At 46.0% G+C, this 233,534-nt stretch overlaps 64 protein-coding genes and 1 non-coding gene across 65 annotated transcripts; 34 read left to right on the plus strand and 31 right to left on the minus strand.

The window, feature by feature from the left end:
- Positions 1–2,333: 2,333 nt before the first annotated feature.
- Positions 2,334–3,859, plus strand: FPOAC1_010885 (uncharacterized protein; the record flags this gene model as incomplete). The annotated part of the gene is made up of 3 exons (XM_044855273.1): positions 2,334–2,405; positions 3,007–3,026; positions 3,631–3,859. 3 exons carry the CDS (start codon positions 2,334–2,336, stop codon positions 3,857–3,859), a joined length of 321 nt encoding a protein of 106 aa, XP_044702586.1.
- Positions 3,860–4,875: 1,016 nt separating this feature from the next.
- Positions 4,876–9,027, minus strand: FPOAC1_010886 (uncharacterized protein; the record flags this gene model as incomplete). The annotated part of the gene is made up of 6 exons (XM_044855274.1): positions 4,876–5,316; positions 5,381–6,880; positions 6,928–7,194; positions 7,247–8,073; positions 8,127–8,159; positions 8,211–9,027. 6 exons carry the CDS (start codon positions 9,025–9,027, stop codon positions 4,876–4,878), a joined length of 3,885 nt encoding a protein of 1,294 aa, XP_044702587.1.
- Positions 9,028–15,289: 6,262 nt separating this feature from the next.
- Positions 15,290–19,464, minus strand: FPOAC1_010887 (uncharacterized protein; the record flags this gene model as incomplete). Its single annotated transcript, XM_044855275.1, has 3 exons — positions 15,290–16,228; positions 16,279–16,860; positions 16,909–19,464. The coding sequence occupies 3 exons, from the start codon at positions 19,462–19,464 to the stop codon at positions 15,290–15,292; spliced, it is 4,077 nt and encodes a 1,358-aa protein (XP_044702588.1).
- A 4,277-nt stretch (positions 19,465–23,741) lies between these two features.
- FPOAC1_010888 (uncharacterized protein) lies at positions 23,742–27,353 on the plus strand (the record flags this gene model as incomplete). Its single annotated transcript, XM_044855276.1, has 6 exons — positions 23,742–23,805; positions 23,910–24,043; positions 24,099–24,482; positions 24,533–24,599; positions 24,651–25,989; positions 26,042–27,353. 6 exons carry the CDS (start codon positions 23,742–23,744, stop codon positions 27,351–27,353), a joined length of 3,300 nt encoding a protein of 1,099 aa, XP_044702589.1.
- Positions 27,354–29,064: 1,711 nt separating this feature from the next.
- On the plus strand, positions 29,065–31,407 carry FPOAC1_010889 (uncharacterized protein; the record flags this gene model as incomplete). The annotated part of the gene is made up of 5 exons (XM_044855277.1): positions 29,065–29,106; positions 29,268–29,835; positions 29,888–30,480; positions 30,545–30,914; positions 30,965–31,407. 5 exons carry the CDS (start codon positions 29,065–29,067, stop codon positions 31,405–31,407), a joined length of 2,016 nt encoding a protein of 671 aa, XP_044702590.1.
- A 681-nt stretch (positions 31,408–32,088) lies between these two features.
- Positions 32,089–33,558, plus strand: FPOAC1_010890 (uncharacterized protein; the record flags this gene model as incomplete). The annotated part of the gene is made up of 2 exons (XM_044855278.1): positions 32,089–32,654; positions 32,793–33,558. The coding sequence occupies 2 exons, from the start codon at positions 32,089–32,091 to the stop codon at positions 33,556–33,558; spliced, it is 1,332 nt and encodes a 443-aa protein (XP_044702591.1).
- Positions 33,559–33,931: 373 nt separating this feature from the next.
- Positions 33,932–34,377, minus strand: FPOAC1_010891 (uncharacterized protein; the record flags this gene model as incomplete). The annotated part of the gene is made up of 2 exons (XM_044855279.1): positions 33,932–33,936; positions 34,164–34,377. The coding sequence occupies 2 exons, from the start codon at positions 34,375–34,377 to the stop codon at positions 33,932–33,934; spliced, it is 219 nt and encodes a 72-aa protein (XP_044702592.1).
- An 804-nt stretch (positions 34,378–35,181) lies between these two features.
- FPOAC1_010892 (uncharacterized protein) lies at positions 35,182–36,376 on the plus strand (the record flags this gene model as incomplete). The annotated part of the gene is made up of 2 exons (XM_044855280.1): positions 35,182–35,284; positions 35,337–36,376. The coding sequence occupies 2 exons, from the start codon at positions 35,182–35,184 to the stop codon at positions 36,374–36,376; spliced, it is 1,143 nt and encodes a 380-aa protein (XP_044702593.1).
- Positions 36,377–36,745: 369 nt separating this feature from the next.
- FPOAC1_010893 (uncharacterized protein) lies at positions 36,746–37,423 on the minus strand (the record flags this gene model as incomplete). The annotated part of the gene is made up of 1 exon (XM_044855281.1): positions 36,746–37,423. One exon carries the CDS (start codon positions 37,421–37,423, stop codon positions 36,746–36,748), a length of 678 nt encoding a protein of 225 aa, XP_044702594.1.
- Positions 37,424–38,078: 655 nt separating this feature from the next.
- Positions 38,079–39,566, minus strand: FPOAC1_010894 (uncharacterized protein; the record flags this gene model as incomplete). Its single annotated transcript, XM_044855282.1, has 2 exons — positions 38,079–38,527; positions 38,582–39,566. The coding sequence occupies 2 exons, from the start codon at positions 39,564–39,566 to the stop codon at positions 38,079–38,081; spliced, it is 1,434 nt and encodes a 477-aa protein (XP_044702595.1).
- A 2,181-nt stretch (positions 39,567–41,747) lies between these two features.
- On the plus strand, positions 41,748–42,748 carry FPOAC1_010895 (uncharacterized protein; the record flags this gene model as incomplete). The annotated part of the gene is made up of 3 exons (XM_044855283.1): positions 41,748–41,926; positions 41,992–42,210; positions 42,265–42,748. 3 exons carry the CDS (start codon positions 41,748–41,750, stop codon positions 42,746–42,748), a joined length of 882 nt encoding a protein of 293 aa, XP_044702596.1.
- A 1,785-nt stretch (positions 42,749–44,533) lies between these two features.
- FPOAC1_010896 (uncharacterized protein) lies at positions 44,534–45,732 on the plus strand (the record flags this gene model as incomplete). The annotated part of the gene is made up of 3 exons (XM_044855284.1): positions 44,534–44,642; positions 44,734–44,910; positions 44,975–45,732. 3 exons carry the CDS (start codon positions 44,534–44,536, stop codon positions 45,730–45,732), a joined length of 1,044 nt encoding a protein of 347 aa, XP_044702597.1.
- Positions 45,733–46,441: 709 nt separating this feature from the next.
- FPOAC1_010897 (uncharacterized protein) lies at positions 46,442–48,460 on the minus strand (the record flags this gene model as incomplete). Its single annotated transcript, XM_044855285.1, has 1 exon — positions 46,442–48,460. The coding sequence occupies one exon, from the start codon at positions 48,458–48,460 to the stop codon at positions 46,442–46,444; it is 2,019 nt and encodes a 672-aa protein (XP_044702598.1).
- Positions 48,461–49,130: 670 nt separating this feature from the next.
- On the plus strand, positions 49,131–52,045 carry LEU5 (coenzyme A transporter; the record flags this gene model as incomplete). Its single annotated transcript, XM_044855286.1, has 2 exons — positions 49,131–49,634; positions 49,682–52,045. The coding sequence occupies 2 exons, from the start codon at positions 49,131–49,133 to the stop codon at positions 52,043–52,045; spliced, it is 2,868 nt and encodes a 955-aa protein (XP_044702599.1).
- A 303-nt stretch (positions 52,046–52,348) lies between these two features.
- On the plus strand, positions 52,349–52,449 carry FPOAC1_010899. Its single transcript has one exon. It is a non-coding gene; the product is annotated as a tRNA-Ser (tRNA).
- Positions 52,450–53,398: 949 nt separating this feature from the next.
- Positions 53,399–54,454, minus strand: FPOAC1_010900 (uncharacterized protein; the record flags this gene model as incomplete). The annotated part of the gene is made up of 2 exons (XM_044855287.1): positions 53,399–54,090; positions 54,301–54,454. The coding sequence occupies 2 exons, from the start codon at positions 54,452–54,454 to the stop codon at positions 53,399–53,401; spliced, it is 846 nt and encodes a 281-aa protein (XP_044702600.1).
- A 2,421-nt stretch (positions 54,455–56,875) lies between these two features.
- Positions 56,876–57,520, plus strand: FPOAC1_010901 (uncharacterized protein; the record flags this gene model as incomplete). Its single annotated transcript, XM_044855288.1, has 1 exon — positions 56,876–57,520. The coding sequence occupies one exon, from the start codon at positions 56,876–56,878 to the stop codon at positions 57,518–57,520; it is 645 nt and encodes a 214-aa protein (XP_044702601.1).
- A 1,060-nt stretch (positions 57,521–58,580) lies between these two features.
- On the minus strand, positions 58,581–60,806 carry FPOAC1_010902 (uncharacterized protein; the record flags this gene model as incomplete). The annotated part of the gene is made up of 3 exons (XM_044855289.1): positions 58,581–59,303; positions 59,360–60,535; positions 60,618–60,806. 3 exons carry the CDS (start codon positions 60,804–60,806, stop codon positions 58,581–58,583), a joined length of 2,088 nt encoding a protein of 695 aa, XP_044702602.1.
- Positions 60,807–64,479: 3,673 nt separating this feature from the next.
- FPOAC1_010903 (uncharacterized protein) lies at positions 64,480–66,595 on the minus strand (the record flags this gene model as incomplete). The annotated part of the gene is made up of 4 exons (XM_044855290.1): positions 64,480–64,767; positions 64,818–65,357; positions 65,408–66,460; positions 66,584–66,595. The coding sequence occupies 4 exons, from the start codon at positions 66,593–66,595 to the stop codon at positions 64,480–64,482; spliced, it is 1,893 nt and encodes a 630-aa protein (XP_044702603.1).
- A 6,335-nt stretch (positions 66,596–72,930) lies between these two features.
- On the plus strand, positions 72,931–75,837 carry FPOAC1_010904 (uncharacterized protein; the record flags this gene model as incomplete). The annotated part of the gene is made up of 4 exons (XM_044855291.1): positions 72,931–73,059; positions 73,305–73,453; positions 73,681–74,647; positions 74,707–75,837. The coding sequence occupies 4 exons, from the start codon at positions 72,931–72,933 to the stop codon at positions 75,835–75,837; spliced, it is 2,376 nt and encodes a 791-aa protein (XP_044702604.1).
- Positions 75,838–89,701: 13,864 nt separating this feature from the next.
- Positions 89,702–92,609, minus strand: FPOAC1_010905 (uncharacterized protein; the record flags this gene model as incomplete). Its single annotated transcript, XM_044855292.1, has 2 exons — positions 89,702–89,706; positions 92,432–92,609. The coding sequence occupies 2 exons, from the start codon at positions 92,607–92,609 to the stop codon at positions 89,702–89,704; spliced, it is 183 nt and encodes a 60-aa protein (XP_044702605.1).
- A 136-nt stretch (positions 92,610–92,745) lies between these two features.
- FPOAC1_010906 (uncharacterized protein) lies at positions 92,746–94,201 on the plus strand (the record flags this gene model as incomplete). Its single annotated transcript, XM_044855293.1, has 3 exons — positions 92,746–93,579; positions 93,640–93,933; positions 93,983–94,201. The coding sequence occupies 3 exons, from the start codon at positions 92,746–92,748 to the stop codon at positions 94,199–94,201; spliced, it is 1,347 nt and encodes a 448-aa protein (XP_044702606.1).
- A 137-nt stretch (positions 94,202–94,338) lies between these two features.
- FPOAC1_010907 (uncharacterized protein) lies at positions 94,339–95,241 on the minus strand (the record flags this gene model as incomplete). The annotated part of the gene is made up of 2 exons (XM_044855294.1): positions 94,339–95,059; positions 95,108–95,241. The coding sequence occupies 2 exons, from the start codon at positions 95,239–95,241 to the stop codon at positions 94,339–94,341; spliced, it is 855 nt and encodes a 284-aa protein (XP_044702607.1).
- Positions 95,242–98,639: 3,398 nt separating this feature from the next.
- On the plus strand, positions 98,640–100,034 carry FPOAC1_010908 (uncharacterized protein; the record flags this gene model as incomplete). Its single annotated transcript, XM_044855295.1, has 6 exons — positions 98,640–98,684; positions 98,738–98,845; positions 98,897–99,193; positions 99,246–99,334; positions 99,388–99,455; positions 99,505–100,034. The coding sequence occupies 6 exons, from the start codon at positions 98,640–98,642 to the stop codon at positions 100,032–100,034; spliced, it is 1,137 nt and encodes a 378-aa protein (XP_044702608.1).
- A 623-nt stretch (positions 100,035–100,657) lies between these two features.
- Positions 100,658–102,444, minus strand: FPOAC1_010909 (uncharacterized protein; the record flags this gene model as incomplete). The annotated part of the gene is made up of 2 exons (XM_044855296.1): positions 100,658–101,862; positions 101,916–102,444. The coding sequence occupies 2 exons, from the start codon at positions 102,442–102,444 to the stop codon at positions 100,658–100,660; spliced, it is 1,734 nt and encodes a 577-aa protein (XP_044702609.1).
- A 1,279-nt stretch (positions 102,445–103,723) lies between these two features.
- On the minus strand, positions 103,724–104,713 carry FPOAC1_010910 (uncharacterized protein; the record flags this gene model as incomplete). The annotated part of the gene is made up of 1 exon (XM_044855297.1): positions 103,724–104,713. The coding sequence occupies one exon, from the start codon at positions 104,711–104,713 to the stop codon at positions 103,724–103,726; it is 990 nt and encodes a 329-aa protein (XP_044702610.1).
- Positions 104,714–105,313: 600 nt separating this feature from the next.
- On the plus strand, positions 105,314–108,941 carry FPOAC1_010911 (uncharacterized protein; the record flags this gene model as incomplete). The annotated part of the gene is made up of 3 exons (XM_044855298.1): positions 105,314–105,755; positions 105,810–106,018; positions 106,071–108,941. The coding sequence occupies 3 exons, from the start codon at positions 105,314–105,316 to the stop codon at positions 108,939–108,941; spliced, it is 3,522 nt and encodes a 1,173-aa protein (XP_044702611.1).
- Positions 108,942–109,343: 402 nt separating this feature from the next.
- Positions 109,344–111,491, minus strand: FPOAC1_010912 (uncharacterized protein; the record flags this gene model as incomplete). Its single annotated transcript, XM_044855299.1, has 4 exons — positions 109,344–110,095; positions 110,144–111,122; positions 111,172–111,305; positions 111,359–111,491. The coding sequence occupies 4 exons, from the start codon at positions 111,489–111,491 to the stop codon at positions 109,344–109,346; spliced, it is 1,998 nt and encodes a 665-aa protein (XP_044702612.1).
- Positions 111,492–112,579: 1,088 nt separating this feature from the next.
- On the plus strand, positions 112,580–114,566 carry FPOAC1_010913 (uncharacterized protein; the record flags this gene model as incomplete). The annotated part of the gene is made up of 3 exons (XM_044855300.1): positions 112,580–112,813; positions 113,092–113,601; positions 113,652–114,566. The coding sequence occupies 3 exons, from the start codon at positions 112,580–112,582 to the stop codon at positions 114,564–114,566; spliced, it is 1,659 nt and encodes a 552-aa protein (XP_044702613.1).
- A 1,276-nt stretch (positions 114,567–115,842) lies between these two features.
- Positions 115,843–119,943, plus strand: FPOAC1_010914 (uncharacterized protein; the record flags this gene model as incomplete). Its single annotated transcript, XM_044855301.1, has 2 exons — positions 115,843–119,635; positions 119,693–119,943. The coding sequence occupies 2 exons, from the start codon at positions 115,843–115,845 to the stop codon at positions 119,941–119,943; spliced, it is 4,044 nt and encodes a 1,347-aa protein (XP_044702614.1).
- Positions 119,944–120,367: 424 nt separating this feature from the next.
- On the minus strand, positions 120,368–122,273 carry FPOAC1_010915 (uncharacterized protein; the record flags this gene model as incomplete). Its single annotated transcript, XM_044855302.1, has 2 exons — positions 120,368–121,959; positions 122,018–122,273. 2 exons carry the CDS (start codon positions 122,271–122,273, stop codon positions 120,368–120,370), a joined length of 1,848 nt encoding a protein of 615 aa, XP_044702615.1.
- A 548-nt stretch (positions 122,274–122,821) lies between these two features.
- On the plus strand, positions 122,822–123,430 carry FPOAC1_010916 (uncharacterized protein; the record flags this gene model as incomplete). Its single annotated transcript, XM_044855303.1, has 3 exons — positions 122,822–123,242; positions 123,296–123,351; positions 123,410–123,430. The coding sequence occupies 3 exons, from the start codon at positions 122,822–122,824 to the stop codon at positions 123,428–123,430; spliced, it is 498 nt and encodes a 165-aa protein (XP_044702616.1).
- Positions 123,431–123,709: 279 nt separating this feature from the next.
- FPOAC1_010917 (uncharacterized protein) lies at positions 123,710–124,598 on the minus strand (the record flags this gene model as incomplete). The annotated part of the gene is made up of 2 exons (XM_044855304.1): positions 123,710–124,458; positions 124,508–124,598. The coding sequence occupies 2 exons, from the start codon at positions 124,596–124,598 to the stop codon at positions 123,710–123,712; spliced, it is 840 nt and encodes a 279-aa protein (XP_044702617.1).
- Positions 124,599–126,213: 1,615 nt separating this feature from the next.
- Positions 126,214–127,050, plus strand: FPOAC1_010918 (uncharacterized protein; the record flags this gene model as incomplete). The annotated part of the gene is made up of 2 exons (XM_044855305.1): positions 126,214–126,673; positions 126,740–127,050. 2 exons carry the CDS (start codon positions 126,214–126,216, stop codon positions 127,048–127,050), a joined length of 771 nt encoding a protein of 256 aa, XP_044702618.1.
- A 541-nt stretch (positions 127,051–127,591) lies between these two features.
- FPOAC1_010919 (uncharacterized protein) lies at positions 127,592–128,269 on the minus strand (the record flags this gene model as incomplete). Its single annotated transcript, XM_044855306.1, has 3 exons — positions 127,592–127,964; positions 128,016–128,209; positions 128,267–128,269. The coding sequence occupies 3 exons, from the start codon at positions 128,267–128,269 to the stop codon at positions 127,592–127,594; spliced, it is 570 nt and encodes a 189-aa protein (XP_044702619.1).
- Positions 128,270–128,961: 692 nt separating this feature from the next.
- On the minus strand, positions 128,962–131,847 carry FPOAC1_010920 (uncharacterized protein; the record flags this gene model as incomplete). Its single annotated transcript, XM_044855307.1, has 12 exons — positions 128,962–128,980; positions 129,030–129,112; positions 129,163–129,189; positions 129,244–129,378; positions 129,430–129,521; positions 129,583–129,796; positions 129,950–130,007; positions 130,063–130,150; positions 130,731–130,857; positions 130,906–130,958; positions 131,016–131,245; positions 131,303–131,847. The coding sequence occupies 12 exons, from the start codon at positions 131,845–131,847 to the stop codon at positions 128,962–128,964; spliced, it is 1,671 nt and encodes a 556-aa protein (XP_044702620.1).
- Positions 131,848–133,472: 1,625 nt separating this feature from the next.
- FPOAC1_010921 (uncharacterized protein) lies at positions 133,473–134,516 on the minus strand (the record flags this gene model as incomplete). The annotated part of the gene is made up of 1 exon (XM_044855308.1): positions 133,473–134,516. The coding sequence occupies one exon, from the start codon at positions 134,514–134,516 to the stop codon at positions 133,473–133,475; it is 1,044 nt and encodes a 347-aa protein (XP_044702621.1).
- Positions 134,517–142,692: 8,176 nt separating this feature from the next.
- On the plus strand, positions 142,693–142,904 carry FPOAC1_010922 (uncharacterized protein; the record flags this gene model as incomplete). The annotated part of the gene is made up of 2 exons (XM_044855309.1): positions 142,693–142,792; positions 142,843–142,904. 2 exons carry the CDS (start codon positions 142,693–142,695, stop codon positions 142,902–142,904), a joined length of 162 nt encoding a protein of 53 aa, XP_044702622.1.
- A 3,086-nt stretch (positions 142,905–145,990) lies between these two features.
- On the minus strand, positions 145,991–147,273 carry FPOAC1_010923 (uncharacterized protein; the record flags this gene model as incomplete). Its single annotated transcript, XM_044855310.1, has 6 exons — positions 145,991–146,039; positions 146,100–146,222; positions 146,312–146,367; positions 146,429–146,587; positions 146,646–146,905; positions 147,225–147,273. 6 exons carry the CDS (start codon positions 147,271–147,273, stop codon positions 145,991–145,993), a joined length of 696 nt encoding a protein of 231 aa, XP_044702623.1.
- Positions 147,274–148,478: 1,205 nt separating this feature from the next.
- Positions 148,479–150,385, plus strand: FPOAC1_010924 (uncharacterized protein; the record flags this gene model as incomplete). The annotated part of the gene is made up of 3 exons (XM_044855311.1): positions 148,479–148,568; positions 148,667–149,882; positions 149,940–150,385. The coding sequence occupies 3 exons, from the start codon at positions 148,479–148,481 to the stop codon at positions 150,383–150,385; spliced, it is 1,752 nt and encodes a 583-aa protein (XP_044702624.1).
- Positions 150,386–150,826: 441 nt separating this feature from the next.
- Positions 150,827–152,103, plus strand: FPOAC1_010925 (uncharacterized protein; the record flags this gene model as incomplete). Its single annotated transcript, XM_044855312.1, has 2 exons — positions 150,827–151,358; positions 152,093–152,103. 2 exons carry the CDS (start codon positions 150,827–150,829, stop codon positions 152,101–152,103), a joined length of 543 nt encoding a protein of 180 aa, XP_044702625.1.
- Positions 152,104–152,587: 484 nt separating this feature from the next.
- FPOAC1_010926 (uncharacterized protein) lies at positions 152,588–152,977 on the minus strand (the record flags this gene model as incomplete). Its single annotated transcript, XM_044855313.1, has 3 exons — positions 152,588–152,641; positions 152,769–152,887; positions 152,941–152,977. 3 exons carry the CDS (start codon positions 152,975–152,977, stop codon positions 152,588–152,590), a joined length of 210 nt encoding a protein of 69 aa, XP_044702626.1.
- Positions 152,978–160,768: 7,791 nt separating this feature from the next.
- On the plus strand, positions 160,769–162,849 carry FPOAC1_010927 (uncharacterized protein; the record flags this gene model as incomplete). The annotated part of the gene is made up of 6 exons (XM_044855314.1): positions 160,769–160,989; positions 161,045–161,209; positions 161,258–161,286; positions 161,420–161,634; positions 161,682–162,689; positions 162,739–162,849. The coding sequence occupies 6 exons, from the start codon at positions 160,769–160,771 to the stop codon at positions 162,847–162,849; spliced, it is 1,749 nt and encodes a 582-aa protein (XP_044702627.1).
- A 244-nt stretch (positions 162,850–163,093) lies between these two features.
- FPOAC1_010928 (uncharacterized protein) lies at positions 163,094–163,853 on the minus strand (the record flags this gene model as incomplete). The annotated part of the gene is made up of 2 exons (XM_044855315.1): positions 163,094–163,750; positions 163,800–163,853. The coding sequence occupies 2 exons, from the start codon at positions 163,851–163,853 to the stop codon at positions 163,094–163,096; spliced, it is 711 nt and encodes a 236-aa protein (XP_044702628.1).
- Positions 163,854–164,685: 832 nt separating this feature from the next.
- FPOAC1_010929 (uncharacterized protein) lies at positions 164,686–166,737 on the plus strand (the record flags this gene model as incomplete). The annotated part of the gene is made up of 2 exons (XM_044855316.1): positions 164,686–165,268; positions 165,323–166,737. The coding sequence occupies 2 exons, from the start codon at positions 164,686–164,688 to the stop codon at positions 166,735–166,737; spliced, it is 1,998 nt and encodes a 665-aa protein (XP_044702629.1).
- Positions 166,738–173,041: 6,304 nt separating this feature from the next.
- FPOAC1_010930 (uncharacterized protein) lies at positions 173,042–174,030 on the plus strand (the record flags this gene model as incomplete). The annotated part of the gene is made up of 2 exons (XM_044855317.1): positions 173,042–173,194; positions 173,914–174,030. The coding sequence occupies 2 exons, from the start codon at positions 173,042–173,044 to the stop codon at positions 174,028–174,030; spliced, it is 270 nt and encodes an 89-aa protein (XP_044702630.1).
- A 1,274-nt stretch (positions 174,031–175,304) lies between these two features.
- FPOAC1_010931 (uncharacterized protein) lies at positions 175,305–176,556 on the plus strand (the record flags this gene model as incomplete). Its single annotated transcript, XM_044855318.1, has 2 exons — positions 175,305–176,137; positions 176,187–176,556. The coding sequence occupies 2 exons, from the start codon at positions 175,305–175,307 to the stop codon at positions 176,554–176,556; spliced, it is 1,203 nt and encodes a 400-aa protein (XP_044702631.1).
- A 201-nt stretch (positions 176,557–176,757) lies between these two features.
- FPOAC1_010932 (uncharacterized protein) lies at positions 176,758–177,423 on the plus strand (the record flags this gene model as incomplete). Its single annotated transcript, XM_044855319.1, has 1 exon — positions 176,758–177,423. One exon carries the CDS (start codon positions 176,758–176,760, stop codon positions 177,421–177,423), a length of 666 nt encoding a protein of 221 aa, XP_044702632.1.
- Positions 177,424–179,294: 1,871 nt separating this feature from the next.
- Positions 179,295–180,151, plus strand: FPOAC1_010933 (uncharacterized protein; the record flags this gene model as incomplete). Its single annotated transcript, XM_044855320.1, has 2 exons — positions 179,295–179,320; positions 179,371–180,151. 2 exons carry the CDS (start codon positions 179,295–179,297, stop codon positions 180,149–180,151), a joined length of 807 nt encoding a protein of 268 aa, XP_044702633.1.
- A 619-nt stretch (positions 180,152–180,770) lies between these two features.
- FPOAC1_010934 (uncharacterized protein) lies at positions 180,771–184,133 on the plus strand (the record flags this gene model as incomplete). The annotated part of the gene is made up of 7 exons (XM_044855321.1): positions 180,771–181,513; positions 181,572–181,711; positions 181,758–181,846; positions 181,901–182,770; positions 182,824–183,130; positions 183,181–183,310; positions 183,359–184,133. The coding sequence occupies 7 exons, from the start codon at positions 180,771–180,773 to the stop codon at positions 184,131–184,133; spliced, it is 3,054 nt and encodes a 1,017-aa protein (XP_044702634.1).
- A 347-nt stretch (positions 184,134–184,480) lies between these two features.
- On the minus strand, positions 184,481–185,454 carry FPOAC1_010935 (uncharacterized protein; the record flags this gene model as incomplete). The annotated part of the gene is made up of 2 exons (XM_044855322.1): positions 184,481–184,931; positions 184,991–185,454. 2 exons carry the CDS (start codon positions 185,452–185,454, stop codon positions 184,481–184,483), a joined length of 915 nt encoding a protein of 304 aa, XP_044702635.1.
- Positions 185,455–186,711: 1,257 nt separating this feature from the next.
- On the plus strand, positions 186,712–187,155 carry FPOAC1_010936 (uncharacterized protein; the record flags this gene model as incomplete). The annotated part of the gene is made up of 3 exons (XM_044855323.1): positions 186,712–186,744; positions 186,796–186,919; positions 186,971–187,155. 3 exons carry the CDS (start codon positions 186,712–186,714, stop codon positions 187,153–187,155), a joined length of 342 nt encoding a protein of 113 aa, XP_044702636.1.
- Positions 187,156–187,329: 174 nt separating this feature from the next.
- Positions 187,330–188,414, minus strand: FPOAC1_010937 (uncharacterized protein; the record flags this gene model as incomplete). The annotated part of the gene is made up of 2 exons (XM_044855324.1): positions 187,330–188,269; positions 188,329–188,414. The coding sequence occupies 2 exons, from the start codon at positions 188,412–188,414 to the stop codon at positions 187,330–187,332; spliced, it is 1,026 nt and encodes a 341-aa protein (XP_044702637.1).
- A 1,199-nt stretch (positions 188,415–189,613) lies between these two features.
- Positions 189,614–191,140, plus strand: FPOAC1_010938 (uncharacterized protein; the record flags this gene model as incomplete). The annotated part of the gene is made up of 1 exon (XM_044855325.1): positions 189,614–191,140. The coding sequence occupies one exon, from the start codon at positions 189,614–189,616 to the stop codon at positions 191,138–191,140; it is 1,527 nt and encodes a 508-aa protein (XP_044702638.1).
- A 225-nt stretch (positions 191,141–191,365) lies between these two features.
- On the minus strand, positions 191,366–193,052 carry FPOAC1_010939 (uncharacterized protein; the record flags this gene model as incomplete). Its single annotated transcript, XM_044855326.1, has 4 exons — positions 191,366–191,583; positions 191,636–192,581; positions 192,640–192,949; positions 193,006–193,052. The coding sequence occupies 4 exons, from the start codon at positions 193,050–193,052 to the stop codon at positions 191,366–191,368; spliced, it is 1,521 nt and encodes a 506-aa protein (XP_044702639.1).
- Positions 193,053–193,864: 812 nt separating this feature from the next.
- FPOAC1_010940 (uncharacterized protein) lies at positions 193,865–194,728 on the plus strand (the record flags this gene model as incomplete). Its single annotated transcript, XM_044855327.1, has 1 exon — positions 193,865–194,728. The coding sequence occupies one exon, from the start codon at positions 193,865–193,867 to the stop codon at positions 194,726–194,728; it is 864 nt and encodes a 287-aa protein (XP_044702640.1).
- A 411-nt stretch (positions 194,729–195,139) lies between these two features.
- FPOAC1_010941 (uncharacterized protein) lies at positions 195,140–197,642 on the minus strand (the record flags this gene model as incomplete). Its single annotated transcript, XM_044855328.1, has 8 exons — positions 195,140–196,104; positions 196,158–196,275; positions 196,338–196,589; positions 196,636–196,806; positions 196,854–196,977; positions 197,023–197,094; positions 197,142–197,517; positions 197,570–197,642. 8 exons carry the CDS (start codon positions 197,640–197,642, stop codon positions 195,140–195,142), a joined length of 2,151 nt encoding a protein of 716 aa, XP_044702641.1.
- Positions 197,643–200,081: 2,439 nt separating this feature from the next.
- Positions 200,082–201,518, plus strand: FPOAC1_010942 (uncharacterized protein; the record flags this gene model as incomplete). The annotated part of the gene is made up of 1 exon (XM_044855329.1): positions 200,082–201,518. One exon carries the CDS (start codon positions 200,082–200,084, stop codon positions 201,516–201,518), a length of 1,437 nt encoding a protein of 478 aa, XP_044702642.1.
- A 1,705-nt stretch (positions 201,519–203,223) lies between these two features.
- On the minus strand, positions 203,224–208,146 carry FPOAC1_010943 (uncharacterized protein; the record flags this gene model as incomplete). The annotated part of the gene is made up of 1 exon (XM_044855330.1): positions 203,224–208,146. The coding sequence occupies one exon, from the start codon at positions 208,144–208,146 to the stop codon at positions 203,224–203,226; it is 4,923 nt and encodes a 1,640-aa protein (XP_044702643.1).
- A 2,272-nt stretch (positions 208,147–210,418) lies between these two features.
- Positions 210,419–213,646, plus strand: FPOAC1_010944 (uncharacterized protein; the record flags this gene model as incomplete). The annotated part of the gene is made up of 7 exons (XM_044855331.1): positions 210,419–210,488; positions 210,559–210,701; positions 210,763–210,930; positions 210,990–211,160; positions 211,223–212,618; positions 212,670–212,973; positions 213,022–213,646. The coding sequence occupies 7 exons, from the start codon at positions 210,419–210,421 to the stop codon at positions 213,644–213,646; spliced, it is 2,877 nt and encodes a 958-aa protein (XP_044702644.1).
- A 613-nt stretch (positions 213,647–214,259) lies between these two features.
- On the minus strand, positions 214,260–216,479 carry FPOAC1_010945 (uncharacterized protein; the record flags this gene model as incomplete). Its single annotated transcript, XM_044855332.1, has 4 exons — positions 214,260–214,698; positions 214,727–216,099; positions 216,188–216,340; positions 216,408–216,479. The coding sequence occupies 4 exons, from the start codon at positions 216,477–216,479 to the stop codon at positions 214,260–214,262; spliced, it is 2,037 nt and encodes a 678-aa protein (XP_044702645.1).
- Positions 216,480–221,806: 5,327 nt separating this feature from the next.
- FPOAC1_010946 (uncharacterized protein) lies at positions 221,807–224,071 on the minus strand (the record flags this gene model as incomplete). Its single annotated transcript, XM_044855333.1, has 4 exons — positions 221,807–221,900; positions 221,950–222,578; positions 222,631–223,034; positions 223,084–224,071. The coding sequence occupies 4 exons, from the start codon at positions 224,069–224,071 to the stop codon at positions 221,807–221,809; spliced, it is 2,115 nt and encodes a 704-aa protein (XP_044702646.1).
- Positions 224,072–226,523: 2,452 nt separating this feature from the next.
- Positions 226,524–228,893, plus strand: VPS1 (vacuolar protein sorting-associated protein 1; the record flags this gene model as incomplete). Its single annotated transcript, XM_044855334.1, has 6 exons — positions 226,524–226,576; positions 226,630–226,764; positions 226,834–228,220; positions 228,277–228,535; positions 228,590–228,674; positions 228,725–228,893. The coding sequence occupies 6 exons, from the start codon at positions 226,524–226,526 to the stop codon at positions 228,891–228,893; spliced, it is 2,088 nt and encodes a 695-aa protein (XP_044702647.1).
- A 583-nt stretch (positions 228,894–229,476) lies between these two features.
- On the minus strand, positions 229,477–230,725 carry FPOAC1_010948 (uncharacterized protein; the record flags this gene model as incomplete). Its single annotated transcript, XM_044855335.1, has 2 exons — positions 229,477–230,618; positions 230,665–230,725. The coding sequence occupies 2 exons, from the start codon at positions 230,723–230,725 to the stop codon at positions 229,477–229,479; spliced, it is 1,203 nt and encodes a 400-aa protein (XP_044702648.1).
- A 766-nt stretch (positions 230,726–231,491) lies between these two features.
- Positions 231,492–233,031, minus strand: GDH2 (NAD-dependent glutamate dehydrogenase; the record flags this gene model as incomplete). Its single annotated transcript, XM_044855336.1, has 3 exons — positions 231,492–232,525; positions 232,639–232,914; positions 232,971–233,031. The coding sequence occupies 3 exons, from the start codon at positions 233,029–233,031 to the stop codon at positions 231,492–231,494; spliced, it is 1,371 nt and encodes a 456-aa protein (XP_044702649.1).
- Positions 233,032–233,534: the final 503 nt, after the last annotated feature.

Consider the following 233,534-nt stretch of genomic DNA (forward strand, 5'->3'; position numbering starts at 1 on the left):
ATGTTACTCTTCCTGCCTCTGCTCTGACACAGATAGCTAGGTAACTTAGTACCTAGGAACGTAACCAAATGTGGTAGACATGAAAACCATTCATTATAATGAAAAATATCAACACTGTTGTGTCATTAATTGTATATTTTTTATATGAGACTGGAAAAATCATCTTGTTCTTTTGCACTGTTCTCCTCTCTTGTTCTGCTGTCCACACCTACCTTGACCAAATACCAGTTGTTTTTTCATTTTGGATTTCTACATCGACAGTTGACCGATTTAGCACTAAACTAATATGTAATCATGGAGGGCCACATCCAAGGGGAAAAAAGGGGGGGTGATCAGCAACTAACTGCCCGGATCAGTCAAGCAAGTGGCCTAGATGCTACTATACAATAGCTAATCTAATATAAGTAGTAATATCGTGGGTGCATCGAGAGAAAGTCTCCGTAGCTTGTCTTGTATTAACCGGGGGTTGTACGCCGTCAGCTGGCGTTTTTGGTTTCCAGCAGCGGCGGCGGCGGCAGCGGTCTATAACCAGGTCAAAAAAAGGAGCCTGGAACCACTAGTAATAAATAGATGCGCAGGCATGGATGGGATCGAGACCGGGAGCTGTGCTCCACCAGTTTGTGTCACTATAATGTCGGAGAGTTCTCAAGACACTTGGATTCTATGAGTGGATAATGGATGATAGATCGATTGATTGATCGTATTGCATGTAAGTGAGCACGATAGTCCTCTCCAAAAGTTACTCTTTGCGAATTACATTCCCTTTCTGGAAACCGGGTGGGAACACAGCTGCACCTTGAGATCTGGCATGTTGGTCTGCCATCGTTTTTACCACCTATACATTTATCTTTGCGGGGTGAGGGAATGGCTAGATTGCTTGTTTCAGCCCTGATTGATATCGATATCATGATCAATTGGGAGAGCTGCATCGGAAGTGGCATCTATTATTCCCCGTCATCAACATGCTAACAGGTAAGTTAGGTATGTAGGCAACCAGTCAGCATTGTGCGATTTCGATCCCCATCTGGACATGCTTTCTTCCCGATTTGACTATAGAATCGAGATTTCAATTCTCCGCTTAAGCCATGAACAGGATAGGATAATCGTGATGGATTTTCTCCCTTATTCTGATCACGACCAACTGTCGTTGTCCTGAGTCTTGTCTCAAGAAAGACCCGCAACGTTCGAGATCAGGTTCTGATCCAATGGCCCAGCAGCGTGGCGCACCCGGCCAGACCGGTCGATTTCGATATTAGTATGTGAATGCATTCTGACATAAGGAACTGTACCTTTGGCAGGTCTAGGTTAACTATACCGTTTGCTGACAATATCTGGCCGCCGGACAATACCCTCCTGAGACAATGTTCTGGGTAGGATATTCGCACAGGCTTGGCCAAGTGCGTAACAGGCTGCCTATCTCGTCCAGATATGTCCTCTGTACAATGAGAAGTTATTGCGTGAATAAAGTCTTGGGAGTAATGGTCCTGTGAGCATTGGAACCGAACATCTTATAGGCAGTCCAGACTGAGAAAGGAGTGCCTTGGATAGCCGATTATCAGGAAGAGATCGAAATAGGTAGTTACAGTACGCTGTTGGCTGTTAGCCCGAACGCTCAAGATGACCAGGTCCGAGTGTAGTCGACTCCTGGACTGAATTAAGTGAGTGGGATCGAGGCTCAAACTGCCCCTTCTCTATTGATCGACGACTCTATGGATAGTACCTACCTACCTACCTAGGTATCCAAGCTCTGACAGGCCACCCCTTCCTTAGTGAACGGCCCGCTGTCGCCCCCCCCCCAAATTGCCGGGACCTAGACCCAAACTGGGCGAGTACTCAGGCTATCTATTCACTGTGGCTGCTGAGGCATATCAGTAGGTTATATCTACCTCCTGATTAGAGTACCTATGTCTATCCCGGCTATTCTTGTCAGCAGATACATAGTTTAAAAGTAAGGCTTAGAGTTCATGAGACAATATAGTAACGTGGTCGAATGTTGTCGTGAATAGGTACCTCTAGTAGGTAGATAAAGAAAGGTACATAAGAGGGAGAGGTAGGAACCTAGAACCGTTGGCGGATTAACCCCCCCACTGCAGGAGAAGCTAAACCTAACTCGTCCCGCCATGAGCAGGCATTCTCGCATTCATTCTGAACTACCTACCTACTATCCGCATTTCTCCTAAACAAACCGCTCAGCAAAAGCACAACATAGCACAGCCGGCTTTCCACCACACTGGGCTATCTCAACATACATTATCTATCTGCCTCACTTACGAACTATTACCTCTTTATTCATTCATCGCCAATCCTTCTCACGTAAAGAAGTACAGTACAAGATGGCCCCAACTGACGACGCAAACAACCGAGCCACAAAGGCTGCGGGTTCGGGGGATGCCGATTTAGCCCAAGTAGGTCTGTCTTCTCTTGTTATCCATGTCTCATTTTCAAGCTTGCCATTGCATTCGGGGTGGATGTTCGCCATCTGTCAGGGCATGGCAATGCAGGATTTGCCCTCTTGCCAAACATGGGAATGGTAACAAGGCGCGCTTGCTGCATATTACGGAGAGAATTATCCTTGGTCTCATCCCATCTTCTTATATGCTGTTCAATATGAGGGGAATTGCCACTCCTTTCCTGTTTCAACCATGTCCTTCTTTTGTCCTTTCCCCATTATTCAACCCCAATCCTTCCTCGTTTCCCCTAAAGTCATTCCCTCACTATTCCCACTATCGGGTCTAGACTCTCGTCCCGGCTTGACCGTGGAACGTGTTATACCCAGACCCAACCCGCTGGTCGAGACCTTCTCGCTTGGCTTGCCACAGCCCAAATTCTCCTGGTTGATTGACCAGCTGATTTGCATTGTGCATCTGCATCTGCATATTGCATTCACATTTGCATCTTGGCCTTGCCGTATTTACCCTTCATTTCTTCACACACACCCTCTCAATTTGTAGACCTTTCATTTATTGTGTTGCATTTCCAATTATACTGACAAAATATGTGTTCTAGGCCTACCGGGACCTTGCTAGGTAAACTATTCTACAGCCTCACCTCCCCTCCTCTCACTTCGCCTCGCCTCCTCGCCTCGTCTCAACACGCCCTCGCATTCTTCCCATTCCGATCCACTTTCAACATGATTTCCATATTCCCCATGCACCCATGTCGCATTTTTGCCATGGACTTCTTCGCTGGCATGCTCGTCATCAGCACATCGCTTTTTGCTCGGGTCCCCCTTCCTGTTGCCTGTGTCTATCCAGATCAACAAATTCTCCATCGGCATTCCCGATGCTCAATCTTCACCTAGACATAGGATAAGATAGGCAAGGGGGAAAAAAGAGAGAAAAATCCCATCTGACCTTACGCTGGTGTTTGAGCTTTTCCATCCACATACTATCGACCACAGAATTAATTGGTTCATCAATGTGGCAACAGATTCCCACTAGATATGAATGCATGCATCTTGATCGCTTCACTTCTCACCAAGCACAACGCACTCATCCCTGCACCCTTCACGGCACTGCCCTGAGCGTTACCTCGGTTGCATTTGTCTTTTTTCTTTCCCGTTTTTACTTACCGCAAATAATGCTGCAAAGCGATCTCCAATGACGTTTGACTAACGTGATATCAACATAGGGGCGAGCAAGCTGCTACCAACCTCGAAAACAACCTTACAAACCTCGAAAGTAGACTTGATGCCATACTTGCTGCCCTTGAAGCCAGTGAAAATCTACAGGCTCCCGCAGCTGCCAAGGCAGCCCAGGTCAACGAATCTCCTCAAGGCACAAGAGCAACAGACAACCATGACAAGTCCCGAGACGATACCGATGGAAACGTAGAGAAGGACAAAAAGGACACGGCTTGACCAACGAGGAAGTGTTTGAGCTGTTCAGTTCACGTCACATAGCAACTTAGATAATTGAGAGAGCGATATGCCAGTGATTCATGAGTCTCTTCTTTCCCCAGCAACATCTTTCACCTATAGTATTGGAACGGTTATGGGAAGCTTCGTCCTTCCCTGCCATTGAGGCATACATTCCAATCTTTTCCCATCCTATCTCGTAGCACAGCATACTTCCCGAGCCCAATGGCTCGTATCCCATTCCTCATCCAAGAGCAAAAATAAAATGAAAAAAATAATAACCAAGAGAAACCACATATACAGTGAGGCAGCACCAAAAAACAAAACCTAAGCAGCAAGCCATGCCTGGGAAAACGAGAGAGAAGTGCCATCCTTGAAGGCCTACAGCCCACTCGACACATTCCCATTCTAACCATAGTCGCCGACACATGTTGTATGTTTGTTGATGTTGTTGGTCCATGCCCATCTAAGTTGATATATTCCATTGAAGCCCGCAATCGAATCGATACAAGTCCTTTGAGAAGGCTTGACGCAACCATCCACGTATGAAACCCCCAGAAACGCCAGAGAAAATGAAATACATGACGGGAGGCTGTAGCCTTCAGGGCCTGAAAGCCTATGTGAAAGCAATGAATAAATAGAGCCAGTACAAGCAGAACCACGCAATGAAGCCGTCAAAAATAAAAATAAAACCCCCGGTATCACCAAACAGAACCTGTAGACCTTGTCGGTAATTTGCAATCGCAAGCGAATCAAAACTCAAATCCGCTGTGCTGATACAAAATGGTCGTCGCAACCTTGAGGACTCCATACAAGACTAACGTGTGGCGTTGACAGGTCATATGCAATACTTGCAACGACGTGATGCTTGTAAGAGCGCCGAAGGGCGGTATTCCAATATCTTACGATATAGCTGAGTAAACTTTTCGTAACGCTCGACTGACATATTCATATCGTGACATGACCAGGTTGTTGACCAAGTGATCTCATGAAAACCTGAGACACAGAAAGAAATCCGATTAGTTGGTCAGACTTCTTATATCAGCAAGGTCGACAACACGTGCTCTTGCCATGGGGTCTTCCTCGGTTGCAATAATGGCAGGGCTCTCCTTGCCATTTCCCAATAGGGGCTCTCGACTCGTGAAGGCGCGGCTCTCGAGTGTCGGTCGCAGCAAACCCTGGCCTCCTTCTTTGTGCTTCGATTTTGTTTCGGCGTGGAGCGCCAACTCGCGTTCACGATTCTTCTCAAGCAATGGACCGCCAAGAGTAGCACACTTGAGGATGGTCTGGATGAGATGGTTTTGTTGCAAAGGTTTGGACAAATACTCATCCATCTGAGCCTGGATGCACTTCTCTCGATCGCCCATCATGGCGTGGGCTGTTAGAGCAATGATAGGCGTGCGGTGGCTTCCTATGCCACGCTCATACTCTCGAATCTTGCCAGTGGCCTCAAAACCTCCCTGTAAAACAAATTGTTAGCCGGTCTGTGCATGCAGTTCGTATCAAGACAATGCAGCTACTTACCATGATTGGCATCTGTACATCCATAAGGATGACATCAAATTTCTTGCGTTGAACAGCTTTGACGGCTTCCCAGCCGTTACCAACCACTGTTACCACGTGATGGTATTTCTCGAGGATCTTGACTGCTAATCGTTGATTGACGGTGTTGTCCTCGGCAAGCAGGATTTCAAAAGATTTGGTGTTATCTGCAAGCGATGGGGTAGCTCGGTTTTCAAGAGCAGGGATCATGCCGTTTCCTAGATCGATGAGTTTGCACGGCGTTGTCATGTACGACGTGATTCCCAAATCCAAGCACGACTTCAAGCTAACATGGACAACAGGCGCAAGCAGAACGATAGGTAGATACTTGAAATCGTCCACAGCTCTTAACCTTCTCGCAGTGTCGATAGAATCAACTAGGATAGCATCGTAGGGAAGGGAGCCACCGGTGTGCAGGCGGGCCAAGGCGGGACTCTTCTCTGAATCAACAACAACAGGCTTGAGGCCAATCTTCTCCAGCATAGGCTTAATCGACGCAGCGTTCTGAGATTGAGCCTTATCGACAAATAGAACCTGATGGCCTCGGTAGGGGCGAATCTGTTGCTCGATCATAGCGGCGTCGTCAGGGGCGAGTTTGACCAGGCATGTGAAGTGAAATTCACTGCCCTTTCCATGCTGACTGTTGACCCAAAGGTCACCACCCATGAGGTTGACAAGTCGCTTCGAAATAGATAGACCCAGACCGGTTCCGCCAAACTTGCGAGTCATGGAACCATCCGCTTGCTGGAAGGTGTCAAAAATCAGATCCAACTTATCCTGAGCGATTCCTATGCCCGTATCCTGCACGACAAACTCGACCGCATATTCACCAGGTCGGACATGACTTTGTCCCATGCTCTCTTTGATTGTCAGGCTGACCTCACCATGCTCTGTGAACTTGATAGCATTGCCAACAAGGTTGAGGATGATTTGTCTGAGACGGAAAGAATCGCCAATAACATAGTCCGGCACAGAGCTGTCGACCATGTAGGTGAGATCCAAAAACTTCTCATTTGCCTTGACAGCGAGAGTCTTGAGGGCGTTGAAGACCGTTCCTCGCAACGTGTAAGGAATTTCTTCAATAACCATTCGCCGAGCCTCGATTTTGGAAAGATCCAAAATGTCGTCAATGATCGTCAGGAGGCTATTGGCAAGATTATTGACAATGTTAAGCATCTCCCTCTGATACTGAGTCAGGTCGGTGTCTAATGTTAGTTGGGTCATTCCGATGATGCCATTCATCGGCGTTCGGATTTCATGAGACATATTGGCCAGGAATTCGGACTTGGTCTTATTGGCAAGTTCGGCAGCTTCTCTGGCTTGGGTGTTGCGCTGAATAGAATCACGCAGATTGGAGATCATCTGGTTGATCTTTCGTTTGAGCTCGTCCATTTCGCCTGATGCTTCAACGTCAACAAGTTTGGTGAAGTCCCCATCCGTGGCTAAGTTAGTTATATCTGAGAAGGCGCGCACTTGCGTTGTCTGTTTAGGTTAGAATGAGCCACCCATGTCGTTCGAGCTTAACGTACCAAATTGCTAGCCATGGTATTGACATCTGTTGTGATTTCTTTCCAGCGACCATCTAGACCGCCCACGTCGGCTTGAGCGCCCATCTTTCCATCGACACCCACATCTTTGGCGACTCGCTGCACTTCATAGCAAAAGCTAGACAAACGGTCAACCATGTTGTTGATGGTTTCTTTCAGCACTTGTATCTCTCCATTTGCTTCGACCTTGATCTTCTGGCTCATATCGCCGTTCGCAATGGCTTGTGTGACGGTCGAAATGCTCCTGACCTACAACCAGTTAGTAAGTAGCATCGAAGGTTTGCCAAGACTCTGGCCTTACCTGAGCAGTGAGATTTGACGCCATCGTGTTGACGTTTTCTGTGAGATCCCTCCATTTGCCTTCAACGTTGGCTACTTGGGCTTGTCCACCAAGAGTTCCATCTGTGCCTACTTCCCTGGCAACCTTGCTCACTTCAACAGCAAAGGTACCAAGTCGATCCACCATCAGGTTGATGGTGTTCTTCAGCTCCGCGATTTCACCCTTGACCTCGACCCCAATCTTCTTTGTCAAATCACCTTTGGCGACCGCAGTGGTGACTTTGGCAATTTCTCGCACTTGAGTGGTCAAGTTCATGGCCATGCCGTTGACGTTCTCCGTCAGATCTCTCCAGGTACCCTCAACATCGTGCACTGTAGCTTGACCTCCCAAACGTCCTTCGGTACCGACTTCACGGGCAATTTTCGTTACCTCGCGGGCAAATTGTTGCAATTGGTCAACCATGGAGTTGATAGTCGACTTGAGCTCGAAAATCTCTCCCCTGCAGTCGGCTTGAACTTTTTGGGTCAGGTCTCCCTTGGCAACAGCTGTGGTAACCTTGATAATGTCGCGCACTTGAGTCGTCAAATTGTTGGCCATGGCGTTGACGTTGACAGTGAGATCGTTCCACATGCCCTGTACTCCCCCAACATCGGCTTGCCCGCCCAGCATGCCTTCAGTTCCAACGTCTCTTGCTACACGGGTGACTTCAGAGGCGAATGTTCGTAATTGATCCACCATGGTGTTGATGGTTTGTTGTAATTGCAATATCTCTCCCCTGGCAGGTTTCTCGATCTTCTTGGTCAGGTCGCCGTTGGCTACGGCTGTTGTAACAGATGCAATTTCTCTCACTGCGAAACTTGTTAGCTATGTAATAAGCCTTTCCAGATTGGTTCCTACAAACCTTGATCGGTCAAATTCTGAGCCATGACGTTCACTGCGTAAAGCGTTAGCAAGCCAGCTTATCACTTGCACGATATAATCATACCGTTGTCGGTCAGCTCTTTCCATGTTCCATCAACACCACCGATGCGGGCTTGACCGCCCAGCAAACCTTCGGTGCCGACTTCACGAGCCACTCGCGAGACTTCGCTGGCAAATATTTGCAGCTGGTCCATCATGGCGTTGATGGTGCGTTTGAACGTTGTAATTTCTGGGTCCATTTCAACGGTATTCATGCGAACCTTCATAGTCAAATCACCACGAGCAACAGCGGTAACGATCTCGCCGATTTCTCGCAGGGCCTTTTGGAATGCTTCGTTGGCCTTTTGGTGCTTCCAGAGCTCACGCTCCAAGGTAGCAATACGTTCCTGCTCGAGTATCTCAAGGGCTCGCTCTTGCAGCTGCTTCTGCTCCATCAGCTGGGCATTAACGCCCGCGAGCTCCTGGCGCTGGCTATCGAGCAACTTGGACTGATCGTCCACATGTTCTCGAAGTCCTTCGAGGGCTTCTTCGGTCAGCTGATAAGATGGCAGATGCGGAGTGTGCAGGCTACCTTGGGCGTGAAAGACTTTAGGCTTGGGGCGAGCCGCCACCGTAAGAGCCTCTTCGCCAAAAAGAGTGTCAATAACCTCGTTAGGCGTTTCTGGAAACGGAGAGGCAGCTGAGGCCTGGCTCTCGAGCTTTCCGACACGCAAAGCGAGGTTTTGAAGCTCCAATTCAAGCTTACGCTTGGCGGGAGTATCTGGTCCTGGGAGTTGCACCTGGGAAGCTACGCCAACCGGTATCGAATTAGGCGGTCGGGTATCTGGGGCTATCGAAGCGACAATCGCTGCGGCAGCGGCGAGGGCCGCATCGTCAACCATGGTAGTGCAGGTGAACTGCTAGGCCGCAGTCAGGCAACAAATTTCTGAATCCTGAATTGCGCAGGATCGTTTGTATAGTTTGAACGGATGTGTGTAGGTTGAAGGTTTACGACCGACGAAAAGGCGCCAAGTTGATTGCTGGTGGATATGTTTGAAGAAAAAGGTACCACGCAAGACGAAGTAATGACCAAACTAAGGACGCAACAGTTGTGGACTGCGAAGCATCCTCGATTGTCGAAAGTTGAGTTGGTCTGAGTATGATACACCGGGTGGCGGCGGGCGATGGCGCCGTAGCAGCAGGACGGGCGGGAATGAAACCAGTATAAGCAAAACGGTCGCGGGAATTTCAAGTCGGAGCAGAAGAACGAGACCAGGCGGGTCTTTCGAAACGGAAATCGGGACGAGCCTTGTGTCGTCGAAAAACGAGGCCGGATGGCGATACTATACTGAGACGGGCAGTAAGGGTTGAAGAGGAAAGGATTAGGCTGAAAGTCCAGCAAGCAAGCCGTTTGGGAATTTGCAGGTTGGCTGAAGAGGGCGTAGTATAGTAGGTAGGTAGGTACGGAGTAGTAGTTAGGTATTGCAATGGGACCTAGGAGAAGGGACGGAGAAAGTACTCCCAAAGTAACCAGAGAGGGGATAAACCAGGACGAGATAGGACAGGGCATGACAAAGGGTGGTCCCAACTGCAGCGGTGGCAGTAACCACTGGATCTTAGCCCCGGGGTGGGGGACAAGTCAACGGGCTGGATTGGGTGAACCGAGAGAGCCCGCCCTAGCACGCCTAGCCTTTCACTGACAGGACAATCCTGAGTAGTAGTGTATACAATCCAGGGAGGTATGCAGTACATCTTGATGCTGGAGGGCACTGGGCAATGGCATGTATCTCCGAGTTGGGTCGGTCCTAGGAAGATCCCTCGGTGACTACCACAGCGGTACGAGGTGAAAAGGAGGGCGACAGAGGCGATGAAAGGCGGAGCCTACCAAGAGTTGCTAACGTCCAAACCGGTCTAGCAAAATAGCAACCTCTCTTTTCGGTTTGAAGTGGTGTTTGCCTTTCCACTATCAGTACCGCCCGTTCAGGTACGCAGTACCGTCTACTTGCATGGCAATTAATTTTCTGCTTCAACGACGAATATCGGTTGTTGTAACAAAGCCTAGAACCTTGTTCTGAGTAAGTTGTTAGAAGGGGGTGAACGATCATTAAGTTGGACAATCTCAACTCGATACGTATGTCGATGCTACTCTACAACGTAGTATATACCAGCAGGTTACTTGTTCTGAATTTTAAACTGGACCGCGATATGGTCTGGTTGAGCCCTGAAACTTGGGGGTAAAGAAAAGCATGTGTGCCATGTGGAGAGATGAAATCGAAAAGAGTAAAGAAAATGAAGGATCATAGGTACCTAGGTAGGTAGTGAAGGATTGCTACTATACAGGGTGTTGCAGACAATCACCATGTACAGTATTCGTGATTTTAATATATTAGCCACCTCCTATACTATGGAGTTGTAATGGTAGAACTATGAATTGCGTGCGTAGGGATACAGTGTATCATCTCACATTTTGCAAGATTTTGTTTAGGATGTATGCACCTACATGCACACAAATTCGATCCATCTCTTGCATATCAGATATGAGTCGAGACTATGATTTCAATCGTCTCCTCCCGCTATGTTCATCCCATCGGCGGTTGAGTTTTTGATACATATGTTTGTTTCCAAGCAGCTCCGTCTTTCGTACCTATACAGAAAGTCCTTTTTCTTCTGTATCCAAGTAATTCCTTTTTGCTGAAGTGCCCGCTCATTCAGTTAATCTTCTTAGAATCACGGGCTGCCTCGCAATGGAGGCTGGGTGTACTGTAATTGGATGTCACCTTTTCGGCTGGGTCTTCTGGGGAAATCTGTTTATCAGGAGCCAATAAATTGCTGCCCAGAGCCTCTCCCCGCCCCTACTGCAAGCTAGCGGCTACACGAACGAATCGATCGACATATCACTGTCCGTTAATGTCAAATGGGCATTTTGGACAAGGGCCACTCTACACTGGAACTGCATCTGTACCAAGGCGGCTGAGAATCAGTGGAAAAGTGCTCTCAGATGAGTTATGTACTGTTAGAACCAATCTTACCTACTAAGGTAGTACCTGCCCTACTACCTATCTCCCTACCTAGTAGGCACATTCCAAATTGCTATGGATCAGTCCTACTTTAGTGAATCGCCTTTATAACTGTCTCAGACATTAACTGACCGTCCCAGTTGACATAAAGTTCCACTTGAAGCTTAAGCAAGGGATATTGGTACAGTTTTATTCTTGTGCCGTGATTTGCTGGCCAGTAAAGTACAGTGTAGTACAGTTCCGAACTGAACTGTGCTGTACTCCTCTTCACAACCGGTTCGGCGGTCAAGTGGTTGCAGGTGTCAAGTTACTGAGGTACTTATCGCATTAGACTTCGAGGGATACCCATATCAACTTACTAAAATAATATATTTCACACAATTCACGGCGAGTCGCAGGGGACTGTTGCTTGACTTGTCCAGCGTCGAAGAATATGGTATTTATTTGCCTTGCCGACTAGGATGGCAGAAATATCGCAAGAAATAGCTCGTCTGTGTTCCACATTTGAACTGGTCCCCCCCCCCATCTGTTTCCTCTCTTTTGTTATTGTTGTAAGGAGTGGATGTCTATTGCTAACTCTCATGGGTGCGTTTGCCCATCTCTCAAGCCCAGCCCGCCTGCCAAGACCGTTGATGTGGGTTTCTTGCTCTGCCACTCGCACAGTGGCGATACTTAAGCGAGGGAACTTTTAAGAGCAATTTCATGTCTTTATTGCTTTCGAGACATGTTCTCTCTCGCTTTGCTCCAGGAGTTTACATTATTATTACAGTACTAAATATCTAGGCAGCTAGGTAAGCGTGTTGCTACTGCGATTGTTTCGTCCGAGACATACGGAACACCACCTGCAGCAATTATCAGCAAAGTAAAGGAAGTACAGAGTCAAGAACTTATACATGCGCCCATTTTAGTGCTATACCCTTTAGTCGCTGGACCGTTGCAATTGGTCTTGAAACGGCTCTTGAGCTGTCAACAAGCGGCTTCTTTGCGGCTCGGATGGCTACCCCTGGTTTAGTCTGTCTATTCCCGCAATCATCTACAACCCTTTCCCCGGAGGCTTAACCTCATCCTCTTTCCCTATGTTCAACTCGACTGGATTTATTTGCATCAAAGCGTTGTAGCGACACCGTGCGGCTCCCATCCGACGCTTACTGTTGTCGATGATGGTGTCCTTCTGTCACCGCAATAAGCAAGCAACATTCACTGAGCTGCTTGTTGGGTTGACACGCCAGGAAACTATGTACATACCATACGTCCATACCGTACAACGATGGCCTCTGTGCTATGCCATGAACGGTGAGTAACAGAACAAGGATAATGGCAAGCGCCATTGGTTTGATGAGTATTGCGATGGACGGCGTCTTATGTTTCAGGCACAGCTGGCAGAGATGATCACATTCAATTAATTGTCCATGATAAAATATTCGTGGCTCAAACGAGAGGCCTCAAGCATACTAGGTACCTACCTAGACTAGGTGGCCCAGCATGGTTGAAAGAATGCATCCATGCCTGTCGCCCACATACATATTCCTCTAGCATCGCTCTCAAGGACTGGAGATGATGAGAATTATATTCAATTCGTTTGCCAACACCCAGATCATAGCGGTCCAGCCGGGCATCACAGGCAGACAGGGCTCAGGGGTGAGGTGGGCCTAGGTCGCGGTCGATACAGCCACCAACGTCATTTTTTGAGCTGCCGCCAGTTGGGTTCTGGTTCGCCGACAGGGGCATCCCTGAATCCTCTGGGCTCTGGGTGGACAGCTTCTTCAGAACCTCATGATTTCACAAATCAGGTTGGAGCCTGAAAGCAGCTTGTCTAACAATTCAACAAGAAGCCCATTCATATTATTTATTATGGGATCTGCACACAGATACAGTACGCACGGTGTGCAATGACAATCCGACCAGCTACAACATCGTGGGGGGATCGAACGACTGTACTGTCCTCACTCTTTTCACATACTGTACATGTGACGGGTTTCTTTTTTTGCCTTCGAGATTGGTGGCTTCTGGTCCACGTGAGAAATGTTTCGAAGTCCGTTCATCCACTAAAGCATATGCACAACTGAACCTTCGCGGTTGAGATCGACAGTCACCAAAAAAAAGAAATAAGCTGCCAGAAGGAGCCGACTGATACGAGAGGACAATAATAAGGAACCAATTGTACATTCCTTTGATATTCAGAGCAAGATATCACGATAACAGCCCAACGATAAGCTGATTGGTGTCAGAACGAATATCGAGAGCTGCCTTTGTTGTCGGTTGGTCGGGTAGTCATGCCGGCGGCATCGAAGCCTCGGGTCAGTTTACAGGAACAAAGCAGTCTGTCTTCTGATGCGAGAACGCTCACTGCCTTGGCTGCCCTTGATCTGCGAATACATGCTGAAACCAACCGTCTCTCAAACGGCACGGGATCGTCATTCAGAATATCGTCTTAACTCGCAGGGAGGGACAAGCGACTTCATTTAGACTTTCCCATTTTGAGGCACTGATCAGTGCACAACACAGTACCATTCATTGGCACAACCTTTGTGGCTATAACAATACATCGTAGGTAAAGACGCACACGGTCGTGTTGGTTCAGAACGAAGCTTGGCAAAGGACAGCAAAAAGTACCAAACAGAAATAAATTGTCGCCGAGAGCAGCTGCTTCTCCTCTCCTCTTCGTTGCCCCTCTCGCTCAGAAAACCCCTCCCTAACACCACAGAGCGGTGCAAGTACAGTGGGGACTATCTAGGATTGGACCCTCAAATAGGACCCTGAAAATGCTGTCATTTTCTGCGGCGGTCTAGTTTCTCATTCTACAGGGTCCGAGGGTCTTAGTCGATACCAAGCTCGTACTAGCTGATCGTTCTAGACGGCATCCTTGTATTCCTCACTCAAAGTTCCAGGGCTCTTGCAAACTGAGTAACCACTCCGCCACTCCGCTTTTCCGTCCATCTCTGAACAGCCTGGGACTATGGAGCCCAGTAGTACATATATACAATGGGAAAGACAACCTATCTGTCTATCTAATCAAAATCCATCTTGGAATTGGCGATGTGGCGGTCCTCCTGATTCATGCTTGCATGTTAGGGGACATTTATCCTCATCGAGACACGCGAGAGGCGCTGCTTGTACGAGGCAGTAAAACCGCCCCAGAATAAGTCTTTTCAAGACGATGACCCTGCGTCAGTAGCGTTGTAAACGGTCCCATAGGCGCCATTTCTCCTCAGCTGAGTCGTACGGCCACGAGCTATCAGGGATCGCAAATGTTCGTTTCCGCGATTGTTTATAGGTGTCTTTGCCACGGCAGAATTCGAAAAGGCCAATAAGAGATCACAGTCTTAGTATGCCGATGGAGATAATACTGGAGTGATCTCCAGGAATCAGAGAGGATTGGCTACCGAGAGAAGTATCGGTTTCACATTCGCCGTCCCTGTCAGGGCTATACAGACACAGCACATCCGTTTCCAAGTCTCATTTGAATGAATGAGCAAGGGGGAGTTCTCTGTCACCGTACCACGGAGCTGACTTTGTAATTGTGTTTCGATTTTATTTAACTCGTGATAATTTCGGAGATCGGCAACAAGCATTAATCATCGCTTAATCAGGTTCGTGATTGGGCTGCATCATGTTGGGCCGTGATATAATGCGAGACTGCCAACAAAAATCTAAGTCAGAAACTTGACAGTGTAGGGTAATTAAACTTTCAGCTATGCCATTATGTTGAAGACTTGGAGATTGAGTTTCTTTTGTCAATATCGCTGTACAATCACGCTCGCTCTTCGTCCTCGCTTTTATAGAACACCATCTGTCACTTTAAACTAGAGGTAGATCGTTTGACCGAGTTGATGCCCAAGGCACGTGGTACTTGACAACATGCGAACAAGGATAACCTCAATACGTTGCAGTGACCGACCGAACAAATATTACCAACGTCACGACGAGGTTAATCATGTGCCTGAGAAATATATTACAATCAACTTTGCTGCATACACGAATAAGGGTATCTGATGCTATTCCTTTCACCCAGATAGATATCAACAAGAACGAAAACAAAAACAAAAACAATATGTGAAGCAAACTTTCCTAGGCATCCGTTCCCATATCATGCGTCCCGTTTGCAACCGAGAAAACGTCCATAATCCCCCTCTTCCCTTGTAATCGTTTATCGTCTTGGCAAATTGTTCCGTCCAAAATTGCCACCAAAAGCCGGGCCTGCTGAAGAGTTCCAGCCCTGGGTCACACTATTCTTGACGATCAGGGCAGCAGCAGCAGTAGCAGCCTGCCTCTCCTTCTGGCGATGCCGGTCCCTGAGATAAGGCGCCGCCTCTGGTCGCATACGGAGGATACGCAGAATCATATCATCGCTCGGATCTGCTTGCGCCTCACGCCTCTTTGCCTCCTTTGCCTTACGCATGGTGCCCAGGTTACGGCTCATCATGATACTCTTTCCGCGTCTGATCGTGCCCATGCTTGCAAACGACCCTGCACCACCGAGGGATGCTCCAAGTGCTGCCGGAGCTGACAGACGGTTACTCTGCGAGTTCTGATGTTGGAGAGCTAGACGTGCTCGCTCTGTCGTTGCAGCCGCCATTCTTTCCGACTCACGGATTAGACTGTTAGTATCCTCAAAGTAGAAGAAGTTCAGCGAGGCAAGCTCGTGCCACTTAGGCGACTTGAGAGTTTCGGCTGGAACACCGAGCTGCTCTCCTGACTCATCTCTGGCATTGAAGAATTGAAACAGCAAGTCCAACCAGTGGTAGACAATGTCTAGTTCCTTTCGTGAAAGGGGCCGTTGCTGTGAAGGCTTTTCCGACAAGGGTGGCACCAAGAGGTTCTCAATGACCATTAGAACCTCTTTCCAGAGCCGTGCCATGACGGCATCCATTGTGGCCTTGGTCAATGTCTGTTTCATAATGGCAAAGTTTTCATCGAAATAAGCAAACAGCGGCGCCAGTGCCGCCTCGACCTGAGCCGGGGTCACGGAAGGCATCGTTGATGCTCGCTTTTTCCAAAGACTTGTGACAGATGCGCCAATACCGCCCGTACCCAGCAAGTGCCTGAGAGTTTCCAAAGACAGGGTATGGTTGATCTGAGACGTGAGCTATCTTCTAGTTAGCATATCTGTTTGGTCTGCTGTTGGGCATGTCATACCTTATCCGTAACCTTCCGGACCATGTCTCTCTCAGTGCGCTTCAGATGCCGGAAGGCCTTTCCGAAATGAAACTGTATATCATCTCTCTCACCCTCCATGCTAACTCTAATGAGTAATCGACCCTGCGAGTCTAAGTCCAGCCAAAATTCGCGGGGCAGGTAGTCACTGAAATGAACAGGGTCAAGCTTGAGTGATGTTCGCCCGACGTAATCGTGGTCGCCAAAGGTGTCGTAGTCCCAGATAGTCGCAATCATGTTGACAGGACCTTGAACTGTTATGTCAAAAGTCTCGTCCCAACGTGGATTGAGACTCCTCTGAATAATTCTCGTCTTGTGTAGCCGCTTCTGATATTCATCACCAAACACCACGTATGGATCGCTGTAGCCATTGGTGTCGCATGCCTTAAGATCCTCAGCCTCGACTACTTTGATCGTGAATGTGTACTTGTTGGGTCGTCGGGTTTTCTTCTTTGGCCCGTCAAGCTTCTCCAAGAGTAAAGCACAGGCATCGGGGTCCATAGCCCGCTCCAACTTGTCAAGCTCCTGCATAGCATATTCGATGTTGTTGAGTTTGACAAAAGACTACACGAGTCAGCTAACCGAACCAATAATCGGAATCTGTTCTCTTACCTCAGAATAGAACTGGAACGGCTCAACGCGGTCCTTGTTGTTCCAGGCATCCTTCGCATATCTCATCCATTTCTCCTGGGTGGTTTGATTCTGTGCTGCCATCTCCTCTGCAGAGGGGCGATCCATTTCCTTTCCGAACTTCTGATCGACAAGTTCACAGTACTTGCCAATGCCCGCGGCAAACGCCTTCGAAAGAGACGTCATGAATCTAGCGTGATGCTCGTCGTTACCCCAGTTGAGATTGAATATAGTGTCGAGGGTCTGGTTGAAAAGCATAAACATGTCAATGATGGAAACGCTGTGTCTCTCTGCGTCCCGTGGGATGTCCTCGGGATTTTCTGTTCGCACCTGGAACTGGTCCTGTTTGACGGCTTGCTCGACATAGTCCTCCACCCTGTTCTCAGCGGCACGTACCCATCGCCACACAAAATCGACCAAAAGGTTCTCGATATTGAAAGCGAAGGGACGGTCAGGTAAGGAATCGTTGTGAATCCGACGGATCGCAACCAATTCCCTATACAGCTCGAAGCCGTCTTGTATGTCGAGTTCGGTGCCAGTCTCCTGGGCTGTCTCCAAAATGGACTCGATGATAGCATGCGCATCCTCTTCAAATCGTGGGAATACCTCTTCGACTAGAATCTGGAAGGGATTCACTCCCATAATTTCAGGGTTTTTGGTATATCGTTTGTTGATTCTTTCACAAAGCTTGATAACCGTTTTGCCCAGCTTAACCACGTTGGCAAAGTCCCATTCATTTCGATCGGCTGATATTTCCTTTTCCATGTATTGACCGTACGTCTTTTGGGCCTGGTCATGGAGGCGCTGGCTCAGATGTTCAGCAAACTCCTCGGCCGCTTCAGGTTTAGGTGAAAAGCAAGGGTCGCTAAAGATGTGATTATCCAATATGTATTGGACAACGCCTATTTGAGGTGGCTTTGTGTCATAGCACTGCTCCATCCGGTCGTAGAGGTCACGAAGCAGAGTCTCATGGAGTGTCTGCAGAGTGTGCTGGTATACAGCAAAATCATGTACCGTCCAGCGACTGGGGTCGATCTCAGATAGGGGAGTGCAGTAGTTTGAAACATGTGGAGGCTTTTTGACCTCGGGTAGTGGCGTCTTGACGAAATCAAAAACGGCATCCAATTCTTCAGGTAGTAGTTCTCGGTCCAAATAGTTGCGTGATGCAACTTCCAGCAGAGAGATAAGTCTGGAGAACTGTGGCACCCTCCATCTCACACACAACTCAGTCAAAAGGTCCATGGATTGTTTCGATAGGGGCTGGTAGTCAAGATCAGGATCGCTATTGATCTGGTCAAAGGTCATGGCATGCTTAAGAATGTACTTGAAGAACGCTCTGGGGTCTTGAGGAACAAAGGTGTAAATATTCTCCTCGACTGCTCGAATACCGGAATCTCCAATATCTAGTGATGCAAGGTTGATAGATGGATCAAAACCCATTGAGCTATCAAACCCCGGATTGCTGTAGGTTGACTGGGGCCGGCTGGAGAAACCTTTGTCAACACCACCGCTGGACGTCTTGGCAAGCTCTGGTTTGGCAGTCAATATGTCAAGCATCATCTGTGATAAATGAGGCGATTCGGCTTTTTTCCACTCGAGGAAGGCATCGTCAAGATCAAAATCATTGCTCCCCAGAGCACCAGGCATGTCTGAGTTGAGCCTGTGCTGATACGATTTGAGGTCCTTGAGCGCAGCCTCTTCTGTCCACACCCCTTTGTTCTCGTTGATCTCGGCCTGTGCTTCTGAAAGACTCAAACCAAATATCTTGACTACTTGTTGAACGAGAGGCATGTCTTTGACATCATAGCTCAAGGGGACAACGACCTCGATGGTTGTTCCAGCACCACTAGCACCGCCGCCAACTAGGTTCTGGTCGTTCGTAAGGAGCTTCTTTTCGAGTATACTCAACTTGGACATGAGCTCAGTCTTGTCACGATCGTGGCCTTGATCTCGCAGGATTGTGGCAATTAAACGGACAAACAAAGCGAGGTGACGGTCAGGAATGAGCTTCCAAGAATCATCGTCAGGAGCGGCTCCTTTCTGGGCTGCCTTAGTGGTAGAAGTGTAGAACATAAGAATGAGCGGCTCGAGTTTCCTCTCTTTATCAATGGTTTTCCGGAAGTTCTTTTCAGAGAAGGTCGTATAAGCTTCAGCGAAGCTTCGCTTGACGACAGGATCGTTATAGCCCGGCAGGCGCTCACTGCCCCTCAGCACGCCGCCGCATCGTTCGAGCAAAGCACTGGTGAAGTTGTGTGGTAGCTTAAAACTTGATGAAGAACCGGAAGTAAATTCCTGCACCAGGGCTCCAACGCTGGTGTGAGTTCGGACTGGTTGCTTCGGGGCTGCAACATATTGCTTTCGCTTGGCCTTGGGTTGTAGAAGGTAATGTAGGTAAGCCGACCGAAGGGCGAAACTACGGGCTTCGTCGTGCTCGACAACAATTGGTTGGGCTCTTGAAGCTGCGCGAGCCCTACCAAGATCCCTACTGCTGCCCATACGGCGGCCCGGGTTATATGAGCGTCGGGACGCTGACGACATATCGACGATCGAGGGGCAGCGGATGACAGCGACGGTGATGTGGCGACGATGGGCACAGGGCACAGGGGCCTAGATGATGAGAATAGAAAATGTCCAGCAAGCGAGATAATACTGGGAATGGTCTGTGTTCATGCGCTCAATATCATGACACTGTGAGCAGGTCGTAAGATGTCAGCAAGGTCGATGCTGATGGCGGATGGAGGGAGGTTCAAGCGAGACAAGGGAGAAAAGGAGCGAGAGCTGTGGGCTTTGGGCCGTCAACAATGACGACGTATACAAAGCGATAGATATGTGATTGGATTTTTCAATGGAATGACAAAGGTGTAGGCTGGGTCTATCCTGTCCTTGGTCTTGTGGAACAGAATGTTTAGGTTGGGTTGGGACTAGGTATAGTAGGTAGATTAGTTATATGGAATTGCCATCAAGAAATTGACGGTGAAGTGAAGGATGGAGCTGGAGGTCAGAGCAAGAGCCGCCCCCATCGACTGTTTCCGTCTGATTGATTGATTGACGAATGGATCCCTGCAATACGCCCAAGGTCAAAGATCCAATGATGAAACAGAAACAAGTATTAGTAGTACATACAGTGCTTTTCTTCAGTACTTTCTAAGGTACATAGCGACAAATAGTGGCGTTTGCTTAGCATTTTATCAGTTGTGATGAAGTGACAGGAACTGTCACACAACAACAACAATCAAAGATACCACATGCAACGCCGTGAGACAGCATTGTTGTCCCGCAGGCACTAGAGAGGCCCGCACATTGGTGATCAAGCTCGGCTCGGGGGGTCAGAAAAACATGAGACCCGCCTCCACCAAAATTCGCTGTTAAACCACTGGTTCACGTCTCATGTTTTCTGACACCTCCTAGCTCGGGCAGCCCAAAAATAAAACATTACAGCCCAAGGAACGGGGTATAGCGTCATCTGTTCAGCCATTCGGCTTCTGGGTTGAGGAACCTGACACGTCCTTACCTACGCCGCTAATCCGCTCATGGTCCATGCCTTCAAAGGACCCTGAGGAGCGCTAATGCTGCACTGTATCCAATGGAAACAGTGGAGTGTTTTGGGCGTTTCGCCTGTTGACAATGCGACAAAACATCCATCTGAACCTGAGCGGCGGTCACCTGGAATCTGATTCTTTCTTTAATGGGTATTTTGGTCGACGAATAAGGGGCTATTCTGGTTTTGGAGAGATTCCGTACCTACTAGTCTAGTAGGCTAGTGGGTAGCAGAAAAAATGACCTCCTAAGTCTTAGGTTACAAAAATAAGTAGTCTAAGAGCTATAGTCTAAAGAGCATAAAGTGGCCTACTAATTTCGTCTTTTGGGATTACAGCGGCCAATTTTTCGGATACCCTGAGGGTAGGTTGGGATTGCGAGTGAGAGTTGGTATGGTTGAGAGTTTGACCAATATATCACAAATTTTGAACAAATATACTGTAATGATTCGACGTAGTCATTTTTTGTCTGCCTTTCTATTCATGTTCAGGTCACAAGGGGCAAACCTTCCAACTGCATCCTCGAACAGCGACATACATCCCACTCCAGGATAGAGCGTGATGGTCTCAACGTTCTAGGCTAAGAGTGAAAACAGATTTCGGTGACGCAGTGTTCTTATTCTGATCTCTGAAATGATTACCTAGACATGCCAAGGTCGAAGTATCCTGATAGTACCGTTCTTTTCCTGTGGTGGTAAGTAAGCATACTATCTGAATCATAATGTTGTTCTAGAACAAAAAGAGAAGAACCCCGAGTTACTGGTTTACTGGTTTACTGGTTTACTGGCGTAAATGGTTAGCTCACCACCGTTCAGGTCTCAGACGGCGCTGCTTAAGTAAAATGCAATCCGATCAGACCTTCTTACTGTCTCCTAGTTGGGGCCTCGATGAATGAGGATATAGTTACAAGTGGTTGCACACGGTTGCTGAAGAACTTATCCGTTGTCTAATAAAATAAGCCCGTCGATTTCACAAAATGCTGAAAATGTCATGTGTTTGTTTCTTGTGCCTCGTTGGAGACCGATTTTGAACGAGGTGGCTCACGAAGCTATGAAGACAGTAGCACTGCATTGCATTTCGCCAGCTGCGGCGGTGTAGACTGAGCTTCATAGTGCATCATGTGAGATAAGTGTTAGTTATCAGTATTGATATCCGTATCTCTGTCTTCCTGTGTTCTGCCACCATCTGACTCACGAGGAATGACCAGCATCCCCGCAGCGATTGGACAATAGCCTGTGACACAAACCCCGTCAAAGGAGCCATAGGCAAGGGCCCTGGCGCCAAAGCCTGAAGAGATCAACAACACGAGTTCCTTGCCTGGGGCATCTGGAAATTAATCAAACAATTCCTGACTCTCGTAACGTGTATGACTGTGCAACGAAGGACGAGGAAGTCGCGTAGAGGGTGATGAGAGTAGCTCCTCTACCATTTAGATACCATATTGTCTTTCCGCAGACCGTCAAAAGCCACCTATCGCAACATGCGACTTTGGCGTTCTACCTTGGGTCTTAGCCCACGCGCCCACCAGTGGCGCCGTTGGGTTTCAAGTCGGTATATCAACGGGCTGCATCTCCCCAGTTTTCAGACTCGTTTCGCTTGGCTTGGTCTTGGCTCAAGTTGCAGATGAACCTCATCTGGTTGGCTTAAGATCTCGTCGGACCGTCAATCACGATTCAGCAATACGTACAATTACCAAACTGACCCATCTGGGGTCAAGGAGGGTGAACCATTGCACACTAACATCTGTCTATAAAGAATGTCCCTTTTGCCTAGCAAGGGGCTCAGACCGGCTAAAGACAGTTCCCTGTTACCCTGATCCGTTAATCAGACTTGCCAGATAAAGCAAACCGCTGGTGTTTGGTTAGTAGAAAGAAGGGAAGAAGGGTTCAAGTACGATTACTGTGATCATACTCTGTTGTGCTAAAGAAGAGTTGACGTCTAAACAACTGCAGCATTCTTTATAAGTGATTCATCAAATGCATCATCAAATCAACAAAGACGAATGGTACATGGTTAGGTAGCAACGAAGAAGAACTAATTGCTAGCCACGGTCTGTGCTCGCTGATCACTAAAAATTGTGTGATTGATGATGAGATCGGTTAGGCTGGCTGTCTGGTATTTGTGCGAATCCAAAAGCAAGCTATCTTGATCAAGTTGCATGGAGAGAGACCCTGCAGAACGAGAAAGGATTAACTACAGATGATTTAATTTAGACCAGGTAACAGCTGCATAATGATTGATCTAACTTAACTATGCCTATAATTCCTCGTATATATAATAGATACCTACCACTAACCTGCCTACCCAGTAGGTACCTGGTGCTCGATGCCTGGTCTCTGACCTTTTGTCAGGTATACCTAATAAGATAACCACCAAAAAATGGGTAGATGTCTGTAATCTGTGGAGAGAGAAGACTCTTCGAGCCTTGCCTTCCAGCTGTTTACTGCTACTGCATAGGTAGCCTGTCTACCTCCTTACCTTAGTAGCTACTGTACCTGCCTCCCCCGCCCTTTCTCTATGCCTGCCTAGGTAGGTAGGTATGATACCGGGGCTGTTAAACTGTCGTCTTCCTATTCCCCTTTGCGCTTTCCGTTTTCATGCATATCATCCTCTTTTTCGCCGCAAGTCCTCGAACCAAACCTTGGTTCTCTAGATACCTAGATAGTAGGTTCTAACCTAATCTATTCAACCAACAAATAGCTACTTCAACATTGTCCATCTCCATCGTTGATAGCATTACGACTACCATAGGCAACAACACTTATTGTCGCATGTGATTGGTTCTCCTTCTTCTTATTTGACTGCCTGGGCCTTTTTTCAACGCTCCTCAGTTGCCTGTCAACCTTGACGCATTCGTTACAAGCACCCCAATATTCTGTAATCAACGATAAAATACTCCCGCTGCCAGGCACACTACCTACCTCCTGACGGCCGATTGACGAGCCTGAGACCCCAATACCAAACCTACTCTAAATTGAGGTACGAGTGGGCCTCTCTGGTTGGCTCAGCGCCAGATGACGGCCTCCCCTGTCCCGCCCTGAGCCCCGCGCTACCACTTTTCGTACCGGCGCTATTTTACCTGCTGGCTGCAGCAGCTCGCTGTCACGGTGTCACGGTGTCGCCTGTCGTGGTGTGCCCCCCCAGCGTGCGTGCGCTCGTTCGTTCGTTGCTCCAGTCCATCTTAAAAGATCCAGACAGCTCCAGTAACCTGGGGCCCGTCGCAACTGTATTCGTTCCTCGACCTTCGACCTTCGTTGCCCTTTTTGATCAACTTCGACCATGGGCATCGTCAGTAGCAAGCCCGACGAAGGGCCTGCTCTTTACTTGAGAGACCAGAACCGATGTATGTTGTTGCACTGTCACTTCCCCGCCTTTCCCTTGCCTCTCGCTGGACTCTTGCACTGAGGTTGTGGCTTATTACTCTAACTGACCGACTCTGTTATCTAGTGAGCATATCCTCCTTGGTGGTCACAAATCCGCGAAAGCGCACTTCCGTGAACGTTGTTCCCAATGCATTTCCTGCTACTAGAGTGTCGGTTCAGAAACCGCTCAGCGACACATCTCCTATAGAATTCGTTCAGGTAAGTTGCGCCGGTTTGCGACCTTTGTTTGAAGTCTCGACTGACCCAAGTACAGGATCCCGATACTTCGAACGCAACGGCAGCACCGAATTTCCTCGTGAAGCTCAGTAATGACGACGAGCTTATATTTTCCTTCACATTTGTCATGCGTCAGGCACAGCTTGCGCAACCAACATCACCTTCCGACTCAGCACCTACCGCAGTCGATACGAGCATATCAGGACTTACCTATGTCTACGCCTCAAATCTCAAAGAAGTCGAGAACTTGGTGACCAGAGAGTTCCATGCAGACCCGAACCTTCACAGAAACGCCAATGTCGCACTGGTTGGCGATTATTCAACAGGAGGGAGCCCATCAGTATCATTTGAATGGACCTGGAAATGGAAGCCCCCGAAGCCGACAGAGGACAAGGGCGGTGGCTGGAGAAACTCGTGCAGCGTATTTTACCATCCCTCTCTCATTGCGAGCTTTTGCTAATCCGGTACCAGTTTGTCGAATATGACCCTCGCGCGCATCGACTGCACACATTGGCCAGTTTCTCTTACTTCGTTGCAGGTAACAAACCTCAAGGGAACGTTTATGCCTCACCCGCTCATGCTTTTTCAGGCACGCCGGCATCTTTGAGCCACCCGAGCTCACCATCACCTCCTTTCCTTCTGGCGTCTCCGCCCAAAATTCGTGTCGCGTCGTCCCAATCAGTTGACTCTCGCATGACTGTTCCCGATGTGATTGACGAGCCCGTTTCACCTCTAGTTCCCTCGGCCGAGATGCCTCTTACACCCGGACTACCCTACCTCAAAGAAGCTGTTAAAGTGGATGTGGCTTGTCCTAAACCAGGCGAGGAGTCCATGGTTAGTGACGATGGCCCTGTGTTCAGAGCTACTCTTAAGGCCTTGGAGCAAAAGACAGGCAATATGAGGACACAGATGAAGAAGGTTTTAAAGAAAGCAGAACATGCGCACTCTTGCCAGAACGAAGCCAACGATGCCTTCCTTGCCTTTGTCGATGCGCTACGAGAAGCGGCGTCGACCAATGCCAACGCAGTGCAGCCAGCTTTGGAACATTATTTCGATAAAATTGCCCGAGAAATCTTATCCTACGAGCGCCAAAATACTTACAACCTCCAGAAGATTATTATTGAGCCTGTAACCAAGTTATATCAGGTTGACATCAAACAAGCCGAATCGAAAAAACGAGACTTTGAGGAAGAAAGCAAGGATTATTACGCATACGTATCGCGCTATCTGGGACAGCGACAGGATTCAGTTAAGGCTAAGAAACTTGCGGAAGCCGATTCTAAGTACCAAAACAAACGGCGCAACTTCGAACTAAAACGATTCGACTATTCAAGTTTCATGCAAGATCTCCACGGCGGTCGCAAGGAACAAGAGGTTCTATCCCAGCTTACGAAATTTGCCGACTATCAAACACGGGGTTTCATGGCAACTGCAAAGAAGATCGAGGTCCTTCTTCCACAGCTAGAGGCTCTGTCTAACGAGGTTCAAGAAGCCGATAAGGAGTACCAGTATCAACGACGTGAGCGCGAGGAGAAGAGACGGCTTCTCGAGAAGAGTAACACGCCTTATAAGGAACCGGACCAAGGTAGCACTGCTAGCAACATGCCTATTTCCTCTGCCAGTAATGGTAATACGGGCAACACATCGGATTCTGATCTAGGCCGTGCCGACAGCACAGGATCCCAGTTGAATACTGGAACAGTGGGTATTCCATCCGGTGTCGAGTTGTCTAGGTCTCCTGGCAGCCTTGGCCAGTCATCCGTTGGAAGCCCAGTAGCGGTTTCCAAGTTTAAGGGCATCCGGGATCTCGAAGAGCGAGACAACGGGCCATCTGTTGTCACCCACCGTAAAGAAGGACTTTTGTGGGCGCTCAACAGACCTGGAGGACATGTCGACCCGCGAAACCTGAATAAACAAGGCTGGCATAAGTGAGTTTATTTTCTTCTTTCTGAAGGAGCCTCTCGTTGACGTGATTTCCAGGTTCTGGATTGTACTGGACCAAGGCAAACTATCTGAATACAGCAACTGGAAGCAGAGGCTTGATCTTCATATGGACCCCATAGATCTTCGCATGGCATCCGTCAGAGAAGCTCGCAATGCGGAACGCCGGTTTTGTTTTGAAGTAATCACTCCCAGTTTCAAGAGGGTATACCAGGCAACATCTGAAGAAGACATGAACAGCTGGATTATGCACATTAATAATGCTTTGCAGAGCGCGATGGAGGGCCGCAGTTACCAGGGAAAGCCAACATCATCAAACGGTGATTCCTCTATGAGGAGGGACATTGGCTCTGTCCTTACAGGAAAGACACAATCTCTGAGCCATGGTAACCATCACAGTACTTCTAACAGTGGTATACCAAGTCGAAGGATAACAGTTGGCGCACGACCAAGCGCTATCAGGACATCCAGCTCAGGCTATGACGAAAACCCCGATCGAGTGCTTCAAATGGTCAGAGACAATGATCAAGGCAACATGTGGTGCGCCGACTGCGGCTCTGGTTCCAAGGTTGAATGGGTGTCCATCAACTTGGGCATCATCCTTTGCATCGAATGCAGTGGCATCCACCGGTCGCTTGGTACTCACATCAGCAAGGTGCGGTCTCTAACGCTGGACATAAAGTCTTTCACTATTGATATTGTCGAGCTTCTACTGTTGATTGGGAACCGAGTATCAAACATGATTTGGGAGGCAAAGCTTGATCAGTCGCTGAGACCGACAGGCCAGGCCAGTCGTGAACAGCGTCTTCGATTTATCACATCAAAATACGTGGACAGAGCATTTGTTGAACCCATTTCGCCAACTTTGTCGCGATATGGCACGGCAGATGAGACCTTGCTGGCTGGCATTAAGAAGAACGAGATACAGCAGGTGCTCTATGCGCTGGCGCTCAAGGCGAACCCAAATACAGTTGATAAGATGAGAGGTACGCATGCTGTATGGCTTGCTCTGGCTGCAGCAGACCCGGCAGCACCGTCACCAACACCGCCGCACACAGCATCCGACTCGGAGGCGAAAGCCGTACCATTTCCAGTAGCCGAGTTGTTGGTTCAGAACGGGGCTGAAATTCCTGGAACAATGCCAGCATTCCCCCTAGGCCGTTACGCGCAGCTCTACGTAGAGCAGAAGCGTGGGCGTACGCTCGTAGGAGGGGGATCAAGCGATGCAGTGCCCTCGCTGCCTGCTAACATGAGCCCAGCGGAGAAACTTCAGCGCGAGAAAGAAGCTCGACTTCAGAAGCGAGTTAGTACAGGAGGCAGGCTGGCCAGAACTGCGATCCCCGAGAGATAGGAACCCAGATCCTGGGAACAACTGGCAGGCCTGGGTTCCTGCTATTCTCTCTATCATCTTTCCCGATCACACAAACAAAACAAACATGGTGTCTGCTTGTAATGACTTTGTTTAATGGACGACGAATTCTCTTTGGTAAGGAAGGATGGCAGGCATTTTGATAAAAGACATGGCTGGGCGCAAAGGAGTTGACCGGCGTTGACAACAATGCTTATTACACTACGAGGCTGGAAAGGTCAACCTGGAGACTCCACGGAGTCTAGAGGACAACATGAAAGAGGAGAAGGATTCGAGCATATTTTATGTATCTTTGGATGTTTGAAGGAAGCACAGTGGCATACATGTCTTTCTAATAGCAGTATTATGGCACGTAGGCCGGGTCGTTGGCTATCGGCAGTTCCTGTTAATTACTTTACACCTACTTATCATGAGAAAGACTTGGCCATGCATGGCATGATATTGAATAATGGTAATAATGTCAAGTCGAAATTGTGTTTTATTATAAATGCTGTGTTCACCCTGATCAGTCTCGCTGATTCATAATTTTCTAACAAATGCGTCAAATAAATAGCCAACCGTCAATTGCCCGTCGCAAGATGGAATGAAGAGCTGACAAAGTTATAGAAGCCATTGCTGTTATAGAGCGCGTGACGCTGGCAGGCGAGAGAGACTCAGAAGCGGCGTGACTCGGGATCGACAGGTGATGAGATGAAGGTACAGAATTTAGTGCACGGGGTTGATATTATGTACAAGGAGAATCCACAGCGTAGGCTGTATGTGACGATACTGCACGCCGAAAAAGTCACCATACTTTGAGGACAAACCCATTAAGTAACTTGTGGTTGAATTTGCCAGACTCGGGATCATCTGTACGCTGGGCATGAGTTGATATCTCGATCTGTTCTAATCTCTAACTATGTACCGGAGTTATGTCATCTTGGCTGATCGATCCACTTGTAAGGCACACTGCCACCGGGGAGTTTTGCCGTTGCTTTTGAGAGACGGATTGATTTTAACTGGACGCTCACATGATGGACGACGCCGGCAAGACTGAGAGATCCATTTGCAGTGGGTTTAAAGGTTTGACCCACCCCTTACAGGTGAGCAAGAGACAAGAGACGAGGCGATGGACCGACCGATGCTGTCATGGACAATTTCACGAGGCAAAAAATCGCACTGAGCGTGACTTCTCTCTATTTCCTGAGCAGTCCGAATGAGCACTATTACTGTTTATTAGTGAACATGACAAAGGAAAAATTGACCGGCATAAGTTGAGTAAAAAAAAAAGTTACTCTACCAGCCCAGACCTCTTCTTGAAATCTGTGACTCGAATTCCATCGAGGCTGTTCAAAGTGGCTTGGTTCGGATCCAATTAAATGACAGGCACCATCTAGGCAGTTGTCGCACTCAGGTACCTTAGCTTGAGCTAGCTGCTCTAGGCTCCATGCTCGCTCAGCAGGAACACCAGTACCTAGGTAGCTTTCCATCTTGGTCCAGGCTCGATTCACGCCCTTGCTCGTTTCGACTTCCTCCCGTCCATAATCTTCCCTTTTTTTCTCTTCCCCTTCTTCCAAGGCATCACAACTACCGGAGAACCCCACCGACTAACGTTACCGTTATTATCAGCATTACTGTGTATCGCTCAACTGTTAACTATTGCAATCTGTTACTCTTTGGTTTCTCTGCTTGGCCGTACAGTATAGCTACCATCATGGCTCCGCAGCCAGAGAAGAGCCAATTGAAGCGTCAGCGCGTTAGTCCTTCCCTCACTCTTTTACTTCCACCTTGAACAGTGGCATTTTTCTTTGCCTGTATTCGCGATGCAATATTCCTTTGAACCTGTTTACATCCATCATTTCATCTTGTGTCGCGCTTTGCCTACGCTGCTCGTCGCTAACTTTCACCTTCTCTCAGGGCTCGCTGCCAGATGACGAGACAGAGACCAAGAAACCTCGTAGAACCGAGCGCCTCGAGGGTGACGCAGACAAGACTCCTGTTGTTAACAAACAGCATCTTCCATCCCCTCTCACACACCATACCGATGACTACAGCGAGGTCAACAAAGACTCTGCCGTGACTTCTCCGGAAAAGAAGGAAAACGAGAGTACTCCCAAAAAATCCGAAGACAATTCACAGAGCCAGGCGCTGTCCTCTCCGCCCCAAGACACGCAGCCGTTGAGTCAGTTCGCTGATCGCCACCCCGCCATTTCAGACGATATCGAAGATGAGATTCGCGAGGGTGTTTGGGGATACCTTGTTCCCCTGGACCCAAAGTACGGAGATAAGCCCATCGTGTTGAAGAAGCGAAGCGCATGTCCACTCCCACACACGGTTTCCGATGTGGCGAAGAAGGAGAACGAGAATAACACAAATGATAAGAACGGCAAATCGGCAGCGATGAAAGATGAAGAGACCTTTGAGAAGAAGAAGGAGAAGGGCGCTCCTTCTGGCGGCTATTTGATCGGTCGTCATCCTGAGTGTGGTAAGTAGCAGAGCGATCGTAGGCCACTTTATTGTTACTAACCACTTGCCAGATATTGTTGTCAACGATGGCATTGTATCGAACAGACATTGCCTTATTTTTACTGAGAACAAGGGTAATGATACAGTAGCGATCGTCGAAGACTTGTCGAGCAACGGTACATACGTCAATGAGGCCATTGTAGGACGGAATCAACGTCGTGAGTTGGAGGAACAAGACGAGATTGCGGTTCACGGTAAGGCGCGCTTCGTCTTTCGGTACCCCCAGACTCGCCAAACCAGCGCTTTCCTACAACAGTATACTCTCCTCGAGAAACTTGGTAAGGGCCATTTTGCAGAGGTTTACCTTTGCGTCGAGAAGACAACTGGGCAACGTTTTGCTGTCAAAATCTTCACAAAACACCCGGGGGTTGAGGACCGCTCCAAGACGGAGGGTCTACAGCAGGAGATCGGTGTCCTCATGGGCGTCAGCCACCCTAATGTCCTTTGTTTGAAGGATACGTTTAATGAACGAGATCGCGTCTACTTGGTGCTCGAATTGGCGCCAGAAGGAGAGCTGTTCAATTTCATAGTAATGAAGCAGAAGCTCAGCGAAGATGAGTCGAGGAAGTTGTTCGTGCAGCTTTTCCAGGGCATAAAGTACTTGGTAAGTTGTTCTATCTTGGGTCGACGCCCTCCTGCGGATTATACAGATCTGACCGTTTACCTAGCACGAACGCAACATTGTGCACCGTGACATCAAGCCTGAGAACATCTTGTTGGTAGATAAAAATCTCCACGTGAAGCTGGCGGATTTCGGTTTGGCCAAGATCATTGGAGAGGAATCGTTTACAACCACACTCTGCGGAACTCCCAGCTACGTCGCGCCCGAAATTCTTGCCGACTCTAAGCAACGCAAGTATACAAAGGCCGTCGACGTCTGGTCATTGGGTGTCGTTCTTTACATCTGCTTGTGTGGTTTCCCACCATTCTCTGATGAACTCTACTCACGCGATTTCCCTTTCACACTTTCGCAACAGATTAAGAGTGGCCGTTTCGATTATCCATCGCCATACTGGGATTCTGTTGGAGACCCAGCCCGTAAGTACTACCATACTGCACTTGAAATATAAGTTTGCTGACTTGTATAGTTGACCTGATTGACTCAATGTTGATTGTCGATCCCGAGAAGAGGTACACGATTGACCAGTGCTTGCAGCACCCCTGGCTCATACAGAGCTCCCCCTCCGTCAACGATAGCACTGGTGGTTTGGTGGGCGGCATTGCCGGCCTCGTAGTCAATCGGAGAGGTCCTGCCCGTGAACGAACATTATTGTCATCACTCAACACCGTTGAAATTACCGCGCAAATCGATGCTGGCAAGGACAAGCGACCCGTCAAGGTATTTGCAAAGAACAAAGGCCGCGTCACAAACGTTTTAAAAGAGTCTGATCCTGCTTCTCGACGAGCACCAGACGAATTCATCGAGATGGGAGGTAAGGGCGACCAAGAACTATTCCCGGACGATGACTCGAGCATTTACCCCACAGGTGACAATGGCGAGAAGATCAAGGCAAGCAAGGCCAAGCGATAAACCAAGAGTATTGCAATTCTCGAGTCGAATGTTTTGTTGGTCTGGTATTGGTGTTGGGTTTCTGTTGGGTGTTTTCTTGACATATCTTGTTTCACAGCGAAATTTCCATAGAGGCGGTACAGGAAGGATTACTGGGGTTTGTTATGGGTAACTTTATTTGTCTAGTTTGCTTGAGTACATGATGGCTCATAGAGAATGGAGGAGGTGCGTCATGGGTAAGGAGGGTTGATGCCAAGCATTTAGTAACTATTGAAAGCCTACCAAAAGTCCCGTGTTTTTTGTTTATTGCAGCCTGTCTTATACAGTCATAATATGTGAGCCTGGGCTGTTGAACTACCTACTTCTTGGCTTTCAATAATATACCTTCGTAGGTAGGACAGACAACTTATGAGTCTTATCTCCACGTGATTTATCGCTTAGCGCCCACACATAGAGAAAACCTATCTGGCGGGGTGCAAGGCCCCACTAGAGAGGGCTATTCGCCTGGGACGAGAAACTTCACATTATTCCGCTCGTCGACCTTACAAACGAACGCTTCGAGATCGTCCCTTCCGCCCCGGTCTTCGCTAATTTCACTACTTCTCGTCCGCATCTCCGAGGCCGGAACGAGAATCTCGACGACTACCACGACCGATACTCTTTAGATCGAAAAATCCCCCCGCGTGGGAGTCTTAGGCAAACATGGCCGATACCAAGAATGCCGGCCAGCCCACTCTGGTCTTTGTTGATGGATCTTTCGAGGATCTCGCTGCCGAGATGGCCGAGTACCTCAAGGCTGAGGATGCCAAGCAGCTTCTGAGCCAGGAGAAGCAGCCTTCCAACGAGGAGGTTCTGTCCAAGCTGGTCTCTGCATCCGGGGCCCTTAACACTGTCCCCGAGAAGGAGTATACCGCCGCTTCCAACCTTATGACCCATTTGGTTTTGCAGTCCTCCGACCCCAAGAAGTTCCTGCCTACTCTCTGCACCACCTTTGCCAAGCCGCTCGTCAACTCTCCCGTCCATGGCGTCGGCCTGTCACTCAACGCCCTGACCACCGTCTTCAACCTGCTCGAACCCAGCAACCCCGTCCGCGCCCGTGTCTTTATGGAGATTCTCAAATTCTTGAGGTCGCATGCCATGTTTGAGAGTCTGCGCACATACCTCGATAAGCTTCCCGAATGGCTCGCTACTTGGGGAACCGATGCCGATTTCCAGCGAAAGATCTACGAGGAGGTTGCCGAGGTTGCCCTTGAGGCTGGCGAGGAGCAGTAAGTTCACGCCCTGACATACGGCGGGCGAGTTGTTCTGTTTGCGATATCCAGACTGTTCCAGTTCTGATATCTTCTTACAGAGATAGCTGCACCTGTACTGTTGCTTCGTAATACGACTTGCTAAACATTTGACAGACAAGCCTACGAGTACGTTGTCAAGGCCCTCCGAACATTCGACGGCGACGCCATCTCCTCCGAAGACGCCCAGCGATTGTCCCTTCGTGCTGTCAAGAAGGCCCTTACCTCCAGCAACCACTTCCTTTTCCAAGATCTCCGGGGCATTCCCAGCGTACAGGCCCTCAGCGACTCCCACCCCGTCTACTCGCAACTTCTCGACATCTTTGCTGAGCAGGACCTCGAGGACTACAACGACTTCAATGATGAGCACCAGGGTTGGGTCGAGAAGGAGAGCCTGGACCACGAGAAGCTCCACCGCAAGATGCGTCTCTTGACATTCTCCAGCCTGGCCGCCTCCACTCCTAGCCGCGAAATTGAATATTCCAAGATCACCAAGGCCCTGCAGATCCCCGAGGATGAGATTGAGATGTGGGCTATCGATGTGATTCGCGCCGGTCTCGTCGAGGGTAAACTTTCCCAGCAGCGTCAAAAGTTCCTTGTTCACAAGGTCACATACCGTGTGTTCGGTCAAAAGCAGTACCAAGAGTTGGCCAACCGAGTCGACCACTGGAGGACAACTCTGCAGAACGTCCTTGGCGTCCTGCGCCAAGAACAGGCCAATGCCAAGGCCCAGAAGGAGCGCGAGATCCAGGAGTTAGAGCGCAAGGTCGCCAACGTTGGTATGGGCGGTGCCCAGGATCGACGCCGACAGAACCAGAACCGGGAGCCTCGTGAACCCCGCGAGCCTCGAGAGCCTAAGGAGCGAACGGAAGATGACGATTAAACGCAGAACGGAAATGCTAGGATACGACCAAAAACGAGACTAGAGCAGTCGTGGGGAAGCAAAATGAGGGGGCTTTTTCTGGGAACGGGGGACATTGTTATACCTGCTTTGTGTTAATACATCGTTGGGCACATGAGGAAATCCAGCGAACGAGGGGTTGCGAATGGCGTAGCCGGTTTCATGAGCATATTGGCTTTCTACTTCCCAGCATTGAAGAGAAGATGGTGTCACGGCACTTGTCTTCCAAGATATAGGATCAAAAATGAATGCTTTAAACACAACGGGAGGTCCGTGGGATTGGTCCGTAGAATTGTTACCGTGAGATTTGGTATTTGGTATATTATACATATTGTATGACGCCCCGATGGCTACATTAAACTCGGGACAAAATTAGTTAAAAGGATGATGTGAACTTTTTGTGAGGGTCTGGGTTGTGTATCCGTCCTATATATGAAGTCAGGGTTTGGGCTGATAATCAATTCCAATACACAGTCAAGTGCGAGTTCTCAAACCCCATCTCAGTCATAAACTGAGATACAGATATTGATACATCGTACCATTATGAGAGGCATTGGATTAGGAATGAATATCAAAAATAAACGCACCACTACGACGATTGACGAGGGCAACGTAGCCCCCAGTTCCCACAAGAGCTACAACCAAGAATGGCCAGAACTTGACCTCATCGTTGCGACGAGGCTTTGGGGGCTGAGAAGAGTAAGGCCGGCTGCATTGAACGGCCAGAAACGATGTGCGACGAGTGAGTCGAGCAGTCAAAACGGCGAGGCGCCCGGTGAAGAGAGACATGCGTGGAGCCATCGAGAATTGAGTTGTTTTGTGTCGCCAAAAGTACCTAGCCAAGAAGACTGCCTTGACCCGAAATTGGTATCTGGAAGAAATAGTCGGCCCTTGCTTGAGATAGTGATGGCAATGAGAGATATGAGAGCATCATGGCAAAATCAGGTGAGAATGGATGTGTGATCACGTGACACAAAACTCATCCAAGCTCTCATACCAAAATTATGAAGGTAGTGAATTAACACATTGATATGAGATCACAACGTTCATCCCAGGCTTGACTAAGTTAGACCTATAAGATGATAATACGAAAACGTGGTTTGAATATAGTCGGGAAGAGTAAGTCAGTTGTTGCAGGGTTGTATAAGTCATAAAAAGAACATGAGTGTTGTACACGCCTGGGTAGGTAGGTACCTAATTACTCATCAGTACATTACCTGTCTGTATAGACCGACCGTGGGTACGGTCTTAAGAATGAAACCATCCATCTATATCCGTATTCATCAGTAATTTGTGGTTGTTAAAGCAAACGAAGATAAACGTTGTTGTTTCGTGGTTGGCATAGTTTTTGTGGCTCGTGCATCTTGATAGCCGCCCAACCAACCCCTCGCATTTACGTTGCTTAACTTAACCTCAGCTTGATCCCACCCCGCATAGGCTCAGGTACAATCCTCAATAGTGGTTCCCGCTCTGACGTCTGCACTTACTTCCTCCTGACATAATTTGTCGATACTGTCAAAACATTCCTCACTACGTGACCTTGTTGCAAACTTTTGTCTTTGATCTTTCTGTATAGTTGGTTGCTGGGCCAACGACAACTCAAGCATGCCTTCGACTCCAAGGTTCAAAAGTCAGCGAGACCCCCAGACGCCGAGATCACAGAAAAAGCGTCTTCCGAAGGGCCGTTATAGTGATGGTCATTGGTGGTGTAAGTGTCGAGTTCTTCGGTGCCTTTCGCTCTGATAATAACAATGTCATAGGCAATTGTGAGCCTCGTCAAAAGGCTACGCTTCGTGAAGTCAAGAAGACAGGACCCAATAATGGCAAGCTTTTTTGGAAATGCGATGACTGCAACTTCTTTCTCTGGAGAGATGAGGCTAAAACTCGCGAGAACGGTCTGAGGACCCCCCGAAAAGGCAATGACTCTGCCAGATCCGCACCTCCTCCCATGACCCAGCAGTCTCTTGTGACGTATGGCTACCAAGTTACTCCTAGCCGACACCAGGTTGACGAAGATTCTGCTGATAACACAGAGTCTGGCGGAGACTCTGAGGCCGATACTCATATACCCAAGTCTGACAGTAACCGAATACATGCTTCGGGTTCTTCAAAGCCGTCTACTTTGTTATCAGCAGCTGTCGAAACCCCGTCTCGTGGGCCGGCCAAGAGACGCCGGGACATTTTTGAAGAGGATGAGGAAGAATTCAGCGATTTAGGATCGGATGAGGAGCGTCAGATGGCTGCTATCGCGGACAAAAGTGCTGAGAAGGCTGTCCCGAAACGATACACCACGCCTAGCACTTCGCGCTCTGCAGATGTCATTTCCGGATTGCCGACACCTTCTGTTTCGCGTAACCTATTTCCTACCAGCAATTCCAAGAGACAAAAGCAGGTCTCCTTCGATAATACCCCCTCGCGGTACACTGATACCATGTCATCTGCTACCGTTTCGGCAAACACTACACCCTCGAAGACACCATCCAGACAGCAAGGGCATCCTCCAAGCAGCCCTCCTGAGACAGACTACGACGTAACGGACGAGGTCATGGGCCTTTTGCGAGGTCAAAAAGTTGACCCAAAGATCCTGTCATCTGTGCAAAATATCCTGGCCACTGCCGCACGCCGAACCAAGGGTATCATGCTGGGACGTGATACTGCCCGGGCAAGTCTCAAGGCCAAAGATGAGAATATTGCGACCTTACAAGAGAGAATCGCAGCATCGGAAAATCGTGAACGGGTGCACAGAAAACAGATGACGGACATCAAAGCTGGTTTGATGAAGATGTACGATGACAACTGATTGTGCAAGTTTGTAAGGAACAGGAATTGGCGATAGTCAGGGAACGACAACAACATGGGCGTTGGGCTTTGGTAGTGATTGTTATGTATACCCTTTTGAGCAAGTAAGATGGAATGGGATGAGGTAGGTTACGTTAGGGTTCTCCTGGGGATTGAAGAACGCTTGTATCAGTGGCATGGGAAAGGGCAATATTGCCAGAGGAATACTTTGTAGATACAGCGTAATCATGAGCTTTCTATTACTGTTCTAGACGCGAGGTCTAAGTCTTTTATAAGCTTGGATATTATTAAGGTCTTAGTCTAAACACTTGAGGGTCCGACTCCAAGACAGCGCCCCCAAAGTACAGTATATGTTCGGATCACGCGTGCCTTAGAAGCTGGATCCCAGCCGCTCGGCGAGGGCCTTTTCGGTGTTGGCATAGACTTCATCGGGAGTAGGGGTAGCATCAAGCTTCAGAACCTTGCCAACCTCCTCAAAGTGGTTGACAACAGGCATGCTGGTCTCGATAAAGACGTGGAATCGCTTGCGAATACTCTCGGCGTTGTCGTCATCGCGACCGCTAGTCTTGCCACGCTCGAGGAGACGGGACTCCATGACATCTTCGGGGCAGTCGAAGAAGAGGACAAGCTTGGCAGGGCAGACGGTCTCCTCGAACTTGACAGCCTGGTCCATCTTGCGAGGGAAACCGTCAATGAGGAAACGGCCCTTCTGCGATCCTGTCTCATTGAGGACAGCGGACATGGCGTTCTCGAGGAGAGCAATAGTCACCTCCATGGGAACGATGAGACCGTTGCGGATATAGTCCCTGATGAGGTCGCCATACTGGGAACCGGGCCTCTCCTGTTCAGCGCGCAGCAGGTCACCGGCAGAAAGGTGGGTGAAGCCGTGCTCAGAGACGAGCTTGGAGCACTGGGTACCCTTGCCGGCACCAGGACCGCCGAGAACGAAGATGACGGTCACATCTTCGGGGCTGAAGGTAGGGGTTGACTTTTCGGGCGCGGGGATTTGTCCAGCGGACTCGGGCGCATCTTGGGGAACAGCAGGCATGATTAGGTCTAGAGATGGAGGGGTTGAGTTAGTTGAATGTAGAGCTATCATGGATGAGGGGGATGTACCTTTTTTGTGTTTGGTTGTATGTTATCAACGTGGTATCATCTAAGCTTATAATGACAGAAATGAACAAGGAAAAAGAAAGCTTGATTCTCAATGCTTAGTTGGAGATCGAGTTGATGCGATACTGCCAAGACAGGGTGTCCTGGACCCCTTCCGTTGGATAGGGCGGTGTCCAAAGATGGCTCAAGCCTGAGGCATCCATGATGCTAGCCCACTTTACAAGCTCTTGATCAACATCTTATCAGACTAACATTTACGACGAATCACATCCATAGTTAAATATCAATTTCAATGCTCTACTTTGTTGTTCTCTCTCACAATAACCAAGCCCCGGTTACTCATCCGAGAGCACTCGATATCGATCTGGGTTGAATCAGGAACATCACATCAACCAAAGACATATCCATCCACAGACAACCCTTAGCTATATGCATGCTCTCTCGAATCACCTGAGGTTTCGTTCACTACAAAACTGACCATGCACCCTGGCCTTGACCCAAGTATGTCTTCCTGACAATCGACCATGAACGATCAGCGACACCTTACTCCCAATTTGTTTGCACTTCACTACCGCCCGCCGTGGTATTCCTCATGAGAGATGTACGGTCACCATAGGCTTGCACATCTCGAAAGCTTCATCGAAATGACGGCCGTCAGCATTTCCAATCTTCCCAAGTCGGGGTGAGATCTCAACATCCACGTTCCTGACTCCGCCTTCCTCTCCCGAGTAGTAACGGATGTCGAGGTCAGCCCACTTCCAATCGCCGCTTACTAGCCAGTTGGTGAGGTAAAATGCCCTAGATCTCAGAAACTTGTCATTCAGTTCCACTGCTTTGCGAACAATAATCATAAGACGCTTCAGAGGACCCAACTTGTTTTCTATTGCGTCAGGGTTCATGAAGATTTCCAGGGTCATCGCCATCTCTCGTGCAATGCTCATGGCCTCTTCGCGGTTGTGTACATCAAAACACTTGGAAAGTACATCGGCTTGGCTAGACTTGAATGTACTTAGCTGCGTCATGCCGTCAAAGTCAATTTCTGAGAAATTGTCAGTGTCAAATGGAGAAAAGGGAAGGGATGATCAAAACCTACCGGATATGTCCAAACAATAGCGATGGAACGCATTGCCTGTGGGACCTCCCCAGGTAGCTTTTCCAGCCTGGAAGATGTCCTCGACGAGATGCAACCAGATGTAACGCTGGAAGTGATATGGGGCTGTGTGGATGTTCTTCTTTTGCTGCTTCTTGAGTGCTTCGACGTCTTTCAGGTTCGCTCCTCGAGGTGCCTGATCTCGGTATGGCTGCTTGGTGAGAACCTGAAAAACAAAGTTGCGGATTTCGAACGCGATTCCCTTCCATTCATTCTCTACATCACTGTCCATAAGCTTGAACCCGGACGGGGTGATGCGGTCCTGTTTCAGGGTGGCGATGAAATGGTTCTGCTCTGCCATGCGTATCTTGAGCTTCTGGTTTTCCTTGAGCAGATCCTCGTTTTCTTTGCGTAGGTCTTGATCATCTGCAGGATGGTTGAGATCCTTCTCGCCCGTCTTGGCTGCTTGGGCATCCTGCAACTTCTGCTCGATTAAAACAATTTTTTTCTGAGCCTCGTCACGGTCCGCTGCATCCTGATTTATGCGACTCTCCAAAGAATTTAGGTATTTGCGCATAGCCTCAATCTGAGGGATGCTGCAGAGGGCTGGCTGCGGTGTGGTGCCGGCTTGCGGAGGCGCTGGAGTCACGGCTTGGGTGGACATCTTAGTCTTGATCACTATCTTGCGTGACTTCTTGGCGAGAGAGTCGCTCTCAGCTTCGGGACTGCTTCTTTTCTTCGGGGAAGATGGTCGGTTGAGTGTCGCCATGGACGAAGCACTGCTCTGTGCCGAGACGACTGTGATCGAATCAGGGTTAAAGCCAACACTTGGGTTTTCATTATTAGCACGGATGACTCTTGCGGTAGACGATTTTTGGGGCCTGATAGGCTGGTCATCATCCTCAGAATCAGGTTCTTTCATGTTCTTTGTGGGAGCTGCAGCTCGAGAAGGGCGTTCTCGTCTCTCAGAACCGAGAAGGAACTCCATTGTGTTTGCAGTTTTCGTTATGGCTCAAATGACGAAGCGTAGGTTATGAACAAGAAAAAAGGTTTGCTTGGAGGGGATGCTGAGATGGAGAGGTGAAGAGAGGGGGATAGCACGGGCAGTGTTTGCTAAAAGGATAGCATGGGGAGCTGACAGTGATGGGAACTGATGACAGTCAAACGGCCTTTTGCCAGTGGCAAGAACTGGCAATAAAGTTGACAATAACATAACCAATAGCCCACTTCGCTAAGCAAACAAAAATCTTGTTCAAGTGGCCAATGAAGAATATCATGCAGCATATACTGTTTGAAAACAATACGGAAGCGATGCAGTGAATGCCTGACTGGTTCCTAGAGAGGTAGAAAAACAACGCGACGTGATGAAGAAAAGAGCGAGAGCTTTGAATTGGTAGGCGCATGTACCTCCATGTATTCCATGTGATCAGAACTTTGATCTTTTAATTTGATAATAAAGACCTCTGGTGTAGATTACACTCACGTCCAAACATTACATACATTCTTGCTCAACAGCGTCAAATATGTGCTTGTATTGTGATATCTCACTTGAGGCATAATCGAAGTTTCAATGCAAGATTTCGTTCAAGCACGTAGTGCTTCTGCTATTGACAGCCACCTTGCTTTTGAACATGGTATGAGATTAATTCTGTGACATGCTATCTCGTGGACGAACGTATGGAGAGACAGTGAGACGAGCAATAGTCTGTGCCCGTCTAACGGCTTTGGAAATACGTATACAATGGTATATGTAGTATGTTTTGACAATAACAAAGTTGCAGTGCTTTAATAGATACTATTTAATTGATAATTATCTTGTAGTGTTGGTAGTGGCAAAGAAAATATCATCACGAGAATGGGTCTAGTTGTATAATGATGAGGATGAGCTTCGAATTATCCGTCCAGGATATTAGACCTGTAACCCTGTCTTGTGGCGGCAAGTACGATTAGCGATATATCGCACACTTCCTTTATCTCATCAAGTATCACCGCATATAATCCGGCTTACTCGTTGGTAATACCGATTCTTTTTGCCATCAAATCTTATGCTCCAAGGTTTGGTTCATACAACGAATCAAGTGCTGAATGTCCGCAAGCGGCAGGTTGTCCCGTGTGGCTTTTGTTGATGACAGCCGTTCCCTACCTACTGAATAGCCTATCTTGGAGGTAGAATGATATACAAAGCACAGGCCAAAAGCAAGCGTGTTCCATACGAGAACATTGATCACATATTGCTCCGCCTTCATTTCCACCAGCCAGCTATGGGGTAACCGTTACTCCGATGATATGGTAATTAGTAGTCAACGTTTTAGAGGGGCCCGCCGAGGATAGAGAAAGAAGCTTTGCTATGGATCAAGACAATCCAAGTACCTCTTCTAGGTATGATAGGTACCTGGGTATTTATAGACACGCATCAGAAAGAAGGAGGACGAACGCGTGTGTCTCAAGTCGAGCCAATCCAGTCTGAGCATACATCCTGGAATGGGAACTTATCCCAGCCCACTGGATCCGTAACTGAGTGTAGCCTATGTACCTGTCTCTCATTGGTCCAATCGTAGAACTGCCGGCCGCTTTCACTTTCATCCCCCGGGCCGTTCTGCACTGGCTTCAACCCGCCCATTGACAGGGCGAAATTTAGGGGCTTTTACTCCTTGCTAGGGGCCCCATGGACAGAGCCTCTAGCTAAGCTTCTGCACACTAAACCTCCAGCGGGGATAACCGATGCTCACCTCAACGTGAGCCCTGATTGGGCGAGAACAAGAGCCATGCCTTCTAGAACGCCCACTATTATCAAAATTACGAGACTGGCTTAGTAGACTGTCGTCGGGTCTTTCCCCTTTACCCTTGCTGCACCCACTCCGACTCAGCCAGCGCCTCTTGACTTGACTCGGGACTTTTCATTCCTCCATCCTCTCTTTTATTCTTCTATAATCAATCACTTTAGCACTCGCATAATTTTGCATTGCATTGCACTACAACAGACATCAATCAGTTGGCTACATAGCGTCAATCCCTACTTGCATTTACTTTTTCGAATGAACCTGCCATCGTCTACGTAAATCTTTTATCGGTCTCGCCTCGAACCCCATCGCGTCGAATCTCCTTCAACAGCTACCGCTTTTTGTTGCATTAAATACGATCTCCTGGACTTGGATAAAACAACAGCAGGATGGCAGACAGTCTCATAGGATGGGTTATGGAGCTGACGGCCTGGGTGGCCCCCTTCTTCATCGTCATGTCGCCTATCCTCTCCTACGCCGATCAGATTGTCTCCATGTACCGAAACAAGACCAGCGCAGGCTTCTCTCTCGACATTCCTCTTATTATGCTGGTCGCGTCTCTCCTCAGGTTTGTTTTACCCCACTCAATGCGATTTGTGTGGACTGCGACTGATCCGTGTTTCCCGAATGTAGAATATTCTACTGGCCTCAAGCTCAATACGATACGAGTTTACTCCTTCAGTCCTTATTGATGGTTGTCGTGCAAGTGGCTCTCCTTAAGGTCGCTCTTGACTTCCGACCTCCCCCACCCACTAAAGGCGGCGATGCTGGCCTGCCTTTTGCTGGCACCGACGACAGCCTCATGGGCTTCCAGCGCCCCTATAACTTCTGGCAATGGCGATCTCCCCGGCGGTAGGTGTTGCGTCACAGATATTTTACGAGTATCGTCGGACTAATCAAAGACAGATACTGGCAAGCTATTATGTATTTTGCTGCTGCTCTCGTTGTTCTTGAGCTTCTCCTTTCCCAGATGCCTGGGCTCTATGCTGTGTACGCCAATGCCATTGGATGCATTGGGCTCGGCGTGGAGGCTACATTACCTATTCCTCAGATTTTGATCAATGCACGAACCAAATCATCCAAGGGTCTACGATTATCAGTTCTTGCTGCTTGGATTGGTGGAGATACCATGAAGCTGTTCTGGTTCTTCACATCAAAGTCCGAGATCCCCTGGTCTTTCAAGATCTCGGGCATGTTCCAGGCGTCATGCGACTTCTTCCTTGGTTTCCAGTACCTGATATACAACACCAACACCGCAGAGGAGGCACAAATTAAGGAGCATCCCATGGTTGAGTGGGAGACGCCCAAGGCAACGACGCGAAGCCACAGCCGAAGTCTCACACCTACACGACGACCTGCCCCATTTGTTATCGCGGCGGAGGCTAAATAGGCGATCTGCTATTGAATGTTGATGATCTAATGAAGGCGATGTTGAATCTGATGCGTCGGTTTGATTACGAGCTGCGGCGGTGACAAATTGCTGGGATATTCTGTACGGAGATAAGAAGAACAGGGCAATCCTTGGAAGTGATGGAATGAGAGACGACACAAACGATAAGAGGACAATGGTATGAGAACGGATCTGAGTGTGCCTTAGAGTCTAAGCAAGCGATGACCGAGTCAAAGACCTATCGAGACGCAACAGGACTTCTACATATCTCTTTTGTCTCTGCACTTGAGTCAAAGTCCCCCACCAATTACGCAACCTTGGAACGATTGCCGGGTCTTGGCTTCAGACCAGATCCTGGTCCCTTTCGGTCTTGGCTCTTTTCTGAAACAGGCAACAAAAGTCTCACCAGCATCAGCCACATTACAGCACAATTCTATTGTCGTTAGGATCTGTTAGGGGGGCACATATTTAGACAGTATATTAAGTAACCAGGTGCGCGTCTATAGGATTGCCACATATGAAATAATAAAGAATATAGACTAATAATATTATAATATTACTACTTGACTTTGCTCATTTTATAATCTTTTAGCTTGCCCTTTAGTATTAGATTATTAAAATATTAGTTACTCAGCGTTAAGTCTTGCACTATCTAAGCTTCACTACACCCTCAAGACAGCCCTGTTGCTCTGCCCTGTCTTTGTTATAACTTTACAACACTAACTCATCCAGGAGATGGATGATCAGTGTTTACTTTTAACATATAATATTGCTTTCAACTTTAAATCTAGTTATTATTATTTTTAAGTAACTGTGTTACTATAAACTTGTCGAGTCCGTCTCATGTAACACTTTTACTATACCGACTACGAACTCGACTGGCCTACCACAAGGTTATAAATAAACCGAATTCACAAGTCAACAAACATCGAAACTGATAAAATCCACGCACATTATTCCTCAGGTTTATTAATTGCCGAATAATTAAACGAATTCATCTAAATTTTTTATACTATTATTTCCATCACTATATTTTTCTAGACTTTATTTAGTTATCTTTATCCCTCTTGGCGTTGATATACAGTCGGCCCAGCAACAAGCCTCAAATTGCACTGGAAATAGGTATAGCTACTACTTCTCCTATGCAATTATAGTAGAGAAACTCATTCGGATAATAGTTGAAGATTCCATCCATCGCTCAACTCTTTAGTCTTCAGGGTCGTGAGTTTTTCTGCTTCGGGTCAGTGAATCATTAACAAACCCGCCTACATATATCACCCTCCACTTTCTCTCACATTCATTTCATCTTCTTCATCTTCACAACTTCACATCTCGCACATCACAGCACTCCTCGCGTAAACCACCACGCATTTCTTTTTCATCTTTCATCGCCTTTCCCTATTTAGGCAGTAATATATCTTCACTTCACTTCCGTTACTACACTACAGTACACATACTTCTTCACTCCGTCTTTCCTCAACTTTCTTTTTTTCATCTTTCCTCAAGTCGAGGCTTGATTCTACTTTGCGCTTTCATCTCGGTATCACGATATTCATTCTGTCCGCCTCCATCATCGCGAAACAATATCGCTTACATATCAACGCAAAGTCATTCAGCAAGCATTCTATTACGTTTTCATTTTTTCCAAGGTCAGTCTCATCTCTTACCATCTAGTCACCTCTGCGACCCCTCTCCGGCCCCTGCAGCAGCATCAGCATTATAGAGCATTCGCCAATCTCTACGACACTCCAACTAACAACATCTTAGACCAAATCTACACCGAAGATGGCCCCAGCATCAAACGTCAAGGCTAACTACAAGACCTACGAGGCTCAGGCCCGTATGGTTCGCGCTATCGTGGCTGCGCACCCTGAAATCAAGTGGAACTACAAGGGTAAGATCATATTTCTCTACATTCATCCATCTCGTTCTCCGTGATCCTTCTTCGCCTATAACTTTGCCTGGGGTTGACACTCCGCCCCCAGAAATCGCCGCCTGTTATGGCTCTGATATGACTGATCATGCCCTGAACCATCGTTTCCGAAAGGTTCGGGCCTCGACCAATATCATCAGCATTGCGCGTGCCCAGGGCTTCGATATAAAGGACCTGACCACCGACGAGAACCTGCTCCCTTCTACTCAGCAAGCCATCGACAAGAACAGTAGGCTCTCCAACCTTGTCGTTTCCTCTCTGCACCAACACTTGCTAACATCCTCACTTTATAGACATTGCCAAATACTTTGGACAATCCACTACCGACGGAATTCAGTTCCAGTTCCGCACTATCAAGAAGGACGCCGAGGCTCTTCGTCAAACTGCTAACAACGGCGGTGATGTTGCTGGCTGCTTGAACCTCGGTGCTGGCACTGGTCCCAACACTCCCTCCAAGCCTACTCCAGCCCGCGGCCAGGCAAGCCGCTCAGGGAAGGGATCCAAGCGCAAGAGTTCACTTCCAATTCACCCTATCAAGCGCTCCGCTTCGGATGACGAAGACGAGGATGACATGAACTTTGACGAGCTTGACTATACTCCATCCAAGAGAACCAAGACCACTGGCCGTGGGGTCACTCCTCGCACAGCTGGCCGGAAAGCCGCTGCTACTATCGCCGAATCTTCCGCCCAGTATCCAGACAGCGAGTCCCCTAATGAAGATGCACCGACTCCTACACCTGCCACTGTCGGCCAGTTTGCTTATGCTGGCCATGGCGGGCACACTGGTCACGCTAACTACCCTGTCGCCAGCGCCCCGACATTCGCTCCATCTGCCAGCGTCTCCTCAACTTCGATCTTTGGTGATGTCGAACGGAAGCCTCAGGCTTCTATGACCGCCGCGACCACCGCGACCACCGCGACCGGTCCTCGCGATCTTGGCATTGTGGCATTTGGTCGATCGGATTCCTCTGGTGCTTTCGTGAACGACGACGTTCTCGCACCCCCTCTTGACGATGAACACTACTTCGACTGGGGTAATGGAGAGATCTAAGACCCGAAATCCCAAATGTGTCTCAAGCGGACATTTACCAGTATTTCCTGGCAAAGCTCATAAAGTACGATATTATCCTTGAAGAAGGCTCCGCAGAGTGTATTATACGATGCATACAGCTGGTTTTATGCGCAACGACTTTATTTTGGTAGCAGTAACAGCCAAACTAGCTTCCGGCATTTAACGAACCTAATGCCTATTATATTCCCCCTTTACCCCCAGTATACATACCTAATTTTACAGCCCCGGTTAGCTGTATGGTTTCTTTTCTATTTGGCGACTGGCTTTATCTAGTATCTTTCGGCGGAACGTGAAGAAAGGAGATAAAAAGCGAACAGGGAACTACACAACCTCTATAAAAATTAGCTAGTGAATACACATGAGAAATAACAAATATGGTATCAATATTTATATTATGTGAAACCCAAGTTTAGATAACTTTTTCTCAACTCTCAATCCCTGGCATTTTATCTAGTGCTATATATTCTAGTATTCTTCCTTATCCTAGTTTTCCTCCCTGCATCTAGTATTCTTCTCTATATCTAGTATCTTTCTATATATTTAGTAATATAATTAATGATCTTATTATTTCTTAATTCTCAGATCTCTCTTTTATTATATATTAGGTAAGCTTTAATACTTTAAATCTTAGGTAAATTCGATTTTAGTAGGTATATTTACATATCTCCAAACCCTATAAACACCTTGCTTAACTCGACAGAACTTCCCATAGAGCATCCTTATTCACATAATCGTGGTGAATCAGATTAACAAGCCAGTAGTCATCCTTGATGCCATTTAGGAGCTTTTCGCTCTCAGAACCTCGGCCGTATACCTTTGCCCACTCACCCCAGATTCCGAACGCCTCCTCGCACCAAGCTCGGAAACTGACCTCTTCGATAATTGTTGGTGTGATAATCTCTTTGCCTGGGAACACACCCCAAGTTACTGCGTTTGTACTCGGGCTAGTTTCCGTCGAGCCGTCCACGTGACCGCCGATGTCCGACGAGACGTAGTCACCGCGGGCGTTGCTGGCGTAGAAACACACATAGTCTTGCAGCTCTGATGATACGAGTTTAGTTTTGAGGATTTCCCACTCATTCGACGGAATGAAGAATTCAACAAACGACTTCTGGAAGACGAAGCCGTTGGGCGGGCCCCAACCAAAGGTGGCATCACTGGAGCGCAAGCCGTTGACAGCGGGCTGCGACGCAACGGTCCACCAGCCCTTGCCGTTCAGCTGCAAGAGGTGAGGTTTGATAGTTGAACTCTCCGCCCTAAGCTCCTCCTCGCTCCACGGGATAGCAGAGAGCTCTCCTTGAATGTGCTTGACGAACAGGTCGTTAATATCCTGCCGCGTCTTGGGGTGATCCCAAAGCCTGACGGCCTGCGTCACGGACATGTGGAGGCTTACGCCGTATCCGTCAATCTCACCATATGCGGGTGAGCGAGCGTCACCGAAACGACCGTTGGGGAAGTCGTCCCATGTCGCCTCACGGCCCAAAGCACCCTCGCCTTCCGATATGGCCAGTGTGTTAGCGCGTGTGTTGACGGCCTCGGCACGCCCGCCGGCCTCTAAACCTGTTGCTTCCCACTCGGGATATACTGCTGGCCTATCACCGACAATGACATAATTGTGAGGGTCCGAGGTAACAGAAGAGTGCCTTCTGGACTGCCGAGAGCGAGAGTGGCTGCTTGAGCGCATGTTGCCGTTGATCTGTAGCGCGGGGATGGCGAGTTCGTCAACTGCAACAACAGCTTCCTCATTCTCAGGTGGGTCAGGGATGAGGTTTGCTCGCTCCAGGATGAAGGACACTGCCTTCTCCAAGTTGAGCGTGTAAAAGTGGAAGCCCTTTGGACCTGGTGTCTTTGACTTGATGTCCTTGATCTTGTCTATCAACTCGTTGACAATGTCAACGCCAACCATCTTTACCCGTTCATCGTCACCCTTGACAGCATCTAGACGTTCAAGAATGTGGTCAGGGATTTTGGCATGACTCAGCTTGGTGGTTCTCTTAATCATCTGGTAGCTTTGAATCGGCATCAGTCCAGGAATGATGGGGATTCCCTTGAAAGCGCCACTGGGGTGCTCTCTTAGAGTGGTTTCGAAGTGTTCATATGCTTCTATATCGAAGAAGAGCTGGGTCTGGATGAAGTCGGCGCCGGCTTGAACTTTCTGAACAAGATAGGGGAGATCGTGCTCCAAACTCTGTCCCAGAGGATGGCTTTCCTCGGCGTGACCCTCGGGGTATGCTGCAACACCAATACAGAAATAGTCGCCATGAGTTTTGCGGATGTATCTAACCAAATCGATAGCCCAGTTGAAGTCTTGGCCTCCATCGTCCTCAGAATCTTCAGCGTCGCGGTACTCTTCTCTTCGTGGAGGGTCGCCTCGCAAAGCCAAGATATTTCTGATGCCCAATGCCTTTGCATCGGAGAGGGCCTCATCGATCAGTTTCTTGCTCATGTTTGTGCATGTCAAGTGCAGACAAGTTGTAAGTCCGACTTCTCTCTGGCACAACTCGGCCAGTTCAAGCGATTTCTGAGAGGTGCTACCGCCGGCTCCCCAGGTGACATTCACAAAAAGAGGTCGAAGTGCTCTTTCCATTCGGTGAAGACGGTCTCGTAGGTTGGAGAATCCCATTGCTGTCTTGGGAGGGAAGAACTCGAGAGAAAAGTAGGTGCCATCAGCCGGCAGAGCGGCGATGCGATCGGTGATCTTGTCCATTGTGATGGACGGAAAGGTTCTGGTCCAGTGTTAAGAGTAATTATTCGTAGTATGTGTGTTGAATCCAAGGTGCAATATCGGACATTCCAGGAGAGTTATCGCCAACTCGCTGATAGACTGAGTTGGAGAGGGAGGAGGTTGTGTTTGCGAAATCGGAAACAGATGGACGATCTAGGTGTGACCTGTGACGGATCCTTTATCTTTATCGATCAAGAGCTATCGAGCTCGGTCTGCGGGTGGAAAGTATCTCAACTCAAGGAGATAACTCGGAGTGAGACAAGACAAGTCAAGACAAGTCGAGGACGACGTCGGCGTCTCTTTTTCTTTGATCTTGGAGGGACGAGTTTTGTGGCGGGGCGTCCATGATAGCGGGGTTTATCATTTGTTCGCAGCCTTTCAGTGGCCGTTCTCGGTCTCGGCCATTGACTTCAGTGGATGTTAGCAGTCATGACGCATTCGACGGTACCTGAGGTCGGCTATCATGAATTGTGGTGGACCAAGTACCTACCGACGGGACACAGGCATGCATGGTCCGAGCTTTAATTTTCAACACAGGGTACCTAGGTCTCTCGAATCGCTTTTTGGACCTCATTGTACACAGCTACACGAGGCACAAAATTGCGCCGACACCAATTGATTTGAATGTGCATCATATAATGCCCGAATACCAATGCCGTTACTACAGTCAAGGCTCATAGGCTGCGCTGCAGCTCGGCGCGCCTTGTCCAATCCATCGTTCCACAACTCAGGTCGACGTCTGATCGTTGCGCACACAGCAACAGCGACTCTTTCTCGACGACATTACGCTATTGACCTCACTTCAATCGACGATAAGTGGCGCAAGAAATGGAAGGAGTCCAATGGAACCGCAAAACCATCCGAAAAGCTTGCTGATAGCAAAGACAATCACTATGTGCTACCCATGTTCCCGTACCCATCAGGGACTCTACATCTTGGCCACCTGCGAGTGTACTCTATTGCCGATGTGGTTGCTCGATACCGGTCATTGAAAGGCGACAAGGTCATGCTACCCATGGGATGGGATGCATTTGGTCTACCCGCAGAAAACGCTGCCATCGAACGAAACGTTGCGCCAGAAACTTGGACGACGAGCAATATGGCCAAAATGAAGGAGCAGCTTGAGCTTATGAATGGAAGCTGGGATTGGAACCGCGTATGTGAAACCCTGGGGTAATCTCTCAAATCTAATACGTACCTCAGGAGCTATCCACCTGCGACCCCGGTTTCTACAAACACACTCAGAAACTCTTCCTCATGCTCCACGAACGAGGCCTCGCATATCAGGCCGAGGCCGAGGTCAATTGGGATCCGGTTGACAAAACGGTCCTTGCAAACGAGCAAGTCGATTCAAACGGCTGCTCTTGGAGATCAGGCGTCAAGGTTGAGAAACGTAACCTTAAACAATGGTTCTTCCGCATTTCCGAGTTCCGCGAAGCCCTCCTTGAGGAGCTCGAGGCGCTTGCAAAGGAAAATGCATGGCCAGAGCGAGTTCTAGCGCAGCAAAAGAACTGGTTGGGAAAATCAACTGGTGCTTCAATCAAATTTCCCGTCTTAGCCATGGGCCATGACATTCGGGCTGCGATCGAAGTATTCACCACTCGACCTGATACCCTCTTCGGCGTTCAGTATGTGGCTCTTGCGGCCAGCCATCCAATCGTAGCCAAGCTTGCGGCATCGGATCCTGAGTTGCAAGCGTTCATTGATACCATCCCTGGTCTACCTGCAGACTCAAAGGTGGGTTATTTGCTGCCGCACCTCCGGGCTATCAACCCGCTTGCCTACCACGAAGAAACGCCCGATGCCACCAAAGTCTCACTGCCTGTCTACGTTGCGCCGTACGTTCTGGGCGACTATGGTGAAGGCGCTGTTATGGGTGTTCCTGGCCACGACTTGAGAGATAATGCATTCTGGAAGGAGCACCACTATGACGCGCCTGTCCGACAAGTCCTATCCGCATCTGAAGATGAGTCAACGACAGCTATGGAAAACGAGCCTTTTGTCGAACATGGTATCATGACGGAACATAGTGGTTCCTTCAAGGGCAAATATTCAGCTGCCGCCGGAGAGGAGATTGTGAAGTTACTTGAGAAGGCTGAACTTGCCGAGTCGGTTGAGAAGTGGCGTTTAAGAGACTGGCTGATCAGCCGGCAACGATACTGGGGCACCCCAATCCCCATTATCCACTGTGATACATGCGGTCCGGTGCCTGTACCAGACGAACAACTTCCCGTAAAACTTCCCGATGTGGACTGGGCAGAGACGCGCAGCGGCAGTCCCTTGGAGTCCTCGCCCGAGTTTGTCAATACGACTTGTCCCAAGTGTAACAGCGCTGCTCGAAGAGACACTGATACCATGGATACTTTCGTCGATTCAAGCTGGTACTATGCTCGCTTTGCTGATCCGCATAACCAAGACCAGCCATTCTCTCCCGAAGCTGGCAAGACTCTTCCCGTCGACACCTATATCGGCGGTATTGAGCACGCTATTCTCCATCTGCTCTATGCACGCTTCATCTTCAAGTTCTTGGCCTCAACAGATTTACTTCCTCAATATACCGAAGAAACCTATAAATCTGCCGAACCATTTAAGCGTCTGATTACACAGGGCATGGTCCATGGCAAGACATACATCGATCCTGATAACGGCCGCTTTCTTAAGCCCGATGAGGTTGACCTGACGGATCCCAACAAACCCAAGGTGGTGGCTTCTGGAAAGTCAGCCAATATCGCCTACGAGAAAATGTCCAAGTCTAAGTACAACGGGGTTGATCCGTCAGAATTCATCTCCAAGTACGGCGCTGACGCAACCCGCGCGCACATGCTCTTCCAGGCCCCGGTTGGCGACATTCTCAATTGGGATGAGGGAAAGATCACTGGTGTCACACGCTGGCTTCAAAGGCTACACGATCAGATTACAGCCATTGCTGCAGAGCCCCACAAGAAAAAGACGTCTGCTCGAGACTACCTCGCTGCTAAGCACGAGAGCCTCGGATCAGCACCTGCAAATGAACTTGCACAGTGGGACGCCGAAGTAGCTATCTGGCGTGATGTCCAACGTACTATTGCCTCTGTTAAAGAATCTTATGACGAGGTTTACTCCCTCAACACAGTAGTGTCAGACCTCATGATCCTCACCAACACACTCGCCGATAACCATACCGCTAGTCCGATTGTCAAGCGCAATGCTGCTCAGGCTCTCATTTCCATGATAGCACCTATCACCCCCGCCTTTGCCGAGGAATGCTGGGCTCTTCTACATCCTTCTTCACCATCTATATTCGAGTCTACCAGTTTCCCCACCACAGATGCCTCCTTGGCCGAGCTCGTCCGACCGCGAGTGCAGCCCTGCGCCGTGCAGATCAACGGCAAAGTACGCGGCGTCGTGAATATACCGCCTCCTCCTGCTGAGCTAGCGGGTGATGAGCTGCGTGACTGGATGGTCAACGAAATTCTTCAGACTGAGGAGGGCGCAGCGCGCTTCTCTGGGGGACAATATGATCTGCGTGTAGCCAAGAGGGCTATTCCTGTGAGGGGAGGGAAAACGATCAACTTTGTACTAAAATAGACGGCGCTGAAATATTGCAAGAGAGAATTGTAAGAGTACCTGTAATATATAGAAATTATATAGAACGTCGGTCTATACTGTGTGATGCTTTGCGAGTGGTGCTTGTAGTATAATGCGAATGTCAAAGGCATGGATCGAACCACTTCAGCACTTCTCCAAGACCACGAAGTAAATACACTTATGTACTCCCTGCTGCGACTCAATGGTAACACGCTACTGTTCAAGATCAGGTATTATGATTTTTCGTATGTCTTCTGGACACGTACTATATAATACTTCATGAGGTGGCTATTATTATCTCAAGACAACGTGGCCGAGTGGTTAAGGCGATGCCCTGCTATTTCTCCCAAGAACTATCATAGGCATTGTGTTCGCACGCGTAGGTTCGAATCCTGCCGTTGTCGAATCATTGCTTTTGCTGATATATAAACCAAGACATCTTCTTTTTGCATCTCGAACAGCAGCATCATCTTCTTTCATCAATCCTTCCTGTATGATCTGTTGTCGACTGGAATAGCTAGATGGCTGGTGGTTTTCAGGCTTGTTCTTCGCAAAGCGTTTCAGGGGCAGATGCCGCAGAAGCAACGGCTTATCCAACGACGTATTCAAAACGCGTATATCAAGAAAGATTCATGGAAGTAGTAGACGCTCTATCTACCTATTATCATATATTTAGCAATTCGGGGTTCAGTATGTTGCTTCATGATCCAATCGGGCCTACCGCGACATCCTATCTGTTTAAGATAATTCTCCTGCAACAACCGGAACCCACCTCAACAACTAATTGGTAGGCAAATAGACCTTTCAGCCTACATCACTAAACTCATGACCGAATCTGGCCATATATACGGATATTTTGGCTTGGGAAATAAATTTCGACGAGAGGGACGCAACATAAGCAAATAGTTCCATCTCAGCTCAGCCACCGCTGACCATCTACATTTAGCTTCTGGTCGTACCCTGCATACAAGATGCCAAGAACGGTACTATCTGGATGGGTATTTGAAATAATGTCATGGTAAGTTGGGCAGCATGAAAAGGCCATATGCAACCACTATTGGCCTGCAAGTCGCATGCCAACACACCGAGTCTGTTCAGCAGCTTAAACGAAGCCACCCTGCTGCATGGAATTTGTATTCAATATCAGAATTCTACGGCTTCCAATTATATGCTAGAAATATTCACATCGGGTTGCCTATGTGGCTCGTGATCTAATGCAATGTAGATCTTACAGCTGAAAACAATTCAACTCCGAATCAAATCGCAATGAAGGTCTTGTAAACACCACAGCAAATGCAATATGCAACGCGTAAGCAGACGTTCTCAACGTCTATCCCGACCAACACAGCAAGATTATCCGCTACGCTCTGTGGTTCGCTCCTCATCCTGAAGCAAGCTCTCGCTCTCGCGCTCACCAGATTGCGTGCTCTCGGCGTCACGATACAAAACATAGTGCTGGACAATGAAAACAGAGTCGTAGATCATGCTGATGTTGCCAAGCGCAAACTTGACGGGATTTCCAGTGATGCCACTCCAGTCACGCTGTTGGTAGCTATCAATAGCCTGCTGGCTGACGCTGAGGACACCACCAGTGAGATCCAGTAAGATCTGAAAGATGCTCCAACCCTCGGTACTCTGGTTCCTGTAGTTTGCGACGATCTGGGGTGTGTACTTGATCAAAGTGACAATAAGTTTGACGTAGCCCACAGCGTAGACGATGTCGAGGGCGACCCAGTCATAGACGGCATCGTTCCCGGGCGAAGCGGAAACAATGATGCACGTGCACAAGACGCCAGTGATACAGCCGGCTGCTACTCCAAGAATGAAGCGGCTGGGACGGTTTCCAGAATTGGGAGCGAACCCCCACAAAGCAGGTGAGAGATACTGTGAGGTTGTGATGATGGAGAGGAACAGGGCATGGAGGGCAAATGTGATGTCGTTAAACTGCACGGTAGATTCAAGGCCCTTGTGTCTGGCGGCATACTGGGCACGAATCTCTGGTGAATAGTAGAAAGCTACATTTGAGCTAAAGTATGCAGCGAAGCCTGGAAGGGAGCAATATCACAATCAGCAAAGATGAACAATATCAGGAGACACGGGTTGATAGAGACGGTAGTGATGGGACCCAGGACACCAGGATGATAAGGGCAGGGCTGGCTGGGGGGTGTAGGTTCTGAGCTGACACTCATATCATGTATCATGCATGCATGGTCTAGGCCATAAGGGGGGTCTGGATATATCAGGGTGAGACTCACCGAGGACGTTAATCAAGGGGAAATCGACAGTGGTTCCGGCTGTGGAGCGACGACGCCAGTTGAGCAAGGGCTGAGGATAGAAAGACGCGCTCCAAGCAAAGAAGTAAACCCAACCGAAGAGGCCCGAGAGAAAGTTGAGGAATGAGACCGTCATGTTGGTTTGTATTGAATCAGCTTGTCGTTGCTACCTGACAAGGCTGAGAGTAGCAGGAGATGACAGAATGTGAGCAGAAGTAAAGGAGAGTCGATAGTTGAGGTTGCTCATAAGAAATTAGGTGAGTGAGTGTGAGCGAGAGCGAGAGCAAAGTCTCATGTGTTCTGACGCCATTTAGGTACGTACTTTTGATGGATCCTGGATTGGTTAGCGTCGGGAGATAAGTGGCTGACAGGTACAAGATGTGGCTGCATGACCCAATCTACTATTGAAGGTATTATATCATGATCATGATATGTTTACATTAACAATTCTTCATTAATCGGTATGATAAATGATCAGGAATAGTAGAAGATGCAGGTTAAGTGACGGTCCAATGCATCTCAAGCCGGAATACTACGGTGAGTTCACGGAGAACATCCGAGCAAGGTTTATTGTGTCTAGCAAAAAAACAATGTAGATAGGTAATATAAAGAATAGAGACAGACCTAGACTAGTAAAGGTTTGCAGAGTAATTAAAGAATACATAAACGGGAATTGACCGAAGACGCCCTGGCATATTGAAGCAAGTGGATACTTCACGCCCCCTTTGAAGAGAGATGTTGATTTTCTAGAACATCCAAGTATTAGCAGAAGCTCACATTGGAACCAGACCCTTGTATCGGTGGCGAGCGGTGTATGAATACAAAAGCCAAAGGTCCAGAGCCGCAAAAGAAAGGTCCAAAAAAGATCACGCCAGGGAAGGGGAAAAGCTCACCAGGATGAGGCTCGAAATAGTGGATCATGTAGATAAATACCTAGAACCAAGTCGGAAGAGGCCGGACAAAGATGATGTTTAATTGATACAGAGTTGATCGGTAGGTTCGGAGCCGAAGTGGACACGGTAAAGAGTGAAAGAATGTACAAACCTAGTCTAGACGATGAACCTTGAATATGTATCCGTACCTTGTCTACAAATGTGGCTGCAGCTTGGTGATGCATTCCCGTGCAAAGGTGCATGCCGTGCTATTTCCGAACCATGCCCGTTTGATTTTCATGACGAATGGTCTGGAAACCCAATTTAAGTCGGCTTGTTTTGAGAGGAAAACATCAAACAATAGAGCTCGCAGGGGTTGAAGGAGACTGGGAATAATTAGAGGCAGGGCAGGGCAGACTTGGGAAGATGATGAACGGCCTTGTACCTCGGTCTATGTTGTGGCAGTCTTTCTTTTCTACAAGTCGTCTATATAGATGTGGTTCATAAGTACACGTGTCTATTATTTTCACAATCAATTGTTCCTACTATTAATTATTATTGTCAATAATTATCACTTACAAGACTCATGGTCTAGAGGTTTAAAAATGGAACCTCTTAAACTCCCGATACTAGGTAACTAAACCTTGCAAATTAGTGGAGTCAACGGCTGGTCCGCAACGGGGCATCGCTCGGCACCGCTACGGTACTTGTCACCTCATGCTCAGCCCATGGACTGATAAAGGCTGTACTTGACTTGATGGTACTGACTGTCCGGTCTTCGGCATTCGCTATCAAGATGCATTGCTCAATTCATGGCTGGCTGCCCGTGAATGAATGCCCATCTCGTCAATTCAGCTCAGAAGGGACAAAAACTGTCGCGAGTCAGCTTATCCTTATCTGACAGAGATGGGTGTCACCAACTAAACATACATACACAAATGAGAAATTGCAAGGTCGAATAGAAAGTCAAAGCTCAATCTTTCGGTCAACATCATGAGCTAGATAAGGCGTGTATCTAAACTAACAGACGAAATGAAATACGATTGCGTGGCTCAGATCAACAAAAACAAAGCCATCGACTTTGTCCCGTACCATACATAAACATGAGCAGTTTGGAATGCTCACAATCCCTGCTCTTCGTTTCTTTAGTGGTCGATTGCTCGTAAGTTTAAGCCCCAGCCGGGCCCGTCGTGTTACCAGGGGGGGAGGGTGTGTTTCGTAGTGTTTCTTGACTGACACCTACGGCCACAGCCGCATCTACATCAAGGTCGGCATCTCTTTTGACTCACCTTGTAATCTACAGATCGTTTGAATATATATATATATATATATATATATATACCAGAGTCTATCCATCCTCTTGCTCAGGCTTCTTTTTCTCCATCGTCATTCTCCACCAACATCAAACTTTAAACTCGCATCAGTCTTGTCATCATACCACTCAACGCCTCAAAGATCGACGCTACTACAAGATCAACATCATCACTGTCACATTTATTGGATAAAGTCAATTTGAACCAACAATAACTACTAGTCTAGTCATTCACCAGTCTAGCAGCTCTTCACAAACTTGATTTAAGATCTCTTCGACGCCAACATCAACTACCACCCTGCTCTCAAACAACATCTACTCATCACCAACCAACCTACCACTTCTACCACTTTGATACCAACAATCAGTCAATATGGCTGCTGCAGTCCAACAACAACAACAACAACAACAGCAACAACACAAGACAGGCTTCCTCGACCTTCCAGTCGAGATCCGTCTAGAAATCTACGACCAACTCCTCATCACAGCCCCCTACACAAGATGCGGTCGTCCCTGTCCTGAACAAAAAGTCCACGCCTCTCTCCTCCGCGCCAACCACCAGATCCACGACGAAGCCACAGATCTCCTTTATGGGCGCAACACCTTCCTCTCTCACCCAACACTTCTCACATCCTTCCCCCGTCTTCGAAACTGGTACGGCCCCGTTAAGGAGTCCTCTATCATTCCTAGTATCCGCCGCTTCCACACCCAAGTCCGCCTCGACGTCGATCTCCCCTACAATTCAGACGCCGTGACAAAAGCCTACAGCGGCCTAGACGAGCTGACCATCGACGTCGTTCAATCCATGTTCCTCGGTGTGGGATACCGCAACCTGCGCATGTTTGAGGGTGTCAGGGGCGTCAAGAAAGTCACTGTTACTGGCAGCACAACTGGCTTCGAAGACTATGTCGAGTGGCTCAAGATAGCCATGACGAGTGAACCCGACGCCAAGGTCCCCGAGTTTGTACCTCGACAACAAGCGGGCTGGATTCAACGCTTAGCCACTGTCCACTATTAAGCTGCTTCCAAAGTCCCCTCTTTCTTCACGTTTATCTTCGTTTCATTCGTTGAGAGTTCGTTTCAGCTTTGATGGGCTTCATGTATTTGGAGTGATGTATGTGTGTGTGTGTGTAAAAGAACTAACGAATGTGATGAATCGTCTTTATTTATCAGATTGGAGTTTTGGACTACCTGGCAGGCGCTGGGATAAAAGGGAATATCACAAGCGCATAAACATACTAGTATTAGCAGTATAGACAATACATTTTAATGGAACAAACTATTACAAGTTACGAAATGTCCCTCCAAGTCTTACCAACACTCAAGTCGTAGTCTTTCACTAAATTCGTGCCACCCTCACGCCATCCATGACAAAGATGGCAGCATAGGGAGCCAGATTTACACCGCTTCCCTTTAGTCTTGTACTGAAATCATAGGTATATAGATGCTATATGCTGCTAAATCGGCCATGTGCACAGATACCTAACGTAATTTTTCTCTCATTTCTACATGGAACTCATACAAGCTATAGTAACAATAACAACAATGAAATAAAAGTAACAGGCAACAAAGTAATATATATATAAAAAAAAGGACACTAGTAAAACAGCTCCCATCATGCCCTTTAAATGCCCCAGAACGCCGAGTCTGATGCAAAAGAAGCAGACGCTCCCCACTCGCCCGCTTAGGGTACTCGGATATAAGGTTTACCTCTTCAACAAACTTCTTTTTTGTATTCCGTCTTCTCGTTGTATCCTTGTACCTTTATCTTTTTATCTTGGTCTTCCGCTCTAAATGAAAAAGATCAATCCAAAAGAGGCAGACACTACCGCCGACGTCTTTGGTTCGAGGCATCAGCCCAAAGAAATGGCAACTCCTCGGCTCTGTCCGGTACTCGCGCACGGGCTGTTCGGACATTGGAGCCCGACCATTGGCGCCATAGCCGAGCAGTCACCGGACGATCGCTTTAGTCGTCAAGCCTTACTTCCTCGTCAACCTCGAATCAATCTAGCCTTTATCCTTTTCCTCCTTTCTCCCACATTTCTTCTTGGTATCTCATTTCGTTTTAATCCAGTAGTTTACTGGCCACCACCGCCCATGATCTTGGGCAGCGATCGCCATCCCTTCTCGTTGGGAAGCTTGACCTTGCCAAAGTCCTCATCAAGATCAAGGATCACCTTGAGGGCGTTGCGGCTACGGCCGTAAGGGCTGGTGTCCAAGCTGCCCTTAACCGTTGACAAAGCATCTGACACTCCTGTAGGGATCTTCTCCTTCTGGGTACCGGGCATGGGCAGGACAGTCTGGAGAACCTCGTACGCAGCCAAAGTGAAACCAAACTGGGGCGATGATCGGAAGATACGGGCAGGACCACCCTTGAAGAAGGCAGTGAGGCCCTCCTCTTTCCAGATGGTCTTGGCGGCGTGTCGCAAACCGTTATATGTGGCCTCGCCCTTGCGAGCCTCGACCTGAAGTCGAGTCTTGATAACGTCGCATGGAGTCGTCAGGTAGGCAGCGGGCATACCGGCGATGGCACCGGCAGTCAGCAGTTGCAAGACACCCAGCTTATGTGTAGGGGACTCTCCAAAGAAGTCCTTCTTGAGATGGCTGTAGGTGGGGAAGTAGATGGCGGAAAAGGGAACATCGCGGAGCAGACACGCCGAAGCGCCCTTGTACAATCCAACGAGACCCAAGTTGCGCACAATCCACATGGCCGATCGCTTCGGTGTTCCTTCGACGGTCTTGGCGACCTCGCCCTGGACCTGGAGACGAATCTTGACGATCTCGAGAGGGTTGGTAAAAACCTTTAGTATGTTTGTCAGTTGCGATTGTTTCAGGACTCTGTCAGTTGGAAACTTACGACTTGGCAGGCGCCAGCAGAGCCACCAGAGACCATCTCGGACCAGAGTGTGATATTTCCGTTCTTGTCGGTAAACGCTTTTCGGGCGATGTCGTTGACGGTGAGCTTGATGGCCTTCTCGGGAGCGACACCGACCAACTGCGGTAGCACACCCGAGTAGAGACCTCGGAAACCCTCATTACGGATGACCTTCTGGAAGCAATCGATCGAGTTCTTGTAGAGACGCTGACCAGGTTGGGCACCTCGTTGGTTTTGCAACCGTGTCTTGACCAAATCAATGGGGTACACCATGAAAGCACCGAATGCACCAGCAACACTACCAAGGGCAAAGTTGTAACCAGAAGTCAAGACGCTCATCAGGATACCTCCATCCGCAACCTTGGCCTTGGTAGCCTCGACGGCATCATAAATGGGGTTGCGCCATGAGGGGTCGAGGACCTTGGCGAAATCGGAGAGTCCCAAGCGGCCAGAGGGCTCGTCAAGGCCAGCAAAGTGGAAGAGGATGTCGGTTTCCATGGGAGTGAAGAGAGAGAAGCGAGTGAGCTTGGCAGCCTCATTCAGGAACTCGGGGCGCGTGATCTTTCCATCCTTGCTCTGGTCGATAGCGCGGCGCAAGATGATCTCAACAAGATCCATGCCACCGATGACGTTTTGGAATGCGCGCACGTTGGCGTAGGAGATCTTGGATCCGATAGAGAGATTGACCAGGGTGTGCAGATTATCGAGAATATGCTCGGACAGCTTGTGGCGCGCTGTCTCGACAATGATGCGCTCAAACTCCTCACCACTGATAAAGCCATCGCCGTCCTTATCAAGCTGGTGGAAGGCCTGTCGGATGCGCTCGCCTTGAAGACCTCGCAGCATTTGGCAGAACTGGGGGTAGTCGAGAGGGTGACGATGCTTCTTGTTGCCAAGGTAAATCTTGGCCCAGTCGGACTCCCAATCGAATGCTAGGTTGTTAGGGCCCTTGTTGAGCTCATACAGAGTACGGAAGTCGTCGTATTTGACAGCTCCGATGCGCTCAACGTCGAAGAGACGGAAGGCAATCTGATATTCGGCATCGGGCTTGCTGAGAAGGTGCTCAAACACGCCCCAGTCGCCTAGACTCACTCTGCCCTTTCCATTGACGTCGGCGACGCTGAAGAGAATGGAGTATTGGTCGCGTGAGATTTTGTGCTGTTTGATTATTGTCAATGTGGTCCAAGTGAACATCCATGCCGAGAAGTAATGCGGCTGGGAAGAATAGTAAGTGACTCACGTAATCTTCGCCGGTGGGCGCAACAGCGTTGATGAATTCCTCGTGTCCAAGATAGAGCTCGCCCGTCTCGGGATCTTTGACAGCATACTGAGTAAATCGTGCCTTTGTGTGGGCAGCAAGCTGCTCCGGCTCGTGTGTCCCAACGACGGCCTCCTTGACGGCCTCGGTGGCCACAGCAAGCTTGGACATTGTAAAATCGGGGGTCGATCGGAGGGGTAGAAACAAGCTTTCGAAAAGTGGAAATTTGTGTTTATAGCAATTGAAGCTGCAAAAGATCAAGACCGGTGCTCAGCAGGTCAAAATCAGAAGTTTGTGGGAGAGTCCGGAGACAAGTCGGCGTCGAAAAATGACACAGGGAGGTGGTCCGACAACGGGCGAAGTACGGGGAAACTCTTTTTAGAGTGGTTCCAACAGCTGAGGTCGACCTGAGGAAGGAACAGAACAGGAACAAAGGATATTCTCTCCTTTGAAAGTCAAAGTCAGAGACAATAGAAGGATTTCAGAAGAGGCTCGGCGAAGCTGAAGGGAAGCGAAAGGGAAAAAAGAAAAAGATGCAGAAGCAGAACCAGAGGCAGAGGAGGAGGAACGAACTGCGTTAATTGGGGAATTTCGAGATGGAGCGAAAGATGAGATAAATTTGCTACCTCCCGCTTCATACAGGCCGGTGGTTGGTCCGGGCGGAGGGGGTGTGCGCGGTAGTGGGTGTGCGCGCCTGACACCTGCTGTACCTTGAGGAGGGGAGCTCACCTTCCAGGGCAGACTTGGAACGAGGTACACACGTGCAAGTAGGTAGGTACCTACCTACCTAGGTACTACCTAGGCAGGTATACCTCTGTATCGCACCTGAGTCGAGATACTTGTACATGTGTAGCCATCCATTCGTCTTGGGTACTAAACTTGACCAAATGGGATAAACATGCTTGGAGCCCTAACGCTGCATCTTACAGCCTGCTCCTGTACTGAAGCTGCTGGAAGCGCACCTCTGGAATCCTGGAATCAAGGAAACAGCGTGGGGCTCTGGCGGTCTGTCAACCCCGGGCCAGCGGACAGGTAACACATCTATTTGGACCGCTTCAAGCGCGCTCTCGTTGCTTTTGCCTGTTTGAATGAGAATTGAATCTAGGCAAGACTCAGGAGACTTGCCCCTGGACTACTGACTCCGAAGTATAGACAAGAGACATGAACACGAGAGCTGCTTTGGTCACCAGCCTTGATCACCAAACGTCTACCATATTTAGTGGAATCAGGGCCAGAAACAGGAACAAAAACACTGCCATGCCAGCTCTTTGGCACACGGTACCTAGAGGTACATTAGCCATACATGTGGGCGTACAATCTGGATCTGATCAGTGGACCCCTCCAAAATGCTGGACATCCCGGGCATCTCCTGGATAAATTACTTAGCGAGGCTGCTCCCGTACCTGAGCATAACAAGTTTTAATTGCTTGCATCTCATTAGGGATCGAAACACTTCGCTATCAGATTCCATGCAGATATCAGACCTCAATTGTCCAACCTCAACTGGTCCCAAACCTCGCCTGTTGTTTCTTTTCGTTTCGTCATGAAGCCGCGTCTCTTCCGTACCACCGGGAATGCCTCCTTTCCCCGTCCCGGGGTGGCATATCATTGTGGAGATGGACCCCCAGGACTGACCCGCAGAGCCGGAGTTCGGAGAAGAGCCCACTCCTCAATTCAGCATGCACCAAACCGTTTATTTTTGCTTGTGGTTTCGACCAGAGATCCTTTATGTAGCTCGAGTCTATGAATATCAGAGTGACGACCTCGGCTGGCTATATTCGTTCCCCTAATAACCATTCATTCAAGCTTGAGATATATGGGACCTACCGAGTTCAAAAGATGGGCTCATGCCCCATTCTTGACCCTTCTGGGTCCCTCAGCCTTCTCTGACTCTGAGGTGCCAGTATGGAGCGATCCCCTTGTCTCGTGGGAAACATCATGTACTGTCGCGGCTCCGCTGGACCGTAGCGCAGTCAACCGTATTGAAGGCAATATATATCTCCCAGTGTGGAGTTGCCGGCAACGGTCGCCTGATAAAGGACCGCTGTGACAATTGAGACAGAAATCGTTCACCTATTCTCACCTTAAGTGCATATGAACGCGATATCCCGTGCCCCAGGCTCGGAGTCGCGGAGGGTCTGCCCGTGCTTGTGACAGCGAACAATTTCCCTCTTTCCAGAACCTCGTCCAAACCGTGAAGACGTCACATGGTTTCAATGGCTTCTCTAGTCCCGTCTGGGACCTGGTCATTTCAAATTATCGGGATCCGGTCAGGTCACGAGCATGGCACGGTGCTATTCTTTGACCGAATTTGGCCAAGGTGAGGGTCAAAAGGAGCTCATAGACTACCTACAGGTTATTCTTCATGCTGCTTACCCTACTTCTCCTCGCGCACAGGTATTCACAACCTGGACATGACGGGCATAACGGGGAAATTGTGTCCTACAACGTCGGTTGCTGGTCTTTAAAGGAGTTCTTCCCAATGGGCCACTTCTCGTTCACGTCCATGGGATTTTAGCATTATCGTCCTTCTTTTCCAAAATGCCGGATTTTCCCGTCTCGCACAAATTCAACTCAAATTTCCCGTCTGTCGGTTCTAGCCCAACACCCAAACGGATAACCCCTGTTTTGACATTGTTAGTGGAGACGTGTCCGGTCAAGGGGAATCCTCCGTGGGGAAAAATCGGGGTTTCCAAGCTAAGGTCGGGGTAAATTCGCTCTTGTTCTGATTACATTTTGGCGTAGACGAATCATATCTAGCTTTATGATCTTGATCTTGGTTGAATCGTATCTGAGATCTGTAGTACATGATGAGATCATTGAGTTAATAGCTCACCCGTAAAACAATCCCCTTGCGATGGTCCGCTTGGTTTCGTAATCAACCTCTCATTGCTCAGCTTGCACTCCATTTCATTAAGTTATGTTTGACAAGAGACCGATGTCACGACGACTTGTTTAAGCAAAAGAATTGAGGATTAGATATCATACACGCGTCCAGAGCCTCTAATAGTCTATATGTTGTTGTAAATGCAAACCGGGTGCCTATGGGGTTGCCGGTCACGGCAGTTGTAGTTGTGGTGGTGGTGGCTCATATCTGCCCAAAGGCTACATCCTTATGATAATCCCATTCCTGTTGATCTGGTCTATCGCCGACTCCTCTGTTTGTAGAGTCGCGAGCCAGTCACCACTCAAGAAACTCAGCTCGACCACCGCGGTCCCTGAATCAGAATCCCCATACGCCCCCATCCGTGGTTCGTCTCCCAGTTGCACGTTGCCTTAATACGATCGCAGGCCTGTAGAACCAGTACTGGTCGAACCATCTCCCGTGACGCCGATTTCCGAAGATGTATTAGCCGGCCAAATAGGCAATGAAATGATGATAATAAACGCAGTCGCACAGTCATAATATTCGTAACAGTCATCCAGAGTCGTTATACAGTGTTGTTCTTTCCTTCTTCACCACACACACGAACTGGAGAGTTCAAGGGTGGAAGGGGCAAGGAAGTGTAGGTCGGGGACAGCGTGAGGAGAGTTGTTGTGACTCCGGATAATTAATGTTGTGGTTGCGCCCAACCCAGATCAGTTATTAGTGAATAAGTGTTGTCAAGAAAAAGCGCCAGTCTCGACTATGAGATTATAACAAAAAAAGGCTGGGCTTGCTGGTGTAGGCCGAGGCCAGGCGCGAGGTTGGGAAATAAGTAGAAGTGCAAATGCTTTGATCCCGGCCCGGTTCTAGGATGGTGCCAGGAAGGGTATCCCGGTCCGGTAAGAGCTCATCAGTCAGTAAACTGACAACAAAAAAACAAAAGTTCACAGCCATTCATCACGGAATGGTGAGGGACTTTCAACCCTCAATGGGAATAAGCTGGGGCTGCGCAATGGGTACTTCAGCGCTGTCTTCACGGTACGCGTCGAGCTCTTGGCGAACAGGAGCCACCTGTTGAGGAAGAGTGAATCCGGCATCCAGCGCTGACTGAACCAACAAAGAAGCTTCCTTGTACCGGCGGTCTGTGTACTTGTCGAATACTGCGGCATGGTGTAGGTGAGGACGATCACAGCATTCAATCATCATCGTGACTAGGCTTCGCAACTGGCCCCAGGTATAACCCGAGTAGTAAACATGCTGCTTGGTCTGGATACGTTGTCAGCTTTGTTTTATTAACGGCAACGGTGTTTTCTTACCCAGTCGCCCTTCTTGAGAATGAGTCGTGAAAGACAGTGCGCACCTGCAGCAAGGAAGCTTGGGCGTGACGCAACAAATCGCTCGTCCATGATGGTCAACTCAAGGAAGTATTTCGCTAGAGTACGAGTGTCCAAGTCGTAGTCATCAGCCTTGCTAACACGTCGCAAGAAGCTCATAGGACCAGGCCAGCCAAGCTCGAAGCTCAGCATACTAAGCATGAAGCGCTCGGCCTTTAGAACTTCGTCGGCGGTATATCCATTGTCGACCATGTACACAATCTCTCCAAGAGAAGGACAGTTAATCTCTTCGTATTTGGAGGCTACCAAAATGGCTGTTGCTCCCACAAGTTGAAGCTTGCCAATCGACACGATCTTCTGAGAAAGAAAACGGTCGATGTAATTGACGGTCAAGAAGAGGGTTTCAGGCAAAAGACCGAATCGGTTGTGAACTTGCACAAGCCAATCCATGAGGACGGATCGCATTGACCATTGAATCTCGGTCTGGTTGTCCATATAGTGAGGGTTGGGGAGCATCTTGTTCTGCAAAGTATTGTTAGTGCTGAGATCAGGTGTCTCGAAACGTCACATACCTCGAGCTCGCGCATATACTCAAAAATCTCGTCGCCATACTCAGCCACCATGCTAACATCCCACATCTCCTCTTCAATCTCGTCTTGAGTACGTGTTCGCTCCACTTCCTCGCGGGCGTCTTCAAGTTCACGTTGGACGCGGGCTGTCAGACGTGGTTGAGGAATGATCTCAGTAGCACCGCCAGCAGTCATATCTCGAGAACGAACCGAGTACGCCGTTGTGTACGCTTGGTCCTGGTCGTCATAATCCTCATCGTCTTCATCTTCCCAGCATTCTTCAGGCTCTGACATGGCGGGCATGGGGCCTTCTTCGAAGGAGTGGATGGCAGTATCATCTTCAGAGATCTCTGGGAGTTTGGCGGGTGGCTCCGGGTACTCCTCCTTTCGGAGCACATCAAGAGGGGCACCAGCTTCAATAGGCAAATACATGGAGTCGAGATAAGCGGCGTGATCATAGGGATATTCGGTCTCCTGAAGCTGGAATCCCGCAGGATTCGTGACCCTGTAGCTCACGTCGGCCTCCGGCCTGACTACAGCCTTGTCGAGCTGCTTGCTCTGTGTCCGCCTTAGACTGGCCGGCTGCTGTTGAGGTTTAAGCTGAGGCTGGCTCTTGTGGTGTCTGGGTTGGAGGGAAGGTGCATTCTGGATGGAGGAAGGAACAGGAGGTTTGGTGGCAACGTGGTCATCCTGCCTCACATAAGTCTTCTTGTTCGCGTCGAAGTTCTTGTTTTCGAGGGTGGTTCGTGTTGATGCTTGGTTGGCGAGTCGTTGAGCGGGGCGAGAGAAGGCTTCCTTGCCGTGGGTACCGTTCTCTTTAGCACCTGTCAATCCATGATTGACGCCATTCGTAGCGTAGACTTTGATTGATTTGCCGTCATCACGAATCTGTCCGACTTGCTTGCTGACGTTGGTCACATCACCGAACGCTGCTCGCTTAGCAGCGCCACGGAATCCAGCTGATGTGGTAGACTTGGCCATGTTGGCCAGATTTCCCTTTGATTTGTGTTGATGATGAAGGTGAGGTGCATTTTCAGCGCCGCGCGGTCGAAAAGGCTGCAATTGTCATTAGCTTATGCTCTAGAAAGGCTCTGGTATGCACTGGTATGTAAGGGAGATGTGGCTGTCAAGTCGCGCCAACGGCTACTAAACAAGGGAGGATTATGTATGGCAGCTTACCTTGGCGTCCATCTCGTTGAGAAATTGAAGGAATTGTCAATAAGAGAAGGAATTAAAGAAGAAAGAGACGCGACTAGAAATGATGACTGAGTCGAAGTTCGCGTACGAATACTGAAGGGATATTTTGGTGGTGGATGCTGGCGCGTTGTTTTATCATGTAAGATGCAGTGTTGTGCAGGTGCGGGTGCGGGTACAATTCAAGTTTGTCAGGCGACAGGCGACAGGCGACAACTGTGTGTGCTTGGGTCCTTTTGGTTGAATGTTGTTTGATATTGGCTGTTGCGCGCAAGATATGTAAAGCAGATGCAGTATCAAGCAGTCTCAAGCTCTTGGTAAGAAACAAGGAAGAGCTGCCGTGAAGCTTTAAGAACAACAGGTATTTGTTGTTTTTGTTTTTGTTTCTTTGCAGGGAACAAAAGAATCAGGCAAAAGCCTCAGGCTGGTGGGTGTTGGTGAGATTAGGGGCCCGGGCTTGCAGGGGGCACATGGAACTGGGAGATTAGTTGTGCTAGAGCTGAGCTGATGCTCTCGAGATCAGCCTGATGATTAGCTGGTACTGGATTGCACAGAAGCTCCAGATGGATCTGGCAGTGCAGGAGAATGAAAAGTGGAAGGGTACAGAACAAAGACAAATGTGAATGTGGATGAGGCGATGTTGAAATAATAAAGCGATCCGAATAGCAGGGTCTTCATGTTAGACATCTAATTCTGATCGGTAGCTGTGCAACGGGCAACTGGACAACGATAACGGTGGTGGAAGCTTCATGCCTTGTTAGAATCGCTGAACATTGTGGCTTGATTGGTGAGAAGTCCCCTGCTGTGCCCACTAATTCCTTGAGATGATTTTGTTTGTTTATTTATGCTCAGGTACAGTATTATTTTTGGGCTATTAGTGCAAGGAGAGTGAGCTCACTAACCTGGAGGGGCTTGTGCACGGGCCGTTACGGGGTCAGCGCTTCGTTTCTACTTGTCGTCACAGTGATGGCGGCTGCTTAAAGGTCTCAACTCCTTTATACCCACTTAGGCTTAGCTTTCCCTTATCTGGCTTATCTTAACTTGCATCGCGTCTCACTCCAAGAGGTGTTAAAGACCTCGACGTCGTTGGAAGGCTCCATGAGACATGAATTGATATTTCTTTGCCAAGGATATCATTAAACAGCTTGCTCTAGTATTTTCACCGGCTCCCAAGTTATCGTTAATCTCCCACGTTGAACTATTCACCATTGTTGATATAAATTTTGTCCTTCAACATCCCCGCGTTGGATCGTAGCTCGACTCACGTAAAGGCCGCGGTCTCACGTGACTGCGTACGCACTCAAAGTCAACTCCATCTCTACAATTCTCGATATATGTAGAGATTCCATATCCCACTTGAGGCGTCTAGGGGCGCTTCTAGTGGTATCAGTGTCCTCTTTGATAGTTTCCAAGCTTTCTAAGACAGTCTCCCGATCCGCGTCGCTTCCCCCCTAGACCTGGTTACGCTCATTGTGCACAGAACCAGAACACCAGAAATGCGCCCGAGTCTCAAATTTCAGATCTCAAGTTGATATATACCCCCCTAGAATGCGATCAAGATCATGAGTATGATTTACGATCTGGGGATGGAGCAAATTCAAAAACCAGCAAATATTGAAGGAAAGAGAAAGAAAAGGGGTCCGGCGAAATTGGGTGAATCACGATGTTTTACCATTATGCGATGCCATCATCACCCCTCATAATTAAGACAAGCCACCACGCAAGCTGCACTAAGACCAATTCTACGCCACCATTTCTGACATCCTGGGCCGTGTCATAATATATCATCATCAGAACAAATCCGCGACACCTCTCATGAATGACCATGGAGTCTTTTTGTTATGATTTTGCCGTCGCAAGATACACATGCGATTGAAGGATGATCGAGATCAATCCATCCTTGCATGGATCGCTTCAATTGAGCCAATTCATCAACTGTAAAAGCAGCTCAGTTTCATTCTTAGAGATACTAATTTTAGCGTTACAGTCTCACAACAGTGCGACAGGTTGCGGGACTCATGAGTTTTGTGCCTTTATCATATGGAACCTTCAAAGACAAAAGTCGCAAATTCAACGTTCCTGGCCGAATGACAGTGCCATTGAACTTTCTTAATATCAAACGTATGTACGTACCGTCGTGATTAGATCGGATCATCTGATTTGTGTGACTCGGTGGATTACGACTTTGCGCAACCTATTTCACATCGGAATATGTCTTTTTGTGCGACAGAGATCACACGGGATTCAACGGGTACCAATAGCGGCTGACTAAATGGTTGAGATGCATCTTTTTTTTTAAAGGTACGCACACACGCACGGAAATCTAGAGACCGCCACATGCCAGACAAACGAGTTGGATGCGTTGTGACGAGAGATGAGGCAATGGTTAAAACCAGCACGGGTTGGGCGCAATTCTGCCAGATAGTCTAGGATTTGCGATGGCTTTTCGACAAAGCAGTCATAACAAATGCCGAACCTCGTCACATTCTTGACTGACAAACTGGAAGACGCATAGGCAGATAAAAGCAAGGGTACAATTGATCAATAAATCCCTAATACACACCGTATCTTCTTTTGTGCGCCGGGCCTCTGGGCACAGCAATGGATGCCAGATGATGAACCGAATCGCAAATCAGATCAGGCAGATAGGCAGGCAAACCCTGTACCACGAGCGAGCGATGGGAGTCAAGCTGAATATTGTTTAATTATTTCGCTTGCCACAGGAGGGTGGAGTCTCAGAGAAGACTATCCGAGAGGGATAAAGAAAGACATTAGGCCAGTCTCAATCTCACTCACTCACTCACAGACTGCTTGGTCGAGATGGGCTGCGACGAGCGCTGATTCGATCGATGGATGGATGTTGCCGTTGTCGCATCTTGTTTTTTTTGTTGTTGACCTTTTTTTTTTGCGCCAGCGCATTCAAACGTGGATAACCCAGGGCGGGGCGGTGACAACGTGCACGCAAGCGTCATGCTTGATGGACGATGGGCGCATCGCATGTTTTGCTCCAATGTAACCCTGTACACACAGACAGGCAGAACAGAACAACTCCAGTATCGAGCTTTATAGCAGGCGCATGCCGTCCTCGACCAGCGCAATCATATACTATAATTGCTGACAAGGGGCGCAAAGTTTGAACCTTTATGTTGCGACAGATGGTCTGTTCAAGAGGCAACGTGAAGCGAGCGCATTGCCGCTGCGTTGCGCAATTCTGAATCTGAATCGCATTGTGTGGCAAGGGTCTGCTGCCCCGTACGAAATATGCACGGTATAGGTAGGTAAAGGTAGACTAAGTTAGTCCGTCACGGGTCGTTGAGGGTCCTCGCTCCTGATATTCGAATCATCCAATGCTAGTTTTAGTTGAGGATAATACATACTACTATGCATGGTCTGTCGATGCCGTACCCTTTGCTCTTTGGGACCATCATTGTAGTGCATGTAGAAGGGTCCACAACCTCGATATCTACCTGCATAGTGCTAACCTGCCTAGGTAGATACAGTAGAGGCCGCAAGGGTAGGTAGACACGGTAGGGTAGGGTACATAGTAGTCCAGTTGGTAGGTAGAGGTAAACAAAGGAACATCTAAACAACACGTCCAGGCCGGTTCAAGTCTGCCAGACCAGCAAACAGTCCGTGGTTCTATGACCTAGTATGGATCGATCGCATCCATGGCACCATACCAGACCATCCACATTCACGCTGTGCGCGTATCTGACCCCGTGCTGAAACAAAACAAGCCTGAACGTGTGGCCATCTAACAACTGCCTCGTGCGCGACGAACGAATCAATGCGACCGCTGCCTGTACGGTTCAATATGAAACCCCATTGAGCTTTATCCCCCAGCTACCGAGGGAAATTGATCGCCCGGGTCAAGGCGCCGCGACGAGGGGGGTATCATGGCACTGACAATTGGCTGTTGTGAATCGCAAAGATACATATCAAACTTCAATAAGTGGCGGCGGGCAGAGAACATGCGCATTCAGTCATGTAGAATTGTTCTTACTATTCCAAGCGCCTTCAGATTGTGCACCTATAGCAAGCAGTTGAGGCTGGCTGGGGTTTTGGCACCCTGATTTTAATGTCTCGGAATTAATTCGCAAGCTAATAAGCGCATTATCCCTCGAATCGAAGTGATCAATGAGATGCGCATGCGCAGTAATGGAAAAGAGTTGGCGCAACTCAGACCAGCAGCCATCATTAAGTTGCGGTCAATAACACGAAGCGCGTTCTAAATAGCGTTGCTGGCTCCAATTAGCAATGAGAGCGCATTCGATCCTTTGAATGGGCTGATGGATTATTTACATCCATCATTGATTGACCAGGTCTAGTGGTAAAAAAAAATACTGGAACATCAAAGTGTCATAATCAATATCGCCACCAAGGGGGTTTCCTCGGTGCCAGTATCTCAAGATTGAGCAGCGCACAAGGGGTCGGCTTCGCAAACTTAATAACAGTCGAGCACTTGTCTTGTCTTGATTGTGATTTGAGATTGTCCCCTTTCGGGTTCCTGAAGCTCCTCGTCAACAACAGACGAGGTCGTGGTGCCTACCGTGCGCCAAGTTTGTTCGACACACATGATCAGCCTTTAGTTAGTAGACAGGTCCCCTAGCTTGGCCGACCATGCCATTGAGTGCGATTGGCTATCGGTGATCTCTTGCAACCATCAACTCAGACATCTTTGGGCCGTTGAATCAACAGCTCTCCGCTCTGCAGTTGTGCGCTCGTTGACAGAAGGAATAGCCAACTGCTTCGATGTATCTATAGTATAACCACAATTGGGTCTACGAAGCACAAGCTTATCAACGCCATATTGAGAAAGACCCATTGATTCATGATCGACAATATGCGCCAGGCTTCCGAGTCTTTTGCGAGCCCTGAGCGAGGTCGCACTGAACTCTGTATAAGCTCTGCATGTTCCCTTTGGGGCGCGGAAGAGGGATTGAGTGTGTGCGTTTGTGCGCTTGACAGCAGCTCAGCTCAGCAAGCGATATCGCCGAGCATATTCTAAAGTAAGGCCGACCATTGAATTCCATCTATAGTTACCTAGTATTTTGGTCACTCATCTGGTTAGTGGGAACCACTGCAGCTGTCGTTGTTCGTTGTCTCCTCTTGGTCCCTAGCCTGCCCACACCACATTGGATCGGATTGGAGGTGAGGGTCGCCGTCAAACAGTCACAAAACTCACACGAGGCCACCGACCAAGTGTCAGAGGGGTCTGGACAGAGAGGGGCTGGACTGAGGAGGTTTCCTTTTCCATTGGGGTGTGGTTATGATTGTTGGTCGTTGGTGGCCAGCGCCTAGCCCAATTTTAGAGCAATGGATATGTAGCTAGCAGTGGATGGGTCGCGAGTGGCCGATGAGAGTCTAGAGATAGTGGTAGAGTGGATGGCCAGCAAAGCAATCAGTCAGTCAGTCGAATTGGCTTGATTTAAGTTGAGTTGAGTCGAGTCGAGAGGTTAGGTTGGGCTAGGTTCGGAAGTGCAAGGAAGCGGAAGCCAAGCCAAACCAATGCTGCTAGGGTCCGCAGAAATGGACGACGACCCATAGAGGCCTGCCTGTCCGTCATGATACCTGGCAGGATGGAGCCCCAGTGTCAGTCTACAAGAATACGCGATTTGGCTGGTGTTCGATAGCATCGTGAATGGGAACAGACACAGGCGCATTGCTTCTGATCTTCTACTTGACCTGTTCCTGAAAACTGTAGTTCAAAGTGGCGTATTGTGACAATCTTAAACAAGATACTGGCTACCACGTAGGGCTCATCATCGCCGTTTAAAGTATGCGCCTTGCTTTGCTGTTGGAGATCGGCATATGACAGACCCCAGGTCCTTGCGGTCTCTTTGATAGCTGGCCCGCACGGGTTTCAAAGGCCAGGAGCATAAGGAGGGAGATGAGACCCAGATAGAAAGCTGATGGTTATTATTATTGCATTCATCTCTTTAAGCGATTGCCAATATATGGAAACAAGACGGAATAGTAGGTAACAGCATTGCGCGCAAAAGACCGTCGACCACTTTTCGATTTGCGCTGCGCTTCGCTGCGCAATGCACCGCCGCATCCGCTTTTCTAGGTTCGTTCGCGCGAGAGGATTATGTAGGTAGGTAGGTACTTGTCCAATGTACCATGAAAGGCAATCGAGAATGCGCCCTGGCTTGTCCCCCCTGAAGTGAGTCCTAATAACCACAATTATGTGAAAGGCCAAGTCCATAAGCATATTCCATTCAAAGTATTTGACAATCTACTCAAAATGATTCACCCACTGGTACCGAAATTAACGGCACGTCATGACTGTTCCTTGAATAGATGTTCGGGTTCATCGGTGCGGTACCACAATGGATGGGTCCCTCACCGAATGGAAGCACAATGGATGGATCTATTCAGGGCAAGCCATCCAACCAGCCCTGGCTCAATTTCAGCGCCAACAACTTAACCATGTTGTGCTGAGTCTCCTAAATCTTAGGGTACAAAAACAAACAGTCTCAGAATCATACTCTAAGTGGTGTAAGCTGGCCTACTAATTTCGTCTCTTATGCTTTCAGGTCGGGCGTGGACGGGCATTGTGGTTATAGGCTCTCCAGCGGTATCGCGGCTCTCTCCAGCGCTATGTCCACATCTGTCCGCCTCTGTCCACCTCTGTCCACCTCTAGGCTAGGTGGTTCCTATGTCTTCTTCAGGGGACTTTAACGCTGAATTCCCCTAATGCAAGCGGGTTCGTGTTAGTGAAGCCAGCTCCTCATCTGTAGCGACAAAATCCAAGAACCTCGTCTCATCCGGCTCCTCTTTTCCTCATGCACATCCTCTTGCCGACTGTTCAACGCCGCCACAAACATCTCAACACGGATCAAGACGTCTCTGGTAAGTCCCATCGCCTTGGCTATCATGCGCGATTCCCATAGAGGCCCAATCTTGAGGCCCTGCATCTCCCCTCTTCTGTCCTTCATCCGTGGTCCCGTCCTAGTCAAGGAAGCGCCGGGCAGACAGACCCGACAGTCAACTGGCCCATTCTCCCCATACACCACTACCACTCTTCATTACCATCTCAGTCGTCTTCCATTTCTCGGTTACTAACTACACATAAACAGCATATACTTCAATACGCTATCGCTATCGTTTCAACGAGAACCACCGTCCGCCGCCGCCGTCGTCGTCATACGCACCGCCCTCAAGTCTGCCGTCTGCCGTGAACAGGGTCGGGCCCAGTCTATCAGGCAAAGCCCGCAACCACCACACATACTCCTACTACATCTCCTATCTAGCCCTTCTCCATCAACACAGAGTGTTTCTCGCATGATGACTTCCATGTCGCCTATCGCCTTTGATGCTTCGGGGGCATCGTCAAATGGTGGCAGTGTCTCCCCTCAACAGACAGTGACTCCCAAGAACGTCGCATTCGAATTGCTGTTCCCCGATTCCCCCCAATATCGTGCGCGCTTGCCAATGCGAGTGCAAATATATCCCCACGATACTACCGACTCGATTGTCACAACCGTTAAGAATTTCTATGGTCTGTACTCGGGTCCCAACGGGTCAACAAAGGGTGTCAGTTTTGAGGACAATGGAGGAAATACCTTGATCGCTCGATATGAGAACTTCCAAGACCGCATGGTAGTATACGTCAGGGTTATAGAAGAATCTCCGGCGACATATGCTCCCCACCCCTATCACAATCCTTCTGTTGCTGCCAGCCATCCTTACTATAGCGATAACGGCTATCCTGCTCCTCAAGCCTCGCGCTGCGCACAGGAGTTGTCTAGGCCTGGTTCTCCTTCATCACGGAGGCGAAGCCCCTCTCCCCATACTGTCCGTGGTCGAAGAAGTGCTTCTACCAGCACAAATGGAAAGAAGGGTCGCTCACGCTCTTCCAAGACTCGCGCCTCAGCCTCGCGAAGCCACAACGAACTATATAGCGACAGCATTACTGGTTACAGCAGCACTGACGAGCATGACTCGACCTCTGGAAAGAACAAGGATCAACTTCCTACTACTGATATCAGTGTTGAGAACATTGTTGAAGGTGGTCGTCGCAAGAGAGCCAAGTTTGAAAGCTCGGTAAGTGGAGACCGCCATTTTAACAAGGCGGGCTCACAGAGACTGACAACGGGCCACAGGAATTGCCCTTGTTCGCACCACCTCAGATGCCGGCAGCAACATCGAACCCTTCCGTGTCTCCCGCTCGCCGTGTTGAACCTCATCGCCCTGCGGTTCCCTTCATGCAGCCTCACCAAAATCCCTTCACGAACCCCCCTCGCCCCATGCAGTCACCACAGGGCTACAGCAATGCTATGACACATTCATCCCTTTATTCAACACCCGGTCGCAACCGAAATAGTGGCGGATATACCAGCAGTGCAATGGGAATTATTCCTACTCCCGACCCCACTGTGGGTAGCTGCGTGTCTGAAGAGGACAAGGATGTTGCCATTCAACTGATGCGACTCGGTGACATGTCCAATATGTCCCATGGCCGAACCTCCGCGTCTACAGTCGACGATACATTCAGTGGTATAGCCGATGCTGCTTCCTCCACGGGTGCTACTAGCGACAGCGAGAGTGAAGCAGAGTTGCCTCCTCCTCGTCGCCAGAAGCTTGATGTTTCCGGTGTCGGAAAGGTCTACCAGACTACCGAGTCTCACTTTATGCCACCCCCTGAGAGTGTTGAAGTCAGCGGCGACGATGCTGACTACGAGGACGGGGCTGATGACTCTCTTCTCTCCAATGGCAAGGGTAAGCCTGCCAAAACCATGAAGGCTCCTTCAAAACACAAGAGCTCTTCGTCTGTCTCCAAGACATCTTCGAACAAGGCCTCCAAGGCCGCACGTCCCGCCAGTGGTACCAAGGGCAAGAAGCTTCCCCCTGTTCCCAGTGGCCCAATGTCGCCTGCCTCAATGCCCCCTTCACGAAAGCAGTCAGTGGCATCCACCGGACAAACTCCCCTTGTTCCTGGTGAAGATGATCAGCCCGACCTATCTACCAAGCCGCGTTGCCAGCGCTGCAGAAAGAGCAAGAAGGGCTGTGATCGTCAGCGACCTTGCGGCCGTTGTCGCGATGCTGGTCTGAACGCCGATCAATGCATTAGTGAGGATGAGGGCAACGGCCGAAAGGGTCGATACGGTCGTCACATGGGAGTGCCCATCAAGAAGGATGAGGTTCCCGCCGTTGCTCAGCCTGCGCTATTACCTGCTGCGCCCATCTCCTCCGCGACAATGACTCTGGACAAGTCCAAGAAGCGCAAGCGGTAAGCGGCGCCTCTCCCGTGTGCACATAGAGTTTGGTTCCGATTTAGTAGTATGTATATACTGGTCTTGATCTCAAAGCACCCATTGCCGTGTCTTTGCGGCATTTGTACACCACTTATGATTGTTACTCAGGAGGGCGTAATAACGACGGTCAGTTGACCATTACACTCCTTATACGGCGTTTGGAAGAAATGTTGCGAGGCTAACTGTCAGCCCCTCGCGCCAGCCTCGGGGATGTCCGTGAAGGAGTTGTGAAGAAATAAGGTGCGGTATGGGAAAGGGAAAGGGGGCGCGCGGATTGGAAAATCTCCCAGAGGTTAGAAGGACATCAAGCAAAAGGCATACGGATTATCGTGTCTGTGATAGCGCACAAAACGGAATAGGGGATCAAGAGGGTCCGCCTGGATGTTCAGGAATCTGCCCGTCAGCACAAAAGGAGCGGACTGGTTTGACAGCGGGTATTGTTTCTGATTTGTTTCCCTGGTCTGTAACTTTTCTATAACTTTGCTACCTCGCTCGTATCAATGCAGCATACTTGACGGTAACTTGAGGTTTGATGCGTGTGATTGCGTAAGTGTGCGACAGGAGAACTAGTGTGTATGTAGCAGAAAAGATGACCTCTACAGTTTAGGGTACAAAAACAAACGACCTTAGATCATATCATAAGTAGCATCAAAGTGATCTGCTATTTCATACCTTATGTTTCGAGCGGCCAACTTTTCTGATGTCCAGAAGGACTCCGAAGTCTTAGGGTATAAAATAGGTAAGCATTCTAGGAACTATCGTCTGAGTGGCACGAACTGGCCTACTAATTTCGTCTCTTGTGCTCCCAGCTGCCAACTTTTCTATTACCCTTGGGGAGAATATGCAAACTACAACAATGCGCCAACCACCCAAATCCTCAAAAGTCACAGTGTATCTATCAAATTACCATGCGACCACTTTGCTCTTATTTTGAAGCCACAATGATGTTATGGTTGCGAATTGGCAAACGTTGACTTCGCATAGGGCAGTTTGCGCTGTCGCAAAACCCGAAACCTCGGAACAGCCCGCCGACGGGACCGGGCCGATAATCGCGTGCATGCATGAACTCGCTCGCGCAAACTTTGCAACGCTGTCACACTCTTGTATATTATTTCGCTTTGTCTGTCTTTTGTCGTATTTCCTGTCCACAGCTTGATATTCTGCAATACTAAATGCCAACGTTGTGATCTTATTTACACCCCTACCGCAAATCTGATTCCCCCACCATCAAAACTGTACTAGCGTACCGCTCTATCTCCACTCTTTACCGATGCGGATACGATTGGATAACCGATTGGCTATCAGGCCTCGATCAGTATCACGTGAGACACTTGCATCATCACTTTTTCTTTACCGCTTCTTGTTTACCCCTCCATCGCGAGCGCGGGGTAATTTTTTCATAATTTTTTTCTTTCGCAAGTCTGGATACGGTTACGAGTAGTGGACAGAAATAAACGACATAAATCCGATCAGGATGATTTAGCTCATGCTATATTCAAAGTTTGAGCCATGCGGGGAGAACCGTTTCGACGGCAGAGTACTAGATACAGATGATTATTGCAAAATCCAGATTACGCTTTCACATCGAGTTGAGTTGTCATGATAGTGCGACCATCGTTTGCGCAGTCGCGGCAGCTTATCACAAGTCCAGCGCAAAACTTTGTGTCAGTCGCGCATTGTTTGCACCGTTGTTTCTGGTGTTTATCTTTCCTGGACGCCGGCCGCCACCCTGTTTAACGTCTTTCATTGGCCCCACACATTCACAGAACGGACTTCCGTCTCCGGAAATAATATTGCCGGCCGTCGGAGCGGGTCTTGTGTGGGGACGGCTCGTCGGCCCTGTGTGGGTCTGCCGGTTGAACTTACTACCCTGGAGATGAACATGATTGATGTTTCTGCCTTCATACTACCTACTAATCTATCAGTGATTGAAATGTGAGTATCTAGACAGGGATTACTGGATAACAGATATTTTGGCCTTCCAAATATTAGGTTATACATAATAATAAACAGCCTAAAAGGTCTGATCTAAATAGCGTAAGCTGACTTACTAGTTTCGTCCGGCATGCTTCTGGCAGCCAATTCTTTTGATACCCTGAGGAGGGAGTATTTTCCAATGCAATATCTACCTTCTTTTTAGCTGTGTGTTCTTATATCAGTAGCCATATTAGATTTTGAGCTGTTCAGACTGCTAGGACATATCACTCTATAGTTCAGCACGTCCATGTGACCTAACTTAAACTCACATCATTGTCACCACTTTTAAGTGCTCAAGTGTCAACAGAATTTTCATAAGGTAACGCACGCCTTGCAATGTCTAATAATCCATCGAGGTCTATATTACCCCATAACATAAGTAAAGGGCACGCGAGACGTTGTATGTGACCCCACGATTCAAGGGGTTAAAAACAGTGAGTAATACTATTTATATACATATATATTGCTATTTGTATATATAGACTTATATAATATATATATAATATCTAAAATAGGTATAATGCCTTATAATTAGCTAGATTTTTATACTATATAGACTTAATTTCTCTTAATTTACTTTAATTTAGCCTTTTTATTAATATTAACTTAATTTCCTTAATATTATATATTATAGATAATAACCTAGTTAATTTTAATAAATTTAATACTATTATAAGCACTTTTAACTATAGTTAAAACTACTTATTAAGACTCTGCTTATTATAGAGTATATTATTTATATTTACTTAAATAGTTATTATATAATATATTTATATAATATTTATTAATCCTTAAAGAAAGCCTTTAATTAAGCTTAAAATTTCCTATTAAACTTAGAATAATTATATAAAAAATTAATATTTTAAAATTCTAATAATTTTAATTAATCTTATTATCTTAGCTATTATAATTAAATAAATAGCTAATTATTTATTATAGACTATTAAATAGTTTAAATATCTTTATAATATAAATAATTATCTCTAGGTTTATAATTTAAAGTATATAATTACTTAATTATATTATCTCTAGAAATACCTCTTTTATATTAATAATTTAATCTTTTAATCTAGCTTTTAATATAAAATATTAAATTACTTTTCTTTCTATAGAATCTAATTAATATAATCTAATTTAATAAAATATAAAAAAACTAAGACTTAATAATTAAATTAAATTAATATAATATTAAGTTTATTACTATATATATTATTAATTTTAATATTTTTAAGCTTTTTCTAATTAAAGATTAATTAATATAAATATTTAGCTTATTTTTATTACTAATTAATATAATAATTAATTTTTCTTTATTATTATATTAATTACTATTTCTATAGGCTAAGGCCTTAAGGCTATTATCTATAAAGTTAAAGCCTATTTAATAAAATATATTTATATAGATTATTAATAATTAATTATTATTATATAAATAATTAATTAAAATAATTTATATATTATATTAGCTTTAAATATTAATATTAATAATTTTCTTATTTTTATTATTATATTATAAAAAGGGAGAATTTTTACTATCTATTTAAAGCTTATATTCTTATATAAAATTTAAATTTATATTAAGCTTTATAGTATTATTACTTTTATTACTATTAATACTATTATATTATTATTAAATTTCTAAGCTTATAGCTTTATTTACTATAAGTTATATATTTTAATTTTAATAGGTACTTTTAAGGCATTTAAATTATTATTTATTATTAAAAATAATAAATTTAATATATTTATTAATTTATTTAATTATAATATCCTTAATATACTTAAATTACTTAAATTTCCTTTATTTAATAAACTTTTTATATATTTATAGCTATTTTATTATAAAAATAAAATAGCCTTTATTAAAACTAGGGTATTAATACTATAAATTATTAATAGTTAGTAAATTTATAGCTATTATACCCTTAAATATAATTATTAAGATATATTAAAATTAAGCTCTATAGATATATAGAAAAGCTAAATAAAGTAAATAAATTACTAGTTTACTATTATAGTAAAAACCTTATAGTAAAATAATAGTATTTAATATTATTTAGTTTATAAGAGCTATTATAATTATATAAAATCCCTTAACCTTTTAACTTATATTATATATTAATACTATATAGAGGTATAATTTATATAGCTTATTAAGTATATATACCTTTAAGCTCTACTAGTATATAAAATAAGTAATTTAATATATAATACCTTATAAAATCCTTTATATTTTTAATTAAAAGATATATATAATAACTATTAAAAGATCTACTAATAGGCTCTTAAAGGGCTAATTATTACTTAAGCTTAAATTTATAAGCTTTAATAGTATAATTTTATATATATAATTACTTATAATCTATAGAATTTAAGCTATATTAATATAGTTTTCTAGACTTATCCTTAGTATAAGGCTATATAAAAAAGATTCTCTAAAGTATTAAGACTTAATAATATATATAAAACTAACTGGTTTAATATATATCTTTTCTAAGTTATTAGAGTTATTAATTAGTAATTAATTATTAATTTTAACTTTAGCCTTATTAATAGTAAGAAAGAGCCTATATTTATATAGCTTTATAAGAGGCTTAATAAGGTATATAAGAAGCTATATATTATAATACTATAAATTATTATTATAAATAAGGAAATAGCCCTTAAGAATATATTATTAATTATTTTTTCTACTTCTTAATAATAACTATATATATATTATATTAATATTAATATTTAATTATATAGCTATTAAGCTAGTCTTTAAAAGTTAATATAACTTAAAAGAGAAATAACTTTCTTAATAAACTTAATATAAAAATAATAAAGAGGAATAATAAAAAAGGTAATAAGGCTATAAGGCTATATAATTTAATAAGATTTAATAAAAACTTAATATTAAAATAAATATATAAAAAGAATCTAAGATAATATAATTATCTTTTTTATTTTTATTTAATATAATAATTATAATAAAAAATAATTAAATAATTAAGTAAAATATTTTACTTTTAATATATAATATATCAAGTTAATTTAATTATAATTAAAATATTATTATATTATATTATTATATTATATAATTACTTAGATTAATAAGGCTAAAATTACTATTTAATCTTTAAAGCCTTAAGTTAAGCTAGCTAATTAACCCTTAATAAGCTATATAATTTAATAATATTATTAAAGTATATTTTAATAAATTAAAATTAGCTAATTAAGGTAAAAAATAAGATAATATTAATAATATTTAATTATAAATTTTTATATTTTTTTTTATCTCTTTAAATCTTTATATATAATATATATAGGGTTATAAAGGAGAAAGATCTATTTAATAAGTATTATTATAATTTAAGAGGTAATTCTAAAGAGATTATATTCTTTAATAAATTATACTATTTAATATAATTAATAAAGATAAAGCTTTTTATTATAATAATTATAATATTTTAATATACTTAATAATAATAGCTTTTTTTATAAGTTTAATTATAAAGGCTTAATTAAAGAAACTTTATTAAGGTTAAAGTTATAATAAAGAAATTTATATATATATAAAAGAGTTTAATATAAAGTTTAAAAAAACTAAGTAAAAGCTTATATTATAGTTAAATTAATAAAATTATATAATTTACTTTCTTTTTATTAACTTAAATATAATATAACTATAAAGGGCTAAGTTTTAATAGGTTATTATATAAAAGGGAGGCTTTATATTAAGCTATTTAAGACTAAGGAGAAGAGAAAAGGAAAAGATAAAATTATAATAAGATTACTATAAGAAAACTCTACTATTATATAGGTATATAGACTACTAGATAAGAGATTACTTAATTAATAAAGGTAAATTAAGTCTAATTATAATAGTATAAGCTATTATAATATAGATTAATTCTTTAAATATAATATAACTATTAATAATACCTCTTTATTTTTTAAGCTAGAGTTAATAATAATAAGATTATAATATAGTTAACTCTTATTAATAAAGAAAAATAAGCTTTTTTAATTTTATAAAAGCCTTATTATTACTTTATTACTTTTTAATACTTATATTTCTTTTCCTTTATAATTTATAATTAGTATATAGGCTATATAATCTATAGATATCTTTATAATATTATTACTTTAATTTCTTTTTTTTTTCTTTTTTTCTTTATATAATTATAATTATATAGCTACTTTATTCTTATTATTATAACCTTATAAACTTATAATATATTTATTTTTACTCTTCTTAGCTAGATTATATTATTTTTATTTATACTTTATTATTAAAATTATCTTTCTTTATTATAAACTTATTATATTATATTTCTTAATTATTTTATATTAAGCTCTTTTTATTTTTTTTATTTTCTTTATTCTTTTTTAAATCTACCTTTAAATAAATCTTTCTCTAAGTCTTTATTAAGTTTATTATTAATTTCCCTAGTATAGTAAATTATTAAAACTGCCTTAATTATACTATTAAATAGTATTTAAGTTTTCTTATATATATTAAGAAAAAAGGTAAAAACTATAATATTAAAACCTTCTTTATTTTTACTTATATTATTATTAAGGGCAGTATATATTTATTATTTTATTATTATTTTAATATTATTTTAATATTATTTTAATATTATTAACCTTATAAATAGTTTTCTCTATAAAGTATAATATTTATTAAGCTAATAATTAGCTTTATATATTAATAAGAATTTTATTTATTCTTTATAATAGCTTTATTATTAATTTATTATAATAGCTTTTTACTATTAATATACTTATTTTATAGAATTTAATAAGTCTTTAAAGTAATTCTTTTAATATATTAATAATAATAATATTCTTATTAATCTAGAAAATTATAAATAAAAATATTTTAAAGCTATTATAAGTTATTTATAATTAAAATATATAACTTATAGTAAATAAAGCTATAAGCTTAGAAATTTAATAATAATATAATAGTATTAATAGTAATAAAAGTAATAATACTATAAGGCTTAATATAAATTTAAACTTTATATAAGAATATAAGCTTTAAATAGATAGTAAAAAATTCTTTCTCTTTTATAATATAATAATAAAAATAAAGAAATTATTAATATTAATATTTAAAGCTAATATAATATATAAGTTATTCTAATTAATTACTTATATAATAATAGCTAATTATTAATAGTCTATATAAATATATTCTATTAAATAAGCTTTAACTTTATAAATAATAGCCTTAAGGCCTTAGCCTATAAAAATAGTAATTAATATAATAATAAGAAAAAATTAATTATTATATTAATTAATAATAAAGAATAAACTAAAGATTTATATTAATTAATTTTTAATTAAAAAAAGCTTAAAAATACTAAAGTTAATAATATATATAATAATAAGCTTAATATTATATTAATTTAATTTAATTATTAAATTTTAATTTTTCTATACTTTATTAAATTAAACTATATTAATTAAGTCCTATAGAAAAAAAATAATTTAATACTTTATATTAAAAGCTAGATTAAAAGATTAAACTATTAATATAAAAAAAAGTATTTCTAAAGGTAATATAATTAAATAATTATATACTTTAAATTATAAACTTAAAAATAATTATTTATATTATAAAAATATTTAAACTATTTAATAATTTATAATAAATAATTAACTATTTATTTAATTATAATAACTAAAATAATAAGATTAATTAAAATTATTAAAATTTTAAAATATTAATTTTTATATAATTATTTTAAGTTTAATAGGAAATTTTAAACTTAATTAAGGGCTTTCTTTAAGGATTAATAAATATTATATAAATATATTATATAATAACTATTTAAGTAAATATAAATAATATACTTTATAATAAGTAGAGTTTTAATAAGTAGTTTTAACTATAGAAGTTATTTATAATATACTTATAATAATCTTAATTAATTTATATTTTTTCTTTATTTAAAATATAATTAAAGTATATACTATTAATTAAGCTATATTAATATACTTAGCTTATAGTAACCTTTTTAAAGATATAATATAAGCTAAGTATAATATTTATATTATAATTATTTATATTAATATAAAGTCTATTTATTATTTAAATTTAATTGCCTTAAAGTAGCTTAAGGCTATTCTTAATATTATAAATTTAATATAATATTATATTAAACTTAATTAAGCTTACTAAAGTAATAAGCTTACTTATAGCCTTCTTACTTATATTTTCTCTAATATAATTAATATTAATTTACTAGAGCTTAAGGTTAACCCTATTAAATTACTAGTAAAATTAATTTTCTTTATTATAAAGAGGTTATAATAAGCTATTTTTACTATATTTAATAAAAAATATAAAAATAATATACTTAAGATAATTATTTCTTTTAATAATAATAATAATAATTAAAATATTAATAATATTACTATTATAAATAATAATAATAATAATAATATTTAAAATAATAATACTTAAGTAATAAATAGTATTAAAAATAGTATAGAATTTTTTAATTAATTATTAATAAAGTTAAATTAAGTAATTTATATACTTTTAATATAAGAATTTAATTTATATTAATTTAGCTAGTTTAATATAGCCTTTTTTAAGTTTTAAATAGAAATCTTCTTATTTATATTAATTATTATCTTTATTTTATTATTAAGCTCTTTAAAGAAATAGAAATCTATTTAAGCTTTAAGTATATAATAAACTTAATATAATTATTAAACTTCTTTCTTAATATACTTTATAGTATATTCTTTTAAAGATAGCCTTAACCTTATTATATAACTATTATAAACTACTTAAGAGGTTTATTATTCTCTAGGATAAATCTATATTATACTTTAAAATTATTTAAAGCTATTATTTCTTTAATATAATTAATTAATTCTTATAAAGATACTTTATACTTTTTTTATTTAATTAAATATTAGTAAATTTATTTATAACCTTAGTTTTTTTACTAAGTATATTTAATTTATTTTATTACTTATTTATCTTTACTATTTACTAGTATAATAAGAGGTTAAATATTATTATTTTATTAATCTAGAAAGGGGTTATTAATTATTCTTTTTAAGAGATTAATATAAAATTAAAAATATATTTTACTAGGGATATTAAGTTCTATTATATAATTACTTAATACTTTTATAACTATATATTTCTATAGTTAAAACTACTTATTAAGACTCTACTTATTATAAGGTATATTATTTATATTTATTTAAATAGTTATTATATAATATATTTATATAATATTTATTAATCTTTAAAGAAAGCCTTTAATTAAGCTTAAGATTTCTTATTAAACTTAAAATAATTATATAAAAAATTAATATTTTAAAATTCTAATAATTCTAATTAACCCTATTATCTTAATTATTATAATTAAATAAATAGCTAATTATTTATTATAAATTATTAAATAATTTAAATATTTTTATAATATAAATAATTATCTTTAGATTTATAATTTAAAGTATATAATTATTTAATTATATTACCTCTAGAAATACCTCTTTTTATATTAATAATTTAATCTTTTAATCTAGCTTTTAATATAAAATATTAAATTATTTTTCTTTTTATAAGACTTAATTAATATAATTTAATTTAATAAAATATAAAAAGATTAAAATTTAATAATTAAATTAAATTAATATAATATTAAGCTTATTATTATATATATTATTAACTTTAATATTTTTAAGCTTTTTTAATTAAAGATTAATTAATATAAATCTTTAGCTTATTTTTTATTATTAATTAATATAATAATTAATTTTTCTTTATTATTATATTAATTACTATTTCTATAGGCTAAGGCCTTAAGGCTATTATTTATAAGATTAAAGCTTATTTAATAAAATATATTTATATAGACTATTAATAATTAGCTATTATTATATAAGTAGTTAATTAAAATAATTTATATATTATATTAGCTTTAAATATTAATATTAATAATTTCCTTATTTTTATTATTATATTATAAAAGAAAGAGAATTTTTTACTATCTATTTAAAGCTTATATTCTTATATAAGGTTTAAATTTATATTAAGCCCTATAGTATTACTACTTTTATTACTATTAATACTATTATATTATTATTAAATTTTTAAGCTTATAGCTTTATTTACTATAAGTTATATATTTTAATAACTATATATTTATATTATTATTAATTAAGCTTTTTAAATAATTAAATAGATTTAATATTTATAAGTTTTAATTATACTTTATTATTTATAGAGAATCTCTTAATAGAATATTTATATTAATTTATAGTATTTTCTTAATATTATTAAATAATAATAGCTTATATCTAGATAAATTTAAGTACTTATTATAGCTTAATTATAAATTATTAAGTATTAAACTCTTTATAATCTTATAGCTTAAAGTTTATATCTCTATTTATTAAAAAAAGGGGTATATAATAACTATATATAATAAAGAAAAGGCTTATACTTAAGAAGATATATTTATAGCTATTTAATAATAGTTATACTATAAGTAAAAGGCTTAATTAATTATCCTAGGAATAATTAATATAGATTTATAAAATTACTTATATTTCTTAGTTTAATTATTTAAGACTATTATCTATTTATAAGTAATATATAGTATTAAATTATTATTTAATTTTTATTAATTTATAAAAAGAACTTTAAAATTTCTTAGTTTAATTTATACCTTTATTACTAATAATTAAAATAAGTATACTATAGAATCTATAGTAATAGCTAAGAAATTACTATATATACTCCTTAGCTTTTATACTAAGTATAGCTTTTAATATAATAGTTCTTATTAATTAATCTTAAATAATCTATAAGTATTAATTCTATTAGTTTCTTAAGGCTAGGAAATTAATAATAAAGTCTATTATAAGTTTACTATAGGGTTATTAAGGATTTTATCTTACTAATATAAAGGCTTTAATAAAGTAATATTTTAATTCTTAAAATATAGTATCTTTATTACTTATCTATATAAATAGTATACTCTTTTTAATAAGTTTTATAAAAAGGATAGCTATTATAAAGAAATTTAAAATAAATATATAGTAATAGTTTATAAAGCTTAAGAAACTCTAGATTCTTTTAATTAATATAAATATAGCCTATTTATAGATAGCTTATTATTTCTCTAGGTTATAAGATATTATTTTTCCTACTTTAATAATAAACCCTAGGTATTTAACCTCTTTAATAGTAAACTTATATTTCTTTAGGTCTAAATATAATTTAACTTTTAATAAAGACTATAGTATTTTTTTTACTTTTACTATATAGTTTTTTAAGCTTCTTAATAAATAAATTAAGATATTATTAATATAAATTATTATAAATTTATCTAGATATTTTTATAATATTAAATTAATAAATCTTTAAAATATAATAAAAGTATTATTAAGTCTAAATAGATATATAAGCTATTTAAATAAATTAAAATAAGTCTTAAAGGCTATTTAATTTTCTTACTTTTTTACTATTTATATTTTATAAAATATTATAATAATATTAAGCTTAATAAACTATTTAGCTTTTAAAAGGTTTTATAGTATCTTTATAATTAAGAGTAAGGGATAATAATCTTACTATATAATTATATTAAAAGTATAATAATTATAATAAAATCTTAGTCTATTTTCTAGTTTTTTAATAAATAATATAAAAGCTATTATAATTAAGCTATTAGCTTAAATAAACCCTTTATTAAGGAGATTAATTAATATCTTTTATAATATAAATAGTTTTTCTTTTAATATAGAGTATAATAGCCTTTAAAAGAAAAAAAGATTATTTTTATTTTTATTTTTTATAAGGTTAATCTTATAGTTTACTTTTAATTAATAGGGAAATAGCTATAATACCTTTATATTATTAAAGAAATATTAAAACTCTTTATAGATCTCTTAAGGTAATTTCTTTTTTAAATTAATTAAAGTTTTCTTTATAAATATCTTTTTAATATTTTAAAGATTAATAGTATTAATAAAGTTAATAAGCTTATATTAAGTTTTTAAGTTAATTCTCTAAGGAAAGATTTTAATTCTTAGTAAATTAATTTAATAGTTTACTTTCTTTTATTATTAGCTTATTTTTTCTTATTATAGCTCTTTATAAGTTTATTTAATATATACTATAAATATAAAGGCTAAAAAGAAAGCTAATTTCCTAATTTAATTTATAAAATTATATTTTATTATTATAAAGAGAATTAAAATATTTATAATATTATAATAAATTTATAATTAATAAGATATAATAGTTATTTAATTTTATTTTATCTAGGGTTTCTTTAAAAATATATCTTTTTTTAATCTATTAATAGTATAAATATAAATAATTTAATTATAATTATTAACTTTTAATTAAAAGTAAATAATACCTTTTAATATAATCTCCTAGTTATCTTTAATAAAGCTATAAAATTATTATTTCTTTTTATTAATATATAAAAAATAAAGATTATAAATAAATTAAGCTATAGTTAAAACTACTTATTAAGACTCTGCTTATTATAAGGTATATTATTTATATTTACTTAAATAGTTATTATATAATATATTTATATAATATTTATTAATCCTTAAAGAAAGCCTTTAATTAAGCCTAAAACTTCTTATTAAATTTAAAATAATTATATAAAAACTAATATTTTAAAATTCTAATAATTCTAATTAATCTTATTATCTTAACTATTATAATTAAATAAATAGCTAATTATTTATTATAAACTATTAAATAGTTTAAATATCTTTATAATATAAATAATTATCTTTAAGTTTATAATTTAAAGTATATAATTACTTAATTATATTACTTTTAAAAATACCTTTTTTTATATTAATAGTTTAATCTCTTAATCTAGCTTTTAATATAAAGTATTAAATTACTTTTCTTTCTATAAAACTTAATTAATATAATTTAATTTAATAAAATATAAAAAGACTAAGACTTAATAATTAAATTAAGTTAATATAATATTAAGCTTATTACTATATATACTATTAACTTTAATATTTTTAAGCTTTTTTTAATTAAAGATTAATTAATATAAATCTTTAGCTTATTCTTTATTATTAATTAGTATAATAATTAATTTTTCTTTATTATTATATTAATTACTATTTCTATAGGCTAGGGCCTTAAGGCTATTATTTATAAAATTAAAGCCTACTTAATAAGATATATTTATATAAACTATTAATAATTAGCTATTATTATATAAGCAGTTAATTAAAATAACTTATATATTATATTAGCTTTAAATATTAATATTAATAATTTCCTTATTTTTATTATTATATTATAAAAAAGAGAGAATTTTTTACTATCTATTTAAAGCTTATATTTTTATATAAGGTTTAAATTTATATTAAGCCTTATAGTATTATTACTCTTATTACTATTAATACTATTATATTATTATTAAATTTTTAAGCTTATAGTTTTATTTACTATAAGTTATATATTTTAATTTTAATAAATAAATTAAGAATTAATTAATAAGTATATATTATACCTTAAGTCTATTAAAGCTTTTTAAGCTTTATTATTAATTTAATATAATATTATAATTAAAGCACTAAATATTTTTTTTTTATAATTCTTAATCTCTATTTTTTATCTCTATAGGCTTTAATACTTATTTTTATATTAAAGCTATTTATTTTCTAAGTAATATTCTTTATTTTCTTTAAATTCTTTATAATAAAAACCTTATTAAGTTATAATACTATTATTAAGCTTACTTTATAAAGATTCTTTAATATATATTATATTAATTTATTATTATTATTATTTCTTAAGGTAAATAGTAATTAGATATTTATTTAAATTATATTTAAAATAATATCTCTAGCCTTACTTTATTAATTTCTTCTCTAGATTATAATAATCTTAGGGATTAACTATAGTATAATTTACTTTTACTATTTAAATATTATTATCTCTATTAATTACTAGCTTCTTAATAAATTAAATATAACTTTTTAATTAAAATAGTATTTTCCCTTTTTAATAAAGAATTTTTGTTTTTTTTAAGCTTAATCTAGCTTCTAAGCTATAGTCTATATCTTATTAAGCTATTAATTTATATTATTTATAAGAAAATTAATAATAATTAATTAATTAATTAATTAATTAACTATTTATTTAAAGTATTCTATAGAAATATAATCTTAAAAGAGTTATCTTATATATTCTCTTTAGTATTAACTATAATACTCTTAAATTAAGGGAAAAAAATTAAGAAAGACTTATTCTTACCTTAGTAAAAAGTAAGTAGTTTAATTATAATTTACCTTTTAAGATTAAGATTTAAATTAATTTAATTTAAATAGATTATAAAGACTTTAAAGTTAAAGTTATAATAATTCCTTTATAAATAGAAAGTTTAAATTACTTATTAAGGCTTAATATTTAAATATTAATTAATTAAATACTATATATTTTATAGCCTTTTAAAGAAAATATAATTAATCTTAAGCTTATTATATATTTATTATACCTATATAGTATATTTATTATACTTTTTTAAGTATTTTTATAGAAAAAGAAATAATATTTTATAAAAAATTTAAATATTTATTAAAGTTAATATTAAAAATATAAGAAAGTCTTTTATAGAGATAAGTATTTCCTTAGGGAAAATAAGTAATAAGATTATAGCTTATATATTTTAAACTTATATTTATAATCTATTTACTTATTTTTAAAGAGAGTTTAATCTTTTATATAATTAATATTAAAACTAGCTAATAAGTTAATATTATAATTTTATAAATATTTATTATAACTTTAATAAGTTTTCTTAGGTTTTTTTTTATTTTTTTATTAATTTATTACTATTTCTTAATAAGGTTATTCTAGTATATAGGTTAAATCTTAAATAATATAAAAGGCTAAGTTTTAATAGGTTATTATATAAAAGGGAGGCCTTATATTAAGCTATTTAAAACTAAAGAAAAAAAAAAAGAAAAAATAAAGTTATAGTAAGGTTATTATAAGAAAACTCTGCTATTATATAAGTATATAGACTATTAAATAAGAGATTACTTAGTTAATAAAGGTAGATTAAGTCTAGCTATAGTAATATAGGCTACTATAGTATAGATTAATTCTTTAAATATAATATAGCTATTAATAATAACTATAGTAATTTAAATAATATTTTTAATAAGGGAATATTAATATTTATATAAAGATTTTATCCTATTAAATTAAAAAGAATAACTTAAATACTATATATTTAATACTTAATAGAGATAATAAAGTAGTTAATTTTAAGCTTAATACTATTAAATATATAGCTAAGTACTATAAAGCTTAAGAAGAAGTTAAAAATATATTATTTCTCTTTAAGTTATTACTACTAACTGAATATTTACCTAAGGGTATATATAAGGCCTAGAAATATATAATCTATATACTTAAATCTACTGGCTTCTTTATAATATAGTTATAAATAAAGGAAGTATATTAATTATATTAAAATTATATCTTTTACTATATTATTAAAGAATATATACTTTAAAGAGAGTAATAGGCTATTTACTATATTAATAATTACTATAATTTTAATTAATAGGTTAATAGCCTTATAGAGATTACTTATAAGGATATAAAAAGCTATTTTTATAATAATATAGGCAATCTTCTATATCTTTATTATATACTTATAAATATAATTAAAAAGAAGGAGTATAATTATAATAATATAGCTACTAATATAAAGATATAATAATAATAATAATAGTATATTAATTAGGAATAGCTAGGGTAAATTCCCTTATAAATTAACTACCTAGCTATTAATCTTATAGTATTATAAGCCTAGCTTACCTTTATTATAATTTAAGTAAATACTATAAGGCTAAGCCTTTATTTTTATATAGGCTACTTTATTTAGTAATATACCCTACTATATAGTTATATTATCTTTCTTTTTCTATATTATAAAGTGCCTTTTTTACTTATATATTTTTATTTAAGATAATAGCTTTAAAAGCCTTTAGTAAGAAATCTTTATATTTTAATATAATTTATAGTTAATCTTTAACCTTAAGATCTTAAGTAGCCTATTTTCCTTATTAAAGACCTTTAAATTATTAAGAATCTATATAGCTAGCCTTATAAGGTAATTAATATAAAGTAAAAAATACCTTATAAGCTATAAGCCTTTACCTTAATTATAAAGTTAAGTATAGTTTTAATATGCCTAGCTATAAAGCTAAATAGCTAGTAAATTCTCTTATAATTAGAGATTAAGTTATAGAAATTATTTACTTAAAGTTTCCTTATATAGTAAAAAATACTATAAAATAAAACTATTAAGAGATAAGGTTAAAAGAGCTAGGCAGAGGCTATAGTAACTTTAAAATAGATTCTATATATATTGCTAATATTATAATACTAAAGCTAATTTTATAGCTTTAATTAATTATATTTATAAGCTATTATAATAACCTTTCCTTATATATATAAATTTAAGTATAAAAGAGGGAAAATAAGAAATAACTTAGAGATATAGTAGATTTCCTTTATTATATGTGACTTGCGTATATAAATAGTAATATGTGCGTATACAAATAGCATTACTCAAAACGGTAAGCAACGACTTTCCTGATCCGACCAGCCGATCCCCTGAGGTTGTGGGGCGCGATATCGGCAAAGATTCTAGAAGAGTGCGCCCTTCGAAGGTAAAAAACACTGACTTGTGAACAGTGACACAAAGATTGTGGTCGAATAGAAATGTGATTGTCATTATTTATAAAGTTGTCATATATCTTGAAAACAAAAAACTGTTACAGCACTTCACATTGATAATTGCAAAACCTCCTTCTCTTTGATCTGGCACCTCAATAATACACACCTCGGCATACTTCTTCACCGTATCAGCAATGTTTAGCAAAGACATCAAAAAGATACCTGATAATAGGTCATCGTCACCATGCCCTTCCGAAAACGATCCCGAAGATCCCCAGATCCTTAATCCCACTATCTCCAATACAAACGCTCCTCCTCCAGTCTTTGACCCAGATACTTTCAATCCTCCGGACGGCGGGTTTCGTGCATGGTCTCAGGTTTTTGCTGTTATCCTCATCAATGGACTGGCATGGGGCTACCCAGCGTCTTTCGGCGTTTACCAGCTCCATTATGAGGAGTCTCTTGGCCTGCCGTCGTCCCAGATTTCGTGGATTGGTTCTTGCCAGACTTTCTTGACTTTCGCCTTCTGCGCCCCGGCTGGTCGCCTTGCCGATGCAGGATATACCAGGGAGACTGTCGCCCTTGGAAGCTTCTTGGCTATTATAGGGACCTTTATGACAAGTCTTTGTAAGCAGTATTGGCAGATATTCCTTGCCCAAGGTGTCTGCACAGGCATCGGCCTCGCTCTGCTCTTCATGCCTGCCGTGACTGTTCTGGGTTCATATTTCAAGGCGAAGAAGGCCTTTGCGCTCGCGTTGGGTGCCACGGGGACTGGCTTGGGATCCATCATCTTCCCTGCAACGCTGCAATATCTCATCCCGCAAATTGGATTCCCATGGGCTGTTAGATGTGCTGCTTTCGTTGCCCTCTTTATGATCGTCGTTGCCAATATCATGTTGAAGCCATATCTGCCTCCAAGGAAAACAGGTCCATTGATGGAGTGGGATGCGTTCAAGGAACTCCCCTTTGTCTTGTTTGTTCTGGGCGCCTTCTTGAACTTTTACGCCCTGTACTTTGGTTTCTTTTATGTCAGTCACACAACCGGCTCCCGTTCTCATCTGTATGCTTCGTACTGACTCAACGCGCAGATCAATGTTTATGCACGCAATGTGATAGGATTCTCATCTGTTGAAGCTGTCAGTCTGCTGCTTGTTGTCAACGCCATGAGTATCCCTGCACGCCCAATAATGGGATATCTCGCAGATAATGTCCTGGGGCCTATAAATACGTTCATCATTGGCCTCTTTGCGCTGAGCATCATGTTGTACTGCTGGATAGGCGTCAAGACTGCTGCGGGCATGTATGTTTTTTGCGTCTTCTTTGGTTTCGCGAACGGTGCGTGTCAAGGAACGTTTGTTGGAGCAAACGCCAGCTTGACAAAGGTTTGTGACTCTGAAATCCAGAAAATAATAAGTACGCTGACATTTCCAGGATCCTCGTAAGATGGGGACTCGCTTCGGTATGGTCCAGACAATTTCTGCTTTTGCCAGTCTGGCTGGGCCACCAACTGCCGGCGCCATTCTCGATACTTCCAATGGGAACTTCACTTATGCCCAGATCTGGGGTGGAACTGTGTTCTTCCTTGCAGCTGTTGTAGTTACGGGGTCCCGGATTGCATCGACGGGATGGGTATTACTGAAAAAGAAATAAGCAGATGGGCAATCGGAGTGTGTTTGACCAACGCGGGCACGTCGGGCATCACAAAGGTATAACAAGGGAATATATTTGGTTCCAGCAACATAGTACATAGTAATGTTTAAAATTGAAGTGCTTCGGAGGTGCACTCATTATATTCTGCGAAGATGGTGAAGAGTGGTGATGATTAGTCGGGCGATCTGACTACCGTCTTGCCACACATAGTCGTGCTCGCCTCTCAAATCCTTATTGACCTCCAAGCTGACCTCCTGTTTTATCAAGAGAGCTGCCATGTTGTCAATCTCGGGTTCATCAATGAGGCCGTCTTCAGGAGACCAAGCAAGGAGGACCAATTTCCCATTCGACCACTTGCTATTAAGGCTTGAACCAAACTTGGCCGGTGAGGCCTTTTCCCATTCAGTCTTGTCATCGCCAAATGCGGATCCAATGAAACCAGCGTATCCGCCATTGAACCTCTCGTTAAGTCCGACTAGGTCGTAGATGCCTGAAACTCCAATTATGGCAGCAGGCAAGGGTCCCTTGGGATGAGATGGGAGAATCTCGTCACTCATCAAAAGTTGCATTGCAAGGGTTGCGCCAGCAGAGTGACCTACCAGTATGTAATTCTCCGACAATCCGTACTTTTCTTGTGCATAATTCAAGGCTGACCAGATATCTTCCAAGTGATCTGGGTGCTTTGCGCTGGCTGCTTCCTGGGGAAACTCTGGATGAGGGGATAGTCTGTAGTCGATACTGATGAAGCCTGCGATATCCAGGGTTGCGACAGCACCTGAGATGACAGTGCGCTTCATACTCTCGGTGAAATCGTTCTCATTGTTACGAGGATCACGCCACCCACCCCCATGGATGAAGCTTTGTAGCTGTTAGTAAACATGGCAATCAAGGTGAGGAAGCCCTTACACCACCCAATAGCCTGACTTCTGATCGGAGCGATTGGAGAAGCGCCAAACGCCTAGTTTCTGGCGGCTATGATCACCGTATTGGTGAGACGAGTAGGTGAGTCCCAGGGACACGTCTCCAGCAATATCGGCCATTTTGTTTCGGTTTGATGGGCGACTTCAAACTACCAGCGCTATGACCTGGACGATGATGCTGGTTGCATGGGATTTTCGCGGAGGTTTGGTAAGGATTAGGTTATAAAGCGCGAGAAACTTCGATTCGAGGCGTTAGTTACTCCGACAGTTTTTATAGTGCAAAGTCAGCTTAAATTAGGAATGAATTGTGTATGGTCCAGACTCATTTTAGTCTTGAACATATCTACTTACGGGTTACTGCCGAACAAGGTGAGGAGGGGTTTTAGTTGATCGGAACTTTCAAACCCTGTAACGTCCAATCACGGGTACTTACCAGTTTATCGGGCTCGATGTGGCAGGCAGTAAAGCATAGTACTAAGCTATAGACTGATGCGATTACTTGTTTATTGCTCACACAGAGTAACCGAAACCTTACATAAGAACCCACAAAACCTTCCTTTAACCTAGAACCTATAAAATCACCTAACCGACCCTTTCTAAGCAGCTAAACCCTTTAACAGCTATATTTATAGACTAACCTGGCCTAATATCCTAGTTTATCCTACTAGGCCTTATATATCTTATTATTTAGCTTCTATAGAAATAGCTTCTTTATTAGGTTTAAGTCCTTATAACTATTTAAAATAGCTTTAAAAGCCTTTAATAGCTATTCTTCTCTTATAAGCTAAATAATATATTTAGTAATAAATTTAAAAGGCTATATAAAAAAAGAAGGCTATAGTTAAAAAAGGCTATTTTAACCTTTTAATTATTAAATAATATATCTAAAGTATTTATAATAATTTTAACTTAATTCTTAATAAAGATAAGTAATTTATTTTCTAAGGCCTTAATAGCTTTCTTAATATTTTCTTTTATTAGCTTAAATTAAAAGGAATATTTATTATATTACCTTTATAGGCCTAGTTTAATAATTATATTAATATAGCTATAGTTAGTTAATTATAGGGATTAAAGTATATAATAAGCTAGGTAAATTAATTAATATAAATATTTAGTCTTTTATATTTAATATCTTTATATTAAAGGAAAGATAAGTAGGTTATATAATAGGTCTTATAGTGCTTTTATATTTATATAAGATTAAGGTTACTCTAAGAGCCCTATTTCTCGTGATAAAGCTGCATCTATCGATTTTACATTAGACTTCGAGGGATACCCATATCAAATCAATCAAAAGCTATAGACTGCTACACGAACAATCTTTTTACAGTTGAAAAGGTTCATTTGCTTTTTTGCGAAACGGGGGAGGTGGGAGGGAGCATCCTTAAACAGTTGTTTTGAAGATGGAGGGAAGGCACGGAACTACGGGTGAGCACCTTCCGCAGTTTCCGCGTTTCCGTCCTCCCGTCAATTTTGTATAACATCAAGCTTTATCTCCTTTCATGCCACAAGAACCGGTACCATTGACAAATGAACTCACTTCTCGTTTGATTAGCCCTGCGATGGGTTAGTCAACCGAAGGATCATATATTGCGCGAGGATCAAGCTCGCGGCACAGAAGAAAAAGGGAGATTGCCTGGCAGCTCAATCAAACAATTTACGTACGTACGAAGTATGTGTTTTCCATCGTCTCACGAAAAGCCCGTTGAGCTAAGGCACATGGTATGTGGGCTTGCAGTACAAGGTACTGCACCTGTCTGCATGAGGAAACTGGCAATGCTGTGAGACGCAAAATGAGCAAAGTGGCTGCGAATCACGACGTTTCATACTCCCGACACGCAGTTTGCTAGTCTTCGCCCGTGATGAGGCCACACCTGAGATGAACAGGGGCTTCACAGCCGACAGGCATGCTCGGAAGCGAGGGCGGATCAATGATTGTCATGCCCTGTCTACCTGTTCCTTCGGGTTCTTCAATGTTACCCTCTTCCCGTCGATAGTCTCCAAATCGCGAGTGGCTAGTGTGCTAATAGATCAGCTCAATATCAAATTCAACATGTGATCGATCATAAACACAGGCTGAGAGATTGCTTGAAAACAGAACTGGCTACATTGTTTTCTCAATCAGTTCTCTCAAAAGCTGTCTCCATGTCCCGATAACAGGGATGCAGAACTGGGCGTCCCTAGAGCTGATGCTGAAACAATGGTTGAGCTGAAGCCTTGCTAAGTACGATTGAAGGTGTCCTACCATATCTTCGGGCCCTATCATCGGCGAGGGCAACTGAGAAAGATCTAGCCACTGAAAAATCATCATGGGTATAGTTCAAAGATCTGCAATATTTTTCTTTGCCCTCTAGTCCAAGTTGAATCTCGTAACTTAATCTAACTTTGCTGGGGAAATCTTGCGACTGCCTGACGCACGATTGTTAACGGTGTTATCCAAGGGCTGTTAAAGATGTTGCTCGAGACCAACCAATTATATTGTTCGCCATGAGAATTTCCCACAGGTTCTAACTGGAAGTATTCAAACACCCGAGCAATGGCGTCTGGCTAAAAAAGGTAATTTCTGGTGGCTTCAATCGCTGTGCAGGGTTCTTGGTTCTTGGTTCTTGGAATCAAACAAGGGCATTGTCCTTGATTGACTTTGCTCAACAACTAACATTACACGTCGACAACGGGTTTGCCACTAAAGTTCGCTTCTCAACATCCAAAACATGAGAGCCTACACAGAACGAGGTCATACACTGCCTGATTGGTGCTTGCTGTTCACGAAAGATGGTATTGCCTTTCTTGAACGACATGACGAGACTCTGCCCTACTTGTCAGACATGTTACCAAACGAGACTCTGACAGACCCGTCACTCCTGTCAAACCAAGAAAGGATCTGTATGGGTAGGGAATCGGGGAAGCAGGTTCGCTTCCCGCTAATCCTGGTTGTTGAAGAACGCTAGAATCATGCCGCAAAAGGCTTTGAATCCTCAAAGTGACAAGGTGCTAGGGTACCCTGACGACATCAGCTTCACACCCTCTCTCTCCTTCAACCGGAGGCACGTCTGGTACCTTGCATTCGTCGTATCACATCCACACACCATGGCCGCCAACTTCATTTTGACACCCCCAGGAGCGGGCTGCGTGCCGAACACCCTTACCTGCGTTTGATCAGATCCGCCATGTTGGTTGGGTGCAATATCAGATGTGTGATTCACTGTTGTCTCTTGCACCTGCGAGATATATCTTGGAGTGGCCCAGCCCCCTTGCCTGGCTTGCACTGATATTATCCATAGCCCTCGTCTGATATCATTTATTGCCCTATGTCCCTTTTCGACCGTTCCTTGACACTTGAAAAGCAGGCCATGCTCGACGCTGCTGGCAACTTATGACGCCGGAGCGCCATGGCTACTAACAAGAATATCGACTTGGACGAGGAAAATGGAATCGCGTTAGTTGCAACAGCAACAACCTTGTTGGCCCTCAGTTGGATCTCAGTTGGGCTGCGTACCTACACGAGAGTTTGGCTAATGAAAGGCCAACAACTCGACGACTGGCTCATGCTTGTTGCCCAGGTACATGGATTTTAATCACATTGTACCACCAGAAAAAACTTACCAAGTAACAGATAATCTTCACAGTGTCTTGCTCTTTCATCCTGGAAGGTGTTGAGAAAGGAATAGGAAAACACAACGACGCTTTCCAGTCCGATGAGATCAAAGTACAGGCCCTTATGGTTAGTCACTTCTTCATATGGACCTTTAGGTCGAAGCTCACGTTGTATCAGTGGCAGGCCTTGGCAACTGCAACTTACATTCTAGATATGATGTTCATCAAACTCAGCATTGGTGTCTTCTTGCTTCGACTCAGTGTCAAGAAGGTTTACAACTGGATAATATGGATCAGTCTAGCCATCATTACCATCTGGAGCCTTGTACTCTGGTTTTGGAACCTGTTTCAATGCGACCCAGTAGAGATGCAGTGGGACTTCCGTATTCAAGACGGCACTTGCGTTTCCGCCGACCAAATCGTCTCAGCTGCCTATGCGATAAGTGTCATGACGGTTCTATCTGACTGGCTCTATGTACGTGAAGTTTCCCATTGTGTATTTGATCTTCGCTGATTTTACCCAACAGGCACTGCTACCCATCCCGATGCTGTGGTCTGTAAAGATGACAAAACAAGCCAAAGCAACTGTCATCGTCATTCTAGGATTAGGTATATTGTAAGTTGAGACTTCCCTTTTCGCATCAAACCTATGTCTAATGAACCATCAAGTGCAAGTGTCGCAACCCTGGTACGCCTGCGCTTTCTCGCTGATCTTACTGACACCGAGGACATACTATGTGAGTGACGCCTGAACGGATGTTTCGTTTCTAGCTGACATCTCTCAAGTTGCTGGCACCGATGCCATGGTTTGGACCCTGATAGAACCGGGTGTTGCCATCATTGCATCCAGTCTAGCTACCATACGACCACTTCTACGGACTATGAAAATTAGGGGTTTCGAATCTACCGACCATACTTACGGCACGGGACATTCGGGAGTTGGCAAGACCAATCCAAACCGCCACAATGCTGGAGTCATGGTCATGCCAGGCTTCGGTCCCAATGATGTCTCGTTGACCAACGTCCCTCCCCATAGACACGACCGACCCTATCCAGATGATACCTATATTTTGCCTCCTCGACGTCCAGCTGATGGTCCCCTCTCACCCGGACAAAGCAGTCTCGCTAAGAGCGAGATCTTGGTGTTACAGAGCAACATATCGCCCCCACAAACACCTCCCGAAACCCAGATGTATCCATCTCCTTCTGGATCTTTTGACCAGATCCACGATCTCGAGGCGCAGAGTCAAGATCTCGAGCGCAATGATATTAGGGGGAAAGGAGATGATAGATCCGTAATACGATACCCTCGCTAATAAAGGGACGCCAGACACATATCAAACTGCCTTATCCTTGTTACATTTTACGTTTATACAGATGATTTCTTTTTGGGCAGGGGAAGCACAGCAGTGAAAGGCGTTGGACGGAGGACTGGTGTGTTGGGTAAACGAATCTCAAGATAATAGCATTGTCCGACTTTACAAGAGCTACAGGGCAAGGCGCATGGTGTATTTCTTGAACACAATTGGGCGTTTGGATAGGAGGTAGCTTATAATGTATTCATGATGATTCGTTACTTTCCAATAACTGCTCAGCCTTATTTTCAAAATCTGTGGCGCCTGTCGACTCATCTGAGTGACGACCTGTTTCCAATACTTTTCGGCTCACAAGCTTTTGACTTGCGAGAACTGATATCTAAGATGCAACTAAGGAACCCGTGCACTTTTACGAACATGAAGTTTCAAGGGTAGGACACTTGTTGAACGGGTTATGCAGGGTATCTTTATTTATTCAGGTTGGATGCCTCCTCCTTTAGCCACTTCTCTCAAACATATATGTCTGTATACCCAAGTAGGATTCTTATCATACGAGTTTCCTGACATGGCTATTCGTGACTACATATACACAGTCACGAAACAGTCACGAAACAATCACTATACTATATTCTAAGGTCCTCGGATGAGACCTCCCATTCCTCCTCCTCATCCCACTTAGGCGCAAGGACGAATCGACCCATGATTTTGCCCATGCCAATACTCTCTCCCCCAACAACACCTGGCCGGGGCTTTTCATCGTTTTCCTCAACGATAACGGCTGTCGTCAAGAAGTTCATGCCAACAGCCGGGCTCAGCTCCATTGTGCTGCCACCCCAGTCCATCTCTACACGGCCTGATTTACGTACTTTGAGCTGACCCACCATGCCGCCTGAAGACAGTAGACTGGACATAAAGCCAGCCTTCTGTTCTGGATCTTCAAAGCCAGGAATGTTGAAGCCAGTGTTGTTCGAGTCGTTGGTGAGATCGACGGGAGCAGCGTCGGGTGCAGCTGGCGTTGATTCGAGAACATTATCTTCGCCCTCGGTAGGTTCGGGCTTGATCTTGTTGGGCTTGGGTTGGGCGACCTGTTTTAGGGGAGGTAGAACAGGAGGGAATTGGAATAAGTACATGCGGCCGTCCTTGTTGCTGAGACCTTGGGTTTTCGCCTCCTCTCCCTCTGCGCTATCGGAAATTTCGACTGCGCCCAATTCATTAGCAAGAATCTCCAGATCTGATCGGATCATGGTTTCTTCCGATTCTTGTGCTGGTTTCTTGGGCTGTGGCACTGGTGTTGTGGAAGAGTCTTTGCTCTCCGTATCAATATCCACTTTGCTTTCGAGGTCCACGTCCATGGAGTCGTCCTGCTCTTTCTTGATAACAGTAGGCTTTGAGTCGGTGTCCCAAATACCTCCGTCCTCTCTATTCTCGCCAATTGGCTGGAGCTCGCCTACGTCACCATCCACCCAAAGGCTCTCCTCCACTTCCCTAGACTGTTGAGGAGGAGCGGCTTGGGCATTTTCAGCTGCTTCCAGTTCTGCTGTGGTGGCCACAATGATGCCCTCATCCTTATGCTCTCGTCGATATATACCCATAGGCAATACACTGACAGCCCTTGAGTTAAGCGCCTCCATCATGGCCTCGTCCTCGCTGTCGAGATCCTCGTCGGGGGTATGAATATGGAGTTTATCCGCATTAATTCGAGCCTCGCGATTCCGTGTTGCTTGAGCAAAGCCAGTTTTCGAGTCTGATTTGAAACCTCGTCCACCACCAGCACCACCACCTCCTCCAAATCCGCCTCCGCCTCCGCCACCTCCTCGACCACCAAATCCTGTAGCTGTTAGAAACTTGCGAGTAAGACTGGACATCACACGTTGGTCTTACCTCCTGGGCCGGAAGAGAAAGGACCACTGGCTCCTGAAATTACTCGACCGAAACCACCTCTACCCATGGCATCGCCACGGCTCCTCTTGCTTCTGAACCGTGAACGACCACGAGCTTTACGTTCATCTGCCGCTCTCTCGCTGGCTTTTTGTTCTTCTTGACGGGCTAAAGTATCTCTTTCTGCCTCATCTCGACGAACATTCTTGGGTCGGAAGCGACCAGCCGCGGGTGCTCTTGTTGCCCGGGCGGTAGTACCGCCTCTAGTTGATGTGGAGGTTGTGCTCTGAGGAGCTGGAGTAGCACTGCCTGAATTTGCTTGTGTAGTGGAAGGGCCAGCGCTGCCATCGTCGGTCGCTCGTGAACCTGCGGCACCAGCGCCTCTTCGAGTACCCCGGGCCGATGCCCTTCCTCTGTTCATATTATCCTTGGCTTTGGCGATTACGTTGAAATTGATCAGGTGGTCCTGGAATCGTTGTCGTTGTCGTGTTTCTAGAGCGTTACAAAAATTTAGTCTGAGACGGGAAGCCATAAGTTAGATAGTGGGGGGCGGGAAGGTGGGGGACTAGAAATTCTGCCGTGTCTCTTCTCACCACCTTTTAGCTCGATGCTACCTACTAATGTACCGATCAAGATTAGCGTACATCTTTGAAGCTTATTCGTTGTTGTCAGGCCGTGTATTACATGGAAAGATGATGTATTGGATAATCGAGAACTAAAGGAGGAATCTGCAACGGCATAATTGCAAACTAGGTGCACGATTTACTGTACATACGATGATGTGCGGCTAATTCTGAATTCATGATTCATCAACAAGGTTGAAAGTAGAGCACCTTGAATATATCACGATCAAAGCGCGTTCTATATCATGAAACCGCCTTCATGTAGCATTGCCCCGGAACAAGTATTGCAATTCTCAACTATACCTAAGTAATGGTTCTTATCTATCCTTCAGAACCTGGGGTTGGAAGAAATCCACTACTACGTTCTAACATTTGCCCAGTCAGTGAGTAATGCCTAGGCACTAGCGTTACACTGAAGTAGTTCCTAATGCGGAAATATGGCCAAGTTCCATTGGTTAGAGACTCAAATACGACACGAAGACAACCAAAAGTTCATGCTGTTTCAGTAAGCACTGAGTTACTCAAACAGATACTGCCCTCTTCTGACTATAAGATAATTCTAACACTACTTCATCTGTTATATAATTTTCTATACTGGAACAGAGATGACCCTTATCCCAAAATCAGAAATTTCTTCTGTAAAGATCATCGTATTAAGAACAATATGACCATTGGCTATTGTTTTAAGAGGGCCAGTGCAAAGAACCATGGGTCAAGTAGTATCCTAAGTGCAAATGGTTAGAATGACTTTGCCCTGATGCCCCAATGGTCATGGCAAAAAAGGGTCACTAATGTGTGATGTTTGACCCTAAATATTATAGGATGGCTCTGTTTTGTAGCACCTGGATCGTCGAAATATATGTGACCTAATTGGACCAACTCCGCGTTATTTGAAGTATTCAAGCTTTGGCAACAAATAGCTTCGATCTTGAAGTGCACTATCGACAGCGCAGCCACCTCAGTTTGATCTGTGACAGTACCGCCGATGCAATAAGATTAACGGATATGCACGCTGCCAGAAGGTTATACGAAAATTTTAAATATTCGGTCTCATATATCCAGCCACAGATGATCAATAACGCAACGGAACTGAATGTTGTCTGTCTGTAGTCGCCGCAGTTTCAATAATGCTGAATTAGAAAACGCCAACCATACATACACCTTGGCTTCTGGTATCTATGTAAGATCTCATCGAAGGCACATCAATGCTTTGTCTCCAAACTCTGAAGCAACGCTGCCCTCTTGAACAAGCATTGACCCGATCCATTCTCGTCCTGCTTCTACTGTTTTTGCCCCGAATTTGACAACCACGCAACCTCTAACGTTGGCTGCAGACCAGAGAACACCGCCTTCCTTCTCATTGTTCAATCTTTGCATTCGCCAACGCTCAAGATCCGAAATATTTGTATTGTCCTGTGCCATTGCTTCTGGCGACCGAAAATCTCGTGCACCAATGCGGGGAAGGGCAGCAAACTCGGTTTGGAAGAACTCTCCCAATAATTTTGTCTTGCCCCCCCGCAGGATGAGGGTTCCTGTTATGGCCATATGTTGCATCATTTCTGGAAGCGTTCGGCCAACGGAATTGCTTGCTTCCCTGGATAAGACGATAGAGTCTCGGACAAGGAGTCTGTCGGTGGAAGTCATCTCAGGGTCTTGCAACCATATTTCGTTACGTCCTGACCATTTCCTGAAGCTCCAGTTCTCACCTCGGGCGACACGTCCTTGCGTGACCCAGTCCAAAAGACAGAGAGACGCTTGCTGTCGAAGCTTGAATATTTGCTTCTGGGCGTATACGCTATCTTCAAATGGCTGAACGGGGTCTGGTAGAAGGCACATTGAAGCGTTGTTGTCTATAGTGACCTCCAAGTTTTGACTTGTAATGACGTCTGCTGTAGGCGACTTGAAGATTTTTGTGTGACCTTGGGTAGCAATGCTAAGTTTCGCCTCCGGTTTGACGTGGATTGTCAGATTTATACCGTCTCCAGCAACAAGGCCGCCTCCATAAGATAGCAGAAACACCAGCGTACTTGGCTGGCTGGACGAAGGAGCTGGCGATATCAGTTTGAGAGGATACTGGTAGGTCATGGCCTCAAGGCCACTTTCACCTGCGGGGAGCAGACCAACGACGATGCGGCCATCGCCAGGAGAAGAGGACGAGGGAGGAAATGGCGATTCCATTTTGATAGCATATTGCGATGATGCAAATGAAGAGAAAGGTCAGACAGGGATGAATTGATGAGCGTCTAATCGAGTCAAGACGGTGTCAAAGCCAAACAGCGTCTCCATCTTGACGCAGCATCATTAACAAATAAATGCCTTGGTTTCTATTGAGGCACGAGTCAAAGGGCCTCTGCTATTAGATAAGAGATAAGACGTAGTTGGTCAAAATCGTGGCTGTTGGCCCACATTTGTGCTTGGATTGTGGGGGTGACACTATGAGCTTCCATGGGTGTGGTTCGGGAGATTCTGGGGGTAGATGAAGGGGAAAGAGGTACTGAAGTGCACTCCTGGAAGGTGCGGTTCAGGACCAAAGCTGCTACCACCCGATATTCAGCCGTAGGTATGCAGAGGAAACTAACACCACCCACCCACTTTCCAGAATAGCTTGCGGCGTCATCTCAACCTATTTGCACTCTACTCTACCTACTTGCCTACTCCACGCGACATTCGACGCGCCAAGTGGTCAAAGACTCCATTGTTGCCCTCGCATCGAGGGTTGTTTAGATTGAAACTTGATAATTTCAATTCCCTATAGCGCGACCACCTTTGAAAGAAACCATGGACAGTAATTCAAGCCCAGCACCCGACCCCGATGCCACAACGCGTCGCCGATCGGGACGCGTCGTGAGAGCGCCCTCTAAGTTTACACCCGAACCTGCATCCCAGCCAACACACCCAAAGCGCAAGCGAGACGATCAGGACGATGAAGACGACGATGGCGAAGAAGAAGTCGCTGCTGAAAATGAAGCGTCCGATTCAGATGAAGAGATGACCGACGAGCCTGACAATGACAGCGACGAAGATCATCCCGCACCGCGCTCTAGAAAGAAGGCGTCGCAAACAAGTCGCGCAAAGAAACCCTCTGCCAAAAAACCGAAGATCAATGGTTCCAAACCCTTGCGACCTGCGCGAGTCACTCATGCCGCCAAAAGCCTCCCAAGCAGACCTAAAAAGAGTGTTCGGATCGAAGACGCGGCTGTAAAAGGAACTGGCCTATATTGTATGCAAAACCCCTTTCGACCTACGCGCTTTTCTATATACTGACGCGACTCAGCTGATCTTTTCGGCTCGGGCGATTCCAGTAAAGCAGTGGCTGAAGAATGGCTGAACAAATACAATGACGATGGAGTGGCAGCCTTTACTGATCTAGTAAATTGTATTTTGCAATGTGCTGGCTGTGGACAACTCATCACAGACGATGATGTTCGAGATGCTGAGAACATCGCTGGCCGACTGGCAGATTTGCAAAGCGTGTACCAAGAGGTAGTGTTCAGCCATGCTTTTGTAACAAGAACTCAGGCTGAGAGGATTATAGCAAGAAATCACCGACTACCCCCTCATTTCCAGAACAAAACAGTCGCGATCCTTCCGAGACGTACTCATCAGCTTCTTCGAAAACCTCATCGTCAACATGCACCAAAATAACCTCATGTATAGGGACGAGTTCCTGATTGAAAACCTTCACGCATGGCTTGCCAGCATGTCATCATCAAGCCTCCGACCTTTCCGCCATACAGCCACCACCATATCTTTGGCAGTTCAGTCTGCCCTTGTCATGGTCGCTAACGACCTCGATTTCAGGCTTGGACGTGCAGGAAAAGCTCGAAACTCAAAAGTCAAGATGAATGCTGCAATACAGCGTGATGCGGAAAAGAACGCTAGCAATCGCAAAGTTTGCTCCGAAATGATTCAATCCTTTTTCGACACTGTCTTTGTCCACCGCTACCGAGATGTTGATCCTAGAATCAGAACAGAATGCGTGGAGGCTCTCGGCAACTGGATTATTTCCCTGCCAGCCCTTTTTCTTGATCCTGGCTACCTGCGCTACCTAGGCTGGATGCTATCAGATACTCATGCTCCCACACGTCATGAGGTTCTTAGGCACCTTGCTAGAGTCTTCAGAAGAGACGCAGACACATTGGGGCATTTTATCGACAGATTTCGCCCCCGTCTAGTGGAGATGGCCTGCAAAGATGCTGACGTCTCTGTGCGTGTAGCCGCGATTGCTGTTATTGACGTCCTTCGTGACCAAGACATGCTTGAGGGCGAAGAGGTTGATGCCATTGGAAAACTTATCTTCGACAATGAGCTTAGAATTCGAAAGGCAGTTGTTGGATTCTTTGTAGCATGCACCAAAGACGCTATCAACGAAAAGGTGAAATCTCTAGGTGACTCCGACATTATGGAAGAGATTCCTAAAGGGAAGAAGGCCTCTCTTGATGCTCCTCGCGCCGAATGGGTTGACCTGAAGTGCTTGGCTGAGACACTCGCCATTTACGACAGCCAAATTGAGGAGGAGCAAAGTAACCAGGTTCTAGGGCTGGATGCGGCCGTAGACCTCTTGGAAGCAGCTGTTCCAGAGACCAGGATCTCGTTGGCGTCTCAGGTTCTATTTGAAAAGGTTGATGAAATCAAGCAATGGACACTGCTCGCTGGATATCTACTATTTGATCACACAACGAGTTCAAAAGCAAGATCCAAGGGTAACAACCCAGAACTTGCATTTAAGAAGGCTGTTGCTCCTTCGCCTGCAGAGGAAGCCATACTACTGGATGTATTGAGTTCGGCAGTCAAGTCAAGCTTAACTCATTCAGGAGAACATGATAGGTCAAGAAAGAAGCATCAAGCATCCAAAGACGCTGAAGATGTGAGCATCAGCCCCGAGGACACTGCGACTGAGTTGGTTACTGTTATCCCCCATCTTCTAAGCAAATTCGGAGCCGAGCCGGACACTGCCGCAATCGTTCTGCGCCTAGCACACTTTCCCGACATTGACGTTTTCAAGCAATTGCGGCAAAACACAAATAAATACGAGAAACTACTTGACGAGATTGTTACCCAATTCAACAGACATGACGATAAGAGAGTCCTGTCCGAAGCGGCTGCGGCATTGCTGCATTCGCGTCGCTACGATGAATTGGAGGAAGTTACAGACAGCAAGATCTCAAATCTATGGGAGTCAACCGTGACTGCTTTGCACAACTTTGACAAGACTTACGAGCTTTCATCTAGAGGGAATTTAGAAGAATCGCCTCTCAAGGAACTATCCACTGTCCTATTAAAGATAAGCAAATTGGCAAGTCTGTCCAACTGTGTGGACATTCTTGAGGCTGAGGGAGATTCTACAGAGTCAACAACAACGCTCGTAATTCAAATACTCGCCAACATTGTGCATCGCGGCAAGTATGAACCTCTGGACGATCAGGATGTCGATGACCTGGAGGATGAGGTGGTCTCTTACGCTATCAAGTCTTGTCAGTTCTACTTTATGTGGAAGGCTTTGGCATACAACACATTTCTTTCATCAGGTCTCAATATCGCAGACGCGGAACTCGACCGCCTGTCTGTGCTTCGTCAAACTTTCCGCAGACACCTCATCGAAACGCTTTCCTCTCGCGCCGCCATCGACCAGCTGCGACTATTTGCTACAGGCAGCTTGTGCGATCTTCATCTAACCTTTGCCACCCTACGGCCGACCATTGAAAGGGCTCGTCCTGCTTCAAGTTCTGGGTCGCCTCCCACGGAAGGTGAAAAATACAAGGCATTGATCCAGGAGATCGAGTCAGGTCTCATCCCTGAGCTGATCGCTATTTTTGATGGAGCTGAGAAGCTATACGCCAAGAAGATCAAGAAAGACAAGTTATTGAACGAACCTGCCGAGGATGAAGATCCCATAGCCGATGACGACGAGGAGGAGGAGGATGACGAAGATGAGAGCCTGTCTGAGGAAGAGCGTCTCGCTGCTGAACTCAAGGCTGAAAAGGCACTCTGCGAACTCACTGCCAAATACGTTCTTGTTATTACCGCACGACTTGTAGACAACAAGGGCACACATGCAGGCAAGCTGCGACGACGTTTGCTTCGCAACCAGAACAAACTTGGTCACAACTTCAAAGAGGTTGTCACCTATCTCGATGAGGAGAAGCTGGCTGAGCGAACAAGGAAGAAGGCAGCCAGCGCGCACCCCACAACATCCAAGTCTCAAAAACCCCAACTTAGCGAAGCGCTTGTGATCGAGGACGATGATATTTTTGATAGCACGCCACCCCCCGAGGAGGGTTCACGAGAGGATCTCCGCCAGAAGGGCCTCTTGGAGGATGACCCAATTGAGGACGATGACGAAAATGAAGACGAAGAAGCGGAACGACCAGCTCATGAATCAGATAATGAAGTTATAGGGGATTAGAACGCAGCATGGTTGGCCTCTCGTATATGGTGGGCGCATAGCTATTTGGGTGCATGGCGAGAATGGCATCTGTTTTCTCCATTTGCCTCGCAGGCTGGCGGTTTTAGTTATTTTCACTCTTTTCTATTTCTGTTTATGTCGTCTCTTGTCGCTTTGGGCTACATGCCGGAGTCTGGGTATGCGGCGGTGGACTTTAGTTTTGGGCGTGAAAAGACTGCATGTGTATACATAAGTAGCCTTACTATCAGAAATGTTTGCGCCTCAGTTTCGCTCTTCGCGACATGGTCTAGTAACTCGTTCAAATCATCAACGCCTCCAAAGCCCAAAACTCCGAATTCACTTTTCCCTTAGGTTGAGTACTGTTCTCTACCTTTTGGACCCGACAAAAACCTTTTTGTATGTCTATCCTCGCGCAATCATGGTGCCAAAGAGGCCAAAGATTCTCTGCCACCGTTTCCCGTTTCCTGCACTGGCCTTGGACGGATCTGATTCGGTAACCTTGATGCCATATTGTTGTATGCAACATGCAAAAGATCGGTTCGTCAATTGCGTCTTTGACTCGTTGCCCCCAGTCTTTTGTTCGTTCTCGTCATCGCTATCAACTGGAGGTTTTCCCTTTCTTACTGCTTCCTGGGCGGCCGTCTTCTTTTCTTCAAGGTTTCCCCAAAGAGTGAACATTTGGTCGCGAAGCGTAGACAGTAGCTCCTTGTCTTGTCTCAAATTTGACGCATCGAGACCAGTAAGACACTGAGCAGCTTGGTTATCCACAAGTACCCATAGCCTTTGCTTCTTCTGCTCGTGATTCTCAACTGCGTCCTCGAGTTCCAAGAAAAAGCGCCACTCCCAATTTCGTACTCGAGTGAAAGTATCTAACGTCATCTGGCCTGACTGCTCATTATCTTCGGAATCGTCATCGGACACGGAGTCTTCGCCATCATCAGAGAGGATGTCGTATTCCGACTCCTTCTTTGGATATGCAAAATCTGCAAGGTTTGATGGAGAGAAGTCGACAACTCGAACAATGGCCCGGTAGTTCAAGTTTACAAACGGCAGGGGAAACTTTACGTTTTTCCCTTTAATAGTCGTTTCATGATGCACAATGCTGGTTATTTCCGAAACTCGACTAGGCGCCTTCCCTTGGTTTTCACATTTCACTAAAATCCATTAGTATCGGCAGACGGTGTGCATCGCAGGAAGAATACCTCGTGTGTTCAGGTCCGCGATCTGAGCTGTATCCTCTTCTGCTTGGCCATCGTCTTGGTCTTGCCTGCCGGCTTCCTTTTTGCGTTTGGCTTTCCGCCTCGCTCTTGAATTCTCCTTCTTTGACTCCTTGGTCGTTTCCATGCTCTTCTTACGTTTTTCTCCTGCTTTGCTGGCCTCTCTTATGTCCTTGAGCTGCTCCTTTCTGAGGCGTTCGTATTCCCTCTTTCTCTCCAATGCCGCCTTTGCATGAGGGTTAACATGCTCGGGATCAACTTTCAAGTCCACCTCCTGCAAGCCAACCTTGGAACTGAAAGCATTACGATCCTCCCTCAGGAAACCTTCCAAATTGTTGCCATTGCGGCCTGTCTTGATCTGCAAATTCCTTGCGTGGACCCATGACCCGAATCCTAAGTTCTGGTCACGAATGACGCCAGCATGAGGTTCCCAGCATGTGATTTGCATAGATCTCTTGCCGTAAGGCCCTGGCCAATCAGTCGTTTTGGCGGCTGTTGTAAACTTGTCGGTATAGCCCCACGGGTCGCCATCTCGCCCAAGCGAAGGGCCATCTGCACTGATGGAATAGTTGAAAAACAACAGATTTTCTGTGTAGTCGGAAACCCACAAAGTTACTTTATCGCCTGAATCATAAGGTGGTCGCACAATCTGGGCTACCATGTCACAGAATTGTCCTTCTCTAACATCTTTAAGTAGGCTGAATTTCTCCTTGACATTTGCAGAAGCAGCGATCATAACCTCAAACTCTTCTTGAGCTGGAACCCGATCTAGGTTAATAGTGTGATACATCCGAGAAACAAAAGCATTCGCTTGGCCGTTTGGGGGGATATCCTTGTGGTGGTTGGCAGGATACAGTGCACATGAAGCGTCGCCGGGAGGTTTAGGAATCTTGGAAGCTTCGTACACCGAAATGCTAGTGTTGAAGTTAGTCAACAAAGACCAATCTGACCCTCTTTGTTGAACCTTGGTAATAGTTAGTACGGAATCCGCTACACAGGTGGTTGACGCTTACCTTGACTGTCTGGGCCAGCACAACATCACCGCGACCTACCTTTGGAAATTGTCCTTTTTGACGAAAAATGCTGAAAGTGATTGAGTCGTCATCTTGGATTGAAGAATCGTAAAGTGTGATTTCGCATTTCCAATCTGGGCGTGTTAGTCGACTGACTTAGTAGCTGTAAGCGAGATCTCCTTCTCACCCGTCCCTCTCGTAAGAACTGGGACTCTAAATTCCACAACGACGCCGACCACGGTGACAAACGAATGGGGTCGAAATTTGCCATCCAATATGTCACGAATTGGCGTGCAATTCGGAAGTGTTGATGAAGACATTGGAACTGGTATGAACGCAAGGAAATAAAGTTTGAATGAGATTAATGACTAATTGATGAGTCAAGTGGTGGATTAACGTGACCGCGTTAAGTGACAACACTAGGACGTAATGTCGTGCAAGTGAAAGTGAGGGTCTGTGAGACGCGGTCGACAATGATGGAACTGAATGTCTGGTGATAGACGCGCCTAGCTGCCTGTCCCCACCTCCTCGATCGCGATAACACGTGACAAGGCATGTGACCCGACATTTCAAAAGGAGCATGAGGTGGAGTTGCATCTAGGTAGGTACACCTACCTAGATACCTGTATAACGGCTATGGCAGATTCTTTTTTTTAGGTTTACATAGGTAGTCTGATAGTTCAAAGATCCTGTTTCTACATAGGTACTGCGAATTAAAGAGACCGGGGGGAGGAAAGACTAAAATTTATGTCACACTGTTCCTCGAGTGATGGTTGTTCAATATTTCAGCGACAAGTGATCTTTCAGACCCTTCGTCGGTTGCTTTGTTTACATGTTCTGCAAGTGGATAGAAAACAAAACAGTTCTTCTCTTTTCTAGACAAATTCTAGATTGCCTTTACCCACATCATCTGCATCATACCCTCTTTTTTCGCCTGTAGAGTAGAGCTGATTTGATTACCTCGCGTACAAACTAAAGCTCAGGTCCATATTGCTGCCTGAGGCTGACATCACCGCTGGGCTGGCCCTTAGGTTAGTACTTTGTCAGAGACAGTAGCAGTTTCTGTTTGGGTTTAGCAAACAGTCACTAACGCCTGGGGGGCCACCTAAAGACTCGCCCACTGACTGGGTCAATCATTTCAACACTCTCCTAGTCCCCGGCCGACCACCGAGACTTCTCTTCCCCATCCATCTATCTCCATCAACAACAAATCTTTCTCCTTTTCCCTCCCCCAAACCTTTTCTTCTCATCCTAGATTTTCTACCCTCCGCCACTTTCCAGAGCCAGTAATCCCTCTTGGACGCTGAGCTTCTCTGTTGCGAACTGTTTGTGCTTCTTTCACCCCGCACAATAATTTGCTGCTGTTCACCTACCAACGCCCCCTCGGCTCTGATTAAAACCAGTCATCATGGCTGAGCGATACATCCCAGAGCATCGCCGCACCCAGTTCAAGGCGAAGAACACCTTCAAGCCTGAGGAGCTCCGTCGCCGTCGCGAGGAGCAGCAAGTCGAGATCCGAAAGGCCAAGCGTGAGGAGAACTTGGCCAAGCGACGAGGTATCGGTACCGGTGAGAACCGACCTGGTGCTTCCCTTGGTGCTGCCCCTGATAGTGACGATGAGTCCGCTCCTACTGAATCTCAGGTATGTATCATCAACCCCTGGCTGTTGAGCTGCCGGCTATGCATGCTGTTTGCGCAAATACTGTCGCCATCGCTTCGCCCCGTCCCTCCCGCTTGGCTTGTGATGTGGGGGGAAATGCGCACCTCATAACCCCACATTCAGGTTGGTGGATTTGAGCAATGTCAGTCATCGTTGCAATGATATTTGCTCTACTCGATGCCCCCTGCATGACGAGTGGCTTGTAAACAGCATAGCTTAGCTAAATTTTTCTTATGACCACATGCTAACTCCCGTTTCAGTTGAACGAAGACCTTCCCCAGATGGTGCAAGGCGTCTTCTCAGACCAGATCGATTCGCAGATTCAGGCCACTACAAAGTTCCGAAAGCTCCTATCCAAGGAGCGTAACCCCCCGATCGAGGAGGTCATCAAGACCGGTGTCGTTAGCCGCTTTGTCGAGTTCCTGCGATCCCCTCACACCCTTGTCCAGTTCGAGGCTGCTTGGGCCCTGACCAACATTGCCTCCGGCTCTGCCACCCAAACCCAGGTCGTCATTGAGGCCGGCGCTGTCCCTATTTTCGTCGAGCTTCTTGCCAGCCCTGAGCCCGATGTTAGAGAACAAGCCGTTTGGGCTCTTGGCAACATTGCTGGTGACAGCCCTCACTGCCGTGACTATGTCCTCAGCTGTGGGGCTCTCAAGCCCCTCCTTAACCTTCTCGGCGACAGCCGCAAGCTTAGCATGCTCCGTAACGCTACATGGACTCTGAGTAACTTCTGCCGTGGCAAGACTCCTCAGCCTGATTGGACTACTGTAAGTCAATATGAAATGATTAGACTGAATCTATACTGACAATTCAACAGATTGCCCCCGCTCTCCCGGTCCTGTCTAAGCTTGTCTACTCTCTTGACGACGAGGTTCTGATTGACGCTTGCTGGGCTATCTCCTACCTTTCTGATGGTTCCAACGATAAGATCCAGGCAGTGATCGAGGCTGGCATCCCTCGCCGACTGGTGGAGCTTCTCATGCACGCTTCCACGTCAGTTCAGACCCCTGCTCTGCGATCCGTTGGTAACATTGTCACTGGCGACGATGTCCAGACTCAGGTCATCATCAACTGTGGCGCCCTGCCCTGCCTTCTATCTTTGCTCAGCTCCACTAAAGACGGCATTCGCAAGGAGGCTTGCTGGACCATCTCCAACATCACCGCCGGCAACTCTTCTCAGATCCAGGCTGTGATCGATGCCAACATCGTTCCCCCTCTGATCCACCTCCTGCAGAACGGTGACCTCAAGACTCGCAAGGAAGCCTGCTGGGCCATTAGCAATGCCACTTCCGGTGGTCTGCAAAAGCCTGAGCAAATTCGTTACCTGGTTGCACAAGGCTGCATCAAGCCTCTTTGCGACTTGCTCGGTTGCCCCGATAATAAGATCATCCAGGTTGCCCTGGATGGCCTTGAGAACATCCTCAAGATCGGCGACCTTGACAAGCAGGCTGCTGGCGAGTCTGGAGACTCCATCAACCGATACGCTCTCTTCATTGAGGAGTGTGGTGGCATGGAGAAGATCCACGACTGCCAGAACAACGCCAACGAGGAGATCTACATGAAGGCTTACAACATCATTGAGAAGTACTTCTCGGATGATGAGGAGAATGCCGATGATGGTATGGCTCAGCAACCCGCCGGCCCCAACGGTACATTTGGCTTTGGCACCAACGGCGCTGCTCCTTCAGGAGGATTCGACTTTGCCAAGGGCAACGACGCTATGGACATGTAAAGAGCTTCTTGATCGAGGATCGGAATTTCGGCAGCCAATTCAAAATGCGGAGCAATCCCAAAAATCCCCCCCCCCCCCAAAGACATAGCACCATCACGACACCCCCTCCCCCAGAGCAGTTTTTACCCGACTGTCGTTTACCCCCCATCCCCATGATATCACACCCATACCGCGTCTTTTTAATGTATCTGGAAGGTTATAAGAGGGAAATCATACTCCCTCAAGATACAGGCCCTATGGTAGCTTGAAAGCTCCAGCCTGAGTGAAGAAGTGAGGCGAGAGCGGAGTCAGTGGAGGCATCTAGCTTCTCGGTCACAGATGCAGAAGCTACAAGCTGACGAGCTTACGTGTGTACGCAGGAAACATCATGATGGTTGGTGTTCACGCACATGGGACTCGCGCAGGACTATCGCCAAAGCTCAAGGCAGCGTCAATTGAGGACGTGGTGCCTTGTGAAGCCTATGCTAGTGCATCAGGACTTCTGAGATGGTGAAGCTCGAAATTACGGAATTTACTGCCAAGTGGTGGTGAATCTGGTTCAAAAATAGCCAGGAACCGTAGTCAAGTTGTCAAAAAAAAAAATAACAGGAGTGTTTGCCCCTCATTCATGATGAATGTACTTGACATGTTGTGACTCGCTTGATCTAGTAAGCTGCATCTCTGAGATGATGGGACTTGACTGTTGACTCGTAAAACATGAAGTATTATCGACTGGAATACTGTAAATATGGCCTAATACCATCCAGAATACGACTCAGCAGAATAGGTAGCTACCGTGAAAGTCTGATTGATGATGAATGGCGGAGTTTTAGGCCGTGTGCAATCATCTATTGACACAGTACTTAATTTGGAGTGATACTATGTCCCTACAGTGTGTTCATTGATTGTGTGCCAAGTGCTTATTTTTTCCCACTCATTTGTCCCGTTTCACGTTATTTGCTATGCTACATAGTTAAAAGGGTATGATTCTTGTAAATTCATTAAAATCATAACAATCATAAAACTATAATCTTGGGTTCTGAATGGATCTGTTGAAATTGTACGACCCATTCAACTGGAAATGGCTGTCCAAAACAAGGTTGCCTTGATACCTATTACCTCCCTCCTATCAAGGTAGGTAGGTACCTACCTACCTACCTTAGTACCTATCTCATCTTGTCCACTTACTTTGTAGAAGGAACTCCACCAATTTTAGCCACTACTTAGGTACTTATCATCTGGGCCTCGACAATATTCACCCTACAACATCACGGCCAATAAGCAACGACCCTTCATAATGGTCAAAAAGGGCAAAGGAAAGGCCAGTGGGGGGATAGATCTTTCGGATCATATGCCATCTGGCTCATCCAAGGATCAAACGAAGGGCAAGAAAGGCCAAAAAGGTGGCACTTCTACTCCTGAAGCGGCACCCGATTCAGGCCCTCCAAAGCCCACGGTGAAGCAACTTATCGGTGGTTCTTCATGGACGGGAAAGCTACCGGTCAATCTACTAAGCGAGTACTGCCAGAAGCAACGATGGGAGAGGCCCGACTATGATACCAGAAAGACGCCCGAGGGTTTCTCAGTATGGGTTACCATGAGCGCCAAGGATCCAAAGACGCAGCAAATTATCAAACTCGATCCCTTCAAGATTCCAGCAACACATAAACATTTGATTACCCGACCCACAGCTATAGAAGCCAAACATGCAGCAGCTACCTATGCTCTTTTCAGAGTCTGTAGCATGCAGAACAAGCACACCGTTCTTCCACCGGAACACAAATCGCTGTGGAAAGACTTCCAAACTCTCAAGGTCCAAGATGTCAAGGACGGGAAATCTTTCATGTATGAGGCAGATCCTTTCAAGGCGTTGCAAGAGCGACAAGAGGCCAAGGCTGTTGCAGATAAGAAGAGAAAGGAAATTGAGGCTGCCAAAGCCAAAGCAGCTGCAATGCCTGGCGCGGCCGGACTGGTTCTTATGAGTAATGCGGGTAAAGGAGCATCGAACATTATGAAAGGTTGGAGCACGGCACCCAAGGTTGAAATGGGCAAGAAGACAAGGGCTCAGTTGGAGACTCTGTTGCGAACCGGCGTCAAATGGAATCCGAATGATGTCCACATGTCAAAATCACAGAAAGAAGCCATCGTTTCTGAATTCAGTAAGCTCAGCTTTCGCAAGAGCCATGTGGAAGAGGCAGTGGAGTACTGCAAGGACCGGGAAGAGACGCTCGAGTGGCTTCTCATCCACGTTCCTGAAGACGACCTTCCTCGTTGGGCTTTGCCTGAGAGTTATGCAGCCGGAGTCTCAGTCGGTGCCACTAATCTAAGAAGAGAAGGCATCATCAAGCGACTTTCTCAGGCAGGCTATTCTCTTGAATTGGCCACCAGGGTATTGGACGAACAAGGCATGGACGAGGATAAGGCTGCCGAGACATTGCAGAATTTGCTTTTCCCAACCGAGTCTAAGAACTCTGACGACACCGACTTCTTGGATCTTGGAACGCCCGAAGAGCAATGGGGGGAAGAAGTTGGAAGTCTTGAAGCCATGTATGGGGATGGGTTTGAGCGGGAAGGTGATAATGTCATTCGCATCAAACTGGATTCCGTCAAAAACGGACAGCAGCTTGTCGACACATCGTTGCAAATCCGTCGTCCGGCTACCTACCCCGCGAACTTGATCCTTTCGATTGTGGCCAACATTCCCTCTTATATCAAGCTGGGCATCGTTCGAAAAGCGCTTGAGTATATCGAGGAGTCTTTACGTGATGAACCTATGAAGATTTACCTGGCTATGGACTGGGTCCAACAGAATATAAACAACATCATCGAAGATCCCGGGAAACTTGTTGACATTTCAGCAGTTTCCTCAGCTGCTGCTGAATACAAACCCGTCGCAGCCATCACACAGAAGAAACGACCAGCTCGTGCACCCAAGCTGATTAAATGGGCAAAGGATGAGAAGAACCGGGAGCAGTGGCTTCGACGGCAAGGATCAACCTCTTTGAAAGATATGATCAGCAAGCGTCAAAATCTGCCTGCGTGGCAGATGCGCGAAGCCATTATTGGTACTGTCCGAAGCAATCATGTCACCATTATCAGTGGAGAAACAGGTTCGGGCAAATCTACACAATCTATGCAGTTCATTCTGGATGACCTGTATGCGCAAGGACTAGGCGGTTGCGCGAACATGATTGTTACACAACCGCGCCGAATCTCGGCACTTGGACTGGCGGATCGTGTAGCGGAAGAAAGATGCTCACGAGTCGGCGAAGAAGTTGGATACGCAATTCGTGGCGAGTCCAAGAGATCCAAGGACACCAGGATAACGTTTGTCACGACTGGTGTTCTTCTCAGGCGGTTGCAAACTTCAGGAGGTCGAGTTGAAGACGTCGTGGCGTCTCTGGCAGACGTCAGTCACGTTGTCATCGACGAGGTACACGAGCGAAGTTTGGACACTGACTTCTTACTCAACCTCATTCGGGAAGTCATGAAATTAAAGAAAGATATGCTCAAGCTCATTCTCATGTCTGCCACCCTTGATGCGGCGACCTTCAAGAACTACTTTGCCTCGGAAGGGCTCAGCGTAGGCACTGTCGATATCGAGGGTCGAACATTCCCAGTAGATGAGTACTATCTAGACGATGTGATCCGTATGACTGCATACGGCGTTGAGACTTCCGATACCGAGTACATCAGTGGCGATGCTCTGGGAAAGGTAATTCAGAAGCTTGGGCATCGTATTAACTACAATTTGCTGGTTGAGACTGTCAAAGCTATTGATTTCGAGCTTTCCTACGAGAAGAAGTCTGGGGGTATTCTCATCTTCCTCCCTGGAGTTGGTGAAATCAACCAGGCCTGTCGTGCATTAAAGGCGATCAGTTCTCTACATGTCTTGCCACTCCACGCATCGCTCGAAACGCGCGAACAGAAGCGTGTGTTCTCAAGCCCTCCCCCCGGAAAACGAAAGATCGTGGTTGCAACCAATGTTGCAGAAACATCCATTACCATTGATGATATCGTCGCGGTAATCGACAGCGGAAAGGTTAAGGAAACTAGCTTTGATGTCCAGAACAACATGCGGAAACTCGAAGAGACCTGGGCATCGCGAGCTGCCTGCAAACAACGACGTGGTCGGGCCGGTCGAGTTCAAGAGGGCAGATGCTACAAGCTCTTTACACAAAAGCTTGAGGAACAAATGCCTGAGCGACCGGAACCTGAAATCCGGCGTGTGCCCCTGGAGCAACTTTGCCTGTCGGTTCGCGCTATGGGAATGGAGGATGTTGCTGGCTTCCTTCGTCGGTCCCCTACACCTCCTGATGCGACAGCTATCGACGGGGCTATGAAGCTCCTACGACGCATGGGGGCACTCGATGGCGATGAGCTCACTGCTATGGGTCAGCAATTAGCTATGCTACCTGCTGACCTGAGATGCGGTAAACTGATGGTATTCGGTGCGATCTTCGGCTGTCTGGGTGATTGCGTGACTATCGCTGCGATACTGAGCACGCGAAGTCCCTTTCTGTCCCCGCAGGAAAGGAGAGATGAAGCAAAAGAGGCTCGCATGAACTTTTACAGTGGTGATGGTGATCTCTTGACCGATCTTCAGGCTTTCCAGGAATGGGATTCCATGATGCAAGACCGCTTGCCTCAGTGTCAAGTGCGATCGTGGTGCGAGGAGAAGTTTCTCAATTTCCAGACCTTGTCTGATATCTCCAACACGCGTGCGCAGTACTACGCGGCACTCGCGGAAATTGGCATCGTTGCCCCTTCTGAAGCGTCAAGTGAAGCTCACGCTCGTGAAACTAGTTCTGACGGATCTCAGCTCTTGCGGGCCTTGATTGCAGCGGCGTTCACGCCGCAAATTGCTCGCATTCAGTATCCCGACAAGAAGTTCGCTAGTTCTATGTCCGGTGCTGTTGAGCTGGATCCCGAGGCAAAGTCAATAAAGTTCTTTAACCAGGAGAACGGACGAGTTTTTGTTCACCCAAGCAGCACGCTCTTCGGAAGCCAGGGCTTTTCGGGTAATGCTGCATACATGGCATACTTCAGTCTTATTTCTACCAGCGAGATTTTTATCCGTGATCTGACACGTAAGTACAACCCCCTGAGCCTACTCTACATAAGAAAACTAACATATAATGTAAAAGCCTTCAATGCCTATACGCTCCTCCTCTTTTCAGGCCCGATTGAACTTGACACGTTGGGCAGAGGTCTTCTTGTGGACGGGTGGTTGAGACTAAGAGGGTGGGCACGCATCGGTGTCTTGCTGGCAAGATTGAGAAGTATGGTGGATGATCTGATTGCAAAGAAAGTTGAGAATCCTGAGATGAGCGTCAAGGACGACGAGGTCGTCACACTGGTGAAGAAGATGATCGAACTTGATGGTCTAGACGCATAGATGAATTTTTTTGAATTATTGGTATTTAGGATGCACATAGAATACGCCTGGTTCATCCAACACCTAATCGGGATGAAAAGTGTTCTTACGTATAGCCATTGCGTCCGGGATTCTCTATCTGATGAGGTCTCGAAATTTGACATTCTCTGGGGAAAAAAACCCTGTTATATTGCAATATCCATCTTGATAGACCTGCTGCATTCAAGGCAGAAGCCAAGTGAGAAGAGACTCGGATCTTCTGCGAGACAAAAAGAATATGTTATAGAATTTTCTATGTAATTTGTATCCAGCAAACCTACATTCATTCGTACGTTGAATTATTCAACTTGAGTCGTTCAAACCAACGCTCCAAAAACACCGTGCTCCAACCCATGATGCTAGCTTATAATTTCGCCAATCTGATACCCCTTCGTCGTCAGACGTTTTAGAACTCTTTGTTGCCTAGTGGCATCCTGGCGCTGTCCTCGGTCTTGAACCTCGTAAGATCCGCCGTCATTAACTTTCTCAGGTTGCCCATGTCCTGAAGATATCGGTGCATCTCTTCCTGCAACTCGTCCTCGTCGCCGTATGCTGTACTCTCTGAGTCGTATTCGTCTTCGTCCTCGCCGTACTCGGAGATATTCTCCCTGTCGTGCTCGTCGAGCTCGACCTCTGTCTTGACGGGAACAATGGGAATGGGATTCTTGAGACTCTCTATGGCAAGCTTCAAGTGCAGCTTCAGAGCCTCGTTCTCTGTCTGGAGCTTCTTGATCTTGCTCTCGGCCACCATGCTGCGCTCCTCCATCATACGCTGCATGGAGTTGACGTGAGTTTGGTACTCCTCCAGTTTCTCCTCGGCCTCCTTGGCGTTCTTCTCACGCTGTCTTGAATCGGAAACGGAAAGTTGCAAGATACGAATTTCTTCCGCCATGGCAGCAATCTGCGCATCTCGTTCGGCTGTGGAAATGTGGTCCTGGTTGACCACAGCTCTGGTTCGGATTCTCTTGGCCTGATCGGCGTATCGCAACGTCGACAGAGTCTCATCGTAGTCTGAAGGAGCAATGCATGCAATCATGGCCGTCTTGCTGTTTCCGCCGAGCGAGTCTTTGAGAAGCCACGTGAGGATGGAGTCGCGATACGGGACGACGTCTCTTCGCTTCCCAGCCCTGGATGATTTGGGGTCCGCCAGGGCAGCAATGACACGTCCAAGGGTAGTCAAGGACTTGTTGATGTTACTTCCTTCACGCAATCGTGCACCGGTTGCTTCGGTGGCCTTCGCCCTCTCACTACCAGCCAGATCCACCAATCGAATACGAGAGCTTCGCTCTGTTGTCTCATCAGTTTCCATGTCGTGGTGGATCTGCTTCAGCATGATAGTGAAGACAGCGTGACTTCGACTACTGGTATCGTTCATCTTTGTGCTTGCTACCGTACGAGACGTATCGCCTAGCTTCATGTAGCGCAGAATCTCGTTGATGTTTCGTACGGGCACCTCAGTAAGATCCTTGACGTATGGACCTTCGGTGGGAGATTCGCGAATCTTCAGATAGTTGGGCGCCTTTTGTGTTGTCTGAGGCGGTACCAGCAGGTCACGGACGTGCTCGTTGTATACTTCAAAGTAAGAGACGCGGACGTTGTAAGCGACGTTGGAGTTCTCGCTGTGAGCAGCGTCAATGCGCTCGAATAGATCCTCACAGGTTCGAGGAATGAGTCCAGGCTGATCGGGAGTTCCCATCATGGTGTAACTTTTGCCAGAGCCTGTCTGACCATACGCAAAGATACATGTGTGGTAACCCTCAAAGTTGTGGTCCAAAAAGTCCTCGCCTAGGCTGTTGTAAACGTCCTCCTGTGTGGCATAGTGCTCATCATTAGTGTCGTGACTCCAGAAGGAGTTGTCAAAAGTGAATTTCTTTTCCTCAATGACCTTTCGGGTCTTGAGTTTTGCAGCTTCTGCGTCTGGTTCATCAGGTGAAGAGAGGGTAGTGAGCTGAGTTATGGGATCCATTTCAATCAGACATTTTGCCTGACGTTCAAGCTCTAAAGGGAACTTTGGTTAGTTTCCAGAGAATCCATTGAAAAACTTTGTATTTCTCACCTCTCTTGAGAAACGCTCTCACTCGGACCACCACTTTCACATTCCCTCCACCGTCCATCTTGGCGGGCATCGACAAGGCGGCATCTCGAGATCGTAGTGAGGGAGTCGAGGCTGAAGAATGGATTCTGCCCTCACAAAAAGAGCTCGAAGAAGAGGCCGCAGAAGGCATCAATCTCGAATCCAAAGCCATATTCGTTAGCGTTTGACTGATGTCGTTGATGCTGCCGTGAAGTCGGTGTCGAAGAACAATCCACATTTTAACCGCTTTATGGATTTTTGTTTACCAGCGTCATTCGCGTTGCTAGGGGCAGTTGCAGGGGGCCCTTGTCTTGTTCTTTCCAGTTTTGATTTGACAAGGACAAGAAGGAGCTTGGGCCAACCAGTCCATCGAAATGCGGAAGCGTTAGGCTGTTTAGAGCTTAGTCTTTGTAGAAAAGGATGAAAGAAAAATATTGCCTAAAAGTACGTGGGCCTTGTCAAGCTATTCTGTTCTCTTCACACGCGGGGACTTGACGCGAACTCCAGCCACTTTAATAAGATTTACTAGGTATAGTTGCAGCTACTACTACTACAATTACCTTGGGTTAGTTGAGTATCTACTATAGTACCCAAACGCGCAACGACCTGTGGCACTCATTTCTTCTTTCCATTTCTTCTTTTATCTTCATCAACACACTCGCGTATTTTAATCCGAACCCTTTCTTCGTGCAAACTCGGGTCGCGCTCATCTGATCCATTTTTCGAGAATTTTTTCTGTCATTATTTCTCATTCAATTCCTCCTCATTTTTCCAGTCTTTCGCATCATGGCGCGCACGAAGGAAGATGTCGCGTCCAAAGGCGACTCATCTCCAAAGATTCCCAAGTCTTCAGCTGGCGTGACCAAGAACACCGCTGAACCTCCTGTCAAGCGCGGCCGCGGAAGACCTCCTAAGGGCTCTGCACCCATGCCTAAGAAGGTTTACGTCCCTACTGGTCGTCCTCGTGGACGTCCTCCAGGTGGTGGCAAGAAGAAGGCTGCCCCAACACCCAAGAAGGTCGCGGCCGTGAACGATGATGGTACTCCCAAGAGAGGACGCGGACGACCTCGCCGAGCTGCTGTTGCCGAAGATGAAAATGAAAAGTCCGCTGCTACAACGCCCAAGCAACCCAAGAAGCGCGGCAGGAAGCCCAAGAGTGCTAGCCCAGCTGATGCTTCGGCCGACGAGGATAAGGGCGATGATGCTGGTAAGTCGGGGTCTCAATCTAACCAAGGCGACAATTTACTGAACATTCAGCAGCCGACGACGTCAGTGACAAAGAAGCTTCCGTCGCCGATTCGCCTGATAGGGACGAGGTAAATTTTATTGCCATGAACCTTGAGTGAGGGCACACCGTTTACTAACTGAGCGTAGGAGGATGACGACGAAGAGTAAACAAGAACGAAGGTACTAAAGTCGACGACTGCGTGGCAACAACACCAGCAACGGGATGGATTGTATTCTAATACTGAGGCAAAAGGGTCTGGATCTGGTTTGGTATAAGGTGCCTGGCAACACAAGGAATAGGGATCTGGCTGGCTGGTCGGTTTCGTGAAATTATTACTTTTGGGATTTTTTATCAAGGGAGTTGTTGTAACAATATCAAAGCTAGGCACTGATATATGCATAGGGAAAACAGGCCCTATTTTCCGTTTGCCTGAGTTTTCCCATACGTTAGAGCTTCTTCCATACCTCGTACTCCTCTGCGATATGTCCCTTTAACTTTTGGAACTGGTTCCCAAAGTTGCGCTTGCATCTCCAGCACTTCATATCCCAGCGCAAATAGGCTTCCTCTTTTGTGTGCCGGCGCGCATCGTCAGCTGGGAGAGGGAAGTCGTCCAGGTCGACGAGAAAGGGAGTGTTGAAAGAGTTGTAGTGTTTTCGATGCCTCAGTGCTTCTGAGAACATATCCCTTGTTAAGACATGCACGTGTAAGTGCTTCATGCTTGGCACCGCATGCACACCAGCTTTGACTTCTGTCGTCCAGTCCCGACCCCCGGGAAGTTCCCCACTCTCATCTGGCTCAGCATCGCCCTCGAGCACGGCTTGCCGGTGCGCATCGCTGTGGCTGTGCGCTCCGAGAGAACGCTGCAATTCCTTGGCCACCAGGATTTTGAGGCGCTGAGTCTCGGTTCGCACGCTGGCGAGAAACTCCGGGTCATCTAGGGCGTCGAAAGGGTGAAGAAGGTTGTGTTTTGAAGAGCGAGGGAGAAGGAGTGTATGAATAGTGGCCTTTGGGTAGCGATCGTTGATGGCTACAAAGTCGTCGTTGTGATAGATGACTCGAGAAGATGGGTACGAGCCAGGGTCTTCCAGATATGCGCCCAGGCCCATTCTATCTCTGAAAGGGTTTCCGCTCCGTGATGGCTGAGCAGCGGCGGTTGATGGCGGTGTTTTCCTCTTGGGTGCCATGAGTTCTGTGACTTTTGCGTGTAAGAATAGGCATCGTGGGTGAGCTATACAGTTACTCACATGCATTACGATTTGCCTTTCTTGGTGGTTCCCCGCTATGAATCTCCTCCTTTGTGGTGGCCTCTTCAGGCCGTGAGTCTTGGGGCGACATGTTTTAGGTACATGTGTCCTCAAGGGTTTGTCAGATATAAATGACGTGAGTCGGTATTGAAATGAAGTAAAGTTGGTTTTTGCTAGCATTCATGATATGAGCTGTGGTGGAGACCTTTCACCAGAGGAGACTGTTTGTACTTATTAGATAGACCTCCATCTCAACATCATTGGAATCAGGACGAGGTGTTCATATAGAGATTAGCTAGGCTTATTTCTGATTTGATTTTCTTAGACATGGATTTCCTTCACACTAAACAAGCATGGTCATGATGGGCTCTTATCAAAGTAAGAGAAATAACCAGGTCGGAGAAAGTAAAGCTATCATGCACATACTCAACTCAATTGCTGGTCCTCTTTTCGGCATCGAAATTCAATCTCTCCAGTCGATTTCACGATAGCGGAGCAAATTGAGTATGATTTCATGAATAATCAACACGAACGTCGAAGTACCTGGCACCATGAATATTGACCACACCCGAATACCCAAATACTCTTCGTTTCATTAATCAAGGTACTGGATACGGTAGTTGACTTGGTAATAGCCAAGTTCCAATGATAATGATACCTAGAAGCATAACCCACTTCAGTTTCAGCCATGCCGGGGATACCTGAGACTGCCGTAGTGATTCGCTAAATCGTCGGTTACACTGAGAAGTGCCGTTGAAGATCGGTTAGAGGTTGATGAACAAGCAGCTAGTCAATGCGTCAAACCAATCAACTAGATTCATGGTTTTGGGGGTGTTTTATTCGCCTGTTGCAAGACCCCGCAGTCATGTCATGTCATGGATGGGTCGTTTTGTCTCACTAGTAGGTAGGTAGGTACCTACCTTAGAATGTCTGTACTTTGAGGTTGAAAGAAAAAGAAAGAAGGGTCCCGCATGCAATAGAATACCTGTCATCGCACTAGACATCCTCTTGATATGTTCATTCTCGTAATGGACATATACACCATACATTCAAATTATATCTTAGATTGCATCTGCTCCAGCACAGTAGTTTATTGCTTGGAGATGTAGCTTGTAAGGTTCTATCAAGTCCATATCCCCACTACAGCTCAACTCGACTATTAGACAAACAGACAACCAGCCACAAATAATTAAACAATCACATTCATTCATTCATTCAGCGGTGAGCGTTCTATGTATTGTTATTATTTTACTTATTTTAGCTCAAGGGGTTTTATAATTTAGTATTGTTATTATCCTCGGCCCAAGTAGGTAGGTAGTACTAAGAACCAGACAAATAATAGGGGCTGTTGCTGATGCTATTGTCTGTGCCAAATTGCCCGTCCATTCCTCATTCTGTCTGACATGCCCCTCATCAGCCAGCCTGGGCAGCGCCAGCCCGAGCCCAAGTGGAAGCTCTCCCGACAGGGTACTATGGATACCTAGTAGTAGGTAGGAGGTACTAAGGTAGAACTCACCAGTACCATTAGTTAGTAGGTGCTAACGTATTGCTTGGTACTGTAGTGCTATAGGTACTAAGGCAGTTTCAACTCAAGCCTCCGTGTTCATCTCCTTTCGTCTTTTGTATTTTAACATCTTGCACAACCCTTCTTCTCTACATTCGTTCTCTCTCCCCTATTGACATCCATTCTCACGTCAACTGTCACAATGTCCTCCCGTCTGCCTCTCTTCACCCGTAACCTCCCAGAGGCTCAGGAGTCCAACGACCCCAACTCTCCTGCCGAGCAGCGAGATGATGCCAAGCGAAACTTCCTAAAGACGATGCGACCGTTGCCCACGCAGCACTACTGGAACGTCTACTTCGATCGCCAGGCAAAGGAGGGTGAGGCTGGTGACCAGTACCACACCGGACTCGAGCAGCTAGGTACCCAGATCGAGTCGGTGCAGGACTTTTGGAGATATGCGAACAACACTCCTGTGGGAAACATCGGCGTGCGCGAGTCCCTCTACCTTTTCAAGTCCGGCTTCCGACCTGTCTGGGAAGACCGACGTAACGTCTTGGGTGGTAGCTGGACGTTCCGCTTCCCCAAGAGCATGGGCCCTGATGTCTGGACCCGTATCCAGCTCCTTGCCATTGGCGAAAAGCTCCAGAGTGTTCTTGACGAAGGTATGAGCTCACAAGTTGCCGAACCCTTCTGACAAGTGCTAACTATTTTTTTTTTTTTTTTTGCAGAGGACCAGCTCTGTGGTGTTGGACTTTCGGTTCGTTTCAACTCTCACCTCATTACTGTCTGGCATCGCGACGCCTCCAAGAAGAATTCGGTCGAGAACATCGTCAAGTGCATCATGGAAGACCTTCCCCCGGAGATGCACCCCAAGCCAGACGCCTACTATTACAAGCGACACTCTGACCACGCCGGCTTCAACCCTCCCCCGGAGCTCAAGGCTGTCATCGATTCCCGACGACGTGAGGAGGAGAAGCTGGCTGCTGCTGCCAAGGATGGCGCCCCAAAGCCGTCGGTGACAATCAACTCCCCGCAATGATTTACGAAAGTTACGACATTTGCTTTGATTTTACTACAAATATTGTTGGGTCCATATAGTGTGAGAATTATCAGTTCACACATCCCGTCGTCGTCCAAGAGGGCATGCATCTGATGAGGCGTTTCAGAATTAGGTGGCATTATACTATATACATTGGTCAGGACCGTTGATCCTGAAGAACCTAGTACATTTAAGATTGGAGAAGAGACAAAACCAGTGAATGTACAAACCGCCTCTCCTTTTGCTTATGATGTATGAACTGAATGACTGCTACAATATATTTATCGATGCCCTCACAAAGTCACAGTGCGGTAAGCCTCGATGCTATACTCACATTATGTCGACAACACCTTGCCAAGTGCTCAAGTGACTGATACGATTAGCAGCCCTCGCCGTATGGTCAGGATCCAGGAAACCTTACCTCCACAAACTGTAACCTCCAGTCTTGCTTTCTCGTCTTGTGGTATGTTAACTCCCCCAACGCCGCAAAATGGTTCGTTCCTTCGTAAATCGTAGCGCGACTGCGCATCACAATGGAGTATCACCTCCAGACACCAGCACTCTTCATAACTCGATCAAACTCCTCAGCGCCTACGCCTCGAGCAACACCTACGCCTCCGTTGGCCTCGAGAATCATATCCTTGAGCAGCTCCTCGTCCACATCTTCTTTCAGCACGGCTGCTACACGCCGCAAATGCCCGAGCGTGATCGGTCCATCCTGCCCATTTGTAAAAAGTCGGAAGGCCTCCTCGACTTCTGCACGGTGAGCATCCGAATCGTGCTCTCTTGTGTGGAATTTCAGGGCGCAGATGGCGAAGAATGGTTCAAAGGTTGCATAGCCGTCGTTATCGGGATCGAGAATCGAAACGAATTCCTTGAGCTCTGCGTGCGATGAAGGCGGGACACCAAGGGCTCTGTGAATAAATATGTCAGCAGAATTCCAAGTGTCGCTATTGAGTACTTACATGAGCGCAGACTTGACATCGTCAATGGGTAGAACACCGTGCTTCTCTCCATCCATAGGCTCCGCGAAAAGGCTGAATGCCTCCCGGATTTCGCCCTCTTCTTGCGGCGTGACGTTGTGCTCTTTTGCGAGTTTGGACTGGCGCGTCTTGGGCGCAGCGCTTCCACTGGCGGCAGGTGCTTTGCGCTTTGGAGGCTATAAGTATCTGTCAGACGCTGCTCATCCAGTAAATCCGTCTGAATAATTCATTACCATTTGCGCTTTGGGAGATTAGGAACCGTTAAGACGTTTCGCAGTAGTTGATCTCACGACGGTTTCTTGGTACTATGGAAGTGATGATGGTGGATTTGGCGTAGCAGATGGACAGTGCGTAAACACCGTCTATCGGCACTATTAAGACTGTACGGGGTCTTCAAGAACGGATCCTTTATTACATTTTCTTTCCTCGATTGAAACCGTCATTCTTCAACATTCTTCCACAGTCTCTTCACACTTTGGAGTTGCACCACATACTCGCGTTCCTTCGGAGAAAATCATCGCGAAACACTCAAAAGGTTTGTTTACGTCTGCTGAACGATCGATGCAATAAATTCCATTGGTCGACTGTGATATTTCTTTATGATATTCTACATATCAACACCCGCTTCTAAAAATGCTAGAGCTTGCCGCTTTGATGTACTACAGCGAGCAAGTGTGGACAGTGAAGCAAAATCAAAACAAGCCTCGTCGGAAAACTTCAAACCGACGTGGTTCCAGCGGGTAGCAAGCGATGTCAATGTCTTTGTGACGGACACCTAGCGATCCATGGAGACATACTTGATAAAAGATGATGTATATAATATCAACCTCAATTCGAAACCTTTCACTCAGAATACTCGTTCTTCAATGCATCCGATACTTCATGCCTGCTTTTGCCCCGAGTAGAAACCGTCGCTCATATTTTCGGCTCAGGTGCCCTTAAGCAGACTGGTCAAAAAGACAAGAAATGCTGGCAGAGGTATTGCTACTTACTCACTTGAAGTTGTTTTTCATCTCACGCAACTTCGCCATAACTGCCACGGGCTCGGTTTCGCCTGTCTGTTTCTGAATCTCGGGGTCCTACTAGTGTCAGCACAGTAGTTCTTCCAGTATCGCTGCTGATGGCAAACCTCAACTCTCATAAACACATTGTGTTCCTATTACAAGTCAGCCACATGTTCTCCACGAATCCGATCAAGCTTTGCACGTACCTTCTCATCTCCAATGGTGAACTTGCCAGTGGTAATTTTGTTGTCCTCAGCAAACGAGTGCAGGCTCTGCACAGCCTCGCGTTGAGAAACAGATGCGGCAAACTTGACGTTGGCCTTGGTGTATTCGTGTCCAGGCTGGAATAGTGTCAGCGGCTACTTCTGTCTACGCTCACACTCGGGACCTACATAGACAACAGTGTCATCGGGCAACGCTGCAAGGCGTTCGTTCAGAGCCTCGTGCATCTCCTTGGCATTACCCTCGAAGAATCGTCCACATCCTGATCATTACCGTTAGCATAAACTCCAATCTCAGAACACCAAGAGTCTGTCTGGTCCTACCTCCGATGAACAAAGTATCGCCAGTAAAAACAGCCCTGTCGTTTCCATCTTGCACAAAGAAGCAGATGCTGTCTTGAGTGTGGCATGGCGTGTGCACACCTTTGAAAGTGATGTCACCCAGCTTGAAGGTCTCGCCGTGACCAGGCGTCTTGGTCACGCCCTCGCAGTCTTTGCCGCCGATGATATCCAACTTGGGGGTACCGAGTTCGGCAAGCTTGGAAGGTTAGTGAACGCCCGCAGATGTCATGTTGTTGTTAAGGAGGTTTACCAGCTTCTTGTTGCCTCCAGCATGATCCCAATGGCAGCGCGGAAGTCAGTCGGGTTCGTCGAGCCCGTTACGGATCGGAACTCACTGATGTGTGTTGACAATAGCTGTCAAGTTGATCTTGCCCGCTTGAATGGCATCCTTCAGAATCGGTGCAACCCTATAATCTACCGATCAGCTTGCTTCAATAAGCCTCTCAGCAGATGCGTTCATACTCTGGAGGGTTGGCAGGATCAATGATGACAGCATCCTTAGACTTGTCGTCAACTACCAAGTAGGCGTAGTTGTTGGAGCTTCCCTCCCCTGTTCATATTAGTTCCGTAGATAAATAAATCGTGTATCTTCCTTCAGCGGAAGATCAAGAGTGTTTGCATACACATAGGAATCGACTGGATATGCATGGCGCGAGATGTAACAAGCTATACTGTCTCAGCTGGGTACGTTTTGAAGTCAATTGCTTGACTTACAGCAGTTGATAAATATCCAATCTTTTGTCTGAGAAACGGTCGGCTTGCCGCGAAGCTATACATGGGACAGGTCAAAGACAGATGTCGAGTTAAAGGTGGATGTTTCACTGAAGGGGAGCGTCGAATGAGCTGCGAGGTTTTGTAATCTTATCAACCAAGGTAAGGTATCCGAAGCATCACGGCTCCCGTCCCCGCCGCTGTCATGACGTTTGCCGATGCGGGTGAAGGCACGTGATACCAGCCAGGTCTTTGCTTTGCTGTAATTACCAACTTACAAAGATATCAAACCCGTATTTTGGTATGTACATGGTTGTTAAGTTTATCCATCTGGGTATCAAATATCTAAGGCCGTTTCTCAACACACTAGACAATTCCAATAGGCTTGGGCTTCCAAGGGCCTTGGAACTGCGACCAACCAAAGTCGTTGTCCTCCTCTTCAACCACATTGCCAGCATCAACTTCATGATCCCCCATTGTCGTATCCGTAAACCCAGGTTCCGTCGCCTTTTTCTCTTCCTCTGTGCTTTTTAGTTGCTGCGTCAACTGTGCGCATTTTAGAAACACTTGGTTTCCCGGCAGACTACATCTAACCTCTTGAATCGTCTTGAGTAGGCGTTCCTTGGGCCAACGTTCAAGCTCATCAACTATGGTCAGTAATTTCGTCTCATCCCCTTCTCCAAGATATCTAAGTACTGCCATACGGCACGGGTCGCTGCTATCCTCGTCCAGTTGCTTCCAGTGGTAGTCCCAAATCCACAGCAACGCTTTTCTGGCCGCTGTGCGTAGCTTTGCCAACGAGGGTAACTGCTCGTGCGTGCACTGATGGCGTAGTTCGACAAACGTGGCTGGCAGCCCTATTGTGTCTGCAACTGCGTACATACTCTGCTTGCGCTGCTTATCCTGGTGACTGTCGAGAAGCCCGGTGACAAATCTTGAGTTATACATCAGCGCCGTGTTGTGATATTGTGTGTGAAGCCATGAAACTCACCGGCTGAATGCTGCCGAGTACGCTGCTCGAATGGCATACGCTGAAGAGGCTGCATTTTCCCTAGTAGCTGCCTCCCGATCACTCAGCATGGCAGCCATCAAAAGCGCTGTTGATTCGATCAGATGAGGACAATTTCCTCGCTGCATCCACATCGATACACGCGCAACTGCTTGGTGCTGTCGTGCCCGAGTTTCTTTGTTGTCGATATCTTGATGTATTTGTATGCCTTCATTTCCTCCAAGGCCACCCAGTGGCAGCTTCTGTTTTGGATCTTGAGCGTCGGTTGTGATGCCTGTGTACATTTGCTCGCGTACGAGCAACAGTTCGTAGCGGTCGCGCCATGGCGTAAAGACGTATTGGACCATTGTCTCGGACTCTCTCTCAATTTGACGTATCAATAAAATGTCTTCTTCCAATGGCTTGATCAAGTCTCGGTGAGGTGAGGCGAGGCGAGCTTCTGGCAATATTGAACTCTGGATCCAAGATCTTGTTAGGAGGAAATAATTTTCCGGTGAAGGCGGTCGCATATCACTGCAAATAATCATAATCACCTAACACCGACTGCATATATATAAACAATATGTTATTGTCAGGTTATAAACTATGATATCATGTTTTTTTTTTCCTACAAAGAGAAGAAATTTAAATTTGTTTTGGGCTTTTAAAGATGCATGCGCAAATATGACTCCTATTTATCAAATTGGCGTTGTCATCGCCATGAGTCTCCCATTTTTGAGTGATACAAATCTGGCCATAAAGTATAATTGAACTCGTTTCCCCGGTCCGTTCGTTCTAATAATGCACATCTGCTTCCATGTATCGAGTTCTTGAAGATTTATAAAAGATTGCTATAACAATTTTCGGCTTCGACACATCAAACTTCAGAAAGGTGAGCCATAATGGATACATTACTACATGTCATATTTATGCAGTCACAAATAAGTTCTTTCCCTTTAATGCTTCAGTTCAGCCGACTTAAGCAGTTGTTTTCAAGGAACTTCCCTCTTGGCTAAGCCTCACTCTCCTTCTGGGAACTAAAAAACCTTCCCTTCCCTTCCCTTGATTGACCCCAGTTCATGGAAAAGAATGCACACTCGGTAAATTAGTACATAGTAGGCTACGATTGGAGCTGTGTGGAGCTTGACCCCATCAGAAGTTGCTTTTTTTTCTTCTCTCCAAGAGTTAAATTTTGAGTTCCTTAAGCCATCAGAACACTTGGTCGCGGAGAGTAAGAGACGGAATCAACGAATCGGTTTATGCCGTGAGGCCTAATTATTATCAAGTGGTCTGTTTTACTCACCCTCAAAATCTTAGAGACCACATTCTCCAACATATGTAGCATCTCCTAGGGGATGTATGATTCTTTCTTTTCCTCTAGTCATTAATTCATCATTACTGCTCCGTTCCTCGAAGTGTAATGATCGATAGGCGTACCTACCTAGGTACAGACAGGATTTGCTTGAGTCATCAAATATGGAGCCAGCCACTTCTCGGTTGCCAGCCACAGCCAACCCTGGGAAACAGATACGTAATGTCGCAATGGAGTGGGTATCTGTAGCGTCTAGAACTTTGAGATGCTACTCTGTATGTGCACACGCCACACAGGGCTGGCTGCAAGCGGAGAGGGGGTTTGTCGATACATGCGCTTGACCAATGATGAGCTTTATGGTGAGACGGAGGCACGAACCCGTAGAATGCCACATGTCGTGCAGGGATCAATGCATTTTGGTTGAATTAACGTTGGAAGAAACAGAAACGCGGCTCCCGCTGACCCGTCTCTCGTACCTGCCTCGCGTCCAGAACCAACAGCACGACGAGATGGGGATAGGTATTGTCTTGATGTGATTATTCATTTGAGTGAGTATTGTATGTATGGCTGCCTGAGCCCTACTATATTGCATCTACATATTGTGTTGTGTGTGCTCTTGCACGGGGTATCCCATAGCCAGCTTCTTTATATATGCTGAAATCCAATCGCTTGTAACAATGCCTGTAATCTCGAAATCAAGACGCCCCATGCCTGTGTCGTTGAGACCATGTATTCTCTTGCCTTCCCCAAACAAAAACAGAGTACCAAAGCTGGCTTTTCCTACACGACCGTGACACCATATCCATACAAGTTTCATATCGTTATTCGTACTCGCAATTGCAGACTTGCTTTGCAGCGCCTTTACTCCTCGTCCTCCTCCTCTTCTTCTTCATCATCATCATCATCATCATCATCATCCTCGTCATCGGATTTGGGAGGCTCCCATGTTTCTTCAAGTTTCAAGCCCTTGCCACTAGGCTCGTAACTTCTAAATGACGACCCGAGTAGAGATGATACAGTGGATCGGTAGTTGTTCAATTGTGGGTCCTCGTTGAACTTTTCTGGGACATCGTAGAGGCCCATTCCAACCAGGATCTCGCCTTCTTCTTCCGAAGCATCGTCGAGTGCTTGGTATTGAATATCCTCAGAGACCGCAGGTTGAGACGATTGACTCTGGGGGAGTGTTTCTGGTGTGGGGGGCGTTGTTGAGCCGAATCCATGCATAATAAAGTTGTTCCAATCCCACCCATTGCTGTATGCAGTTTCGGCAGGAGCAGAGGTGGCCGGCACTGAACAAGCATCAGTCGCAAAAGACCTAGCCGGTGAGTGCTGCGATATGCAGGTTCCCTGGTAGGGGTTGTATGGCATGTCGGCAGACTGGTATGGCAGTGGGAGATGGGAGAAGGCGAGAGGAGATGTCCCACAAGAAGTTGAACTCATCATAGGTGAGTAGTGAGAACAGTTTCCATATGGATCTTGTTGGCCGACAGGCGAGTAGCTTGAGGCCAAGGCAGGCATCTGTTGCTGTGTTGAAGCTTGACCATAAGAACTCGGGTGCCAACTCACGGGACGCGAGGATCGTTGGTAGGGCTGTTGTGACTGAATATCGCAAAATGAAGAAAGTTGCTCCATGATTTGTTGCTGTCGTCGTTGAGAGTTGCCATCACTCATAAGAGTCTTGCGTCGAGCCATAAGACTAGACGATCGAGGGCTGTTGTTGGCACTCGAAGGTTTAGCGACTCTCATAGCATTTCCTCCAGAACGCTGTCCGTTGGAGCCTCGCGAGAATCTCCTTGTTGTCTGAGGGCATGCCATTTGTTGTGTGTAATCGTCTAGCGTCACGTCGTGGGGATATGTGACGGGCAGAGAGCCTGCTGGTTGCACGCCGAAGAGTGGGTGCATCATCTTGAAATATCTGAAGGGAAAGTGTACAAAGTAGATGAGAGGTAGTCACAAGTGTTGGTGATAGGAGGCAGGAAAATATCGAATGTTGCTATCGTCTTTCAGCTTGCGTTTAGTCAATGGTTTTAATATGGCAAACAAACCATCTGAGGGACAGACTTCATTATGTATCGTCAAGTGGTCAAGTGGAGGTGCAATCCCCAAGGGGGTTCAAGGGAGTACGAAACATGGGGCAATCGATGGCTTGGAAATAAATCGAGCCTAGCAGCTTGAACAAGATCAACTCTTCAAGGATCTGGGTGTGGGGCGGCAAGGGCCAAGCAGTGAAGAAGCATGGACGATTTAGCACCAACTGGCTGCAAACCGTGGAAACTACAATGGTCGGCAAATCAGAATTGAGTGTGAGGGGTACCCGACAAGGTTTACTCACCAGAATTGGCCCTGATGGCTTCGTTCCTGTGCTAGGATTGTCAATTTCTAGCATGGCAGCTGAAGTGGTGGCCTGCGTCATACGGGCCGGTAGGGGGTGTCTCAACGGGCGGGGCTGAAGGCGACGAAAGGTAGGCGGGAAGTAGTGCCGGAGCGAGCATTAGGCCGCTGTTCTGGGGATTGAGACAATCCACAGTATGGTGAACTCGAAGATTTAGCTACACAAGGATCCTTGTGCTGCTGTACGAGGGAGTGTAGGCTGAGGTTGTGAGACCATGAGGTTCACGACCTATCTGGCAATACTACGCCGACCTTGGCGTGATACTAACAAGGTGAGGGACAAGAAACCGAATGGTGATGGTGACAATAATGGTAACGATGGAGCCTTCCACGGCTATGACTGTGTTGCAGACCCATGAGCACAGAGTCTATAGGAAGTGGGCATCATCGGGTCGTCTAGACTCCAGGATAATCACCCCTGCCGCTAAGGATGCAACTCACATGGAGTAGTGAACAATGGAAGGGATGGAGAAGAATCGAGCCCACGCCTAGGAGTTGCGATAAACCACAAATGAGTGCACTTGTAGCCAATCCTTGATAAGATTCATGTGCGACTTGACCGAGAAGCAAGGGGGTTGAAGCCAAGCATGGGGGTACACCAAATCATCTAGCAGACGGCGCCACAATGCATGCATCTCTGGGGCCTGAGATGGACTAGGGACCTCAACTAGGAAGCGCCGCGCCTTGTCCAAAGGATGGAACATTTCCTTGTTGCTAAAAGTGCCACTCGGGAAGGGTCTCAAATCTCATCAAGGCGGGATGCGCATCACCGCTTTGGTGTTTGGCATGCTTTTGTCTAATCACTTCAGACACCCCTGCTGTAGCAGATGGAATTCCCATTTCTCGGCTCCATCTCAACGTTAGAAGCGGGCTGCGAGAGGGTGTCATGAGACCATGGTGTTATCCTAAAAGAAACAATCATATCTGATCGGCAAGCGCTTGGGTACGATGGTTGACTGGGTACTCTGTAGGTATGTTTGCAATGGGTTTTGGATCCTCATTACCATCGAGGGCACTGGTAAAAACGGTTCAGTGCCTACTCCTCAGTTTCCGTGCTTGTCTTTGTGACCCCAAAGCTTTTTCTCGAACAGCTCTTCATTTCCCTGTTTCGTAAACTGGGTGCTTTGCAAAATAAGTGGTCGACCGGGGCTCGTGGTTAATGTGTTGCAATGGTACATGTAGTAGATAAGGTGCAAAACAACAGCCCGATAATATGGCGTCCAGTAACTACTTGCTGGGTCTTGATGCCAGTAGCCCGAAAGTTTGAGAAACCAGTCGAGCTATTATTACCATACTACCAGGGTATGATGGCGCAGCGAAACTCCATCTGAAGTCGACCTCGCAGGCATCCTGTAGCTCGATGGTCAGATGGTCTAGATGAGGAATCTATCGAGACAATCTCAAATATTGATGTGGAACTGCATCTATACACACAAACAAGGGTGGAAATGACGATTCCTTTGATATGTAACCAACGTGTGGCTGGCCGACATTGCATCGTGCATGTTCTGACTGTGTCCGTACAGTAACAACAAAGCATCCAAATCAGGTCGGTACGCGGGCGTTAATGCCCTCGTCCGCGTGGGCTGTCGCTATGCATATTAAGTAACAAGCTCTAACCTTTTAGCGGTGTGTGTGTTGTTGTGCGTGTGTGTGCCAGTTGGTGGGATTCTTTAGTGGCGAACACACCAACACAAAGGCACATGAACATCTGAACTCGGGTACTGGAGACATCGCCGGCGCGCAATTTCCTCAGCAAGCCAAGGTACCAGCAGCGAGAGCGGTTTTGGTTGCAGGGTTCAAACTGGAGACCTCAAGTCGAAGAGGGATTGATTCATGAGAAACACACATTGATTAAAAGGAGGGGCTATCCGCTGAGTGGGCGCTGTTTCTTTGAGCACCCAAGGAAGGCGCCCTGACTGGGGTACCAAGATCAATGCCAAAGGAAGGAATGAAATGAGGTAGGTGAGTCAGCTACCTTGGGCAGGTGCCTTCAGATAAGGGCTAAGTGGTTATGGGCATTGAAGGAACGGAAGGTACGAGTCGTGGTGACACTCCCGGTAAGCGGCAAGACCTAGCTTTTCCTTGTATATGTGACCTTTCTACTGGGCCGCTGCCCTTGCCTTCTCTGCTTGCTGGATCTTCTGCCCAGAATGGAAAGTGCGGAAATATGTGTTCTCAACTCACTAATCAGCCAAGTGCCAAGTACAATTTTCATCCCTCCCCTCCACTCAGGGGTCGCGAAACTGACGACCGACTTCCCAGCTGGGTAAACACTACCTAGGGGCTCAGCCCGTACTAGTTAGCTGCGTACCACTTGCTTCCTGCTCCCCTCCACCTCTCGCAGCAAAGCCAAGCAAACAGGGTATCGCTGGCCACTCTAGGTTGCCTTTGCAGTGAACGCCAGCGCCAGCACGACTTCAGCAAGTGGGCTACTTGTCGGGCATGGGATTTGGCTTTGTCTGCGCCCGTGTTAGTGGAACTCATGCTCTTGAAGCCCGCCTGCCTGCGTGCCTGCCTGCCACGTCGTCTAACGACTCACTTCCGAAACCGAAACACGGATCTGTTGCTATAGACGCTAGTCTATTATTCTGCATGCCTGTATGGTATGTCGCATGTCTACCCCAAGTTGGTTTACGCAAATATCGCTTCTGGGCGAAGTTTGTAGGAGGCCTGAGACAAGATGATCAAGTTCAAACTTCGAGGCCACTTGAAAAAGCACCAATGTCAACATTCGTTAATAAATGAATACAGGAAGAAGAAGAAAACAGAAACAGCTCTAATACAAGATCGGTTAGATTTTGAACTCGGATCGGAACTTAACTTGCCAGAACATCTCGCCCACGGCTGTGAAGATAATGATTTTCGAATCCATCATCCATCCACAAATGTCCGACTTTCCTCAACACAAAACGCAATTCGGTCGACGTTCACTTTCCGACTCTGGCACTTCCCTTGTCTCATCTCAGTGCCCCTCTGTGGAGGCAACGCAGACGACTCGTCAAGTTCATGCCACAACAGGGCAAAATTTTGTTTGGGCTGTTTCTTGACGAGGATAATCCCCACCTGAACAGTTTCATCGATTGCTGACCACGGCTATAAGATGAGTTTCTGTGGAGCACCGCACATGTGCTGTCTGACCCCTCTTAACTAGCCGCTTTTCGGTGTCGTAGAGCGACGTTCCCTCGAAAGATTTGGGCGTCCAGGCGTCTCACCGTATGTACACACAATGTCCATGGCCCAGCCGGCTAGCCCACCATGTAATGTTACAGAGGGATCAGCTAGGCAGCCAGTGGATGAAATTAGCCTGTCCATGGTTTGTGACCTGGCTTGATCGTCCACTGAATCAGTCACCTCACCAAAAAAAGGACTGGAATTGCGCGCCACCTATACATTCCCTGCAAATCTTTAGTGGAGATGGAAAACCAAAGCGTGCCGCCTTGATGGATCTGGTTTTTTTTTTTTTTTTTTTTGACTTTCTAAACTTCGGGTGCTGTGATCCCAGCGTATCCGTAAGCCTATAGCACGGTGTGCAGGGAAGATATCAATGAACCGTTTTACTCCGCCCAAAGATGTGATATGAGGTGATCTATCATGCATCGCCAGAGAACGTATCGATGCCACTCACGCTTACTGAATACTAGTTTCCATCTTAGTAGCTATATGGCACGATTACGGAGAGTCGTATAACAAGTCCAACGAACACTGATGCCTTACGAATGACAGTCACTTTGGCGTTCTCTCTAATGACGATCTTCTCCAATAGGGTAGACGGTTGGCTATTTTTGCTTCAAATGCCCTGGCTCGTTTTTATAATGGAATACTATTAGTTCGTCTGGCAGGGGGTGTCGGGACGCTCAGCCAGCCAATCCTGCCGACGACTACCTAGGCTAGGTCGTCGCGTCTTCCGCCTGTGCCCTGAACATCTAACAGGTGAATATTACCTGTCCTTGGGCTTCACAAGGCTTGAGCTGGGACTCGGCTTGCCTGTGGGCCTTGAACTGCGTCCCACCGAACAAGGGCGCAAATGTTTGTTCCTCTCTCTCCTTATGGCCGCCGATTCATTCCTTACAGGACCAACCGAGACCAAACTGGAATCACGCATTGGCTACCTATGCTCAGACCTTCCATTTTCCTCAAGTTGGCAGGGAACCAGCAACCTTCCAATACCCAATAGACTTCAAGACGTTTACTCGTTGTGATGAGCCAGGTTGCATCTTCCGGCGTTTAGTGATGTGCTACCCCGATTCACATAAGTGCAGTCACTGCCATGTGACAGTTTTTACACACTTTTGGCGACACTCACTGGATATGTCCCTGGCAAAGTACCACGCCCAAGCCGCTATCTCAAAGCACATCTGCCTATCAAGCTGACGAGGACTCCTCAAATGACGCATTTGAGAAACATCCTTCGCCTACCCAATTAGCCTCCGGCAAGTAAATTTGTGTATAGTTATCAGAAAACATCAACACTTCTCATTCAGTTGGCTTCGTTCTTTCTTCGGGCTGCACACGCGTGCTAGAATGGGGTCTGTTTATAACGTGCCCGGCACGTACACTCAACGAGTTTGAGAAACATCTCTACCCATCAGTCTGTGATATTTCCGTCATGGCTTTACAACAAGAAATACATCTTCGCTTGCGAAAACGGCCAGTGTGCCAGGTGCATAAATTGATATGGGTATCCCTCGAAGTCTAATGCGAAATCGAGTGCCAGGTGCATAAATAAATACTTGGCTTCAACACCCTCAGCCAGACGGGCAAGAGAGCGGTTGTCTGGTGACTATAATTCTAGTAAGGCCCGCGAATGTGGTTTCCACCTTGTGTCCAGGTTGGTTCAACTCAATTATCCCCTCTTGGACTGAAAACAGAACAGTACATGTAAAGTACGGAGGCAGCCTTCAAAAGTTCTTGCTTACCAAGAGCGATTGGCAATAATCCCTATAGCCTAACTAGGGTTAGTATACTGTATTTATAGAAAGATATTCTATAAAGGATTTTATTTATATTCTTTATATTTATTCTTTTAAATAATCCTTTAAAATACTAATTAATATAGTTATTTAGGCTATAATTATAATAATAAAGTTATTATAAAGTAATATAAAATTATTTTATAAAATCTATAAAATAATAAAAATATTAATTTATATAATTAATATAATATATATATAAGCTTTTAAAAAAAGCTTTTAATTTATTAAAATATTATTTAAATTAATAAATAAGATATTATAAGATATATTATATTTAAGTTAATTAAATAAATATATAAAGAAAAATAAAGATTTAATTATTTTAAAAGTTAATTATAATTAATATAGCTATAAAAAAGCTATTAATATAATTACTAAAGAATTTATTATTAATAGTATTATAATATTAATTTTAATAATAAAATAAATCTTAAAAGCTATAAAATATAAAAAAATAAAATTAATTAAGAAATTAAATTTAATAAAAAAAATATAAAAAGAATACTTTAAATAATATATTATATATTAAAATTAAACTTTAAAAGATTAAAAATATATAATTTAATTAAATAAAACTTTTATAATATTATTATATTAATATAGCTTTTATTAAATTTAAAAAAGGCTTAATAAATAGGTTTTTTATAATTATATTTAAAAAAGATAAAAAAGATTTAATAAGTTTATATTTTAAGAGGCTTTTTTATATAATAAAAAAGGTTTTTATTATTATTAAATTCTAAAGACTATAAAAAAAAAAAAACTAAAAAGATAATAAATTATATAAATATTACTTTTAAGCTATAAATATATAAATAATAAGAGCTTAAGAATAATATATAAAGGCTTAAGCTATATAATTTATTAAATAAAAAGTTTATATAATTATAAAAGAAAAAGAATAATAAATTAATAAAAAAAAATATAAAAAGTAATATTAATTAATAAAAATATTAATAGAAAATTCTTAAGTTAAAATTATTTTTTTTTATAAAGAAATATATAAAAAAAAATTAAAAATTATTATATAAAAAGATTAAGCTTTTATATATAAATATTATATATAATAATAAGTATATAATTTTAAAAATATTTAATAGCTTTTTTAATATTTAAATTTATTTAATTTAAATACTATAAAGCCTATATAGCCTTAAATAAAATAAAAAATTATTAAAAAAAGTATATTAAAAAATAAAAAAAAAGCTATTTATAAATAAAAAGAAATATAAAATAACCTTTTATAAAAGAAAATATAAATATAAATAAAGAGAATTCTAATATATATTTATAAAATTATTAAATATAATAAAAAGAATAAATATATAGAAAATAAAGATTATTTAATATAAAAATAAGGAATTTAAAGTATTTATACTTTTACTTTACTTTTCCTAATTTTAGCATAAGCAAGAACTTTTAAAGGCTGCCTCCGTACTAGAGGCTGAAATTCCATTGCCTTTGTTTTACACTATAGCTGCAGATATGTTATATCAACACACCGCGTCCACGCTAAGCTCACCCCTCTCTGTTCTTAGTCGAATGACAATTAGCTTCGCTAGCCCTCCCTCACCATCGGTTATCAATTCGATGTCAAACAAGCAGATTCACTGGTAGACTGGTTTATCTGCGTTGCACAGAAGCAATCCCCTTATTATACCAATGTGAGTGCATCATGTTCGGGCCAGATATTGCTCAATGGGAGGATCAATGATAATATCCACAAGTGGCTTTGAGGCCTTTCGAGTCCGTTTCTGATATACATCACAACATGAAGGAAACTCATCACACCTATGAGTAGCCTTGGTTAATGAATTATTAAAAGACACGGTCAGTCCCTTCACGGTAAGTAAAATCAACTTGGCGCACCAGGATCAAGTCTTGTCTTTCAACACCAAGCCTAACTACTAATCCATTGCATCACAACTGTCTATGGCTAGACAGTACATAAGCACAGACTCTATCGTGGGGACGTACTCGTGCTAACAGGGGACGGCAACTCGCGCTACGCCAACTCAAAACTGAGCGTATGTACATACATAAAGAGTTCAAAGAGTTACCGTACGATGACAAGGGTTCGAGGATGGAGGGGTCCAAACCCGCCTGCCAGGGATTAGCACAGCATCTGGGTATCACCAGGAAGCGAAAAAGAACAATTCGCCAAAACAACACCTATGTATCTAGCTACTGATGATCAATTTGCTCGGCTTGACATCAACTTAGGTTTCGTATAAAACTACTATGTGGCATGGCTCAGGAAATATCTCGCGCCACCTACATGCATTGCAAGACTCTGACTTCACCTAGATTGACGAACAACCACAACTGGATGTGTGGAAGAGCGGCTCTTTGACCGAAGCAACAATTTGTTCAGTTCGGGGACGATCAGACCCAGGGACCTTACACCTGGGATGCGTTGCCCTTGCGCTAGACTCTATAGAGCATAGAGGCAGTGCCTGAAGCCACTTGGAAAACCCGCTGCCATGGGTCCAGCATGGGCAAGGTACGGAGAGTTAACCACAGAAGGACGACTTGTTCGATATGGAGATTTTGAACCAGGGTGCGAGACTTCTATTACCGACACAAACAGGCATTCCAACATCCAGATTCCCATCTGCTGCTAGACCTAATTTATAAACACTCGACTCGAAGGGACAGAACGAATGGGAGTACATTGCACTTCAAGTACATAGCCTGTGAGTATGAGAATAACCATGCATGACGAACAAGTCAGTTTTGATGTCGAGTTGCAGAATATCCGTACTTTTGCGCCTTTTACACTCTCTGGCCAGTCTGTTATAACCCATGCAGCACGTATGTAAGTCAGCAAGTGGAATTCGCCTCAGAAGGCCGTAACGGTGCAGGCGACCCCGGCCTGACCGGGTGGAACGAGCACCATCTTGTACAGCACTGGTCCTCAACGTAGATGCAGGTTTGTGACCATGCAAGTGTCTTCGTTGAGACGATGACCTGCGCACAGTCGTTGATTATACTCTTGTTCTTCATGACTCGCCGGCATAAATTGTGACCAGGACATGGACATCCGGTCTCGAGCAGTTGAATCATCACACACACAACTTCATGTTTTTCCGTATGTATCGATAGATCTGGAACGAGGCACAAGACGCCTCATCGTTTACTCCAAGATCCTTGACTTGTTGTTCCACCTTACTGGACGAAGCAACATCGACTCGATTTTCGTACGCATGAGCAGTCATAGTCAGCGGGGCGATATTTGGCGGTGGTCTATGGTACGCCGTGACTTACGGTATGTAATAGACATTAGGCTGGCCAGGGTTTCCCTCTGGAGATTTGCGGGCGGCTTGACGCCGGAACCTTGAACAACCAAGGAACTGCCTGGCGATTGTGTTCTTGCTTTTGCGAGGTTGAACGTCTTGATTGGACAAGAATGCCGGCTCACAACACCATTATCATCAACTACTCCATACCACCGCGAAACAGTCCTCTTATTCACATCAGTCAGCGAATATGTCTCCGTGGCCAATTTAACAATACTGGATCGGCGCAACCCTCAGCAAAACTACTGTACTTCTTTTATTACAGCAGACGCTACTCGTGGTACAAATGGACGGGAAAGACCATGCGTATGCATCAAAAGGCTCTTTCTGTCGGGTAATAAAACTCGATCACACTGAAAGAGAATGAATTCGTGATTGCATCACGACTAATCAGTACAAATTTGACGAGTTTTACAGTACGCACTACCACATGGGGCGGCCTTGAGACATTTTTACTTTCGGACCGTCAATCACCAGCGCTACCTGACATTCTTTTCAAACGTGTGCATGGTCAACGCCCTGCGGCGTAGCTTTGACAGCTAATATGCTACTCTACTGTATCCGAAGGTATGCTACAGGTGAAGCCCCCGGTGGCCGGGGGCGTCTCCAGCTGCCGCCCGCTCCTCCGTCCGAATGCTCCATGCATACCGATCGGGCATGTCCAGAGCGGGTCAGAGTTCAGCCATTTGCCCAGACCTTTGGCCGCCCGAGTCCGCACCACTCGGGATGTTAGTTGATCGATACCCTGTAAGCTAACACAACACCGTGCTGCTGCGGCAGTTGATGGCTGCGACTGGGCTCTTCTTTGGCGACTGGGGCTGGAAATACTCCCTCAACAAGAGTGATCACCCCCCTTTTCTTTCCTTAGCACTGGCACAGACTTCTGCGTGCATGGGTTTCGAGACGCTCACAGGGCGGGCCCGCGTCATTCACGAAGCAAGCACTCAATGAAATCACTCATTTGTCTTAGCGAGTTTGTCTTGTCTTGTCGTAAGTTTGATGGCTCAGTTTTCGCTCCTTGCCTTTTGATGAAAAGAAACCCCACATACTAGGAGCTAGTTACGTACCTACAGCATAGCATGTACGTTTCCCCTTGATCAATCGTCAATCACCCTTCGGTATCACCTACCTTAGCAGTTACTGTACATAGTTCCAATAGTACATGGTGCTCAGAATGCCCCGCCAGCCCGCCTACATTGGACTGGCATTGTTTGTTGTTTGTTGTCAAATTGGTGCCAATATAAGCAAACGAACGATACAGATTGCCCCTTTTGTCTTGCCTCTGGACCTGAAGGGCATTGCCCTTGATCTTCAACTCAGAATGATCCGATGTTCATCTCAGGCCTAGGATATCTCAGGGATAGCTCCAAGACGGCACTGCCCGTATTCATGTGCATTCATGATGGCTTAGTACCGCAATGGATGCACCTATAAACATACGTGTGGTTTGTCGACGAGCTTGCTAATGCTGCTGACTTGCCTCCCTTGTTTCTTCGTCTCCCGTCCCGTCTCATCTGACACGTCTCGCATCTTGTCCCTTGTTATCGGGTGTCACGACGGTACGTACATACATGCTACTAGGTCGAACGAAACCACTTGCCCAAAGCAAGTCAAGACAAGTGAATAGCGTATCAGCCACTCACGGCACATGGATCTTGGCTTGCGTTTCGGGGCTTTTGCGTCCTGATCAACTCTGCATCGCATGACGATGCTGTCGAGCGGCTCGCTTGCCCCCTAGCTGCTCTTACAGAGGTGCGTTAGCACTAGCGCAGATGGTTGGCCACTGCCCTGGTACCATGCATGCTACCTACAGTATAGCAGCTTTTAGCTCATCAGATATTATCGACCATGGCGGTTTCGCTCAACTGTACTTCTTTCTGGACTAATCGTTGTCTTCATGCAGTAGCCCCGGCGCATCCGCGTGGTTAATGGTCGTGTCTTGTGTCTTGTGTCTTGCAGGCAGCCAGCCAGCTAGCTACCTAGGCAGAGTCTCCCGGCCCCCCTTCTTGCATCCACCTGCATCACGTCGACACCTGGGAGTTAAGACAAGACAGACAGGTTAAGTCGTCGGTTAAGCAGGACGCCTCCATTTTAACGTCCGACCTTATTAGCTAGAGTACGTATCCGTACACTATTGCAATAGTTTGGAGCAGTCGGACGCTTTCTATTCACCAATTTTCACCGCCTTTCTTCCCTGGTTCTGTCTGTCCCCTCCCTTTCCTTCCTCCACTGTTGGGCCCTTTCTGGCCCGAGGATCAGTCTCTCTTTTTTTCCACTTAATCTCTCACGTTTAGTTTGAGGACATTATCAGCCGCTTTAAGCCATCAGTGGACAGTCTCGGATTTGCTGTGTGCATTCTGCTATGTACACTCTCCTATGTCTTATGCTGGTTTAGCGTCCCCGACTTTCCCTTGACCTTCCGGCGTCCGACCCTTGCACCAAGAAGTCTGACTTCTTCCTGTCAAGTGTGTCTGGATCGTCGTCAAGCAGTACCATCATGTCGATGCTAGGACCACCGTAGCCAAGCACCCAGGCATTCAACCACACTCAGTCAGTGTCCCCAGCATATCAACGCCGAGCCCATCAAACCCCTCCCGTTGGACTTTGAGTGTGGCCAGTTGGACGGCGAAACTCAGCTTCTTCCCCGTGCTCCAGTCGCCAGGGTGGCATATCAACCCGTACAGCATACCGGCTATGAATGTGTCCCCTGCTCCTACGGCACTATATCTCGGACAGTGGTCAGTTCCTGCAGTTCTACGCGACTTGTGTTATGCGTCATGCTGTGGTGTGTTGTGATGTGTGGGACATGGAGAAGGACGTACTCAACCACGGAAATATCTCCTCCGGATTTGCTCTGGACAGGGCAGGGGCAGCGAAGAGTCTGGCCTGTCGACCGAGGCAGTCCAGCAGCTCCATCTTCACCCCACGTACAAACTGCCAGTGACCTATGTATGCATAGTCTCGTCAGTCAACAAACCCCAAGCCAGCACAAGCGCAAGCAAAAAAGCACTGTCTTTGTTGCCATAATACGTACGCCTTGTGGTGCCCTTCGGCTTTCAGGCACTCTTCCGGGGTTTTGTGACCACGACTCTGTGCACTTGTCAGATCACATTAACCACGACAGCCCAATGTCTCTTGAGTCCACTCTCACCTCAGCCCAACTTCGCGAGTAGAAGACAACGTCCGCCTCGGCCGCCAATCCCGACAGACCTTCCCTGCCAGGCTTCTCGACTTCGACGCTGATAGTTGCTTTCGGTAGTAGGTTATGCAACAGACGGATACAGTTTTGTACGGTTTGTGGGATCCGGCCCTATTACGTCCACCCTTAGTCTTGCGTCCATGTCCAAAGGCCGCTGCTTGAATCCTACCTCAAAGTGCCACCATGTCTCCTGGTCAGTTCCGAAACTTTGCGCGATAGTGCCAAACTCGTCTTCGGTCATCTCTGGAAGGTCGTTGTAATTGACGAGCGTGCGACTGCCTGATGTTTCACTGCGAATGATGTAACTGCTCGCCGCCTCGGTGCTCTCATGACGGTATAGGCAATGGCTAAAGTCAATCTTTGACTGCGGGCCAAAGGACGATACAACACGCTTTGTTGCAGACGATGAAACGTCGGGCAAAGGTGACACTAGATGCAGCTGGAGATCATCATGTTCTGCGAGTAGCTGCTCCAATACTTGAAGCGAATTTGGACAGTTACCTCCACGTCGGATATTGAGACTGGTGGCACGTAGCTTTGCGTCCTCTGACGGGAAAAAAGGTACACTGAAGGTAAGTTAGTAGATAACATGCATGTGAAATTGATGGTGACATTCTTGAGAATTGTGTCCAAGTAGCAAGCACCCACAACAATAAGGTGCCTCATGCTGTCTTGTCTTGTTTCGACTGTCGTACCAAAAGTATAATGGGACTTTGTATCATCCAGCCTGTATTTCGTGTTTGCTTACACGCGATGCTTTTCTGTTGCTTGTCGTTGACGATATGCCGCTTCACCATTGTCAAGTGTTGTAGACGATGACAAGTAGCTTAGTCCTTTAAGCGCTCTTTAGGGGGGATTTCTCCGCCGACGTAATCAAGTTCCACCGGAATTCGTCACTGTTTTGTAGTCTTCATCGTTGAGGGCAAATTTCTGTTGTATTATACTGCTCCGAGAGGATGAGAGCTTCACGCTACCAGCTTTCAAGATGGGATATTTGTTCCCGCTGAGTCGCCGTAAAAGTTACAGCATGCCATTTGTAAATACATGTATTGCAAGGTTAGTATCTATGTCATGTGTTGTGTCTACCTAGTATCTACCTGTCAGTCGATGGATTGATCATTCCTGAACTTCACCAGTATACACTTAGACAAATACACAGCCTTGGTCAACCTTGGGCCACGAGACCGATTCTATTCCCGTTTTGATATTGAAGGGGCACATCTACAATTGCTCGGTCATTGTGTCAAGTGGAGGGCAGACCAACCTGTACCTAGTGAAGGTCATCTCAAATGTAGGGTAGCTCGTTGTCGATAGGTACTAGATTAGTAGTTAAGTAAGGTATGAAATCTTTCATATACCAAGGCTCCATATCCTGATTTTAACATTAAATAATAATTATTTGCTACTTGTCATTCTTTTGATTATAGTCGATGGTAAATTATATTGAAAGCACAACTTACTGTATCAACTTATCCAAGACGTTAGATCATATTAAGCATGTTGAGTAAGTATCAGTAAGCCAACAACTTTCACTAAGTCATCCATCTTATGTCAATTGACCTGTCAAGGTCGGCCGACTTGAATACATCGGTTCTGGATTAAGTTTGCATAGTAGACTAGGTTTGTTGTATATTTGTTGTATATTTGTTAAATTGATCAGACCCTAGAACTTATAGCACTGATTTAAAACAATAAGTTGTTTAAAAGCCACTGATAGTAGAATAAGAGAGACAACAACACCAAACACATCTAACAGCTTCCTAGACAATACAATTCCCACAGCATCATACCATCAAACTTACCTACCCGTAGGAGGTACCTACAGGTATATAGGAGGTACATACTAAGGTACCTGACTTGAACCAGTGGGCCCATCTGCCAAACTGCCCCGCCATTGAGCCCTGGAAGACAACGTCATCAGCCCCGGCCAGCAATAGGACAAGAATCGAACAGAGCCATCCATCGCACCATTTTTGTGTATGATCCAAAGTTAAACTCCAAGATGGGCGATAATTCAGAAAAGCACATACATTTTCAAGACGGCGATTATGGCTCTGATGGATATTCTGACGATGATGCCAAAGCAGTGGAGGTATGCTTGACCACCTACTAATACTGGCTGGTACCTTTGCGCCGATACCACATACGATATACAAGAATGGTACGACTGATACAGTAGCATCTATACAGGTCGTATTCGATCCAGGAAATCCATACCGTCGCAAGAGCTCCATGGTAGCCTCAGAGATTAAAGCCCCTGTGATGCGCCACCCTACTCGTCGCGACGAGTGCCTCGTTCACCAATTCCTCGATAGCCAACGACGCGCCAAAGACGCTGCTTGCTCAGCGAGCGATCTCGACTCGGAAACTTCAATGGGAAACGGCTCCTCGTACATGAGCAGTCGCCCAGATCCCAGCCAAGCCAATCTTCACAAGACTCTCAATGGCGACAGTGTTGAAGCCATTCGCGACGAGGGCCTTGACTCGATTGTCGACCCGAAGGTTAAGAAGTGTCGTGCTGTTGTAGAGCCCGGTAGTATGGATCACTCTGGCCAAGCTGACCAGCAGGCCTGGACTCAGCAGATGACCAAGAGCATGTCTGAGTTTGACCTTGGAGGTTACCAGGAAGATGTGCGAAGTCGACTGCTCACGAAGCAGCAGCTCAGCGACATGGCATGGGGCGTAAGAGAACTCAGCCGCCGGCTAAGTAGCATGCGCCTTCGATTCAAGGTCAAGAGCATCTTCATCCTGACAAAGATTTACGACCAAGACTTGATTCCTAAAACACGAGAACTGGTGAAATGGCTACTAAATCATAACCACGAGGTCGCCTACACTGTTTATGTTCAAGACAAACTCAAGACGAACAAGAAGTTTGACGTCAGCGGGATTGTTGACGAGGTAAGCAAGGGATACGTCCAAAAGGACGGTGCAGACGAGCAAACGGTAAAAGACACACTCAACAAGAGGTTGCGATACTGGGATGAGAACATGTGTCGAGCACGACCCCATACCTTTGACTTTGTAATCTCACTTGGTGGTGATGGCACAGTACTATATGCCAGCTGGCTGTTCCAGCGCATCGTGCCACCTGTGCTGAGCTTTGCACTGGGAAGCCTAGGTTTCCTGACCAAGTTCGATTTTGAGGAATACCAAGAAACACTCACAACTGCGTTCACCAAGGGCGTCACCGTGAGTTTAAGGCTACGCTTCGAAGGCACCGTTATGAGGAGTCAACCGCGTAAGAAATCACAGCTCGATGGGGGTTCCGATGAGGATGAGGATCAGCCACGAGACTTGGTAGAGGAGCTGATTGGTGAGGAGAGGGAGGACGAGCATACACATCGACCGGATGGGACGTTTGAGATTCTGAATGAGGTCGTGGTGGATCGAGGACCAAATCCAAGTAAGAACCCCAGAATCAACGTTGCCCCTGCAGGAGATGTTCTAACGTATGTCATAGCCTTGTCAACTACCGAGATTTTTGGAGACGACGAACACTTTACCTCGGTGTTGGCCGACGGCATCTGTGTGTCAACACCAACTGGTTCAACGGCTTACAATCTGGCTGCTGGTGGTTCTCTGTGCCACCCAGAAAACCCTGTGATGCTGGTGACGTCCATCTGTGCGCACACACTATCCTTCCGACCCATCATTCTACCCGACACGATCGTGCTGCGAGTTGGTGTTCCGTACGGAGCGCGGACATCTTCATGGGCGAGCTTCGACGGCCGAGAGCGTGTAGAGCTCAAGCCAGGAGACTACGTGACCATCAGTGCGAGTAGATTCCCGTTTGCTTCAGTACAGGCTGAGGGACGGAGGAGTGAGGATTGGGTCAATAGTATTAGTGGGAAACTCGGCTGGAATACACGACAGAAGCAGAAGAGTTATAAAGAGTGGGAGAAATGAGATGGCACTTGTATACGGATATAAAAATGTAAATTAACGATAGGACGGGATACTATTCGTGTAACAAGTCCGACGGGACAGGTGGCGTTTTGGTAGAGGTTATTAGTGCTGGCGTTTCTGCTTCGATGAACGAGATAATGAAACAATGCATTTAGCTCTGTTCTTTTAAGTCTTGTTGGTTGACCTTTGCCAGGGTCTTGGGTTGCTGGGTTTAAGTGGCTGTTAATGCTACTCTACCTACTCCACAATAGCTGGGCTACTCCTTAACATTGAAGATCGCATTTAATCAGCCCACCAAATTCAACTGCTCGAGTATTTGACACCGCTTCTTGTCGACAAAGGTTCAATTGCATCTCCAGCATCACCTCAATTGAAGCCATAACACCTCAAACAAGCTCTATATCAACTGATTGCGGCAAAGCATCATCAGATCCTATCACGATGGCAACAGAAACCGCATCCTCTCTTCCACCTGACCTGTTCGACCAAACCACAATCATCTCTCTCCTATCGACCCTCGCCATCGTCTTTGCCGCATACATCACCTCCCTCAAGTTCCTACCATCTTCATCTTCGGGAACCCTTCGCTTCCTGTTCATCTGGCATCTCGCCGACGCGCTGTGTCATTTCCTTCTCGAGGGAAGCTTCTTGTACCACTGCTTTTTCTCGCACCTGCCACTCCTCAAAGATGCAAAGACGGACCTCTTCCCTACGCCTGCAGGATTTCTAGGATACAGCGATCGCGTATATGGTGCGCAGTCAGGCGGAGATAACCCGTTTGCTATGCTGTGGATGGTGTATGCCAAGGCGGACAAGAGATGGGCCGGCGTGGACCTGGCAGTCGTGAGTTTGGAGTTGTTGACGGTGTTCTTTGACGGTCCCCTGGCTATCTACGTGTGCTATTGTCTTGCCAAGAAAGACCCCAAGGTCAGCATCTGGATGATCATACTGGCTACTTGCGAGTTGTACGGTGGTAAGTAGCATCAGCAATCATACGCTTGACAGACCAAGTTGTGCTGACAGACATAACCGCAGGCTTTATGACTTTCTGCCCCGAGTGGCTTGTTGGAAGCCCCAACCTTGACACGAGCAATTTTATGTATCTGTGGGTTTATCTGTATTTTTTTAATACTTTATGGGTTTGGATCCCCCTCTGGATCATCTGGTACTCGGTCAAGGATATTTCGAATGCTTTGAGCGTGCGTCAAGGGAAGAAGAATTTATAAAGCATAGAGCAAAGCATGATCCGGCCAAGATGGCCCATCGAGACTTAGCTGTATGGCAAAATGATCAAAACGAAGGAGACCCTTCAAAGTATGATAGTAGAAATCCCATTATTCCGGGGTAAATTTGTAAGCTATATTCATTTTTTTTTTTTTTTTTTACTCTCCGCCGAAGCCTAAGTCTTCTCAAAGCTATCTTATAAATTTAAAACTAAAGGATCTATATAGATCAAGAACCTAATATATTAAACCTAACTTTTTCTTAATAACTAACTTTCCTAATAAGACTATAACTAATATAGTAATAGCTAAACTCTATAATAAGGGGGAAATAAAAAAAGCTTCTATATATATAGTAGCTGCTTCTTTTTTCTATAATTTACTACTAAATACCTTTAAACTGGTCTAAATACTAGGCTATTATGCAGTCAGTTAATCCCTAGTCTATCTACTACTAACCGCTTTATGCTAACTAACTTCGCAGTCCTTGCCTAATATAATGCCGCCAAGAAGAAACGACTTAATGCTAAATGCTAAAAGAAAAAGCCTCTACAGCGGTATACCTGGCTATTCAGAAGGCCATTTCCTCAGCGAAAAGGATACCATAAACACCATTTTGCTCAGTGACAATGGCAAAGACCTAAAGTGGCTAAGGCATGAGGCTAGGTGCCTGTGAGCTATATTCAATTGTTGCAACAATATTAACATATTTCTGATATATTTGTCCTGAAGCTGACTGAATCACATTCCTCACGTGGTCCAACACGTGCTCACCTGGTGTAAGTGAACAACATTAACAAAGTTCATCACAACAAAAGCGGATCTGGTATGTTGTTTATAGATGGATTGAAGAGCTATTAAATTGGGGTATCTGATTGCTCAATGTTGATGGTACTGCAACTCTCGTAGTGAGAGGGCAACCCATTTCCTCCTTCCGAATCATTCCATCATGTCATTCCTCATTCATACTTGAGAGTATTTATGGGTTCTGCTTGTAGGTCTCGCTCTTGGCGGAGTGGGTGGACTCGTCGATCTGTGAGATTGTTAGCAAGTTGCTCCTCATAATAATTCATCCTGATCCTCTACTGAGCTTCCATTCCAAAACTGGAAAGAGCTGAGTTGAGGTTGATTCGGCTTTTTTTTTTTTCTTTGTTGCGTACCTTGTCAGAAGCGGCGTCCTTGGCAGCGGAGGCACGAGTGCCAATACCGGCGTTGGAGTCCTTGGCAACCTCCTTGTTGGCCTCCTTGCTGGTGCCGGAGAGACCCTCCTGGACCTTCTCTGTGATGGTTGTCAATATATGTCGTATATTGTCAAAGCTGAGATTTTCTTACCGGTAGCCTGGTTGACGGTGTTCTTGATGGAATCCATGGTTTAAGATGAAAAGTGTTTTTGTGTTGTGGATGTTTGATTTGTTGAAGTAGAGTGTGGTGATGAGGGAAGAGAAAGGCCGGAGTTGAAGAGAGGGAAGGAGGGTTTATATAGAGTATTGAGTGGCATTCGTTGGCAGTGACAGTCGAGACAAACAAGAAAGCTGCTTGTTACCAAGATTGTCCGTCTAGGTTTGGTGGATTGCCGTCTCTGACCAGTGCAGAAAGGTTATCATGTGAAGAATTGATATGTCGTCATAGACTAACATGCTGCAGACAAGTCCTACATACAATGCTTTACCTACTACTCCGGAGTTGGATGATAGGGGGATTACACCCCAGTATATTCGGGCTCACTTGAGCCAGTTGGAAGCGAGATAGCAATGATGGTTGCTCGAGAAAGTTGCCTGACGTCAGTTTGTCACTTGGACGTCATCTCGATGTGAGTCCTGGCTTGTTTTGTTTGGTGGGGGGTCAGAAAAAAAGGGTACGAATACAGACAGACAAAGCTGTATCAAGTTTGAACGCGCCTTGCGCGTCGCGGGGTACCTGATTTGGAAGCTCAGTAACCCCGTTGCACTGAGAGCAAACATACGTAAGATCTGTGTATTCCATATTTATGACACAAGATCGACCTTGTGTCCCTTGCAGGTTTGGTTTGGTTTGATTGTAGCATTATTGATTGATATGAACTGAAAGTCTGATTGGGGAAATGTAATGGATCAGCCTCAGGCAGATCCGTCAAGTTCCCGTGAAGCATAAAAAAAAAGCGCCACAGTTAGCGGGGTGAATTATGAGCTTCAGTGGGCTTGTGGCGGTGACGTGTTGACTTTCCCTCTGTAGGACTGATTCCATGACCTCAGTCTTTGATCATTGTTTCTGTCCTCCTCCCATTTTATTTCTCCTACTACTATGTATTGCTAACGTGGGTAAATTTGCATACTGCTTTGTTCCCTGAAAGGAAGTAAAATGCAAGCATTGATTGGTTTCCCCCACTACTTGGGATGCTGGACATCGAGATCTCTCCCCTCGTGGCCCGTACTGACGGAGCAATACGTCCGCCATTCCCTATTTGACGGGTTCCTTCATTTGCGATACTTGTTTTCTGGTGCCACCACCGCCTCTCTTTGTGGATGCTAATGTAGCAGCAGAGTGGCTTGTTCAAGGGAGCCGGGGAGCTCTCCCAGATGGACCCGCTTAAGCTCTCATATGTAACTTAGTACCAGGTAATGACGTCCTGGCTTATCTCTTGGTTTGAAGCTTATCTTTATCTCATGTTAATTTCCAAGATGCACATTGTATAGACAGTGTCATGGCAAAGAAAAGCCATTCGCCCACATGCACTTTTCCATGATTACCACGTCCACATTATGCCAAGTGACATTATAAATCTGTCTCGTTTTACCAAGTCTACCTGCAGATCAGATCGGTCTAGATTGCGTAACCCGCCCTCGACTGCGTGCATTCCTACCTAGCTAGCTACCTGCTTTGAGTAGAGAGTACAGCACGCATATCGTAGCCATCTTTATCCCCGTCGGAGTGCGTCCGTAGCTCCCGCTTGGCTGTGCCATCGGAATCTCTGAGCTCGACAAGCTTTAGTCTTGTTCGTGATTGTCTCGATCGATTGCTATTACACTCAACAAGCTTCCAGGTACCTTTGTATCCATGTGCCAATCTGTATACGTATTCGAATGGTATGTTTCGCCATCGGCAATCGGGACAAGGCAACTTCATTTTTGGACCACATGCAAATCGCCTGATCATTGAAGTGCCTCGTCTCCAAGGCATCATGATACTAACTTGAGCATAGCTTGCGATGAGTCTGGATGCACGCAGGAGTTAGGCATCTTGGCGAATCAACAGTTGCCAGTTCAGAAACCAGGAACCTTTGCTTCCTTGAGATGAGACGATAACATGCCATCTGATGGGACAGACATCAAGCCCTTTCCCTTCCGCTTCAATGTAATTCGGTATCTTAACCACTGTGCATAATGTTGTCGAAACCGGCTAGCCAGGCACTGTCGGAGGTCGGATTGGGCTTTGTAAACACCGACCTGCAGGAGTTTGGGACGATGCTGAAGATGTTGATAAAACGAATTGGCCATGACTATATGCAAACCGCCGTTATGCGACAAGATACACCGCAGCGCATCTCGTAGAAAGAAACAACTTGCATGCCTCGTTACATTAGTTGAACATCTACAGATCGTCACGGCAAACAACGAGGTCGTTTCCCAGCCATTTCCCTACAACCATCCTCCCTTTCGTAGGAAATTTGTTTGAAACGGGTCATTGGAACTTATGTAAGCGAAGTTTCCAAACAAATAGCCATGACCTGATGAGAAAGTTGAATCGTTCATTGTGAAACTTGAAACATGCGTCGGTAAGGCGTGGACTTTCGACCTGAGAATTTGCATGTATCATATGCGTGTGTCATAGTTTATAGAATCAAATATTTTGGGCCCATAGTCTCAAATGAATAGTATCCCTTTACTTCAGTGCAACATCCTAATGGGCCCTAAGCACCATCTACCTAGGGACAATTACATCCTGTGATCTTCTCTAAGACTCGGTAATGACCCGAGACCTGTAACAACCTGCTTCGATATGGGTTTACTAATCATGTTCTTCGGGGAATCGAACTTCAACGGGCATAGAAAATACCCGCAGGGTTTGTCATGAGACTCGGTTGGTGGCTCTGGGTGCAACTAAGAATTCGATTATGTCCGACTTGAGGCACAATGATGCTTTAAAAACCATCAGTGTAATACATAGGCCGAAATGAAAAGAGGCGGAAAGACATAGCCCCGTGTTTCCAAATATGTTCCATCGATGTACAAGAAGTGACAAGCACATAGGCATTGTAGAACGTGAGGCTCAAGTTCACCTGACTCAAAGTTGAAGAAAACTTAACTCCATGATACGAGCTGGAGTGGTTTATCTACTTGATAATAGACTGGCTATGATCTTAGGTTACTTGCCTTCAGCATCGCAAGTTGGGATCTGAAATATTTCGCTGTCCCCTGAGTCTGTTATTGGGATGACAGTTTTGAGCAGAGCAGATCCTTCCATGAACGAGAGAACTATTTTAAATGCATATGACGATAGTGCTTGATGAGTGTACGCGCATATTTGCTGCTTAAAGGCCAGATATGTCATGATTATAGGAAAACAAAAGACAGAAAAGTAGTAAGGGGAGAAAGGACTACGATGGGGTTGAAGCTGGGACATGTAGTTGACATTCCGTAGGTATCCAGATACTTATCTACCTACCAAGGAAGGTACGCTTAGAAAGAGCAAGTGCAACTAAAGGAAGGAGTCATCTGCTTCTGTTCGGAGTTTTAAAAGGGAGGAAAGAGAAAAGTCTTTGTAAGACAAGGCAGGATGTCAGAAATGGCAATCCCAACAACAACAACAACTGATATCGCGATTAAGTAGGTGCTTCAATTGTACAATACTTCATGGTCGACAGGATCTCAATATATTGCAGTAGTCAGAGCTGAAGATTGGCCATGAGCCATGATTAGAGGAGTAGACGAGGTAATGAGGTTGTTGTAACGAGCAATTGCCCATTCAAAGAGTTTGAGCTTTGGGCGACACTATACGCCACGGCAATATATCGTATTTGCCAACATAATAGATGTAACTCGTAGCAGTCAATTACTACTTCGAATTGCGAATAATTGCATATTTCACTGCTGAAAACCACTGCATGTTATCCCTATGATCTTACTCATTGCATTATCAAACATGCCTCTATCGAATGCAGTTATACCAAGTACCAAGCGACTAGACCTGGGTGCCCAAGTCGTTATTCAGCCGATATATCCTTTACTTCTTCTATAGTATTCGCCATATAGTAGGAAATGGGTATCTGTTATTCCCTATTACTGATCTATCAAATTAACAAGAGCATGAGTTATATAGTCTCACGGAGAGGCTCATAAGGATGACAAGTCAAATTGAACAACTTCAAAATTGCAAACGTCCAACAATCCGACTGGTTACCCAGTGCATAAATCATAGGGATCTAGTAGGAAGGATTCGCAAGAGTGTTGAATTATGGCGCTTCAATGTCTCCGAGACGTGTGTTTTGGCGTTGAGCCTACCAAAGATCGATGGGCGTGCGAGTACGTATGCTGGAGTTTTTGACTAACAGAAGCGATTGGTACTTTGAGTAAGTTGATCTGTTTCAGTCTTGAACTCCACTCTTCTATCATTTATCTCAAGAAAGGGAGAATTCAACTACAGGCGTAACATCCAACTGTCTCCTATTCTTTTTAAAGGCGGAGAACAGTGTGATAGTGCGCAGTCACAACTGACCATAATGACTGTCGATATGTGACAATACCTAGCCTTAGAAGGGTCTCTGGGTCTGTGCCTCGCCTGGGCACTGCTCTTGCTTCAGTCCGTGTGTCATGAATACCAAGGTACCTATGAGCATGAAACAATCCCGTCAACTAGCCGACCACTACCGCTACCATGGCAGATGCGGAATGCCAAGCTACGTTCTGTATGAACGGCACTTAACGAAGCCGGGAGAGACCAGGTATTGATCAGTATTGCGTATCGATCTACAGCATATAGGGTAACAATCACATCGGAGTTATCCCAATCCGACACAATCTTAGATAGCGAGGGACGAATTGGATATGCACATGGCACAAGTGGGAATCAAATAGGCTTCAAGATAAACTTGAACGAATCAATCAGTAGGTTGAACCCCAAGCCTTAGGTTTCTTCTGTTGTCAAATCACTCCATGATCGGAGAAAACCACCAGCTCCTGCGAATATGGGTCGGAACTTTTGTAACAGCACTATCTCGGTATATCGCAATGATCAGCATCTCGTGAGCTGCCCACGGACGCTTCCTGGCTCAGGCCTCTAGTCTAAGGCTGGTGCTCGTAGATCTGCGATATCCATTTATTTGTACCTATCCGCACTGGTCTTTAGTCAGTGAGCAGGCCAGAATTACAACTACCGGCATGAACTGGTGGAGCAAGAAGTCAAACATTTGTTGCATGTCTCTCAGGGAGCCAAATGGTAGATATTGCACTGCAAGAAGCCCTCTATTTACTTGATCTATGTGTGTATGGTATTTGTTGAGACTTGTTACGACCTGTGCTGACAGAAGTGGATAACCAGTAGAATATATAACGAAGTTAGTTGTTGGAACAATGCATTTAACTATGCCAAGACAACATTTCATCTCAAACCCATGCCTCGTAATCACTAACACACTTGTTATAAGCAGCCATTACGGATATACTGCACCGAGATCGAGGCGACGTACGTACATACTTATTCGAGGCACGACGAGATTGCACCTATATGCTCGGAGCTATAGGCGTGAATACTATCGGCCATTAAGGTTTTCTAATTTAATACCCGAGAGCCACTATGTTTGACTTATAGCGTCCCCAGTCTTATCTAGGACGAAACTGATGCATCGACTTTGGGAGAACAGGTTTGAGGAGGAAACAGCTTCAGGTAGGATTAACCTACGTTGAACACTTTCTAGCGCCCACGACGAAGTAAGAAGAAAGGGTCCTTGCATCTGAAATCACTTTCGGCGGTGGACCAAGCACCTGAGCTGTGACCATGGTCTTGACTCAGGACGGTAGAGATGGGTTTGAGTTGCTTTGCTTGTCCTGCAAGCAACAATTGACCATTGCCTGGCTACTAGTTAGACTAGTCATTACTGTATCAATGCAGAGTGGCCAATGCTCAACCCTGTCAACCTTGTTGAGCATTTGTGTATGTATGTACCTGGTCAAAGAAGAGAAGATACGCAGATATAGTACGGCTGCGTTAATTATTTACACAAAGTTAGGGTCGTCTGTACCATGCTGGTTGTGAATAGTCAAAATTATGGGCCAAACATCCAAATCCTCGTGGCATATGCATCAAGATTCCTCTAGGACTGCAGTACTCGTTTTAGAGCTAGTGGAACATGCGCTTGGAATCGTTTTCTTCCCCAGAATAAGATTGTTTCGGTGGATGCAGCGGTGTTCTTACAAAGAGAGGCCGATAATAATAATACTTGTCAATCTAGGACTGCTGCATTAGAGTGACTAAAAGAATGCCAAGAGCCCGGTATTTAGACCTTGAACCCGGCATCTTTGTCCTCGCTTAGAGAAGTTCGAGTTTCATTATTCATAGTGTCCCGTATATGGGTAGGAAGAAGGGTTGAAACAACGAAATGGAGAACAGAGGACTAGGGAAGAGCCAAAGAACGAACTGGTTCCATAGTCTAGAAGCACTAAAGCTACGTCCCTGGACCCTCTAGGCTCTCTCGAGTGACTTTCCAACGTTAGTATGTAGGTAGTACTGTACCCTTGGGTTGTAATATACTACCTAGGTATGTAATAATTGATTAGCTTCTCTTTTTTGTGCTGACAGATCTGTGACCGGGTGCAGGCTGTGATCCTTGCGAAACGTCAATGTATCCATACCTCGTGGCCGGGCGTTCTCCCCGCCTTCGGCAGCAAGAGGATCCGTGTGAGTTGCCATTGGAATCTCAAACCAAGAGGAAATGGCAGCTATCTTGGCCTCTAATTCCGCATACTGAAGGGCCTAAAGATCCTTGTCTCGCCATGTTTGAAGTCTGCGGCGAGGTTGCACCTACTAAATGCTATTGGTCGGCCGCTAGCACCCACTAGGAATAGACCATGGACCCGCTGTTTGCTTGACCAGCACTCCTGCCTCTTACAACACGACGAAACTTGACTCTGTCACAACAATGCTTCAGCCTCTTGAAGCCAACGCTTTTTTCCCCCTTCTTCCTCTTCTTCTTCTTCTTTCTTTGACGGCAACTTTTGGATCCATTAGTCTCGTTGTAGAAGCTCAATTGTGAATTATCAGCTATGACCAATTCAAAATTCAGTTGTGGCTGCATTTGCAACCATTACCAAAAGTCATCGAGCGAGTGAGCATAGCAGCTGATGATGACTTCAAACTCCCCAGCCCCAAAGTTCACACTCACTCTCTCCTCTTGGCAGGTCCCACATCATGTTGCAGAAAGTTCGTCAGTGTTATCGAGAATCACCGTCCCGGAAACCCAATCTACACGAGTGAAACAATACCCTTCTCGCCCTAATGCGGGACATGGCCCTCAACCCACCCAAACGCTGGGCTTGGCCTCCATGCATCGACCACCATCTGTCAGGGGCGAAAGCCTCGATGCTACCAATCTCCGTCATGAAGCAGCTTCATCCTTGCTCTTTGGGTATTCCTGAGTCTTGCAGGGTTCCTCAAGCTTAGCTTAATGCCCATCCCAGCCTCGATGTGATTTGCCCTTTGTTCAACATGGCAAGTCCTATATTGCCTCCATCGTCTGCTCTCTGAATCTCCCACCTAGTCGGTGGTGTTTTGTCTGATCTCCGTTGCTTTTCTCGTTTTTTTTTTGGATTTGACGTTCGTTTGCCACAGGCCAGGTGCCATCTCATATCTTTCACTTTCCTTCTGTGCTTTCTGTGTATTTGCTTGATCATCTCTTATCTGCTCTGCTTCAATTGACCTGGTACTTACTTGCTTTAAAGGATTGCACTGTTCTGACTGCTATCACATCTTATCTGGCTGCTTCTCATCTCTTTTACTTTCTCTCTTTTCCTTTTGACATTAGGGTCCCTTTTCGGTCGATACTCTTAAACGACATTAACATCGGCATCGATATCGACATGGGAAACTAAAAGTCACCTCAAAAATCAACGCGGTGCCGGCACTGTGAAGGCTTCAAGCCTATTCTTAATCTCGAAAAGACTTCTCGAATTGGACACGACAAAGATTAAAGATGGACAACGACGACACAAACATGGGCTCGACGGGCTTTCAGTTCCAGGCAAACTCAACATCAAAATGGGATAACGAACTCAAGTTTGCTGCAGCTGGCTCGGTCCGCACCTCAATCATCGTTCTGGCTGTTTTCAACTTGGTGGTGGCATTTGCGGTTACTCTCGTCATACTCTTGAGATCGTGGAGGACACTAAAACGTGCTGAATCGTGGGACTTTAGGTAGGTTCCTCCTTTCCTCCATTCTATAGACACCTTCTTACAATTCGTCTTCCAGGTCTTCTTGGTTCCGACTTGTCCAGGGACGAGACATTTACCCTTTCGTCCTATCTATCGGCATCGTAACTCAGGGAATTGTGTATGCTACTGCTCAAGCCAAGGGACTCGAATCACTCATGATCCTCGAGTGTGCCATGGTCTCACAAATGATGCTTCCAGGCAAGTCGGTTTATTTGAGGCCATATACTTGACTCTACTAACACTTCTGCAGCTTTCTTTATTGCTCCATTTATCCAGCTGGTATTTGGGCTGGAGCTGACCATCCGCGTCACGAAACCAAACATGTTCCCTTTCCGTGGGCGATTCAACACCGTGGCCTGTCTCGCATTCATTGGTACCCTTTTGCTCATAGTGTTCTCAATCACGTTTGCAGTTCGCCCATCAGAATTTTGCTTTGCAAGCCTAGTGTCTTTCCTTCATCGATATGACACCGGAATCTTCGGATCTTTGCTCACTATCATCATCCTTGTCATAGTCGAGTGCGGTATAATTTGCTTCAAACTTCATACCGGAGCCAGGATGGATGTCACTGAAAGGGATGAGGCATCTCGTATGGTCTATTACATGATCATCGCTGTTATTTCCTACGTAAGTACACCACTATTCGATGAATAACAAAAACTAATCGCAACCAGACTCTGCAAATAACTTTCTTTTACAATACAGCGTTCCATGACCCGGGAGCAGCTGGAGATGCCTCAATGCAACTATCCATTATCGGAACAGTTGTGATGAACATGTCGGGATTTCTGCTTGGCTGCTTGTATCTTTTCCTTCGATCGAGTAAATCTCCGACTGGATGCTTGGATGACGACATCGAGGCATCTCGAAGTTTCAAGAAATGGACTGATGACCAGGATCAAGAACCCGCAACACCTCTCTCAGCAATGCCCGGAATGGTCCATAAGTCCAACAGCAGGGAAGACCTGATGATGAACGACAGGGTGGAAGACAAGGTATTTGGCGCACGCAAGGACTTCCTCAAAGGTGGCTTGAAGCCCCTACGCTTGGGAAGCATGCGCAACTCGGGTGATCTACCGACGGCGCCAAAACCTGTACGAACATCGTCGAAGGAGTCTATTAAGAACTTCAAGCGAAGCATGTACAGCATCTTCCCTAAACCCGAGCCACCCAAATCACCCATCCTGTTACCAACAACGTTCTACAAGGGTCCAACACTTAAAGCAGCGCCTGAACCCCCATCTTTAGCCGATCTTCTCGCACCACCAGCCCTTCGTCTACCTGATAGGAGACTCCGATCCAGTGGTGCTTCAGCACTCTCCACTGCAACGGTGCAGATTGGCCTGCGACTCTCCAATATTGGTGGTGACATGAGCCCTACCAAGTCCGAACCCAAACAAGACACAAACCGCGTGGAAGAACTCGACTGCCCCAACAGCACAGTGAGATTCTTCCCAAGGAAAACAAGTCCACTCGCTATCGCTATTGTCGATGTTCCTGGCGAAGGCACTAGATATCAGATCCAAGACAACTTCGAAAATGACCTCTCTGAGAAAGAACTTCCACCTGTCCCCCTGAGTGCGGGCATGGCTACACCTCCAGAGACCACTCTCAGCTCGGCTGTGTACAGCCCACAGGAGTCAACACCTGGCCCATCCTCGCACAAGCCCAATAAGTCATCAGTCAGTTCCAGAGCTCATAGCCGGCAAGGCTCAACCATGGGGGATTTAGGCAGGTTACATAGCCGCCATGGGTCAAGAGCTGAAGCAGATACGGGGAGAGGACCATGGATTTAAAAAGTTTCAGGAAAATATGGGTAGGACCCTCGAAGGGCGAGGATGATGATCTCTCACGAATGGTTTGACACTTGTAACGATTCCCTTTGTGTTCCAACAATTTGGACTTTTCTTTTATGCCAGCGTCGAGATTTATTTTATAGATAATTTAGAGGATTGGGCGGAGATCATCAACAGTTTCAATGAATGTGATATAAATCGTACAATGGCATGGTCTGTGGGACTTGCGGCTTACTGCACTGGATAGTCATTTCATGATCTCTGGCGTAGATGCCTCTGTAGTTTTCTCTCTATCTGTTTTTGGTAGTTTGAGAAGCGACTCTTCGCTCCTCCCATTTTTCCCAGCCCGCCTGACACATGTCCTCTTCCACTACCAAATCACGAACTCGAAAGACTCTTGCCAAAGGCGTCTCCAGGGCCCAACCCAACCAGCCCGTCTGCCGCACAATAGCAACGATGATAAACCACCCGGTTGCACTCACAGCGCCAGCGGCACAACCTATAACGACCTGCTTTGGGGTGTGATAGTTGAGATATACCCTACTCCATGCCGTCGCCGCCGCAATGGCCATGCCAGCCACACTCATTGCCACCCTTTCGACGACACTCCATGGTCGGTGCACACCGCTCCCTGCACGGCCCTTTAGCACTCGAGGAGGCTTGTGACGCACGAGCAGGAACAGCGCAAGGGAGACGCTCCAGAAAGCAACAAACTGGGCGTGGGAGCTGGGCATGCCATAGCCTTTGCCATGTATACGACGCGGTCGTTCTTCCTTGATGAGACGCTTCAAAGCAAAGTTGAGGACTTCGCAGGCGAGTTGACCCAGGAACATGAGGGCAACTTCGACCTCGCGGGTGAAGAGCACGAGTGTAGCATAGACGACGCAGAGCGCTTGGGGGAGGAGAGCGAGGTAGGCGCATACGAGCGAGAGGTGATCTTCGGGGTCCTGTGGGATTTGTGTTAGATAGTTTTCTTCCTGGGGTAGAGTAACTTACATAGTAGACATGGGTGACTGAGAGGGAAGCGAGGGGAGTAGAATCGTCGGCCATGATGGGTTGTGTGAGTATGTGTATGTGCGTTTTTGGGAGGTTTCAAGGGATTGAAAAAGACTGCATTATCCAGTAGACAATTAACCCTGTGCCCTCGCGTGATCCAGTTGTTGTAGTTGAACAAAGGAAAGTAAATAGTGTCAGGCAACAAGTTCATAAAAAATTTAAAATAAAAATAAAAAGGATCAAAGCCAAGCAACCAAGTTTAAGCTCGTTTCTTGGTGTTGATGACGATGCAGCCAGTAGATGTGGCCGTGCCTGTGGCTAATGCCGAGAAAGATCCATAGAGTGGCGTCTCGGACTTCCTTGTCACTTATTTGTCAAATCACAGGAAGTAGTCACCAAATTCAACGACGCCGAAAAGAGTCATCGTCGTCAAACAACTTTTAGCTTCTCTTTTTCTTTCCGGTGTGGATGAGAGAAAGAAGAAGAAAATCTCCGTCTCTTTATTCTCTGACTAAGAGATAATAAATATCACATCTATATTGGCAACTTTGCATTTACTCGTCATTACGGAATAACCATCCCACTTGTCTTGTCATCAAAAACCCTCGTCTCGCCCCTCTTTACATAAAGCACATACATATCTACCAAAAGAAGCATCCCTCACGGTATCAGAAAAAACTGTCCGCCGAGAGCACAAGGGACGGAATTATTAGGTCAGTTTATGCCACTTGAATCAGACTTTTAAGGATGTTTATTTTCATACCCTAAAGCTTAAGAAGGCCAACTTTTCTGATACCAAACTACCTAGGCTAGACACCTCATGTTTGAGTCTTGTTAAGGAAGCAAAGGAGAGAATTACGACTACGATCATGGAGGCCTAGCAGATATGGACGAAAGCGATGATCCTCGTTTCATGGAGCTTGGCTCCCTTGAGGCCATATATCCCGAGATTCGTCGCCTTGACGCACGAGACCCTTTCACCTTTGAAATAGATCTCCCTGTTGAGCCTGCCGCTCCGGTTACTGTTACTTTTCCAGCAGCATCTGCACCCGCTCACACTGGACTCACAACCCCTACTCAAACTGCCGAGAATATTCAGCCTGAAGTTGACTCACTCAAAGTCTCGTACCTCCCGTCATTGCGGTTGAGAGTTCGTTTGCCAGAGGGCTACCCTGTAGATGCGGCACCCGAGGTTCAGGTATCGACAACACCACAGTGGCTAACCGAGGAAACAATAAAAAGACTCCAAGATGATGGGCCACGTTTATGGGATGAGATCGGTCGTGATATGGTTGCGTTCACTTACATCGACCACATCCAACGCGCCGCCGAGGATGTCTTTGGAACTATCAGTCCCGAGGGAACACTTCAGGTCGACCCCGAGCATAAACTCGCTGTGTTGGATCACGATATAAAAGCCAAAAAGGCAGCATTTGAAAAGGAAACATTCGAGTGTGGCGTCTGTCTCGGTATATACTATCAACAAACCACTTCTAAGCCCCTGCTGACGATATAATACACAGATCCCAAAAAGGGTACCAAATGTCACAAGATGTTGGACTGTGGCCACATATTCTGCATACAGTGTTTGCAGGATTTCTACAACGATGCAATCAACGAGGGCAACCTGTCCACTGTCCGGTGTCTCAGTCCCAACTGCGCAAAGGAACGGGCAACAGCTAAACAAGCAAAGAAAAGCAAAGTTGCTGTTAGCCCCAGTGAGCTTCTCCAGATTGGTCTATCCGAGGAGATGGTTAAGCGTTACGTTACGCTCAAGTATAAGACAGAGCTTGAGTCTGATAAAAACACGATATACTGCCCGCGGCAGTGGTGCAACGGAGCAGCTCGGTCAAAACGCCATAAGAAGCCGGAGGGCTTGGATTTTGCCGAGACTTCCGATGTTGAATCAGGCAAAGAGGAGGAAGAAAAAGCAGAAAACGATTCTGGCACCACAACTAAGAAGAAGAAGAACAAAGACCGGTTCAGCAAGGCTGATCTTCTGGCCATCTGCGAAGATTGTGGCTTCGCCTTCTGCGGCCAGTGTCACCAATCGTGGCACGGAGAATTTGTTCGCTGCGCACCACGGCGTGATAAAGAAGAAGTGAGCGAAGAGGAAAAGGCCTCGCTCGAGTATCTTCAGCTTCACACAAGTCCATGCCCAACATGCAATGCCCCTGCACAAAAGACACATGGCTGCAACCACATGATTTGCTCACGATGCGACACTCACTTCTGCTACCTATGCTCTTCATGGCTCGATCCTGTAAATCCTTACCAACATTACAATCAGCTGGCTGGCGGGAAAGTTACTTCCTGCTATATGCGGCTGTGGGAGCTTGAAGGTGGCGATGGCGACGATGTCGGCTTGGGGTTCATTGGTGGCCGTGGCGCAGGAGCGGATCCTCCACCAGCACTAAATGATATTGAGCTTCTGCCAGAAGTCATCGAGTCCGACGATAGTGATGGCGAGGAAGAGGTTGACGCTCGTGATAATAACAGACAGCTTGGCGGCCAAGGTCAAGGCCAAGGGATAGAAATTGCCCGCGAGGGGCCTCTTGTGATTCGACTTGTCGACAATCAAGCTCGAGACGCTCGTAGAGCTATCCCTCCAGCTGCTCCCGACGCACCACAGCACCCAGCTGGCCGAGGGCATCGTGGCCCACCTCGAGGCGTTGCGGGTCGAGGCCGCGGCGCAGGAGGGGCTGGGAGAGGAGGTGGAGGAGCGGCAGTTGGAAGGGGAGGCGGAGGACCTCGTGGCGGAGGAGCTGCCAATCATCAGCGGGAAAACCATCGACTACATCAACTTCAGCAGGCAAATGGCCTTGATCCAGCACAGGAGGCATGGGTTCGACGGTTCGTACAGATGGCTCTCAATGACGAGGAGGATCTGGTTGAAGGCGACTCAGATGACGAGGATGGTAATTGGATTATTCGATGACAACGGGATTCGAGTGGTCTCACGATCACAAGACGGCGTCGTGCGGCTCCGCTGTAAATACTCAAGACAGTTTCATAATAGATAGCCCTTTCATGTGTAGCGAACATATACGTACATGATCTGCCATGCACACCAAGATCCCCGGATGATGTCAACCAACTTCTGCGGTGACAACCTGTTTTCCTGTATCGGATGTCTTGTCACGAGAACTTGTACGTTCTCCTGAATCGGCACATTAGTGCTAAACCTGTGCCTCTGTCAACGGTTCTGTCAGTGCCTAGCATAAAGGAATCTTCGGCATCAGAGCTAGACCCCGCTACGGTAATTGACACCCGTTTGTTGAATTGTTGGATGGGTGATTGAGGTTACATGCTCCAATCTGTCCCGACTTGGCCATCTGCTGCACCACTTGAACGGACATGACCGTGTGTCTAGTATACCTAATTGGATGGGCCCATTTAGACCTGTGGAAAATGCTCCGGTTATCAAAAGAGAACCATGAACCTTCTCTATCAATTACCGATTGTAGGCGTAGGTTCCTCCACCTCTTTGGAGATGGAGAAGTAATGTTGAGTACATACATAGTAGACCGCCAGTCGGGATTACCACTCGGCAGAAGACCCTGATCCTAGCCAGTCTGGAAGTGGCATCCCCGTCCTGACTTGTTTTGTTCCAAGTCCTTTGGTGATCCATACACACTCTGTTGGACGGCACATGCTGACCAATGTATGACTTTGCCAATACCGTATTCTCCTCCTCTGCTGGGTGGCCGATCGACACTGTAACCCTTGAAGATACGGGCCCTCGTGCAGACAGCCTGGCCTCAAGGCCTGCCATATGTACTATGTAGGTAGGTAGACCTTGCTGGTTTGGTCTTCTCAAAGACAAAATGAGATAGTCAAGGTAAACGTAACCAACTCGGACTGCAATACTAGCAGGAGGGAAGACGAAGAAAAGAGGTGAGGCAGAGCTGCACGCCTGGACCTCGGAGGTCAGAGCACAGAACTTAGCTATGCCTAGAAAGTAGACTAGACCTTGGATCGGAATAAAGGCACTGTGGCTAGTAACGTTAATTTATTGGCTTGATGCTTGATGCCACACAGAACCACACCATCTCACGCATGCACTACCCCGAACGACATAAGGTCCTGCACCTAACGCGAGGGCAAGGCACAAACATGATCTGGTGGTAGTTGTTCACATGGTATTGCACTAGCCCCATCTTGTTGATAGACAAGATAGGTGCAGGGATACAATTACGAGTATCAGACGTGGTCTGTGATTGATGTTTGGAGGAAAGCCATCGGATACGTCCTTTGAGTTGAGACTGGGATCGTATACTGTTGGAAATGCCGCTGATGCTGAGTTGAGCTCACTGTATCGAAACTTTATGGCCCAGCAGGGATCCAAGCACATACTGCAACTTGCGGGTGGTGCTCTGCCCATAACCATCTCGTCGCCTCGCATTGCATGAGCACGCGCACGCTCCCGAGTATGCATACACACGGGCACTATATAATGTCTAGCCAGCAGTGAGAGCCTTCACCATTGGTGAATGGTCTGGGCCGACAGTTGCAGAACGCGGGCGCTACTATTAAGGTTGCTCCGGACGGGTATTTCGGTTCCGGCCAAGTAAACCGTCTCAAGAAGGGAACATAATGTTTCATATCTTCAAGTTTTGCTTGGGAAATAACTACTAAGCAATCAAAAGAAAACGCAATATCCAGCAATCTCGCTCCTGGGTTTTGGTTCTGGGGAAGAGCTGATCCTCATCTAGTCCCTAAGGGAGTAATGTCCCTGGACGTGGTGGAGCCTAAATGTGAGAGCAAAGTTGCATCTACATACGTAACTAGTATGTATCCAGGGCTGCCAGGACAGGCTGGCTTGGTACATAGCTCATAATTTTTCATACCCTTGTTTTTGTTGTCTGTATGTACTGTAGGGTCGAACCCTTTCAAGACGTGTGCGGCATGCGCGGATGCCACTCTGTGTCCTTGTCGCAACGCAATTAAACGCTTTGTGTGGGCGCTCTCACCCACGCCCTTAGTTTCTCGCCCAGCTGGATGACTGACTATTGCTGCAGTGGACCGGCGTATGCTCGACTGAAATCAGGTCACGGCCTTGGACTGGCTGCCGGGGAATTTACTATGCTTACTGAACACGTCGCGTTGATCATCCGCGGCACACTGCTTCAATGCTACCGGATCTTGCAAGTAAGGAGCCGCAACTGCACCATGAAACAGATGTGCCTTGACCTAAGAACGGTAGGGCTGAGCTCACGATACCACGTTAACTTGCCGAGTAGGTAGAGTGACCGATGCAGGTACGCCCGGTATACGAACCAAGGACTGTCCCCTCTAAAGTATTTTCGTATTTAGACGTATTACGCTTGAAACACAAATAGTTTTGTGGCACAAACAGTTGGCAAGTTTGTGGGCCAGGCGCAGCGGGGATCCCTTTCTCTCGAAACCCGTTGTACATAGTAAAGGGAAATGATGATAAACTAGCGTGCGTTTGTATCAGTAGAAGCAGCGTTTTGATCCAAGCGTTTGGTCCAAATGGCCTGATGTTGATAAGGCCTGGACGTATATACCCGCCCCACGGAACGTCCGCATAGGTATGTAATTGAACAACTCGTAAGTATTACTTGAGAAGTCCGACAGTAAGGAAGTATGGTACTGTAGGCAGTTAGAGTCGCGGACTTAATCGTTCAAGGATGTGGGAGCCTAGTCTTGTTGGGTTGAGAGAGGTGACGATCGGTAGCTGGGGGGGGGACTGCCAACCTTACCTATCTATGCACATAATGTTTCGTTTCATTGCCTAATTGTTTCTCGTTCCTTCAGACGCTCGGATCCTGGTTTGCTGTAAGCAGAAAACAGCTCTTTACCGCAAGATCTTGCGCCAATGGCAAACCTCGAGATTTTCCTATGTAGTTGCTCTGACAGTATAAATCAATATTGCCATTCTGTTGTTCGGACTATATTCGGAAATGAGAAATCGTGACTTGACTGGGAATCCGTGTAAGTCAGGGATTGGCAAGCAACGACCATCTGTTCCCAGGGACAAGGCTGAACTCAAGTCAGAACAACAGCTATCCGTACTGCAAACTCATCTCGCCGACTTTTATCAACTTTATGCGCATTGACTCGTATAATTCGGTCGATTCAGGGGCACGATGCTCCATCGGTCGATGTGCATCGATTACATGGTTCCGAGATGAATCGCTTTCCGTATTCAAACAAACGTGATCAAGAGCCGGTTTTCGATCGGCGTTTGTATGTATCCGTACATACAATTCAACAACGCAACTAGGTCAAGGAATATTGAGTTATTACCCAAAGTGAGCCAAGTGTCTCCCAGTCAGGTTGCTGCAAGACGATCAGTATCCCGAAAGGGACTACCGACCGGAGAAGCAGGGCCCAAACCACGCCAATTGCTTCCTTGACCCCTAAACCCGGAGAGATGTGGACCTTTGTCTTTGAGACAGCAGGGGGCGGGACCCATCGGCAGCCATCATGAACAACGCTAAAACCGAATACCAGCAGGGGAAGCCAATCGACTCAGCTCTCTGAGCTCATGACGCTGTGGGTGTTCAACTGCCGCGATCTGCTGGCGCATTGCAACGTGTGCGCTTACGATGCGTTTGAGGAAACCCGTTACCTGTGCCCGTCAGTCCCGTCCCATAATGGTCACGTTTTGGAACATTCTGACAGTACGTGCTGTTCATTTTGCTTCTATTGCGCGATATTCGGGGGGACGACGACATGCGGAAAAGTCCTCGACTTTGGCGTCGTGACACAAGCTATGGGCGGGTACCCAGATGATGATTCTGGCGTTGGCGCATGGATGCAGTCGATGTACTTTACTGCATCTTGACGCATGCACATGCAGCACCGTTTTAGCGACCCTGCCAAGTGACCAATCAAGCGATTGATGGATCGCTTGACAATTCGACTTCTACTAAAGCATACTGATAGTATCTTAATACCCGTCTGTTAAGACCAAGGATGTGCGAAACACAATTTCGGGCAGAGGCTTCTCCACATTGCCATAATAGTCTCCCAATTCGTAGTATCGGCCCCTTTGTTCGAAGATCCTGCATATGGCCTTACATTTCGCGTAGAGGTCGTTATTTGCCATGGCTTGAGCGTTGAAATTGCTTGAATCCGGAATCGCCGCTTGTCCAGAGTATGTTTGTACAATACTCCGTAGCTCAGGAGATTGTTTGTTATCTAATGATCTAGGAAAGGTCATTCCAACAATGCTTTGACCATCACGACAGTTCCCTGGTGTAAATTACAACCTGAGGAATGAACAAGTGTCTTGAAAGGTAGGCACTTTAGACGGAGCTATCTGCCACCCGCTCAACGTGCTCGCAAGCCGACAGATGCAATGGGCTGCCAGATCTTAAAAATCGCCGTGGCCGTCTGGGATGGTTACATCGACTGACTGGCGACAGGGCAGGGAACTTGGAGACGAGCTGCTACCATTGAGATGGCGTCTGGGCGTGTGTCTCAGGAGGAACAGTTCACCGGTGAAAGCCGTTGCCCTGTTCAAGCTGGGCTTGGGGTACTATTATTGCTATGTATCCAGACAGGGCACGCGAGCTTGACAGCCTTGTTATGGCAACCTTCAACAATAATACACAGCGGTCATTGTCAAGGTTGGATATATCGGACTGCAGTACGGAAGGGCCACTAGTCGAACGAATGCAGACGCTCAGCGAATAAGCAAAAGAGGTGACTGTCCATTTCCATCTCCGATCGAGTACGGGAAACAATCCTCCACAAGGCATGTGAGAGTGACGAGCTGCATGCCAGAGCAATAAATGCGGATGCACTCCAGTCTGTGCGGATTTAGACGTTGTCGATGTGGACGTGCAGTGAACGTGCTCTATCTCCTACGCACGCTATGGAGATATGGTTATCCTTGTCTGTTGAAGAGCTCTCAAATCATGGAAGCGAACCCCAATTGTCAACAAGCGGCCCTTGTTCTGTTCGTGATTTCGAATCCTGGACCATAGTCTAGATGCTTGTACTTGTACGTATTGGTCATTCCAGGCTTGCTGCCCTTTGCTTGGTCGTGACTCGGTTCTATCTCGTCTCCTCTTCCGTAGTTGGACAATAGAAGAGACGGCTGGAAAAACCAAGGCGAACGTCTGGCGTCTTCAACAGTATGTAATCCATGGATAGCCTGGGGATGGACGAATGGTTTGAGTTGTTCGCTTCGACACGGCCTAGACGTTTGAAAAGTACATATGCTCCGCTATACTTATTAGACCTGTATTATAGTATGTATATCTCATCGAAAACGAAGCTCATGGGTGTCGTAGCCGCCCCTGGTGGCATCGTGACGACAATAACACGCGATGAGGATGCCACACCCGCAACTGACTCGGTTTCTGTATTATGCTCTTGTATGCATGCATGCGTACGAAACCTGGAGGAGGTGGACGTACTGCATCGTAAGTTGGAAAGATACCGTACTTGCAGTAGAAGTCTGCAGGCCTAGATAGGTACGTAGGCCGTTGATCGAGCGATGTGAGTTGGAAGAGAGGCTGGCAGATGGTATGGCCAGTGTCTGAGATAGAGACCCTTACTGTGCTCGTACTGTGGGGATAGCCGTTGAGGGCGGCCGTTGGGAAAGAGCACGGCCCCGTCCGCTCTTGTCTTTTCTAGGCTCGCTTCTGGCATTTTGCGTCTTTAGTGCATCAATCTTGCTTATTAGTGGTGCATACCCTGGTCGTGCCTTCCCCTCGCACGTCTCCTTGCTTCGTCCAGAACAGAAAGCAAGAGCCATAGATTGACCCCACCCAGCATGCCCTTTTCCCTTTTTCCCTTGTCTCATCTTTCCCATTACATACCTGGCCCTTGTTCATCCCAGTATTCTTTTCTCCACCAACAAACCAGCCAACGATAACGCGAGACATTGATGCAACGGCGCGTCTTCGAAGCCATCTCCAAATGGGCGGACATTTCGAACCATACGCATTCTTCCCCATCTCCACGAGATGAGCCCCAGGAAACTTGCCTAGACTATTGGACATAGGTGGCAATTTCTGAGTCGTGACAATGATTGAAATGCTCTCTGCAATGTTCTGTAATCCTCGTCATTGTAGGTATTCATTTTGTTCAACATCGTCATCTACAACACGCACGTTTTTTTTTGTCTTACCAACAAGGATCACGGAATCCAGGGAGATGGGATAATAGTAGGTAGCCCGACCTAGGTAAAGCCACATGGCTCGACATACCTACGTAGCCACAATCTTGTTCTGAGCCTGGAACAAACGCTCACTATCCGTATGTATGCTAACTACAGTCCTGAATCTCATTCAAACACTAAGTTTGCATACTGGAGCAAGCTTCTCCGCACATTCGGCCAAATTCAATTCCATTATGCGGCGCAAGCATATCCAAGCCAGATGTTGGCCGCCTCGCCCCAGATGGTCTACCTGGTACATACTATACGCTCCAGGATACAGGCCACTGAATGGACCTCCTGGGTTAGACCATTGGCCTGTGGTTCGCGCTATCTTCTCCAGGTTGCTGCTGTCATTACTACAGGGCTGTCGATACTGTATGTTGTATGTATGTACTGTACATACGTGCGTGCATACTAATTATATTACTGCTTTTCCCAATGCCACAATATGCAAGTAGCGCGCCCGCCCCTGCTAATTAACGACACTACTGCGAATGAAGAGCTCAATGATTGTGCCGGGGCCGCGCCGTTCACTCCACCTTCTCCGTCAGCCTCCGCTAAAAAGGTTTGAGTAAGCATAAGCTAAGCTGTCTCCTCTGCCAGACCAAGAAGGTACTCCATTCTTTCATCTCCCGAGTCGATCCCAAAACGGATCACGCTCGAATTCATACGTGCTCCGGCTTGTGGCCGGGCGTCCATATCACTGTTCACCGAGTAAATGATGGATGGATTGCAGGCATCTCTGTCATTTTTGCCTGATATTGATTGTCCTGTTTCAATGCTCTATCAGCGTGCAACATATCATAATCACAACATGATTATGGTGTTTCTAGGTGGATGTCTCTTTTACATCGGTAGGCGAACGAACCCTGGTCAGTAGCAAAACTCTTCAAACCTGAGTTTTCTTCTGTTTCCTTACCTCCCTGCTCTTGTAACTTGCCCCATTGTGAACTCTGTCCAACGGCTTTCTAGAAATTTGCGGGCCGGCAACCTTCACTACACTACACGGAGGATTCTTCTCTCAGAATCAACATGCCCCGGTCAGACATCAGGGCTCAGGATTGGCCATCATTAGGCCAGCTTGATTGAGGAGGGAGGGGGTTGCCGGGCCCTCAGAGATAGTCCCCGTGTCCCCGCTCGACCCATTTCGTCGTCAGTTTCTGTCTATCTCTTCCCAACCAGCAGGGATGGGGTAGCTAGTACGTGGGACTGGCACTGCACATGCCATGTTCTTATCCATACTCTAGCGTCATGACTTGTCAACAGTACATAGCCTTCTCTTAACGCTGGCTTGTTTAGCAGGGATATTCTCGAACCCCTCGGTAGACGCTGACGAGGGGATGGCATGGCAAGGGACTACGTGCTGGGGCGTGTCTGGGATGTCTTCTCTTACCCTCGCGTCAAGGCCCTGGTTCTCTTTTTCCCAAAACCCGCTGCCATGTATTCAACTTCTGCTAACCTGCCAGTACCCGGCAGTTTGCGGTTCCCTTTGAACCCTCTCCATATCAAACAGCGTTTGGGGCATAGCATAGCTTCGTTCTAGTTTCATTATACGCTCCATCGATACATGTACGATGTACGTTATCAGACTTGCCTCTATCCCCGAAATAGCGTTTAACGAAGCTCGTCTTTGACCACGCACGTTCTTTATGGCCAAGCCTTATTCATCGCTATTATATTGTGCCACGGACTATCGCTCTGAATGAAGAAGTCCAGGCACACCTAGTGTTGTCAAAGTATTTGCACAAAATCAGCCTTCAATATTACAACAGGCTGTATTTGTTTCTCAGATCCGCCCCTCCACTCCCGTCCTCCTTCCAAGAACGGCCGCATGCGCTGAAGTGGTCTCCTAGTCCACTGACATTCATGACCGGTCCTTCCTGGGTGAGCTCCTGATCAGAACTCTCTCCGGAGTCAATACAAGCCAGGTCTTGTTAACAGCACTGACCCAAGTCCCTGTGCCTGGACCTCGAAACATCCCCCCGTCAGACCTGGTCTCCACCCTGGAGACAGTGCCGGGTGTTGGACTGAACACTCCCCTCCATCATCTGCCGTTCCTCTGGCCGCCATCCATTTCCATATACAAGTACACACTGCACCTTCAACTTTGGATATCACTCCCCCTGTGCCTTGGGTATCGCATCGTGTTTTCCCTTCGCTCCCACCTCAACTTGCGCCAAACACCTCTTGCGTGGTTCTTTGTCTCGATACTCTTGCTCCTTGGCTTGGTTTGTTCCGAGGTTTATGTTCCCAGGACCGCGTTAATAGTGACGGGTCAAACCAGACAGCTCCGTCTGGTTGAGTAGACAAGTGTTTGGATAGGTTATGCTCTCATGACAACCGCAGCGGCATACCCGGCCACTATGGCAGACTTAAGAGGACACCCAGGACACTCGAGCCTGTGGTCAAGTTATGGAGGCTCAGTACACATGCCGGGGCGAGTGGCGGATCCTATGCCCTCAACTTCATCGCCTGTTCCAGGACGAACCGGCAGTAATCATAACGAAATGGAACAGCCTTCTTACTCCTACAGCCGGTACCCCCAGGACGATCAAGAAGCATACGACAGACCTGCTCACCCAGAAATGGTTTCCCATCACGGCTATCCAACCTTGAAGAGATCTTTTTCCGAGGCAGAGCCGCCTGCCTACCAGGAAATAGTCCAGGACCTTCGCGACGACAGCTCTAAGATGTCTGCTAGCCACGAACACAAACTGCTGGCCTTCAAAAGAACTCAGGACAAACACACAATTGTCGATTCACAAGGTCGCATGCAGCAACTCGAACTATCAGCGCAGCTCCATGGAATGTTCTTCCTCTCAGAGATGCCTGCAAACACATCAGATGGCTCACTCCGGCAGCCTGAGTTGACTTGCTACCGCAGGAATCTCTTCCAGATCAGCGGAACGCTTGTCACTCCACGCGGGCAACTTTCTGTCATCACTGAATCAGGCGAGACGGTTGCAGTCAGCAACATGGAGGTTACCATCTCAGCTATTGAGTCGGTTGATGGCAATCCAGTTCGATTGATCGTCATTCCGTGGAAGACTCCCCCACCAAACTCCCCAGAGACAAACCAAAGTCCTGACCAGGAGCCACAATCCCTCCCCCTGATTCCTTTTCAAGATGATGGGTCAGAATCTGACGGCGAGTATGCTGTTTACCCCATTGGATGGCGTCGACTGCAGTTTAGGATGTAAGTGTTTCGGCTGACTGGCTTTTTGAACCTGCTGATACGGTTATAGTGCAACTGCAAACAATGGCCGCCGAAAGGAACTCCAACAGCATTTTGTGCTGCATCTTAAGGTGGTAGGAACACTGGCCAACGGTAATAAGACTGTCCTTACGGAATCGACAACTGCGCCTATTGTCGTACGCGGTCGAAGCCCCCGTAACTTCCAGGCCCGCAAGGAGATCCCTTTGCTTGGATCGAGTGCTGGTTCCCGTGGACAGGCCCTTGTGGAGACAGGTTTGGGCGTTGTGGCCGGACCCTTGAGTGCAAAGCACCAGGAAACAAAGCCAAGGGGCGTTGATGCGCAGCTCCCACGAACAGCCTTTACCTTCAACGCGCCCAAAATTCCCGGTACCCAGTTGGGACCGATACGATCAAAGTGAGTTTGCCGAATAAATCGATCCATGGCGATAAGGAAGGACGCAGCTTCGTCCCATAACTTCCCGAGCCCCAATTGATGCTGTCTTGTGGTGAAAATTTCTGACTGAGATGATAGCTCCTATCCAACCTGGGGAACTCCTCCGGCTCAGGTACCAATAGGACATGTTCCGACATCTGGCGCGGAGAACTATCCAACAGCAACAATGGGGCCCTTGACGGGCACAGCTAGTTTCCCTGCCGAGCCGCAAGGGATGTCCATTCAATCATCAATGGAGCCTCCGGCACCTCTTTCCATGGTAACCAATGATTCAGAACACCCACCGGTTCGGTCCCAGTACACCTATATGCAGACGACGACTGCCCCCCCGCAATTATCTATACAGACAACTCCGCTTGGAGGCCATGAGCAGGCGATGAACATCCCTCGTTATGTCGATAACCCGAGACCCTTGAAAAGCCCCCGGCATATGAGTCACCCTTCGATAAGGAGTTCAGGCTCCGTAGCGAACAACGAACCATCTCCAGAATACCGATACACCCCTTATGCTCCTGTGCACGCAAGTCCCAGCGAAGTTGCTCAACCAAGCTACCACCCAGAGACATCTGGACCACCCTCGGTGCCTTCAAGGGACTACTATGCGCCTCCGCATACCTGGACGTCGGCAGCCGGAGAGCATAACACAAATTTGGCATATGCCAACAACGAAACTCGACCATACCCCTTCCCCCAAGACGAGTATAAGAATACAACGACCGGAGCATCGCCCACGAAGGCAGAGCCGAGCCAACAACACCCTACATCAGTCTATAATGGAACCACAAGAGGCTCTTTTGACACCATGCATCAATATTCTTGGAATGGCAACTAGGCTTCTGCGTCTCTTTTTTGAAGCTCGTACTTGACGATATATTAAAAGCCGGCATCAAATGTTGTTGGCTTTGCAATGAGCATGAATACCACTGACTGGTCTGTTCGTTAGCGAGCTTGTAAAAATACCTACTGGAGTTATTTTTTCTTTCTTCCTATTTTTATGACGGATGGTGTTGGCAATCTGAATTGGGCGGCTTGCACTGATTTCGAAACACTGGATACCTTACCTTGAAGTAGACGGAGCGAGGAGGAGGAGGAGGAGGAGGAGGAGGACGACGACGACGACAAATTAATTGAGGGTGAAAAGGCCGGACCGAAGGTGAAAAAGAGTTGTTGATACACGAGACAGGATAACGGACGACTAGAGGCTAATGACGCTGTGGAACGATGGAAATAAGATGAGTCGATGTCTCATCGAGCAGAGCTGTCAATTCTGCAATGAGTTCAGACTGATGCTGTTGCATGGCTGAACTTAAGCATGGTTGAGGCGAAACAAGGGCGTATCTCGTTCCCTGATTTTCTTTGTTCTTTCTTCATTCTGGGTACAAATCTGCTGGTTATACCCTTTCCCGTCTTCTGGCGGAGATGTTTTGTCAGGCGGCATGTCAGCAGGAATGTTGCTGCTGAGATCGAATTCCCTTATGTATTGATGAAGTAATCCGCAGAGAATTGAACTGCAATGAAACAAGACATGCTTTCCATCGTGAATGACTTGATAGTTGTTTGAAGGTGATGCTGTCGTGGGTGTGTTTGTGAAAAGTTCACAAAGGAAAGAGGAAGTGAAAGGATAGAGTCAGTTCCTACCCAACTCAGTACTAGGAAGGTAGCTATGCATGTAGGTATATATATATATACCTATAATAATGCTGTCATCGATAGTTCGTTCAAGCCATGTTGGGAAATTCGTATGCAGGCTGAAATTACGACGAGACCAACAGCTCCTCTCGACGTCGCGCCAGGGTCTAGCGAAGCTATTTTATACTGGAATAGAAGTCTTGCACGACGATCTCTGTTTCTCGTCTGGGGCATTGATGTCGTTTATACTTGATGAGAATAGAGGAGGTAACACTTTTGTCGCACCATCGACGCGAGGGGAAGTTAAATTTCCTATCACGCTGCTCGGACCATATTCCCTTGTTCTCGTGCTGAAAGCCAAGTCGATGGATGATCTGATAGTGGCCATCGTTGGAGATGGCGTCGTTGGTTTATGTTCTGCAAGGGCGGGAATGAGTTTGATTGGTTGGCAGATTCAGCTGAAGGTGATGCTTGAACTAATGTCGGGGGAAGGATCGTAAAGCCTACAGGAGGTAGACGTAGGCATTCCTGCTCAGGTTGGGTTGTTGTTGGAGTTCAAATACCAACATATTTCTACAAACAACGCTTCCTAGGTAGTCTAAAGCCCTTTCTTACTAATGGCCAGATGGTGTCAGTTATCTGAGCATCTGATCAATAGTCCAATCTGGCACAGTAACAACTTACTTGTATTACTCTGTAGTGAAAGCTTTAATAAACAGCCTTAACTAACTCCAAAGCCAAGCTAATCTTATGCATGGCTTTTGGCGACACTAACCCGACAGAGGTAAGTGTGACATTTTTATTCTGGTGGCTTATGCGGAGCGATAAGATAAGAAAACGTATGGAAATTTGGCAAGGTTGACTTTGCAGCCCAGAAGCGTGGCATTTGCTTCAATCAGCTCACAGAGTTTCTCATTCTATCTTGCATCCTTCTTTATCAAGATACAGGTTTTCTCTGGAGGGGGGAGCTTCCGAGTCTACTCCTGTAACAATTGTGAGGAATAGGCTCATAACACACACCCCATTTCGGTTGATTTTCAGATATCGCGGTGTCTTCTGATTGAGAAAGTCACCATGTTTGAAGTTCCCCAAGCAAAAAGGTAATGACGCAATATAACAGTAAAGAATAAAGTACTGACTAGTACATTAGGGTTCGCAGAGAGGATTTGAATGTGTCGGATGATGGCAGCGATGATGGACTTCAGGACGCCGAGTTGCGTGCAAAGCTGCATGCACAGATGGCGAAATCACTGGGCATGGACATTGATATCGGACCAGTCTCCTCCAGCTCCGTGAAGGATTCAAATTCAAGAAGCACCAAAAAGATGGAAGATGATGAAATGGACGTGGATCCTAACAAAGAGCCAGAGGAAGACCACAAGGAGGAGTTTGTCTTTCGACTTTTCAGCAAGGCCCCAGCGACACAAAAAGTTGTGCTGGAAGAGGACACTGGGCCAACAGGCACCGGCGTTTTTGTTAGTGGCCGGCCGCTATCGTACTACATGGTGACAGATATACCGGCACAACGAAAGCAAGAATACGCCATGGCCTCGATCAGTGGCGACGAGGTGCTAGCAAGATCGCACAGCAGAGCCTGGGGCCTTGAGCTTCCTTGGAAGGTCACAAAACTCTCCATTACTCGAAAAGCTAGCCCAGATGAAAAGGTGAAAGGAGACGAGGCTGGAGGAAAACGAAAGCCAGGAAAGAAGCAACGTATATCACTAAGAAAACGAGCAAAGGAAAAAGAAGATAAAGAGGCAGCCGAGGCGAAGAAGATGGCGGACAAGGAGGAGCAGATAAAGGACAAAAAAAAGAGGATGAACAGATTGAAGAAGCTCAGGAAGAGGGCAAAGGCAAAAGGACAGAAACAATCCAAAGGGGACGATGGGCAGAGCGACGATTCTGACGGAGATTCTGCAGGTTCCGAGTAATCAATGCAACAAGTACTCTTCAAAGTACCGACCTTAATAATTATTATCTTTTTCTTAGTACCTAGGTACTTATATTTATAGGGATACCGACTTCAAAGGGAAAAAGAAAGGCTGGATCAAAGAAAAATTGATTTGGTTACCTATGTGGTCTAATATTGTTGAAGCCTTCGAGCATTCAGAAAGGACGCTTGAGACAACTGACACTAACAAAAGGCAATTGCGACAAGTCGGAAGTCGAAGTGGAGGGACCCTTGTTTGTCTGGTCAGTATGTACCTGCCTTACACCCACCAATAAAATCGGGTGGGTACGACCAAGGCTGCTACCTAGGTCGAGCTGTACCTTCCATCTTGGAATAGTATCTCTCTGCAGGTACCTAAACAACCATCTAGGCCAGGCCACGTCTACAGTCAGTCACTCCACGTTTACAAATAATCCATCATTTCTGTTCTTTTCAGAGATACAGTAGAAATAGATACTCGCGATTTTCTGGTACCCAACATACCATCAAGAGCAGCAATTCTTTTACACGACGATGACTTGATCGCCGAATCGAAAACCAATATCAACTTTGGCGGGGCATTGTTTAGATCAGCCTCACGACCACATCATAAAGACACCATGAGCAACGCCTGGCCTTCAGGGGCCGCCCAAGATAGCGCCCGGCCTGATGCGCCTATAGAAGATGTCGCCGATACTGGTGAGATTGCTGACCTCGCCGGCGAGGCTGAACAACCTGTCCTCCCACCCGTTCCTGCGCCGCCAACAGCATCACGGCCTCCTCTCCAGCGCAACATTTTGCAAGGCATCCCCCCAGCGGCCCCAATGGCGCCTCCTACCTCGAACGACCAACCGCCTGCGACCGACTCACTCTCTCTGCAACAGCTACGCCATATTGTGGCTGAGTTTAATCGTGCCGAGCCTGTTGCCTACGATTTTGAGTACACCGATATAGGCCCCCACGCCGAAGAGATTGATGAATGGTTCAACTATCAGTCGACACAGTGGACACGTCTCAATGCTGCGCAGAGGGCGTTCAAGTGGCACTGGCAGCACGAAGCAAGATCTCAGGACTCGTGGGACGATGCAGACAACGACACCCGGACACGGTTTGTCCAGACGGCCATTGCAGGTGTGCAGTCTAACGACGCTGCGCTACGATCAGCTTCGATTGGAAAACTGGTATATCTTGTTTTGGGGCGCTGGAACGACACCGCTATGCCGAATGCGACGCCTGGGGATAGCCGGTCTGTCGCCAGTATTTCGCAGTTACAAGCAATCAAGGCTGGGGTGGAGTGCATCACATCCTTGGACGGCCTGCCTGTCATATGGGAAGCTCTACGGAATAATTTTGAATTGCAGTGGTAAGTGAGAAAATAAGTATGCCGCCATATGCGATGTAGAGCTGACGATCGATCCCAGGTCAGGGGAGCCTCTAGGACAGCATAATAGCGCCCAAGAAGCCCAGGATGAGTTGATGAGTCTCATGACTATCATGTACATCGCTATACAGGAGACTCTGAACGACCCGGAAGACATGGCTTCTACATACGGGAAACTTTGTAAGTTGTTCCTAGATTTATGTATTATGGTAGCTGATACAAATAGTGGAACTTAACCCCTCATTGGTCGACTATATGTTCACAGCAACCTCGAAACTACGATGGGATGAACAAAACGCCATGCCGCAGACTCAGGTGAGTCACAATCTCCCATTGGCTGAGACCGCCCTTAAGCTTATGCCGTATTAGATACTTTTACTGTTCTGGAAGTCGATCTTACTAGTTTTTGGCGGGACAGAGGAGCTCGACGCTATCAAAAAGGCAACCAACGAAATGGGTGAAAAGGCGGCTGATAAAAAGACCATCACTGCCTCACCCTTGGACTACCACGTCTTCCGTCAAGAGATCACATCAAAATATCCAGCCTATGTACCCCCCCGCCCAGCAATTCCTCTAGAAGCAGATAACACCTCTTTGTTACCCCCCTTCTCGAGCCAAGTGTCCCGAAACAACGGGGCGAATGGTATTATTCCTGCACCACCTCAAGTTCATAGTGGAGGAACGTCGATTCTTGATCAGCCTGTACATATTGCAACTCCTGCCCCCTCACCGCCACCCTCACCGGCAGTGGGTGGTAAAGGAGGTAAGAAACAAAACTACCAGACGAATCAGAATTTTCCTTTTATGTACCCTCCACTGGATGCCTCGAGCAATTATGCCGGCGGTAAAGAAGCTGCAGGCATCCAGCATGCCGTCGTTGGCCGAAAATGGGAGGGAAGCGATATCCCCGCCTCCATCCTTGAGGCCGGAGAGCTGTTTTCTACGCGAGTCAGGATGACGCGGGCAACGCGCCAGCTTTGGGAAGAGCGTGAACGGTTCCTGAAGTTTGAGCGTGGTTACAACAGTGACCAGGAGGACGACGACGATATCGAAGGTCTTGATCTCAACGAACTCACATTAGAAGAGCAAGAGATATTAAAAGAGATCAAGGCAGAGACCAGGGCAGAAGAGAAGGCCAAAAAACCGGTCGCCCCCAAACCAGAAATAGACTATGGCCCTCGACCAGAGCTTTTAACTGAACGGGACAGACAGCGTCTGTTTGCTGTGGAGAAGTTTTATGTGAGTACTAAGGTATGAGATATAGGTATTTAAGAAACACTGACATGTTACAGCGCGATGCTTTGCCTCATCTTCAATCACTTGTAATTGTTCTGCTGCGACCGATTCTTCTTAACGTGACAGCAATTGTTTCACAGCAACCTCAACAAGTCCCTCCAGCAATGGGCAGAGGGAACCCTGGGATGAACGGCGGCCCTGCAACTAATAGGCAACAACAGGAACTTCCAGGGCAAACCCTTCCAAAACCTCCGACACCGGAATTAAGTTTGGAGGAAGTTGATGCTGCAAGGATGCGAGAAATCACATCCAAGGCCATGACTGGAATTCTCATCTTGCTACTGAAATGGCTGCGGGTTTCTCGTAAGTTTGATACATATCCGTCAACTAGGCTTGTGACTAATATTGATCAGACGTCTTAAAATTCGAGTATATGACACAACTTCTACTGGACTCTAACTATGTCCCTCTCGTTCTTAAACTATTCGCCCATCAAGATGTTCAACAAGTAGTGGACAGCAAGATAGACCGCGTCGAGAACAGGTGAGCGAGAAGTATCTTAGCATATGGCTATTCGCTAACCGTTTCCAGTTTCTTTCATTTCTGCAACCAGTTGTCACAATCCCGAGATAAGAGCAGTTCAGATGCGGCACAAGACGATGAAGATGACGAAGAGATGGAAGAGAGCGAAGATGAGGCAGCGCCTCCGCCAATTAAGTTAAGGCGATCGCTGCCCACGCAGCACGACGACGATTTGGACTCTAACAGTGATGGACAAGCATCCTCTACAAGGCCTGAAGTTGACGAACTCGGCTACCCTCTCAATATGCAACCAACCGAGCCCATAACAGACTTCTCATGGCGCAACTTCTTCTCACTCATCAACTACCTAAGAGTAATGCAAAAGATTTGCAAAAACAAAGCACACCGAAACTTGTTACTTGTTCAGTACAAGTCGTCGACCATTCTGAGAAAGTCCCTCAAAGTGCCTCAGCCGGAGCTGCGACTCTACACACTAAAGCTGTTCAAGAACCAAGTCCCATATTGCGGCCGCAAATGGCGCCAGAGCAACATGCGTGTGATCACGGCGATCTATCTACACTGTCGACCTGAGCTCAAGGATGAGTGGCTTGCGGGAAGTGATGTCGACGCCGAGGTGGATGCAGCGCTTCCCCTGGAGCAGGCATTGCGTAGTCTTACCCACTGGCTCAACATACGCCGTTATCCAGACAAGATTGCACCAGATATTCGAGCTGCCATGCGAGATGAGCAGGACTTTTTCTCGAGGGAACTAGAGAAGCTGGAATTGAATTGGACAGATGCGGCAGGTGATGAGAACGAATTGGAACCCGGAGAAGCGTGGTAGTTGTTTTTACAAATGAAGGGGTTCTCAGTGAGTACTATTAGTAACATCAATAAGGTATTTGTATATGAATATCACGTAAGGGATAATTCCAGAACCAGCGAATGGAGGAGTTGCCTTTTGCCCCATGGATAACTGTCTTGCAATAATCACCTGACATGTAAAATTGAGGCACTGGAGTCTGTGTATGTATATATATAATTAGTCATTAATGGGCTTATCAAGCCCTTTCATTTATCATGGTATGTAAACATGGAGGTTCGTAAGTGACCGGTTGCTCTTTCAAGGGCATCCAACCGGGTATTATTCTGGGTTGGTTTATTTTCATTTTTGTACTTTCTGGTTTGCACTTAGGCGCGATCGTAGACACCATCATCGTAGCGATAGTTTGGGTTCTCAGCCTGACGGACGGGTGGCTGTGTGACACCATACTGAGGCTCGGGGTAGTGAATTTGACCATAGCCATCCTGGCGTCCGTGGTTTGGATCCTGGTAGCCGAGGCCGTTGTTGTCGTACTTGTTGTAGGTGTTACTGTTATCGGGAAAGTTGTTGACAGCCGTGCGGTCAGTAGCATGGCTCTGACGGTAGGTGCCGAGCTCGTCGGGGTGAGCATGCTCGGGCAGAGCGTCGTCGTTTCCAGCAGCAGTGTTCTTGCGGCGGCGGAAGATGCGGCTGAAGAAGCCACCCTTGGCGCCGTATCCAGAGGTGTAGTCGTTGGTGGGACCAGGACCAAAGCGCTTCTCCTTGCGATGGTGGCGGGCAAGTGCAACTTCGACAAGGATAGACAAGATGAAGAAGATACTGGAAGCATGTTAGATTTGAGATGATAGACATGTGCGGTTATGATTATGATTGCTTACATAGCGACAATGGAGACGGCTAGGCAAGCAGACTGGAGCTTGCAGGCGGTACGGTAACTGGGCAGCGCAGTGAAGCCATCACTTCCTTCAGCGGTGTTGCTAGCCTGACCACGCCCAAAGGGGGTGTCTAGATATCCAGTGCAGCTGCTGGCACCACCCTTATTGGCGACAGCAACATAGATGAAAGCACCGATAAAGGCGACATCCAGGATGATAGCCAACAAAGACGAGAGTGTGCGACCGGCTAGACAGCAGAGGAGGAGCAGAGCGGCAGCGGTGTAGAGGACAGCGATTCCAGAGATACCCTCTACAGCCCGGATTTTGTTGCTGATTGAGAGGTCGTGATTATGAAGTGTTGCTAGGAAGTAGGAGTAGATGGCGAGGATGAGAGCCGCACAGGCGAATTGGATGCCTCGGATGAACCATTGAAGGAACTTGAGGGCAGTGCCGGCTTTAGCACCCATGATTAGTTATGATCTTTGAGGGAATAGAGATATTGATTGGTATTGATATTGATATTGATATAGTAGAAGAAGTAGGTGTGTATAAGGGGGAGTATAAAGTGAGCTGAACTGGAAGGAAGCAAGTGGTTTAATAAGTGGTTTTCCTCAACTCCACCAGCAAGCAGGAAGACGCAAGGCATTACGTAGATTGGCCAAGGATAGATGGTATTGACCCTTAACACATGCAACTCTGATTGAATGGAGATGGCCGTGCTTTGGCTGATCATGTTGTAAGTGGCGATGCTAGCAGAGCCGAACTTGGTGATGACGACAAGTGGTGTGTGGCTGAATGGATTATGATTGGATGAGAAGGGGGAGCACAGCCTTGATTCTCTGGGGGGTATAAGGGGAATGGAAAGGCTGAGTTTTTGTCAGATGATTACCTATATTCGATTAATACATTCTTTATTCTTGGAGCATGAGTACCTAATTATAACGCAATTGATGTTTAATCAGTAGATTATTTACAATAGAAATGTTGATAGAGAATCTTCGATTATACTGCTTACAGGTAGGTAGGTAGGTACTAAGATATGCTACATTTGTGGAGCAAGTACCTGCCGATCATCAGGGTCTTTCTCTCATCTTCCGGCACTGGGTTAATGATGTCAACTTCGAAATTCGATCGCCCTAAAATAACTTGAACTTTTCAAGGAGGGAGCCGTTTTCAATTGACTCTTTACTACCAAACCAAACCAAACCAAACCAAAACAAGGACTTGAGATGGACAGGGGTTGTTGGATCAAATGCCGAAAGGTTGTTTTTGTTTTGTATGCATGTAGATTGAATAGTGGCTCTAGACTACCGATTTGGGGGTTCAAATGAAAGGAACAATAAGCAATACTGTCCCTGCATTAAATGGCTTGTTGTTGTTTTTCCTCGCTTGGTTTACGATGCAATGCAGGTCATATTATTACATGGGTATGCTGTGTTACAAGATGAGGCTGTCTTAGCAGATACAGTTGTCATAGCCCAATGCTTCAAGTGTTTCAACTTACCAAACAAATACTGACAGCATGTTTGCTAGATAGTACTTCAAGATAGCCGTATTTCAGATGAGAGGTCTCTATTTGTGCTGACATTTGGTAAGTTGTTAACAAGACTGTTGTCTGGTCTACATTGTAGGTACCCCGCCATAGTAATAGACGCCATCTCCTTCTCTACTGCCCCGCGACGCGTCCAAATATATTCAACATCTACACATCAAGAGTCTCTAACATGGCGGATACAACAGGCGATGAAAATCGAGAGGTACAATCCTGATTTGATTCTGGTTGCATATATAAAACTAACCCAACTTAGCGTCTCAAGGCTGCCCTGTGGTACGCCGTTGGTCAAATCGTCGATGAAGAGTCCCTCCGTCGCAACCGCAACGCCACACCGCAATTCATCGGTGCACTCACAGAACTTGTTTGGACACAAATTGGTACGAAGCTTCATTCAGATCAAGAGAGTGCGCGCTAATAATCACAAACAGAAAATGTAGCCACCGATCTAGAGAGTTTCAGCAATCATGCAGGCCGTTCAACCGTCACAACAGATGACGTGCTGCTTCTTGCTAGAAAGAATCCTGATTTACATCAAATCATGAAGGAATTCGTTGACCAGGCCAAGGCGGAGAAGGGAGCCTCAAAGGGTAGACGAGGTGCAAGCAAACGATAGTGTATTGGGAATGGGTATCAACGGAGTCTGGAGCAACGAGGCCATTTACTTACAGAGAAGAACTCGCTATGACCGATATACAGCAAAATTGATACAAGTCCAGCCATATATGCGTCTATAGTCTATGAAGCCTTTTTCTTTATTTCATTTTATTTTATCCATATTTATATCTCCTTAGACTTTGATGGATGACTGTCCCGAGTACTTTTCCCGGTACTCAGACAGCATACTCAATGTAACACCAGAACCACCACAGACCACAAACACGACATTCTTCTTACTCCATTCTTCATCAGATAAACCCTCCCCGAGAACCTTTCTGAGGTCTCCTCGATAAGCAACTGCCAAGGCTGCACCGCACGCTACCTCAACCAGTTGTCGTCCATCATCCGCAAAACGCACAGCACTTAGGGCAGCATCTGCATCAGACACAACAAGACTCTTCATCGTCCCTGAAGGATGCTGACTCCACTTCCACGTCTGCTCAGACACTCTTGTAGCACCGAGAGATGTTGCGATCGAAGTCATTTCAGGCAGTGTTACGTGCTCGCCCGCGAGAACACTTGCGTTAAGACTGTCGGCTCCCTCGGTCTCAACGGCCAGAACGGCGGGCTTTGCGCCTAGCCAGGGACGACTCTCGACACCTTGCATCAAGCCGTTGACTAAACCGCCGCCACCAACGCTACAGACGATACCGTCGACGCGGCCCTCAAGCTGATCCCGAATCTCGTCCACCATAGTTGCTGCTCCATCCCAGATTCGAGGGTCGTCGAATGGCGCAACATAAATAGCCGAAGGATCATTCGCCACCAGCTCTTCGCGCATGTACTTATCGCACTCGGCCCAGTTCTTGCCTTTCTGATGTACTTCTACTCCCAGATCAAGTAGCTTGCCCTTCATGAGTGGGCTGATAATAGTAGGCATAACGATTGTGGCCTTTTGGCCGAGCGAAATAGCAGATGTTGCGCACGCCAGACCGGCGTTGCCACCTGAAGAGCAGTAGAAATGAACAGGACCCGTGGCAGCGGCAGCAGCTTGGGTCATGAGATTACCAATTCCACGGGTCTTGAAAGAGCCTGAAGGTTGAAGGTTTTCAAGCTTGAGAAAGACATTGCTTGGAGGGTGTTAGTCAATTCACTCCAAAGTCAAGGTGGGTGAGAGAGGGGAACGTACCAGCCTGTAAGACGAGATAATTGAGTGCTGAGAAGACATGGTGTCTTGATCCATGGCAGTTTGGCGTCGAAGTATAGAGATCCCATGATAAAGGTTGTATGTGTTGAAGTATCGGAAAAGTGAGTATAGAGGGAGGTCAAGATATAGGGTGAGATGGAGGCGAATATATTACCGCTCTTAACTCCGAGAATCGGCCTGAATGCGCCCTATTAAAACTAAAGACGATTCTTCAACAAAAGCTAGGAAATTGAACAGCTGGGCTTTGGACTGGGTTGACAGAATTGATTTGGATGATAAAGCTGTCAGGCTTCGGAACAGTCCCTTTATATGTCGAGTGTCAACAGGCAATTGAGTTTGAGTAACGTTATCTGGAGATCTAATAGATCAATTTAGATCTTGTGCATGTCCAGGAATTGTATCCACTTGACAACCGAAAGGCGCAAAATAGACTACATCGCATCCTTCGAAATAGTTCCAGAACACATATTACTTACACTTGTTGGGAAGTCTGAGTCAGATAACCGAAGGGCTTTTGTGGGAGTCATAACGCTTAACCATAGCATCTTTCTATAATCCTCTTTACTTTTCCTCAAGGTAGAATCGATGGAAAGAAACAATACTGGCCTTGTTTCTTAACGTTTCACTTGCTTCAGCCTTGTTGAGATCAAGTCATTGGACCAGGATGAGATAGATAGTGTGGGTTTTGATGTTAGGGAGAACCAGATACAGCATCATCAGTCCACGAAGAAAAGAGAGTGTGCATTCCATAAGGGCATCTGTCAAGTTCCGCCATTATCAAGTTGTCGATGTTACTGTATTAGCATAGGAACGAATACCAACGCCCTGAATATTGCTCTGTCACGATATGTTGACTTGAATTATTTGGTGCTAATCAAGTAATTGGTTCAGTTTACGGGCAGTATCACTTGGATCTGGAAGAATACTGCAGTAGATATTCCACATCGGTGATCGCGACATCTCAAAGAACGTATGCACTAGCAACCCCCCTTTCACCTAAGATATGCGGAGGCTTAGGAAACATTTACGGCTCCCCTTTTCCTAAACTACGTGAAGCCTCAAAAACACACATTGGCTTCTCTGGTGGCCCAATTCCTAATCCCTGATTCTCAATTCCCAATTCTTATTCTCATTCTCGTTCTTTAACGACTCTGAATCACAGACGTTTTATGTCCATGTATATATAGGGTCATTTACTTCCTTCATGCTCTCTTCCTCTCTATTCAGCCTTTTACAATTCTTCCGTCTCTCACATCATTCTTCCACCATGTCGTCCACAGTCACGGTCGGTTCCGGGACTAATACACGAGCCAGCTCAGTCGCTTCGAGTAGCAGCAAGAGAAGTAAAGAGAGCACGGAAAGCTCAGATGAAGACCGCCCAAAGAGGTTGAGAATCGAAGCACCTCCTTTACATGAATTTGCTAAGGAGTATGGAATTCCCACGAACCAGTTTGCCTGGGGCGCTCGTCCAGAAAGTTCCGACGAGGAATCGTTTGATGAAGATGAAACGAACACTCCTCCCTCTATCCCAGGGCATTTTCGCAAGTATCCAAAGCCGCCAAAAAGAAAGACTAGACCTCCCGTCAATTATTCTTTACATGCCTCCCTCCTCAATCATGCTACTATGAGCCCTCAGCCTGCTCCTGCCCCCACTCTCCCGCTACGACCTCAAGCATCAAGCAATAGAAGCCTGCTGGAATTCCCTGTCGAAATCCGAGAGGAGATTTATCGTGGCCTCCTCGTCTCCCACAAGCCCGTTCCCGTATACGACGGCTGGAAGAGGGTCTACGCGCGAGAGAAACCCTGTCTGGACATCAATATTCTTATGACGTGCAAAAAGATCTTCAACGAAGCCATTGGAGTGCTATATGGCGAGAATACCTTTCTCTATCGTCTTCGTGATATGCTAACGCAGTCCCACATGATGGTCAACATCCAAGAGCTGGCCCAAAGCAACGCTTATGTTCCTGAGCGAGGCCACAGAGAGACCTACGACGACATGTCTGATGACAACGGAGCAGAGGCGGTCCATGAACCTGGGACTATCAACGTCAAAAAGTACGCCTGTCTGTTCCGCTACATCACCTTGCAGGCTGATCACAACCGATACCAATACTATACCCAGGAATTCATGGCTGATGCCATCAATATGTTTGCTCAAGCACCTAGCATGACAAACATCCACACCCTGACCATCATCATCAGCCCCCGTTACACCCGTGGCAGTTTTACTTTTGTCGACTGGTTTGATTCAAAGTCAGAACTTGTGAGTGCGCTCAAGGCAGTCTGCTGCGAGATAATCCGTATCAAAATCTGGAATAAACACCTCAATGATGGTCTCCATCCACTCTCAACCGAACTGTTTCTGCGCGCCCACCACCTACGGTTCTTCAGACAACTCGAGAACGAGAAACCGCAGGAAAAGGAACGCACGAAGGAAGGACTCCAAGACAGAAAACCTCAAACTGGGAGCAACGGGCACAGACCAGACATCTGGGCTGGGGATTGGAAAATGGAAAGACTTCGCATCAAGCGATTTCGTGAGGTCATCAGCAGGCTGGAAAAGCTTCGACCTTGTGTACTCGAAGCTTGCAAGAAACACCTCGAACCAGATGTTAAGCGACGAGGCGATCTCGGGGACGCACATGAGGATGATGATGAAGACGAAGAGAACTGGTTTGCCATTTTCCCAGACGAGGGGACGAGCAGTGAGGCCGAAGAGGAAACGGACGAGGATTTGGACGATGAGTTTGCGGCGCCGAGCGACGACAATGACTCGGATGACGAGGCTTGACTCACGGGTTAAGAAAAAGTTTAGGCTGGGCGATTGACTTGGGATAGGCGTTCATGGAGTCGAGAGACATGGGTTGTTAAATGAGGCGCTTATTGAAGGCAAGGATCGACAGACAGATTTGCTGAAGCAGGTAGCTTGGTATTCGATATGCTTAATTAAATATTGCTCTGGGGGTATTTTCATCGCCTGTTTTATCTTGCTTGTGGCTGCCCTATATAATTGCTCTTATGTAGATATCTTGATCCTCTCTACCTCCAGTGTTTCAGTATCGATCAACACTAACTCTTTTGTTGCCGAGAAGGACGGGACGGTGACGAGTCTCACCGATTGTCCCTCGGGGCCGTGAATAACCTTTGTTGAGAATTGTGGTTGGTTGCCGACGAAATAGAGATGAGGACATGTTTGCATAACAAATGGATCGTCATCTTGAAATGGATAGCTCCCTAGACAGGTGGTTAGATAAATACAGCAATGGCTGGGTAGATGTTTACTTACATAGTGTATCAGGTGCAGTCGGGGCACAGCATCGCCATCGGCACATGGCTTCCATCATACCGAGACGGTCATCACTGCCGACGTACTTGAAAACATCGTCAACATTCTGACCACCGGTGCCCAGAACACGCCACCCTTCAACCTCGGCTTCCCAAGGGTTTGTGACAGTATCGAACCAGCCTGGCTGGTCAACAGGGGCAGCTGGATCGCGGGTATAAGCTCGCGCTGCGGGAAACATTGCTGGATGCACAGGCTGTTGTGGGTAACTAGCATTCGCAGGATCCTGTGCACCGGGGAGCATTGTAACGGGAATGGACGGGAGAAGCTCAGCGACAAAAGCATCAAAGAGCTGAGAAGGGAGGGGGTTGTAGGCACTGGCGTCGTAACCATATTTCTTCTGGCCCTTCTTTTCTGGAAGTGCCTCGTCTGCGGCAGCAGGTCTCCGGTCTGTTGTTGAGATGGAGTTTCCAGCGATGATAAGGCGGCTGATGTGAGAGACATCGATCTGACTGGAAGGGCCCAAGGCCTCACCGAGCAGATACTCGAGAAGAAGATCCAGCTCAAGAGCATAAGAAGCATCGGCTCCCGAAAAGGACAGCCCAGACACAATGGCAATCTTCTTGCTTCCCTTTTTCTTGTCGGAAGCGTCAACCATCTCTTCATCTTCATCTTCATCTTCATCCTTCGTCTTGCTCTTGTCCGAAATAGGTTTTGAGAGACTCCAGCGTTCGGGCTGAGGAGGCAGATCGGGGAATTTGATGTCGATGATTTCAAACTCTCCATTAGAGTTTTCGGTGCCCATAACTCCAATAATGCATCCTGTTACAAGTTGTACAGTCTTGAGAAGGTCACCAACAAGCCTGATACGGCCCGACTCGTCCTCCAACATAATTTGGTCGTCATCGGAGAAGTATTTGGGCATCGAAATGGGAGCAGAGATCCAGCGCTACGAACTCGAGTTAGCGCTTCATGAGTGGTGATCAGAAAAGGAATGGTTGTCGTACGTCCTTGGAAACGTCCTCTAGAATATTCGGCTTCAGGGGCATTTCCATATATACGGTGCCGGTCACGTAGCACAGCTCTCCTTGGCGAACATCAAGGACACGGTCGACTCGCTGGGCCTCCTCATCGCCGACGGTTGTTCCGTCCCAGGCTGTAGCTGATATCTGGTCGACAGTCGGCTTGATCTTGGTAAGACGCAGGAAGTACATGTCGCCATACTGTTGCTTGTAGGAGCGTTGCTTGTCAAGGGCGAAGGAATTCAGGGGCTTGTATGCGGAAGCAATCCGAGAGGGGACTGCGTGGGCAGCGTCACTATGGTTGTATTAGTTAGAGCTTTCATTTTTGTTGGAATAGTCGGCAGGGCTTACGATGGCTTCTGGAGGAGGCTGCCCTCGACCTCTTCAAGGGCTACCATCTTAAATGATGCCGGGACGGAGGGACGAGATTAAGATTTTGAAGGCCGGGGATGACACGGGGCAGTTCATTCAAGTCTCATGTATTCGATCTTGAATGTATTGGCGGTATGTCCCCGAATTGTGTAGTTGAAGCTTGAAGCTATCGTCTAGTGCAGGAAAACGCGTGAAGGAGCTTTGGTCCCTGTTTAGACGCGAATTTCTGGCGTAAAGTGGCTAGGCAACGGACAAGGGACGGACTGATAGTTAGTAGGTACAATTATTCCTGTCAGGGTATGACGTGCTGGACTTTAGGGCGGTGAGTCCACTGTAGTAAATGCTTAGAGGGCCCGGCCAGTGAAATCCATGGAACCTACCTACCTAGGTACTAAGGTAGGTAACCGTCAAATCCATTGCACCTCTACATGCCCGGCCATTCTTGGCGTTTATTGAAATTGTAGACTTGTTGAATCTCTGAATACATTGCCAGAAACATGATATAAAGAGGTCATCGAAGACGTATCATACCGTAACTGAGACATCTGAGTAAGTCTTTTGGAGCGTAAAGTCTTGACCCACTGGAACTTACTATCTCATGTCCATTCATCGGACCCCGCCATCCACCGGTTGAGGCGTTCTGCTTCAGAGGGGAAGGGAAATCTCTGACGCACCACCTCGTCCAATTATGCAACTTTGTAATCTCAGACTAGAACTAGGCTAGGGACTCTTCTATCTAGTTCTTCGTATTCTTTATAAACTTCTTTGATCCCTCACTTCTGACCATTTGTCTCTCCACCTATAAACGTATCTCAGCATCATCTCATCACCCCTCATCATGACTCCTCCTCCCAAGCCCCCTCGTGTTGAGGTGAACAAGCTCTCATACACGTTCCCTGACTACTCAACTGGTGTTAACAACATTAATCTTGACCTGCCTCCGCGATCCCGTACTCTTCTTATTGGTGCCAACGGTGCTGGTAAGACGACTCTGCTTCGTCTCCTTGCTGGCAAGCGCCTTGCACCCAGTGACACCATCTCTATCTGTGGAGTCGATCCTTTCAAGGAAGGTCTTGAGGGTGTCACTTATCTTGGTCTCGAATGGGTTCTCAACCCTATTGTCCGAACTGACATTGGCGTCAACGAGCTGCTTCGCTCCGTCGGTGGTGATGCGTACCCTGATCGTCGAGATGAGCTCGTAGCCATGCTCGATGTCGACACCAACTGGCGCATGCATGCAGTTTCTGATGGCGAGCGCCGTCGTGTTCAGCTTGCCATGGGTCTTCTGAGGCCCTGGACTGTTCTACTTCTCGATGAGATCACTGTTGACCTCGATGTCTTGAGCCGTGCCGAGTTCCTCGCCTGGCTTAAGCACGAGACAGAGATCCGAGAGTGCACCATCGTTTACGCTACCCATATCTTGGATAACCTTGCTGGCTGGCCTACTCACCTCGCGCATATGCACCTCGGTACTGTCAAGGAGTGGGACGAGGCTGACAAGATGCTTGCCACCATCGACGGCACTGTTGGCGCCTCGGGCAACAGTCGTCTCGGAGAGCTGGTCTTGGGCTGGCTCCGAGATGACTTGAAAGAGCGAGGACCTCGAAGCAATGCCAACCGTGGCTCTGAAGGCAAGACGTACGGTTTCGGAGGAATTCAGATTGGCGGATATGGCGACGAGTCAAAGCCGCGTGAGGCATAAATATTACATCAACCAGCCTACCCCGAGGCACCTTCATCGAGACATTCTTAACAATCGTCTTGAGTTTCGTTTTAATCATTGTTTGGAGTTTGGAAAGACTGGCGGCACTCAACTGCATTGTTTTCGGCGTGGGATGGCGATAAAAGGAGGATGGCATTGGTATTTATTATTCATGCATGGCGTTCGATATGGTTGGAAAACAGTCCCTCAACCCTGTACTCCACGGCGTTTGATCTTCAACATTTCATGCATGATAATGAGCGCGGTTTTGGTTATTCAAGGTGTCTCTTATACAATTATTCATACCCCGCTTCAACCAAGGGGGAGTAGACTATAGTCACTTCAACTAGACAGGTCTTGTTCTGGATCCAGATGCAAAGAATGATATATTCGTCCCAACATCACGCTCCATCACTGTGCCGCAGTCGGTCTTGTGCTTCCACCGTCTATTAACTTTCTCAAAATGGTCATAGTGTTCTTGAGCAGGTCTGTGATACCGGCGAGCTCCTTTGCGCTGAGTTCTTCTAATACCTTGATTCGATAATCTTGCCAGGAGATGCGTATACCGCCAGAACTTACAAGCTGTCCAAGACTGCTCTGTGTCGGCGGCCCTTCATGCCTGATAAGCAAGGATGTACCGCTGTTAATCTCAGCATTTTCGAGATCTTGTATACACCGCGTGCTCTGCAGGCACAAGAGTGGCGAGTATGACAATGAAAACAGGGATGTCAGAGTAAGAGATTTGTCCACAGAAGTTACGTATGAAGACAGCCTGGGGACGAGACTTCTTGGGATCAAGCAGCCCTGTGCGTTTGGATCACTGTCGGTGAACGCCTTACCGCGCCAAAAGCAGTTACACATATCCATGAGATATCCATTAAAAAGACTCACGAAGACCCGGTTATATGATGAGGAGTCAATGCGATTGCTTCCATCCTGTTTTGGTTTGGTCAACATGGCCATCTCAAAGCCCTTCTTATAAGAGGCGAGAATAGCACAAATACGCGACATAATAGCGACGGAACTGCTAAAGAAGAGTATATAAATCAGATGTGAGGGAGGCAGCTCGATGCGAATATAGTGCTTTAAGGTTTCATGGCTGATGAGTCGGGAGTTCTGCTCATAAAAGTCGAGGATGGCAGAACGTGCTGAGACAGAGGTAGATGTTTGAGCGATACTAAGCGCCAGAGGGTTGACGTGCCGAATCAAGTCAGCAACGGCTTCACTAGCATAATCTGGTATGGTATCGCTGGATTCAAGAACTACTGTCCAGTGGTGAAGGATGTTTTTGTATAAGCCAAGGACAGCGAGTTGGGATTCAGGGGTGTTGTCAAATGCCGCTTCTTCGAGAGGCTTGAAAATGTGTTGGTATAGTCCTGATGGGCGTTAGTGTCTTGGTCGCATTACAAAAATCCGAGTTGATACTAACTTTGAAAATTAAGTAACGGCGAGTAAGACAAGATCGCAAGTATTGAGTCACGGTGTTGAGAACCGTCCCAGAGCGGAAGAAAGCGGACGAAGAAATCAAGTAGGAGCGAGGGGAGGATCTAGGCGTGGTCAGCATGAAGTTTGAAGAGGACTTTGTGCAGAAACGCGCCTTGGTCGAGACAACATAGTCTCGGAAGATGTCTAGTATCTCAAAGAAAGTAGCTTCATCTGCATCGCCGTCCTGAACATCTTGAAGGGCAGAGTTGAGCCAATTTGCAATTCTTTGGTCAGACTCGCTACTCGGTCGCAGAACCATGAGCTTTTGCAACAACGGGTCGGCCAGGACGGCAACTAGCTGATTAGGCAACTCTAGCCTGTCAATACTCTTGACAAAACCAACAGCGTTTTCAATTTCTTCCAACGTAACAGCATCCTGATGATATCAGTGGTTGACCTTTAGCCTTGTAGTGTTGACAAACCTCTGTCACATGAGACGTGTGAACCAACGGGATAGTCTTCTTCCGGGTAACACGGCCAATAGGACGATGTACACGAAACCCGTCTCTTGGTCTCAACACACCTTCCTGGGATTTGTAGAAATGTGCCTCCTGGATCTCATCTAACCTATCTCGCCATTGCGGATCGGGGTGCTAGTAACATGTCAACAAATAGAAGCCCACTGATTTTTTGTATATACCTTGAAAGAAGACGCTTTGCCACGAACAACTTCTCCTACAATGACCTCAGGATAATAGTCTTTGAAGACTCTCAAGAGACCAATTAAAGAAGGGTCGTTCCCTGTTTGTCTTGAGAGGTTGAGTCTATTTGTGTGAGCCAAAAGTAGAAAATCAGGGGTCGATACTCACAAGGCTTGGATTCGAAAAGGACGCACGTGCTTACGACGTGTGATGAGAGCAAGGAGATGGCTCAGATTAGGACTGCGACAAATTAGCAGAAAGTTAATGGTAGATGCGAGGGAGGTTACCGAGTGGCTGCGGTATCGAGGAGATTGAAAAGAACGGGGTAGGCTTGAGAAAGCACTTGTGGTGATTCCAAAGTGTGGTGAACGGTAATAAGCCATTTGATGAGAGCCGCCTGGAGTGTCAGAGACGGCTTGAGAGTTCCGTGACCAAGACAAGAGACGACTCGGAGTACAGAATCTCGAGACACGGCCTCGGCGGGGTAAAGGTTTCTAATGATAGCAGCCTGGCTTGCTTGATCAAGATAGTTTGGTGTTGTGACGAGGCTGACGAGACTGTCTAGGGTCTCTGGCAAAAGACCCCATTCATAAGAAAGTGAGGTGAGATTGGCGATGGTGGGTTTGATACTCGTGGTGCGTGTCTTGGCGGGTACTTTGGACGCTGTGTATGCTTTGAGTCAAGGTCTCGATGAATGTTGTCGTGATAAACTCACATTCGATAACATCACCAAGGAGGAGGCGGAGCTCTTGGTGGCCCGCCTCGGCGGGATCAGTGTCTGTTTCCATACGCTGCGTCGCGTGCGCGAGCTCTACATGCACATGCTCCGGAGCCGAGCGGCAGATATCGGGGCTTGGTAGTGAGCGTTGCTAGGAATGAGTGGGACACTCCGGGAGACGCGTCGGCCGTAAAGACGCGTTTTCGGGTTTCGGAGGACAAAACGGTGGATCTTATTCGGAGTGGGGCAGAGCAGTTCAGCTCGTCTATGAATAATAGTTGGATACAATAAGTATTGCCCACCAGGTTGAATGGAATGGGATGTGAAAGTCTCAAGATATCGTTTTGGACATATGTTGACTCGCAACGAAGTGTTGGTTGATCAAGTTGCCATAGTTCCCTGCGTTGGACAAACTCTGCCTCCTTGTTGACCTGTTTTACTGTCAAAGCTGTGGGACGTGGGACAAATCGAGACAAACCAAGTTTAATTCAACCTCTGGCAACTTTAAGCTTGATAATTCTAGTTTTTGTCAATACTGATTAATGACAAATAACGCACTATCCATCTTGTTTCGTATTGCGTGTTGGCGCCATGGCAAATGTATCCTTCGTCTGGTTTTGCTGTACACCTGTGAGGGTGAGGATGGGCTTCGGCAATGCTCATATCAGACACATTTTAGCGATCATTTGGCCGCGGCATCGGCATCGTAAACACGGGCACTCAATTTGAGTTTCATGCAACCACCTTTGCCAACGCAATCTACCTACCTACCTACCTGAACTGGTGAGGACGGGCCGTTCCTGCCGTTCCTACTAAATCACTGCACATTTTGCAACGTTCCTGCCTTGGTGGGCACCAACCAAAAAACATTGGCATTCACAGTACATAGGTAGGTACCTAGGTACCTATGTAGGTAGTGCCTTCTATTTTGACATTGATTACCAAGAGATGGAGTGGAAGTCACAGCTCGGTTAAGATACAGGTAAGGAACAAGCTCTGCCCTGTACCGCTCCCCAAATGAAATATATTTTCTTTTCTTTTTCTTTTATTGAATCGATGTGTGTATGTTTTTAATTCCCTCTGATGTTTGCTTTATTTTTCTTTTGACGTTGGCACTATGCAGCCATTACGACACTATCCGTGTACTTAGTCTCCCTGTGCCCCCTGTCCATAGGCTCAGCAAAGACATGGCTGATAATTTGGTTCCAATAAACGTCTCTTCCTCGTGGATCGAAAACACATCTTCATGGTTGTACGGCGGTCAAACTTCACTTCTGCTCTGTACAACCACCGCCTTGTAAAAATGCAAAGTTTTTTCTTAGAACTACCCATGTGCGCATGAGCACGGTATCTCCAAGTCCTTGATCCATCATGCTGGGCACGGATACGCTCTGGCAAACCACCTACCTACATTTCTCAGGAAAGCCTTTAACAAACAGCCCGGACTATTGGCCAACGCCTTCTTCTTCTTATCCCTATCTTGGCCGTTGCTTTAAAGGAAGATCAGGGCGGAATAGTTCGAGCCAATGGTCAACAAAGAGGCATGCGTCTCTATTTCTTGATCGCTCAAGTCTCCCTTTACATGGCCCAAAACGCTACGCAAGCTACGGCAACCGCGTCTATAAACCACGCTGGAAACAAATATAATCCTGCATTGCTCATTACATAAACTGCTTTGCTGCAAACGAAACTCCTGGTTCTACCAACCCGCATCGCCGTGTCACCGCTGGACAACCTCTCGCATGCGCAGTTCGAACCCGTTGTGGCCGTGTCACGGATCCTCGCCTTCGGCAACCCCATTCCGTCAATCTTGAGAATCCTACGCGAATGGGACGCTCTTTAATATACCACAAGTCAATGTCCACCAACTGATCTAGGCCAAAGCTAACAATTTTGGTCTGGCAACCCTGCCCATCCTATCCTGGCAATTGGAGAGCTATTGTGTAGCCCTGGCGCTTCATGGCTGATTGCATACCAATTCATGTTGCAGCCTTGAAACCCCACTCATTTATTTAATCCTCATCCCAGCGGTTTGGATGGCTGACCGACTGTGCAGGACCCCAGCAGGCGCCCTAAAGGTCACATATCGTCGTCACAAACCCGCATTTATAGATCGTTGACTTGCTTATTTTCCACTGACCTTTGTTTAATGAACCGAGAGGTTCTTCCTCTCTCTTGTCCACTTGCATGTCTACTTGGCCTGACTTTAAAATCGACTTATACGAGTGTCAAGTATCGAGTGGTCCCTCTCGTTGCGAAAGCATCCACATCAGCCCCCAGCAATTATATACAGATTTCCCTGACCGCGCACAAATTTGACCATCGATTGCCGTCTTCACTCCCTTTGTCATCGGTTACAAATATCCTCCCGAAGCTGATTTATGCCTAAGGGGGTTGGGTGCTTGTGGAGACCGCACACTTAACCGGGACGAACACAAGCAGACTTGATTGAAAGTCCAGTTTGGCCATGTGATTGCATTGCCCTTGACATTGCATACAGCTGTAAACAATGTCAAACTCGCAGACTCAAAGCTCACTGGCTACGTTGTTATGGGACCATCAGAACTTTATCCCCCTACAGAAGAATCTTGGGGACGAAGATTTAGTTTTGCTTTTAACTCCTGCTGTTGTTCCCCTAGATCCAAGTCTTGCCAGTGCAACTGATCCCTTTCAACCTCTTGGTCAAGCACTTTCACAGGCACACCCCTGGATCCGGCACGTTCCTTATATAAAAAAGTATGGCATTACTGGTACACATGTGGCGTTCATCAAGAGAGCACGAACCGTCGTCTTCGTGCTGAGTGGATTCTCATCCGATGAGGGTGCTTTTCAACTAGAACTCGCCGACACAGTGCGAGAGGTTTGCGAGGAGCGCCCTTTCATTCTAGTGGCATGTTGCGAAGTCCTCAAAAGCAGGGCCGAAGAATACGAGTTCCAAACTGTAGTGCAGTGTTTAGGATATCTGGTATCCGACTTGCAAGCCGTTGCTGCCCTTTTAACAACTGGGCGATCGACAAATGCCGATAAGCCAACTACCGACGACCCTCCTCCACCACAAACTTGGCCAATTGTCAAATGGGACTATGATAACGATCTTTCAGAAACACATGCCTTATGGAAGACATCTTTCCCTGCCAAGTTTCATCTGAATCGATCAACTCTCGGTTCCCTTTTGAAACGCGATGGCTATGCGATGCACTATATCATTCGTGAACCCCGGAGCGGAAGGGTTGTTGCGTTCTGCGCTACTTTTACGACATTTACAGACAGCAGTGGTGATCGTTTGATTGGATCCATAGCAGCCATCATTGTTCACAAAGATTACCAAGGCCAGGGAATCGGTCGCAGGCTTCATAATGAAGTTGTGAGCAAGCTTAACGGGATTCGCGGAGTGGGCATCATTCAACTAGGCAGCACATTTCCCAGACTACTTTACGGTTTGCCAGCTTCCATGACCAACACAGAATGGTTCGAGAAACGGGGATGGAAGCTGCAGGAGTCTATACCTGGTCATGGACGGCTTGTCATAGATTGGCTTTTGAGATTTGCCAACTCCCCTGCTCCCGATTTAGCTTCAGCTGGTTTAACCTTTAGACCCTGCCAACTCTCTGATTACCAGCAGGTTATAGAGATTGCGACCAAAGAGTCACAGAAAAGATATGGATTCGGATGGTACGACCAATACGCCAAAACCATGGACAGCTCTTATATGAATCACATAATTGTTGGTCTTGAGGGAGATAACTTAGTCGCAGCGGCGATAACATACTTTCCCGACGACGGAAGCCCGTGTGGTACAGACATCCCCTGGCTGGCTGTAATAGAACAAAACATTGGAGGCGTTTCGTGTATTTGCATCAAAGGTAAGTTACTATATAATCGTCGAACTGCACTAACTGTCCACCAGATGAAGATCCAGACATGGTTAATCGCCGAGACTCAGTAATAACTCGATTGCTTCTGGCCTGCCGTCAGATCCTGAGCAAGAGAGGGATGGTGGGGATGTTTGTCGATGGCAGTAGATATGATGAGAACGTACTACAGTCGCTAGGTAAGGATGAAAACCCAAGCTCTCATCTCTCTGCATTTTCTCACTCGTTGTTTCCTAGGGTTCAACAAATGGGCAGAATACAAAGAGGTATGGCGTCAAGTCTAAGACGGAGAATCTTCTCCCGAGATAGATGCTACACAAAAATTACCAACCAGTTTAAGACACCAGTACAACGAGAAAGATGTTGAGAGAGATTCATCTCAGGCCCAGAAGAATGTCTCGACAAATTTAAACCGCACCCCGACTTCTGCGCATGATTCTACAGGTATTTCCTTTCTGAGTACTTATCAATCCCATCTGTAAAACTACAGAGCGTCCATGTCCCTTCGAATCTGTTTTTTATGGGATTGATTGGCTCATCAGATAGTGGAAGTCCGAATCATAACCCTAGAAAACCAGGTGACAGGGACTGAATGGTCAGAGCAGCATGCCCCTGACTCTATCATGAAAATCCCTATTCATCCCGGGAATAAAAATTCGCCATACTGGTCGTTTCAACTCGACAAGTTTAGAAGAATATCGGGTCTTCCATACTAAGAGCATCGCGAACCGTTCTACTGATACAAACCATTCAGCACAGAATGTCGTTCGTGTAAAGCGTCTCTCCAGGCCCGTGCTTTCGATATTCACTCAAGAAAGCTACGTGGCTGACAGGGATGCTATAGCGTGGCTCCAGTCTGTCTGTGATGGATCTACCATCTACAAGTTAACTATCTGGTATTTGCAGACCATTTTGTTTCCTACATGTGAACACTCCCACCTGACCCGATATGACCCGACCTTACTGTACACCCTGCTTATACCGAACATACCATCCATGCTACAGAGTAGCCTCATATCACATTCCGTGTCTTTATCACTAGCTCATGGGGAAAAGGTCGGCGTTGAGGAGCAATGCCAAGTGGGATCAGCGTGTATACAGTTGGTGTTACTGCAAAGGTTATCTTCGAGCTGGATGCTGGATGCCTGACAGCAGTCATACGCAATGGCCCAGGCTGTTTCACTACCTACATTGATACCACTTAACTACATATCCTGTATACGTACTGAGCAAGTATGAAGTTGATTCTTGCTTTGCTTGCTTGACACTTCACCGGCATGCCGCACCTGTGCAACTATGACAGCTGATACATAAACTAGACAATCCTGCAGAAAGTCGGTTTAAGGCAGTAAGGTGTAGAAATGAGCCAAACAGAACTGGTAATGCAACTCTATCAAGCGATGTTACACAAAACAGCATGGAACTAACATATTTCGTTTCAAAAGGTAATTCGGACCATTGAACACTTTCTGGTTGACATATGTGCTGTGAACTAATGCTGTGCATTATCGCAGTCTAAGAATGTACACTTTGAGCCACGTATAGCTCCAGGGTATATGTATCAAATAGATCCACAAGTAGAAATGGAAACAAACATAAAAGCAAGGATATGTAGACAAGTATGAAGGGTTGTACCCAAAACAAGAACTTTTGATTATCCCCCAAAACACCCTTACGTAGATAGACAGACGCCTTCCACCATTTTTTCAATGACATGGATGAATTTTCGTAGTGTAACTCCTTTTTTCACTGCCCACATCCCATTCATTATCATATTTCTTAAGCCCATTTAGAGAAGTCAACAGTGTCCGTGTTTGAATCCTGCCCATGTACTGTTCCAGCCTCGGTATCGTTGGTCGTAGTGGACGACGACAACATTGAGGACCGATGGGAGGTCTGCTCACTCGTACTTGTGAAGAACGTGGCCACACTTGTGCGACGGAGGCTGGTGAAGCTGTCACGAACGGTGCTTGCAGGACGTGACAAAGACGCATCGACTGAAGGTAAAAGTTGCTGCTGTTGATGAACCGGAGTCACACCTCCAAGAGACGAGCTTTGCGAGGCCGAGGGTGTCAGTTGCCCAGACTTGGACGGCGTATATTTCTCCCTTAGCCTCTTGATGGCGCGTAGACGGCTCCTCCAAGAGCTGACATGCTCGCCACCTTCGCGATTGGCCCAGACATGAGAAAACACAGAAGCGTTGAGAGCTAATAGGCGGATCAGACCCGGCAGGGCCTTGAGTGACACAATCTTCATTTCCGAGGCCGGTGATATTTCAGGGAACCCGGGTTTGCTTAGAACCTGTACGCGATAGAAGGGTTGGCTGTGCTTCGAAGTGTCTCTGGCAGCAATGAAAGAGGCCCTAGATGCTGGTGTGATGACAATATGAACAAAATTGAAATCTCCCGGGAATGTATCGAATTTGAATGGTAGACCTGAATCGTTGAAGACGATGTTGACAAAGTCATTGCCGATGTGGCGCTTCTTCATAGTGCACCTCGGGTCGTGATCCAAGTTCGTGGGCATCTGTGTTGTCACATGAAAAACTATCTCTGTGACACGATCACGCCAGCAGAAAGTATACTGGCCATCTGTATCAAATTCGCGATCCAATCCATGAGTATTAAAGGTGGCTCCTTTAAGCTTGGTCAGCGTGCCAAGATTGTTCAGAAACTCCATGTAATCACTGCTACCCGAGACGTTGCCAAGGATCTCAACTTCGTCAGTTTGCCCTTCGCCAATATAGATGACGCCAACTTTGTGGCCGTCGACAGTTGAGCTTCGATCAAAAACCCGAATAGCTCTCTCGACTGCGTCATCTTCAGGTAGAGGGATTGGTCGTGCTAGGTCATGGCCCTGCGGGATAGACGACATGAGTTGCACCATGATGTGACTGGGTAAAATAGTGTTGGTCGAAACCTGTCCTTCTCTGCTGATGTCGACGTAGTTTGGAGTTTGATGAGGTGGTGGTGGATCAAAAGTCTCTCGGATTGTGAATGCCGAGGTACCTGAAGGTTGCCTTTTGACGATCTGAGCCCACCCTGTGGTTGTTGCCTGTCTGACCGTAACGATACTGTATCCGACTAACCATCTCTTCTTAACGATCTCACCAAACCGTTCAGGAGTAAAGAGGGGGTCTTGGGAAGACTCTTCCACGTCGGCATACGTATATCTTTGCATGAAGTCGATTGAAGTAAGTGCTTGTTCGTTGTCGGTGTTGCCATCCTCAACCTCATTGTATATATTTCTGACAAGCCAACCGACGAGGTTGGCACGATCAGGCAGTTTTAGTGCCAGGAACCAGAAGAGAATAACATGGTACGCCAGCGCATACACATATTGAGGTAGGTCATCGGATGCACTTGGATGTACGGCGTCCGGGATGCTCGTAGTTGAAGCAGCTGGCGTTGAGGGTTCGCTGGCATGACTGTTCCTGTTGGAACCTTTCCTGTCCCGCACTGACTGCAGATATCGAATGCAAATACCAAACACAATTTTGTACTCCTCTTCTCTGAAATTGACATATACGTGGTGTAAACGACTGAGGCAGGCCAGAAACTCAAGAATGTGGATCGAAACATGGGGTTGTGTGATGATAGTAGACATCTTGGTCAGCAGTTGAACTAGCGATTTGCTCGTTGAGAGCGGCAGTTCATGGCAACATATAGACAGCGCGTGAATGCAGCACTTGGCACTTCGTTCCCAAGTGGCAATACCATGCACAAAGGCCTTGACTATCTCGTCCTCTTCTCCCTTTTGAAAGTGATCATGATAACTGAGTATCATGGTCAGACTATGGAAAAGGCAAATTGCCACATCAGCCCGCCGTAAGCCTGACGAGTTGGGAGGTTCTTGGAAAGTGTTCGTTCTTATTTGCTCACAGATAAGTCTTCGAAGCTCTTGTATCTGCGGAATGGCGTCTCTGAAAATGGCATGATTGCTCAGCTGTGAAGGAAGGTGCACAAGGGCAAAACTGTAAACCTCCCAGTCACTGCCGTGTAAGAGGACTAGAACGGTCTCCAGCCAGTTTGCGATATCGAGAGCGGCAGTCCCAGCGCCACCTGTTTGCTTTTCGATCTCTTCCTGCGGTTCTGGTTCTTCAGAGTCAAGCTCTTCTGGCTCAGCTTCCACGTTGGGTTGGTGGGAGACCAGAACCGGACTGAAGACACCTGTGACAGATTCAGGCAGAGCCTCGGGGTCTGGGAGACTCCAGAGCTGGTGATATCGAGCCGCACTGCCGGCACTCCCCACTAAGCCACTCCCTGCAGCAACACTGGCAGATCGCATCGGCACCCCCCTTTCATGTTGCCCTTGACTGAACGAAACACCGCGAGCGGATCTGGATGACCCGCCATGCTCGTTCCGCAGCAAGCGTATGGACTGTGCAGCCTCTTCAGCCTGTTTCTTCGCCCGAGTCTCGGGGGTTCGACACAACGTAGGAGCGACAAAATTGGTCTCGAGGGTTTTTGTGATGAATATGCGATTAGCCCAGTCGGCACGTAGCCTAAATAGAAGCTTCATGGCAGTCAAGCGCGCATCGACCTCGCAATGACTTGATTTCACGATATTAATTAGCGCATGGTACAGTCTCAGAGACTTTTCGGTATCGAAATCCATAGTTTGGACCAGCATCTTGACATAGCCTTTCGCCACCACGTTTGAAGGAGATTGCTCCAGTGGCAGATTGTCATCGGAGATGGCATGAGCGAACGGATTTGGAGATGCCGATGATGAGATTGGCGACTTCAGTCGGTCACCAATCACAATGCCCCTCAAGGCATCAACAATATAATCGAATAGCTCCATGTCACAGGACACCACAACTGAAACCATGAGTGACATGATGCCTTCAAGAACTATAACATCAGTTTCCTCCGCAACATCCTGAAGAATACTTTTTGCCAGCTGAGGAATGAAGCTCTCATCAGGATCATCGCCCACCAGATCCACAACTTCATAGGCGTCCATTATTGTTTCCAGTGCCCGAAGTCGAATCTGAGATGATCGATCTCTGTTGCCGAAGAAACCCTTTAAAACTAAGGCCAGATTCTCCTCCCATTGAAGGTCTGAGGGAGAGCAGCATCTGAACAGTTGGAAGTAGTTGAGAACTGACGACGCCGTTTCGTCAGGGAGAAATTGGTGGACCTCGGTTAGGAAAGAAACTACAATCCCCCGTGGTACGAATACATCAGACTTCTGGTTGATAAGAACGTCAAGCCGCTGAATAAGAATAATGAGTTCTCGGCTCAGCGCCCCTTCGGGTTTGTCGTCTCTGACAGGGCTACGAAGGCCATCGGTCTCATGGAGCCCAGGGATGGCTCGTTTGGAGCAAGTTGCGGCAGCCTCAAGTATTACTGACCAGTCTTCGTCGATTATCAAGCGATGCATGTTTCCTTCCCCATCGTCAAACAAAGAGTTGAGGAGTTGGAGGATGGAAGCCAGAGTTTTGATAGAAGACCCAGTTCTTGCAATGGTAGCAAGCCCATCGGCCAGCAACGCGAAAGGGATGCTTGGATACCCATTCTCGGGGCTTTTGGAAAGAAGTTTCTGCAGTACAGCCAGAGCCCCGCGTATTTCCCTGTTGACATCTTTTTCCTTGGCCCCATCTGCTGGGCTGTTTCGCAAGATATCCAAAAGGATGCGAACAGTGGCCTGGCCGTTGTGACTCTTGAACAAATTTGATAGTGTGTTCCATGCATCCTTTTGAAGGCTGCCCACCATGCAATATATAGATCCGAGCACTTGCACACAACCTCTCAGCTTGTCTTCCGGGATGGAACCAAACGTCACAGTGGCATCAATGACCGCTATACTTGACCGGAGGTCTTCTTCCACGCTGGTGCTCATGCAGATTGCTAGCAGCCGATCGATCAATCTTGATACGGCAGATGCGTCTGCGTTATTGAAGCTGAATTTAATGACGTCGACAAGAAAACTGAATAATTGAGCAAGATTCTTTTCTTCGCCTGGAGCTACAGCGCGATTTCGAGAGGGACCTTTTGAAGTCTTGGACGCTTTCCTCCTGGCCATGCGAACCAAATTGTAGGATTCCCAAAGCCACGCGGTTAGCAAAGGTATGAGTTCGTAGTCGAAGCCTGTCAGAACACGACCGCGTCGAGTGAGGTCTACAAGAGCAGCCAATTGTAGATGGAAATCTTCGGAGTTTGCAGGTGCTGACAGTGTCGTGAAGTACTCCTGGCGCTCGAGGTCTGAAGAATCTTCATGTTTCGCGCACTCGGTCAAGAGCTCCCAACCGGCAGTGCGTGTTGCTGCAGGCTTTGCAGGATCGATCAGGTCCTTTGCGGCATACCAAATATCTAGAACGGGATTCAGAGGATACTCGGCGATTGCATATTTCAGTGAGTTGGCGGCGGCGATGCGTTCATTTGGAGAACCGTTCTTTAGCAGTTCGAAGGATTCCATATGACTGACAGACAGTCCGTAGGGTGGGTTCGCGGAAACGGCCGGAGGATGAGCATGAACGAACTCGGCAATCGGCAAGGTGGTTGTGGATGAAGGTGATGCTATAGATGGCGACGACTTGGAGAGCTTGGAACTTGTTAGACCCCGCAGAACATGGGCAAGGCCACCCTGACGGGACGTATCTGGGGATGATGGACCATCTCCTGGCTGCGGTGACATGTGCTCGTGTGAAGTTTCGTTGGGGTCTTGGTGACTAAGTGAGGCTAGACGGCGAAGCATGTTAGCAAAGGAACTGAAGCCCGCGCACTAAAGACTGCGTCATCGGTAAGGCAAGGCAGAACAGGTCGGTCGATCTGAAGCAGAAAGGCAATGAGAATCAAGCAAGCGATTGACGAGAGGTTGGTGGGCACACAAAATATCCAAGAGCTCAGATGTTTAACAAGGCGGCCAGACAAGACAGAGCAAGCAAATGTCTTGTATCGATCGTATCGTGCGTAGTGTGGGTGCGTGCGACAAACGTAACGGCGTTTCGGACGTAGTATGCAAATGCAAGGTAGGTACGATATGGGTAGACGGTACAGGTACAGGTGAGTCTCACCAGCGAAACATGTACTACCTAGGCCTAAGATGGGCCTGTGAGAGGTCGTCGATATGTACGGCTTGAGTCGTTTTCATTAAATATTCAGTATGAGTAGATCGTGAGAGTCGGCAGCGCAGCGCAAGAGAGGATATATTTTGTCGATGTCAAATCAGGAAAACGAGTGTGACAATGATGATAGCGATAGGTAGGTCTAATCCAAAAAGCGCGGAGGTGGATGGAGGTCCGGTTCTGGGCGGGGCGGGCAGATCGGCAGACTTAAAAAAGACACGGCAGAGATGTAAAGAAGGCAATATTGTACGAGCTAGACCTGGTCCTAGTCCATGACGCGGTCGATCAATGATTGCGTGATAAGTACGAGCGTATAGAACAAGCAAAACGATGAATCTACCTAGGCTAGACGAAATATGATGGACAGGCGGCAAAGAAAAGGTAAGATGCAGAGAGGAGGGAAGGAGGTTGGAACTTTAGTAGAAGATACGATGGCGGTTAGGTTCAATGTTAAGTCTACTACCCAACCCAACCCAGCTAAGTTAGACGGCACAACGAGAACGGCAGCTAGACGGATGCAGGGCAGATCGATTAAGCAGTCTCTCAACTAATAGAAGCTTCGTTTTCACCTTACATAAGCCAAGACGGCGTGGACAGATGACCCCTTGGTGACTTTTCAATGGTTGCTTTACAGAGAAGACGCGAGCAGCCCAGGGATTTTATGTACGCCATGCCACCAAGCTGTAGGCGGTAAGGTACAAGAGTTCAATCGCGCCAATCCCAAACAATGGAAGCGACCCTGAGGCCAGAGAAGGATAACATCCTGTCTCTTAGGTACAGTGTACCTGCAGTATTGTGTTTGATCGAGGTTGTATCCAGGTACCTATGTTCTCGCTAAGCAAAGAGAGGAATGCCTGATACCAGGTAGTTGGGTGTCATTGTTTGATTTTATAACAAACTGATAGGAGATATAAACCAACTCTCAGAGACTCAGACCGATAACATACATATATTCTTTGTGTTTATACTCTCCTAGTCTCCCACTCATTCAGCATGTATACAGGCAATCGGAGTCAATCTCAGAAACACCAACTTCTAGACCTCAAAACCAGTGATACATTCTAATCATTTTACATTATTTTTGATGTCTTGGGGCCCAAGGCCAAACCTCAAAGAGTGACCCACTGGGTAGAAGGTGAGATGGTTCCCGGGATACTCTTTTATCACGAGTGCTAACTAAGTTATTATAATAACATGCATATCAAAATGCCCGATATAAATTGTCAGGCTCTTTCAAACCGAAACACCACTATTTGAAAATTTTTGAAAAAAAAGGAACAAAAGATGTACATGACCTCGAAATCTTTACTAAAAGTCGGCGGCTGGAAACCCTTTCTGGTGTTTGTATTCTCAGGAAAAAGGCAGTGATACAGTATATGAGTTAGTCCCAGTTGTGTAAACTGCAGTTACCTGTCTGTACTTCTGTATTTCGGCATGATCTCTCTAGGTCCTCTCAACCGACCGTTGCGCGAAAGACAACCGGTTTATTAACTTAATACATTACATTGATCCATCATGTTTACCAAATACGGGGCAATCTGCTGGGCAACCAGGCAGCTAGTAGCTTTCACTGGACGTTGTACCAGCAAAAAGCTATCCGTTGGCGGACTAAGTTCTGGAGTCTGCTAAAAACAGCTCTGTGGTGCCTGAAGGTAGCTCATTGCTACCACTTTCGAGGCCATCTATTGGGTCGTTGCCAAGCACCTAAACATGCCGTCAGTGGAGGTCCAGAAAAAAAATCCATACTACTAAGTCGCCAACTGCGAGTTTGTTTGTTACTTTCCCAGCTACAACCTCTAGGCCAATCCTTCCACATCACCACCGCTTCTTCTGCTCTTTCTTTTTTTTTTCGTCTTCCACCCGCCCCTCCCTATAGCCTCTTCACCTCAGCACATTCCCATCATGGCAGCCGATATTGGTCAGATTGCTCAGCTTCTTGACGCAACTCTTGATCCTACAGAGCATCGTAAAGGTACTTGATCTCGTCACTCCCCCATCGTTGCCCCGCGGTTTGGAAACTAATAAACAATCTTTACCAACAGCCGAGAATGCCCTCAAGCAAGAGGCTGCCAAGTCTCAGTACTCCCTCAGTCTTCTCAACATTGTCAACTCCGACACCCTACCACTAAAGACCCGGCTCGCCGCCGCTTTGGCCTTTAAGAACTTCATCCGAACATCCTACGTGGTGCGTCTTGCCCCTCTCGATCGATCGTTTCCGAAATGCTAAATCTTGAATCTTGGTATAGGACGAGGAGGGCAACTACAAGCTGCCTCAAGATGAGGTTCAAGTCATCAAGGAACGCCTAATTGGCCTCATGATTTCGTCACCGGCCAACATCCAGGCCCAGCTTGGTGATGCTATTAGTGTGATCGCAGATTCTGATTTTTGGCGACGATGGGATACCCTTACGCAGGTCGGATACCGCCCCCCCTCTATGCAGCCGTTTATAATGTGTGCTGATCTGTTGTGCAGGAGCTTGTCAGCCGATTTTCCGCCACCGATCCCAAGGTCAACGTTGGTGTTCTCGAAGTTGCACACTCCATCTTCGCCAGATGGAGACCCTTGTTCCGCACAGATGAGCTCTACATGGAGATCAACCATGTGATCGAGACATTTGGACAAGCTTTCCTTGAGCTTCTCGTGGTAAGTTTCGATGGTCAGAACTGATAACTTCTTTGTACTTATGATTTTCTTTCGTACATCAGACAACCGACAAGAAGATTGCCGAGAACAACGATAAGAAGGATGTGCTGCGCGGCTGGTTCGAGACTCTTGATCTGCAAATCAAAATCTTGCACGATATGTCTTGCCACGACTTACCTCCTATTTTCGACGAGAACCTAGGCAGTATCTCTGAACTTCTTCACAAGTATCTCACATATTCCAACCCATTATTGGAGACCGACGACGATGACGAAACGAGCATAGTCGACACTGTTAAAGCCGATATTTGTGAGGTTCTCGAACTTTTTACTGTCAAGTTCGATGAAGACTTCTCCAAATATTGTCAACCCTTCATTGAGAAGGCCTGGAACCTGCTGTCGTCTACTGGTCCGGAGACGAAGTACGACGTGATAGTCAGCAAAGCTCTGCATTTCCTGACTGCTATTGCGTCCTCCGCACAGCACTCTGGCATCTTTAACAATGAGGAGGTCTTGACCCAGATCGTGGAGAAGGTCATCCTACCCAACGTCGCGCTTCGCGAATCGGATGTTGAATTGTTTGAGGATGAGCCGATCGAGTTCATCCGAAGGGATCTCGAGGGCTCTGATACCGACTCACGACGACGATCTGCCACCGACTTTCTCCGCAAGCTTCAGGAGCGATTCGAAGCCCCTGTCACCACAGTAGTATCCAAATACATCAGTCACTATCTGTCGCAGGGTAGCAGCGACTGGAAGGCCAAGGATACTGCTATCTATCTATTCCTTTCTATTGCTGCCAAGGGCGCTGTGACTGCTGCTCAAGGTGTCAAGACAGTCAATCCTCTGGTCAACGTTGTCGAGTTTTTCGAGCAGCATATTGCTCAGGATCTCATCAACTCACAGGGTGTCGAACATATCTCTAAGGTTGACGCCATCAAGTATCTCTACACTTTCCGAAGTCAGCTATCCAAAGAGCAATGGAAGGTGGCTCTGGGCCCTCTGATTCAGAACCTGAACTCAGACAACTATGTTGTCTACTCATATGCCGCTATTGCGGTGGAGCGTGTGCTGTTCCTCACGGATGATGCTGGCAATGCCATGTTTCCCCGTGCTGATATCGAGCCCTTTGCCAAAGACCTTCTTGGCCACCTCTTCAAGCTCATCGAGAAGGAGTCTAGTCCTGCTAAGTTGCAGGAGAATGAATTCTTGATGCGCTGTGTCATGAGAATTCTAATTGTCATCAAGGACGGTGCCGCTCCTTTGCTGGACAATGTCTTGACCCATCTTATCCTCATCACCAATGTCATGAAGCAGAACCCCAGCAACCCTCGATTCTACTACTATCATTTCGAGGCCATTGGCGCCCTTGTCCGATACTGTGCTCCCAGCAATGCTGCTCTTTTCAACGAGAAGCTGTGGAGCCCCTTCCACCAAATCTTGGTCGAAGATGTCACAGGTGAGCTGAAGCAGCCGCATACCAGCCCATAACTTGCTAATATGTTCCCAGAATTCATGCAGTATGTTTTCCAGATCCTCGCTCAGCTATTGGAGTCCAGCCCATCCGAGACCATTTCGGACAACTACAAGGCTCTGCTAGGCCCTCTTTTGAGCCCTACTCTTTGGGAAACCCGAGGTAATGTTCCGGCATGCACTCGTCTCTTGTCCGCTGTCATCCCTCGAGCATCCCAGGCTATTCAAGCTGAAAACCAGCTGGAGCCTGTTCTTGGCATTTTCCAGAGACTTCTTAACTCAAAGAAGTCTGAGTTGCTCGCCTTCGACATCCTCGATTCCATTGTCAAGACTTTTGAGCCGTAAGTCCCGAATCCATACCCCGTTATACAATTGCTAACATCATGAAGTACTGGATTGGAGCAGTACTTTGCCACAATTCTTCGGCTGATATATACCAAGCTTCAAGGTTCTCCCTCCGATGCGTTCAAGCTCCGCTTTGCTCGCTTCTACCACCTCGTGTCGGCTCGCCTTGAGGCGGGTTACGGTGCTGACTACTTCATCAAGCAGTCCAATACGGTCGACCAGGGTGTTTTCGCTCAAGTTTATCCTGCCTTCGTTCTGGCCGAGACTGAGCGCCTTGCTCGCCCTGTGGACCGAAAAGTTGCTGTTGTGTCACTGACAAAAACCCTGTGTGACTCGCAAGCCTTCTCTCAACAGTTCATGAAGGGCTGGGCCAACAGCTGCCGCAAACTACTGTCGCTGCTAGTAAACCCCCCAACTGTGAATGTTGGTGGCGACGAAGTTGTTGCTGAGGCTGATGTCGACGACATTGGCTTCGGCATGTCGTTCACTGCATTAAACACCTGCAAGCCTTTGGCCAAGGATGATTTTCCCGAGATCCTTGATGTTACCAAGTGGGTGAAGGAATACATGGTCAGTGCCAACCAGCGACACGGTGGTGCTGTCGAAGGCTTCATTGGTGCGAGACTGAACCCTGAGGAGCAAGAGGCCATCGTCAAGTACATCCGATAGACTATCGAGATGTCATTGCCGTTACGAGCGACATGTGTGAAATGAAGAAAGAAGAAAAGTTGAGGGAGCGATCCTGTGTGCTCTGCTGTGAAGAGGGCCTGGAGATAGGATTTGCCAAGGATACCAGTGCCCAAAAAGGGATTGCGGATACAGTGAATTAATTGATTGATAAATTGCATCAGAGGTAAACAGCTAGACAAGAACGTCCCAGCTAGAAATAATAAATGTCACAAAGTATCTTGTACAGTACAGTAAATTAGAAGTCCAGATAATACTTCACTAAACTCCTGGTAATGTTTCAGGATTGCCATTGTAAATTGTGGAACTGTATGTCGTCCGAATCTATTGTTAGAAAACGATGCTTGCTCTCGGTATGCCTTGAATAGCACCTTTTGAAAGGAGCAGGCTATGCCGGCGATAAGTGGTATTCGAGACATGACCACGCTTCGAATACTTGTCATATAACCTTGACCAAGAGTCCATGTATGCCTATTTTAACACCAAAATACAAACACCGATCCATGCTTACAGAGACTAAAACAAATCATCCAAACAGAAAACGCCTGGGGCCATGAAGTCAACAGTCCCTTCATCTCCATCATAAGAATCGTCATTACGATGCCATTATTCGGTATCGAAATCGTAGAAAGCTTGCAATGTGCGCCAAAACTACACATATCGATGTCTCTTGCAATTGCTCCGTGGCAAAGGAAATGGCGACAGATATTTCTTCGCCGTCATCGAGGGGACGTAGAATCGAGTCAGGGAGTTGGTAGTCGTCGTTAAAAGATTCCGAAATACTCTCACTCATCAATGTGGTATATTCAACAAAGCACGCCATCTCTGCTGTTGACGCCAGCGCCGTTGTGTCATCCGAATAAAGCGCTTGAATTCCAAGGGTCAGTCTTGATCCAGAGTCGACAAGACGGATCATCGTAGATTTAGTGTCCGACATGAAAGGGACGTGTGCTGGAGGGCGACCTCGCTGCTTCTCCAGGAACTCCTCCCACCAAGGTTCGTCTAAATGAACAGTAAGCTGCTGCTTCTCAATACTCCTCAGTTAACTTGAGTGAAACTCACCTTTTAGTGGCAGTGCTCGATGTTGACACGCGTTTATCTCCGTTCGACCTGACTGAGGAATCATCCGACACCTTGGATGATGCTGTCACGTCCAACCTGGCCATGTTGGCGATCAAATGAGGTGTACTGTTGGTTCGCTGTGTGGGACTTGGTCTAGTTTTAGCATGTGCCGTATGGGGTCGCATTGGAGGTGATTGTTGTAATATTGGAGCCCTCGACACAGAGGAACGGGCAGATGGTGACAAAGGTGCTGGACCACCACGATCAGCGATAAATTGGAGTGCACGCTGCGTTGTAGAGGGTATTAAAGCTGGCCCTCGCCGGTCAGGTAGACCACCATACGCATCCTCGTCCGAATCGTCCGAATCACTGTCGTCTTCTTCACTGGAGCTTTCAGATGCCTCAAAAGCACTTCGCATTGCCATTTGCTGAGCCCGCTCTGCCTTTTCCCTCTGTTTTATCTTGTCATCGGCCTCCCGCATCAATGCGTCAAAACGAGCTAGAGAACTCAGATTCTCCTCTCCGGGTACCTCTCGCTCTGAACCAGGAATACACCGCATCTGAAAAGCTCTGTCAAGAATAGTCTCACGTGGTCCAGGTGGAGAGCTGGATTCAACTGTGGCAATGGAAGGATGCGGTGGTTGAGAGCCAATACTACTGCGGCCTCGGATTGGCGAGCTCATTGTCGATGATCTACCTTGAGCTGATGTCCAACCTTCAATAAACTCCCCTTGGTAGTCCCCTGTGGTGTTGATAGGAGATGGCAGATCGGTTGGAAGGACTGTAGTATAATGCTGTCCCGGGATAGGAAAGTTCATTTGTTGTATTGGGAAGTTGTTGCTTGAAGGTGAAGAGACGTCGCTGCGTTTTGATCGTAGACTGGGCGATTCGGAGCTAATGGTGAGCGGTCTTTCTCTAGTTGTAGTCGTGGTCGTTGCTGTCGATTGAGTAGTAGTAGAGCTTTTGTGCTGGAGGCTGCGTAGATCAGAACGACCGGATCGGTTTCCACTGGAAGGTCGGGAGAAGTATTCGGAAGTATCACGAGACATGGATGCAAACGGATTTGAGAATTGGGGCGACATGGGGCTTTCTGGGCTCATAGGTGACTTCCTGGAAAGAATGCTGCGCGCCCACTCGTGTAAACTTGGATGATGATCATCCGGGGGTGTACGAAACCACAGAGTTGTTGCGTTAGCCTCTTTGCTCGAAGATATCAGACCGGCGGCTCGACTTGAACGACGCTTTTTTTCTTTATCGGCGATAGAGATGACGAGGGTTGGAAGAACCGGCCCTTGTTTTCGATGGTTGACCTGCTGGACCTGGCAGTCTGTGATAGAGTTTATCGGCCATTGTTGGATTGGTTCAGCATCCTCCTAGAATTGGAACAGGTCAGTCAGGAAGACTAAAACAAAAGCTTCGAAATGGAGCAGCAAGCGTGATTGTGCTTAAATGTATATATACCTTGTGTTTGTAGATGAGAATGCAGGATTCCTCTGTAGGCAGTTTGGGGAAAGATCTGCCACCACCAAGACTGTTATTGCGACCGTTGGATATCGACTGTGATTGACCAAGGCCAAGTCTGGTGTTACGTCGTCCCACAACAACATATCGCAGCTTTTGTGCCCAAATCAGTAAAGGTGCGGAGATGGATTGAATGCCGACAGGCGATAAAGGGACTAACCTTCCAAACAGCTCTACCAAGAATTTGTCCCCGTTCGGGGGGGACCATGAGCATTCCTTCCAAATTATCCATGCTGAGTTGAGTGTAATGGAGAAGAAATCACGATGCAGGTTGGACTGAGAATCAAAAAGTGCCAAAAAGGAAGGGGGAAAGCAATAGAGCGAGCGATTTCAAAGTCGCATCATGAGAAGGGTATCATGGGCGAGGGCGTATCAGGAGACGAGATAACCCGGCGACGAGGTACTAGGTAAAGACAATAGACTCCAAGGAACAAAACGACCAGAGCACGGCCAATCGACAGCGAAGTGAGCGTAAAATAAAGACGAAGCTGAAGAAACCGTTGACGTGGAATGCAGAGAAGAAAAATAGAAGAATCGAAAGATCCAATGGTGTTGGTGGCAAGCGGATGCAAGCTAAAGGGGACTCGGCCGGAAAATGAAGGGTTTCGGCAATGAGCTTTCAGCAGATGTCTGGAGGAAGGTACTCTGTAGGTACAGATGCAGGTACTGTACGTACTACGACCGTCCCACGTTGTAAGGTCAGTAGAGGCAGGTAGGTCAGCACGTCGTCTAGGTCGTCATCCAGTGCGAGAAGAAGAGCACCAAGTTGGAGCAATTGAAGAAAACCTAAGCGAGAATTGCTTAAAGTATACCTAGAGGTAGCTTTGCCTGGTCTGATGTGTTTTTGTTTTATTTTACGGTAGGGACCTAGGTTAGCTTAGTAGTCGGCAGGTAGCACGTACGTACTGACCAGTTGACTGATTAATCAACTGAATGTACAGATACGGAGTACGGTATTGGTGTTTGGTTGCTTCCTTCTTCCCTTTCTTCCATTGGATTGGATTTGTTTAACCGACCTTGACCGACCCCTGCTTTTTCTGGTTGATGGGACGGATGCGGGAGGAGGGGACCATGCTGAGATAGTCTGAGCTTATCCATATTGGATGAGACATCCATGGTTAGCACGAGGTTCACTACTAGAGAGGGACCCCACCATGATGGAAGGCTAGGGGGAAAGTGCGAGGGGTGATGCGGGTGGACTGGTACTAAGGCAGGTACGAAGGATACTTGGACAGGGAAGCAGGCGAGATTAACGTCTCGAACAGAAATGGAAGGGACAGCCTCAACATCAGCAACGTCTTTCCCTGATAATACCGTCGTAAAATGCCGTGAAATGCAAGGCAGCTATGGATGGATACTGGCCTTGCAGCATGTATGGCTATAGACTTTTGGCTTAGCTCAGGGACAGCAAAAGTTGGTTTTAGATGGGAGGACTGAGCGCAAGCACCCATGTTATCTAAAGGTACTAGCTAGGAGGTGTCGAAAAACATGAGACGTGAACCAGTGGTTTAACAGCGAATTTTGGTGGAGGCGGGTCTCATGTTTTCTGACCCCCCGAGGACTAGGTTAGTACTATGTAGTTAGTTATACAATTTCTCTAAAACTCAAAAGGCGCATACCAACATTTCAATGTTATGACTTACATGCATCCGATTTTGCAGTAACATCAATGGATAGGTATCAGAGAGTAGTACAATGGTTGGTTGGTCTCTGGTTAATTATTACCTAGTTGCCTATATTCTTTCCATTTACGGGCAACTCTTGAGAAGCTAGCCTACTAAGTCAGTAGGTGAAGCAATTATGGCCAGTGATACTGACTCAGGTAATGCCATCATTGTCTGCATAGAAATCACTCGTTATTGTACTGAGACCTGCGCTTGAGAGAAAATCGATCATCACGTATTCATTTTAGCAGAATGATCGATTGTCTGTTATGACAAACTTATCCCATGATATTGTATACCTTGCTTAGGTAGTAGTGTAGCAGGCATACCCTGAATCCAACAGAAATGGCAAAAGAATCAACACAGTACAACTCATAACCGTCCATCGTCCATCTCTTTCGAGTGGAGTAAGCCTCTGTAGAACACGACTCAGGGTCGTGCCTGTGTAGCAGATTGCCAGATTGCGTCTGCAAAAGCTGCATTAGTTCGATCGCTCTCTGTAGTCAAGCCATGATCTAACAACCTGATATCCACTTGACTGCTTTTGCCACAAAAAGCCTTCCTTTGCGCGCCGTCTTTTCTTTTGGCTCCAGTTGAATGCTTCAACACGTTATTTCCATCAACTTTGACTGCCCGGGTGATCGCCCAGCTGTGGTCCAAGCTACTCTACTATTACTAGAAGCTCATACCTTCCGGTGTGTAAGACTGCATGTTTCCAGGGGGAACACTGTCTATACTGTACTGATGCTGGTTAATAATCCGATTCAGTGGGATCTGACCCAACAACTTGCTTGACCCTGTACATAGTGCGAGCGGCCTGTGCTTGAGACATGATTAGTTACCTATCTTAGGGTCTCTCCCGCGAGAAATCAAAACGCCAACGCCAACGCACCCATGTCTGTGTCCGTGCGTGTTGATCCATGCTTGGACGTTTCCCAGAGTACGGTACGGTACACGGATAAATGTGCTGGGATGGATCGAAAAAGAAAGGACCTGCATCGCCGCAATGCCGCAATGCTCTGCAGCTAACATGTTTCTTGTAGATGCAAGAGGATGGAAAAGAAACAACTCCAACGCTGACTGACTCAAACAACCTTTCCTATGCGGTTGACGTTTTCCGCAATACAACTGACACTCATTAAATCATACGCCACGGCCTTCTGAAAGATTTATGGTGGTCAGCATTTGATAGGAGCTAAAAGCTGGCTCTGTAACATCGCGCTTGCAGGCTTGGTTTGTCGTCGGAGATATGAACTGTCACTCACAAGCCTCTGTATGTACACAGTACGAAAGGAAGACAATTAACCGACCAAGACGCGGCGCCGGCCCATCCCGTGCTCGCTCTGAGATCTTGGAGCCAAAAACTCAACTCCTGAATTTACATTGTGACTAACATCAGTCCAAAAGAGCCAGCGTCGCCTATAGCGCCAAAACCAACCAAGATACGTCGACTACCTGTATTATTTATTCAGTGTCCACATACTATCAAGTGCCGACATGTCATGCAGGAACAAGGTAAGATTGCAGACCTAATCTGAGTTGACGGAGACCCTCCTCGACTTTCTGATAGATCCTGACAGTTTACACCAGCTTATAACACGATGGATGCATAACTAGGTACAGAAACTGTCGGCGGCCGGTCCTAGTCCTGTTGTCCTTGGATTCCTCACCTCACAAGGAGCAGAGGGAATAATAATGGAACTCCCAGGATGGTTCAGGGTCTCAACATGACATTTGGCATCCCATCAGCACCCTCTTCCCAAAGCAGTTGTCATCTCCATCAAGATTGCTTACGACCGTCAACTACCGAGCGGTTCCCATCCTCAAGCTGTTGGGATTATGTCATCTCTTGTTCGAAACAGACTGGTGATAATTCTTTATTGGAGCTGGAATATCACAGGGTCTTTTTGTGAGCACTGTCTCGGCTCTCTTCTAAAGCCGTAGGAAAGTCAGACTCTTTACGTCTAGTAGTAAGTACTTCGGTCCTTTGTTTGCACCTCGGCGGTGCTTAACCTCCGCCTTGCTGTGCACGTCCTCCTGACATGGTGCTGTGCTCTAGCTTCAGGGGTTCAGGTCTGCGTGGCTCGATAATGCACCGATCATCCAAGTATCGATCAGGGGTTTATCAACAACCCTAGCAACCCTAGGGGACAAATGGAACCTTGACAACAGTCAAACCCCACATCGCGATACCGCACCTTAGGCAGATGGCAGGACGGAATATTACTATGTTTACGAGTACCACCGCTAATTATGAGGAAATACCACGCTTTGGTTTTTTCATGTGTCCGAAACTCTTCGGCACCATGGGTAGCAAATGCTGGCTTTTGGCATCGTGCGGTACGACTAGCAAATACCCTCCTGGTTTCTAAACAGCGTTTCTCGAAAGGCTTTCCGGATACGTGCTGCTTCGGTACACCTATCAGGTTTCGCTTGTCTCATTTGTTAAACACAGTCTTGATATCAATGGACATCAGTACTTTTTATCCAAAGCATGCTCATTACTTTTTTTCTAGAGGGTACTTGTTGTGCCTTCCTTTCTATGCTTGCCCATCGGCTGGGAATAGCAGCATGACGAACTGGGACCAGCCATCCATAGACTCTTATGGACAGTCGGTATACTGATGAGGCTCAGTTTCGTTCCTCGAGTGTCTCGGCTCTTGCTTTTGCTCTGGTCTCAATCTTCAGCACATGCAGCTCATGTTGTCACCACCCCAAAGTTGGAGTGGACAACAGCAATTTTCAGATTTAGGGATTTTGACACTTGAGCACATGCATATCGATCCAGTTAGCCTTCTCCACTATCGAAGGAAGGCGACCAGAAGACTCAGTCATGTTGTCGATCTTTTTGCCCCGACTAGGACATAATCGCGAATCAATATCGTCCCGGCAAACGCCAAGTTACCGGATTTCCTGTTCAGATCCCTCGCAAATGTGTTCCTGACCGCCCGTCGCCCAGCACAAACCTTGTGACTGACCGTTGGATGTTCGCCTACGAACCCGCACATGGAACACGACGTGAAATCATACCAACTCCGCCACAGATTGAGGCTGTGGTCCGCTGGCACCAGTCTTTATACCGCACAAGTGACAAATGGTGTACCTTCCCGTGCTTGATATGACCATCAACCGTCTGCCCTGGTCCCAGGATTGGACGCATATTGTGTACTTAGGGGGTCATGCAGGTACAGTGCTCCCTTAACTGGGGTGAGGCTCTGGGTCACGAGCTAGTCCAGCTTGCTCAGCTCTTACGAGTGTCAGCAATAGGCCACACTAAGCGGATATATGCCTGCTCTTGGTTAATTATTCAAAGTTTCCACTGACTTGCCCTCGTCCCGTCCGTCTCTCCACAGCAACTCCACTTCTAATCATGAAGAGGTTTCGTCTCCACGTGCCAAAGTCAACATGGCCTCGCTTCGTCAACTTATACTCGGAAGCGAATCATGAGGGATAGTGACGGATCGCAATTCCTTCAAACCTGGTGCAAATTTATATCAGTCAAGAGTCACAGCTTAACCGATTTCCATATTCTTCACGTGTTGTTTTATACTGAAAAAAAGAACGACAAAGAATAGATAGCCCAGTCCTCAGGGTATCAAAAGATTGACCGCGAGAAGCATAAGAGACGAAATCAGTAGGTCAGTTTATGCTCCTTAGACTACAGCTCTTAGACCACTTATTTTCATCTACCCCAAGGCTTAAAAGGCCAACTTTTCTGCTACCCACTAGCCAGTTTCAGGAGAGAAATTCTGTGACCTGGGCGAATTAGTTTTGCGAAAGAATACCAAAAAGATAAGTATTTATGCTATAGCTCAGCTTCTAGTTATTCTCTAGAATTCAATGACGTGTCTTCCTTCAGCACTCTCCAACACAGAAGCTCCACCAAAACCATGATCTATCTTTCGTCTCTATCCCAAGTGTTGGCATCGTTGGCACGGTTCTGAAGGTACCGGGCTCGAATTTCGACGCTGTGCGTTTTGTTGGTCCAACTTTGCGACTGTTAGCTATTTGTTCAACCGTTGCAGACTTAGTACTCACATCTTTAGCCGGCCATCATCCCCGCAAGATGCTATGACATAAGGATCGGTGGGATTCCACGCAACGGCGTTGCAACGAGGGTGGTGCCCAGGCAGCCGTTCTATTGCTGCGCCGGTGTTCTTGTGCCATATTAGAATATTCCCATCCTCGCTACCACTCACTACAAAACTTTCGTTGGCTCCGCCAAAGGAGCTGCGTATCAAATAATCACCACCTGTGTGCCCGAAGAATTTCTGCACCGAATTACGTGTCACAAGGTCAATAAGCTGAGCTTCGCCGTCGGATTTGTTAATGAGTAAATGACGTGAGTCTTGACTGATACTGACGGACGTTGGCCGCTTGTTCAGCTCCATATCAAACTCGAGCTCATGTGTGGTGGCGTTGTAGACGTGAATTCTTCGTTCGTTGTCGAGAGCCACAAGCCATCGGCCATCGAGTGATCCGCATAGATCCTCAACGCGATGCTTCTTGCCCCAATCGTATGCCTCACTACCTGTGTGTAGGTTTATGGTGCGCAAGCTCAATGCAGGGTCCAATGTACCGAGAACAAAAGACCGGTTGTCGTGAGCCCAAACACAACCACTGACAGGTTCTGAGAATCTGTTAAACTGCCTTATCAGATGCCCATCCTGGATTCTGCGTTAGCATTATACCCAGCTGGACAATCCATGGATTACTCACGCTAGTCGACCAAAGCCTCGCATATCCATCCCTTGCACAGCATAAAATCATCGAATCATCAGGACTGAATGACAAATTACCAACTCCTTCATCATGACCATCAAGAACCTGTGTAACGGAGAAAGTATGTGTGTCCCATATTATAACCTGCCGACTACTGCCACAGGCAGCCAGCTTCGAACCATCATGTGAGAATTGTACCTGCCAAATCTCATCATTCATGTCAGTGAGGTCCAGTGCCACCTCTGTGGGAAACCATCGTCTGTCACAGAAGTGGTCTGAGTAGAGCGATGGCGATAATGCTTGAGTATGATATAAACATGTATCAATCTGGCTCTGCTTAACCTGCTCGAGAAGAACTGCCAGTCGGTTCTCTGGTAGCATCACTGAAGGCGATATGCATTCTTCCCACGTCAGCACGAAGTTCGGTAAGGGCATTGCCAATTTACTCACTCGACAACTCCGAGAGGAGAGATTTTCGGGATTGGCCATTGGCACCGTCCCAGTCGGCTTTGGCCATAAGGTCGTCAACAGAACGACACATCAAAAGACTTGATAAAAAATGGAGTTTTCCAGTATCATGAGAAAGCGGTGTCAGCTCACTTCGGAGTACGACAAGAGCCCGGCTGGTATCTTTCTGTTCTAGAAGCTCCAGAAACTTCTGTTGTCTTAACCAGAACCGGATGGCATTACGGTCTGCACTCGGTGCCAGGACAAGCCCATTCCCTTGACCCTCAGTCTCGAATGACGCCCCAGCAAGAAGCTCTTCAGCCTTGGACCAGGAGCCACCGAGTACTGCCGACCTGAAACCAGCTACAGTCGGGCTCTCCAGTTCGTAACCGCTCTCGCGGCTTACATTATCAGCAGCAGTTTGATAACCCATATCTGACAGTGCTTGTATCAACAATCGAGTAACCTCTTCACGGTTGTGCCCAAAGTATTCGGAGGGCATTCCATGGCCTTTGGTGACTGTACTATTGTTGTTGCGGTTCGTCGAACCATTCATGGCAGATTTATGACCATTAGTGACCCCCATAGATGGCTCAGTTGAACCGTTAGAGAAACCCAGAGGAGCACCATTATGGGGATCGATGATGTCGCTCCCACCCATCGTGTCGTTTTCTCTCCGTCGTTTGGTCGGCGGCTCAGTAAGATCGTTGTCTGGCGCTTGAGAGCTGTCGGGCTGGGGACCGGGGGGGCCGCCAGAAGCCGGAGAACGTCGACGTCGTCCGAGTGCTTGAGTCGGCGTCTGACCCGGAAGTCGTGCAGGGTTGGCAACTGAAGAGTCTATATTCGCGATGCCTGTCCGAGCTCGATTCCGGTTCTGTTGGTGGGCGGAGGAAAGGGTCGAGCTTTGAGTAGAGGGGGCGGTGGAGGAATGATTAGAGTTGATCGTGCTAAAGTTAGAAGAAGTCGGAGGAGGAGTGTGAGGATATGGCATGTGACGGGGCAATGCGGTTCTAGAAGAGGATAAAGCGCCAGAAGGCACTTGTTTTGTCTTGCAGTGTCTTTAGTGACGATAAGTATAGAAAAAGGCCAGTGTATGTTGATATCAAGCTCTACATTTGGCGTTGAAGGGAGTGACCGAGTTGACGTGAGATGTTGTTGTTGTTATGTTTAAGGTACCTAGGTAATCTGTGTTGTCTGTGCAGGTAATGTGGTAGGTACCTGCCACTTCCCGTTCTGTAGGTCCGTTGCATCCACCAGAGGTGGGTGGTCCTCCATGGTGAGGTCACCCATTAGAAGCCCCAGGATCTAGGAGGTAGGTACTAAGGAGGTACATAGACTATTAGCGGCTTACTTTAGCGAGTACGGGCACTTACAAAGCAACCTACCTAGGTAGTAGGTACCGGGTGGGTCAGCATTAAGTTAACAAAAACGTTGACCTCTCAAGCCTTAGAGTATAAAAATAAGTAGTCTAAGAACTATAGTCCAAGGAGCATAAAGTGACTTGCTAATTTGGTCTCTTATGCTTCTCGGGGTCGATTTTTCTGATATTCTGAAGGGGACACCTACTAAATTTCCCGTGGAGCTTCAATTGTCTTTAGTGGCTGGATAACCAGCGCAGTTATCTGAATCATGAATAAATAAGTAGGTAGTGTAATTAGGCATCTTTGCAAATGAAGACTACCAAATGAATGAATATGTAGGCTCAATAAGTAATACGGTGTCTACATAATTTCGCAATAATACTAGTATTTTGATCAAATCAGGAATAAACGTAGTTGTTTTAGCTCTCAATGGTCTCGAGGACCGATGTTCAAAGTTGGGAAAGTAACAGGCACACATGCCTACCTACCTAGGTAGGTACGTTTTTCTCCTACTCTGATCTGTACCTACCTACCTGTAGAGGCATCTTGACTCTTCTACCGTCGGGGAAGACCTTGAAGTAGAAGCGAATACGTAACCTGTCTGCCTATATGCACTCAGTATAGCTGTGCTGTATTATAATGACTCCATCTATACCAGGTAGAAAGAAGCCTCATACCCCCTATTAGTTAAACATCTTTGAAAGAGTGCATTTATTCACATATGTGCCCAAGGGTTTGTCTTTGTATCTAGCTGTGCTCCTACTAATCAGCAGAAGAATTCTTGTCAAGGCTCTTCCACATCAGCCGCCCAGATTAGAGTCTGGACTCAGGGCGAGGTGTCGCCCCCACACCATTAGTTACAACTCATGACGTTCAGATCCCATGCCCTTTCAGCATTAATAAGATAACCTGCTGGAAGAATTATATATGCCATGTCAGATCTGGAATACCGAAATTGCATGCCTCATGGTCAGCACTGTTGTTCCAGATGTAACTATATTCTTTGAAACTGATCTACCAACCTCGACCGCCATTCTGTCTTGTAGGATGGATCTTACTTAGCTTCTTATCAATATCCCTTGTGACTGCGAATGACCCCACTACTCCTCTACATAGGTAGGTAGGTAGATAATTATCTCACACGCATGATCCTTCCCAGAACACTATTTCTAGACTTGCGTGATTCTGAATCATTGACGGGCCTAGTCTCCTATCTGATCTTTGTCCCACTCCTAGGCGAGAACATAAGGGTTCATCGCGTAACATTGCTGTGTACTGTAAGTGATTGTAGTCTACTAAACACAACTTTGTAACAGTGTTTCTCTCACATCATATATGGCAAATCCAAACTATTGAGCTTCTCCTTGATGCCATGTCTTACAAGTCTGTTGATGCAAGCCCATATTTTAATTGTTTTTTTGTGACATGCTGAAAGTTGGGTATCGAGGCGTCCAGCAACAACAGCTAGCTAGCTGCCTGAGCGACCACGTATTGACAGTTTCGTCATCTGGGTTTATTTAGTACAAACCATTGTCAGGCACCCATATATCTCATATTCAATCAATCATGAGCTGACGTCTCCTTCAGGCTGCCAAATTATCAACACCAGGTTCGCGCCACAGTATGGGTAATCACGTGCCGCACTTTCCATTGCCTGTCATCACCTACATACAAGTGACGAAAGGCAACTACTAGCAGGTACCTAACTTGCTGCGCCACTTGTGGCACAAAATAAGGACGTAATGCGGCGCGCAACTCTTAGTGCCATTAGGCTCGTGAACTCGGTGTCGTCTTGCGAGTCCCTCCTTTATTCTAGCAACACCACGTATTTCCCATATACTACGACCTGACTCTCCTGAACGTTTTTCTATTCTTGCGTTCTACGTAAACGGCACCCATCAATATACGTCAGGGCCGTTTCAACGCTTACCGTCAAGACTGCGCAACGATTCTTACCATCCTCCACGCCGACCGCTTCCCGAAACTCAGCTATCTGCCCCCCTCCGCACTATTCGTTCTCGACACGAAACGTTCATATACACACTTCGAGCGTACATACGAGCTAGGAAATAATACTCGAAGATGAGCGGCTCCCTTGTTTCACAGGGTGGCATCTCGGATCCTGCCCTGATCACGTCAGTTCCTGCTGTCACTCTTGCTATGCCCTATTTCTAACCCCCACCGGTAGACTCGTGAACAAGCTTCAGGATGTTTTCGCTACTGTTGGTGTCAACAATCCTATTGACTTGCCTCAAATTGCCGTCGTAGGAAGTCAGTCGAGTGGAAAGAGTTCAGTTTTGGAGAATATCGTTGGCCGAGACTTGTGAGTCTGCCGCATACCGCCTGTTCTGCGTTGCGCCTTTATGGATAGGAAACTGACCGTCCTTCTCAGCTTGCCCCGAGGCTCCGGTATTGTAACCCGGCGTCCCCTCGTCCTCCAACTCATCAACCGTCCCGCCGAGAGCAATGGCGTTAGCGCTGAGGAGGTTGACACCTCCAACGACAAGCAGGCCAATGCCGATGAGTGGGGAGAGTTCCTCCATGCCCCTGGACAGAAGTTCTATGACTTCTCCAAGATTCGAGACGAAATCTCACGGGAAACAGAAGCCAAGGTCGGAAAAAATGCAGGCATCTCTCCAGCTCCCATCAACCTTCGCATCTACTCCCCCAATGTCCTCACCTTGACCCTCGTCGATTTACCTGGTCTCACTAAGGTCCCTGTCGGAGACCAGCCCCGCGACATCGAGCGACAAATTCGAGAGATGGTTCTCAAGCACATCGGCAAGTCAAACGCCATCATCCTCGCAGTCACCGCTGCCAACCAAGATTTGGCCAACTCGGACGGTCTCAAACTGGCACGCGAGGTTGACCCTGAGGGACAAAGGACTATCGGTGTTCTGACCAAGGTTGATCTGATGGACGAAGGAACCGACGTTATCGATATTTTGTCCAACCGTGTCATTCCTCTCAGACTGGGCTACGTCCCTGTGGTCAATCGAGGCCAGCGAGATATCGACAACCGAAAGGCCATTAACCAGGCGCTGGAGGCCGAGAAGAATTTCTTCGAGAATCACAAGGCTTACCGCAACAAGAGCTCGTACTGCGGAACCCCTTATCTTGCCCGCAAGCTGAACCTCATTCTCATGATGCACATCAAGCAGACCCTGCCGGACATCAAGGCTCGCATCAGCAGCTCTCTTCAAAAGTACTCGGCTGAGCTGGAAAGCCTTGGCCCCTCTATGCTTGGCAATAGTGCCAACATTGTTCTCAACATTATCACAGAGTTTACCAATGAGTGGCGAACAGTTCTAGATGGTAACAACACTGAGCTGTCGAGCACTGAGCTTTCAGGTGGTGCCCGTATCAGTTTTGTCTTTCACGAGCTGTACTCCAATGGTGTCAAGGCCATCGATCCGTTTGACGTCGTGAAGGATGTCGACATCCGCACAATTCTCTACAACTCTTCTGGTTCTTCTCCAGCTCTCTTTGTGGGCACTACCGCCTTTGAGCTGATTGTAAAGCAGCAGATCAAGCGCTTGGAAGACCCCAGCTTGAAGTGTGTATCCCTTGTTTACGACGAGTTGGTGCGAATTCTCTCGCAGCTCCTCGGTAAGCAGCTCTACCGCCGATATCCTTCGCTGAAGGAGAAGATGCATGGCGTCGTCATTGCATTTTTTAAGAAGGCTATGGAGCCCACCAACAAGCTGGTCAGGGACTTGGTATCCATGGAGTCATGCTACGTCAACACTGGCCATCCTGATTTCTTGAATGGTCACCGAGTAGGTCAACCCAATAATCAACTCGATCACTGGAGGGTAGCTAACTCCTGATTTAGGCGATGGCGATGGTAAACGAACGGTACAACCCCAAGCCTGTTCAGGTCGATCCCAAGACAGGCAAGCCTCTTGCCGGGACTCCCCGAGCCGCGAGCCCGACTGTTCCAGATGGAGAAAATTCTGGCAATTCGGGTTTCTTTGGCAGCTTCTTCGCAGCCAAGAACAAGAAGAAGGCTGCCGCCATGGAAGCCCCTCCCCCTACTCTAAAGGCTTCCGGTACCCTGTCAGAGCGCGAGAACATCGAAGTCGAAGTTATCAGTACGTCGACCTGAGATCACACCTACTAATTGTCTGTTACTAACAGTTACACAGAGCTGCTCATTTCTTCTTACTACAACATTGTCAAGCGTACCATGATCGACATGGTTCCCAAGGCCGTCATGCTGAACCTTGTGCAGTAAGTGCCCCATAACTGTTACCTCTGTAATTTTTCCTAATCACTCGTAGATTTACCAAGGATGAGATGCAACGAGAGCTGCTGGAGAACATGTACCGAACCGACACATTAGACGATCTTCTCAAGGAGAGTGATTTCACCATCCGAAGAAGAAAGGAGTGCCAGCAAATGGTTGAATCTCTTTCCAAGGCTAGTGAGATTGTCAGCCAAGTACAGTGATGTCATTCATGAACAAGGCTTCTTATCATCACGTCCCAATCCGGCGTCAGAGTCAGGCTGGGCCCATCCGCAGCCTCTTGTTTCTCCGCGAGCCAACCGCTCAACGGGGTCACTGCATAGCAGCAATTCCAAGTCACCACATCCCGCGCATCACTATTTTTTTCGATACCACTACTTTTCAGAAGGAGACCTAGAGTAGACTGCTTAATGACTTGCATTCGATATGCATGATTCGGTGCATGCACATGACAAAAGGGGGTGTGGAGGCGCGGCGTCTTTTGGGAGGTCAAGAAAGCGGGAGTAATTGGGGGTACTCGTGTTGACCGGATAGCTGGGCCTTTCCTGGTTTCATCTTCGATGTTGTGTTTTCTTACGAGTGCTCTTCGAGGGGCTCGAAAGATTGTGCGAACACGGGCTTGTAGGTAGAATATATAATCAGTCACCCATTATGTTTTACGCTTCACGCTTCACGCCTCGTGCCCTGTGGCGAAAGATTCCCTTCTCCCAAACGTTTACAAAGAATCATTGATTAAAGACTACATCGTCTGACCCATATTTACTGATCAATATCAAGTTATCCAAATCATAACTTAGACGTCTCTTTCAGCACTAGACCCCCTAGATGCAACACATACTCCCTTCCGTTCTCCCACCCCATCCATCGCCTCAGCACTTCTTCTCCTCCCGCTCCTGGCTTCAACAAATTTGCTTCGTATCCATTTCCGGGTACACCAGGTCCTTGTCCAAATCGAACCGGGTCGACATGCCCAACACCCTCCTTCACAGCTAAGCACGGCGTCTCTCGCAATGTCACTGCCGGCCGTTGATCACCCTCCCGATCATGATCCGTCTCAAGTTCACTGTACTCCAGTACAGGAGTACAACACGCATCTGTACCGTCAAACATGGCCTCCCACTCGGCACGGTTTTTACTGTGGAACGTGTCGGTCATTAACTTGCGCAGTTCCGGCCAGCGCGTTCTATCCTGTTGGTCTTCTTCCCACCCTTGGTTCGCAAGTCCAAGACCCTTGAGTAGCGCCGCGAAGAATTGTGGCTCAAGAGCACCGACGGCCATGTACTTCCCGTCCGATGTTACATATGTATCGTAAAAGGGGGCACCCCCGTCGAGGAGATTCTTCCCTCGGCCTCTGTTCCCTATCTGTGTCTTGAGTCCCATCCGAGGAAAGGTTGCTAGATGTGAGCTACCGTCTACCATGTTTGCCTCGACAACTTGTCCGCATCCAGATGACTGTCTTGATATGACAGCCATCAAGATTCCTTGGAATAGTATGGCTCCCCCACCAGCAAAGTCTGCAAGGATATTCATCGGTGGATGCGGTTTCTCTCCGTCTCTCCCAAGCATGCTAAGTGTTCCCGAAACAGCGAGATAGTTTATATCATGGCCTGCCATGAGTGCATACTTTCCATCGCGACGGAAGCCAGTCATTCTACTATAGATGAGTCTCTTGTTGAGGTTGCAAAGCACGTCTGGGCCCAGACCAAGCTTCTCAAGAACACCAGGACGAAATGGATCGATGAGAACATCTGAGGTTGTGGCTAGGCGCTTTATTAGAGCTATGCCACGCTCTGACTTGAGGTCCACGGAGATGGACGCCTTGTGTCTGGCCAACACGTCCTCTGTCGGACGCGATGCACCGGACGATGCGCGGTCAATGCGAAGGACTGAGGCGCCTGCATCGGCCAGAAGCATACCAGCATAAGGGCCTGAAGGGATGTTAAACAAGCACATTATTCGTTCCGAAGAACTCACCAGGAGCAAGACCAGCAAATTCCAGCACCTTGATGCCAATTAAAGGAGGACGACTTGTCATATTAGGTAATAATGTTGAAATCTTTAAGAAGGGGAAGGATTGATATAGTGCATCAACTACGGTAAAAAAAAAAAAGCAAGTTTCTATGTTAGGTTTTTATCAACTTAGAAGAATGTCAAGCCACTACCCCGCGATACCATCACAAACCGAGGTTCCACCTCCGGCCCCGGTTATCCCGCGCACTCGGCTCATACCCTTGACATTTGGCCACGGCGCGAAAGTGGGGGCCATGGCGGCTATCAACTCAACTCTTACAGAGTACACATGGCAGTACAGAAAAGTACATATACTACAGTAAGGCTAGTCGATGCGAGGCAAGGCTTTGGATAGGGGGACGTAGTATGGGGGCCTTCCGGATATCCCAGTCAGACGTATAGATAGGTAGTAATACTTCTATTTCGAGCAAGTGGGAGTGGAAGCGGAAGTGGGCACAATTGTAGAAGTCTCACGGCGGCATCATATGTATGAGTATATGTTCTTTCATTCTGAGTACTACTGGGCTATAGAAAAGTAAACAAATCGCAAAATCCAATCCAGTCTATCTAGAAGAAAAATAAAGACAATGTTCCATTCTTGAACCCCGCCAACGCCCTACAGAATGCATGCCCAGATAGTGCCAAAGAGAACGCCATTCCATGCAGAAACAAGCAGAGACTTTGTGAGAGTTCTGAAGGACCAAATAACCTTGATGTGAGCTCAGCTCGGGTATAGCGGTCTTCCTGTTAGTCTCGGATCTCTCGCCTCATGCTTTCCCAGGTTGTCCATCTTAGTACCAGTCACCCTGGTTGTGCATGGCCTCGGCAACCTTGATGAAGCCAGCAATGTTGCTACCGGCGACCAAGCTGGGAAGCTCGCCCTCCTTGGCTTCGACATACTTCTGAGCGGTCTCAAGACCGGCGACGAATGCGTCCTTCATGATGGCCTTGAGGCGGTCATCGACCTCCTTCTCGGACCACTGGATACGCTGACTGTTCTGGGCCATCTCAAGACCAGAAACGGCGACACCGCCACAGTTGGAGGCCTTTCCGGGAGCGTACCAAAGAGCCTGGGCACCCTTCTCCTTACGGTGAGCCTCAAAGACGTCAATGGCATCGGCAGTGCAGCCCATGTTGGAACCCTCGGCAACGATGAAGGCACCAGCCTCCAGGAGAGCCTGAGCCTCCTCCTTGTTGACCTCGTTCTGAGTAGCGCTGGGGAGAGCAATATCAACCTTGCCAACGTGGACCCAAGGGCGGGCACCCTCGATCCAGGTGAACTTGTCCTGGTGCTCGAAAGCAGTCAGGGACTGGTGCTTAATCTTGAGAGCAGCAATGTTGTGGATCTGCTCAGGAGTGAAAGAAGAACCCTCCTTGGCGACGAGAGCTCCCTTGGAGTCAGATAGAGAGACGACGGAACCACCAAGCTCGATGATCTTGAGAGCAGCGTACTGGGCAACGTTGCCAGAACCAGAGAGAGCAACACGCTTGCCCTCGAAGCTGCCGCGGTTGGCGTGCTTGAGCATGTAGTCGACGTAGTAGACAAGACCGTAACCAGTGGCCTCAGGTCGGATCAAGCTGCCACCCCAAGAGAGACCCTTACCGGTAAGGACACCCTCCCACCGGTTGCGAAGCTTGCGGTAAGCGCCAAAGAGGTAGCCGATCTCACGGCCACCAACACCAATATCACCAGCAGGAACATCAGTCTCGGCACCAATGTGCTTGGACAGCTCAGTCATGAAAGCCTGGCAAAATCGTCGGATCTCAGCATCGGACTTGCCCTTGGGGTCGAAGTCGGCACCACCCTTGCCACCACCCATGTTAACTAGAAGCTTTGTTAGTAAATCTGTTTCTATGTTGCCCTGAGCCACTCCCGTTGCCCCGCAATATGCAGGAACAGTCAAGGGCTCAAACAAGCGCGGCGAGGAGGTTACTTACGGCCAGTCAGGGCATTCTTGAAGATCTGCTCGAAACCAAGGAACTTGAGGATGGACAGGTTGACGCTGGGGTGAAATCGGAGACCGCCCTTGTAGGGACCGAGAGCAGAGTTGAATTGGACGCGGTAACCACGGTTGACCTGGAGGTTGCCCTTGTCGTCTTCCCAGACGATGCGGAACTGGATGACACGCTCAGGAATGGCGGCAACAGCGAGAGCAGTGCGGTACTCGGGGTGCTCGTTGAAGAGGGAGCTGTTCTCGAGGGCAGAGGCGAGCTCTAAGAGTTCAAGTCAGAATCGAGTTTGTTGGTTTACTGTGGATTAGATTGCTTACCGCCGTAAGCCTGCTCGAACTCGGGCTCTTGAGGAAGGTGAGACATAGTGTTCAGCTGCATTTGGGGTGTATATCGAAGGAGTTTGTAGTCGATGTCTGGTTTGAGGACTGTTTCTGACAGATTCGATATATCCAATGTGTTGCACAAGAGTGAGATGAAGAGGTAGATAATTTGAATGAAAGACGAAGGGACTTGAGGTTTATATGGTTGTTGAGATGGGCACATCAATTATCCTCCGTGGCTCTTTCCGTCATGGCACCCACGTCCCCGTCCCCGTCCCCGTCCCCGTCCGCATCCGATATCCATATCAATGGAAGGGAAGGAGCGGAAGACAGTACATAAAGGCGGCAGGCAAAACGGGAGCATATCCAAGTACCTCGACTGCCGTGTTCAAAGAGATAGGCACCCGCATTACTATTATCCCATCTAATCGAGTGACAAGACACACCCTGACCTAATCTTGGTCGTTCCCGATAAACCCCAGTATCCACTCACACCAGGGATTACAGAGTACACCCGGGGGTTTTATAACACATTGTAAATGGCTGCCTTTTATGATTGAG

Source organism: Fusarium poae, chromosome 4, assembly GCF_019609905.1.
Source record: "Fusarium poae strain DAOMC 252244 chromosome 4, whole genome shotgun sequence".
In the NCBI taxonomy this organism is placed as follows: domain Eukaryota; kingdom Fungi; phylum Ascomycota; class Sordariomycetes; order Hypocreales; family Nectriaceae; genus Fusarium; species Fusarium poae.